This window comes from Heterocephalus glaber, unplaced genomic scaffold (assembly GCF_053883595.1).
Source record: "Heterocephalus glaber isolate CG9 unplaced genomic scaffold, H.glaber_assembly_v1.0 deba00001553, whole genome shotgun sequence".
Lineage (NCBI taxonomy): Eukaryota > Metazoa > Chordata > Mammalia > Rodentia > Bathyergidae > Heterocephalus > Heterocephalus glaber.
The window spans coordinates 34,234,057-34,522,414 of record NW_028258344.1 but is presented as its reverse complement, the minus strand read 5'-3'; the positions used below and the strand labels follow the sequence as shown (position 1 = coordinate 34,522,414).

The 288,358-nt window shown below is 35.8% G+C and overlaps 1 protein-coding gene and 2 pseudogenes across 2 annotated transcripts; 1 reads left to right on the top strand and 2 right to left on the bottom strand.

Moving 5' to 3' along the window:
• Positions 1-90,423: 90,423 nt before the first annotated feature.
• On the bottom strand, positions 90,424-93,569 carry LOC101716453 (C-terminal-binding protein 2 pseudogene; annotated as a pseudogene).
• A 15,952-nt stretch (positions 93,570-109,521) lies between these two features.
• Positions 109,522-284,602, bottom strand: Slc26a7 (solute carrier family 26 member 7). 2 transcript variants are annotated; one of them, XM_087190592.1, is made up of 19 exons: positions 284,349-284,602; positions 267,840-268,148; positions 239,838-239,948; positions 228,036-228,208; positions 203,779-203,943; positions 189,648-189,800; positions 186,314-186,396; positions 184,500-184,647; positions 182,457-182,570; positions 171,791-171,868; positions 170,576-170,671; positions 155,822-155,928; positions 154,241-154,307; positions 142,440-142,577; positions 127,960-128,008; positions 117,523-117,623; positions 113,857-113,911; positions 113,671-113,774; positions 109,522-112,543 (listed from the first exon to the last, which is right to left on the bottom strand). In XM_087190592.1, the coding sequence occupies exons 2-19, from the start codon at positions 268,030-268,032 to the stop codon at positions 112,508-112,510; spliced, it is 1,971 nt and encodes a 656-aa protein (XP_087046718.1). In that variant the 5' UTR covers positions 268,033-268,148; positions 284,349-284,602; the 3' UTR covers positions 109,522-112,507. The 2 variants fall into 2 exon arrangements, with proteins under 2 accessions (XP_087046718.1, XP_087046717.1); XM_087190591.1 differs by lacking the exon at positions 284,349-284,602 and adding an exon at positions 268,273-268,435.
• On the top strand, positions 214,033-215,752 carry LOC101716799 (coiled-coil domain-containing protein 127 pseudogene; annotated as a pseudogene).
• Positions 284,603-288,358: the final 3,756 nt, after the last annotated feature.

Genomic DNA, 288,358 nt, shown 5'->3' with positions numbered 1-288,358 from the left:
CTGTATTCCAGGCGCTGTGCTAGAGCGTGTGATACAGACATGAATCGAACACGGTGCTGCTCTGGCACACGGTGTGGGCCAAGAAACCTGGGGCCCATCATGTTTCATGTTGACCTAACCATGTGGTGTGAAAGGAAGGCAGAAAAGGGCCCCCAGGAAGATTGGAACTTAGATGTGTAGGAGGGAGATGACTGGAAGGAAAGAGAAGAAATAAAAGGGGTCTGAGGCCTCCCAAACTCTTCCTGTAAAAGAATTTCAGATGTCATTTACTTTCCATAAATAATTGTTTATAGGTGAGTTTTAAATTTTTATAGCTCCAAGGAAATGCCAAGTTTAATGTTTCATATTATAGAATACAGAGCGAATTGCTCCATTAAAGTAAGGATTGGCTAGAGATTTGAAGTTGTAAGAGTCTGTTTTCATGTCTTTATTATGTTTTGGTATATAGAAATCACACTGCAGTGAAAATAGAGTAAAGCAAACCTTTCATAAAGGGGGAATTAAATAAAAAATTTGATGCTTAAAGCTATAATTAAAAGGGATTAGGTGGGTATTTGAGCTTGGACACTACAGAGAATTATTTTCATTTATGCTTGGTTAAATGCATGTAATGCTGCTACAATTTGTTGTGATTATAAGAAACATGGTTGGCATCCTATAAACTAGAAACATGGGTTGAAGTACCACTTAACTTAAATCTTAATCTTTTCCAAATCAGTGGCAATGCTTTGCCAAGTCTTATTTAAAGAAAGGGCAAAAATTAGTTGAAAGAAATTATTCATGATTTATCTGAATGTTATTGTGTTAAAAACACATCTTGGAAATTTACCCATTTTATGGAATTTATTTTCCTTACTATGTTAATAAATAGCAGAGACAGAGTCTGGACTTCTTTAATAAAATAGCATGTGTAAATCTACAAAAGCATGAAAAAAGGCTTGGAAATCAACTTTTTTGAGAATTAATTCCTTTCAACCCCTCTGGCTTTCATGCACTATCCTTTTATGAGCCATCTTTGTGACCCTACCTGAGGCAGGGGCATAGGGAGTTGGTGACACTGTCATGAAGTGAATAGAAGCACTGCTGTTTGGCAGAACATTTTTCATCTCAGACATGAATCTTGACAAATGTGGCCACTTATTGGTCTAGTGTCATGATTCTCCAACCTGTTGCCCATTTTGCTTGATGCCTATAGTTCTCTGACCTTTATTATTTTTCCAACTGTGTCTACTAGGGGTTACTTGAGCACAACTAAATTTGGGCCCAAGTTTGAGATACCAGCTTCCATCCATCCCACTTTCTTTGTGATTGTCTGAATAACTGGACAGGTATACCTGAATACATGTTACATGTTACCTTTTGGAGAAAATGCAATGGTAAAAGGCTCCCACAGAAGTTAATACAAAGTTCTGTTTTCTGTAGATGAGTGGATATGAGTACTCTAAAGGAAGTAACAGATTCTTTGAGAGTCAGTAACAATCTTTTCAATACACTAAAAGGACTATGGATGTATTTCTGCAAGGCAATATTACGTGTAGGACAAAGCAGTGAACTTTTTGCTATAATTTAAAAGATCAGTTCATCCAGGGACACACAGCTCATGACAAGTAAGCCACGACAGAAGAAAAGACAAGCAAAAGAGAGAAAAGACTCTGTCCGGACTATAGAAGTATCAGAAAGCTGATTCCATAAGAATTTCATCTTCTTCCACCTTCTTATAACTTCCTGAGCCAGGTGTCAAGGCTATTTACATTTGTTCTCCATTCTTAGTTACAAAAGTAAATGTTTACAATGGATATTCACTTCCTGCAGATTTTGGGGGCTTAGGAAAAGTCTCTGCACAGAAAATGTTTCTAAAAGCTGAATGTGAATTTCTGTTCTGTTTTCACTTTATTCATGACATCAGTAGATTCAACTCCAAGTTGAATTTGAAGACTTTATATTGAGCTTAGTAGATAGTAATTATGCGTTGTTCTATACTACTTTACTATTTTCTTCTCCTTCCTATGTTATTCCAATGTTCTCCTGATATGTGAGGTGGGTACAGAGGAAGATTACTCATAAGTAAGATTAGCCATAAGTCTGCAGTCATAATTGATTGGGGTTGGAATTAGGGATATTACATTGAGCCACATGCATTTTTAAGAGTCAGTCACAGGTAAAAGCCACTGGGAAGTATTAAAATTTGATTCTTAACATGACTGAATCCAAACACTAGCAAACACAGGTGTTCAATTAAAAACAGTACATACTGGGTAATGTGGGACCACAGAGGCTAAGACAACAAGACCAAGAGAGTATACATATCTTTGGGCAGATACTGATATTCATGGACTCTCTTAGTAACTTCAACTGTAGCTATTATTTCTCACAAATCATTATTTTTGTTTACTTACTCATCATCAGCATATCTAATCAGAACTAAAAGAATAAAATGACCTAGCTTGAGTTAAAGTAGGGTGAAGTCAAACAGAAAACATTTACTGAGTTTTAAGAACAAATAATTCCCTGGCTGTACATTAGATTCATCGGGAAAGGTGAGTTTTGTTGTTTTGGTCTGTTTGGTTTAGTTTGGTTTTGAACTATTCCAATACCTGAGCTACATTCAAGGAATTTAGAGTATCTGGAAGTTGGTTTTAGGCATTAGTATTTTTTAAAAAGTTTTCTAAATTTTTCAAATGCATAGGCAAGTTTGAATTCTAGCAGTCCTAAAAGTCAAGATCAGCCTTGAGGGAAGAGTGACACAGTTATAACTAAAGTTTTAAGTATTAAATATTTGCAAATAAAGGTGAGATAGTTAAGTTACTATTCATTGGAAATTATCTTTCACTATGTTACCTCATCCATTAATTATTTATTGAATGCTTATCTATGCCAGGCACAGATACCAAATATACACCAAAAAGCAAAGTCAAAAGAGAAACTTCTGGCCTTCTATCTTTTAAGAAAATAAAACACACCACCCCTCTCTACTCATGGACCATAAAAGGGAACATGAAGAGCTCCAAATGATTTCATGCATTTCTCTGGACCTCTTCATGTGCCCCTACCCTGGGCTGGGCTTCCCTAGGATTTCTCTACTTTTCCATATATTTTGTTCAAGGGTTTTTAAAATTTAATAACATAGTTAGATTGGATTATTTCACTCAAGAGTTTTAAGATTTCAAAAACATATGTATTTTTAACTTTCCTAGGTACAGCAGACTTTACTTATTTATTTCCAGATTTCACAGACCCATTCTCAGATATCAATAGGATCGGGATCTTTTATGTCATGTGACGTCTCACAACATTGGCTTTTCCCACAAAAGGAACCTGTCAACCAACATACCTGAGTGGATTCTTTTAAGACACTTTATTCTGTAAAATCATAGCCATAACTCTCCCTTCAAAAACTGTTTCACTTCCAAATGGTGTGTAGCTTTTGAACAGAAAAAGAAAACAAAGTAATATCAAAGACAGATAAGCAACAATCAATAATGGATCAGCATTTTTCTTCTGAAAAGAAAAATAAGTGTCATCTCCCTGTAAAGATTAACAGGTACCCTTTAATTTATTTTGAAAACCTGGTGACTAGTTGTATAACTCCATCACATCTCCCTAAAAGTATTTATGTTCTTTGTGGACACAGTATGGGGTTTCTAAATCTTTCTAACTTCCCTCTTTAATTACACAGCAGGCCATCCTATACTCTACATTCATCCCCAGGCTCCCCAACTCCTAGTACCATTGTGCTGAACACAGTATGAGGCCTCTCCATTTCTGCGAAATAGCTTTCTCATAGAAATTTCATCTGTGGGCTAATGGTTTCACTGCAGCTTGTCTTCCTCAAGTGGAAACACCATGTTTTTGCTATTAGACTTTTTCTGCTTTGCTTTACCTAGGTCACAGTCCTTTCTTCTTTAGGGAAATCCATGAAAACAAAATTGTATTATTGGAGTAGCATCCCCTTCTTCTAAGAACAGCCTTATGTTGGGTTAATCCTTTATATAAAGGAGATTCCAGACCATTTCTTATTTTGACATGAAAATATTTTTTATTTAAAACACAGGAAGTCTAGTATTTTCCTTATTCAAAAATAAGCCAATGCTTAAACTTATTCGTATTTGGAATCAAGTCTGATTTCAATATTTTTATCATGAATATGTAGAACAGAAATTTTTAAAAAGCAATTGTAAGGCTGGCTTGACTAAAGAATGGAAGGAAGCCCAGCTTTAAATTTTTACTCAAATAACCAATGTACATGGCCTTGATCTATTATCAGGAAAGAACTTGTCATATTAGAATAATATACAATGATAATGTCTGTTTTTCAGTCATTCCTTTCTTCTTTCATTGATCATTAACTCCTTCAAGACATTGTACTTTACACAGGTGGGATAATGTTTCTGTCCTCAGAATTGTCAAAATGTAAATGGCATGAAAAGAATAAAAAAGCTGAATAAAAAATGACATCAGAATGTGATGAGTATCACAAGAGATATATGCAGTGTGATAAAGTAATGTTTAAATAAAAATAAAAGTACTACAATAAAAGACACATTACCATTAATCTTCCTCAAAATATTTCCTCATACTTTTGACACACTTATCCCATCATTCCTGCCACTTTCTGAAACACTTCTGGAAATTCTCTTTTGTGAGTGTCTTTTTGTGGCTGCCTCAATGTCCTGAATCAATTAAAAACATTATTTGAAAAAGTTTATGACAATTTCTATCAAATAAAGACACTTCAGTGTGTTTTCATCCACTTATTTAATGGATCCAGCATGGTGCAATTTCTAGTTCCTCCCCAAAGTCCAAATGATCATGAAAGGTAAACATTTTCAATCTGTTCAGAACTTTGAGGTAGCCATGACAGTGTAACTAAAAATATTCATGAAAGAGAACTTCCAGAACTGCTTCAGAAAGTGGCAAGAATGATGGAAAAGTGTGTTTAAAGTATGTGGGGGAGGAGTATTTTGAGGGGGATTGACGCCAGTATGTCTTCTGAGGTAATAATCTTTAAAATTTAAACTTTGGCAGAAGGGTTTTTAAAATCACATTGTGCTATGTTGATTCATAGAAGAGGAAGTAGACATACCACAAGAGTAGATACACCACAGAAATGTCACTATTTTTAATTTATTTAAAATCAGCAACTTCACCATCCTTTGTGAATAGAGTGAACAAAATATCTTTAACCTCTGAAAGTATTCCTCGAACAGTAACCCAGACTTGTTTTCCAATAGCTGCGTAGGACACTTCCTCCACAGAAGAGTAATGGCCGCCTCTGCCCTTCTCCACAGGTCCCTGAGGGTGAATGGTGATGGCCCCCTGCACCTGCTGCAGTGGCCATGAGTAGCAGCACTCACCGCTACTTACCCAGGATGCATATTGCCAGTTATCCTCACAGACCGGAAAGGGAGAGGCTAAGTTATTTTTATCAAAATTGATTGTCAGCTTTATTAAAAAGTGGCTAAATGTATTTTCAAAACTTCAGACTGTTCTTTCTGGATTTCTTCCACTGTTACTTACAACGCTAAAATCCTATAGCATACAGTATGGAAATGCAATTTTAGATCCCTCAAGTTCACTTAAATATAAGAATAGCTGATATTACATAAATGTATGCTAATGGTAATGAAGAGAAATTGCATCTACTATTATTACTAATAATAACTCATTATTTATATATGTATACCTTGGTTCACAGACTTAATTTTTTCCACGATTCTGGTCACAAGCTGAATATATGTAGTAATTGTTTGCATATATATTTTTGCTTTTATTTCTTAATTTGCCCCTCTCTGCACCTCAGAAAAGTAATCGTATAGGTATTGTAACTCATATTTTACTGATGGTGAAAATAAGGACAAAAAACATGTCACTTATCAGAGTCACATAATAAACAAGGGCCATTGTCATTACTCACACAGTTTTCTGACTAAATCCATTACTCAATAGATAATGGTAGAAGTTCAGCCACCCATTATGTTCTGAGCAAGATACATGGAAATTTTTCCGCTTTTGAGACATCAGACCATAAGGGCAATCATTTACTTTGTCATCATATTTGACCAGACCTGCTTATGCTACCAAACGTATTAGCTTTTGATCATCTTTCCTTTTTACATATTCAGAAAGCATTAAAACAGGAAGAGAGGAAAAAATATCCCATGGAAAATCAACATTTAAAATTCAAGACTGGAGCATGATTTGGACAAAGTAAGGATGCCAAGTTGTATCTGCTGATACCACTGCTGTCACTCAAAAGCTTTTTCACGATCCTCCTCCAGCAGCAAAAAACAAAGTGTCTAAGCTCAGCCAAAGTAGGACCAATGATGACATGGAGTGACAGAACTTTCAGTGCACAGGAGACAGTTTAGCTAGTTCTTGCACTGGAGTCTTATGAGACACATATGGAGCATTCAGTCTATGAATGAAGCATGTGTGATCTTCAGGGAGAGCTGGCCAAAGCGTTAAAGTGCATGGATTTCAGATAAGTCAGTGTGAACATGTGGTGCTGTGTGAATAAAATGTGATAGTGCCTATCAGAACGAGCCTACATCATATTCTTACTTGACACATTAAGCAAAGCTTTCAGTTCTGGGCCTGCCTATTGGATTTTGTTCACAATTGTTTCATGATAACTTATTCCTGAATTTTAAAACCACACTCCTCATTTTCTCATCAAGAAAGACTTAAAGGAAGCACCATGTATTTGAGAGTCTACACTGTACTTCTAGCATTGAGGACTCATTTGTTCTGTTCTTTAAGCTAAAGATCTCAGCCTATTGAGTCCTTAGCTAATATTATAATTTACATAGAGAAATGTTTTCTTTCACTGTCCAATCAAAACTACTGGACCTGACAATTACATAATTGAGTTGCAACACCATATTATTGAAATATAATTCTTTGATCAGATGAAATAAAGGGGTGGTTGTGTGGATGTATATGTTTAACAATTCATTTGTTCATATAAACTCAGCTAAAATGTTTATACATTTTTATTTGCATCTTCTTTTAAACTTTTAATTTTTGCCAATATAATTCTTCATTATATTATTTGTGGATTATTTTAAAGTCAAGGTTGGGCCAGGGATTTAGCTCAGTGGTTCTGCTGCCTGCCTGGCAAGCACAAGGACCCAAGTTTGATCCCCAGTACCAAAAAAAAAAAAAAATAGAAAAATAAAGTCAGGATGCCTTAGACTGGGTTCCCCAGAAATTAAAACCTGTAACAAAATCACCGAAGTCGACATTCTTTATTAGACAATGTGATCCAGGAAATAAAATTGAGAGATGGAAAAATGAAGAAGAATAAAAAGGAGAATCTGTGGAAACATCTGTGATTGTACTATGGTGCAACTGGGCACTAAATCACAGGAGACCTTATGAAGAGCCTCGTAAAGGATATTCAGGTCTTTCTTTTTACAGTAAGAATGAGGGAGGCATCTACTCATGTGTTTCTGCCTTCTGTCAGTGAAGGCCTGTCCTTTGGAAAAGGTCTGGGATGCCCTTGGGGGAGTGTGCAGAGGGCTACCCCACCCCAGCGGCTGTGTTACAGAGGCCTTCACTGAGGGCTGAAGCCAAAGCAGAACTTGTTCCTGTGGCTGCAATAAGGATATGAGGAGGTGTAAAAAGTTTTCTCATACTTGGGGCCTCCCTGGTTTATGAGTAAACTAGATCCAAAAAGTTCATTGGTGAGTCTGTTATAAGAATGTTATGCCGCTCACATGAACTATTTCTCGACATCCTTCTATCTCAATGTAAAAAATTCTCCAGGTAACTCAGAGTCCTATTTAACCCATATAGAGAGTAGTAGTAATTTATTGTAATAATAAACTGTATTGAAAATACTTTTAGGCCTGTATAATACATTGTTTCAGGTAACAATACTATTTGGGATGTAGAAGCTGCTGGGAGACCACTTCTAATAGTGTCAGACAGAACAGATTGAGCTTCGAAATTCATTCTTGCTAGAGTATGAGTGAGAGAAGACAAAACGTGAGTGAAACACTGAGGGAGAGTATTGGCAAAGGTGAAAATTTCCTAAATTGCTTCAAAAATTTTTTTAATTCATTAAGTTTATTGGTACATTTTAGGTATACAATATGATGACATTCATCATTGGGAATTTGCACCTTTACATGATCTCTCTTGGTTCTTATTTTTCCCCTTTCCCCTGCCCTCCCTTCAACACCTCCACCCCTCCCTATTTACAAAGACTTTGTTAACAATCTGCCTGCATCACAATCCTCTTCTTCTCATACCAGTCCCGCAAATACACTGTTTTGACACTGTTTCTACTCTGACTGTAGTTTTTGAGTCTGGTTCTTCAAGTTACATTCTCAATGCATGGCACAGGATTCACATAACAGAACATTGTGAATTAAGTTATTTATTGTTTTATTCATTACTTTACTAACTCATTTCAGTGTGAAGAGAAGGGGAAATGGTACACAGTGTCTAGTTATTCTATATTTTTACTATAATTGTAAATCAAGTTGTTTAAAATTGGAGAGTACATCTATTTTGATCATGGCCAAATTTTATTCCTTAGTTCTATGTCTGTCTTATTTTTATTTGTTGAAAGAAAAAAATAATCACTACATTTAAGGCCTTTTCTAAAAAATACTTTGAGTTGATTTTCATAGGCACAGTAATACCAAGAGGAAAACTATCTCTTTGGTATTTTAAATCTATGCTTAATTATTGGATGAACAAGCAATAAAACTATAAAAAGTTATTGAAGAATGATGTCATTGAAAATGGTAGAGTAAAATACCTTGCAAAGCCTGCCAGAACCAACTTTTTCAGAACTCCTGAGTCTAAGCAAAGACTTACATAACCAGGATAAAACTATTACATGCAAATCCATGAAGATGTTGCTCATAACTGCACAATTCATGTCATTTCGACTTACTATGGCCCCATCTCTTGCTCTGCAGCTTAGTGGGCCCTAAAGAAATAGCCTGAATTTTGCATGTAGTTACTGGTCCCTATTCAAGAGAGTGGATTTCATTTACAAATAATTATTGTTTATTTTGACCAGTCTCATGGTTCCGTAGGGTTAAGCTTTAAGAAGCTTCCTTTCTCTCTCCTAACTCACAACTTCTGATGTAGGAGACGCCACCCTAGGGGCATTTGTCAAAAAAATTTGCAGGCAAATGTGTTAATTAGTGTAATCTATAAAATTGTACAAAATTGGGGCAAACAACAGATTAAAACTCGGGAGCAAAGACTACAGATAACATACATTTGAGAATAAGGATTTCAAAAACTCTAACATATTCCTGGGAAATTACAAGCACATGTATATAGCAAGCACTATTGCTCACTCAGAAAACAAAGAGAAAGTCCTGTGATCTCACTTACAGCACCTATTCAACTGTGTACAAGTAGAAAATGAGATCTATTGCAAAGTTGTAAACTATCTAATGGAGTGTTGAAGGAGTGCCCCATCACATACACAAAGTCCATCTACAGAAAGTGGAGGATAATGAAGTTATTGCTTGTTTCCAGACATTTAAGTTAATTCCTATCTGGTTTACTCTTCTTTTTTTTTTTTTTTTTTTGATACCGGGGATCGAACTCGGGTCCTTGCGCTTGCGCAGCAGGTAGTGAAACCACTGAGCTAAATCCCCAGCCCAGTAATTCCTATCTAATTAGTCACTATCCTTTGAGCTAACATAATAGAGATTTCAGTAAACTCCACTTCCCCCAACAAATAATTTTACAAACAGACTTTACAAAATCAGTTCAGAAAATTCAGTAAACAAAACACATCTAGCTCCATAAAAAACAAAATGAACAAAAAAATCCTTGCCTGGAGGGATAGCAGATTTAGTTTCTAGAGTTGCCCTTAGTAATATTCAAAATGTTCAGTTTTCAATTTCAATCAGTTTTAAATTTCAATAAGAACATACAGCAAATATCTAAGAAAAAATGAATAGGAACTATCTCTGACATACCCTAGACTTACTAGACAATGACAGTAAATCATATATTTTAACTATCTTCAAAGAGTTAAAGAAAACTGTGTCCAAAGAATGAAAGGGACTATAAGAAAAATACATCGTGAAATGGAGACTATCAAGAAATGGTAACTATAAAAATAGAAATCAAAAAGAAATTCTGGAGTTGAAAATTATAAATCCAATGAAAAATTCACTAAAGGAAGTCAACAGCGAAGTTGAGGAGAAAGAAAAATCAGTGAGCAATAAATTTAGTCAATTGAAATTATTTAGGGTGAGAAATAAAAAGAAAAAAAAAAGAGAAAGGAGACTCTAAGGCCCTCTGGAATTCTACTAACATATGCACAATGAAAGTCATAGGAGCAGAGATTAAAAAGGGATGATTTGAAAAATGATTTGAAGAAATAATGGCCCCAAACTTTATGAATTAGAAGTAAAATATTGACAAACTGAAGAAAGTCAATGAACTAAAAGAGATCTATAATGAATATAATCAAATTGCTGAAAGACACAAATAAATTGTTTTGAAAATAGTAGGGGACAATAGCTGATTTCTCATGAAAATCCATGGAAAGAAACCAGTGGAATGATCTATTAAAACTTCTAAAGAAATAAAATAAAACAAAAAACTTGGGAACCAGAAAAATCTATATTCACTAAAACTATCTTTTAAAACTAAAGAAGAGATTAATCTATTCCTAGATAATAAAAAGCTGAGTTTGTTGCTACTAGATATGCCCTACAAAAAAAAGTGTTAAATGAATCACTTCAGATAAAATGAAAGCATACTGACAGTAATCAACACCAAATTAGAAAGAACACTAGTCCAATTAATTATGGAGGTAAATATAAAACCAGCATTAATGTATTGCTTGTTTGTAACTCCTTTTTTTAATATTTGATTTAAAGACAGATTCACAAAAAAATTATAAATATAATGAAAAAAACATGATTTGTGAAAATGAAATTATAAATGGGAAGATGGAACTATGTGGGAAATTGAATACTATTTTAAATTATTTTGAATACTATTGAAAATTTTGGTTCTACTTTTGAATACTATTGTAAGTTACTTGAATACTATTGAATACTATTGTAAATTATTTGATATTAATCAAAATTAGATTGTTAGATGTTGATTAAAATCTCTAGGGCAATCATTAAGAAAATAAGTAAAATGATATAGTAAAAGAAGACAAGAGAATCAAATTAGTACAAGAGAAAATACCTATCTAACATAAAAGAAAGTAATAACGGGCAAACTGAGGGAAAAAAGAGATATAGTATCTAGAAAACAAATAGTAAAATTGCAAAAGTAATCTTTTTTATAAGTAATTACATTAAATGTAAGTGGATTAACTATCCAAATAAAAGAAAGAAATTGGAAGAATGCATGAAGAAACATGATCTTACTATGTCATATGTAATAGGCCCACTGTGCTTTCAAAGATCCACACAGGTTAAAAGTGAAAGAATGAGAAAAGATATTCCACGTATACAGTTACCAAAAGAGAAGTAGGCTAAGTCATTATACTAATTTGAGACAAAATACACCCTAAGACAAATATTTTTGAGATATAAAAAGAACATATAATTATAAAAGGGTCAAACCATCAAGGATGTATAACAACTATAAATATATATTTACCTAAAAACCTGGCTTCAAAACACAAGTAAGAAATACTAACTGGTCCAGGGATTTAGCTCAGTGCCGCCATGCCTGCCTCGCAAGCACAAGGTCATGAGTTTGGTCCCCAGGACAAAAAAAAAAAGAATAGTGCATAGTCAAAATAATAGTTACAGACATCAGTAGCTCACTGCTGAAAATAGACAACAAGAAGGAATATCAGAAAGACTAGAATATTTGAACAACATTATAAACCAGCTAGACCTAAAAGACAATATGGAAACATTCTTCTCAAGTTCACATGAAACATTATTCAAGGATACAAGAGTACATCCTCAACCTGATAAAGATTCTGTATGAAAAACAATCCTTAACTATATATTTAGTGGTGAAAAACTTAAAATCTCGCCCCTTAAAGTCCAAGATAATGTCTGTTCTTGCCACTTCCTCTCAATATTATACTAAAAGTTCTAGATGGAGTAATTAGATAAAATAAACAAATAAAATATACTTGGTGTAGGAATGAGGAAGAAAAATTATATTAACAGATATGTTCTTATTTATATAAAACACTAAAAATTAATGGGGAAAAAATAAGAACCAAGATGCATTATATAAAGGTACAATTCCCAATGAGAAATGTAATTGTGTTGTATACCTACAATGTACCAATAAAATAATTTAATACAAAAAAAAAAAGAAACACTAAAAATTCACAAAAAATAAAGCAAATAAATGAGTTCAGCAAAGTTACAGGATACTAGGTAAATATACAAAAATCAGTTGTATCTCTATCTACTTGAAGTTAATAATCTGAAAAATGAAATTCAAAAAATAGGAAAAACTTAAGAGGGCAGAAGACTTGTACACTGAAAACTACAAAAATTGATACAAGAAATTAAAGAAAATACAAACAAATGAAAAGGTATCCTATGCCTGTGGATTTGAAAATTTAATATTAATATGTTAATACTCCCTAAAGCAATCTACAGTTTTAATACAATCCCCATAAAAATCTCAGATGTTTCTTTTATTTTTTTTGAATGGACAAGTTATCATATAATTATGTGGGATCCAATTAAGTTATTAAGTTTATTGGTACATTTTAGGTATACAATACAGTTACATTCATCACTGGGATCTTGTACCCTTACAAGGTATATTATATGATGACGTTCATCATTGGGAATTTGTACCTTTACATGATGTATCTCGGTTCTTATTTTTTCCTCATTCCCATACCCTCCCTTCACCCCCTCCACCTTTCCCTATTTGCAAAGGCTTTGTTTCCATTTTTTTCATTTTCTCATATTTTTTCTTTTCCCTTCTTTCCTTTCCCCTACCCCTTCCACTCCCCCTACTCCTTTAGACCTTTTCTTCCTATTTCACAGTATCAATTATACATTTTGATCCTTATTTACACTTTTAGTTTTTCACACCAGAGAAACTATTTGGTATTTACATATGTGTGTCCTATTTATTTCACTTAAGATTATGGCCTCAGTGTCCATCCACTTAGCTATAAATGTCTCTAGTTTCTCATTCCTTATGGCTGTGTAGTACTCCATTTTATTAAAAAAACAAAACAAAACACATCTTCTTTATCCAGTCTCCAGTTGATTGGCACTTGGGCTGTTTCCAAGTTTTAGCTCTTACAAACTGTGCTGCTATAAGCATGGGTGAGCATATATCACTGTGATAGGATTCTTTTAATTCTTTTGGGAAGATACCCAGCAGAGGAATAGCTGCGTCAAATGGGACTTCTAATCCTACTTATTTGAGGTATTTCCATATTGATTTCCACAGTGGTTGCACCAGTCTGCACTCCCACCAAGGAAGAAGGGTTCTTTTTTCCCCACAACCCCACCAGCATTTGTTATTGGTTGATTTCTTGATAGCAGCCATTCTTTGTGGGGCGAGGTGGAATCTCAGCATTGTTTACATCTGCATCTCTCAAATGACCAGTGATGTTGAACACTTTTTCATGTGTTTATTTGCTGCTTTTACTTCTTTGTCTGAGAAATGGCATTTCAGATGCCCATTTTTGAATTGGGTCTTTATATTTGGAGGCTCTGTTTTTGGTTTTTTTTTTTTTAGTTCTTTATATATTCTAGATAGTAGACCTTGTCTGAGGAATAGCTGGAAAAAATTTTTTCCCACATTGTAGGTTGTCTCTTAATTCTGTTGGTGGTTTCTCTTGCAGTGCAGAAGCTTTTTAATAAGATGAGATATCAGTTGTTGATTCTTTGTGCTAGTTTCTGTGCCACTGAGGATTTGTTCATAAAGTCTTTTCCTATACCAATGTCTTCGAGAATTATACCTAATTTATCTTCCAACAAGTTATTTTAGTTACTTGTCTCTCATTGCTGAGACAAAATACCAGACAGTTAAAGACAAAATACCCAAAGTTAAAGGGGAAGGGGTTTATTTGGCTTACAGTTCATGGAGGTTTCAGTCCATAATCAGCCAAGTCCAAGGCAGGGATGAAAAACAGGCATGGCAGAGCAGAAACAACATGACACACACAAGGCAGCAAAGGTAACAAGAGGGAATTACTGGTGCCTCCTTGCCTCTTTTTTCTTATTCAGACTACTTAGGGTGGGTAGCACGCACACCCTTAATCCCCTCGAGCCTAGCTTTGCACCATGAATCAATTCCAGCTTCACACACTCTAGATCAATTCTATGACCACATGAGGCTTTGGGGGGACATCTAGATCCAAACCATAACACAAGTTTAGTGTTTCTGTTTTAATATTTAGATCTTTAATCCACTTTGATTTTAGTTTCATGCACGATGAAAGATAGGGGTCTAGTTTTAATCTTTGGCAAGCTGAAATCCAGTTTTTCCAACACCATTTATTAAATAGGCTATCTTTGCTCCAGTGAGGGTGTCTGGCTCCTTTGTCAAAGATGAGGTAGGTGAGTAAGTCTGGAGTTATTTCTGCATCTTCTAATCTAGTCCACTGATCCTCGGGTCTGTTTCTTTGCTAGTACCATGTTGTTTTTATCACAGTGTCTTTGTAGGGACTCTCACACTTTCATATTTCAAAACTTAGTACACAGTTACAATAATTAAAACAATGTGACACTGGGATAGGATATATCAACAAAGTAGAATTGAAAATCTAGAAATGTGTCTATGATCAGTTAATTTTTGACAAGATTGCCAAGAGTATTTAATGAGGAAAAGGAAAGGTTCTTCAACAAATGGTGAGGGGATAACTGCATATTTATATGCAAATGAATAAATTTGAACCCTCTACTTCACACAATATTCAAAAAGTAACTCACAATGGGTGAATGACCTAAGTTTAGGGGCTAAAATTATAAAACTCTTGGTAAGTTAGTGTAAATATTTGTGTACTTGTATTAAACGATGTTTTCATAAATATGGTTGTAAATCCTAAGAAACAGAAGAAAATATAGGTAACTTGAACTTCATCAAAATAAAAAACTTTTGTGCATCAAAGATCACTACTAGGGCCAGCGATTTAGCTCAGTGGTTTCACTGCCTGCTGCTCAAGTGCAAGGACCCCAGTTTGATCCCAGGTACCAAAAAAATTTTTAAAAAAAGATCACTACTAAAAAGAGAAAAGGCAACCTACAGAATATACTACAGATTTGCAAACCTTGTACCTAATAGAGAACTAGTGTATGCAATAGATATTTAAAACTCTAAAAACTCAACAATGAAAAGAATTTAAAAGCTTTACAAATGAGCAAAAAATTTGAATAGACATTTCTTCAAAGAAAATTGGGCTGAGGATGTAGCTCAGTGGCACCATGCCTGCCTCAAAAGTGAAAAGTCCTGAGTTCGATTCCTGGTGCCAAAAAAAATACAAAAATGTTCAGTAAGTACATGTAGGGTTGCTCAATAACATTAGTCAAGGAAATAAATCAGGAAATTGATATCAATGCCACAATGAGATACTACTTCACACTTATTAGGATGACTATCAATTTTAAAGATCAGAAAATAGGAAAAGTTAAAGAAGAAATGAAGATATTGAAATCTCATATATCATTGAGGGTGATGTAAAATGTTGCAGCCACTGTGAGAAAACATTTGGCCATTCACCAGCAGCTAAACTTGACTCAGAAATTAACCTTCTAGGTATATATCAAAGAGAAAATTTTTTTAAATGAAAAACTTGCATGTGTAGGTTCATATCACAGTGATTCTTAAAAACTCCAAAGTAAAAACAATCTCAATGTACAAGAAAAATAAGTGGATAAATAAGATATGGTATGTTCATACAAGCAAATAATATTTGGGCATAAAAAAAATAAAATACTGATTCAAAGCACAACATGGTGAACCTTGAAAATTATAGGCTAAGTGAAAGAAATCAGAAAAGACCACAAATGACACCTTTTATATAACCTGTCTATTATGGTTTGGATCTTGTCAGGTAAAAGGCCAAAAACTAAGACCAGACTAGGCCACAACAAGCCTTTATTAGGGGAACAGATCTGCAGGGCTGTTTCTGAACAAAGGAGAGACAAAGGCAATATGGCCGGGGCAGGGAGTGTGTTATATAGAGACTGCGGTGGCGTTTGTAGGAGCTGAGGCGGAGTTGAGTGAGGCAGTGACTAGGGAATGGAGGAGCTGGTAACGTCACTAGTTGGTAGGAGGTGAGCGAGTATTAGGTTACTCTCTAGGTGGGAACAGGGGCATGCTGGGAAGAAGGATTTGTTCTTTGGTGGGAGCAATCATCTTGGCATGACGTCACACAGGGGAGGGGGCAAGGCACCATAGGAAGAGGGCAGCTACTATACATAATTGCTGCTGAGGTAGTGGGAGACCTATCAGATCTTAAATATCCTCCAAAGTCTCCTTTGTTTAGGCTCTGCTTCCAGCTGATGGAGCTGTTGGAAGCTAGAGGTACCTTAAAGGGGATTCTGGGGCCATCACCATTTCCTTTTTCTCTTTTCACTTCCTGGCCCTGAGCAACCTTCCTCAGCCTTGTGCTCTTCAACCATGATGTTCTGCCTCACCACAGGCCCAAAGCAATGGAGCCAAGCAATGAACTAAAATCTCTGAAACAATGAGCCAAAATAGACCTTTCATCCTTATACTTCATTTACCTCAGATATTTTGTTACAGCAATAGAAATCTTATCAACAAAATGTCGATGATAGGCAAATATGCAGAGATAGAAAGCAGATTGTTGTTTTGCAGGATCTGGGAAGAAGCAAGATATGCCCTGGAATTAGATAATGATATTGGTTGTGTAACATTGCCAATATACAAATAAAATTTTCAGTGGTGCTGGGGATCAAATCCAGGGCCCTGCATATGCTAGGCAAGTGATCTGTCACTGAGCTACACACTGAGCCCTCAATAAAATGTTCTAAAATGTGATGAAGAAAAAATAATACTGTTATAATTAATAAATATATGTAAATTTCCATATCTAATGCAAGTGTACAATATTTCTTAATTTTGCCACCTCTAAGATTTTTTACTCAATAAAGATAAAGAAATGGATTGCAAGATTCTGTGAAAATCCCTTTTAGGCTCTTGTCTAAAGAGAAATAAAAAGTGGGCTTTGCTGTTTAGTATGGGAATGAAGCCATTCCTTTGAATTAAACAAATGTAAACATTTTTAGTTCTGGATTCTCAGGAATAATGGACTTTAATTATTGCTTCCAGTTATATTCATTTGAATTCAAATTTGTGGCTAGAATCAAAACTCTTTCAAGTAAATTAAGTTGAAGCACAAATTTATGTCTATATTTCTAGCACTGGAGGTAGAGCTCCTTGATGTAATTAAATCCTTCATCATTCGGAGCCATTCTAAGAGTGTACTAATTGTACTCACACTGAAAACTTTCAAGTAATAAATCACGAGCTTGGTATGATTACAACTCTACTTCAGCACAAATATGCTTTCTCTCAGGGCTTGCTAATACTTTCAGATGTTGTAGAATCTCAAATTCCTTCTGAACTAAATCATAGTGCGTCACATGGTATAGCCTTCAAGATCCATTTGTTTCAAGGTGTTTAAGAGAGATGAGATAGGGCTGGGGATTTAGCTCAGTGGTTCTGCCGCCTGCCTTGCAAGCACAAGGACCTAAGTTTGATCCCCAGTACCAAAAAAAATCTAAAGAGAGATGAGATAAAACCAGATTAATAAAATAAACACACTAAAACTGGTAGTGTCTGATATTCACCATTGTTTCATTCATTTGTTCACTTTTATTTATTCACTTTATTTATTTATTTATCATATTTATTTAGTGATTGCTCTTTTTTTTTTAGCTAGGCTTTTCTCTTGACAAGGAATTAAAGTTTAACAGTCCCTGCTTTTAAGAAGTCTACAGTATCTTGAGGGACGCAGATTAAAAATAGAGTTAATGATGGTTTAAAGTGGCAAGTACATTGGCAGAAAGATGCCTTGATGGGAACAGAGAGGCTCATAGCAGGATGATGGGAAATCTTGGAAAAGAAAAGACAATTTCTGTGATCAAGACAGAAAATGAAAGAGGAAAAAGGAAAGTAACATTAGGCATAAGACACATAGATTTAATAAAAACACACAGGTAAGAGACAACAAAGAAAACAGATATATTCTTGAGATATTTTGCCTAGACTATGCCAGACTAAAAAAGGCTTTGTAAGTAATGTTAAGGAGTTTGGATTTCATAAGGGAAAACAGCAGCAAATTGGTTTGTATTTTACATAGTAAACTTTTGAAGAAATACGAAATTTCAGGGGATTTACTAGAAATTTTTATAGTCAATTGTATGGCACATATTTCATGAATCATAATGAAAAGTTATCAAATTTGTAGTCTATTTCTGCTAAAATTAAGGGCATTTTTTGGCTTATATGTATATGGGTAGAAATTGATGAAGAATAGCACTTGTGAATCTAAGTGCTATTTCCTCAAAGGAATTTTTTTTTCTGAGCCAAGAGTAGATATCAAAGTCATAGTTAGAAATTAAACCTGGGGTCAGGGTTTGGGTCTGATCACTGCTATCATAAAATCCAAATGTCTTGAAAAACACAAAAGGCAAGGAAATCTAAATCTCATATATTTAGTTCCCAATATTTGTATTACGTGATACCGATGTATTCCTCGATTCCAAAATAATGCCCAATCCAGTATGGGAAATTGGATTTGAACATTTTCTAGAAAACTTGAAGAGTTAAATAAAAAAGCAAAACAAAACAATCAAATCAACACAAAATCCAGTCAACGTGGTACTTTTTGTGTTGCTTTCTTTTCAGACAGCTTTTATTGACTGTATCAGATTGACCATCAATGTGGTTATTGCAAACACTGTAATGATGACAATCCATTGTAAAGACCACAGTGCATAGTCATTTGGCAAAGCCATCAATTGTTCTGCAGTAAATTGTGAATATAGATATGGCCAGAGGACGAAGCAGAAGAGAGTTGAGACAAATCCTAGATAAAGCATAAAAGCATAGATGATTCCTTTTTTTTTCCTCTCTGAAAACTTTCATCTCATAAATTGAAGCAGTATCTTATTGTCCTGAACAAAAATCCTCCTTGCTCAGAGGAAAACACCATGAAAATTAACGTCCACTAACATCAATGTTTGTTTGAAGTAGAGTCTATTATAACTCCATTAGAAGAGAATTGCTCATGGCATCAAATTACTGTGGGAAACCAGTCCAGGCTCCGCCTTCCCATACACACATTGCTAAGATCCTGTAGAGAATCCATTAGTGGGACCCAGAGTCACACCAGCCTATAATTTTTCTTTGCCTTAGGAAAACAGTAGCCTATAATTTTTCTTTGCCTGAGGTTTTAAAAGGGCTGTCCCTGGCAGAGTCTCATGCATGCTTTCATAGTCCCAAGTCCAACTCAAATCCTAGTTACTGCCTGTTAACCTTCTGAAGAACAGAAGATACCATGGATAGAGACTTTCTTATTTTGTAGTTTATCTCTTGATTGTGAAACTCATTTTATCTGAATGTTCTTTCTCAAGTTTCTCTTGTAAGTTTGATTTTAAGATTATAAAATAAAAATTCTCAAATATTTGGTTTTAATTGAATGTGAGGTATATTCTATCATTATAATTTCTTGTTTAGTAAGCTTTATACCAGTGGTGTGGTATTTAACTACAGTGAGTTAAGACACATTCTTTGTCATTATAGAAGGTCATATTTTAGTTATAGTATAATGTTCAAATTCTTTATAGTAAAGTAACGGCCTGATTATTGCTTAAAAAGACAGCATTTATTTAGTTATGGATACAGAAGGTTAAAATCATCAGAGTAGGTCAACCACTAATTATATTTACTCAATGACAATGATTTCTTGATTATTAATGGCAAAGAAAAGATGCTGATAAATCTTAGATATGGAGAGTATATATAAAGACTCAATTTTAATTCATTAATTTAAAATTTAGTTGCCCCAAATTTAAGCCATGCTGATATTCATGAATGGAATGACTTGAGTTTCTTTTAGACTCATTCTTCTAAACAATTAGCCTAAAGACAAAACAGCAATGTATTCTCAAGAGAATCTTTTGCCATTACTTGCGAATACTTTAATATGACATAAGGTGGTTTTATTCTTCTGTAACAATCCTTACATTTGTTGGGGGGAGATAGGAGCTTGGAAAAACAAAGGGGGAAATACCACAAGATGCACTGTTTTGGGTGAGTATGATACATATGTAAATCAGATTTGACTTCCTGCAACTTTTGACCCTCAGGTATTTCCCCGGGGACCATGTGGTACTGTCACTTAGGAGATATTTTGATTACACTGCAATAGGATATGATGATGAATTGACAAAGAAAAGACAAAATTCTAGAAAGTTTAGAGATGACCATGTATTTGGCCAATGACTAGTTAATAATCAGCAGCATTTGGCTTAACTCACCACTCCACTCTTTCTAACTACATTTAACTACATTTTTCACTTGACTGTAATTCAATTTCTCCTCCTTCGATATCTTATTCTTAGCTCACTTTCTTGTCTCCATCACATATTCCCAACCTCTAAACAACTAGAATGTTTTAGGATTAAGACCTGGGACCCTGGGCTGGGGATGTAACTCGATGGTGCTGTACCTGGCTGGCAAGCTCAAGGTCCTCAGTTCGATCTCTGGTTGGGCAAGGGGGTTGGATTTTGTTCTACATATGAGCAAACTCTTTGTGGTCTCATTTCAGCTCATGGTTTAGAATACATATTTATGCTAATGACTTTATGCTAATATTTATGCTAATGACTTTCAGGTTTGTGAATTCATTCTTACCTTTCCTTAAAATATACCTGTCTACTCATACCCAATTCTGTTTTGGACACCAATCACTAGAGGTCTAAAAGGCATCTCAAAATTAACTTTTCTAAAACTGGACTCAATTCTTCTCCCCTTGACCTTGCTTTACCTTTAGTTGCTATACACTAATAAAAAGAAACTATCTTTGAACTGTTCAAGTAATTAAAAAAAACCTTTGTTTCCTCTCTTTCATACACAAGATCTTAGGAATTAACAAACTTCATTAGATCTATTTCAAAATATTACCAAAATCCAATCATTTCTTAACCAATGTCACCATTAACCCCTCGTGCAAGTCACCATTGTTTTTTGCCTGGGTATCACAGTTGTCTGCAATTATCCTTCCTCCTTACTCTACTACTTTTTATTCCCCACTTCATAAGCAGAGTCAAATCCATTTTCAGATTATCGCTCTGCATTTCAAATATTTTCAGTATCATCCTATCTTAATTACAATAAATTTCCAAGTTTTTATCATTGTTAACAAGTGCCTACCTGTTCTCCCACCTGTCTATTTCTGTGGCCTCACCTCCTATCTCTCTGGTTATTCTCTCTGCACCTCTACATTGCTATGTCGTCTCTCTTGTTGCTTTTGAAAGTGCCAAGCATACTTCTACCTCAGGACTTTTGCAACTACTGTTCTCTCTGCCTAGAAAAATATCTATAGCTGAACTTATATATCTATTCACCTATAGATAAATAAATATTATTTCATTCAATTTTATACTCAAACAGAGTTTTTAAAGAGAGACCATCTCTGGCCTTTCTAACCAAAACAGCATACCATACCATTTTTCTGGCCATGTCTCTTTACTTTGATAATTTAATCTAATAGTAATTCTGAAAATTAACATGATACTCAAAGGCCAGAGCCTTTGTCTATTTTCTGGAGAATAATCAATAACTAGGGTAGTATTTGGTCAATCTTTGAAGAACATTTGTTTTGCTTCATACTAACACATACTAGGATATATGTTCTACTGACTACGTGCTAAAAAAATTATCTGTTTGGAAGAAAGAGGCATCCATTTCCCAAACTTTCAGTTTCTCAAAAACCTGCTTAAAATATAGTTGATTATAATAAGCTTTGGCAAAGAGACGACTGTGGAATCTCATGTCATGTATTTGTTAATGCTAACTTTCTGTTCAAACTATTAATTCTATTCCTGGTAAAATTATTCTCATCAAATGCCTCCCAGTCTTGAGACATTTATTTAATTTTCTGGCCTATGATTATAATTATTTAAATATCTAAGTACTTTCCCTTGAATGCTAGCATAATAAATTTTAAATCTTCACTACCTCATCAGTCAACCTAACAGCATTAATTAAAAATCAGGCTTATATATATGAAATAAATGTATAACCTCCACAATATTTTAAAAATACCTTACTTGTGAGGACATTAAAACTTAACAGACAATGGTTCTCATCCATTGTTACGGTACTTAGATTAAGGTTTCAACACACACACTTAAGGCACTTACGGTTAATTTTATCATTTATTACAACTGAACACAGCAAATACATAGACAACTCCTTGTGAAATATATATTCTGTGAAATTTCACTTTGACCTGAAAGAATTTCCCAAATCTATTCTGAAAGTCAAAGGGATAAAAATAAGTGAAAGAACTTTACATTACCCCCCTCTCTCACCACCCTTCAAATGATTCTGCAATGCATTTGGGATTTTCTTGTAAGAAAATTCTCCTAGAATTCTTTCCCTGAAAATTTTTATAGATATTCTTCTTACTTGTTGATGACACCTTCCTGGAGTTCATCACATTGACAGAATTCTATTCTCCCACTTTTGTTAAGTGTGGAAAAAAACAAACTTGATTTCCTTTCCAGAATTCAAAAAGTATATTGCTGCTTGTCAAATATCCCTATTTAGGGCCAATTTTTCCCCAGGTGTATTTTAGTCAAACTCAATATCCGTTTAGTGTTACCCATCACAAGAAGAATATGATTGAGTTTTTTATACATTTCAGAATCAAACTTAATTTGGTTTTTGGCAAACAGTGAACAGTGTATGGTGCAGGTTTTTTACAGTACCTTCTTCTGGTGGCAGAGAAACTAAGAAAACCTTCATATAGAACACTTTTCAATGATAACATCCATTTGGATATTCTAACTTAGATATTTCTTCTGGAATTGTTTCTTTTACATGCTACAAATTCATGTATATTGTATGAATAGTACAACAATATACTTCACTTTTCTGCCTTATTGTCCTTTGTGCAATTCTTGTCAGTAATTTTACTTGGTATGTTAGACATCTCATTATTCATTTTTACCATTTTGGCTTTAATCAGTCAGATATATTTTAATAAAATTTTAAGCTGAAAAGTAGTCTTTTATATTTTCCCACCTATTTACCTCTTGAGATACTTTTCCTTTCTTTGTGCAGTTATGAGTGTCTGTCTATAATTTCTCCCTTCAGCCTGAAGAATGTTTTTGAATGTATCTTTTGGTGCAGTTTTCTCTGTGACAAATTCCTTCAGCCTTTGTTATTCTAAAAAGATCTAACTTTTAGTTTTGAAGGTTTTTTTCGGTGCGTGCAGAATTCAAGGTCAACTTTTTTTCCTCACAGTTCTTTAAGACTATCATTCTGTTGTCTTCTGGCTTGTATTATATGTAAAGGGAAATCACTTGGATTTCTTTGTTACCTTGTATCATTTTCCTCTGAATATTTTCTCTTGATCCTCAGCTTTTAATAGACTATGGCATGCCTATTGTGATTTTATGTGTATTAGTGCTTATTTCATTGAGCTTCTTAAATTTCCAAATTTACGGTTTTCCCAAATTTAAGGAATTTTCAACCTTATTTATTCAGCACTCTTTTGTGCCTTGTTTTCCTCTCCTTCAAGGATTTTAATTACATGTTTGCTAGAGATCTTATTAATATCCAGAAGTCTTTGAATCTCTACTCATTTTTTTAAATTTTTTATCATTTTTTGTCTCTGTAATTCAATATAAGGGATATTTGGCCATTGGAAATTACACAGGATCTTATATGATGCAAGTGAACATAATTTTTCCCAAAAAAACTACCTCATAAAAGAAATCTCTTCTTTGCCTGATTTTCCTCCTATTTCCTACTTTATAGATATCTCACTAAAACGTGTCATTACACACCAGACTATAGAAAATCACTTCAAAAATGAAAGCAAAGTGAAGGAAAGAGAGATGCAAAGATAGCATTTTATAAAGAGACAAAGCCTCTTAGCAGAACACCTGGATATCAACTGTTGGACCAAGTCTATGTCTCTAGCTAGGACTCAGTCAGCCCAATACTGCAGGAAAGAATGAGGGAAACCTGAATGTCTGTAATACTTACTGTCACAAGGTAGCAGGGGCACTGTTTGTGTTAAATAATCCTAATTGTTCAGGATATCATGGTATTCAACACCAGTGAACTGTATATTTGTGCTTGAATTGTCAGAGATCACAATTAATAGGGAGGGTAAATAAATGATACTAGAAGAAAAACTAAAGACATTGAAATAAAAGTCATTGAAGTCATTGGAGAAGTAGGAAGCAAAAAGTGAAAATTTAAGGTTTTACATGACGATTCTATAAATGAAATAAATTAAGTAACTTAATTACTATTGCATTTCTATTTTAGACTAAATACAAAAGTGATACAGATATAGTTAAATATATCAAATTATTTTTTATAAATATGATTTAAGAATCTATGCCTGTGTATAGTTAGCATGGTTTGTGTTTCATGTAAAAGGTCTCTTCTTTCTTAAATTTTAGAAGAAACATTAATTCTAATGGTAAAATATAGCTATAAAAATAAAATATATTTTTTCTTTTCCCTTCTTTCCTTTCCCTCCCCCCCTCCCCCCTTCCCCCTTCCCCTTTGGACCTTTTCTTCCTATTTCATATTTATTTATTATACATTTTGGTCCTCATTTACACTTTGGAAAAAAATGAGAAAAGGAAAAAAAGGGAAACAAAGTCTTTGTAAATAGGGAGGAATGGAGGGGTTGAAGGGAGGGCAGGGGAATGGGGAAAAAAATAAGAACCAAGATATATCATATACAGGTACAAGATCCCAATGATGAATGTCATCATACTGTATACCTAAAATGTACCAATAAACTTTATGAATAAAAAAATATAACATACCAACCTTGAACTAGTTTCTGTAATGGATGAGATTATTGTTTGTACTTTTAATTTCTCTTAGCTCAATAGGCTGTGATTACTGCCTGACGTATCCTACCTTTGAATCATTACAACCATTTGAAAACAAATACTTCTTGGCATGTAATAGAAGCCTGTGAGTTAGTTTCTGTTGAACACCAATAGCTTAATGATCACTCTGGCGTATTGATCAAGTTCATATTTGCAATATTTTACACTAACTTCTTATAACAAGCACCTGGGTTTCTTGTGATTTCTTCTTCAGCAAGGCTTTTATCTCAGTTATTTATTCTTTGAATATAAGGCCAAGTTGCTTCCTGAAACCAGAATTGATTCTACTTTGTCCAACAAGAATTAAAAAAAAAAAAACCTTAGAATATAAATAGTTTAAAGATACTCTTTTTTTTTCCTACTGTAAATGGCACACAGATGGTGTATAACTGTTCTCTGAACCAATTCCAAGAATGTACAACAACCTCAATAGGGAGAACTGGAGATGGCTGAGGTTCTATGAAAATCTTTAGAACATTTGAAGGCTTTTCTAGATTTTAGATTTAAATTTTATTACCTCTCAAGTTGTTTGGAGGAAAAATCATTTTCATAGGAAATAACTTTAAATGATATCTAACAATGTCTAATACAATATTTTACTTTACTCTGTACATCATCCTATGGATAGAAGACTCTAAAAACCCAAATACTTTCTACTTCACCCCCACCTTCTGGCTAGCTTGTATGTTCACAGATGGAGCTTTTAACAATTTTATTTGGGTTTCACTCTTCCTTGAAAGATTCATAATTCTGTTCCAGAACTTTATCTACATGCTTTATTTTCTTGCATTTAATTATTCTTTCTTCTCTTTCCTATTCTTTGTCATATTTTACACCTTGTCTTTTTACTTACCTTTCTAATAGGAAGCTGGTAAAAGCAAGAGAGAAACAAGCAAGTGAAAGGGAGAAAATGAGAAAGAAATTAAGGAGGAGAACAGGATCTGTAAATCATGTGACCCTTGCAGAGAGCCTGGCACTCACCTGATGGCTCTCAGGCACAAGTCCACATTCGCAACTGCAAAATGGCCCATGTGCTGTGTCAAAATTTTCCATCATGGATTCAAAATCCATTTCATGGGTTTGAAAATAATCCTGGAAATTTGGGGGCTCAAGGAAACACATAAATGATGCCATTTAAATGTATTTTGGTTGAAAATCCCATTCTCAAATGAATGTGGAAACCCTAAAATCCCAAATCAGATAAGGGCCCATTCTTCCAACATGAAGCAGTTGATGGAAGGTCTGGGGAAGAGCCAACATAAGCAAATGTTAACACTTTTATTCATTTCAGCTTGCTAGATTCTTTGTGTGTGTGTGTGTGTGTGTGTGTAGGAAGTATTTATTGAGGAAAGATAGCTTCTAAGAGAGACGGGGGGGGTCTGGAAAGTGGGTTACCCCCTAAATTCTTTGAAGAATGCTTATCTACTGGTTGTGTTTCTGTCTCTGCTGGATTTTGTCTTCTAGAGATGAATGACAAAGGTTTCCTGCCTCCAAGACATTACTGGCTAATCCAGAGTGACACAGAACTTCTTATATGTTTTATTCAAGAAATTTTATAGTTTTGTTCCTGTGTTTAGGACCATGGTTTATACTTTTAAAAATTTACATTATTGAGATTATTTTTAATATAGATACCGAATTATATCAACATCATTTGTTAAGTAGACTTATTTCTCCATTGAATTATCTCAAATCTATATAGAGTTAATTAACATATGAGTCCATTTCTGCACTGTATTCTGTCCTACTGATCCATATGTTTGTAATGTGGCCTTATGCTAAGTAAAGATAACTATTAAATAAATAACCACTAACTCAGGCAGTGTAAGTGCCCAGACATGGTTTTTTTTTTCCTTTTCCAGCTTGTATTGGTTATTCTAAATCCTTGATATTTCTCTATCAATTTGTCAATTCCTACAAACTAGTCCTGCTTTGAATCTGAATATAATTGCATTGGATCTGAGGAACAGTTTGGGGAGAAATAATACTTTAACAATATTTAGATTTTCACTCAATAAACACTATATAGTTGCATTGTTTTAGATCTTATTTAATTTCTCTCAGAAATGTCTTCTAACTTTTAATGTGCATGTTTTGCATGTTCTGTTAAATCAGTGAGGTTATTTCATGTTTTTGATGCTGTTTATATTGTGTAGGTTTTTAAATTTTCTATTTATAATATTAGTTACTAGTATGCAAAAATTTAGTTTTTTAATATTGAAATATTGACTTTGTATGTTCTGATCTTGGTGACATCATTTCTTAGTTTTAGTAGGGTCTTATAAATTTACAGGTAGAATTTTCTATATTTGTTTCCAGGTACTAGGGTTCTAGAACTTCTTCTAGAGATTCTTTCTAGGTTCTTCTTACCCTAAACAAAGAAATGACAAAACAAGTGCAAAAGGTAATGTGGTTTTACATTTGTTGAAAGTAGGAAAAGAGAGATGCTCTTCAGGGCAAGTGCAGGCCAATTAAAAGTCAGAACAAAAGTACATTCTACAGGGTGAGAATGGGCCACTGTGAAAGAGAGAGCACAGTGACCATGAGGTTATATATGGTGGCTGTGTTTGATCTCCCACTCCTCAGGCTGATCTCAGGTCTAGAACATCCAATCAAAAACTTGCTTGAGTTCTAGGAGAATAATTGGAAATCACAGCTTCTGATTGGTTCCAGGTGTGGGGCCTTGGAAACTGTTTTTCTGTGCATTTCTTGGATCCCCATTATTGACAGGTCATACCCACTTGCTCAGCTGGCTTGCCATGCCCTAATCTCTTGCCTCATATTGACAATCAGGTCATTTGTGCATGAAATGCTCACAATATTTCTATACAATCAGTATGCCTTTTCTGGATTTGATGATGTGGTTATGACTACCCACAGTGTTGACTAGAAGTGGTGGAAAGGTTTTCATTATTAATAAAAGTATGATATTACCTGTATAATTTTTTAAATTTTTGCCTATTTATTCTATTACTAAGAAAAGATGTGACAAATCTCAAATTGTAACTTTGGTTGTGTCTGTTTCTCCTTAGTCCTTCCAGTTTTTTTCTCATATTCTTTGAACACCATTATTAAGTGATTCAAACTCTACCTTTAGGATTGTCAGGATGTAATGTCTTCCTCATAAATTTACCTTTTCTCACCAGGAAATTTTTAAATTTATCTCTGTTAATATCAATTTTTGGATAAGTTTTTCATTGACTGAGATTATTATTATCTAGTTGAGAACAAATAAAATTATGTTTCTTGAGGGGTCTAATTATTTTTATAATTTGGGAAAACAGATTCACAAAATCTTGTAATCCAAACGTTTATAAAATGGCAGCTGCATTATAACTGTAAACTGTGAGAGGGTTGGAAGTTATATCACTTGTTAAGAATTGTGATTGGTGCTAGCAAAAGTTAAAATGTCTTGCACGAAAAGGATGGAGTGTGTCCTCAATCATCTAGTACTTTGGGAGAAGGAGTTCACTGTACAGAAGGTCAGCAGAGATTAAGCATGTGTTGGGAAACTGTGGTCTTGACCTAGTCCAAAATCAACTCTCATGACCTTGTCTGCAGCCCTTCTCAAAGTTCCATTATGAATGCAATGAGATCTCGCTAACACAGATTTCTGTCCATTTTAAATGCCCCAAACTAATGCTACTTTATTTGGAAATTTTTTCTCTTGAAGGTTGATATGATTTTTCATTCTTTTAACATGTCTTTAAAGTCATTTCTAAAAAGTAACATATTTTGGCTCATATTTTAATTCAATTTGGGCATCTCTATCATCGAATTCTGCTACTCAAACGATTTACATTAAACGTGCTTATTAATATGGCTGTAGCTCTATTATCTTGCTGTTTCTTGTCTAGTGTCCCATCTGGTTTTTGTTCCTTTGTTCCACATTTGCTGAGCATCTTTTGAATCAAGTATTTTAATAATCTCATTTTCTTTCCATTATAGACATACTAGTTATATAGCTTTATTTTATTTTGTTAATTACCTTTTCACCTGCAAATTAGGCCACCACCCTGAACACATGAAGATTCTCCTATTGTAGGTGGTCCATCTTCCCCCATCCACCAAACCACAAATTTCTACCGTAGACTGACCACCTCTTCACCTGTAAATTAAGCCACTACCCATAACATCTAAAGATTATCTTAACTGTGGGTGGGCCATCCTCCCTTACCCACCAGACCAAGACCAAGACTATAGATTATCAAATTCCACACGTTTCCCCCAACAAAAACACATAAATATTTCCAGTTCCAAACTCTAACGGGTCTCATTAGTCCGAGTGCCTGTAATTCACTCTCCAGGGCATCCTAAAATCTCTGCCTAAGAAGCCCTTCCCGTGCTTCTTACTGACCCGTCCTGAGAATTCTTTTTTCACAATGGAAGTCAGCGAACCTGCAAACTTATTCTACAAAAGGGTGAGTTAGATTCCTCATCTCAGCTTTGACACCCTCTCAGACTCAGCCTGATGACACTACCACTTAATACTATTATTGCTGTCATACATTTTACTTTCATGTATGTTATAAACTCCACCATATTTTTCTATTTTTTGTTATAGAATGTCAATTATCTTTCAGAAGTTTGATAAATTCTCCAATTTTTTGTTTTTAACCTGCAAATTTATTTATTTGGCCTTTATTTTTAAAATAGATTTTGTAGGGTCTAGAATTTTCTGTTGACCAGTACTTTTGTGTTGCTTCCTTATCCAGCTGAGGTGTCGCTTTCTTGTATTTTTTTGGAGATTACTTTCTTATTCAGTATCTGTCAGTATTAACTTTGCTTTTCTCTATGTGTTTATTTTTTTCTCTAGTTCCTTCAATATTTTTTCTGTACATTTTAAAAGTAGTTTTATTATGATATACCTAGATATATTTAGCCTACTTGGGTTTTTGTTTAGTTTTGAGATTTTTGAAACTGTTCCTTTTTTACTTCAATAAACTTTTAGAGAATTGTTAGCCAGACCTATATTATTGGGTCCCCATCCCTCCCTTTTCTCATTTTAGAATGCCACTTCCAAGTATTTTATAAAGTTGGACACAGTCCAACAGCTCTGTATGTTTTATTCTGCTCTTTTTTCTATATATTTAAAATTGTATCTTTTTTAATTTTTATTTTCTTCTTGAGACAAGGTCTTGCTATGGAGCCCAAGCTGTTCTTGAACACTCTATGTAACTCAGCTGGCCTCTAACTCACAATCCTCCTGTTTCAGACTCCTGGTTGCTTTAAGTGTATCATTTCAACTGTCTTAATTCACTGATTCTTTCCTCTTCTGTGTCTAGTTTGCTGATAAATGCACCAAAGAAATTAATGATAATCCTGGCTTGCAAAAGTTCAACTTATGATTTTTTCTTAATTTATGATGATGCAAAAGCTGTAGCTCTCAAATTTTCACTTCAAATTTGAAATGTTGATCATTTCTTAGTCTGCATGATACTCTCATGATGATGGGCACCTGCAGTAAGCTGCAGCTCGCAATCAGCCACATGGTCAGAGGGGCAAACAACAGATGCTCCACGGGATACTGTGCTGCTAAGCTATGATGATCAGGAGGTAGGTATATTAAACACATTTTCAACTGATGATATTTTCAATTTACAGTGGATTTATTGGAATGTAACCCCATTGTAAGTCAAGGAACATCTGTGTTTGTGTTGCTCTCACGGGTTTCATGCTAAGCATTTTCAACTTTCTCTTTTACACATTCCAACTTCCTACTGAAATTCCTCTTATCTTATGTATGTTGCCCTCCTTTTCCACTAGATTCTTTTTTTTTTCTGGTACTGGGGATTGAACTCAGGACCTTGTGCTTGCCAGGAAGGCACAGCATCACTGAGCTACATCCCAGGCCCCCCATTAGATTCTTGAATATATTAATCACAGTTATTGTAAAGGTTGCTGGATATTTCCAGCATCTGAGATATCTCTATCTCCCCTGCCTATTTTTTTTCTTGGCAGTGTGTCATTTTCTTGGGTTTTGTTTTTCCTGAAAAAAACAAAATATAGATAGATAGATAGATAGATATCAGAGAAATAAAAGTGAGAAAGAAAATATGAATGAACGTAAGGCACTATGTAAAGGACAATTAGAGACTGAGGCGAATGTTATTTACACATATAAAGTGATATATCTTTTCTTCTTTAAAACTGTTAATGTGAGAAGTTGAGTCCATCTCATCATCCACCATCCACTTCAAATCGCTCCAGTGGTAGACTACAGCTTCCTGTGTTAAATGCTTTTTAATGATGGATTCCAGGTGTGGGATGTATACAGTTTTAGAAGGGGTCTTGCTTAATCTTTAGCTTTCATCATATCCTGCTTGTGATGTAGAGAAAGTCTCCAATCTCCAAGTGTTTGCTTTTTACCAATGTATAGACTGCTTATACTTGCTACTGAATACTGATATATATGACATATATGGCTTACTTATGGTTCCATATAGAATTGAACCTGAGGTGACAAAGATTTAACAAAGATATTAGTTTTATAGTCACAGAGTAATGTGACTAGCCAATGAAATTTAAAATTGATGCTAAATTTAATGATTTAAATTAAAATGTATCAGTAAAACCAGATCTATTATATATTAGTGAGAAAGCTCCAAGAATCTTTTTCTAAATTCTTGATAAATATTAATGTTCTATGTCAAGAAAATAATTCTAATAAACATTTTCATTTATTAAATTTAGCAGTAGGTACTTCCAAGGTAAAATCATGATTCAGGTACTAGATTATGAAATGTGAGTTTAAAACACTTCCAGAATTTCAGACTGCATTGTGCTGGAGTCTGAAAGGAGCCATCTTTGGCATCTCTGTGGAGAATACCATCCCTTGAGATTTGCACATCATTTGAGATCTGATTACAGACAGTGGCACAAAGAACACCCAAACTGGATCACTGCCAAACAGAAGGAAAATGAAGGCAGGGTGTTCTTACCCAAATGACTCCAATTTGCTTTTAGACATTTGGTGTTTTAACAAACAAAATGTCCATTAATTCAGGCCATCTGGGAAGTACTTCTGTGCTTGGGCCATAAAGTCAAGGGTTTTTCTAACTTGATAGCATTCTTGGAATTATTCAGATACTTAACATTAGACAAGATAGTCCAGTTTATGACTGATTGGCCTTTTTGGACAATGGATCTTCGCAATGTTTCTTACTGATACATGCTAGGTTACACTAAACCCCATTTCCTCCCCTTTTTCTTTCTTTCCTTCGTTTTGTTAATTTTCTCATTTGTTCTGTAACATAAATTCTTTTTTTAATTCATTAAGTCTATTGGTACATTTTAGGTATACAATATGATGGCATTCATCATTGGGAATTTGTACCTTTACATGATCTATCTTGGTTCTTATTTTTTTCCTCCTTCCCCTGCCCTCTCTTCAACCCCTCCACCCCTCCCTATTTACAAAGACTTTGTTTCTGTTTTTTTCCTTTTCTCATATTTATTCCTTTCCCTTCTTTCCTTTCCCCTATGCCTCCCACTTCCTTCCCCTTTGCCCCTTTTCTTCCTATTTCACATTATCTGTTATACACTTTAGTCCTTATTTACACTTTCAGTTTCTCACACCAGAGAATCTATTCGGTGTTTACACATGTGTGTCCCATTTATTTCACTTAAGAGTATCACCTCAATTGCATTGTGAATTCTTGCCAAACCACAATTGTTACAATCCTATACAGTACAGCACTATTTTTAAAACTTCAGTTAATTAATTGCAATCTTAATGTTACCTGTCTTTCATACATGCTACATAATGCTAAAATTTATTTTTAAATTAAATTTTAGTTTTTTTGTTTAGCTTTGTCCTAAACTATTATATTTGTCAAGTTATAATTTCACTCATTAGAATCATCTGGTTGTTAATGCACAGCGCACTGGCCTTCACTTGCAAAGCTTCTGATTCAGCAGGTCAGGCTGGTATTTGATAATTTGCCTTTCAGTTGACATTGTTTGAATATCACACTTTAAAAACCACAACATGAAAGCGTGATTTTGCTGTGCTTATTATACACTGTTGGGAGCAATTCTACATAATTTTGAGAAAAATCATTTCACAATTAAAGTTATGATTAGGCCTAGTTTTCCTGCCTACAGGCCAGCTATGGCAAGTCCAGACATAACTCCAATGGTCCCTTGATGCTGTCATGCTCCAGGGCAAGATTAAACCAGCTGAAGACATCCTGGGGAGGAACAAAATCTTTATCTGCATAGTTCCTCATGTTCTAGGATTTCCACCTGGGACTGCCCTCTGAGCCACCTGTTACATCTGTTACTTCCCATGTACAGAATAAAGGGGCTGCAAGCTCAGGGGCTTTCATCTTTGCTGCCAAGAGCAGCACTGATCAGGCCCAAAGCTCAGCTTCTTCTCTAAGTCTCATTTTTTCCTATTTTTTCTGTCTAATAAATTAATTCACCTTGTGCTGTCATGGCTTACAGGAGACTAGGACTGCAGAGGTTCTACTAATGTCCCCTTTCCCTCTTCCCTACAATACAGACACATTCTTATACACTAATGGATGTCCGATATATAACTATTAATATCAAAAGGTTGCTTTGTGAATCATCAAAAACATTTTATCTATTATATCTTTTTAGAAGGAATTTTCTAGCAGAATTCCTTGAGTCTCTTGATGAATTATTCTTTATTTGATTATTCCTGTTTATTCCCCTTTTTTCCTTTTGATTGTAAAACTCTGAATTCATATAATGTTATCTATGTGGGGATAAAATATTTCTTATCAGACTCCCACATCTAACATAAATATATTAAAATTTTTGATTTTTTTAAAAACAATACACAAGAGTTTGTCTTGAGAAGCACAGGGAAAAATGCAAAATGCTCCGAAGGAAGATTGTGGTCATAATTGGCCCTAGACAATCCTTCTTCCCACACTGCTGCCCCTAGTCTCACTGAATTACATTAATGTTCTGAATCCCTCAAGACCAGGGCTTTTTCATATCATTTGTAAACTACTATTTAAGTGGTAAGTAATGGATTTGGAGAACTGTATATAAAGATACTTTTTATTGATGCATGTTGATGCTGAAGACAATAAGTGCATGTTAGGCAAATGCTATAAGGGGATTCCTGGAGATGTTATCATAATGATATTCCTTATTATCTAATAACCATCACCACTATTAATGCCCTAATAAGTCAACAAGGACAAAGTCTACAAAGTCAGAAAAGATGGAAATTAGACATTTTCTAAAACCATGTTCTAAGCCATTTAGAGGAAAGCATTCAGCAGTATTATATTTTCACAAAGTGAAAATGCACACCCTGCTCACTTTCACCCTTAGGATTTCCCTCACGTTGCCCTTCTCATCTGGAATGTCTCCTTTCTCACCTCTATCAATTCAAACTTGACCTTTGCTCTAAGGCTCAGCTGGAAAACCACCTCTCCAACAGAGCCTTCATCAATCTTTTATTCCTTGGGATACCTAAAGCAATTACAGGATGTAGAGTTTGGAATTTGTATTCCATTATATGTTTTTCAACATTGTTTAATAAATATTTTTCTCTTAAGCAAACAGGGCAGGGTGTCCCTCACAGTCCCTATAAGTGTGTTAAATGTGTTCCAAGTGGTTCATCTTTGATTAGGTTTATATATTTTAGTGACTCCTAAAGTACTATCTAATTAGATTGCCTTTCTTATTTAAATTCATTTCTTATCTTACCCATAGATAAAAAATAGTCTGTCAAAATTCTATTAATTCATCTTATGGTCATATAAAGTTTCCTTTTACTTTTTAAATTAACTTTAATTCACTGTGACCGCTACAACATTATTTAATAGAAAACTGAAACTTTTAGATGGAAGTATTTTTAACAGGGAGTCAGTTTTTAAATTAGTTGCCTAAATGAGTGAATAAATTCTTAAAAATTCTGACTGCTTAAAAAAATCAAGAAAAAAACATCATATATCATATAATTTTATTGCTTCAGAAAAAATACATAACAGTTACCACCAGAAAAATTAAACTTGTGGCCACAAAACATCATATAACTAGTTTATTTGCATTTTTCTTCTGTCAATAAGCTGTTTGGGCATCATCTAGGCAATATTAATATCTATGCAATGCCAAATATTTCCCATAACAGCCACCTGACACATCGGGGGAAAAACTAACATGATTCCTTTTGTATTCCTGATGCTAAACAACTGATTCAACTTATTTGTAAAAATGTGAACAGCCATATTAATCAATACTTTGAAAGAAGTTCATAGTCTAGCCCAACAAAGGCTAGAAGAGAACATGAATATACACTTTGTCTGTGCCAGGAGAAGACCTGGCCTTTTAATAGAAACGATTGAGGACTCCCCTGGCTTAGGGAGGCAGTTATGACCACTGCCGGGGCCAGTGGCAGTCTGCTGAGCAGGAGGGGAAAATGCTTTATCGATCACAAAAAGAAATTGTCTCAAGAAGCTTCTACCTTCACAAATAAAAGCTCAGCGGAAAGCCCTGGTGATATTGCAAGCATGGCGAATTGACTGAGAGAAGAAAAGAGAAAACTTTTTGATCAGAAAAGGCCACCATTCAGCATTCTACCTTTACATAAAGGTACAGAAAATAGTATTAAACTAAGCAATCATAAATTATGGTCTGGCATAGTCTAATTATACCAATTTGATAATAATTCAGATTCTGACAGTTTCCGAGATATAAGAACAATAAATTAAAAACTCTAAAAATTATTTTCCAGAAAAGTACTGAGGTTGAAAACCAGTATCTGATGCTAAAGGAAAATAAATCCTGGTGCCAGAAGATTTGGATTCAAGTTTCTGATTCCTTATTAGGCATTTCTGCTTTGTAGTTAGCTAGTTAGGTCACCTTGGGCTGGTTGTTTTGACTGCGTGAGCCTAAATCCTCTCATTTTAAAATTAGATTACTAATACCAATTTTATGCTTCTGTAGTAAGATTAAATGAAATAAGAAAAATATTGTTTACAAACCATAAAAAATAGCAACCTGACCATTTTGTTGTATCTGTGTCTTCAGAGGTTAAATGGACAGGAAGTGTCCAACATCCTCCCCCATAGGCAGTTTAAGAGCAACAATTCAGTCAGTAGCACCTAAAAACATGGGAGTCATGAATGTTTAGTATCAAGTTGGATAAGGTATATTCATGTTGGATTTAATTATTTTCTTTTGAGTGTTAGTCAAATGGAAGTAGAATCTATGTACATGTGTTTATACTTAGTCAATCAAAAGTGCAAAAGAAAAAACAAGGCACAAGAAATAAAAAGTGTGAAGCAAGATGGCAGTCATATTAAGGGCCAAACAGATAAACATGCCTATTCTAGGGTGATTCAGCATGCAATGGTGAACAAAACTGCCAAATGAGAGAGTTAAAATCTGGAAGGGAGCTTACAAATCCAACCCTCCACTGCTCATCTCATGAGAAAATTCCTTCCAACTGGATTAATTTTCATTTTTTCCCTACATCTAAGCATTGCCTTTTCCACTCTACTCATCAGTGAGTCTCACAGATACTCCTTTTCCTTTCTAGGATCCTTTTGGCCTTTTTCTGGGAGGAGTCACAACTTTTTATGTAAGTTCTTGGCATGGACACATGTTGAGTATTTCTTATCCAAAATGTTTAAAAAGAATATTGTTTCAGATATTGAATTTTTTGCAGATTTAAGAATACTTGCATATACATAATATGCTATCTTGGGAATGGAGCCCAAGCCTAAACAAAATTCATGTATGTTTCCTGTGCACATTATCCACGTAGCCTGAGGGTAATGACATATAGTATTTGACTGTGTCTGAATTTTGACTGCGACCCATCACATCAGGTAGAACTGTCCAGGATAGAATTGTACACTGGCAGGATCATGTCAGTGCTAAAAAACTTTGGATATTCAGCTTAAAGATGCTCAACAGAAAACCTTCTGGAGGAAAAGGTAGCATGAAAAATGAAAAACATCACTGACTGTTATTTATTTTTAGAGTAAATATTTTCAATCTCAATGTAAGGTAAATATACACTAGCTATTTTGTATATATTATAGTTAACTACAACACTTAACTATGCAATAAAACAAGCAATACTGCTTCCATCTACTTACATACATATATTAACATACATATATTAACATGTGTTGAGAAATTAATTTATAAAAATAATGTATTTTCAAGTTAATGCTCTTTATGTGTCTTAATGTCACTCTTCTTTCTCTGTTCCTATGTCCTTTTTCTCAAGTGGAATCAAGGCCTTCACCAGAAAGAGAAACTACAAATGTTTCCACATGAGGTGGGAAGTTTTACACATTTGTTTTGTCAGGAACTGGATAAAAGATAAGAAAATTTGAAAAGTGAAAACATTTAAAGCATACACTCCAGTCCTCATATGACTCTGATTTTGAAGTAAAGTAGAGCTTCCTTTTTTATTTTTAGTAATTTATTTTGGTACAGGCCCTCATCCTGTTTGACTTAGGGATATTAGACTTTTATTAGGTTTCCTTCCCCCAAGTGCCTCTGGGAATCCTGAGACCATTTATTATATGCTCACAAAACCCTATCTGGTACTCACCGGTCACGAGGAATAATAACCAGCACCTGATGCTGTGCCTTGTTCCCCAATTCTGAGCTGAACTTCATTTCATCAATATTTTGTGGTGGGAGTGATTACTCCCCTCTTTAGCTTCAGCCCCAAGCACAGTAGCAATCCTACTTCTCAGTTCTCTGAAATGCCACAGGACTCTGTAACATTTAACAAGACTTTACTAAAAGAAGCAAAATAGGCTGGGGGTTTAGCTCAGTGGTTTTGCCGCCTGCTGTGCAAGTGCAAAGACCACAGTTCGATCCCCAGTCCAAAAAAAAAAAGATAAAGAACTAGAATACAGAAGTTAAAATTAGTTGTGCCTACTGCTAGAATCTAGTTCCAAGACACATCTGTCATCTAATACCTTTTTGTTTTTAGATCTTGATCTACCTCACTTTGGTGACAATCAGCCTCCTTGCTTTCATTTTATAGAGTCCAACATACTTCCTCGCAAAAAGACAGAATTTCCTAAGTGTACCTTTTCTCCTGTAGTCCAGACTCTAACTCCATGAGGCCAAATAGAAGAAGCTTTTCCTTCCCACTGATTCCCATGGGAATCATTGGTTTCTTGATTGATTTCCAGTAAGTTCCATATGGATTGAACTCTCTGCGCCTGGATTCGTAAAGGATGGTGGATTTGTTTCAAGGAGAACTCCACTCTACATCCACATTGAGTGAGAATTGGTCTCACTCAATTCTGAAATACAAACTTCCTGTGTGCAGTATTTCCCAGAGTGCAGAAGGCTAAAATTGGAAAACCTCAATGAAGTCGAGGAGGTTTGGATTAGGTAGAAAATCTTTACATAAGTTGAGCTAGTGCTTGTGTAGAAAATCTTCCAAACACATGCACCCCCAGAGAAAAAATGAATGAACAATGATGCTGACAAAGGGCAATTGAAGTCAAAATCAAATATCAAGGACAACATACCTCCATCTCAAGTGTGTAACTGGGTTACATTTTTATTCTAATACTTTCTCAAGAATAAAATGTGGAAACTTTTCTATATGTATAAAATCTCGCAGAGGCAGATGTTCTAGAGCAAAGGGGAAGATCATGACTAAGAGGAGAAGAGAAAAGACCATCCTAGAACGTATATATAAAATTCAGACCACCTTTTTCGTGGCAGACTCTCCAGTTTTAACCACAACACAGATAAAATGCACTTCTTATTATATGCACCATATTAATATGGATCATTGACAATACTTAGTTCTCATTATTCTTTTCAAAACTATTACTAGTAGTAAAGACTATCCTTTTAATATGGATTCTTAATTTTAATTTAATGAAAATTTCATCTTATTAGAATGTTCCTAAAGTGGTATGAATATATTTCTATGGGAATATACATGTATGTTATTTGTATTTATTGCAGGTCCATAAAAATGTAAGGAAGTTTACATTTATTTTATCACTTGTTCAGTTTCAATCATTTCTTAAAATCATTTTTAAACTTAGATCCTTTAAAATGCTGGATAGTTAATCATACCAAACTTCCAAGTAGTCATCAACTCTATATTAAAGTGATGTTCTCTACCTATACAGTATTTTAAAATATGAGCATGTTTTCAATATATTTTGTCCTTTCTGGTAGGCAGATTTCTAGATAACCCTTAATGAGTAGCACCCTTTCTTACTAACTCCCTCTGTGTGGGAAGGACCCAGAATTGCCACTAACCAGTGGGCTATGGAAAAGGTGATGGGATAGTCGCAGCTTTAATTAGATTACACTTTATGATAAAAGTAAGTTGAATTTTCAGACATAATTAAGGTTCATAATCAGCTGACTGTAAAAGGACATTTTATTAGGTGGTCACAAACTAATCAATTGGGCCCTTTGAAAGAAAGTTGAGAGATCAGATATTCTTTCCTTGGCCTTGAAGAAGCAAGTGCCCAGAAATTCTGCTGGCACAAGAAAATTAATTCTGCCCAAAACCACATGAGTTTGGAATAGGGCACTGAGCCTCAAATCACAATAACTTGATTGCAGCCTTGCATGATCCTGGGCAGAGGACTGAGGTATACAAGCCATAGCCAGAATCCTACTAGAGACTAAAAGACTGTAAAATAATAAATGGCTTAAACCAAGAAGATTGCAGTCATTTTTATGTATCAATAGAAAACAAATACATCTTTAATCAACAAGCATTTATTTCAGCACCTAACGTGCTGGTGGCTCTTGTACCATTTGGAATAGAGCATTGAACAAGACAGGAAATTCCCCTGCTATCACAAATTTTCCAGTATGCATTAAAGAAGGGGATCAAAGCCATTGTCAATTTAATACAATTATTCTTTTTCTTCTCCTGAGTAATGTCAGTTGAGTATTTCCTGTTTTATTATTGTAACACTAGCTGCTATAACAGACAAATGTCAAAATTTCAGTGGTTTAACATAATAAAAGTGTAAATTTTTTTTACTTGCTCTCACATATACAAATCAGTGAGAGGGTTTGGCACATAATTGCATAGTGAATCTTTCCACATTTTGGTTTCATAAATACCTGAAGGTCTCATGGTCTTTTCCTTTCAGTTGAGGGAATGGAAAAGCAAAAATATAGAAAGCACAATACAATTGCTTCTTTATCATATGACTTGGAAGTCTTGTACCTCCACTGAAATTCTAGTTACAAAAGCTAATCTCATGGTCTTACCTCAATTAAGTAGGTAGGAAATGTCTTCTGCTGGGCAGCTGCATATTAGAAAATTTTTGCTTCATGGAAAAGAAAGAATTATATTTACTAGAAAGCTACCTATGCCTGCTATGACTCCCACTAGCTGGACTTTTATTCACAGATAAACAAACGTATACAATGGTTATTAAATGAATGCATGCATTTCTCTTCATGTTCACACACTGGGGCACATGCTAAGTTAATTAAGTCTTTAGATAGATAGTGAATCTTAGTTGTTTTGATTTGTGCAATATTCTTTTCCACTTCTAGTAATACATTGTTTATAGTTTGGTTAGAACCACAAAATCCAGTCCCTGCCACCAATAAGAGAACGCATTGACGAACCCTAGTCATTCAGAGTGGACTGCACCATTCCTCCAAAAGCAACAATTGGCTCACAAATGCACATGGGCCATTCAAGTTCCCGATGGAGTTTAAAAACATGGAGGATACAAACATAGGGCTGCCAATCACCATCATAACCTTTCCAAGAGAGTAATTTTTTAAACAAGAAAAACTTCAGACGACATAAGAGAAGTAGGGCAGTGTTATTTTATTTTCTCATCTTCTATCACACATCACCCTAACTTATAGTCTCCTGATATGATTCCTTAAAAACAGGGAGCAAGGAGAAAAAGGAGTTGGTTAAAAATGAAGACAAGAGTATGAACAATAGAGAGGAGCTGTGGCACAGAACGTTGGTGGGGTTGGGTGACCGGAAGTGAAGAGGCTGAAGGAATGATGCTCAGTGAGGTGTGCTCAAATCAAAACATGTCTTTAAACCTGGTGAAATTAATGTGCAGTTTCTTTTATGGGCACCAGATGAACATTAAGATTTTTTGGCAAAAGTAGGAACATAGAATCATAAAAAATAAGAACCATAATACCTCAGAGTTGAAAGGACACATAGCAATGATTTTATAAAACATTTTATTCTCTAAATAATTATGTTGAAATTCAGAACTGAAAAGTGGGTAGCTGGAAGCCAAACCTGGCACCCTTGTGGGAAAACAGGAAAATGAAGGAAAAAAAAATGCTTTGGGATGATGTTGAGGAGGGCTTGAAAAGTGGCCCTGATGGAGAGGGGAAAAGTATTACAAGCCCTCCATATGGAGGAAGAGCCACAAGCAGCAGAATTTCTGATGAGGAACTGGAGGGAGGTGACATCACTCTCTAAAGCTAGTTCTAGAGTGAGGATGCCAGTTCTAGAGAAATAGCATGAATTCCATTTTAGATGTATTCTGAATATAGCATGTTACTCAGGGAAGCTTTCATATCAAATCACCAGGAGAACCAAATATAGAGTTTATATTATGAACTAGGAGCTATGATAAGTGATTTACAGATGTTACCAAATTTAATCCTCACAATGTTTATTAGAGGTTTTATCAAGATGGTTTAACAGCTTTGCCTACAACTGGGAAGAACCTGGGCTAAGGGTAAAGCTAAGGCTCAGCTGCCTCATAGGCTCATGCTATCAACGATGATGCCTCCCATTACTTTACCTTCCTAAAGATATTTTGGAGGAGGAACCAATAGGGCTTTGTGGCCAAGTACACGGGCCTCAAGGAAGTAAAAGTTTGGTCCTTCCAAAGTAGGGACAGACACATAAACATGGAAATCATTCATGTAGAGGTGGTTGTGGATGCTTTGCAAAAGATAACTGTCACATGTTGTATTGTGATAACGTAGTGAGTAAAGAGTACAGGGCAAAACATAATCTTGTGCAACCATAAGCATAGATCCTACAGAAAAAGAAAGAAGTGTAGCAGTGCAGAGAAAGGAAATTCCACGAACATAGAAGATTGAAATATGGTAGCTTTTAAAAGATACGGTATCTTAGAAACCAAAGAAGAAGAATTTTAAAGAAAATGGATTTTATTACTCAGGTCAAATGCAACAAAAAGATTAAGCTGGAATTCTGAAAAAATAGATTTGGCCATTGTAGTGGCATGGTGAATTTAGAGAATACTGTTCCTCTAATGACAGGAGCCAGTTTGTGATAGTTTTAAAATAGAAGTGCAAAAATATGTACAGTGGGTTGAATCCTGCATTTCACCTGAATTTTTTTATCTACTTCTACATCATATTATAATAGCTGCATGTAATCTATATATCTATATTTGATTCCATGATCAAAATATTCCTTCATTTCGCCTCTGATCTCTGGCTTCCTGTCTATTCTCAGGGCACCCCTTAGTTCACAAGCATCTACATGCTCTAAAAAGAATAGGCATTGCTGTCTGTGTTCTAAATCACAGCAACTTATAACGGGCAGAAATCCATTACAGGGGAAGACAGTGGGAGAGAGCTGTGTTGTGACAAAGGAAAAAGGACACACTTGATAGAGCTTTTTCAAGGAATTCTTTCCGTTGCCACTGTTACCTGTATGGTCACAAATCACTGGCAGCCAGCTAGAATCGGGCTCACATGAGCTGACTTTCTGGCAGGGTACAGGGTGTGCCATTTCTCAGAGGGGGAACAACCAATCCTGCTGCAAAGGCTGCCCTCCTTCTGTATTTCAGCTTGGAATTTTTATGCAGTGGTGCTCAGTCTTATTTAGTGTTATAAAGCAGTCAAACAAGATGAATATAGCTGGTAATTTATACTAGAAACTTGCATTGAATTATACCTGGATGACTTATTAAATGAAGGATATTATCAATATTATATCTGTCATAAAGGAAAAACTCCATGTTTGAATGGACCTGATCTGTTCATTGTTTTATATGCACACTGGCCTCCAGAGAGAGTCACAAGTCCAAATGATGTCCCTGAGTGATGGGTTCTCTTTTCAGCCATGGTTAAAAGATGTGTGAAATCCTTATGCAGAGTGAGGCTTCCCCTTTGACCAAGCATCAAAAGAGATTCAGAAAAGTTTCACAAGACTACCTGAAAGAATTTCTATCTAGCTGCAATGATTATGAAATGCAGGGCAGTAAATGTACCTTCAGATGCAGAGAACTGCATAATGCCTCATGTTTCTTTACTAGTCCCAATGAAATCATTTGATAAAAGAGCCAGGATTTGAATGTCTAAGTTTCCTCGACTTGGTGAACATTGGTTAACTCACCCATTGTGCTTAACAAAGCCCAGGAAATTAAAAACTGCAGCAGTCTCCTCATTTCCTTTAGCCAAATTCCCTATTATATATTATACTTCTCTTTGATTTGTTATGCTTTGTCTTTCTTTGGTGAACCATAATATCTTCCATACAGGACACAATCCATTTTCCTGAAACTCAAGTCTAAAGTAAAAACGGATGGCTGTTATTATTCTAAGGGTTTACACACCCTCTCTTATTTAATCCAGAAGACTTCAATAAAGTAGGCTTCATTATTATCTCAAGTTTTAGATAAGAAAATCAAGAGAGAGAGAATGATTTTTAAATTGCCTAAAGTAAATGCTTCAGGACTCTAGAACCCTCATTCTTAACCATTAAATGTAATTCCTTATAAAAGTGCTTAACAAGAAAATTTCCCACAGTGAATGTACATTATTCTACCAAGGGAAAGAGCTCATCAAGTGCTCCTTGGAATAGATGCAAACAGAATCTCACCATGGTGCATCTTTCTGAAGTTTCACCGGAGGAATAAGGGATAATAACTAAAAGCTCTGGAGAAAATAAACATCACCTACAAAGGAACAGAGCATGTGATGCATAACATTTTAATAGCCATGTTCAATGCTAGAAATTCAAAAAGAAGATTCTCAAATTTTGGAGATGAAGTAAATGTAATATCCTAGAATGTTATACCCAGCCAGACTCTTCATCAGTAGACAATCGAATAAAAACATTTACATATAACTATTGTCTCCAAAAATTTACTTGCTTTGTATTTTCTTTAGGAGTTGAGTGTGTACTACAGAAGAGTGAATAATTAAGCAAAGAGAGAGGGACACACAGGAATTTGTAAACAATGACTGCAACCCATAAAGGCAGTAACAGGCCATCCTGGAATGATCCCCATGCCAGAAGCCTGGAAAGTGGTCCACCAGGACTTGGATAAAGGACATTGAGAAGCTTCAGGAGCCATGCTGCTAAGGAAAAAGGTGACTCAAAATATATATGGCATGTTTGTAAAGAAAAATAAAGAAAAAAGGATGGTTTTAAGTCACTGTCTTAAGGAATGAGGAATAAAAATTGTGTTTCAAAAAGAGGAGCTAATGGCTTATTAATGAGTACGCTGCAGAAGGAATCAAGGATGGGCAGAAGTGAGGAAAATCATTTTGAAATAGCAATAATTACCAGCTGAGAGACATTTATCTTGTGATTCTGAGATAACCAGGATATAAATTTATGTCTTTCTTTCCTGATTAGGTCACTATCCTAGTTACTTTCCTTGCTGGGAAAAATACACCATAAATTAAAGAATAAGAGGCTTATTTTGGCTCACAATTACAGAAGTTTCAGTCCCTGATTGGCAGGCTCAAAAGCAGAAGTGGCATGTGGAAGGGCCCCTGCTCACATGATGGCAGCCGGGGAGCAGAGAGAAAAGGGAGGATTGGAGGAGGGAGATACACACTTCTGGGGGTCTTACTCCAAGTGACCCATCTCTAACCAAACCCTATATCCTAACAGCACATTTAGCACATTCAGTATGTGAATCAGTATGATCCAATCACTGTCCAAACATAGGAGAAACACCCCAGATCTGAGCCATAACAGCCACTTTAAAAATATCTTTTTATGATCACCTTTTTAGTTGTGGGTCATGCAGAGTGGAGGAGGAAGGATGTTAGAAAAGTTGGCCCTCTCTCCAGCCTTGAGGAATCACCTCTGCTGCATTAGCCACAGGAGAAGGAGACTCCATTCCTACAAAGGTAAGCCAAACTGGCCCAGGGCTAGTAAAGCATTTTCTGCCAGTTTCCAAGCCAGTGCTATGCACTTGGGAGGGATTTGTGATGACAGGGGAGAGACCTGTCACAAGAGAATTAAACCTTAGTAGGGTTGGTCCAATTGACCAGTAGGGAAACACTTCAAGCTGAGGAGACAGCTTGGCAACAAGTGGGAAGACTCACATTCTAGAAACTGATAAAAAGTTATATATGGCTAGACTGTGAAGGATCTGATCAAAAAGAGGGGAGAACTGTAGAAAATCTTTGCTGGAGGAATGAATGTTCCAAACCTGAACTATTCAATGTGAAAGAGTTCCCTGAATCCATGTCTAAATAAAGGGAAATGGTGTATTACAATATTTTAAAAAATGAGAATATGGAGGCAAAAAAAATATGAATAAATCTACAAGCCAAGGAAAATGGTGGAAAGCAAATGTGATCACTGAGTAAAGATAGTCTGCAGGGCTCAAACATGATGAAGAATTAGCTACAGACTTGGAAGACTGAAATCACACCAGAAGCCTTCATAGTTGTTTTCTCATTATGAAAACCACTGATGTCACGGTGGGATTGGTAAGCCGCAGGGTGCACTGGCCATGGCTCTAGGAGATAGTAAATGGGGAAAATGCGCCTCAGAGCAGTGTCAAGACATGAATGGCTTTTCCACAATGGCAGTACATGTCAAGGGACCTGGTTCAGTAAGCAAGACTTGATGTGAGTTTTGTTCACCTAAGAAAGATGATTAAAAATCATCCAAAGACAAGGATAACTGCCCTCTAAAATTTGAACAGTAAAAACCAGGAAATAAAACAAGGATTGATTTAGGACATTTTTGATCCACACCCATATTGCATCAAATGAACTCTTCCTTATGCTAGTGATGTAAGCATATGTGTGGTTTTCACACAGATGTTGCATTGCAATGCTTTTCATACTGTGTCCATAAATTTGCCTGCCTTTGTGCTCTGCTACCATTCCATACCCACGAGAAGTGAGATTAAAAAAACTAACCAGAGAAGCAAGTCAGCCACTATTGTGGACAATGCACAGTCAAACATGGTATGGGAGCCACCTCAGCCTCCAAAAGGAGACACAGTGGATTTAAATATCAAAGTCTCTGTCCTTGGGAGAGTGGCTTTCAGTAAGAAGCTGAGGCCTAGAAACAAGAAGAGAAGCAATGATTTAGGGTTTATGGAACACTAGAAGCTTTTGAGAACCACAAATGGGCAGTGGATTTCACTGGGTTGGAGGTTTGACAGCTAACATTAAAATGAAAAATCACGTATGCATTTATCCATAATGCAATCTCTGCATACATTCCCTGAAACTTGAAGTGTTTGAGAATTCTGTGACTTCAGCCTTCACTCATTTGTTTGCCCCTTAGGGACATACTGACAGTATCACTAAATTAAAAACAGTTAATATTCACTAGATATCTGTATAACAAAGGCTGTAGGTTAGACTTCTTCCTTTTGAAATAATAACAGAATGAAAAATAAATCAGACTAAAGGGTAACTATTTCTTAAAAAGAACAAAGGGAACACATAAACTTTACTGCTTTTATTTTCATATTATAAATAGATTATACATTACTTTTATAAATTTAAAGAAATAGGATTATCAAAACTTTATATGGATTTTTAAATACTTTGAATTACATCATACCTAGCTTCATAAACGTTTTCATTTAAAACACACTTGCATATATTAACTTACATTAACTAGCCTTCTGCAAAACCATTTTAATAGCATACTACTCTATTCACTGCATCTCCCATAACTTATATAAATATATAAGTAGTTTGGTATTTGGTATTTGGTTTCCTCTTGCTCTTTTCTCCTTTTCACTTATTGTTTTATAATCAACCCAGAAGAGTTCTAATATTTTTAATCCATTTTTGAAACTACTGAAGCTTCAAAGGAGAAGAGAAAACACTAATCTGTGTATATCAGCAATGCCAAATTAAAATAAAAATTCTCTTTTATCTAAGAACTAAAGCAATATTCTTCTGGGAAGAAAAATGGCCATTTCTTTTTTTTAAGATGCCGATCAATCAATGCAGTTATCTAGTGAGGAAGAATGTGCAGTGAGATGCCCAGTATTTTCACTCCATGTTATATTAAGACCTAGTAGGTATCTACAAAAAGAAAAGAAGCCTCAACATACTCTCTTTTCTTACAATCTATTTCTCTATTGAAAGCATCATTTTGAAATACATCTCTTAGATCTACAAACGTATTGTATATGCCTTACACTGTATCTATTCAAATGTTTAGAATGTACCCTAGCTGGAGGGTCTCATGGTGAACTCTGCTGATTCAGTGGGCATCCAGAGCTTCCTAAGCATAGACTGCAGAGCTCATGGAGTCTCCTAGTCTTCCAGCCTCTAGTGCCTCCATCCTGGGAGCTCATCTGCCTTTGCCCTAGGGGTGGGTTACACTTCTTTGCTTGTCTTTTTTCCTCCTTAGGCTAGAGGTTCCTTGAGGACTGGCTTCTTTTCTTTCACATTTTCATGTCTTCACTTCTATCAAAACAATGGAAATAAAGCCCAAAGCTCAAAAAATATTTTTCTGAATGAATTAATCTGTATTATCTATTCATAAAGGGTCACCAAACTACTTTTTCTATTAACAAGTAGAAGTCTGCCAACATGTCTGGTAGGAAGAATGCTGGCTTCTGAAAAACGTAAAGCCATTCCAAATGTTCTATTCTGTGCTATCTCACCACACTGTTTAACTGTTTTCAAGGACTCATGGTTAAGGTATTTTAGACACTGCTATAGGCTGAAGGCTTATGTCCCCCAAAGTTCATATATGAAAGCCTACCTCCCACAGTAGGACATTTTAAAATGGGAGGGGAGTAGAATATTGAGGGTTGAGTCCTCACAGATGGGATTAGTGATTTTTCTAGAAGAGAAACATGATCCTTCCCCCATTTTGTGAGGATGATGAGAAGATGACCAACTGGAAACTAAGAAGACGGCCCTCACATGACATCAAATTTATCAGCACCCTGATCTAGGATTTTCCACTCTGTCCTAAATAAATTTCTGTTGTTTATGTTACCTGGTCTATGGTATCTTTTCTATCAGGCTGAACTAAATCAGACAGGAGAACAGGCCATGACACGTGAATAAAAATGGCCTTTATACTTTATGAAAAATCAAATCGACTCCTCTGTATATGACGATATTTCTCTCAATCCATTTTCTGGTAGTTGTACAACTTAATCTTCTATACTTAGGTCAATAAAGTTGAGAAGGTTCAATGACTCCAAGAATGGATGTGCACGTAATAAGGTGGCTGTGAGGCTTTGGAGACTATAATTGAAACCTTTACTTTTTAACAGGAAAATTACTTTTACTCACATTTTTCTTTAGAGCTAAACAGATCATTGAACTGCACTTGACTCTCTCCCTTTAAAACATATATCATGTCATGCACATCAGACTCTTGCTAAGAAGGTTGTACTGCACCAAGATCAAATGCAGGGCTGGGTTGAATATCAAAATGTGTCTCTTTGTAGACAATATGTTAAGCTAGTCGACTCACCCCTCCAAAAGGGAATTATTTACTTCATTTCTGTTTATTGAAAAACGTCTCAGAAGCAATTTGATAGCACATTTCCACTAAAAGGGAAATAGTGACATCTTGTGGAATCGTGATTTTATCACAAAATCTAGTCAATAACATTTTCACTCTCTCAAGATAAGTGTTTAAAATACACACTTTCCCCCTGAAGAATAAATGTACCTTCATGATGGCACCTAATGTATCATGTTACTTTATGGTGTTAATACCAATCACTGATTCTCTTTTTCAAAATAAAAAAAATTAAGACTTTGTAGTGACTGTCCAGAGCAACTATTTAAATAACAACAACAATAATAACTACAAGGAATTCAGTCTTCCATACATCTAGCCATTTGAAAAATGTAACTGGAAAAGAACAACAATATACTATATGCAGAGGTTGGGGAGTGTGTGTGTGTGTGTGTGTGTGTGTGTGTGTGTGTATTCTTGTATATCCTGTAAGGGAATCTGTCCTATGAGCTCAAGAAATATGGAAGAAAATGAAATTTGGTCGGAATTTCCTAGTTCATGAGGATTTTCCCGAGACTTTCAGGAATTTTTAAATCTTCAAAGACCTGTGCAACTTATGATTTTTAATTTCAAATTATGTATTTATATAAACACTGAGACATGATGTGGTCATAAATTTCAGTACTAACTGGTGAGCTGGTCTGGAGCCTGTGGAGAGGCCAGTGTTAATGTTTCTATGATTAACTGTACTACCTGTCCTGGAATGTGGGTCATTTGTGACTATTGTGAACTGCAAATGTTAAGTCATAAAAAGCACAGGTTTTCCCCTGGGTTCCAAGGAAACCAGTCTTGAGTGGTAATTCCTATATGAGACTTGGATTCCACAAAACCGATTTGGAATCTTAGTTTCACTGCCTGTGTAAAATACAACAAGTTACTGCCTTTCTCCATATCAAAATATCTCCATAAGCAAAGAGCAAAAATGCAGTCAGGTTATGGCTTTAATCAAATAATATGGGTGCAGTGTTTCAGCAGAGTGGCTAGAAAACAATGCTTATTTATTACAGATATGATTATTCTATTGCTTTCTCTGTGTCACACTCAGAGGACTGTTTGATGTAAAAGTTTCTTGGAGGGTATTGTTTTACATGAGTAAGGTAAGTGGCCAACAGTGTTGGAGAGCCCAGAATCTAGAACCAGACTGGCAAGATCAGATTCTGTCTCTTCCACTTACTACCTGTGTGATCTTGGGCAAGTTACTTCATTTTTCTGTGACCCAGTTTCATCATATATAAAATGGGGATAAAACTTTTTCTTCCTCACGCAGCTCTATTATGAGGATTAAATGTGTTAATGCATGTAAAGCTCTTAGAGTACTGATTGGTGCAAGGCAAAGCATTAGCTTTTCACATCACACTCTCTAAAATGAAGTAGCAATGATGAGAATGCTTGGCCGACTCATTAAAATCATCTTAGGGGGTGTGGGTGGGGAAGTGGATGTAAATTTGACGACCAAAGTATGAATAGCCCAGAAGAGATCATTAGAGTGTTTGCTTATTCTAAGGCCACTGATCACTCTGGCTTGCATATCCATTTGTGAATACACATATTCCACCAGAATGTGTAATTCATTTCCCCTTTGATAGACAGGATCTCATCTTGAGCCTAAATTATGTTCACTGCTGGGATCGAGATATGCTTGGGTATTTCTAGCAAACTGGAAGAGAAGGCTCAGCTTGAGCTTATTTGTGTAAGGAATTGAACATTTTTTCCAGAAATAACTTCTCTTTAAAAGAGTGTTCACAGAAAAATTTACCCAATCACAAACTCTGTTTCTGTAAAGTGGAAGTTTGACTCTCTGTCACTAGAGTTTACTATGAGTCCATCTCTATTATGACTTGTGTCTGAGTCCCGGGATGAAAGGCAGGTGATCAGTAATATTTTAAAACTCTATAAGGCAAAGAGGTCAAAGAAATTCTTATTTTGTAATCAATATGATAATGTGTGACTTAAAATCAGGAGAAAACCACCTTGTCACAGACTCTAGGATCCTCACGCTAATCCCGACATCGGTGCAGTAACAAGGGGTAGAGCAGCTTTGAAAGCAACAGCCTAAAGCAAGGGACCTCCACAAAGAAGGGCAGAGCTAGGATGATGAAACTGAGAGGCCAATAAAGGTCATGGAAAAGGCTGAATTGAGTAAACATGAGACAACCCAAGACGTTTCCAAAGAGGTGAAACTTTGGGAAAGACTGACAATCCATAACAGAAAGATGGCATTAGAGCCAAAGAAATGAAATGCATATATGAAAGACTATTTAATAATAGTTGAATAATGGAGAAAAAGTAAGAGAAAAAAGAAGGAAAAAGGAGAAAAGACACACTGGTCATCCCAGCCATGAATATGTAGGTAGAAGAATAAATGAACTTGTGTGGTTGAAAGAACATTTTATTGGGAAGCCATAAACCTTCTTTTATTTCCAACTAATTTTGACACTGATCAACTATGTAATATTCATCGCTGGAGTTATTTGAACTTTCTCAAACTTAGTTTCCTTATCCATTCACCATTCCCACATTCATTTATGATCCTATGTTCAAGGTATTTAGTGTCTGGTGGAGAAATTGTAGAAGAAAAACAATCTAACTGAGGGTACACACTGCAGGAAAAGAGCACTCTATAGGTGTGAGCAGCATCGATAAAGGAATTGAGGAACAAAATATCATGATCCACTTGAGAAACTGTCAGAAATTCAGTATAACTGAAATAAAGGGTGATTGGGAGACTAGAAAGTGAAACTAGAGTGGTAAATAGGAGCTAAATAAAAAATGGACTCAAAAATTATGCCTATGTATGTATGTATGTATGTGGACATTGTACTATGGGGTTCCTAGCTCCTAATTCCCATCTGAGACAGAAATCCTATCAACATTCCTCTTGAGTGATTCCTATTCTCTGCTTGAGCACCTCCAGTGAGAGAATTTATCTCTTCGGGAAATGGCATATTCTGACTTTAGAAAGTAATTACTGGAACTTAAAGTCAAACATGGAAGATTGAACAACCCATTTATCTCCCAATCTCATCTCCAATATTCAAGTGAAACAAGTAAAGACCTATTTAAAAGCTCTCGATACCTCAAAGAATGTCAACCAAATTTTGGAAGTTGATTTGGCAGGATAGAGAAATCTTTAATATATTCTACAAGGGGCCAGACACACTATACAAAGGCTGGGTTGAAATGAGTTGTGACTCGGGTGACTGAAATACTGTTCATTGAAAGGATACATAAGAAGAGTCACTCAACCAGGTACCCTCCTTCATTCCAAAAAGCATGGAAACCTCCTTCTTTCCACCAGGCAAAAATGTTTTGGTTTACTGTATAAAAATGCTGAACCACAGATTGTCAACACTATACACCAGGCACAATGGGCAGTAAAAGTGGGAAATGAAGTTCTTCTGCAAACAAGGGGATTGAGTATAAGCCTGCACATTGGACACTGAGCATCCTGTGAGAGTTAAGCTTAACTGTCAATTTGATTGGCTTAGGAGCTGCTTAAGGGACTAGTAAAGCACACTTCTGAGTATATCTGCATGGGTCATAGAGGCATGGCCTCAGTGTCTATATCTGGTCCTTCCCCTTCATCTCTGGTACCGTTCCCTTGCTGTGCTTCCTGGCCTCCCTGAACTGAGCAACTTTGCTCTGCTGTGCTCTTCCACCATGATGTTCCTGCCTTGGAGTCAGCCAATCATGGAATGAATACAAGCTGAATTAAACAATCTCCTTCAAGTTCTCAATGTTAGATATTTGATCCCAGCAACAGGAAAACTAATTGTGCAGCCTTTACTGCCCTTCCAGCACCCTGGCCAGCATCCAACTTCATTCTCAGTTTTGTCTGTGGAAACTTACCAGACCAAGATAAGTACCTCTGATCCTGACATGTGAACTTCTTCCTAAGCAGTCTGTCCAGAAAGGATCCTGAGTTTACTATTTGCCTAATTTTATCTACATAACAGCAATTCTGCACCTTGTTCCAGTGGATGCTGCAGTGTGTCACTTTCAGGATTGAGGTGGTTTTCCCAACTGCTGGAAGTGTTAGTGCCGAATAAATTACACTCTGACAGAGTTGCCTTCAGATAAAGAAAGCTGCCTTACTTTGGGTTGCTGACCCAATCCCTGGGGATAGTCCCAATCTAATGTGTAGATATAGGATAAATAAGTCCAGCCCACTTGCTTCAATCTGATATATCTCTGAGAAGCCTTGTCCCAGCCCTAGAGCTTTTTCATGTTACAATGGTTTGAATGTAAATCTCAAAGTTTCAGGTGTAAGAAACTTAATCCCGAGTGTTGCAAGACAGGACCTTTAAGAGATAATTAGATCATGAAGACAGAGTTTTCATGAGTAGATTAATGTTGTTATTGGCAGATTGAGTTTGTAATAAAAGCATGTTCAACCTTCTTGCTCCTTCTTATTCTTTGTCACCATGTGATCCATCCTGCCCTGTGATACTGCAATAAAACAGACCTTACCAGATGTAGCCCTTGGATCTTGCATTTCTGGGCCTCCAGAACCTTAAGAAATCTCTGTTCTTTATGAAATATCCACTCTATGGCATTTTGTTATACGTGCACAAAATGGACCAATATACATGCAATTGCATGAAGATTGATTACGATTGTATTCCCATTCAATTTCTTGCTCTCCCTCCTCGGTGTTGATCCCAAGGAGATATACAGTAAACTTGCTGCACAGTTCAAATCAATGTCTGGGATGAAAAAGGAAATTGAATAGAGACACATAATGCAGAAGATATAAATACTAACTATTTAGAGAGATAAAATACTACATAAATAAAACTTAAGATGAGATGCTATAAAATACAACTTTCAGAAAACAAGGAAGAGTGCTTGGGAATTCAAAATAAAATAATGAAAATAAAAATTTGGATAGACTGGTGAAAGATAAAATTGTAGAACTCTGAAGAATATAGAACAAAATACAAAGAGTTGGAGATTATGAAAGCCAACATTAGAAAATTAGAAGATTCAGGAGGTACATTATTTGACTAATAAGAGCTCTAGAAAGGGAATTTAAAAATAGAAGGACAAAATTTGTTTTTAAAAACTCATAAAAAGTAAGAGCTTTTTTCAGAAATTAACTCTAAGTGTTTGTTTGCAAAGTGCACTGCAAAATAAAGAAGTTACACACCAATGTAAACCACTGAGAAATTTCGAGCTAGCAAGAAAGGAGAGAAGTTACTGAAAATTTCCCAAAAGGAAAACAAACAAATGCAGCATATATGCAGAGGCTTAAGCTTCTTAACAACAACCCTAGAAGTAAAATCAATGTCTTCAAAATTTAGAGTGAATTTCCAATTTACAGTAATTTCCAATTTAGAGTTCTATGAATTTTCAAATATAGAGAAGAATAGATGATGCTATAGTTGGGATCTTGAATATCCCCCAAAGATCCATGCATTAAAATGTTGGGCACAGCCTGTGTCACTACTGTGGGCTTATGGAACCTTCAAGAGGTGAGGCACAATGGGCCAAAGTTAGGTCCTTGGAAGTGTGTTCCTGAAGGGTATATTGAGACTCAGTACCCTCCTCTACCTTTTTGCCTCCCGGCTGCTATGATGCTGTGAGGTAAACCGTTGTGCTTCACCACATGCTTCCTAATATTATGTATTTTTTTGCCACAGATCCAAAGATAACTGAGCCAAGTGAGCAAGGACTCACAACTCTGAAAGGTCAAAATAAACCTTTCTTCTCTTTAAGTTATTTCAGATATTTCATCACCGTGATGGAAAGCTAACAGATGGGAAGGTTTCAGAAATTTTATTTCTCATACATCCTTTCTGAGGCAGTTACTGGCGAAAATGTTTCATCAAAATAGGTGCTTAGAACAAGAAATAGGTGCTGTGAGACTCAGGAAAGAGGTGTGCAGAATTGCAAGATGGAGCCAGCGAGCTAAGGACCTCACAGAGAATTTTGCTAAGAAAAGTGGCATTGAGAGATTGGCCAGTGTTGTTGTGCTGTATTGATTGAAGTATTGCAGCTTGAATAAGGAGGCTGAGGATAAATTGACAAAAAGCACCTACAGGAAAAAATGAAAATAGGACAATTATTAGATTATTAAAACAAGGTTACTAAATAGGACTTTTAATACTGGGAAAGGCAAAGCATTGTATAAGACAGACATTATAATCATAATACTTTATGTGGCTCAGCCATTATCTTTTTATAGAAAGTGCATCTCAAATATTGACTTAGCTATAAATAGTTACTTAAATTGAGAGAAAGAGAAAAAGCATAAAAGAGAACCAAATTGCTATGTTCTATAGAAGTGGTAAGATTTAATTTTTTTAAAGTAGAATATCCATGATAGGACACATAGGGAAATATGAAAATAATGAATGAAAATATTCCATAGAGGTTGCCTTTTCAGAGCAAGGATTACAGTGGGGAGAGACAAGATACCTATACTTTTTAATTACAAGCTTTGGACTACTAGTTGCCTCCATAAACAATATATGCATATGTGTACTCTATCGATGACTATATCTTAAAAGGATGCATTTTTTCCTTTAACATCTGCCTAACTTAAAATTCTAATTATATTTTCCAGGGCTGTTTTTTTACAAAAAATTTAAAAAGACCACACCTTATGTGAAATCTTTCCTTCCCCCACTTGGCTGCTCTTTTCTGTACTCAGAGAGGAATCTGGAATTGAGAATAATACTTTAAATATAGTCTAGCCAACCTATAACAACATTATTGTTTCTCTCATTCTGTACATTATAATACTTTAAAAACAACAAGGATCATATTAACTAGACACTAACCCACATCAATACTTCTAATTATAACCATGTCTTTTCCATGTGCATGATTTTCAAGTCACCTATCCTAAGAATAGAAATGGGAAACAACACCAAGCCCCGTAGGGTTAAGCCCTTCAGCCAACAGAAAGCATTTCAAGTGAATCATCTATTAGCCAGCTTCGAGTCACAAGTTGTTCAAGTGTTATAAATTCATTAAATCTGGCCCTGAAGCTGGGCATGCTGACGCACACCTGCAATCCAGCACTCTGGGAGACTGAGGCAGGAACACGGCAAATTCAAGCCCAGCCTGACATAGAGAAAAACCCTGTTTCAAAAGAAAAAAATAAAAAAGGGCTTGGAGGTGTAGCTGAATGTGAAGGCTCTGGATTCAATCGAGAGAGAGAGAGACAGACACACAGAGACAGAGAGAGAGAAAGAGAGAGAGAGAAAGGAGGGAGAAAAAGGAGTAGGAAGAGGGAGAAGGGAGGAGAGGAAGTGGAGGGGGGGGGAGAGAAGGAGAGGAAAAGAAAAGAAAGAAGAGAGAAAAAGAAAGCTAGCCACAATACACCAAGTTGATGAGTTTTCCATTTTAACATTTTTTAACCTATTCATTATGAACATAAACTTATAATTAAGTCAATTACTTTTTCTCTGCTGTGCATTATTATGAAACAAATATCTACTATCCTTCTTACTTCCCTAGATATTCAAAATGATATCATTTACTGGTCACTTGACTTGTCTTATAGAAACAGATCTGGGATACAGATTTTGATTTTGGCTCCTGACTTCTGCCCTTTTCTCTAGAAGTAGGTCATTGTCTTGGGTTATCATTATTATTATTATTATTATTATTATTTTAATGTGTGGTTGTAAAGCAAAGACTTTTAGCCTTATTTGCATATCCTACCTGAATACTCCCACCTGGATATGGGATAGCTCAGTCCTAGAGGTCATGCCACAAATCTTTAAATTGCAAACATTGCAGTGGGCAAACCTGTCCTCCCCAGACCCAGCTATTCCCATTGCTTTCTGACAACTGACTGAGGATACAGCTTTAAGCCTTTGATATTCCTAGGCAAAGAGTCTGTGCTTTGACATTTGCATTTATCTCATTATGTTTGATTGGCATATTGAGATCCATAAGCTTGTGGTTAATATATTGCCAAGGATTCTTAATTAAGCTGGTTGTGCAAAAAAGGCATCAGAGTCTCAGGAGACATGTATAATCTTTGCCAGTCATTCACTTTGAATTTGCCTTGCTGCCCTGGTGGCATAGCAGCCTACAGCGTTACAGGGGAGTGTCAGGGCTTGACATAACAACCAAAGGTTTTTATAACCTAGTACTGCATTCTGAGTTGGGAGGAAAAGGAGACTGTTACAACAGAGAGGAGCCAAGCAGGATATCTAAGTTCATATTCTCCACGGACAAATGAGACCGGAAAGCAAAATAAATGACAGGCAAAGCTACCAGTTGTCCTACTCCAAGGAATTATTAAACATTAGTAAGTTTATTTTCTACTTACTTTTCCTATTAACCTCTTCATGAAATTGATAGTTTAGGAAGCTGAGACAAAAATAAACAAAGAAAGAATGAAAAAAAATCTCTACTGAGTTAAAGTTACCTATAAACACTCCCCAGTATGCTGTAAAGCACCGTTTTTCAAACTTTATTGCTCATTCCAGAAGCATCAGCAACTGCTGTGGACATGATAGAAATTCCCATGCCCAGGTGCTACCCAAGACCTACTCAATCAGAAACTTGAGGCGAGACCCAGAAATCCATACATTTTGCAAACTTTGAAGATATTATGATGCATAATTAAGTTTCAGGACCATGCAGTTAAGGAACCAAGGAGATTTTCCAAGATGAGAATCTCTTCAAGTTGATGATTAAATGATTTGATTCAGACCAAGATAAGGACAACTCCTGAACAGCAGAGAGCCTGCTCCCTGGGTCATTTTTCCTCATTCTGCCTGCATAGCTATCTTTGTGTTGGCTTCCCTTATGTGACAAATGCCACAAGGACCCAGTATACATCAGATGTCCTCAGGGATGGAATCAGCATTCTTACAGGACAGGCATGGCCCTACCCCTAAGACTCATGACCTGCGAAGGTAACTTGAACCTTTGCTTTCCCTTCTTACTCTGCCCCATAACCATGAGCATTAAGAGAATGTGAATTTAGTTGACTTCAGATACTGTGCATTCATCTCTTTCCCCTTCCCTCTGCCTCCTGTTCTGGATTCCTGCAGGCAGCCTTTTATGGCCTGACTTCAGCAGCATGCTGCTATTTAAATGTGGGTCATGTAATGAGTAGTGCACTGCTGGAAGCAATGTTGCTCTACTTCCCTGTACTCTGTTGATTTCAAATGAGCCTGCTCTCAGTTTTGTTCCAAACCTCTAGGTGATGCTTCCCTGGCACACGATGGCTGAGACATCTCAACTCTCCCGTGCCCACTGAGAATCTGTTAAATACAGAGAATGCATATTGGGCATTAGTCCAAGAAGGGTATGGTGACATTTCCCTTATTTGTCATAAACACAAAATATCCCTATGGTATGCACCCCTGCACAGTAATTGCTCTACCAGGAGGCATTAGGGTACAAGCTGTAACAAATGCATTTAAATCTTTTCGATCTGTAGATTCTTTGGTTGTTTTCCTTTTGCTACTCACTCAGTGTGCTTAACTTTTGCCAAACAACTGCAGAGCTATCTCCTGGCCACAAGTTTTATTTGTTGCCTTTAGTCAGTTTTGGTTTCTTAGTAGAAGCAACAACAGGGGTAAAAGTCAATGGAAAGCAGATTTAGGTAAGCTCCTCTCTGTCCATACATGTTGCCAAGAATCCCCGCATGTACTTGAGGCAAAGAAGGAGTTTCTGTTCTAATTTGGAACACCATAAATCCAATAATATGACTCAGCTACCCCTAAGACTGTTGACATGGTCTCCTCCCAATATTTACTGATAAATGTAAGAACTTTCAAATGCCAGGAGAACAAGGCTGCTTGCACCTGGAAAACTATTTCTGGTTTGTCAGAAAATCTAGCGGCTGCTGTTGTTGATGCTAGCATTGTTTAGTTACTGGCCCAGTGCCACAATCATGACAATCTTCTCATGTTGCCACCTGTCAGAAAGGCAGGGATTCACATTATGTAGATGGAGGTGGTGAGTGAGGTAGCGTTTGCTGAGGTGTCTGGCGTGGTTAATTGAGTTGTTACTTTATATGGATGAGAAAATGGTGAGCTTCTTTACTTAGTGAGCTTCCACTGTGGGCCAGACACTGTGGGACACAGTGGACACAAACCCTGCTTTTCTTTCAGAAAATAACCTCTCTGACTCCTGATCATTGAAATCATCACAATTTCCCATACATACAGGAGTAGAGAAAATGACCAATGGCTGGCCCTTCCTGTGTGGTCAAATGATCCCAAGCACCAGTCAGTGTTTCCTAAAGTTTTTCACTGGAGCTAACACGGTGTCCAGAAGAATATGTGCGAGGACTGTGGGAGGCCATGCTGGCACCACACAGAAAGTGTCTGTCTGCCTATAGAAAGAACTCTGGACAAAGAGGACAACAGAGAGCCTTGAAGATAATATCTGATTCCCAGGATGCAGCTACAACTGAAGCTGGTTTAGTTCCTAGAGTTCTACTTTTAATAAGAAAATAATTACTATATAGTTCAAATTTGCTGCAGATTTTTGACAAGTTTAAGTCAAAGACCATATTTGAATATAGTGTCCCAAAATACCCTACAAATCTAGGAAATCTTAGGCCAAATCAGAATCACAGTGAGTAGAATTTGGTTCAGGGAGGTGGTAAAAGAATATATCCATTTCAACAGAACTATATGTCTAAGAATCGAAGGACTTCTCAGGCTAAAGACAATGAAAGGTCTTGTAGGAATGTGTAGTCATCATACTTTCCATAGAAAACAAGGAAACTCCAATTTTTGTTCCATATAAAGTTACTCACTAAGGAAAGAATGATGAAATGAGTGGGAAATGGAGCACTCACTGCACAATTACTAGTTCAGTTTGACAACTTTTATATATTTCTTGTTCAATGACTAAAATCCTAAATATAAAAGTGAATAAAGTAGCCTGAACCTTTATTGCATGTTCAACTACAACTATTAAGGATGCAAGTTATTTGTATGATTATATAATATGAACACCTTTTTCCCATTTGAACTGCAGCTAATGCTATGAAGCACACCTTGCAAATACGTAATAGGTTAAATATCAGAGAGCAATAGGAATATCAAGGAACAGGCCAGGAGAGCTTATGTGAGCTTAGGCTAATGTTTCATCACTCTGAATTCTATTTTATTAATCCATACAAGTGATTTAACATTCATAGGCATTATAGCATCTCAGAAAAAGAAAGTTGTTTTCCTAGAAAATACTTTCTTCAACACTCAGCTCATGTCACCACCTTGATAAATTTCCTGAGCTCTCTAGAAAAGGATATAACACACAACCGTTAGATGGTTGAAAACAGGGAAAAGAGAAAGACATTCTGGGAAAACAGCAGAAAGCTGGTGTAATTACATTATTACCATCATTAAACATATCTGTATGATTTAGCAAATTATTATAAAATACACACCAGCATTCAGATAAAGAAAGAGAATTCTGTTTCCCTGACCAGGCCCCACATTAAGCATATGGGGTGTCTCTGTCTTGCCTCCCGTCCTGAGATATGACAATAACTTTATGGCCATTATATTCCTACTACTTTATAAGTTTGCCACCAATCTTTTTCAGCTTAACACAACACAGAATCACATGCATTCTTCTCTGATTTGTGTCTTTAATGTTACTTTTTATTTGAAAAATGTTGCTGGAAGCTGCAAGTTGTTTCATGTTATTATCATATAATAGCCCATATGTGTCAGTGATTGCTGTACTGTCTCACTCACTTTCCAAGAGCTGGATCTTGTAGGTGTTTCTCCTTTGCCAGCAAGTACCACACTAGGCTCTGTCAGCAGCAGGAAACCACAGGAAGGGCTTTTCTTCCTGGCACCAGTGTGTTCCGCCTTCCTGCTGCTGTGGTCTGCAGCTGCCAGCAGCTCAGGAACACCTGGTGACATTGATCCTTTGGTGGTTTCAGTGGTGCCTCCGTGAATGGCGTTCTGGGACTTCCATAGCACCTGGCAGGCAGATTCTAGTGAGTCTCGCAGGCACCCCAGCAGATGGCTTCTCATTCGCCAGCCCTGGCCCGTGGCACCTCAGCAGATTCCTCTGACACTTGGTGGGCTACAGCCTCTGTGGGCCTCCTCAGCCTGATGGGGACTTGTTCCAAGTGTCTTCCTTTCTGCATACTTCTCAGCTCCATGGTGCCCCTGTATCTGCTACTGCTTTAATGGGGTACAGAGATCCCATGGAGAGTTCTCTCCACTTCCCTTAGCAGATCACCCCATGCTGCTAGCTAACCATCTTTTACAGTAAAATTCCAATTAGTAGTATGATTTCTGCCTCCCAGTTGGACATTGACTGATACATTTTACAAGTGCCAATTATTTGCTGATTTTATTTTATTAACATTTTCAAGGAAACATCTCTTGATTTTGTTCATCTTTATGTTTGTCTTTTTTCTCTGTATAACTAATTCTGATATTTCTTACATCCTTTTTTCTAATTGAGTTTTTCCTTTACTACTTCTTTTTAAATTTCTAAGATAGATGTTTATTATGTTATTTTCTTTTAACCTTTCTTATTTTTCAGTGCAGGTATTTGGGACTATAAATTCCCCTCTAAGTACAAGCATTGTTCCATCACGTATTTTCTGTGTATAATCAATCTGCTATCACTCAGAGCAAAATATGTTATTACCATTTTAATTTCTTTTTTTAACTCAAAGGAGATTTAATTTCCAAATAGTTGGTAATTTTTTAGTTTTTTTATTTTGAATTTTAGCTTTTATTTACCTTTCAAGCAGATAATGTAATATCAATTCTTCAAAATTTTTTTGCAGTTCAACAAATGTACTTTTTTTGTTTTCTATAGCTTGAGGCTGTATCAAATGTACGTAAATTTTAAGTGGTATCTTTTCCTGTTGAATTTAATCATTTCATGTACACAAAAACCCCATAGTTTTGTCTAAAATCTAAATTACTCATTATTAATATAGCTACAAAAGTTTTTTTGTGAAGTAATACTTTTCTAATATATATTTTCTATTTCCACACTTTTCACTATTCCATATTCTTAGGTTTTAGATGTTTCTCTTTTGATTTTCTTTCTTTCTTTCTTTCTTTCTTTCTTTCTTTCTTTCTTTCTTTCTTTCCTTCTTTCTTTATTTTTGGTACTGGGGATCGAACTCCGGTCCTTGTGCTTGAGCAGCAGGCAGCGAAACCACTGAGCTAAATCCCTGGCCCTCTCTTTTAAATAGTATAGTTAGATTTTTAAAAATTCATTGAGGGAAATGTTTATCTTTCAATTTAAACTTTATCTATTTTCAGTTATACAAATACTGATCATTTTGGGATTAAATCTATCATCTATTTGTCTTGTTTGATAAATATTATCTGTCTCTTTTCTCTTGCTTACTTTTGTGCTGCTAAGTTTTAGCACTTTCTTTCTTTCTTAATGTTTTTCTTTTGGGGGGGGTCCCCTTGTAGGGATTGAAGCAAGAACCTTTACACTGAGCTATATCTCCAGTCCCTTTTTAAAAAATAATTTTGAAACAAGATTCGCTAAGTAACTATGTTGCCCAGGCTGGACTTATTTCAACCCTTCTGCCTCAGCCTCCCACAGAGCTGAAGTTATAGGCAAGTGCCACCAATGCCCAGCTACTTTTTCCTTCTATTCTAGTTCCATTCTTGTAGTAATTATCCTAAATTCAAACTTGTCTACATAGTAAAATTATTCAAAATATTCCCTCTGTTCATTGATTACACAAGAGCCTGAAAATACTTTAACTCTACTCTTCTTCTTAAGCTTGATTCAATAATACTTACCTCCATTAGACAATATTACAAGTTTTACATGATCAATATGGACTTCCATCTACCCACATAATTACCTGTTTTCCTTCTTAATCCCTGTTTGTATCATACAGCTTTCATCTTGGGTCAGTTTTATTCTTCCTACAGCTTTAGAAAGTCTTTAGAGAGGGATGGTTATTAATACATCTTTTCTCTTTAACATAGAAATCACAGATGTTTTACAATCTTTGGATAATTTTAATATCTGGAGTTTGTTTCTGCTGCATCTCACATTGCTTGCTGTATGTACATTTTTCTTAGGCTCATAAGTTTTGTCTTGAAAGACATCACCTAGGACAAACGTGTCCTCCACCAGACATCAATGTGTTGATTATTTGGGGCAACTTCAAACCTGTGGGAGGAAAACATACTGATCACCTGCCATAGCCTACTTCTCTTCTCCCCACAGGTATATGTTTCTATATTTGCAGAGAAAAACTTAGCTTTTGGTATAGGTACCTCTACTTGCAGAGTGCAGCCCTTTTACTTCTTAGTTGAATATGGGAGAGAAACTCTTATCAACTGTAGAGAAGATGTTTTATAAAGAAGAAAAACAAAAAATTGAGAGCTGATGTGGTGGCCCACATCTGCAATCCTAGCATTCTAGAAGACTGAGACAGAAGGATCCCAAGTTGGAGCCCAGCCTTGGCGATTTAGTGACTTAGCAAGACCCTATCTCAAAGTTTAAAAAAATTTAGTTAAATTAAAAATGGGTCTGGAGATCTAGCTAAGTGGGACGCCCTGATCCAATCCTCAGTTGCACAAAACAAATACATAAAATTTTGATTTTAAATTTCTGGGGAGTTTTTGTCCCAAAAGTTCTGGGTATGTTTCACTTTCATGTATGACCTACATGAAACAAACAGATAAATAGCTTTAGGGCTCTAATATTCTACTTATTCTGCTTATTTCTCTAGGTCTTGACTTTTCCAAAATATTTATTTAATATTTAATATGGTCATGTCACAAATACATACACATATAGACATATTTTACTGTTTTCAGCAAAAAGCAATAATCTACATAATCTAACCTAGCATTCCCAGGAACAAGATTGTTTCAAACCAATTTCACAACAAGCTGAAGTCATAGACAGTGAGAGGACTGTTTTCTTCCTTCTTGGTGAAGGCCCAAGTGTGATGCAGAGGTTCTGAGCGGGTGTGCCTGCTGCTCTGAGGGCCAGACCCACCCCTGTGTGGGCTGTCCAAGCACCTAGGTTTAGAGACTGCAACATCTTTAGGAGGTTTATGTGCTGCAGATCTCTAGCCATCTTTTTCAATCAGATTTATCTGCAATAATGCTTCTATTTGACTTTCAGCTCCCATTTCCTTCATCTTATTTCTCAATGGCTTCCCAAACATGGGAAAAAGGAGCCACCTATCCATCCACCCTCTCATCCTCTGAAAAAAAAAATACAGTGCTACATATTTTTAAAATACTTTTCTATTTAGTTCCTGGCTAAATACATATGAAAAATTATAAAAAGATAGGTAAGAAAGAAACAGCAAGAAAACACAAATAAATCCTGCCTACTACTTGAGGCCACCGAAATGGTCAAAAGCACTTGTTACATGCTTTTACTCTTCTTCTGATCACAGAACAACTTGACCATCCCAACTATGAAGTTAAATGGTGCCCAAAAGACATTTTGCTGCAGTATGTGATTTTTACAGCTCATGTGTCCACAAGGTAAGTATGCTACCTAGTTTTCTTCCTTGGGACAGCTAAGATTATGGCACAACAGTGTCCTCTTCTAGCACTTTTACTCAGTAACTCTAACATTATCTATGAAGTATGCATTTGAGGATCTTTATTTTTTTACTTCTTTGGCCAGAAGATAAGAAAAATATTTAAGAAATAACTAAAGACATTTCAGGAGGTAAAGTAAGAATTAAAGAATGTTGCTTTGTCTTAAAATATATCTAGATTATTAGTCACAGAATCTTTGCCCCACTATTCTGGTTTCTGGTGCCTGGGACAGGCTGCACTGTGTCAGGCTCCATGTGACTCAGTTACCAGTCCACGTGGATCAGTTATGCATCGCGAGACAACATCATATTGGATCACTAAAGAGTCTGTGCTGGAGTGTAAAAAAGTTAAAAGGTCAGAAAGGTAAACAGAATCGAGGCTATTGAGAGCTTTATAGGTCATTAAAAGGATTTTAAAAGCCATATGCTGTCTTAGAGGCAGCCAAGATAGAGATTGTAAGATGGGAGAAATATGATCCGTAGATCAAGTCTTAGTAACAACTCTGGCAGCAGCAGCATTCAAAACCATCTGTAGCCAGTTTAGCAAACAATCTGGAATGCCACCAGGAACAAATTAAAATAGTCAATCCTGGAAGAAATGAAAGCCTAGCATGGATGAGTGAAACACTGCTTCCTAGAGAATGCAGAGCCTGTAATCTTAACAATATTCTAAAAACTATAAAAAGAATTTTTTTACCACCAATGTAAAATGGAGATTTGAAGTTAAATGGAGGGCCACGGTGAAAAATGTGTATGGCAGAACTGTGACTCGAAGGCAATGCAGATGCATCCCGATCCCAGTGGTCCTGCTGACATAAAGCACAGCTCGGCAAGACAGCAATGAGTTGAACTCTGCAGTGATCTCTGATGGCATTGCTCACCTGGCCAGCCCTAGAAGCACAATAATGTCAAGGATAATCATCAGTTTGGATCCAGCAACCAAAATAGCACTCCTTGATAATACTTGAAATGGACATTTAGCTTAGGAATTTATGAAGAGAACAACATAATTTGTGGGTATTTGTTAAGAAGTAACTCACATTCGGTAAACATGTATTTTCATAGTAATCAAAAACAGAAACCAATAAGCAAATATGATCACTAACCTTTACCAAATGCTTGCTATGTTCCAGCACAGTTCCATGTGCCTTAGGTAAAGTCTAAGGTAATTCTGACACCATGAAATATTACAGTCTGGTTTTCTTTTAGCTAAGAGCCAGGATCTCCTATAACCTCCTTATCTTTCAATAATATTGCTCAGAGAAAAAAAAATCATGTTTTTTGCAATTATCAAAGCAGGCAATTTCTTAGAAAAGCATGGAATTTTATCGTTGCTTTTTTTTTTAGTACTGGGGAACGAACTTGGGTCCTTGTGCTTGCATGGCAGGTGGCAAAACCACTGAGATAAATCCCTGGCCCCTAGCATTGCATTTTATATATAGAGATGGATGGGATCAAATATCCCTGACAATACAACTTTACTGGTAAAATAATGTTATCATCCCCATTTTAAATGTAAGAAATCTAAGCCCCTATGAATTTTAGTAGTTTGTGTTTTCTTGTAAAGATAGAGCCAAATTTTGTACTTTACTACTGAAAAATCATATAGATCTGACAATGATAAAACCCTGAAGTACAAGGAACTGAGAGAATTTATTCATCATGAGCTTGCCTGGATCTTCCTTGAATTCATAAAACTCCATAAACCACCGAATACCTCTTGCATCAACTCTCCTCCAAGCCCCATCCATCATTCATTATATCAGGATAAATTTAGAAACTTCCTGAAATTTAGATATCTTCTTGAAATTGCTCATGATTTACAGCTCTTCAGGACAGAGACCTCTATGGTAGAATTTCACATTCCCACCTCTGTTTCCTACCCATTTCTGCATTTCCAGATCTCCCACGGAGAAGCTGCCTGCTACAATGGCTTGCAAAGAGCTGAGTACGGCCTTGTTTCTCTTGGCAATATCACTGGGAAATCAGGAAGAGAAATTACAAGACAAACTTGGCTTTCTATTTAAACTCAGCTTCCAAAAGCTATAGTCTGGTGCATTGTCTTTTAAAAGCTCTGTAAGTAGTTTCTGCGTTACCCTCATAAATTCTATACCCCCTACAGGAGAAAGGAGTTACAAGGGTTGATCAGCAACAGCATCCCACTACTTGACAATTCATGTTCATTAATTGTTTGCTCTATGTGCAAGTGCTTAAAGAGTATTAACTATGAATCATAGAAGATTTGGAAGTATGTTTCAATCTCTTCAGAAATAACATGCATCCAAGCATAGGTGAACAGAGAGAGACCTTTTAATTACAAAATAATGATATTTGACTACACGGCAACCAGTGGAAAGAAAGATTAGATGAATATTTGAAGGTTTTTGTTTTATCATGATTTTCTAAAACTCAATAGCAATTGGAATTATCCACTTGCAGAGGATCTAGATTTTATTTGGGAACTTGAGGATGACTTAAAAGTCAAATAAGATTTAGGTTTGGCTTTGATATTTTTGAGTAAGATGGTTACTTTTTTAATGTTGTTATAAATACATTGTAAAATATTGTTTTAATTTTGAAGAGCACTAGAACTGTTTTTTTCTTGAGTGGTAGTATGATTTATAGACATGGATGGACATTTTGATATTCTCAAAAATATGAAGAATCAGATTTATATAGAACAATGTTGTGGCTGATATTCATAGCAGTTTATGTTTGGAATAAAGTTTAAAAACAAGCATGAAGTTATTTTTTATCTTTTTGCTTTTCCCATCAGACATAATATGAGTTAGATTTAAGTACTCTAATAGCTAATTAAACAGAATGCCTTTGATGATTATTTCATTTAAACTGATGCCAGATGCTGGTTCCCTCATTTTCACAGAATTTCATGGCAGAGGAAGAAACACAGAAATGAAACTGAAATATGCTGAAGAATGAAAGTATGTGCCATGTATTCAATGGTAATATAGTTTCTAAACACATCCTAAATCCTTTACATTCAGAATTCATTTAATCAACCCTGACTACAACTATAGTAGCCAACGGGCATATAAAATTTCCTTTTTAAAAGCATGAAGGTAAAACTTGCAAATGTCCAAGTCAATGCTTTAGAATCTAGGATTCTGGCATATTTTGTAGATAACATTGTGCTGGGCACATGGAGAATCTAAATGTTAAATTCAGAAATTGTTCCTGTCATATTTTCACACTTTTAGAAAAGGTGGAAATGTCATTTATAAATATACACACATAGAAAATGTTTATACAAGTATAAAGGCACACATGCATATATTCTAAAATATTGTTTTAACAATATAAAAAAGAGGGTAGATTTGAAAAATAAAAATTCTTTCCCAACATTCAGTAATTCTATGCATAGCTATCTATATACCCTTAAAGAAATGAAAATATATGTCACACAAAACTTGCCCACACATGTTTATAGCAGCATTACTAGTAAAAATGAAAAGGTATAAATAACCCAAGGGTCAATCAACTGATAAAAAGATAAAATATAGTGCATCTATGCAGAAAAAAATATTTTGACAATAAAAACTAATGAAGTACTGATGCATACTACATAAATGAAAACCTTAAGATGAATTTTTAAAAACCAGCCAAAAAGACAATGTTGTGTGGTTCCATCTACACAAAATACCTAGAGTAGGCAAATTCATGTAGATAGAAAGTAGGTTAGTGATTCCAAGTACTAGAGAGTAATGGCTACTTGATACTCATTGGGGTGATAAAAAGTCCTGAAATTAAATAATGACAATGGTTGCATAAGTCTGGGAATATATTAGAGTACTTTAAACTGTACACTTTAAAAAGCAAATCTGATGCCATCTGAATTATATCTCAATAAAAATAATATATGTAATTATGCTCACATTTAGAATAAATATAAATTTGTAAATTCATGAAACATCCTACATAAAGAAAATAGCATTAGCTAGAGATATATGACAAATAAAATTAGGACAATTTCGGTTTATATCCAGTCTATAATATTGAAGGGTAGATAATTGGTTGCAGAAAAATAAAATATCATGTGATCAAATCAATTTTCATAGACAAATGACTTGCAAATCTAGATTGGACTATGATGCTTTTTAAAATTTACTATCCTTATTAAACATTACCAGCCTTTTATACTGAGAAATTCACTAAAGTACATATATACTTATACATATATATGTATACATATATACATATATATGTATATATATATAATATTCTGTTACATACACATATATATTCTGTTATATAAAAATATCATTTGTGTTGCCATAGATAAGCATATTTAAAACAAGCCTATATAGTATTATGTGTAATTCATTTTATTTAACTTTTATTTAACTGGTCCTACTGATTCAGTCATACTAATTGTTAAAATAATAAAATTATATATAGTGGCTAATGAATTGCTTCCAGCCTCTTAGTGCTTCCCTATGTTGTGCATCCAGGCCTATCCTGCGACTCCAACCTGAGACCTCGGGATAAAGCATTTATCTATAATGTTGAGAAGCTGGCACTCATACTTGCTAGTTCTAAGTATTCTGAATATGAACCCTAGTTAGGAACAATAACTTGGGAATTGTAGTAGCAAAGAGAAGAGAAGAGAAGCATTTACACTTTACAAACTGCTTTTGCACATATTTTTCTCTCCAAGCCACCTCACAAAGGAAATATCATCATTATCTCCACTTTGTTGCTAAATAAGAGAGTTTCAAAGAATTTTTTGGAATTGACTGAAAGTTACTAAAATTACTTAGTGGCAGAATGTGACCTAAGCCCAAGTATTCTGATGTAAAATCTCATTCTTTCTTATTCTTTCCCATTCTATCTGAAAAGGACCACATAAAAAAGCAAATAGCTATATAGCATAAATTTCCTGTACTAAGAATTAAGGCACTCCTTTTTTTGCTTTGCTACTAATTACCTGAAAGTTCATTAAAGAAAAAAAAAACATTTTGTTGACCAAATTTAGAATTCTGTATAGTGAACCAACTTAAGTGATCTTCAAAGTTAGTTCCTTTGAGTTTTATTAATCTGAGTATGTGTCAAATCTATAAATCATGAATGTTCAATATTATATCTAGAGCTACTCCTGGCAGTGAAGACTGTCAAAATTAAAAGAAGTTTTATTTTGTTTTGTTTTGTTTTTGGTTAAGTGAGCAGCAGGAACTAGAGAAAAAAGTCAAAACTCGCAGAAGTAAAAACATAAGACCTATTAGAACAGATATAGATGAAAGAGGGTCTTAACTTTTTATAGACAAATAACAGATAAAATCAATTAAACCTACAGTCGGGTTTTCAAAAAGATCTGAAGAACTGACAAACTTTAGGTAGATTGACTAAGAAAAAAATGAAATATTCAACTACCTAAAATCAGAAATAAAAGTAGAGATATTACAGCCATTTACACAGAAATAAAGAATATAAAATAGTGCAAGAGCAACTGTGTGCCAAAAATTGTATAATCTAAATGAAATGAACAAATTCTTAGAAATATGCAAAGCACTAATGAAGTAGAAAATCTAAATAGAATTGTAACTAGTAAAGCAATTAAATCAGTAATTTTAAAAAAGCTTCAACAATGAACAAGACCAGAATTAGCTGACTTCACTGGTGAATTCTACCTAACATTTTAAGAATTAACACTAATCTTTCTCAAACTCTTTGAAAAAAATCAAAGAGTAATCATAACTTTCTAACTTATTCGTTAAGGCTAGTAGTGCCTTGCTATCACAGCCAGATAAAGACACAAGAAGAAAGCAAAACTACAGACTGATATCCCTTATGAATATGGATGCAATATTCTCAACAAAATATTAGCAAAAAATTCAGCTATATATTAAAAGGTTATGAACACTGACTTAGTAAGATTAGACTCAATCCTAGAATGCATTGATGGTTCCACATATAAAAATCAATCAAATACAGTATATTAACAAAATGAACAAATGAGTAACAAATGATAATGTCAACTGAAGCAGAAAAAAATCCATTTGACAAAATTCAACACCTTTCATAATAGTAACACCAACAAACTAGGAATAGAAGAAAACTGCTTCAACATAATAAAGGCTATATGTGAAAAGTCTATGGTAAGCATCATACTCAAGGTCAAAAAGCTGAAAAAGCTATCTTTAAAATAATAAACAAGACAATGGTACTTTCTTTGGCAACCTTTATTCAATAGTACTAGCAACCTTAGTCAGACTAATTAGACAAAAAAAAAAGAAATATGCAACTTGGAAAAGAATTAAAATTTTAAATATTGAAAAGGAATGTCATCTGCTCATAGATGACATTATCTTTTAGGTAATGGCTCCCAAAGTTTCTCTCCCCTAGAAGAATGAACTAGTAATAAATAAGTTGACGTTACGGTATTCAAGGTCATTGTGCAAAAATAAGACATGCTTCTATGCAGTAACAGTGAACAATCCAAAGAATAAATTAAGAAAATAATTCTATTGGCAATAATATCAGAAAGAATAAAATATTTAAGAATATATTAACATTTTCTTTGTCCAGTCTCCAGTTGATGGACATTTGGGCTGCTTCCAAGTTTTAGCTATGAACTGTGCTGCTATGAACATGGGTGCACATATATCACTGTGGTATGATTCTTTTAATTCTGGGTCAAATGGGACTTCCAGTTCTACTTCTTTGAGGTATCTCCATACTGATTTCCACAGTGCTTGCACCAGTCTACATTCCACTCCCACCAGCAGTGGAGCAGGATTCCTCTTTCCCCACAGCCCCATCACCATTTGTTATTGGTTGATTTCATGATAGCAGCCATTCTTTCTGGAGTGAGGTGGAATCTCAGCATTGTTTTCATTTGCATCTCTCAAATGACCAGTGATTTTGAACATTTTTTTCATATGTCTATTTGCTATTTCTGCTTCTTTGTCTGAGAAATGTCTCTTCATTTCAGATGCCCATTTTTGGATTGGGTCTTTAAATTTGAGAGGTCTGATTTTTTTAACTTCTTTATAGATTCTAGATAGTAGACCTTTGTCTGAGGAACAGCAGGTGAAGATTTTTTCCCACTTCTCTAGTGTGAGAAACTGAAAGTGTAGAAAAGGACTAAAAGGTATAATAGATAATGTGAAATAGGAAGAAAAGGGGCAAAGGGGAAGGAGAAGTGGGAGGGGGAGGGGAAAGGAAAGAAGAAAATGAAATTAATATGAGAAAATGAAAAAATGGAAACAAAGTCTTTGTAAATAGGGAGGGATGGAGGGGTTGAAGGGAGGGCAGGCAAAGGGTAAAAAATAAGAACCAAGAGAGATTATGTTAAGGTGAAAATTTCTAATGATGAATGTCATTATATTGTATATGTAAAATGTACCAATAAAACAAAATTTTTTAAAAAAGGAAATTTCATATGTGTCACAAAAAAAGAATAAATTGACAAAGGAGGAAAAATATTTCTGTACTGAAAACTACAATGCATCTCTGAAAGAAATTAAAGGAGATACAAATAAAAAGAACATCCGTCATGGATTGAAAATCTTAATACTGTGAGGATGTCGAAGTGAATCTATAGATTCAGTGTAATCTCTATCAAAGTTCTTATGTCTGTTTTGCTTTTTTTGCGGAAATTGAAAAATCCCTCCTAAATTAATATGCATACCTAGAGTAGTCAAATTCATGGAGACTGGAAGAACGGTATTTGTCAGTGAGTATGTGGACAAGGAATGGAGTTTATTATTTAATAGGTATAGAGTTTCAGCTAAGGAAGATGAAAATGTTCTTGAAATGCATTGTGATAATAATTGCATTACAATGTGAATAGCTTTAAATACCATAGAACACTTGGAAATGATTAAAATGGCAAATTTATGTATGTGTATTTTATTGTAATTAAATACAGATTTTAAAGTGGATATCAAGCATGGGACTTGCTTACTCAAAGACGCTGCCACCAGAAAATAGAGTTTAGAAAGCATCTAGATAAACATCCTTGTGATAGACCACAGCTAGTCAGTTAAGGAAATTGAGAAGTATTAAAGTGATAAATTATACTCTGATATTGGTCATCTGCAAGATTCTGTATCAGTCTTCCAAGGCTGCTATGACAGAGTACCACATACTGGGTAGCTTACACAACAGAAATTTATTTTTGGATAGTTCTGGAGGCTGAAAGTCCAGCACCAAGATGCTAGGGCCGTTGGTTTCTGGTGAGGCATCTCCTCTGACTTGCTAATGGCTTCTCCTCTCTGTGTGCTTACAAAGCCCTTTCTCTGTATGCACACTCTTGGTGTCTCTCCTTTTCTTATAAAGAAACTTGTTCTTTTGGCTTAGGGTCCCATCTTTGTCACCTCATTTAATCTTAATTATCTCCATAAAAGCCCTGTCTCTAAATATAGTCACTGTGTGGGTTAGGATTTTGACATATGAGTTTGGGAGGGGACAAAATTCAGTAGATAACAGACCCCTCTATACCTTCACAAATCACATCGTGGCACCATCATCACAGACAACTGCTGGCCAAATTCTAACAATTCTTATATAATCAATCTTAAAATTTGTCATGCAATGCTAAAGTAATCACCACTATGTTGCCAAGTGAATAGAAAGTTTAAAGATAGTAACTTATTTAAAAATGCAGTATACAGTTGTTGTCTGGAAAACAGTGCAAGCTCAAGTATTCAGTAAGAAATCACAGAGCATTGCACCTTTGCACTGTGCCACATCCATCAGACTAGGTAACTGCCTCTCCATCCATCATTTGGTGGAGTAGGAATAAAACCGCTGCAACAGAACATCAATGTAGACTGCTTTAAAACTATATACTTCATTTCAATAAATGTCTCAGCTGCTTTTATGATTCCATCTTACAGTGCAATAATATTATCTATGGCCCATATTTTATCACTCTCATATTATCTCTCAATTAAAGTTTAAGAATGTTTGATTAGATAGACAAAATTAAAGCTTCTTCAAACTCATATACTGTATACTTGAAGCATATTTTCATCCATTTCCAATTTTATACTGTTCAGCTTTCAAAAAGCAGTAGGTTGCTAGTTTGCCCGTCATCTGAGCCAGATCAACCTGAAAGCCAAAGACACTGACTTGCTCTTGTCTCCTAGGATCTGACCAGTTTTGTTTAATTTGGTCCATTTCAAATATTTCAAGGCCCCAATGCTAGTATACTACTTATTCATTATTATAATATCCTAAAGAATCAGGATATTCCCATTAAAGACAGTCAGTTATTTATATTAAGGTGGCAAAATTTTGTGCATTTACTTATAAGAAGGAATACAATTAAAAATATTTCTTTCTGAATGGTGAGATATTTTAGGGAAATTTTAAAAATTAATTTTTATGAGTTTATCTTAATAGAGTATCATTATTTTTTTCAGTTTTAAGGAATTGATGGTAGTTGTTTGAAAAGTATATAGTTGATTCATCTGCTTCCTGAAAAATTAGTTGAGCCTTTTGGGAAGTCCTCTTATCACAGAGAAATACCTAGCAATATATGCCTATTACAATGCCAGGCAAATCAAAGGTACTTAATAGATAGTAATAAGTATAATAAAATAATTGTTAAAATATTGCTGCTTCATTTATTTTGTTCTGTGATTGAGTCAAGTAAAAATATTTTTTCATATAAAATGGGTACAATTCCTCCTTCAGTCAGAATATTCAAGACGATTATTGATCATTACTGATCACAATTATTGATCACATTATTAATTAATATATCAAACAAAAATTTAGAAATGATTAATATAAAAATGAGACTTCTTTCTTCTGTTCACAGATTTTCTGGAACCCTATTTTTCCCATACAACATAAATCCAATTTGCATGAATCAAAATATTTTGAGTGGGTTTATTTTTCCTTCAGTGCTCCATGACCACCACTAATACGTTAATATCTATTTATTCCCCATGTGGTTTTATCATTGCTGGGAAATATTAGAGACAGAAAGAGATCTGATCTTGATTTCTTCTTGAGGGTTCTTAAATTTGGCTCACTGTTCTTCATCTACCCTTCCCAAACTTCCTAAGAGACAACAGTAGTTGGTCAAAGGCAAGAACAGCAAGTTAGGAAATTTTTGTGCTTACTTAATTCTTTTTAGCTCCCTGGCATTTCATATACATCATGGGAAAAAAATGGAGCAGAAGGAAAAAAGCCACCTTCCTTGAACAGAGTCTAAAAGCATAAAAAGGGTCGGCTCTGTTACAGTTTGACTTTGGGAGATTGCAGTTTAAAAAAAAAAAAAAAGAAAGAAAGATCAGAAGATAAAAAGTCTCCCTTCAACATTTTGTTTTATAAAGTATTCCTCTCAAACTTTTTGTCTTTCCTATAGGAAGGAACCAGAATTTATTAATTCAGATGATCCTCTTTGGCTAAAGGATTAAAATTACATGGACATAAATCTTCTTGGATGAAACCCTCAGAAGAGAAGAGATGCTGTGGTGATGAACTACAAACAAAAGCAAGTACTGTTTTGAGTTGGAGCTTTCCTGCAGTTAACGAAGAAAATTTTGTTGTAATGCCAAGAAATTCAGCTCTGTATTATATTACCAGGCAGGCCAAAAATATCTTCAGCCATGTTAAAAAAGTATATACAAAAATTTTGCTATTAGAATGAAGATGGGGCCTGGGATTGGGCTCAGTGGTTCCAGCGGTGCCTGCCTCACAAGCACAAGGTCCCTAGTTTGATCCCTAATACCAAAAAAAAAAAGTAGAATTAAGATGCACTGTTTATAATTATTTGATCCCTATCTAGTTGGCTAGGATTGTATACATACATTAATCAATTTGGAGAAAAATGTATCCCAAGTACAATAAATAATGTTAAATCACTAGAGCTATTTCTTTGGTCAAATGCAGTGAACAAGACAACAGAATGTGAAAATGAAATACAGTGGCTGTCTGATGCAATTTCATACAAATTGACTTAGGGCTCTGTTTGGAATATTAGGATAATCTACATGGGAATGTTACAGAGCTTTCTTTAAACAATTCTAAGTAAATGAATTTGTCATTTTTAATATTTGAATACTAGGAATGTGAAGCCTAACTCTTAGACAATGATACAAGCAAAATTTAAAGGTAATAATTATTATGGTATTTACTCCAAAAATTGCCACAAGAGCTGATTCTGTTCACACTGGATTGATCCATGTTACTGTCAATCTTGCCTTTGATACCCACAGACCCAAGTCCTAAAGGGGGTCTCCTCCCACTTTTATTCCCATCTCTTTTAACCTTTGTTTTTGGCAAATACTATGACTTAGACTAGCTATAAAGTGGAAACAATAATATTTATTCCCTTTTTTAATAATATAGAGTATAAATGAAGTAATACTATGTAAAGTTATAGCAAGCCTTCTAAAAATTAATAAGAATTCATTCTATGCAGAAAAATAAACCTCTTAAAAACAGCAAGCATAGTCAAGTGGTACACACCTGTAATCCTAGCACTAAGGATGCTGAAGCAGGAGGATCACCATGAATTCAAGGCCAGCCTGAACTATATAGCAAGACCCTGTCTCAAAACAAAACAAAACAAAACAGCAAGCATACATTGTGAGATCAAATTAACAAATGACAAACATCAATTAACCTTTTCCCTATGTCAGATATTGTTACTAATCAAATATAAAACAGGGTCCCTTTTCTCAAAAATCTTACCATATAATAAGGAAAATAAGTGATAAATTGTATAGGCATAAGAGTGTGGCACCAAAACCAATATTAAAGAAAAAAGTTTTTACTTTCAACTCCAGAATGACAATTTCCAGGGACAGGTCAATAACAAAATAGCCCCAGTGTAAGTTTTGATAAAGGGAACAAATATAATAGGTACAGCAAAATAACAGGTATCATAGTTACAAAGATAATCAGAGACGGATCACTGAGAAGCTTATATGGCACACAAAAAAGTTTGAATTTCTCCCTGTAACTAAAGGAAAATGAATCAAGGTTTTATGGACAGGAGCAATAAAATCATATTTTATTTAGAGCCCACAGTGCATGATGAAATAAAGAAAGAGAGGACAGAGTGACAGGAGGTAAAAGCTATGATCTATGTGTTTGATGATAATCACTTGAACTTGAACAATAATAGGGATAATGAAGGAGAAATTAAATAAAATAAATAGGAACTAGCAGTGCCCAGGAAGAGGCTCCCCTGCTGCCATTCCATGCTCCTAGGGCAGAGAAGATGAGCCCCGCAGGTGCCAGAACCACCCCATCCCATGGAAATGAGAAGACACATAAACAAGCCTCAAAAACAGACTTCCAGATCACCTACAGCAACCCCACCCCAAAGGGAAAGAAGATGGAACAATCTGATACTCAACCACCTGGACTCCCTGAACTGGCAACAAAAGAGGATCTGTAAAAAATGAAATCAGAAATAATTTCTCAGATAACAGCAAAGATTGTGCCCATAGTGCAAGACATGATTAATAAATCTAGAGAGGACACAGATTAAAAAAAAATAGAGGAGCTCAGGAACATGATGGAATCCCAACATAGGAAGCAAATGGAATCCATAAAACAGACGCAAACAGATTTCCAGGAGATTAAAAACTCCATCGAAAGTCTATGCAGCAGAATGAACCAATGTGAGAACAGAATTTCAGATATAGAAGATAAGATTGCAATTAGTGAGGAGGAAAAGAAAAATTGCTTTAAAATTGTAAGGGAACACAAGAAAGCAATCCAGCAGCTGCTAGATGATGCAAAGAAGAATAACATAAGACTGATTGGAGTCAATGAAGAAAGAGGAGAGAGTGCAGATGACATAAAAAAGCTGTTCACAGAAGTGAAGGCAGAAAACTTCCCAAGGAGGGGAAAAGAACTTGACATACAGATAAGTGAGGCATATAGGACTCCAACTAGCCTTGATCAAAAAAAACTCTAAATATAGGCATATAATACTTAGGATTCCAGAAACCCAACAGAAGAACAAAGTTCTACAAGCAGTGAGAGAAAAGAAACAAATCACATAAAAGGAAAGCCCATCAGAATCACAGCAGACTTCTCAATGCAAACCCTCAAGGCAAGAAGAACATGGAGTGACGTATTTCAAGCCCTAAAGGAAAACAGCCTCCAAACCAGATTGATGTAAAACTATCTTTCAAAACTGATGGAGAAATAAGATACTTTCATGTTAAAGAGCACCTTAGGGACTTCATGAATACCAAACTCGCACTCCAAAAAATTTTAGATAATATCCTAGAAAAGACAATGAGGATCACAACCCCAGAAAGCCCAGCAGAATGAATCTGTTGGGCGTGACAAATTAAATGCAAAGGGGGAGAGTCCAACAAAAAGAAAAAGTCATGACAAGGCTTTTAAAACTTAACTTTGTCTCCCTAATAAGTAGATAATTCAATCTTGTTATTGTTCATTATTAGTATTTTTCTGATTCTAGTGTTGCACACCTTTCCTTATGCTGTACTGGCTATTTATCATCTTCTTGTGTCTACTTTTTAATTGGGTTGTCTATTAATGAACTGTAAGGGTTCTTTATATATTCTGGTCATAGGTTATATGCATTGTAAATATGGTCTGTTTAAGGACTACTTTTCATTTTAATGATGTCATTTAAAGTACTAAATTTTGATGGAATCCCATTTATCAATTTTTTTCTTTCATACATCATGTTTTTTGTATCCTAGGAAGTTCTTGCCTACCCTAAATTCATAAAGATTTTCTCTTATAATTTCTTCTTTAAGTTTTACAGTTTTAGTCTTTCATATTTAGGTTCATAGATCCTTTCAAGTTATTTTTATGTATGGAAATGAAAGGTTGAGGTTAAATTTTTATATACAGACACCAGGTGTTCTAGTGCCACTTGCTGAAAACACTATCTTTTCCTCGGCTCTTGAATTGAGTTTATATTCTATAAAATGCTAATGTTAAATAATCTTTCAAAACACAGTGGACCATATATGTGTGGTTCTATTTCTAGATTCTCAGTTTTATTCCAATGACCTATATGTCTTTCCTTATACCAACACTGCCTTGATTATTGTAGCTTTAGAGGAAGTCTTAAAACTAGGTACTAAACGTCTTCCAACACTGGTTTTGTTTTTTGGGGGGAAGGGGTGTTTTTTTTTTTTACTTTTCTAGGTCCTTTGTACTCCTACATAACTTTTAAATTTCAATATCCAATTCTTCATTTATAGCAAATATACATAGATGTGAATTTTTCTATATACCTTGTGTTTTCTAATCCTGCTAAATTCAAATACAAGTTCTAGGGGTTCCTAGAGATTTCTTAGTATTTTCTTTGTAGATGATCATTTCATCTCCATATGAAGATTTTGCTTCTACCTTGCCAATCCTATCCTAGTTGTGTCATTTTATTGCCAGACTATTTTGCTTTGGGCCTATATTTCAAAATTTAATGGACAGATAAAGAGTAAACATATCTGCCCTTGTTCCCCACCTTAAGGAGAAAGCATTGTATCTTCTCCATTCATATAAGGCATTTTTGCTGGAAGTATGGAGTACATGACTTTAATCTGTTGAGAAGGTTCTGTTCTACTTCTAGCCTCTTGATAGCTTTTACCATGAACAGCTGTGGAATTTACCCCAATACTTTTTCTCCAACTAGTGACAGGATCATATGGCTTTTTCCTTTCCTCTGTTAAAATGATGACTTTTGGGGGTGGATCTTCCAATGCTGAACCAACACTGTCATCCCTATAATAAAACCACTTTCTACATCCTGCCAGATCTGACTTCTAAGAGTTTGTTTTGTTAAACAAATTTCTACCTAAGTTCATACTTTTTTTTTCTATTACCTTTATCCAGTTTTAGGATTAGCACAATGTTGAGTTCCTAAAATGAGGGGAAAAGTGTTCCGTTTTTTTTCTGCTTTAAATGTTTGATATAATTAATCAGTTAAAATGTATACGAGCCTGTTGTTGTCATATAACTAAGTTTTCAAGCTAGGACTATACTTCCTTTAATAGTTGTTATTCAAATTTTACCTTTCCTCCAGAGCTAGTTTCATTAATATGTCTTCCAAGGTTCTTCTTAGAAGTTGTCAAATTTATTTCAAAACAGAATTTTGAAATATGCTTTGTATATCCTTTTAAATTCTGTAAAATCTGTGGTAATGTCTCCTAGATATTGATATTGTAATTTTAAAAATGTATAATTGATATTGTGTAATGTGAAGAAAAGGTCTAAAGGAGCAGGGGAAGTGGGAGGGGTAGGGGAAAGGAAAGAAGGAAAAAGAAAAAATATGAGAAAAGGAAAAAAATGGAAGCAAAATCTTTGCAAATAGTGAAGGGTGGAGGGGGTGAAGGAAGGGCAGGGAAAGGGGAAAAAAATAAGAACCAAGATACTCATATAATGGTACAAGATCCCAATGACATATGTAAATGTATTTTATATCTAAAATGTACCACTAAACTTAATGGGGGAAAAATAAATAAATAGGAATTAATATTCATGGATCAGAGATGCTTGAGATAGAAAATTATATAGAATGGGTATAATAGCTCTGGTTCACATGCTAGATGATTAATGTTACCATTAAGCAGAATGAAAACTGTACAAAGAAGAGAGAGATGAGTTTGCTTTTGGACAAGTTGAGGGTCGCATGAAATATCAAGGGAATGTCCAGTGAACATTTGCATATCTAAGTCTATGGCTCAGGAAACAGAGCATGGGAGAAGAGAGTTGGAAACACCCACACCAAGGTGGTAGTTGATGTTGTGGGGTGGGGGACTGAGGTGACCAAAAGAATATGGAAGATTAGAAAAGAAGAGACAATATACAGAACTCTAGGTGTAATGAGTGTGTATAGTGACTTTTCAATATATCCACATCTGTGCTCACTTTGGCAGCACATATAATATATCCACATGTCTAGACTGGGCTATACTTCTCACATTATCTTTTCTTTTGTGTGCCAATTTGAGATCAGGCTGGATAGCCTTGCTAGAATTGGAGAGCAGAAGAGAGGTGACAGCTATTTTGAACACATATGTTGCTGCTGATCCCTGGTATACCCCAGTGGCATGAAGCAGTACCTGGGCTAATAATCCTCTCCTTCTATCCTGGATTTGTCTTTACTTTCCCTGATTCTTGGGCAAGGTGTGAGTGTACATGTTGAACTTCATGGTTCATGGTTCATTTTCCATGAACTTCATGGAGGGTCAAAGCTTTTGTGAGATACCTTCATTGCCAACATCAAAAGAAATAGGAGCGGGTTGTAGTTCATCCTCGTGAGTTTTCAGCTCTTGCTCTTGGGAACCGAACTTGCTGTGCTCTTCCCTGCCAGACAGCTTATACTCTGGGTTCCATCATTAAACAAAAAGACTGATAATAACTAAAGCTTGGAAACGGCCCAACTGCCCATCAACTGGAAGCTGGATAAAGAAGATGTGGGGGTTTTTTATAAAATGGAGTACTACTCAGCCATAAAGAATGAGAAACTAGAGTCATTTACAGCTAAATGGATGCATATTGAGGCCATACTCTTAAGTGAAATAAGTAAGACACACATGTGTAAATACCAAATAGTTTCTCTAGTGTGAAAAACTGAGAGTGTAAATAAGGATTAAAAGATTAATAACTAATAATTGATACTTTGAAATAGGAAAAGGTCCAAAGGGGTAGAGGTGGTGGGAGGAGATGGGGAAAGGGAAGAATGGAAAGGAAAAATTATGAGAAAAGAAAAAAAAATGGAAACAAAGACTATGTAAATAGGGAAGGGTGGAGGGGGTGAAGGGCACACAGGTAATGGGGAAAAAATAAGAACAAAGACACATCATGTACAGGTACAAGCACCCAATGATAAATTTGAACATATTGCATACCTAAAATGTACCAATAAAAGAATTTAAGGAAAAAAAAAAAGGCTGATTAGCCCATGCCCATGATTGCATAGCCAACTCTCTATAATAAAGATAGATAAGTAGGTAGTAAATAGACAGACAGACAGATAATAGATTACAATATATAGACACATATACATAGCATATGAGTTTCCTGGTGGTTCTGTGATTGAATGCTGAGGGTCACAGACAGCCAAGGAGAAGATCCAAAGAATACCTGGTAGGAATGTCAGTCAGTGGAAAATGAGCAATGACTCATAATCATCACAGAGGGCTTAAAAAGGCCAAAAGGGAAGATCCAAATGCTTCAGGGAAATCCACTGCTATAATCTGAGAACCTTCCATTAGATTTAACGTTTGTGACAATGGGTTATATTTGTTCAAGTGGTGTCAGAGCAGTAATTTGAAAGGAATCCTGTTAAAAGTAGTTTAAACAAAAAAATTAGAAAAAGAGAGATATGCATACACTAATCTTCCAAATAGCTCTATTAATAGACACTGGATTAAGTAGTGTTAGGGTAATGTTAATTTTCGTTTGTTTGTTTTTGTTGTAGACAAAAACACATAACATGAAATCTACCCTCTTAATTTTAAGTGCACAATAATGTTGTGATAACCATATGCACATTGTAGAACAGATCTTTAAAACTTTCTCAATTTGCAAAACTGAAATCCTACACCCATTGAATTAGTCAATTATTGACCTTCCAGCCTGTAGAAAAAATAATTCTAATTTTCTAACATTACTTTAGATACAGCATATGAGTAGAATCATGGAGTAATTGTCTTTTTGTTATTGTCTTATTTCACTTAGCATAATTTCCTCAAAGTTCATCATGTTATAGCACAAAACAGTTTATCTTTCTTTATAAAGGCTGAATGTTATTCCATAGTATGCGCATACATTTTCTTTATCTATTTATCTGTCAATGGATATTTAGATTGCTTCCACCTCTTGGGGCTACTGTTAGTAATGACACAATAGGCATAATGTGTAAGTATATGAGATCTTCTCAGTTCTTTTTGGATATACCCCAATGTGAAATTGCTGAATCTTATGATAATTCTATTTTCAAGATTTTGAGGGACTTCGATGCTATTTTCCATAGCAGCTACACAGTTTTATGTTCTCAACAACAGCACAAGGACTCCAATTTCTATTTCTCTGCATCCTCACTAACAGTATTTGTTTTGCATTTTAGGTTTTTAAAATTTTAAACAGTGGCTGCCTTGATGAGTGTTAGGTGATACAAGGGGTGATGAAAAAATATGATGACTATTTAAATTTTTAAAAAAACTTATTGAGCCAAGCGTGATGAGGTATGCTTGCAATCTCAGCACTCAGGAGGATGAAGCAGGAGGATCACCATGAATTCGAGGCCAGCCTGGGCTACAGCAAGACCCTATCTTAAACTCCCCCCCAAAAAACTTATTAACTTGCTAAGAATGATAGAATAAGCATATTAAATGTGAGGTGAAATATTTTGAAGATTAATGGTGATGTGTCTTTTACTGGTGAACTTTTTACATTTTAACATACAGCATAGTTTTTGATTACCCAGTGATCAACCATTTACAGCAATTTCTATCAAAAACATCATGGGATGTCTTCGTCTACCTTATTCACTAGATCTGGCACTGTGTGGCTCCTGATTCTTCCACAGACTCAAAATGATGGTGAATGGTAAAGGTTTTGAATCTATTTAGGACATGGAGGCAGCCACAACAGTGCAACTAAAGACATAGAAATGAACCTTCAGAACTGCTTCAGAAAGTGACAAGAATGATGAGGTGAGTGTGCTCAAAGTGAACAGTAGTATTTTGAGGGAGATTAATAGCAATGTGTCTTTTACTGTAATAACTTCTAAATTTAAGCATTTGGTGTATTTTTATTATACCTAGTATGTCATTGCAGTTTTGATTTGCATTTCCCTAATGATCAATGATGGTGAACTTTAGCACATACTTGTTGACAGTAGTATGGCTTCTTTGGAGAAATGTTTATTCAAGTCCATTATCTATTTTTAGTCAGATTTTTTTGTTTATTGCTTAGTTATAGAAATTCTTTCCATATTCTGGATAAGAAATTATCAGATATTTTCTCCTATTTTTTCAATTGCTTTTCACTGTTGAGACTGCCTTTTTTGTACAGTGTTTTTAAGTTACTGTGGCCCAATTAATCCACTTTTTCTTTTATTTTTTGTTTTTGATGTCATATATCAGTACATCCATCAATGTCATGAATTTTCTTCCCCTATACTTTTTCAAAGGACTTTATTGTTTCAAGTTTCACATGTAGATCTTCATTTCATTTGGAGTTAATTTTGTATATGGTGAAAGATAGTGCCCCATTTCCTTCTTTTTGCATAAGCATATCTAGTTTTCCCACACCATTTGGTAAAGATTCCCCCATTCTGTAGTCTTCACAACTTTGTAGAAGATCATGTAGCCGTACATGTAGGGGCTGATTTCTGGACTTTTTACCCTGCTCCATTGGTCTATATATCTGATATTTGTGCCAGAATCATATAGTTTTGATGACTGTAGCTATGTGATACAGTATTGTAACCCACAGAAGTGATAGTGAAAAAGCAAGAATTTAGAAAGTGATCTCCTCACATTCTCCAAGAAAATGAGGCTGGATTCTGTGAGACTAAAGAATTCAGGACTCTGTAGAGCATTTTATGGTGTAGGGTGAGAGAATGAAGCAGTCTTCAAAAATACGGGTTCATTTTTTTCCAATACTCTATTTTGAATATAATTTGGCATCACATATAGGATTTGCAGTTGTAAGGGAGAATGCATAACCAAAAGATGAAGATTCAGACTTTCTTGTGTTTTAGGTTTCTCATTGTATATTAATATATTAGATTTTGGGTTAATACATTTGTCTATGAGAAGGTCCTCTAGAGTCAATTATATTTAAGTGGATCTTCTAGGCTGATAAACCTAAGATCTAGACAATAATTTTCCCATCACTTGTGCTGGCAGGACTCCATTGAGCTTCTTGAGAGTGTCTTTCCTTCCTTTAGCTGACTTATCACTGCTGAGTCAGTGTTGGCCAAATAAACAAATGGATGTTCAATCAAAATCTGCAAATGATCATTCTGCATTTCAGTTTAACAATAGGGATGATATTTGAAGATTTTGAACTTCTTTGTGAGAAGAATTATTTGAAACCGAAAGAATGTAATGAAATGAGGCATAAATAATGTCAATCTCTTTGTTGCTTTGGAAACATTTTTCTAAGGTCTTGCCTACTTTGAGACAATTCTCACAATAATTCAGGATGTAATAATATTGTTGCCTGTTACATTTTTCTCCTAAAGTGGCACTGAAGCAGGAGATGACTTTAGTGATTGTGGGCCATGATGGCACCTACTCCAAGTTCTCAGGACTCAGATCCCCTGTGGGTTTCTAGGAAGAGTCATGAATTTGTGGTTTAGACTCACCTAAGTGTAGAAATTTTCCTAATCTTGGATGTTGTGGGGGTTGATTTACAATCAACAAAAAATCTTATTCTTACAATTTTTGTCCTATACACATAGTAAAATGACTACCTACCTAATGGTAAAGTTTCTTTAATTTCCAGAACCACAGACAAAAGAATATATTTTTTAAAAATTTAACCTTTAAAAGAAGCAATAGAAAACAGTGGTTTCATGGTGATATAATCTATTTACTATCCTTCATCTTCAATACAAAGCCAGTATTAAGTAAGATTATGCGTGGATTTTCCAACTCTTTAGAAAAAATTTAAGTGCACACATATTTTAAAAATCTTGGTCTATTTGATTAAAAGAAATATATAGATCAGGCATTCTAAATTTGTCGGGTTTAGTTAGTATATGCAAAGTAAGTTGGTGCAGCTGAATTAATCACAAGCTCACTCTAATTCTTTTTGCATCCTTATTAATCATGTTAGGGTTTCTCTTCTATTAATGTCAACAGAGAAAGGTCAACAATTTCACTAGGGGCATGTTCCAGGGCATGGGAATTAAGTGAAAAGTCATTCTTCATTCCCTTGCTGGACTAAAAACAGCCTCAGTCCTCAACTCTGAGTTTTAGATAATGTGGAATGTGCTGTATTCACGGAGCATATAGTTTCTGAGCAACAATGAAGGTCATTTATTACCGGATTGTCAGCCAAGTCCGCAATGATTCTTTGATTAGTAAAAAGTGGTTTTGCATGTTATGCCTTGGGATATTTCTTTCCTGTCTTTTTTCCTCTAAGAGCATTTTGTGGATTGTACTAATGCTCCACATGAGAATTTTTAACCTGAGATTTGCTACATGATGTGCCAGGGGTGGTCAACAATAAAGCAGATAGTTTAAATTAATTTAGAAAGTTTATGTTTTTTCCCTCTAAGGGAGAACATGTTGTATTCATTTAGAAGCCCTCTTAAACAACAGCAGAGAAAGTTTCACAGAGCAAAACTCTTCATTTTTTTTGGTACTAGGGATTGAACTTGGGCCCGTGCGTTTGTGAGGTAGGTGGAGGAACCACTGAGCTAAATCCCTGGCCCTCTTCTTCATTCTTAAAGATTAAAAATGTAATACTTTGGAAAAATTTGCAAAATGGTAGGGGAGCTTATGCACTTTAAACTTCGGCCACTTCACCTCCCATGTAGAACATATCCATTCTGCTGTCCTATACACATCCAGATATCAGTTATTGCTTTGTTGTGGAGGACACGAGGCTTCCGGGCATCACCTGAAAAGATTTCAAGTGAGTACATCCCTCAGTTTCAAATCTCTGCAAAAGATTTAGACAACTTGTTTTATTGGGTCCAATGTGACACTAAAAAATATTCTCTGCCTTTTGAGCTAGGATAAACCCAAAACTATATTCATACACTTTTCTGATTTGGGGATATTTAGTAGAATTGAGGGCAGAGAGACTATATCTAATGTCACCCAGGGTATGTGAAGACCAGGATACTTATTTGTTCCCTAATTTATTTGTTTAACTATTGAACCCGATGTTTATTGCAGACTTTCTTCAAGCTAGTCACTGGGCTAGATACTTGAGATAGGATTTTGGATGCAGAGAACAAGCTAAGTAGCATCTGTACCCTCTTGGAACTTGTGAACAGCAGGTTTCCTCATAGACTAGTCCTTTCCTGAAGACTTTGGGCATGCTCTTCTCCAGCCAGTCTCAGCTCCTTCTCACCCAAATACTTTTCTCAGGTTTGCCAAAAGCATCATTCCCTGACATTCCCAAAACTAGCCTGCCCAATCTCATAAGGACAACTGCTATTCTCCAGGGGATACAAGCTTCCTATCACTATTGATATATCACTTCTCCAGCTACCCTTTAGGTCCCAGAATAGTTTCCACAATTGGTCTAGAGGAAATCCTTCTTCTCTAACAAATCATATGGAGTCCTGAGTATTTACTCTCCCCAATTATCCCATGAACTAATGATTTATCCAAACAAATTTAGATACGCTCCCTTCCCCAGCTTCTAAAAGGTACTAATTTTTGAGCTTACACCACCACCATAGGAGCTCACACCACTGCCATAGCAGCTTAGCGCAGTCACTGCCATGTTATCTGTCAGGGTACTGCTTTATGCCTTCTCATACCTAAGTATAGAGCTTCCTGGTGCTCTGCTTGCCATGCCCACTAGGTCTTGCAGTTTAACTGATCGCTATAATTTAAACACTTTATTCCAGAGTTTGGGTGTGGAGCCATATTTGATCTCAGACACTTTGACACTCATATGGGCAATATAGACTAGATAAACCCTTGTGCAATTGCTTACCAGGTCTGCAGGCTTGGTATTGAGGCACCTAAGTAACTGGCTCACTTTTCAGGGCCTCTGGGAATGACACATAACCCTTGGACTTTCTCTATCACTTTTTCGCCTGCAGCAAGTTTGAAGTGTCCTCTTTTTACTCAGCACCTATCAGGAGCCAGGCTTTAGGAATTCAGCATTCATTAAACTAATCTCCATAAACAAATACCTCTACAGGGTAGATACAGAGAAGTTTTGACTGCCAAGGGAAAAAATCCAAGATTCCAGCCTTCCTCAGCTTTCTGTGTTAAAGTTGATGTACTTATCTGAACCCAGCCCATTTGGCTGAGACTTAGCTGCCTGGTTCTTACCAGCTCATTACTTCTAGATTGAAAACTATTCGCCAGAATGTCACCATTCTCAAAGACCCTACTTTTGTTTGGACAGGTTGCACAAGCCCTGGTACTGCAGTTCATTAGCTGAAGATATCATCATTTCCTGGAATCTGCTCTGTCTCCACTTACCATTTCTGATTCCATGAGTGAAGATAATGCGAATAATATTGTTGAGAGTTACCAGTTTGAATGGCTGCTATGTGTCAGATTTTATGCTAGGAGCTTCACATTTAGTAGTTAAGTTATCTTCTCCAAAATTCTATGATATTGGTATCATTGTCTCCAGTTTACAAACAAGGAGGATGAGATGCAGAAAGGTTAAATCATTTGCTCATAGTCTCTGACTAGAAACTAGATTTAAACAGCTTACTCCAAAGTCCATGTTCTCAGCCTTAGGAAATATTGTGATGTAAGACTCCATTGAAAGGATCAGCCTGTCTGATTTAGGGTGACCAGACCTATCAGTTCTCCTAGGACTCTCCCGGTTTTAATGGTGAGACTTGCATTCCGGAAAACTCTTCAGTCTCAGAAAAAACAGGACTTCTAGCCATTCTGGCCAGGATTATAAGTCTTATCTCTGATCCCTTCTCTGTTTTGGAACAACATGATCAGGTCCATCCATAGTAGGCTCAGTGGAACAATGGCCCTTAAAGGCCAAAGTGGCTTCTCCTTCTGGAAACTTAAGAAAGATTAGATGTCCAGCCCTCTGACTTTAAGAATTATATAGTTTTGAGACTACTCTGAGCAAGGAAATAATGTTCCCTACCTCATTAAGGAGGAGCACTGGGGAAAAATGTCCACTTAACCTATTTTTTCTTTCTTTGTATTGCTGTTTTGAATGGAAAGCAACCTTCAGCTGAATCCAAGTTGTTGACCATAAGTTTTTAAATCTAACTAGTCCTTGCTGAAAATGACCCAGCTTATCTCTTTTAGCTTGTTTCTCTGTTCCAAATAAGGCAAGGATTTGAGTATGTGTTACCATGGTAATCACCTATAGCTTCAACGCTTACAGGGTCCTGGGATTGCTCCTGGTTGGATATGTTCCTGGGTGAGGCAAAAGAGTCCCATGGACAGAAAGCTATTGAAGCTTAAGCTTCAAAGCCTCTCAGTTGCCTGCTTCCTTTTAAACTTTCTAAGAAAGACTTTAATAATTTTTCCTGTGATAGAACATTTTTGTAACATCTAAAATTATGATATTTTAATCTCAGTTGATTAAGACTGATATCTGTCTCCATGTTTATTCTTCTATCATACTTCACCTTCAGAGGCTGGCTGTACCATGAGTGGCTCTCATTGGGAATCTGGCTAAGAAGTTAAGTTGGGAATGTGTCATAGTAAGTAAAATTTAGAAAGATGTTTTAAGTATTTCAGTAAAATGGAATTTACAGATAACTGATTTGGCTCTATATTTTATCTCTTTTAAAATTTATATAGTGAACGTGGGGGTTTAGCTCAGTGGTTCTGCTGCCTACCTTGAAAATTTATATAGTAAACAAATTTTTAAAACTCAGATAATAATAAAGTAGTAAGCAGAATAAAAATATGGGTTAGGAAATGAAGAAAAATGAGTCTAGGATGGGAAATAAATTGTAGCACATGAATACAAATCTCACATAATAACAAAAAACATTAATTCTTTATGTGAGGAGATCATTTCCAAATAGAAATAATAAATATGCCCTTGGTCTATTCAAGAATCCAATTAATAAAAAATATTAAGATAGCATAGTACATTGAAATAAAGAGATTTAAATTATCCACTAATTTGACTAATAGGAATAGTGACAAAGATAATAAAATACTCAGACTACCATAAGGACATCAACAACAAATTGCTTAGTGCCATTTATAAATTCAAAGATCTTTTAAGAGTAGCTATTGCACAGGAAAACTTAAAATGCTCTGAAATTGCTTACCTAACACACAAAAGAAATTTAGATAAAGATTTCTCCAACTTTGACAATTATCCTAAATCCACATGAGTCTATTAATGCCAAATTATGAACCTAAAAGATTTTCAACATTACCAATACAAAAATATAAATTTTATACAACCCTGCTAAAGAAAATAATGGCATTTTCTTTTTTCACTTTAAAATTTCTTGCATAATTATTGTCATATGGCGAGGTGATCAAAGATTATGCAGAGGAAAAGAATATAATGGAAAAGAATCTAGAAGTTAATTTGAAATATTTTTTTTCTGAATTTTGGGTTATTCATGTCGTTTATCAGCTTTTTAAAATGTGATTTGATTAATTTTTTATTTACTGTAAATAAAAATTCACCTTCCTACCTAATTCTACATTCTTTTTCTGGACTAAGCTCCAGATTCTTCAGCACCTAGATTTACTTTTCCTTCGCTCTTAACACCAAATACTCTTGATTCAGCCAACCAGGCTGGCCTGAGATTCTGCTATGCAGAGTCAGAATTTGTTTCTCATAACTAGAATTCCTGCTTTCTGTGTTGGGTGCTAACTTGGGAATTAAAATTGCTTAAAACTTTGCAATTTTCAGCCCTGACATTAGAGATTCTCTGATTCTCTGATTCTCCAATTGGGAAATATTTGTATTGGTTCTGAGGAGTCCATTGCTGCTAATATTCCGCAGTACATTTTAGAGTCAGCTTTTATTTTGTAATGTTTTAATCTTACTATAGAGCCTCAGTAGATGTTCAACCATGTATTAATTATTTTCACACATATAAAGATGTGACAGTAATAAAGATTTTTTTTAAATTTAATCAAACCAACTTCATAGGATCAGCTGGTTTTACTTATTGCAATTATGTTATTGTAGTCAATCCAGCCAGTGGCATTAAATCAAAAAAGTCTCTAAACCTAAGATATCAAATATGCTCAATAGGACTTCTCTACACCATCTACCTCGGGGCATCTGGTCCTTCATGTAACCTAGAATCTACTCATTTATCTGCAGCGTCAAAGAGTCTGGCAATACTAGATTCTATTGTATAAAAAAGTGAAGCATATTAAGAATGCCATGAATCAGTCTATTTAAAATAATTTCAACCTAGGATATCTAGTTATTTACTGGTATGAACAATCAAGTTTATTTGAAACATCTTACTTTATTTATTAGAAACAGCCCATATCCCATGACACTCAAACAAGGCTCAAATTATGACTTAAAGTTTGGGTTTTATTCCAAGTGTATGACTTATTATTTCACAATGATAGAGTTGTAGAGAAAGAGTAGTGGAGTGGGTACATAAAATTAACACCAGGAATAAAACCAATTATAAAATATTTAAAGCAGTCATCAGTCTTAAGAAGATCAATTTAAACACCGAGAGCATTGGGTTTGGAGTCAAAGAGACTTGGTCTCAAAAGCCATCTGAGGCAAGCAAACAATTGAGCCAGCTAACCCTAACTTTCCCTATGTTCTAAAAACACCATAATGATGCACCAAAATAAAACACCATACTGAGGTTATTGAGAAATAAGCAAGAAAATGCACATAATAGCAATAAATGAAAGATATTTTTCATTTGTTCTAGGGAGAATTAGACAATGATTTTTTAAACAAAAGAAAAGCCTATATCATTACCATGTAAAATATCTTGTGGGTTCTTAAAATGATTCTTTGTGTGCCAGTACACAATTTTCTTTTTTTTTTAATTACTTTTTATTGAAAACTGCACTGAATGCTAAATGTCCACCTTTACAATAAACAAATACAGTAATGATAACTCACACTAAAACAAAACATACTTCTGGATGGCCATTATTTTTCTGTTTGGGACAGTTTAAAGTTTTTCTTTTGTCACAAAAACAGGAATGTACCTATAAAAAGGCTCAAAATAGGCCATCTTTTTAAACAAAAAGGCAATGATTCACAAAAGACTATGAATAGAACATGTAACTAGTTGATACAAATCTAATAGGATTTGTTAAAATCAGTCATATCTAATAACACATCTAAAGTGTTCTCGTATAAAATATCATGTAAAGAAAAGAATTTATCAATGTCTAAAAAAGTGGGTTTGTTCATAGACAATCTGACAAGTTACCATAAAAAGTGTTTCCTGAGACATAAGGAAATGCAACATTATACTTCTTGAACCCTTACAGTTCAAGACTTTCTACTCAATAAAATAGCTGAGGATCTGAAACTGAGAAAATACATTTGAGTACAAACAGCTTGTGAAACTTAATAATTTTTCTTTTTTGCATCATCAGAGGGTACTACTGAACTAACAACCAACTTGCGCGCTCAGTATGCAGTTCAGATGTGAGAGACACCGCTCTGTACAGGAGCCTGTGCTCTTCAATCCTATTCGTGCAGATGTCTAACAGGCAGCTTTCTCCCCATCTTGCAGTAATTTAATCTTCCTATTAATAAAAAGAGGTAACAAGCCCCTGTAGACCAAAGGGACTAGAGTCATAAAATGGGGATTTCCTCTTAACATTTTTTTATTTTGATGTTTGGAACTCTTGATGCAACATTCTAGAGCAAGGTGCTCAGGACCTGCTGTGTCCAAGGGACTGATAAAGGAAAAAGCTCTATATATTCTTTGTGATTTGATGCACAGATGAAAAACTTAACACACAATAACAGAAGTTGGTCGTTAATAAGTCACGTCCTAGTCTTTCAGTGCTTCTGCAAGCAGACATCTTCAGTTTTCTAGCTCTTGTAGGTTTAACACTGCAACATCAAGGATGTGTATGTCCAGGATCAGTTAAAAAGACTGTCAAAGACTTTTCTTAGTTCATCCATTTCTCACTGTCTCTTGGTCCCAAGTTTATCCAAATGATTACCTTTCAGTATTCTCTTCTATTGTTCGTTGGGGTGCTCTCGATTATCCCGGTGTTTTGTGGGTTGGTTGGGAGAGGGAGCTTGGGAAGATGTGCCACTGTGGGGAGGCTGTGAGTCATGGGGATGCCTCCAGGGACAATCCCTTCCATGGCTGCAGGAAGTCCTCCCGGGGCCACACCTCCAATGCCTGGTGGATACCTGTGTGTGGCACCATTGAGCTCAGGATGAATTGCTTGCTGGTCTATTACTGACCAAGGAGCTGATGTGACGAAGAATTCCTTGTTGACACAGTTTCTTCAGCTTTCTGGGATGTGTCCTGTGATTGCTCGGCGGATCTCAGTGGCAGCTGCCTCCCTCATCCCCAGGGATGCTTGTTCACTGTACCAGGCCGTGTGAAGAGTACAGATGAGATTTGGTGCGTCTTTCAGTGGACCCTGAGCCAAGCTAAAGGGCTCAGATTCATGCCCATCAAGGGCTGCCCCTCATTTCCTGCCCTCTTTGAGGGCCTGGGCTAAGGCTTTCTCATCCACCAGGCCACCGAGGGCTGCGTTCACTAGGAATGCCCCTTGCCTCATCTGCTTTACAGTAAAGTCATTGATGAGGTGGTGGTTATGTTCATTGTGATGGCAGTGCAAGGAGACACAGTCGCTCTGATACAACAAATCCTGTAGGATGTAGTCCCTCTGCACACCCAGGGATCGCTCTATGCCATCCTGCAAATAGGGGTCATAAAATATGACCCTGAATTCAAAGGCCTTGGCTCGAACAGCAACCGCCTGCCCCATGTGACCAAAGCCAATGAGGCCCAGTGTCTCTCCACGGATTTGGGCTGCTCCTGAGGCCACCTCTCGAATCTGTTCCACGCTCTGTACCCTCATCCCTTCCCGCAGTGCCTGGTACAGCCACGTGTTCCGCCGGTACAGATTGAAGATGTGGCAGACGGTGAAATCGGCCGTCTCTTCCACGGCTGCAGATGGGATGCTGCACACAGCGATCCCAAGCTCACCAGCAGCCTTGATGTCCACTTTGTCATAGCCACTGCTGATCCGAACGATCACTCTCAGGGTCTTGAGCTTCTCCAAGTCCTCCCTGGTGAGGGTAATGGTGTGGTATATCACAGCACCCACGGCCTCGTTTAACACCTTTTCGTGGATCTCCTGTGTGGACTGCGCTTCACAGAAGGCCACAGTGGCCAGGTCCTTCAGAATGGGCATCTCCACGGTGCAGTCTCTGCTGTCCAGCAGTGCCACCAGGGGCCGGGGGTGCAGGGGGCCGTTCATGACCTGGAGTCGGATACCTTCACAAATTCTATCCGATCTCTGTCGCTTGACTTTGTGCTTATCCACAAGGGCCATTCTTTATCGAACTTTACAACTCTCTGATTCAAAAGGCAAAGCGGTCCTCTAAGAACTTAAGGGAACTCGCAGGAGTCGGCATGCATTACGCCACTATAAACCCAATATTAATCTGTCCACAAACTCTATGGTTCACACGATGGGTTGTCTGTTTCTTTAAGGGTACACAGCTTCATTGGTTCAAAACCATTTAAGGTAATGAAACCCTCGTCTGGGGCCGCCGGCGTCCATGGTGAAGGGCACCCACCCGGGAGGCAGCGGTGCAGCGGCGGTGGCTGGCCCACAATTTTCAAATAATTAGAATCAAATTAAATTTTTGGATAGTATTTCAAAAAGTCAAGGAACAGCCTCAATCTCCTGGAAGAAGGAAAGAAATAAACGGCAACTATTCCATAGATGGTAGACAGGACACCGTACCTTACAGCACTCAGCAAGAACAGCAGCAGAGTGGCGCTGGGTCCTAGTTCCCAAGTCTCATAGGGGGCACCATGATCCGAGACAAGTGCTACAGACACAGTGGTTTGTACTGCGGTGCAGAACCCAGAGACAAGGGCCTCCTGGAAAAGCAGCAAACAAACCACTTCCTCTAGGGAATGATCACTTACATGGTGGACACCTGAGGTCATCATGCCTGTGTAGGAGCCCAGGTGATGACTTCGGAGGCTGCTTAGAATCAGACAAAGAATAAATCTTGTGGTTTATACACATGGCACTACCAATGTCAAACTTCTTCTTTTACCATTGTTATTTTCAAGAAAAAAAATCTTTCTTTGAAGTTGCGCATCAATTGCACGTGCTATTATTCACATGTTCTTGTTCTGATTCTGACTCATAGATCTTAACTGTATCCAAAATCTAGAACATCCCATCTCTTTAAGGTTTCTGAAATGAAAAACCTTTGTATTCCCTTCTTTCCTATCCAGAGGTATTTAGATAATGAGACTTGAAATTCCATACAATATTTCAAACTGGAACAGAATTATATAAAATACTTTTCATTTTGGCTATATAACTATTTAACATTTATGGAAACTTTTTTCCAGGTCCATCTATACTTCCAGCTTTTACTCTGCTACAGGAGGACCCAATAACAGATAAAACAAAAATACAAAAATCCAGCAACAATATGCAAAGAATTACAAGTTCAAACCAGTAGCTTCATTTTATGTTCCCTCATTACCTCATGCCTTAGTAACTTGCTGACAACCAGAAATACACTTTTCCTACAAAGTTACTGTAAAAGTCAGCACCATTTTTAACATCTACAAAGCCAAAGATAAAAAGAATATGCTAACCACCGTTTAACACCATAGATTTTCAAAAGACCAACTGCCTGATATGATGTTAAATATAGTTGAATGTGGTCCCACATCGCCGAGCCACTTTGCCAAGTTTCCGTCGGCTGCAATTTACAACAAGCAACATATTAAACCCCCATAAATAGTCATTATAATGTAAACACTGAACACTCCTTAATGTGGCAGTGAAAGCAGCTTCTCTAAAATGTATAAAACAGAAAACAAATCCTTGAATTTCATCTCAGGGCAGAAGGTGGATTTGAATTTGAAGACATGCCAAATGGTAATTTGGGGCACAAATATTTCAGACAAAGCTGATCTATTATGAGTAATAACAGCATATGTTAGTTTCTAAATCAGTGTGCATATGTTACAGGAAACACACACAATTAGTATGTGAGGCCATTTACACTTCAGCAAAGTTAATAGTAAATCATAACAAAGTAGGTATGCTCAAATGATATATATGATTGGAAATACAGGGGAAAATCTGACACAAATGCATTAAAATAGACAAAATAGACCCTTAAACAAATTAATCAGCAAATTAGCTTACTTTTTTTCTTTTCTTTCCTATTACCATTACTGTTACTGCTATTATTGTTTTCTTTTCACATGGGCATTTGCTATGATTCATGACAGTTTCCCTTAGCTAGCTAAGCCTGGAAGGATTAAAGAAGACATTTGGTCTTTATGGTTTTCTGTGTCTGAATGTGTATATCCTGAGGACAAAAGGAATTGTACAAGAAGATATTAAGCACCAATGAGTGAGCACGGAGTTGGAATTTCTGAGTTATGCTCACTGAAACAGCTGTTGTGTCCCAGAATTCCCTGAGCTGCCTCAGGCTCTTGCTGGTGTCAACCCAGTGGTAAATGGGTTTTCATAATGAATTTACTGTTAATTCACACACACACACACACACACACACACACACGCACACACGCCATTAGAATCACATTAAAGTGCTGACTAAATGCCACCAAGGCTCAGAGCATGGCTATCTTTTGTTCATTAGGAAAAATCTCTCATGAGTCCAGAATTTTAAATCAATCATTTGTGATAGTTTGGAGAGAGTGAAAGGTCCCCCATTGGCTGGAGAGGGCAGAAACTTTCAGGGATTCCCGAACCCCACATATGACGGCAGGACTCATGTTTTTTCAGATACCATCATAAGGGTTATTGCTTTAAAGCCAAATGTGATATATTTTATTAAATTAACTCTCTTTAAATTGTTTGATCATATCTCCTAAAAATGCTACAAGCAAAAAACTTTCATTGGAATAAATGATGTAAATGTATTCAAGAAACAAATATTCCAAACAAGCCCTCATGCATGTGTGGAATATCTAGAGAATACCCAGCCTAATTCCAATGCTCAGAGAGTGATAACAAAAGCAAAAGGGCAGTCATGAGGATGGTGACAGAAATATAAATGGAATAGAGCATTAGCAAAAGAAGACACTCGAAGGGCCATCTGTTTTTCAGAAAATGGCAATGCTTCTAGTACTGTTAAACTTGTAGATACTGTTAGTTGTCACCTATGATTTTTCAAGCACCACGCTATTTTTCTGTACATTATCTTCTCTCTTCCTCATAAAAATCTCTTCTGCTTCATAACCAAGAATTGAAACTGCCACCCTTTGCAAATGCTTTTTCTGAGACAAGCTGCCTTCTCACCCCTATGCCACTGTTCCCAAGCCTTACTGTTGTCCTTTCAGCATTGGAACACTGAGCTCTTTTAATCTGTACCTGAGACTTTGTGCAATAAATTTCCTCTCCTGGGGTTTTCTCATGTCTACGCTCCCAACCTCAACCTTGCTTTTCTTTACTTGAGTCTTTTCTTTTTCTCTGTTAAACCTCACATGACAACTTTCTCTTCCAGGAAGCTTTCCTTAGTACTTTTACCCAGAGTACAAACCCAGCTGTCCCACACAGTTCCTCCTCACCTCTTCCTGGTTGTTATTCTCTGCCACAATGGTACTTATTTGTTCAGGGCACTTCTGTATTGGTATCTCTCTCTCTCTCTCTCTCTCTCTCTCTCTCTCTCTCTCTCTCTCTCTCTCTCTCTCTCTCTGTCACCCTCCAGTTTCTTTTATCCACAAACCTATACCCACCACATAACAAAGAACTTGGTACAGGTAAGTACTCAACACTTACTGAATGAGAGAATGTGCTAAATGCTTTGCATCAACCCTCTCATGTGATGAATAATCTTCATGTAATGAATAGTAGATTATATCAGTGGGATTTCAGAGCCACTATACTCTCATTTCACTGATCTCACATATTCTTATTATCAGTTTGAAATAGAACTTTTTGGGAGTTTTTGAAGTTATTTTTCAATAATCTCTTCCAATCTTGGCCAGGATGTAATTTCTTTATGCTGCTTTTGTACAATGCTTTAAGCATCCATTAGCTTCATTCAACTTGAAGGAGTTCTTCATCAACTTGCAGCATGTAGATCAAGAAATGAAAATGCAGAGGCCTTCCTACTAGGTATGTAACTCTCAGTTGTATGCAAGCCTAGGAAATAAATCTCACCCCTTTCTAACATCCACACTGTGTTAAAGACAGTGGTAAGGAGTAAAAGTAAAGGAGTGGTAAGGTGAGGCTTTGGTTAGAACCTAAAAAGAATTGTCATATTTTACTGGACTTCTATTTCCAGCTATGATGATATGTGTTTAAAAAATAAAACAAACAAAAACAATAAAATTTCCTTTTTTTCAGAAGTAAAGCCCCCATACAACATGATTACTGCTGATTACTTCCTACTATGGCACTTCTTGCTGACTTTGGCTCATGGCTTCCTGATGTCATCTTTCTTCTAATCATCAACTATGAAATATTGGAGAAAGTCAGAGGAACACAGACACCACTTGTGTGTTGACTTCTGGTGTCTGTCTGGTTACATATTATTGGAGCCCAATATCCTCCAACTGCCTAGAAAGAGTGGCAGCGAGGGCTAAAGAAAAAAAGAAAATAGATACTCATAATTTCAAAGTATATGGGGAGGGCCGGGAGGCCAGCACCTCAGAGTGGGCAAAGACCAAGACTCTCCACACCAGCCAGCATTTATTGGGTCCACACAATAATGGGAGGGAGTGTGGGGTGACTTAGAGGGTGACTGTCATGTCTGATTCTACATCAATGCAAATCTCATGCTGATGAGGGTGGAAAGGAGAGCATTCCCAGGACAGTAGGTGGGATGAGTTGAGCTTATAAGGAATTTTTCCCTCCCAGATGACACCTTTCTTTTGTATTACTACTGGGTTCTCAAGGAACCAGGATGCCTTCAGCTGCCGTTATCTTGCCTTTGAGAGCCACAGTATCACAGACCATCGAGGCCTCAGCAGCACCTGGAGGTAAAACGGAGTTATGTTGCTGCATGCCATAGCCAGCTCTTGAGCAAGGCAACTCTGGGCCTTAGACAGCTGTAGTCAGACTTTAATTATGAAATGGTTTCTTTTCCAAAATTTATGTAGAAATGCTCCCAACAGCATATCATTTCCCACACCAGGTAAAGCAACCATGTTTCTTTTACTAGAAGAAATTAACATTTTCACAAAATTTTGACATATTGCAATATTATAATGTTATGTCTTGTTTTCCTCCCAATTTCCTTTAGATTTTATTACTGAGTAAAGCGAGCAAAAGGAGAGCTTCTTAAATACACATGTAATGCAATGTTTTCATCTCCAAATTTGTCGTTATGCTTTGAAAACTAATGATTTCTAGCTCTATAGGTCAATGACAGTGACTGAGATTGTTTAAAATAATAAGGACATGTTTGAGTTGCTGTGATATAGTTGGTTATCAGGACTTTATATATCCATGTTATTCATCTATTCAACAAATATTAATGACAAACTGCTATGTTACACAAACTGCTGTCCTGCAACCTTATAATGAAGCATTCCCAGCAAATTTGCTTCCATAGAACTTACTTTTTGATATAGAAAACAAATGATAAGTGGAGACAAAAAAGAGATAGAAAGATAGATGATAGAAGACAGATAGAGCAATCTATCATGGGTGGATAAACAGAAAATCATAAATTGTGTCATTGATATCACGTAGAATAACCTCTCTAAAAGCATCAGGAAAATGGGTAGAGAGAGCTTGGATATGATTTTGGATAGAGAGTTATGGATGAAGCCTTATCTGGCAGAGTGACAGAAGAAACCTAACAGAAATGGAGCAAGCCACAAGAATCTCTGGGAAAAGAGCTGCCACACAGCTTGGGACCAGATATTGTCATAAAGAGAAATAAACATCTCTTTTTCCAAAACCACATGTTTTTCCTGGGGCAGAAGAGGGAGGAACTCTTACTTAAAACCTAAGCCTCTTCTTCACTAAAGAACATTTTTTTCTAACCTTCCATATATTGTAGATGGTTTATTATCCACAAACTTCTCCCACCCTAATACGCCTGCCCCTTTAAAATGTAATTTTGCCTCTCTTCCTTTCCAAGGAAAGAGTTGAATCCACCTTAAATAATGGGGCTGATGTGTGATTTGTTTGGGCCAATAGATGTGGAAGATATTACCTTGTATAAGTTCCTCAGCCTGGCCCTCAAGATCCCGTGCCCTTTTATGGTGAAAAAGCCTGGAATAAAAGACCCTACAGAGAGACAATTCCATCTTACCCAGCCCAGCTGAGCCCACATCCAACCAGTCCCTCAGCCATGTGTAGCTATGCAAAACAGTCTCATAAGATCATGGAAGCCCCATCCAGCAACTTACAAAGTCTTGAAAGATAATAAATCATAATGCCCCAAGATATTAAATTTTGGAGTGATTGGTTACACCCTACTAGATAACTAATAACAGAAATTATTTTTGCCATGAGGAGACCAATATAAAATATGTTCAGTTATAGCATGGCCAAAAAACAGAGGAAATACTGTCTGCAGCAACTTGAAATATGTAAGATGAATTTGTGGATATGACTAAGGAGAGGGTCAAGCAGCATTGAAAGTGTTGAAAGTAGTTTTTTAGCTATATCTGATAAATTCAGAGAGCTGAGATGAGCTGAAGAGAAAACTGTACAGCTTGAAAGCAAAAATTAGAAAAAAATACAGAAGACTAGAAACTGCTGTGCTGAAAAAAAAATGTCTGCACATTTCCATCCTGTAGAAGATTCTCAATTGTAGACTGGATTTTAGGATGAGTGTCTACTTAAATATATAGTTACAAAGTACTATGAGATCTAGGAAAGATTCTAATTGGTGACTGGCTAGTAGACTAAAAAACAGGCTTCTAAGAATCAAAAGCATGTGCTTGTCCTAAAGCAGTTTTATATGCTCAACATAGAGAAAGAACAGATACAAAGAAAATTATGGATGTCACTTTAGGGGCATGGATCAACCCTAGTAAGCTTCTCAAGAGAACATATTGGGCCAAGCACTGCCTCTTTGGACCAAGAGGAACAAAAAATGGGGGGAAACGAGGATTTTAAAGGGTCTCTGGGCCTTCAACTTTCTATGAAAAAGTAGACTGAGGCTCAGCTGCAAGCATCAGCTATTTCTGATCAAATGGTAAAGACATCACGAACACTAGAACCAAATGCCCTAAGAGTGAAGCCAAGATCCAAGGACAATGGATTTATGAAACACTTCTAGGTTGCAGAATTGGACTCCAATCAAGGAACATCTCCTGCCCCAAGGAAATAGTAACTGAGAACACCTATCCTTCTGCTTTTCAGAATTGCCACAAACTCAAGACTGCCATGTGCCTCCCATTTTAATTTTTTTTTAGTCAATTTTCTCTTTTGTAGTAGTTTTGTGTTTAATAAGAAGCTGCAAAAATAATGCAGAGAATTCTTAAATAATCCTTATCCAATTTCCCCCTAGTAATATTTTACATATCCATGAAGCATTTATTGCAACTAAAGGACCAACACCAATACCTTACAATCAACTAAACTCTACATGTTACTCAGATTTCATTACATTTCCCCAAGGCCCATACCCTGCAGGATACCACAAGGCATTTGGTTATCATGCTTTTCAGCCTCCTCTGCTCTGTGACAGTATCTTAGTTTTCTTTTTTCAATGGTTAAACTTTTCCAGCTCTAGAATCAGCCATTTCTCCAAGTCCTAAAACTAGATAATAGTTTTAGAATCCAATATTTGGGTGCTAGGTGTGCTTATTACTCCGTTCTCTTTCTGCAAAGGAAATGTCTATTATGGTTCTTCTGTCCCTGCCTCACTGGTGTATGTTGACTGTGTGGCTGAAATATCACTGGTGCATGGAGCTCACAGGACTCATCATGAAGAGAAGGTGCTTTTGAGGGGCCTCTCTCCCATAGCCACCCAGATGTTGACCATGAGATCCCAGACTCAAAGACTAGTTCTCTAATTAGGGTGAGATCTTGACGTTCTGAGACGCAGATGAACAAACCTATTTTACATATTGAAGGATGTCAAAAATTTGCCTAACCAAAGGTGGACTTGGTATGTTGTTTGATGGGTACATTGCATGCATGCCTTGGCTTCTCCTCTAGAGGTGATCACTACTTCTGTCTTCTCTTGAACACTGCAGTGGAGGAAATGTGTAGAAGTGACATTTCTGGAGTTCTTGGGCACAGACCTCAAGACACCTTGCTGCTTCTCCTGTACCATCATGGACTCCTGGCCTCCAGGCATGTGAAGAAGCCCAAGTAAAAGCTAACTTCAGCAAGCTGTCCTCTCCCACAGGAGCCCAGCACTGTGCTAACCCAGCTGCATGCAGCAGCATCAGTGAGTTCAGGGGAGACAACAAGTCCCAGCTACCCTCAAAGCCATGAGAAATAATGAATCACTAAGTTTTAGAGTTGTTTATTAGGAATAAATGGATATTAGTACAGTATAACTGACTTTTCTGAAGATCATATTTCTATGGAAATAAATATATTTTTCTATAAATTTCAAGTCAGAGTTCCCAGCAAGCAATAATGAGTAATTTATAATACTAAGTTGAGAATTTGATTTTCCTGTATCATATCATAGTGTTTTATCAAAGAAATGGAATTAAGGCTTTAACTAGAAAAGAGTTTTATCGGGTCCGGGAATAGCAGCTCAGAGACACAGTGCCTGCCTGGCAAGTCCAAGGCCCTGAATTCGATCCCCAATACAAAGAAAAGTTTTATCAGTAGAAATCTTTACAACCTGTTACAAATTGGCAACATATTTGGAGAATCAAAGCTTCTCATTCTCCCTCAGATGGCATCTTAGAAATGCCTACCTATGTCATCTGAAAGTAGACATTAGTTGTCTATGAGTCAAGGTTAGAAAAACTGAAGTGTAATTATGACTGAAAATGGGCAATTTTAAATTGTTGAAAAGAGACAGTAGTTTTTTCATGAGTAAAGTTCTATTTACCTCTTCAAATTTCCCTCAAGTCACTGACTCCATTCACCCTGTCCCAAGCACAGAGGCCTCCTTTTCCCTTGAAATATGTTCACCTCAGCCAGGGACAGGTGTGTAAGCCTGTAGTCCCAGCAATTCAAGAAACTGAGACAGGAGAATCATTTGAGTTCAGTGGTTCATAATCAGCCTAAACCCTAGGCAATGTAGAAAGACCCCATCTTTAAAGAAAGAAAAGACAGACAGATGGAGGGGGGGAGACAGAGAGAGAGAGAGAGGGAGAGAGAAGAAAGAAAGAAAGAAAGAAAGAAAGAAAGAAAGAAAGAAAGAAAGAAAGAAAGAAAGAAAGAAAGAAAAGAAAAGAAAAGAAAAGAGAAAAGAAGGGGAGAGAAGGGAGAGAGAAAGGAGAGAATGGAGGGAGGACAAATAAAGAAAAAGAAAAATGAATCTAAACAAACAAGGACAGAGGAACTGCCAGTTAACAGGTTGACTTTGGTTAAAAGAAAGGACAGTTTTACTAATGATGGTCAAATAATAGACATTCATATAAATTTGAAAGTATATATCTTTGGGTAGCCACCAGGAGAAAATATATGTTGGTTTTCTGAAGATGAAGGCAAGTTATTTGTTGAAAATATGCAGAAATGGGTTTTAGAAGTAGATTAAGTAAATGCTTACAATACTAGAAAATAGCAATAATAAAGTCACAAAGCACAGAGAAGTGAGAGCCTTGGCAGGCAGCAATGAAGGTCTTCTTCAGCCTAGAAACCAGGGATTTTTCACAATCTCCAATCTGTGGAAATGTGATGGTTTCTGATCCACCTCCTGGATTCCAAACAAGAATTGAGATCCAGAGTCTATGGACCACAAATATCAGATAACCCTCCATTTTCATCCATGCTGCAAGTAATTACCCTAAAAATTCTTATGTCTCATTTTATATTCTGTTTCTCCTTCGCAGGGCCAGCAACCTGGATCATTTGCCCTAGGCAATTGTGATGTGAGAAGATGTGAATGAGACCCCTCACTGCTCCTCTGAAACTTGGGCTGCAGGACATTATTACATTACATTCATGTTAGGACAATTCCTGATTTCTTTTTTTGAGTTGTGGGATGGAGTCCAAATATATGCTTTATTAATGTTTGGATCTTCTAGACATATAATGAAATTAAATTCGTTATCCATATAAAGAGAATCACCTAAAAAATGGATAAGGAATATATTACCACAAGCATATTCCAGAAAATGAAACTTGAACACACACACTCACACATCTGGCAGTGATTCATAATTGAATATCATTTTCTCTCTAGTTATGATAGTTTGCACCAGCCTCAATCCCCAAACTGAAAGTAGCTGAGTAATATTGCTGGCACCATCTCTTTATTCCAGCTCCATATGTGCAGAATAAAAGGTTTAACTATAATTCACTCTGGTAGCATTACACAGGGAATTTCAATGAAGGCGTTGAAAGAAAATAATTACACATGTAGCCTTAGGCTAGAAAGGAAATATCTTTCTCTTTTTTATGGTGTGTTTCAAATGGATCTGTGTGAGAGCAACCTGGAGAATAGCACCATTATCTTATATGGCTGCATCAATATCTGTTGGGAGCAGTATAAATTTGTGAAACAAGGAGAAGATTTGAATTTCCCATGACAAAAGATATTAACTATGAACTAATGTCTTAGGAAAACTATTAAATTCACCCAAGAATATATAAGTGGGAATGGTATGTTTCAGATACCGTGTGTTCCTGATTCTTTTTTTTGGTACTGGGGATCAAACTCAGGACCTTGGACTTGCGAGGCAGGTGTGGTGCCACTGAGCTAAATCCCCAGCCCTGATAGATTCTTATCTACCAAAAGTTATGGTGAATTTTACATGGTCCTTTGCAATATGACGTAACTGTATTCCCAGTTCTTGTTACCTGAGAATAGCACCAGAGGTACCTGGTATATCCACAGTACATTTTGAATAATGGGTAAGTGAAACAGAAAAAGAGATGAAAATCTATGTGCCTAAGAATTAAGAGTACAGGGCTTCATTCAGTGGCACTTCAGTCCCTGAGCTCAATTCTCTCCACGATTCTGGTCATGAACCAAACTGGACAAGACCCGAATCAAATTTCCCCATAAGGACAACATTAAATCTAACTATTGAATTTTATTCAGTTCTCATCCAACTCTGTTTGTGACCAGAATTGTGAAAATAATCAAGTTTGTGAACTGAGGTACCACTGTATCAGACTAAAGAACACCTTTGAGACTGTAAACTTAAACTTTAGGATACAAGGAATGATTCAAGCTCAAAACAAAAACAATTCTAGCAGCAAAGAAATAAAAGTAGCATTCTAGTTTAATTTTATTTTGTTATTGTAGCATTTAAAAAAATTTAAAAATGTGTTTGTTAAATATGAATTCTTACAGTACCTACCAATTTCTAAATGTGAACAAATAAGAGAATCCAAACAGAAGGAAAAAAAATACAGGAGAGGTTCCTAAACTTCTATAGAATGGTTTTTATTATTTATGACAGAAAGGAGATGAGTTTGACCAAAATGAACTTCCTGTCACTGAATTTATAGTGAATGAGTGAGGATTTTAAAATAACAAGTACTTTGAAAGAGATTGTTTCACAGCACTTAGTCAATTTGTAGTAATCAAGCATTCTTTCCTTCTTAAAATTAAACAAAAACAAACAAAAACTCAAAATGGACAGATACCAGCAGGACTCTTTCTTTGGCTGTCTTTATCATAATTGGTGAAATTTAGCATGTCTTTGTTGTTATTTTTGTTAAAACACTATGATAGCTTAGTATAGACTAGCTATTTCAGTTCTTTGTTAACCACATAGCTAATCATTAGGAACCATCATCAAAATATAAAATGTCTTGCTTCAGTATGGCAATTTGCATATTATAAACCCATTCCCACCCACTTCACTGTGTTTCACAGTCTAACCTCTTCTTTGTAGCCAGGTTCAACTCATCATATTTATGCTAACTTACTGTCTCTAGCAGCAGAATGTGCTAACCAAATCATTCCTTTCTTTGTATTTTTTTAATCCAAAAAAAGCATGACATATAGTAGATTTAAATAAAGTTCTAATACACATATTTTTAAGACAAAAAGGAAAATTTGTAGCTCCTCAGTATGCACTGATTTTTGTTCTTGCAAAATTCACATGTTGAAATCCTAACCTCCAATATGACTGTATTTAAAAATAGAACTGATAAGGTGGTAATTAAGAATGAATGAGGTCATAGAGGTGAGTTGCTGATCTCAAAGGATTAATGTCATTATGAAAAGAGACAACAAGGAACTCATTCTCCCTCTATTTCTCCACCATAAAAACACAGAGAAAAAGCAACCACAGACAAGCACAGAAGAGTCCTTAGCAGAAACCAAAGTGGCCAGCACATTCATTATATATTTCTAACTTCCAGAACTGTGAGAAGTAAATTTTTGTTATTTAAACCACACAGTCTATGGAATTTTGGTTATAACAACCCAAAATAGATCAAGACATTTTGGTACTGAGAAGTAGAATGGTGTTTTAACAATTACCTAAAAATGTGGAAATGTCTTTGGAACTGGTAATTGGTAGAGGCTGAAGGAGTTTTGAAATGCATGCTAGGAAAAAAATGGGTTTCCATGATGGGACTGTTGATAGAAATAAGTACATTAAAGGCAATTTTAGTGAAGACTCCGGCCATTAATCATCATATGTCAACTTGATCAGATTAAGAAATACCTAGCACATTAGTAGAGCACACTTTTGGGCATGTCTATGTGGGTCATGGAAGGGTAACCTTGAGTACTATAAATGGTCACTGGCCCCTTCCTCTCCAACACTGTTCTTCTGCTCTGCTTCCTGGCACCCATGAACTGAGTAGGTTTGCTACGCTACACCCTTCTGCCATGATGTTTCTGCCTTGGAAACAGATGACATGGACTGAATCCCCTGAAACCATGAGCTAAATTAAACCTGTCCTTAGGGCCAGGGATTAAGCTCAGTGGTGTCGCCACCTGCCTCACAAGTGCAAGGTCCTGAGTTTGATCTCCAGTACCAAAAAAAAAAACTGTTCTTAATTTTGTGGGTTAATTTGTGCAGAGTGATGGGGAAAAAAATGACTAATAGAGACTCAAAAGGAAGAAAGGAAAGCTCAACAGTAATTCTCCATCTTCTTAAAGAAAAAATAATCAAGAACAGAGTGTTAATAGGAACAGAGCTATGAGAAACTGTGCTGTAAAAGTCTCCAACAGATGTGAGAAACATGCTATTGGAAATGGGAGAAAAGGCAATCCTTGTTATATATAAGACTCTAAGACTTGACTGATCTGTGTTCTAGTGTTTTGTTGTTCTGTGGAAGATAGAACTTACAAGTGATTATATTTAGATATTTAGCTGAGGATATGATACTTCCAAGCAAATTGCTGAAGGAGTGGCTTGGTTCCTCCTAACTGCTTATAGTAAAATGTGAGAAGAGAGATGAATTGAAAATGAATTAGTCAGCAAAGAGAAACATGAATTTGAAGACTTGAAGAATCTCAGCCTCTCTATATTGGATAAAATGAGAAGACTTGTTCTGAAAAGAATACTAAGTGTGTAGCTGAACAACCATTTAATAATCAGACCAGAATGGTTTTAAACCATGAAGTTAAACTGCCACTACAGCAGAAGCCAAAATTAGAGACAGAATTACACCAGCAGTAACACTGCCAGTTTGAATTTAAGGGGACAGAGAAAGGACAAAATGAAGGATGACTGACAGACTTCTTGGATTTTACAGAAGGGAACCATAGATTAAAGAGACTATGTGTGTGTGCTGTTCCTCACGCAAAAGGAATATAACATCAAAGCCAACTCAGAGATCATCAGGACAGTTTCAAAGTGTAAGGACATCCTTCAACTTCAATAGGTCACAGAACTTCCAACTAGAGCTTTGGAGATTGGGCCATATTACAGGGGCAGGAGGGTAGAACCACCAGATATAGGCTGGAGAAGCAGACTGCCACACCAATGGGTCCAGAGTTGCAGAATCGTCAAATCAAAGAAGATTATTTTCAAACCTTAAGAGCTAATAAATCTAATGGAAATTGCTTTATGAGGTTTAAAACTTGATGCAGACTTCTTATTTATCCTCTTTACCATAGGCATGTCATACACATTCCTGTCCTATCACTGTATTTTGGAAGTAAATAGCTTATCTGGTTTCCTAGGTTATAGCTTGCCTAAAGATGAACCATGCCTCTGCTCTCACCCATATTGACTTAGATGGTATATAGGTGAGATTTGGGATGTTACACTTGAGAGTTCATATTGGACTGAGTTAAGACCTCTGAGGCTCTTAGGATGTAATGAATATACTTTGGCATGTGATAAAGACATGCCCTTGAGAGAGAGCAAGGGCAGAATGCTACAGACTGAATTGTCATCCCCCCATGCACATAATGTCACTGTATGTGGAAATATGGTCATTAAGGTTAAATGAGATCATGAAATTGGGTCCTAATTCATGTCTTTATAAGAAGAAGTATTAGAAAGCCCTCTTTCTATCTCTCCCTACCACATAAACACAGAATGAGAAGGTGCCATGTATAAGTCAAGAGAGATCCCTTATTTTGGGAAGACCCTGACCAAAGGAGTGTTTGAAGTGAACGCCAAAAAAAAAGGAGACTTTTTGAACAGTAGTTCAGGACTTCTGGAATGTATGGCTACAGTTTAGAGCAGAAGCTTCAGGACAGCAATTGGCAGAATTAAAAGCAGTTTGTTCTCAGAGATGTTTGCTTTGGCCATTGTTTTCCATCTGCCCTAATAAGATTACTTAAACTAGGTTGACCTGTATCACATAACAAGCTATCCCATTCTAGCCCTGTCCTGTGGCCTAAATTCCTATACGGTATGCTACAAATACTTTTCTTCTACTTTTGTTCTCATGTTCTTGAGTTATAAATAAATAGCCACAGAGTTCTCAGCTCACTTCTGTTTCCCTGTAGCTATCTTATGCTGAGGAAGCAGCCCCTCTGGGTCCTTTCGGTGGCTGAACTAAAGTCTTGTCTCTGAGTAATCTTTGTCCTCTATGCAGCCATCAGTGCACACTGTGACACCTTACCAGAAACTGAATCTCAAATCAGGCAACTCATTCACCTTGGACTTCCCAGCCTCCAGAACTATATTCATAGTTTTTTTTTTAATTTTTGCAGTGCTGGGGATTAAACCATGTTGTGCAAGTGCTCTACCACAAGCATAGCCTTCCAAAACCGTAAAAAAATAAATTTCCGTTGTTTAAGACACATAGTCAGATATTTTGTTAGAGCAGCCTAAGCTAATGAGAATACTCCTGTTGGTCACCCTCCCATCACAACACTCACCTTCTGTCATACTTCTAATTATCTTTCCTTAATTTATTCTTCTTGATGCATATTATCATCTATTTACATAATGTATTTTAAATTTATCCTGGTTATTTTCTGTCTTCCCTGATTAGAACATAAGTTCCATGGGAATAGGTATTTTTATTTTTCTGTTCTATTCACTGCTATATTTCCTACAATAGTGTTTTATCTTATCATGGAAGCAGTAACCTTTAAAATGCTGAGAAAGCCATGCATGGTGTTACAGTTTATATCTGGATGCCCCCCCCCACCAATCCTCATACACTCAGAGTCGAGACCTGTGGAAAGGGATTACATTATGGGGGTGGTAGAGCTGGCTTGGTTTTAGGAAGTGGAGTCTGCCTGAACAGGTGGGTCACTTGGTGTAGGGTTTATCTCCCTTCTCGCTTTCACCCTTCCTTCCTCTCTCTCTGCTTTCTGGTAGCCATGCCATAAACAGCTCTCCTTTACATAGATCCTTCCACTATACCTTTCTGCTTTGGAGCCAGCCAGCTTGGGCCTAAAAACATGAGCCAAAACAAGCCTCTACTAATTTAAGTTGTAGGTGTCTGATATTGTGTGTCAACAACAAGGGAAGTAACTAAGACAATGCCTGTAATCCCAGCACTCTGGGGAGTCCGAGGCAGGATGATCACAAGTTGCCAAGTGTGGGCAATTTAGCAATTCTAAAAAAAAGAGAGAGAGAGAGAAAAGGGGAAAAAGGCTGGGGATGTGGTTCAGTCTGAAGGCCTTGGGCTTAATCCCCAGTACTGCAAAAGAAATGCTGAGAAATACTGACTTCAGCCTAGAAACTCAGGAAAGACAAATAAATTACATAATGAAGAAGCTCCCAAAATAAAATATAAATGTGTATAGTAATTAAAACTAAAACAAAAAGGATACAAACCTAGTGTAAGAAGATTGTACAAATATAGCCTTATAGAATAATGTGCCCTTATCAGCACTCCATAAATTAGTTCTCAAATTTTGTAAGAACAAATTACCAAGAATAATGAGTGATTCCAGGAATTTTCAACACATAATACTCTGTGGTCAGTCCAAGAAAGCAATATGTATGATTTGCTTTGTAGGAGAGTAAATACTCTGAAATAATGGGCACAAGTCTATTAAGCATAATAGTTATCATATTTCAATTTATTTCCATGTAAATTGGTTGCAACATGCTGAGTTAGTACAAAGAATTATAAAAAGACAATTAAATGCATTGAAAAATATAAAAAATAAGTGCAGCGTATTAAACTACATGATTTTTAACTAAAAATCTTTGGATTGTGAAAGCACCACTTACCTCCCTATTTGAAATCTGGCAACAAAGTTACTCCCAAAAGCATATCCTATATTGAATTAGATCATCATCCCACAGAATACAAAATGTACATTTCTAGGCATATGTATGTTCAACAACATACCAACAAATTTTGGTAACTACTCCATGTCAAACATTATTAAAACAGGGTATTAACTCATTAATGTTTTCATTTAAAAAGAAAGATCTCTTTCCTCATTACAGTATGCATTTATAGAGGAGAGATCTGTCAAATAAATTACTGCAAAGTGGTTTAAGCTAAACCTTATAACACTTGAATTATATAATTGGGGGCAAATAACCTTTAAAGTGAAAGACAAATGGAAAATTTAAGAGCATTTAATTTGCATAAATGCAATGTTAATAGTCTATTCCTGGTTACATATTCTAGACTTAATCTATATACGTCACTACAGTAGGCCCTTGAAATGTTTATAGGTCAGTTTTAATTTTTTCCAATTTTATTTTACCATAAAAAGTAATACAGAAGTACGTTATCATACAAAAATAAGATGATCCTATGAAAATAATTTAGTGTCATTCTAGAAACATTTTAGCATTAGGACCATCTTAATAGTTTTTGTGTTGTGAGCTCCTACTTTGAAATAAACATTTGTATTTTACAATCTTGTGCATCCAAAACTCATATTTTGCTTTTGAACTCTTAGAACTGAATTGAAGAGTTTTCTTCAGGTCAACAATCACTGTGACTTTGGTCCAAGGGAGAAGCCATGGGAAAAAGAACTTTATATATTATAAGATTTGATCTTCCTTTTTCCTGAATTTAACATTAACATTTGACCCAAGTTATTGGCTTTGAAGTTTTGTCCACTAAATTTCTACTATAAACACTGAAATGCTTCTCAGACAATACTGTATCAGCATTAACGATGAAATAGAACAAACCATCCATTGATTAACTATCATGATTTTAATGCCATCCATAGTCCATACTCTCTAACTAATTGGAAAATGCTTGCAGTGCATGACTTCAATTACAAGCCATAGTTGCATAGGAAAATATCAGTTTACACTTAGCACAATATATTTTCTTTTCTTGCTTTCCTTGACTCGTGTTAATGTATTAAGGATAATGAATCACCATCTACCACTGGAATAATTTGACTCTACAAACCAGAGTAAAATTCATTTCTCCAAGGAAATTTTCCTGCTAATTGTTACCTGTCTTTCTCCCTGGGACAGTGTTGGGAATGTGAGCTAACCTCACTTATTGAGGGGTAGAGGTATTTGGAGGGACTGAGACTATTCTTTGCAGTTCATTTCTATAAAATTTTAAATGGCTGGAGAAACTAAGAATTGAAACTCTTATTCTTCTTTCATTTTATTACATTTTCCTACTTAGGATTTAATCCTGAAATTAAAGGCTATATGAATGTTTGCCACACATTTGCTAGGGATCATTACAACGCATCAGTTGGCAGGAGCTATAATTTACTCTTAAAGAGATTCATGGAACCACCTAAATGACCAATCTCTTAATTTACTTTCAACTTATTTTTCAAACTTGCTTTAAAGTACTTGGATTTTTCTCACACTGGTAATTCTCAAAAGGGTTAAGATACTTTTAAGTCTTAAGTATAATTATGCATCTACGTGTGATTTTGAAGGTGAGCATTCTTCCTATGTAAATCAATTTGATATATAAAAATGTGAAATTATGTAATGATACACCATGAAATATATGAGCACAAGCATGAAAGAATAAATTCTATAGTTTAGCCTGGCCTATAGCGTTCATTTTTAAATGGTTTGGTAGCCTTAAAGATCATCACATCCATGCTCTCCAACAAAAGAAAAAGCAAACAAACTATGGAAACTTTATCCAGATATGGATAGATAAATGTATTTTATTGATAGTATCTCTGAAATAAGTTCAAAACTACTGAAGTTAATCTTGTCCTGAAATAGCATAAAGCTAGCCTACCAGTGGTACTTTCTTATCTAAAAATCATATTTGTGAAAAAGATAAAATATGCAATTTCCAAACTCTAGCTCCAACAAAACTTAAGCAGAAGGCAGAGCCTTTTATGGAGTGGGAATGTAAAAATTAGAGCTATCTGGTCTGAAGAGCCCAAGCAATTCCAATATTCTTAGCAAAACAGACCAATGTCAGTATCTTAGTTCTTGGGATACCAATTTTCCTGAACATGAAAACATTCTTATTTAGGACATGAAAATCTCAGGAATGAATGTATTGAAGGGTATAAGGACCAGTGACTTCCAGTTTGTCATGCATTTCTATTTGGTTTGTTTCTATGAATTCCATATCCCATTGTATAAAGTAGTATTTAGTCATATTGATGTTTAAATGGCTTTTGGGAGAAGAGGAAATTGGTACATTTGCTAGGCCTATTTTATGTATTGTTTTCTTGTTGTAGATGATCCTGGAGTTTTACAAATGGCTCGTAAATATCTCAAATCTCTTATGACAAAAGTATTTCTCTATTTAAAAAATTAACTTATAGCAAAATAGGAATAAAACAATAGAAACTACTGTGGTAAAATCATGTTTACCCTTCAGTACATTAAAACTAAATGCATACTAATTCTTATATAAAATAACTAAGTAAATTTGCTTACTAGCAAAGATATTAAAAATTATTGATAAATCTTGACCAGTGACTATACATTTACTAAATCTCACCATACTTATAGTAGAGGTAATATGTGTAGGATCTAACAATAAAAATGTCATCCAAAGTGCCAGTATGTGGCCTCTTCAGGGTAGTTGCTAAAGACAAGATCTGTACTGCCTCAAAAGGATCTCAGACTTCACTGTGGTCACAGAGTTTGTTCGAGCTCTGAAATAGAAAAGGAAGAAATCAGCATTTATTTGCTACAGAGTCAACTCTTAAATTGGTCCCATAGCGAAATAACAGTATTAACAGAAGCCAGCCATCCAGCCATGCCCTGAAATTGAGTTTCCTAGGAAGTATCAGAGGATAGTGGCATAAAGATTTAGGTTGAAGATCAGACTGCTGGCTTTGAAACCAGCTCTTCCACTTGCAAATGGTGTAATATCCTTGGGCTTCATTTTCGCCATTTCTAAAAATGGATTAAATAATAGAATCTCTTCATTAGATTGTGATAAATTTAATTAATTAATATAGGTAAAGTCCTTAGAATATCCCTTGGAGCACAGTAAGCACTCAATGCACGTTAGGTGTTGTAATAATAACAATGTTGTTATAATTATTTTGTAAATACACGCTGTTCTGACTGCATATAATAGGGATGTCTCTTGGAGGCACCAGTTATCATTCTAGAGTTGAGGAAAGATAAAATAATTCAAAAGTCAAAGAAAAGTTGAAGGGAATCACATCTTGGGGAACAATTATAAAACTAAATCTCAAAGCTGTCTGTGGGAGGTAATTATTACCCTTCAAATCATGTGAAAACTGGGCTCTGCAAATAATGTTTTTAAGATGGCAGCCAAAATAAGCTTAGATGTAGTGCTGGTGAACCTTTCCAAGCTTTCAGTGAAACAACTAGCCCACTCTGCACGCATGCCACAGGTTCACTGCCCTTGGTTAGAGGCAAAAGTAAGAGAGCAGAAAAAAAGCTGAAAGGATATATTTAGAATTTCTGCATTTGAGAGAGATGAATTCAAAATTCCTGGACAGTGTGGCTTGTGGGAGAACCTTTAAACAAGCCTTAAACTTTTGATTGGTGATCACCAAATCCCCTAAGCAGTGCCATTGTTGGAATAATTTGTTTTATAACAAATTACTAAACAGTTGTTCTTAATGGTCCAAAAAAGCAATGAAAACATTCCTTTACTTTGCAGCAGAGGACTCTGGGATAGAGAAAGCCATTTTAATAGATTTTAGATGCCAGTGGGGTAAAAACTAATATAAAAAATATAAAGCCCTTAATTTTACATTCTAGTTTTTCATACAATTCCTGCATTCTACCTCGATCAACTCACCTTATTTGAATAGATATTACTTATTGCAGCAGATACTGATTCAAAAAAAATTGGTCTCTCTGAGTCTAGATTTCCATAGTACTTCATTGCTTTTATCAGGGAATCTACAAGAAAGTACACATGATATAAAGATACATGGAACAGCAGAAGGATCACATTCAAAGCCAGCCAAGGTCACTCCGTTACCTGTGCAATTGGCTAATGATACATCCACATTCATATCCTTACAGTCCATATAAACCTGGAAAAATCAAAATATTATACCTATGATTAATTCAGAAAAGCTGATAAAAAAGGAATAAAAAGAGGCTTTAAAAGAGAATCTACAAAAAAACAAAACAAAACAAAAAGCACATTTTTATGAAGTTAAGCCACCAGAGGGAGGCATTGTTACATAGTCAGATAGTCTGGCATAACCTGGCAAGTGGTTTGAAGACTAAAATTAATTCAGCCAAGCATCTACCTTTACTGCAACTAAATTTGGCTGTTTCTATTTCCCACTGTATTTAATAAAAATCTAAGCATTGCCTTTCTTTTCCCATAATAATGACATAAAATTGTTCTCCACCTCTTTTATTGGAAGTCAAGGACCCATTTATGAAAGTGATGAAGGCTGACCTTCTGGTGAATTAATATCTTGCAACCATTTAAGCATATTCATGGGCTCTATAAATCCCAACCATGAATGGAAAATTGAAAACCTCACTAGGATCTAAGACAATTTTGATCTTCCAACTTCCCTTTTTAAAAGTCCATCAAGAGGAGAGATGTTAGTGGCATGCTTTAGAGTCCTGCCGGTTAAATTTTAGAAAATCTCAAGTAGAAGCAATGTATGAAACACTCTGATCTTAAACTTACCCAGACCAAAGTCATAGCATGAAATTCAGTGAAAGTGATCTAGAAGTTTTAATTACAGTAGAATAGATTTTATTATATAACAGTGATATATCTTATATGAAAATTACATAAAGCTGCATTTATAATAATGGCATATGTGATACACTCAAAATTTCCCTATTTTTCCAGCAGGAAGCAGTTTTCTATATGTGATAAGAATTCTGAAATAATAGGAGTTGTATCACTTCTAGCATAAATGAACAAGCAAAATATATATGGGCCAAGACTTTGATATTAAATAAATGGCTCCTGATCTTGTTAATTTAAAGTGATTAATTCAAGGTGACCTCTCAGTGTTCGGCTTTTTGTTAAGCTCAATGAAGCACAAACACATAGTTATGGGTGGTTTGTTGATGCTGATAAGTATAATCTCCAGTTCACTGACCTCTCTAGTGTCCCAAGTAAAAGAACAAACAGAAGTCACTCCACTTCCTTCAACCTCCAACTCCTGGGAGATTTTGCTTATGCTAAAGTGATGAAGCGAGCAAGCCAGGAGTGTTATTAGAAGCCAGGAAAACATGCATGGCTAAAGAGCCTCTGTGGTTCTTTATTCTGGACCCTCTCCCAGGGAGGTGGAAACTAAGAAATAATATTTACTAGTTATGATATTATTTGTCCCTTCAGAAGTTGCTTATTTATTTATTTATTTTTTGGTACCAGGGATTGAACTCCGGGTCCTTGCGTTTGCGAGGCAGGAGGCAGGCGGTTGAACCACTGAGCTAAATTCCTGGCCCCAGAAGTTGCCTTTTTAAATGAGAAGAACATAATAGAGGCTAGCATCACTGAGTATTTACTAAATGCTAGACATTTGTTATTCATAATATAAGCCTCACCACTTGATTAAATGGGTGTTTCTCTTCATATCTATCTATCTATATATATAGAAAACACATAGTTATTTTCTGCCAATTTAAAAATAAACTGTATCAGTCAATTTATTCCACCTAGGCTAATGTTTCTCCACTTGTGTGAGAAACAACTGTGGTTGTTTAAAGATTTTAGGTCAGAACTATGACTCAGAGGACTACATGGAAAATGAGAATCGGGACCATCTTGAAGCACACAGTTGATAATGGCGCTCTTCTAGACCTCAGCAACGCTCAGCAGGTAAAAGTGCCAAACACAAAAATCCTTCCAGCTCTGGAAGGCTGAGGCAGGAGGACCAAAAGTTTGACCCCAGCCTGGGCAGCTTAGCGATTTACAAGGGCCCATCTCAAAATTTAAAATGAGGGCCAGGAGGTAGCTTAATGGGCAGTCCCTAAATTCAATCCCAGTACTGCAAATATAAATAAATAAATAAATAAATAACCTACAGTGAATGGAGCAGGGGGACAACATTTTTTACAATACAGCTTTAGTTGCAAGAAAACATAAAGTAGTCAGGTTGAGTCTGATGTTCAATTGTGCAAAGCTTTTATAGTGAACACAAAAATAAAAGGGTAACCTGCCGAAAGTAGCTATTGCATTTAATACCTAAAGTATTTACATTTTATTTTTTTTGTATTTCTTTGCTTTCTAAATGTCTGCTAATACAAAAACAAAAATCACCTCATCTTTACAAGTGAATTAACTGAGATCCATAGAAAAGAGACAACTCCCCAACTCCTGGGGTGTGGCAAGTGTGGCTTTCGCTTAGCAGTTTCCCTCCACACACACCCAGCCTTATTGTCATAGGAGAGTGAGATTGAAATTGACCTTTATACCACCTTGTGTTTAAAAGGTTGAACTTGTTAACGTAAATTTAAAATGCAAATGAATAGAGGCTCACACATACAACATTAGAGAAAACAATCAAAATCCATCTGAGACCCTATCAAGGCTTCTAATCTGAACCCTTTAAATTTCCACTTCTGTCTACAATGAGTAGCTAACACAAGACTATCCCATCTCCCTATGCAAGCAGACAATTGAACTAAAACACAGGCACAGCTGTACTTAGACCATGGCCTCAGCACAGCAACACAGTATTGAGCTTTCTGAGAAAAGGACAGATAAGGCCAGCCCCACCACCAGCTCACCTTGTTGCCCCAAAGCATGATGAGGGGACCCAAGTGACATCCAGAAGCTTTACTTGGGCTCAGCAGACAGAACTGGAGTCCAGGGAGAGTTGGGTAGGTCAGATTTGTGGAGAGAGAATTGAAAGGAGGTAGCTATGCAGAGATAGAATTCCAGAAATGTTCATAATTTTTTTTATGGCTTTGGCTGAAAGTGAAGTCACACATAGGGAGGCGCCAGAAGTCTGGGGTAAGGAAACTTGTAGGGATCAAGCACAAGAAGAGGTGCTGAGTGTAGGCACAGAGTTGGAAGGGAAGTGAGAGCACTGAGGAGTAGATGCTGCCCCACCCTTAAGACCCCACCCCAAATTAGGCCATGGAGAGAGACCGCTCAAAGAAATGAAGAAGGAGTGAATTCCTTATTGACTTCATGTTCACTCAAAAAGAAGAAAAATTTTCCAGAAATGCGTCAAAGTCTTCCTTAAATTCCCAAACTTAGGTCTTCCTCCTTAGGTGGAAATGGGGGTTTGAAAGACCAGGGATGATATTACGTGAAGATGAAACTGGCCGTGATGTGGGAAAAGAGTTTGCTGCCTCCAGTACCATTTGCTTATCATGTAGCCTGTGCCCTGGAAAGGACTTTTCTCTTTCTTTCTAGAAGTCCTGTAAGTGGTGTGTCCAGAAGATACTATGTCCATCACACCTCAGGTCTATGTCCCGTGACTACCCATGAGAACACCCCAGTCCTGGCCCCACACATACACCCCTGAAGCCCGACAGGATCTCTTGGACACAAATTTACAATGCTGTAAGGCACAGAGACCCATGTCCTTTGTGAGGAAAAAGGTGAAATAAGTATTATAAGAAGGCTCAGACTATGGAGCTGAGAGAGTGGCTGGTGAAAGCTCTGCTCCTGAAGAGAAAGGAAAACATCAGTCCAAATCAAGATTGTGCAAAATACCTCAACAAGCATGGAGACTCCAGAAGAGTCAAAAAAGGTCAACCCACCGCAATCCAGGACTAAAGACCACTTCTCAGTAAGACAGGGCTGTGAAGCCTCTTCTGTAGGAAGAACAGAGACTCAAATTAAGGACCATTCTTAGACATTTGATTATATTAAGCAATGAGGAGACAACAACAGTCTCATATTGTTAAACACTAATTCTACACACACTTTAATTGTGACACTTTTCAGTTAATTTCTAATTATTTCTGAACACTTTGATTTTTTATTAGAATGTTATTTCAGGTAATTAAGACATAACTCAGAAAAAGATGAGATAGTTTACCAGTACCATTTCACTGGTAAACAAAGTCTCAGATGACAACTCACAATGTGGGAAAAAATCTTCACCTGCTCTTCCTCAGACAAAGGTCTACTATCTAGAATCTATAAAGAACTTAAAAAGATCAGACCTCCCAAATTTAAAGACCCAATCCAAAAATGGGCATCTGAAATGAACAGACATTTCTCAGACAAAGAAGTAGAAATAGCAAATAAATACATGAAAAAATATTCAACATCACTGGTCATTTGAGAGATGCAAATGAAAACAATGCTGAGATTCCACTTCACTCCAGAAAGAATGGCTGCTATCATGAAATCAACCAATAACAAATGCTGGCAGGGCTGTGGGGAAAGAGGAACCCTGCTCCACTGCTGGTGGGAGTGTAGACTGGTGCAAGCACTGTGGAAATCAGTATGGAGATACCTCAAAGAACTAGGACTGGAAGTCCCATTTGACCCTGCTATTCCACTGCTGGGGATCTTCCCCAAAGAATTAAAAGAATCATACCACAGTGATATATGTGTGCCCATGTTCATAGCAGCACAGTTTGTAATAGCTAAAACTTGGAAACAGCCCAAATGCCCATCAACTGGAGACTGGATAAAGAAAATGTGGTTTTTTTATAAAATGGAGTACAACTCAGCTATAAAAAATGAGAAATTAGAGACATTTATAGCTAAGTGGATGCACATTGAGAGAATACTCAAGTGAAATAAATAGGACACACATGAATAAATTCTGAATAGTTTCTCTGGTGTGAGAAACTAAAAGTGTAAATAAGGACTAAATGTATAATAGGTAATGTGAAATAGGAAGAAAAGGGGCAAAGGGGAAGGAAGTGGGAGGGCTAGGGGAAAGGATAGAAGGGAATGGGATTAATATGAGAAAATGGAAAAATAGGAACAAAATTTTTGTAAATAGGGAGGAATGAAGGGGTTGAAGGGAGGGCTGGGCAAGGGTGAAAAATAAGAACCAAGAGAGACTATGTAAAGGTGCAAATTTCCAATGATGAATGTCATTATATTATAAACCTAAAATGTACCAATGATTAGAATGAATAATCGAAAATGTAAAATAGGAAGAAAAGGTCCAAAGGGGTAGGGGTAGTGGGAGGGGCAGGAGAAAGGAAAGAAGGGCAAGGAAAAATGATGAGAAATGGAAAAAATGGAAATAAAGTCTTTGTAAATAGGGAAGGGTGGAGGGTGTGAAGGGAGGGCTAGGAATGGGGAAAAAATAAGAACCAAGATGCATTATGTAAAGGTACAATTCCCAATGAGAAATGTAATTGTGTTGTATACCTAAAATGTACCAATAAAAGAATTTAATAAAAAAAATTAAAAAAACAAAGTCTCAGAAAATTTCAGTGCTTTTGAAACTCTATATATACAGTTAGTACAAACCACAGACTAGAACAGAGTCTTCAAGACAGTTTGAATAATGCACTTTTTACAATATCCCTCTTCCTTTCCTGGGTATTCCCAGAGGTAAACCCTGCTTTGTGATGCCTGAAGCTTACAAAATAATTTTTTTAACTTTTATTAGTACATGTTTGCAGTCCAAATTGATTACATTCACTGTAGAGAACTGGTTCATATACCTAACACATTTCTTTTTTCCCTTCTCTCCATCTTCCTTTTACTTTTCCAGCATCAGATTTATTTATTTATCTTATAAGATCATATAAAGTTAATTTTCATACATACAAATTATAAATCAGACCAATAGGCCAAAGAACATATAAAGCATATAGGACAATTGTACTAAGGAAAGGTACTCTTTTAGATACATTATCTGAACTGGATTATAATACTTATTTTCTCTCTCTTTTTTTCCTACTATCTGTCTTTTATTATATATATATATAATATACATGTATTCATATAAGAGAAAGTGTGCAATATTTAAGCTTGTGTGTCTGGATTACTTCACTTAACATTATGTTCTCAAGGTTTAAAACAAAGATCCACATTGCTGGGGTTTGTCCCACAGCCTTGGAAGGGATCTGTGGGAGGGACCTTGAAAATAAAGTGTCATTTGGTTCACAGCGAATCTGCCTAAATCCACCCCAGATTATACCTGACCAAAATAAAATGATTTTACTGTGGTACTCATGGCCCCTTTCTGATTGACATTGTCAGTGCCACAGTTTCCTCATATGTGATGACATTTCCATTTGCGGAGCCTGTCTAAAAAGTGTCATGACCCTCAGGACTGATTATGTAGGTTTAAGATTCCTTCAGCATTAGTAAGGAAAGTCTATCAAATAAACTCTGACTCATTCATTATGAAAATCTCTGAAGAAATTAATTCTTAATTGGAATAGTTTTGCCATTTAAAAAGCTCAAGATTTTCTCTCATTGTAGCTATGTAACAGTGGGAATATATGTTTGTATTTAGGCAAAAAATGTGAGATAAAGAGTTCATAAAAAAAACTGCCACATAGAGATTAAAAACAGGAGAGCGTGGAATATAAAACAGACCCTGAAAATTTTTATATGGCAATAACTGGTAGAAAAAGGAGATTACCATGCAGTAACTTTTAATGTATTTGGTAAGGGCATTCAGGTATAGGATTTGTTTTTAAGTTTCATTGATTAATAACTAGAGTATTAGTATATTCAAGAAATTTTTTTAAATGTAGGTGATAAATGAGTGAAAACCTATTCCTTTCTTCGAGGAGCTTATAATACCCTTGAATGCCAAGGATAGGATTGGTATGTAAACAACATATGATTAAAAATGATAAAATGAAAAGGAATGGGAATTTACAGAAAAGGAGACAGCTTTGAAGGAAATGACACACAGATGTGAGCATTTCAACCAAACGAATGGCTTTAATTAAACACTAATGAGAGCTTAAGATCACAGACTCCTCCAGCTCCCCATCGAGGGCGGACCTGGGCCCACACTACAGTCTTGTGTTCTGCTTTCCTGTTTCTCCAGTGGGAAGAGGGCTAAGCAGTTTGCATAGATTCAGACAAATGTTTCCATTGGCGTGACATGGTAAATTAGAAGCTCAAACAAACTTTAGCTCATCCATTGAGCACTCAGTTATCACTATTTGCCTAATTAAACATAGGACTTACCTCTACAATGGTAGGGCTTTTATTCATACTCTCGGGTATAAGGTATCCCTGCTCATTGTAGGGAAAGATAAAGATGAAGAAAAAAGAATATTTACTCTAAGCAAAGAATCTTCATTCTACTCAACAGTGGAAGTTTGGGTTATAGATGTATTTTTATATAATTTTAACAATTATGTATTAGGTAAGCAGAAAACACAAAATACATATGACATACATGATATACATATGTACATATGTCAAAATTTGTTTTAGAAAATAAAATCTGTATGGTTTATTTAAAGGCAGTAGTGAATTGGAACCACCTCACACCAATTGTATACATATCTTTCCAACTCCTTGCATAACAATAGTATTTTGGTAGCCTGAAATCAGTCATGGGAGAAGCATTTACATCACAGGAATTGATAAGCCCTACAAATCATTGTTTCTCTATAACCCCATCAAATCTCCCCTGCTTAAGACATGCTTAAGATATGGCAGGATATTACTGCTTAAAACTAGGTGCTCTTGTTAAAGAAAATAATCAATAATTTAAAAAAATATATAGTAGCTTTGATTAAATAAATGATTTAAACCATGACTTATTTGGCAATAGATCTTAAAATGACAATGATAAGACAATTTGATATTAAAACCAGTCTTCTTTTAAAACTTTTTCTATAGCACTGTTCTTACCAAATAATGTATGTTTAATAAAATTAAATACTACCTAGTCTGAAATATGCTAAAGTATAAAATTATTTGCTCAAAATTTCTGTGGAAAAATAGTATTACTAATTATCCTAAAAATCAATGAAGTATGAATTTTGAGATCTTTAATTCTTACTCTTTACTAAAACATAAGTTATACAAAAGAAATTAGTGAAAATAAACTGTAATCTGAAACAAATTAGCAATTGTTTGATTCAGAAAAGATACAAATGCATCACTTTTCCTGAAAGAAGCTACATAAATTGTCACCTAAAGCCATATGGGATAAGTTCAATCATCCCATTTTATAGCCATAGAAGACAAACCTACTCAATCATGGTACTTTTTCCCACTGAGTTCAGACAAGACCTTACAAGTTTTATCAACTCAGTGCTTCAGGAAGCCACTCGTAGTTGATCTGAATTTAATTTGTCTTTAGAATTTAAAAATACTATTGTGAAAAACAATATGTGTATATATTAACAAGGGACATTGATAAATCTATCTAAATGACTAGAAAATAATGATAAAAAGGCACTGAATATTTTTAAGGAAAAAGTCCTATTTTTCCTTTCTATTCTACCATATTTATTTCACTATTGAATTGTACTTGCCATTCTCTTTATTTTCTTATATTTATGTCATAATTTAGGTGATACTAAATTCTTAACTATGAAAATGTTTGTATTTTATCAATTTTGATATAAAAACTTTACTTTCATTATCTCAGAATGTATTCATGCTACTGCTCGCTGTGTCATTTATTTTTATATTTGAGTTTCCTCTTTGCTATACTTTTAATCAAAATACTTACATATTTTCAGCCCATCCAAAACAAAACAAAATAAAACAACAACAACAAAAAGATTCATACTATGTAGTTGTAGGTAGTTGTTTAAATAAGCTATTTTAAAAGAAGCAATTCAAAATGTTTCTTTTAAATTAAAAAAAAATCCTAATGGTGAAGTTACCAATTCATTCAAATTAAAATTTAAATACAATGGGCATTTCTGAAATCTCTTCAAAATTAAGTGAAGTTTTGTTTTTGCATAGTACCCTTTCAGTTCTGCCATTGTACTGATTTTATGGATATAACCTTGTGCTATAAGCTTCTAAGCAAATCAACTAGTGCAGTAAAAATCACATCATTCTAGAAAAGAATAAAGTGAATGCACAGCTAATATCCTGCCTTAAGCAAAATGAAGTGAGCTTGGAGCATGTGCAAAGGAGACAATTAATCTATACCCATGTGGGATGTGTAAGTGATGAGCTTTATCTACAAAAAACAACATTTCAGAAAGAAATTAACCATCAGGTGTGGGTGGGAAATTAACTCCAGATTATGGAAGCCAGATCTTTCTTGTGAATATTCATTAACTCCTTTAATTAAAAAGTATTCATAGTTGCATAATTTAGGGGTGCTTTTCATGTGCTTCAAAAAATTCTTGACAGTTGGTGAGTCACTTGTAATTTTTTTAAAAACTAAGTATTTTCTGTTGATACCAATTAACTACTAAAAAGCCAATTTACATCTCTAATTTCCCAAAAAATAAGAGACAAGAAACATTTAGAACAAACAACACTACCTTTGGAAAATGTGAACATATTATTAAATATTTCACTCATTCATGAATTCGCTCATTCAACTAGTTGGTTAGTTTGGATGCATTGAGTACTTACTCTAAGTACCAGACTAGGAAATGTAAGTACAGCAGTGAACAAGCAAGATGAGGATCCCTTGTCCTTCAGAAAACTTACAATCAAAGAGACACTAACAAGTTGAACTAATAATTTGAAGTCTTCCAAAGTCTGGTAAAAATGGAGACAGTCCTAACAAAGCACAGGAGACCTGGTATGGTAGAAAGAATGTTCCCTTCCCCCCAAGAGATACCCACCTCCTAACTCTCAAGACCCAAGGACAGGTTACTTTACATAGTAACAGGAACTTATAGATTGTATTAAAGGTGTTGGGATGAGGGAGTATCCTAGTTTGCTCAGGTGAGCCTAATATAATCACAAGAGAGTCAGAAGTGTTGATAAAGGAAGATACCATCCAGCTGGATTGAAACTGGAGGGGGGGGCTTTTATTCATTCTCTCGGGTATAGTGTGCCTAGGAATGCAAAGAGTCTAGAATTTGAAAAAGGCAAATAAATTGATTTTATTCTAGAGCTTCAGCAAGGAATATTGTCTTGCCAAAAGCTTGATTTCATGTCCCTATGGCTCATTTCAGACTTGTATCACCTAGAACTGTCAAATAATAAATCTGTGATGTTTTAAATAACTAAGTTTGTAACAACTTATTACAGCAGCAATAGGAAATTTATATACCTGGGCTACTGATTAGGGGAGAGAAAGAGCTTGTTTAGAGTTTAGGATCCATCATGGCCAAAGCCATGTCTATTTTCTTCATCCTTTAATATGCAGTATCTGTTATTGTACCCAGGATTTAGAAGATGTCCAATAAATGCAAAAAAATATTTGGTGAATACTCAAGTATGAAAGAAAGTGTGAGTTGAGGGGCGGAGGACACCTGCAAATGAAGCAGGTGAGTAGGCAGCGGAGGTCAACTGGAAAATCACCAGTTAGCTAGGGAGACCTCAACACGGTGCCCCATAGGGTTAGCATAAGGCTACTAAAGTATTTTGAGGACCCACACTGCTAAATATAGTTAATAGATTTCAATTAAACAATTTTTATTTTCATTTAGAGAAATAACATTGTTCTATCTTATAATTTATGTAGCTTTTCTTCGTATCTCTTGCTTATTCTATCATGTGCTCAACTACGAATCTTCCCCTTCTGAAAAGATTGTTGGGGACAGCGATATTTTGTGTTCTCTTCCCTCTCGCGTGCTGCCTTACTGGGAGTATATCATCTCCCTTTGCTTTGTAACTGCCAAATCTATTATGCAGTCCCTCAAACCCACTGAATGTGTCCTGGATGTTCTCACATGATGAACTTATCTCACAACCTCCAACCTAAACTCATCTTTCATTCCCTGTAGCCACCCCACCTCACCCGGGCTCCCTATCATTTCCCCCACTAGGAGTGGTAAAGCTTTGGAGTCATCATTTGTCGTACAGCAGACCAAACAGTCTGAGAGTCACATTAATTCATTTCTAACATGACTAAGGATAGAATACAAAATTATACAAATGAAAATGTAAAGGTAATGGAACCAAGAATTAGACGTTTCAGTGGTTAAATTGAGAGATGGAATGTAAAACTTCACCTTATCATTTAAAGCATAGAAAACTGAGAGCAGGACAATGAGACTAAATGAGAGAGGGAGAGTGATGTTGGAGGACATTCTGTTCTGGAATATCAGAAGAGGGAAGAAGAAGAAACAGGAGAAATATTCTGAATAACTTCTTCTGACCACTACGGAAGGACCAAGGGAGACAAGGAGTTTCACGCAAAGGTGATTGCCCATCAGCTACTGTTCTGTGACAGTTGGGGCTGGTCCCAGGAGGCAGAGGTGAGAACTCCTTGTAGAAGTTTGCAGTCTAGTGGGAGAATATCCTATTCAATAAGTTATGACTCAAAAGCACTGTAACAGTATTATGCAAGTGTTTTCTGAGAACCCAGGTGAGAAAAAGTAAATGTGTCATGAGAAGTTAGAAAAAGCCAGAGAAGACGCTATCTGAGGTGTATCAGTGGTATGGGCTGATGTTAATTCATATATTTCTATTCTGGTCTATAATATTTATCTAGAGTATATTATATGCTGTAATACAGTGGGTATTATAATATGTATTTAATCAACTCATGTAAATGTTTTATCTATTATTTATGTTAATGGATATTTTGCTGTTTTTCAGTTCTGGGGAATAATAAGCAATAATAAGCAATGCCACTATGAAGAATTTTGTATTATTTTTCTCCACTGGTAGATTTCACTGGTAAAGACACCATGGTATAGAATAATCTTTTTGGGAAAAGTTTGGACTAATGATGTAATTTCTCTAGTGGTTATAGGAAAATCTTTTTTGTTGTGGTTATAGGTTAAATCTTTTTTGTTGTTTTAAAATCACTTTTGCAAAGTCATACATTATTTAGAATTTTCCAATATCATCCAAATTTTCTTCTGGTATCAAGATATCTATAATATAATCTATAGTATAATCTTTTATACAGCCATAAGATCTGTAGTTATATTTTTTTTCTGGTCCTAATATTGTCCCTTACCATTTTTTCTTAGTCAGTTTTTTTAGTGTTTAATAATTTTATTATTCTTTTCAAAGACCCAAACTGAGATGTTGTTGATGATTTAAATTTTATCTTTTTTCTATTTTATTAACCTCTATTTCTATTTTTATTATTTCATCCCTTTTACTTTCATTGGTTCCATTTTGAATCTTTCCGTTCTTGATATAAATGATTAAATCATTGATTTTTTACTTTTTCCTAATACGTGCAGGTTTGTTTTCCTTATGTACTACTTTATTTTACCCCATAAATTTTGATATGCATTTCCCTTATGAGATTTAATTACCTTTCCCCCCTAATTCTCACTATGACTTCTTTGAACAACAGATAATTGCAAAGAGTATTTACTAATTTGCAAATATATGGAGGCTTTTGGTTATTTTTTTGCTGTAAATTTCTTTTCAGTAAAGATTTACAGCTTAATTGCATATTGGCCAGAAAACCTGGAGGTATAATTTCCCTTATTTTAAATGTGTTGAAATTTGCATTATGCCCCCAGCTTATGGTCATCAGAGAAACAGTTGGAGTCTGAAGTCTTTCCCAGCTACCTGAGGGAAAATGTAACAGCCCAAATTTGCCATGCAGGGAGAGCTTCAGCCAAAGACAAGAATGCTAATCAGAGCACTTGGAATCATTGGCCTTTTCCTAGACCTTTGTCAAGATTCCTGTACATCATGCTCATATTCAATGTAACAGACTTTTAAAAAATGTCCTCTTTGATCTTTTTCTCTCTCATATACTGTATATCCCCCTATAAAACTGATGAGGTATTTATCCCTCTCGTTGAAGATAATGGTTTGGTTTTCATTAATTCTACCTTCTTTTTTTTTTCCTGCTGTCCCTCCCTTGTTTGCATCTTCTTTCCATTTATTTTTTAATTGACCATGTATTGCCTTTTTGTCTCTAATGATACAGCCATAATAAAAACAAATACCAAATTCTTTGGGAAATAATAGTAAATAAAAATGTAGTATCAATAGAAGAAAATGTTAAGAAATGAGACAATAACCAAGCCATTGTTTTTTAAAGATACATTCATAACAGGTTACCCTTTGTTTTAAAAAATCAAGAATTTAATAAAAATTATCTATTTTTCAGCATTGACTTATTTCTTCATATTTGTGATCTAGTAACAGAAACATATATAGTGCCATTTCATTCGTTGATAAGTTGTGTCATTTCTTTAGGTCTGCTAAGAATACTACTTATTTTCAACTATATATATTTTTTTCAACTATATATTTAAAGTAATAAATGCCATCACTTTTTAAAAAACATCTAATGAATTTTTGAATGGAATTATTGAGTTAAAAGATTTCCAAAACTCAAAATAAAAACTAAAACAAATATTTCTCAATTTCCAGTAAAAATAACTTTAATTTCCATTTAGTTAGAAGGAATCAGTCAAATATACACTATACAATAAATTGAGCAAGTTTTGTTTATCAATTTATAATTTTAAACTCCATGATGAATAATTTAATTACTTCTAATGTTTGTACGTTAGTAAATATCAAATTAAAAGCTAAACATGCAAGTTTGTTCTAATTCCATTCTATGTTTTATCATTTAGTTAAACGATATAATGTTTTTCATTCATGCTTCATAGTACCACATCACTTTCTTCTGTGTCTATTTTCTCTATATTGAGATAAAATCACATCAACTCCTAAGTTTGAAGGTGAAAGATAAACTTCAAGAAAATAAACATTAATATGGATGACTTAACAAGTACCACAATCAAAAGATTTGTTGCTGTTACCAGATTTACTTTTTTTTTTTTTTTTTTTACTTTTTTCACATAAATATCAACCTCCAATTGCTTTAAATTACTGACTTGTTTGGGTGAAACTCCAAAATATTTTCAAAGAAAAGATACTTTGAAGAAAAATTGGTCTATATTAAAGCTCTGATACCATAAATTTCATTCTGCAGTTCAAACATTTAAGTAAATGAAAGGGAGAAAGATGAAGAGAAGCAAGAAGGAACAGAGAGGAGGTGGGAAGGAGAAAGAAGAGGCAGAATGGAGAGGAAAAGGTGGAAAAGAGCAGAGAATAGGGAAGAGAGGGAGGGTAAGAGGAAGAAAAGAGGAGAGACTCATTTTTTCCTTAAAACTAACTCACCATTGTAGCTACCATTGGATAGAGAATTGAGTAACATGTTTTGTTCACACTGAAATGAAAACAAATGAAAAGAAATATTTTATAAAAACATTTTGCAAAAAATAAGAAAACACATTATTCCTTTCTCCATAAGGAATAACAAATATTAGTCTCCATTAAATATTTTCACTAGCTATGTTTTCAGAATGCTGCATACACTAAACTTTAAGTGTACCTTAGTTCAGTAAGTAATTTATGTTATCAAGTCAGACTATCTTCCCTAGAACATTTTCAGCAAGACTTTGTTTTGATTTTGGATGAGAAATTAAATATTTGGATGTGTTTTTCATGTAGTGCACCTAATCCGATATCAACCTCATTAGCACAGCATCCATAGAGGCAGGGGCACTGATCAGATCTTTCATATTACACAAAATGTGTGTAATATGAGTAATATGTGCCTGGGACACATTTTTGATTGGTGGAGATTTTGGGGAATGAGAATGAAAATGGCTAACTTCTCTGACAATAACTGACATTCTAACTGATAAAATTTTTTTATTTTGCTTTTGAATTTTTACACTTTTCCTGATTATTCCATGTAAGGTGAAACTAGAACCATTTAAAAGACATACACAAATCTAGTACATCAATAACCAGGGATTTTTCTTTTTTGCTATACTATTTCACAACCACAGTTGTGCTTATCTGACATTCTAATGAGATCACATGCAGCCTACTTCTCAAATGGTGAACTGCTGTTATTTTTGTTAATGATGATGAGAGTAGTTGATGTTTTCTCAGTACGTACTCTATACCAAGGACTTGACATTAATCATTTAATACTCTGAACAATCGAACAAAGTTACCAATCTCATTTTCCATATTAAAGAGTCAAAAATTTAAAAAGTTATGTAACTTGATCAAAGTCACAACGCTAGCAAAAGCCTAGATCACAACCAAAGCTAGTGCCTTTCCAGTTCCATCTTTGTGGTCCCAACACCTGCTTTATACTACTTATCTCAGAAAAGAGTTTCAATCTTTCAGGTAGACCAGAGAACTTCTGTTTCCTCTTCCTGATAACCATTGGTGCAGTTTATAAATCTTAGGTGTTACTGACAGTTATCAGCTGTACCAAATTATTTTACATTTCTAATTCTCAGCCTTCCTTTTACATAGCATTCAGATAATACCACTTACATTGTATGGCTGATGATGATTCGGCCTAATGAAAGTCTACTCCTTGAGAATCATTTAATAAATGTGAGTTTCCCTTCCATCCTCTTAAAGATACATTTTCTGAAATCTCCTATGTATAAGAATTTCAAGTAATTTCTGTAGATATTCTCCCTTCAAGGAAGTGCATCACTTCTACCTTGAAATAAGAAGTAGATATCCTAGACAGTCTTAGAAGAATAATAGAATATATGATAACCCTGAGGAGCACAGCATCCCCCAGACCAGAGGACGTGAATCTTTTGGGCATACCAGTGCCCCCAGCACAAAGAAGGTGAGCCACACAAGCACGAGCAGCACACACCCCCCATACACACTGAAATGAGAAGTCACATGAATAAGTCTCAATACCAGACTTCCAGATCACCTAAAGCAACCTCAAAGGGAAACAAGATGGAACAATCTGATACTCAACCACCTGGACTCACTGAACTGGCAACAAAAAAGGATCTGCAAAAAATGAAATCAGAAATAATTTCTCAGATAACAGCAGAGATTGTACCCATACTGCAAGACATGATTAATAAATCTAGAGAGGACACAGATTGAAAAAAAAAATAGAGGAGCTGAGGAACATGATGGAATCCCAACACAGGAAACAAGTGGAATCCATAAAAGAGATGCAAATAGATTTCCAGGAGATGAAAAACTCCATTGAAAGTTTACACACCAGAATGAGCCAATGTGAGGATGGAATTTCAGATATAGAAGATAAAATTGCAATTAGTGACCAGGAAAAGAAAAATCTCTTAAAAATAGTAAGGGACCATGAGATATCAATCCAGCAGCTGCTAGACAATGCAAAGAAGAATAATATAAGACTGATGGAGTCAATGAAGAAACAGGAGAGAGTGCAGACAACATAAAAAAACTTCACAGAAGTGATGGCGGGAAACTTCTCAAGCAGGGGAAAAGAACTTGATGTAATAACAAAAGCTGGTGGGGCTTTGGGAAAAGAAGAACACTGCTCCACTTCTGGTGAGAGTGTAGACTGGTGCAACCACTGTGGAAATCAGTATGGAGATATCTCAAAGAACTAGGACTGGAAGTACCATTTGCCCAGGTATTCCCCTGCTGGATATCTTCCCCAAAGAATTAAAAGAATCATACTGCAGTGATATATGTGCACCCATGTTCACAGCAGCACAATTTGTAATAGCTAAAACTTGGATACACCACAAATGCCCATCAACTGGAGACTGGATGAAGAAAATGTGGTTTTTTTAATAAAATGGAGTATTACTCAGCCATAAAAAATGATAAATTAGAGACATTTATAGCTACATGGATCCACATTGAGGCAATACTCTTAAGTGAAATAAATAGGACACACATGTGTAAATACTGAATAGTTTCTCTATTGTGAGAAACTGAAAGTGTACATGAGGAATAAAAGGTATAATACATAATGTGAAATAGGAAGAAAAGGGGCAAAGGGGAAGGGGAAGGAGTCGGGGAAAGGAAAGAAGGGAAGGGAATTAATATGAGAAAATGAAAAAATGGAAACAAAGTCTTTGTAAATAGGGAGGGATGGAGGGGTTGAAGGGAGGGCAGGGGAAGGGGGAAAAAATAAGAACCAAGAGAGATTACGTAAAGGTACAAATTTCCAATGATGAATGTCATTATACTGTATACCTAAAATATACCAATAAAATAAAATTTTTTTAAAAAGAACTTGATGTACAGATAAGTGAGGCATATAAGAATCCAAATAGCCTTGATCAAAAAAAAAATCTACACATAGGTATATAATAGTTAAGATTCCAGGAACCCAACAGAAGAACAAAATTCTGCAAGCAGTTAGAGAAAAGAAACAAATCACATACAAAAGAAAGCCCATCAGAATCACAGCAGACTTCACAACACAAACCATCAAGGCAAGAAGAGCTTGGAGTGACCTATTTCAAGACCTAAAGGAAAACAGCCTCCAACCCAGATTGATATACCCTATAAAACTATCTTTCAAAATTGATGGAGAAGTGAGATACTTTCATGACAAAGAGCACCTTAGAAAGTTCATGAATACCAAACCAGCGCTCCATAAAATTTTAGACAATATCATAGGAAAAGACAACAAGGATCACAACCACAGGAAGCCCAACAGAATGAATCCATTGACAAGAAATTAAACCAAAGGGTGAGAATTCAACAACAACAACAAAAAGTCATGACAATGATAAGTCAATATGTATCAGTTATAACCATCAATGTTAATGGTCTCAATATACCAATCAAAAGAAAGAGGCTGGCAGAATCAGTCAAGAAACATGATAAAACAATATGCTACATACAAGAAACACACTTAATTCAAAAAGGAACTCATAGACTGAAAGTTGAAGGGTGGAAAACTATACTCCATATGACAGAAAGCTGAAGAGAAGCAAGAGTAGCTGTTCTCTTTGCAGATCAACTGGATTTCAAACCAACACTGATTAAGAAAGACAAAGAAGGACACTACATCCTTGTAAAGGGAACAATCCAAGAGGAAGAGATAACAATCATAAATATCTATGCACCAAACATTAGTGTGCCCAACTATATAAAACAAATACTAACAGACATGAAAAATCAAATAAGCACTAATAAAATAGTAGTGGGGGACCTCAATACCCCACTGTTACAAATAGACAGATCAACTACACAAAAAATAAGCAACAAAATACTAGAACTCAATCAAACTCTTGAACAAATGAACTTAACAGATCTTTACAGAGTGTTCCACCCCACAAAAATCAGAATACATATTCTTCTCAGCTGCACACAGGTCATTCTCCAAAATAGACATATTCACTCACAGAATATGCTTAACTAATTGCAAAGGAATTGAAGTTATCCCCTGTATATTAATAGACCATAGTGTGATGAAATTGGAGATCAATAGCAAAAGAAACCACAAGAATTTCATAAACACATGGAAATTGAACAACACATTTCTGAATAATCAATGGGTCACAGAGGAAATTAAAGAAGAAATCAGATAGTTCCTACAATTAAATGACAATAACAATACAACATATCAGAATCTATGCAAAACAATGAAAGCAGTGTTACAAGGGAAATTCATAGCAGTGAATACTATTAGGAAAACAGAGAGACCCCAATTAAACAACCTGATGCTGAACCTCAAGCTTCTAGAAAAAGAAGAGCAGGACATACCCAAAGCTCATACAAGGGAGGAAATTATAAAGATCAGTGCAGAAACCAATGCAATGGAGACTAAGAGTATGATACAAAAAAATCAATGAAGCCAAGAGTTGGTTCTTCGAAAAAATAAACAAAATTGACAAACCCTTAGCCAACTTTATCAGAAAAAGGAAAGAAAAGGCCCACATCCATGCAATTAGGAATGAAAAGGGTGAAATTACAACAGACCCAGCAGAAATCCACAGGATCATCAATACGTACTTTGAGAATCTATATGCGAATAAGATAGAAAACACAGAAAAAATGAACAGATTCCTAGATAAGTATGAATTACCAGCCAGGGATTTATCTCAGTGGTTTCGCTGCCTATTGCACAAGCACAAGGACCCAAGTTCAATCCCTGGTACCAAAAAAAAAAAAAAAAAGAATATTTCAGATTTTGAATTTCCAAAGTTGAACGAAAATGACCTAAAATTTCTAAATGACCCAATATCAATCAACGAAACTGAAAATGTAATTAAAAACTTAGCAACTAAGAAAAGGCCAGGTCCTGATGGCTTCAAGGCTGAATTCTACAAGACATTTAGAGAGGAATGGCTGCCACTACTGTTTAAACTCTTCAATGAAATTGAAAGGCAAGCAATACTCCCAAATTCATTCCTGGAAGCAAGCATCACCTTGATCCCCAAAGCAGAGAAAGACCCAACTGAAAAAGAGAACTAAAGCCAATCTCACTCATGAACATAGATGCAAAAATCCTTAATAAGATAATGGCAAACAGAATGCAGAAGATCATCAAGATCATAGACCCTGATCAAGTGGAATTCATCCCAGGGATGCAGGGATGGTTCAATATACGAAAATCAGCCAATGTAATACATTATATCAATAGAGCCAAGGACAAAAACCATATGATCATCTCAATAGATGCACAAAATGCATTTGGCAAAATCCAACATGCATTTATGATAAAAACTCTCCAAATAATTGGAATAGCCAGTCTCTACCTCAAACTGATAGAAGCCATCTATGAAAAACCAACAGCCAATGTCATACTAAATGGTCAAAAACTGAAATCCTTCACACTAAAATCAGGAACAAGACAAGGATGTGCACTATCACCACTCCTGTTCAATATAGTCTTGGAAACATTAGCCACAGCAATTAGACAAGATAAAGAAATAAAAGAAATAAAGATAGGAAATGAAGAAATCAAATTGTCATTATTTGCAGATGACATGATACTCTATATAGAAGACCCCAATACCTCCACCAAAAGTCTTCTAGACTTGGTAACCAAATTCAGTAGAATAGCTGGATACAAGGTAAACACACAAAAATCAATAGCTTTCCTCTACAGGAACAATAGACTCACTGAGAGAGAAATGGGGCAATCAATTCCTCTCACAATAGCATCCAAAAAACTGAAATGCCTAGGAATCAATCTAACAAAAGAAATCAAAGACCTCCTCTCTGAAAACTATAGCACTCTGAAAAGAGATATTGAAGAGCATATCAGAAAATGGAAAGACATCCCTTGCTACTGGGTAGGAAGAATCAACATAGTGAAAATGGTCATACTTCCAAAACTGCTATATAGATACAATACAATCCCAAATGAAATCCCAGCAGCATCCTTTACTGACCTTGAGAAAATGATCCAAAACTTCATTTGGAACAAGAGGCCTAGAATAGTAAACATAATTCTAGGCAACAGAGACATGGCAGGGGTTTCACAACCCTCAACTTGAAACTATACTACAAAGCTACTGTGATAAAAACAGCATGGTACTGGCAAAGAAACACACCTGAGGACCAGTGGAACAGATTAGAAGATGGAGAAACAATTCCAGACACACTCAGCCACCTCATCTTTGACAAAGGAACCAAACATCCTCACTGGAGGAAAGATAGCCTCTTTAATAAATGGTACTGGAAAAATTGGGTTTCAACTTGCCAAAGATTAAAACTAGACCTATATCTCTCACCACTAAACTAAACTAATATCAAAATGCATTAAAGATCTAAATATTAAAAGACAAATGCTGAACCAGCTGGAACAGAGTTTAGGTAGAACTCTTGAAGACATTTTTGTAGGAAAAGATTTTATGAACAAAACCTCAGTTGCCCATGAACTAGCACAAAGAATCAACAAGTGAGATCTCTTACTATAAAGCATCTGCACAGCAAGAGAAACAACCAACAGTGTGAAGAGACAACTCACAATGTGGGAAAAATTTTTCACCTGCTGTTCCTCAGACAAAGGTCTATATCTACAATCTATAAAGAACTGAAAAAAATCAGACCTCCCAAATTTAAAGACCCAATCCAAAAATAGACATCTGAAATGAACAGACATCTCTCAAAGAAGTAGAAATAGAAAATAAACATATGAAAAAATGTTCAACATAACTGCTCATTCAAGAGATGTGAGTGAAATCAAGGCTTAGATTCCACCTCACTCCAGAAAGAATGGCTGCTATCATGAAATCAACCAATAACAAATGCTGGCAGGGCTCTGGCAAAAGAAGAACACTGCTCCACTGCTGGTGGGAGTATGGACTGGTGCAACTACTGTGGAAATCAGTATGGAGATACCTCAAAGAACTAGGACTGGAAGTACCATTTGACCCTGCTATTCCCCTGCTGGGGATCTTCCCCAAAGAATTAAAAGAATTATACCACAGTGATATATGTGCACCCATGTTCATAGCACACAGTTTGTAATAGCTAAAACTTGGAAACAGCCCAATTGCCCATCAACTGGAGACTGGATAAAGAACATATTTTTTTTTTATAAAACAGAGTACTACTCAGCCATAAAAAGTGAGAAACTGGAGACATTTATAGCTAAATGGATGCACATTGAGGTGATACTCTTCAGTGAAATACATAGGACACACATGTAAATACCAAAGTTTCTCTAGTGTGAGAAACAAAGTGTAAATAACGACTAAAAGGTATAATAGGTCATGTGAAATAGGAAGAAAAGGGGCAAAGGGGAAAGGGAAGTCAGAGGGGTAGGGGAAATGAAAGAAGGGAATGGAATTAATGTGAGAAAATGAAAAAATGGAAACAAAGTCTTTGTAAATAGGGAGTGATGGAGGGGTTGAAGGGAGGGCAGGGGAATGGGGAAAAATAAGAACCAAGAGAGATTATGTAAAGGTGCAAATTTCCAATAATGAATGTCATTATATTGTATAACTAAAATGTACCAATAAAATTAATTAAAAAAGAAGATACTCAAGAATTAATACATGCAACTCCAAACCATCTCTCTAACCATTCTCCCTGACAATTTATATCCCTTTATTCAGAAAGCAGGGCTTCCAGGTTACCATCTGAATCCTTGTTATAACCTTTAATATTCATGGTATGTAAATACACACAACATTTGAATTATTCTCATTTAGTGGAACTGAATGAATTTAACACATGCTTTCCTATCATCATACAGTTCTTTGTTAAACAATCCCTTTAAGTGCCATTGACTATCATCAGCCTGGATTCAATGAATTCCATTTGACTATTAGACTCACATTTCTGATCTCCTAAGTGGTAAGATAAGATATGAAATAGCTCCTCACTGAAGGGTTCATTAATGAGGTTAAGTTCTGACTCGACATACTACAAAATAATCACACATGCTAATTTTCAATTTCTGAAAACAAGTTGGGACAAGCAGTCTTACAGGAGAATACTCTAAGGAAAACACTATCAACGTCATTAATTGACTACTTAAAGGAATCTTCAAGTACACTAGTAGGTTTGATAAAGCCCATAAAGTAGTATATAATATTAAGAAGAAAATTTGCATTTAAAAAATAAGACAAACTTCTTATGGGTTAATTATGTTATATGAAACTCCGGACAAATGTTTTCCCAACACTCTTTGGCATGTTCATTGTGAGTTTACCTCTACCCACAGAAACCTGCTTAAATCATAATACAGACACACTGCCCTGTGGTGTGAGTAGGCATTGTAAAAGAAAAAGGCCTGGTAACCAACTTGAACAATAGGAAACATAGCTCCCCATCAGACCCATCATACCAGAGAGCATGTTCTCAACCCAAAATGCCTGGTGTTGATTCTCAATGTTCTCTTGAAAGTGAACTCCTAAAGAGAATGGTGAGGGATTAAGACAGATCTGAGGAGACTTAGGGAGAGCTAGCTTCCTGTGACTGCAATCTGAAGTCCCACAGGATTCCATGCTTGCAAGGCTCTCTCACTTGGTTTATGCTCTGCTGTCAGCATCTTGAAAATCTGAGTAATTGTGGAGCAAAGGACCTCACATTTTCATTTTGCACTGGGCCCCTGCATATTACATGTGTCTTCCTGAATATGGAGTGCTGTAGTGTGGATCAGGATTTGGCAGAAGCATGCAGCTGTGAGGGACAGCTCCTGAGATGCCAGAAATAGGAGACCCGAGATCATCTACGTTCCTGACTGGGAGATAGTACATGCACACAGACATGAGAAAGAAGAGATCTTTGTGATCTGGAATAGCCAAGGAAAGTTTCATGAAAAGAGCAGTCAACCACACTAATAATATGACCTAAGACTGTATAATATTGAGTAGGCCAACTACATTCTAAGTGCTTTGCATTTATTAACTCATTTAATCATCTTGATTAAAGATGAGGAAACTGAAGCACAAAATATGATGACTCAATTAAAGTCCCACAGCCATTAAGCAGCAAACCCAAGCAGCCTGCTCCTAACATTACAGAGGACTGCTCTCTCCCCATTGCTCAAGGTAGCCCAGCAGCTCCTTCCTCAATAAAGCCTTGCCTCTGTGGTTCCTATTTAGGCTAGTTTTCTTTCATTCTAGTGCCAAAACTCGCAAAGACAACGGGATTTTGCCACAATCCCCCACTGATTGGCCTCCTGACTGTCCTTTCTGGACCCTGCTGGACAAGCACCTGACCAGGGGCCTTCACCTTTGCCATTGCTGACACCCCCACATCCACACCAGTCCCTGATCTCTGGGTGAGTACTCAGATCAGCCTCTCTCTCCCTCCCTCCCTCCCCCCGCCTCAGAAAATCCTAGCACTAGGTGAGATGGACTCCTTGGCCCATGGCCAGGACCACCGCCCCTGGGGAAGCCACATCAGTCGGGCTCCTCTGTTCTCTCTCCCGAGATCCTCAAAGGGGATGAGGACGCTCCTCCCTTTTGCCCTTCTCCTCGGGAGCTATCTGATACTCACCCTCCATATCTGGCCCTCCCTCAACATGGGAATGTAACTATTTGCTAGCTAATCTCAAAACCCTTGGGCTCATGGGCCACATCAAGCCCCAATGCCCTATTTTTTTTGCTGCAATCAGGCCTCAATATAAATTAAACAATGATTATCACTAGCCAGAAAATGGAACATTCAACTCAAACATTTTACAGGATCTTTACAACTTTTGTCAATGCAATGGCAAATGGTCTTAAGTCCCTACATGCAGGCTTTCTCCTATCTTCACAGCGACCCTCTGTCAATCTTGTGCCACCTCTCAGATTCTCCTTGCCCCACCTCTCAGATTCTCCTTGCCCACACTGCAACACCCACAACCCCTGATCCGTGCCCAGACCCCGACATGTCTGCCTTCAACCTGGCAGATCACTCCCGTCATGCTCTGCCTCAACCCTACTACCCCACCTCTGCTGCTGCATGCTGCCTTGTAGGCCTCTCCTCGTGCTCTCCCTCCCCACAGTGATCTCACTTGCCACACCCAAAGCCCCCCAGCCCCCTACTTCTCCACTACACACCCACTCTCTCTGGCTGCTCCAGCCCCTCCCAAACAGGAGAGTGACTTAACACTCCTGCCTCCTCAGATGCATCAGCAACCCTCTACCTCTGTGTTTCCTCTTACGCTCTATTGCTAAATTGAACAAAAGGCTGCAAAGATAGATGAGACTTTTAAGGTGCCTACACCCACTGCTCCACCTGCTCTCAGCTTCCCCTGAGGAGAGAGGGAAGCAAGTCTCTCCAAAAAAAAAAAAAAAAGGAAAATCCTCTCCTGGCCCTGCCTATTTACATATCAACAACTTGTTTGCCAGGCTACATCACCAAGAAATTTCATTGGGCCCTATTGTTTCCTACATAAATATTGGAAAATCATGCCCTTTCCTCTACTTTCTGCTTACAGACTTCTGACAATAACTATAACACAAGATCATGCTACTGTTATAAAGTGCTTTTATTCCTTCTGATTCTAGTTACAAGAGATCTCTGTTAATTGGCCTACAAAAATTGTGACTAGTAATTAAAAGACATGTTATAATTCAATTGGCTAAATATATTTGAGTGCACTCTGGTTTCATAAATTGTCTTACATGTTGGTCTTTGTCTGTCCAATTGTTTGTTTGTGTTTGTCCAATTGTATTTTTGATAAATGTTATTAAAGGCATGGCTGCCTTTTCTCCCAGGTTGCTAGTGGATCAGAATGACGTCAAAAATTAATTTTGATTGTAATGCATATTGCTGTCTACATCCTCTAACTCAAAAAGTATATATGTGTGTGTGTGTGTGTGTGTGTGTGTGTGTGTGTGTGTATGTTATTGGTTACAAATAAATTGTTAATTGTTACAAATCTGGTTTTTACAGGTCATGTAAAAAGGAAATTGTCAAGATAATTAAATAAAAACTTTTACATTTGGGGAGATGGCTGGATGATGGGACTCCCCTTGATGTATAAAGAAGCAGCTGCTCAGAAAACAGATATTTCTGGTCTTTGTTCACTAATGGGAGCCCCAGTAATTTTCATAGCCTTATGGGAAGATACACACCCAATTAACATTGCTTAAATATGTTATTGTGATATGTTTATACTGGTTATCTTCAAAACACAAATTTTTTGGTGGGAAAAACAAGGTGTTATTAAAAGATCCTTTTGGTACCAACCTACATTAGAGGACATAAGGTTTCATATAATTGTAGTAATTATTATTGCTACTTTTCTGGTGTATAAAATGTATTCATGCTTTCTGACTGTACAGGCGTTCTAATATATTGTTTATAGTAATAACTTTTTGATCCAGGTATTCGTCCTTCTCTTCTGCTCCAGCTACTCATGATAACAGGTACATTTATAGGTCCATACATTTTCCTTAGATGGCATCCTGTCAAAAAGTAATAACTTAAGAGTTTCCTGTTTTTTATGTGTTTCTGAAGGGTAGTGAGTGCATTTAACAATGGCTATCTTATACTAAGATACATATCTAAGTTTGTTACAAGGATAATGTCATGATTGTCATGCTAAAGTATTATTATTATTATTATTATTATTATTATGTATGGCTCTGATTCAAAATTTTTTCTGTTAATATTCTACAGGAAATCAACTTCTAGAACAACCATGCTTGATAAAAATAATAGTCCTCTAACTACATTTTAGATTCCAAAATGCTTGCTATTCATATAAAATTATAATAGTTAAGCTCACTGCTCCTACTGCACTGCTAATGTCACTGATCTTCTCTTCAGGTTGTTCAACAAGTTTGGAAACCAATACTAGAAAGGTAATCGGACTAAGAGGACTATCAGTATTTTGGCCCTAGCCCCTCAAGGACAACAAAGAATCCAGGGAGAGAGGGAAGCAAGACTCTCCAAAAAAAAAAGTAAAATCCTCTCCTGGCCCTGCCTATTTACATATCAACAACTTGTTTGCCAGGCTACATCACCAAGAAATTTCATTGGGCCCTATTGTTTCCTACATAAATATTGGAAAATCATGCCCTTTCCTCTACTTTCTGCTTACAGACTTCTGACAATAACTATAACACAAGATTAAGAGGGAACCTTTTCTATGGGATCCTACATCTTTGGTAAGTCACCCAACCTCCTCAGCAGGGAGATTGCTAGACACCAGAGGACAAATGTACCATGTGCCAAAGGAGGGTTACAAAAACGGAAAAATCCTCCATGCTTTCACTGAAAATGACATGGTCAAGCAAGACCTTGACCCATCCTGATGGCTGATACTGACAGAGGAGCTGAGAGGCTCTATGAATGGTTCCAAAATAATGCCTGAAGAGACCTAATTGACCTTGATAAATGGCAAAAAGTTAATTTTATTTAATATAGGTCTCACTGAAACTTGGTCTTAAACACCCAGTAGGAAAGCATAATTAAAAATACATATCTATATAGCTAGACTTAAAAAGAGGCTTTAAAAACTCCTCCTCTATTCAGGGGAATTGATTTATCATCCTTAAAAAGGCAGTTCAAACACATCAGAGATTCCAACATCTCTTTAACACCACCTTGTTAAATCTGCCAGGAAACCAAAATGAATGTTGGATGTGCCTATCTTCTTGATTTCAGCCATATGTCCTGATACCTGTACCCCTCCCTGTCCCCATTAAAACCTGATTCCCCACAAAATGTCACCACAATGCTAGGTCCTTACATCCCAACTAGAGTCCACCAAACATGACAATTAGACATGTACAGATTCGTCCAAGCTTAAACAAAACATATTCACCCCTTGTGCTCTCATTGTCAACATTCCTGAATCTTCCATAACCTGTCTCTCTAAGGGGATATTCTTCATCTATGATTCCCAAGATTTCTGCTGCATAAACCTCTTCCCCCCTATGTTACTTGGGACTCCTTAGCCCTCCCCTCACCATCTATACTGAAACCCAAATGTTACAAGTTTCTTCCCATCATCTTAACAAGTGTGCCCTTCCTGTACTCCCTTTCCTAATGGGAGCCAGGAAGGATTCCTGGTGGGAATTTGCACTAGGGTGGCAGAAATCTTAACATCAACACACTTCTATTACTCCCCATCCCAAGATCTAAATGAAGATATGGAAAAGGTAGCTGACTCTCTGGTCACAGTCCCAAATCATTTCACTGGCAGCTGTAGTACTCCAAAATAGATGAGCTCTGGATATAAAAACAGCAGAGCGGGGGAACATGCCTCCTATTAAAAAGCATTGTTACTTTGTAAACCAATCTGGCATTGTTGGAGACAAAGTAAAGGAGCTCAGGGAGCACACAGAAAAATGTAGATGAGACCTAGACTACAATCTCTGCCAGGATACTTTGGCCAATGGCTTCCATGGCTTCTTCCTTTCCTGGGACCCCTCACCATCCTCTGCATAATCCTGCTTTTCAGACACTGTCTGTTCTGCTGTTTTCAAAATTTCTTACAGGAACACATGTGGGCCTTTACCAACCAGATGGTCAGGGAACTCATCACAGCTGGCTACCACCCCTCACTACTGATGCTGGCTCCACCTAATGAGACCACACCTTGGCCGTCTAAAGGCCCCACCCAACAACACTCCTTTGACAGCAAGAAGCAGCTACAGAAAAAGAGACCCTTGCCCCTATTCCATAATAACAAGAGTCTGGAACGACAGAGTTTTCTACCAGACAAAATGCCCCCAATGGTCCTACATTCTAAAATGGCTCCTGTTTCTAAAATAGTTCCTGATTATAGAAATGAGCCACTTGGGGTAAGGGAGTGAAACCTACCTCCTCTAGAGAAGCAAAACCTAACTTGTTGCTCCACCCTGCTACTCATGTGATCCTCCCCTTCCAATCACCCAGCATCCCGTTTCTCAACTCTCATGATACTCTCCCCATTGGACTGCCCTATTGATCGGGGTACCCTGGCAGCTCCTTCTCCAATAAAGCCTTGCCTGGGGTGGGGGGGGGGGACACATTGCAGAGGACTTTAGGATTCAAATATTGATATATGGCTCATTTACATAAATCATAGTGATGCACATTTAATTCAATATAACTGACTTTATTTGTGGAAATAAAGCTGACTTTTATAGGTTATAGTGATGGCAAAAATTTGTGCCTCTCTGTCATTTGTCATGTTCTATCTCTTTAGGAGTTAGATATAATGTGCTTTTTTTTTACTTAGAAGCTTGGTAAATAGGTCCTTTGAACTAAGGAATTTGTCTTATTTGCTCTTCTCAGGGATATAATACCTGGTACACATATTCATTAGACATCAGGAAATGAATAAACTACCTAAAAATTAAGAAAGTGACTACCTAAAAATTGAGTACATGCACTAAATGAAAGTATTATTTACATGAGACATTTTTTAGTGTCATGATGTACAGTTATCTGTACTATGACATTCTAATCGTGAAACTAGATTCTACCTTGCTGATATCATCAAGTGGATGGTTGCTGGCATTTTCCCTTTGGATTATGTTCTTTAAATCAGTATGAAATTTCTTCACATTAAGGAAAACAAGTGGATTATTTATTGAGATGATTTTCATCAGAGGCGTGGTCTCCTTTTAAAAGAGAAAAAAACAAAGATTCAGAATTGTGAATTAAATGAAAGAAAATAACTATACCCAATGCGTTTAAATCTTGCAAGTCCAAATGTCACTCACCTGTGGGAACAATCTCTTAACTAACATTTTAATTATTAAAATATATTTAGGATCTTACTGTAACAGCCCACTTCTTGGGCAAATATGTACTTTCTAGAAAGAAACAGTAACCTTGAGACAAGCCTACAGATTCTCTGAAGTGATCTTTTTGTTTGTTTTTGTTTTTTTGGTACCGGGGATCAAACTTGGGTCTTTGCACTTGCAAGGCAGGTGGCAGAACCACTGAGCTAAATCCCCGGCCCAAACGTGGTCTTTATTCCTGTTGACTGGGTTTGGGAAGGCAATAGCCTAAAATAACCAAAGAATACAGGGGGATTTATCCTCCCCAAAGCATCCCTTCCATTCAACCTATCAGTTAAAATTAATCTATTTAAACCATTTATATTTTTAAAAACAATGTGTCAAATGTCAGATCATTACTTCATAAGGACATAAGTTTTCTTCAGCTGAAATACAACTGTATAAGTAACTGATGGTCCTAATTGGAACAGGAATATAACTTCACTTGGGGCAAGCCTGGGTCACACTGCATCACCACAATGTAGGTGAGGGTGGCAGAAATGGAGGAAAAGGTTTTATACAAAAGGGTGTCTGCTTTGGCCATTTGCCTAGATAATACTGGTAGCACTCAATGGCGTGCAAGTAAAACCATCTTCTTTGTGGCCTTGGGACAAATATCTGATTGAGAAGATAGCCAATTCTCTGAAATGATAGCTCCTCACCAACCAAGAAAGCAATACTCCTGTAGGCTTTAGTACTCATATAAACATGGAGATGCAATGAACTATCATGTGTGCAGGCAGAAGAAAGAAAGAAGAAAAAGAAAATGTTAGGGACATTAATTTAGATAATTTATTTAACCTCTCTAAGTTTCCTAATTTTTTAAATTAGATGAATGGTTAAACTAGATTGTCTCAAAAGTTTCTAAATCCACAAAATTGATTAAACTCCAAAAAATGAGATTTGCAATAAAAAGAAAACAAACAATATAAGCTACCAAACTAATTTTAATCAAGAGTAAACCCCTTAGAAACCAAAAATAAAATGTTAATTCTTAGGCCTTTCATATTTAGTCATCACAAATCGTACATGACTGTGCCATTAAGTTGTCTTATGTTAATTTGAAAACATATATATTTGTTAAAGAGGCGAGATTCAAGTTGTCCCAAAAAGTAAATTTTCAGTGAAGTTGAATTCATGAAGTAGGAAGAGATCTCCAAAATAAGGAATGAGTTATTTTGCATAAAGAAGGAGTGAGAAAGCATATGATTGAAAGACAAGAATAACAAATTATTAAATTTTAAGTTAGCTAAAAATTCCACCCAATAGTTCATCTTCATATCTTGCTCAATCTTGCCTTTTTCTCTTTTTTATTTTGGCACAAGTAATTAATGAGATGTAATAATTTTTCTTTTTTTATGAGTATTATTAGTACATGTTTGCCATACATAATGATTACACTCATTGTAGGGAATTGGTCCATGTATATAACATATTTAAATTCCTTTCTTTTTCCTCTTTCCTCCACCTTCTTTTGTTTTTCTAGCATCAGATTCATTTATCTTGCAATACCTTGTAAAGTTAATTATCATATATACAGATTGAAAACCAGACCAATAGGCCAAAGAATATATAAAATATGTAACCCAATGTACTAAGTCAAGTTATACTTTTAGATATATTGTTTGCACCGGATTATGATATCTTCTTTTTCTTTTTCTTGTTTCCTATTATCTGTCTTTTATTCATACAATAGTACCTTGGTTCACAAACTCAATTTTTTCCACATAAAAATAAGAATCATGGAATGAATTCTGTGACCAGGATCATGGAAAGAATTAAGTTTGTGAAACAAGACACCACTGTACTTTATATATATATTGAGTTTTTCATATAAGAGAAATCATGCTATATTTAAGCTTGTGTGTCTGAGATACTTCACTTAACATTATGATCTCAAGGTACATCCATTTTTTTACAAATGACTCCAGTTTATCCTTCTTTCTGGCAGAGCAGTGCTCAATTGTGTACAAGCACCACATTTTTTATCCATTCCTCTGTTGATGGACATTTTGGCTATTCCCAAGACTTAACTATTATGAATTGTACTCATATAAATAAGGATATAAATATGGATATATGCATGTAACGCTGTGATATGATTGATGTCTTTAAATCTTTTGGGAATATACCTAGAAGGGAATAGCTGGGTCAAATGGAATTTCTACTTTAGTTTTTTGAGAAATCTCCATGCTGATTTCCTCAGTGTTTTTATCAACAGTGGAGAAGGGTTTCTTTCTCCTCACAGCCTCATCAGCATTTGTTATTGGTTAATTTCTTGATGGTAGCTATTCTTTTTGCAGTGAGATGGAGTTTCAGTGTTGTTTTTGTATTTCTAGAATAGCCAGTAATGTTGAATATTTTTTCATGTATTTATTGGCTGTTTTTATTTCTTCATCTGAGAAGTGTCTATTCATTTCAGAGACCCATATTTTTCAGTCTAAATTTGGAGGTCTCCCTTTTTGAGTTTTTTATATATTCTAGATATTAGTCCTTTGTCTAAGGAATAGCTGACATAATTTTTTTCCCATTCTGTAGGTTGTCTCCTCATTCTGCTAGTGGTTTCCTTTGCTGTGCAGAAGCATTTTAATTTGATGGGCTCCCATTTGTTGATTCTTGGTATTATTTCTTGTGTAACTGTGGTTTTGTTCAGAAAGTCTTTTCTTATACCAATTTCTTCAAGAGTTTTATCTGTTTTGTCTTTCAGCAGATTAAGTGTTTTCTGTTCTAATGTTTACATATTTAATTCATTTTGATTTTAGTTTACTTCATGATGAGAGATAAGGGCCTAAGTTCAACCCTTGGCATGTAGATAGCCAGTTTTCCCAGCCACCATTTATTAAGGAGGCTATCTTTCCTCTAGCAAAAGGATCTGACACCTTTGTCAATGATAACAGCTAAGTGTGCTTCCTGGAGTTGTTTCTGTATCTTCTGTTCCATTGATCCACAGGTCTGTTTTTGTTGTTGTTGTTGTTTGTTTTGTTTTGTTTTGTTTGCTTGTTTGTTTGGGTTTCACCAGTACCATGCTGTTTGTTCACTGTAACTTTGTAGTGTAACTTGAAGTAAGAGATTGTGATGTTCCCTGCCTTGCCCTTGTTGCCCAGAATTGCTCTTGATATTCTAGGTCTCTTCTGGTTGCATATGAATTTTAGGATTGCTTTCTCTAGCTCTGTAAGGAATGTTATTGGTATTTTGATTGGAATTGCATTAAATCTATATAAAAGTTTTGGAATTATGGCCATTTTGACTATATTGGTTCTGCCTATCCAGGAACAGGGGATATCCTTACATTTTCTGATATCCTCTTCAATCTCCTTTTTCAGAGTACTATAGTTTTCATTGTAGAGGTCTTTCACTTCCTTACTTAGGTTAATTCCTAAGTATTTCATTTATTTTGATGCTATTGGGAAGAGTATTGTTTTCCTAATTTCCTTATTGGTGAGTTTGTTATTGGTATAAAAGAACACTATTGACTTTTGAGTGTTGGCTTTGTATCCCGTTACTCTGTCAAATTTGAATATTTGTTATAGGAGTGTTTGGGTGGAGTTTTGGAGTCTTCTATGTAGAGGATCATGTCATCAGCAAATGATGATAATTTAACTTTTTCCTTTCTGATTCATATCCACTTTATTTCTTTCTTATCTTATTTCTCTAGCTAATGTTTTGAAAACTATATGAAACAGAAGTGGTGAGACCGAATATTTTGTCTTGTTCCTGATTTTACAGAGAAAGCTTTCAGCTTCCTTCCATTTAGGGTGATATTAGCTATTGTTTTGTCATAAATGGCTTTTATCAGGTTGAGATAAAGACCTTCTATTCCTATTTTCTTCAATTTTTTTTTTTTTACCAAGAATGGATGTTGAATTTTTCAAATGTTTTCTACATCTATTGAGGTGATCATGTGATTTTTGTCTTTACTTCTGCTTTATGTAGTGTATTACATTTATTGATTTGCATATGTTGAGCCATCCCTGCATCCCTGGAATGAACCCTACTTGGACATCATGTATGATCTTTTTGCTGACTTTCTGCATTCTGTTTGCCACTAGTTCTTGAGGATTTTTCCACCTGTGTTCATTAAAGAGATTGGCCTGTAGTTCTCTTTTTTGGTTGGGTTCTTTTCTGGCTTTGGAATCAGGTTAATGCTTGTTTCCAGGAAATACTTTAATAAAATTAGATTTCCATGTGATACAGTTATTACTCAATTGAGAGACAAGACTGGAACCAAGATTCAAGAGATGTAGAAATTTCTGGCACTTTCATCTTTCCTACAAATCCCCTCATTCACTCCCACACATGTTTAGCCCTTGAGGAAGGTAAGGATTATTTAGAGTTTACTAACCAAGAACTTTTAAGGTGAATTCTTTATCAAAGCAAAGAATGTCAATCCTAATGCACATGTACATGAGTGATGGAGATACATTGAGGACATAGGCCAGGAGTTTGCTTAAGCATTTCCTTTGTTTTCCTTCTGTCTTCCTTCCTCCCTTTACTTCCTCATTTTTCCTTCCTTCTCTCCCTCCCCCCTTTTTTATACAGGATCACACTATGTTTTCCAGTCTGGCCTTTAATTTCAGATCCTCTGCCTCAGCCTCCTAAGTACCTGGGGTTGCAGATATGCACCACTGTGCCTGGCTCCCATGGATAATTTAAGGAAAGAAAATAAAGGCAGAATTGGTGGAAAAGGTGAGCATGAAACATCCTCAGAGTCTCTGAAGTTAAACAGCGCCCTGTCAAGCAAATCTTCCTATGCTTACTAAAACAAGCCCTTTTCCTGTGTGTCACAGAAGAACTCCTGATGTCATTTCCTAGTTCCAGTCTATTTGAAAACACTCTCACATTAGTCCTTCTGGTGAGGCCAGTTCTCTCTATTCTGAGGGGAATCATCAGGTACTAAAGTGAATGTAAGAAATAAAGGAGAAAAGTTTAGCCAAACATACATAAAGCAGGGTCAAAGTGAAGACAATTTTTTTAAATTGGCATAAATAAGTCAATATTTTCCTTCATTTTTAACTATTTTTATTATCTCTTAAGATAAAAACTAGAACTCAAACTCCAAAAATTGGCTGTCCCTAGCATTGTAAAGTAAGACAATTTATTCAAGTTGCTTATTTAAAAAGCTCTTCACTGTGTAAAAATCCAATCTTATTGACATTCCAGAACCACTGAACTTAATTACCCTCTACCAATGATACAGTCTCATTGACTAGATTTTTTTAAAGGTAATATCATGAGCCAATTTGTTTATTCTCTTCCCTATTTCCTATCTTCATATATCACTTAGTTTAGAAAAGACTATCAATTTGGCTGGGTTGCTTTATGCAGCTTAGCAATAAGAAAGAGGTTTACACATGATTTTGTGAATGTGGACAATGATTTTACTGTGAGCTGCAGCTCTCTGAACCATGATCTGATCTTATCTGAATGGCAAATCCAAAGAAATTTTCTTCTGTTTCATTGAACCGTGGTATGTCCACTGTTAAGTGCATCATGCTCAACATTAATCATTGGAAGTTCACATTAATTAAAAAGGGAAGATGCCCTACCAAGGTTGTGAGTTGCACGGAACATGCCGAATCAGCCTGCGCCCCAGCAACAATCTACTGGACACCACCCCCCCACCCCCCGCTCCCTTGTACAGCCACCTGGTTCTACACTACAAAGATGCAGAGGACATCGGACCACCAGACCACGGTACTGAGTCCCGCCACTCCCGGCCCAGAGATAGGGGCATCTGAGCCACCGTCCCACTGCTCCTGGTCCAGAGGAAGGGGCTTCCTGGGCACCAACCCTCCCACTCCTCCCAGCCCAGAGGAAAAGGCTTTTGGGCCACCATCCCTACCACTGCTCCCAGCCCCTGTCCCAACTCTCCCAGAGCAGAGGAGGTAATCCATGCAGTTGCCAACATCCAGCCCCCAAATCAAAATGAGAAAACACATATATAAGTCTCAAAACCAGACTTCCAGATCACCTACAGCAACCCCAAAGGGAAATGAGATGGAACACTCTGATACTCAACCACCTGGACCCACTGAACTGGCAACAAAAGGAGATCTAGAAAAAATGAAATTAGAAATAATTTCTCAGATAACAGGAGAAACCGTGCTCCTAGTGCAAGACATGATTAATACATCTAGAGAGGAGCTGAGGAACATGATGGAATCCCAACAGAAGAAACAAATGGAATCCATGAAACAGATGCAAATAGATTGCCAGGACATGAAAAACTCCATTGAAAGTCTACACAGCAGAATGAGCCAATGTGAGGACAGAATTTCAGATATAGATGATAAGATTGCAATTAATGACCAGGAAAAGAAAAACTGCTTCAAAGTTATAAGGGAACATGACAAATCAATCCAGCAGATGCTAGATGATCCAAAGAAGAACAACATAAGACTGATTGGAGTCAATGAAGAAACAGGAGAGAGTGGAGATGACATAAAAAACTCTTCACAAAAATAATGGCAGGAAACTTCCCAAGCAGGGGAAAAGAGCTTGACATACAGATAAGTGAGGCATATAGGACTCCAAATAGCCTTGATCAAAAAAAAATCTACACATAGGCATATAATTGTTAACTTTCCAGAAATTCAATAGAAGAACAATGTTCTACAAGCAGTTAGAGAAAAGAAACAAATCACATTCAAAAGAAAGCCCATCAGAATCACAGCAGACTTCTCAACACAAACCATCAAGGCAAGAAGAGCTTGGAGTGACATATTCCAAGCCCTAAAGGAAAACAGCCTCCAACCCAGACTGATGTACCCTGCAAAACTATCCTTCAAAATTGATGGAGAAATAAGATACTTTCATGACAAAGAGTACCTTAGGAACTTCGTGAATACCAAACCAGCACTCCAAAGAATTTTTTAAAATATCCTAGGAACAGACATTGAGGATCACAACCCCAGAAAGCAAAGCAGAATGAACCCATCTGGCAGAACAAGAAATTAAATGTAAAGGCAGAGAACCCCACAAAAAGAAAAAGTCATGGCAATGATAAGTCAATATGTTTCAGTTATAACCATCAAAGTTAATGGTCTCAATTCACTAATCAAAAGAAATAGACTGTCAGAATGGGTCAAGAAGCAAAATCCAACAATATGCTGCATACAAGAAACACACTAAATTCAAAAGGAAAACTCATGGACTGAAAGTTAAAGGGTGGAAAACAATACTCCATGTGACGGGAACATGAAAAAAAACAGGAGCAGCTAACCTCTTTGCAGATCAAGTAGATTTCAAACCAACACTGATTAAGAGAGATGAAGAAGGACACTACATCCTTGTAAAGGGAAGAATCCAAGAGGAAGAGATGACAATCATAAATATCTATGCACCAAACACTAGTACACCCAACTATATAAAACAAATACTAATGGACATCAAAAGTCATATATGCACTAATACAATTGTAGTGGGGGACCTCAACACCCCACTGTCACAAATAGATAGAGCGACTAGACAAAAAATAAGTAATGAAATACTAGAACTCAATCAAACTCTTGAACAAATGAACTTAACAGATGTTTACAGAGTCTTCCACCCCACAAAATCAGAATACACATTCTTCTCAGCTGCACATGGGTCATTCTCCAAAATAGACCACATACTCACACATAGAACATGTTTAAGTAAGTGCAAAGGAATTGATGTTATCCCCTGTATATTATCAGACCATAGTGTGATGAAATTGGAGATCCATAGCAAAAGAAACTCAAAAAATTTCATAAACATGTGGAAATTGAACAACACACTTCTGAATAACCAATGGGTCACAGAGGAAATTAAAGAAGAAATCAGACAGTTCCTTCAATTAAATGACAGTGACAATACAACATATCGGAATCTATGGGACACAATGAAAGCAGTCTTACGAGGGAAGTTCATAGCAGTGAATATGCATATTAGGAAAACAGAATGAGCCCAATTAAACAACCTGATGCTGAACCTCAAGCTTCTAGAAAAAGAAGAGCAGGACAACCCCAAAGCTCATACAAGGGAAGAAATTATAAAGATCAGAGGAGAAATCAATGCAATGGAGACTAAGAGAACGATACAAAAAATCAATGAAGTCAAGAGTTGGTTCTTCGAAAGAATCAACAAAATTGATAAACCTTTAGTCAACCTTGTCAGAAAAAGGAAAGAAAAGGCCCAAATCCATGCAATTAGGAATGAAAAGGGTGAAATTACAACAGACCCAGCAGAAAACCAGAGGATCATCAATACCTACTTCCAGAACCTATACGCCAATAAGATGGACAACACAGAAGAAATGGACAGATTCCTATATATATATGAATTGCCAAAGTTGAATGAAGAATACCTAAAAATTCTGAACAACCCAATATCAACCAATGAAATTGAAAATGTAATTAAAAACTTAGCAACTAAAAAAAGCCCAGGCCCTGATGGCTTCACTGCTGAATTCTACAAGACATTTAGAGAGGAACTGCTGCCACCACTACTGTTTAAACTCTTCAATGAAATTGGAAGGGAAGCAATACTCCCAAATTCATTCCTGGAAGCAAGCATCACCTTGATCCCCAAAGCAGAGAAACACCCAACCGAAAAGGAGAGCTATAGGCCAATCTCACTAATGAACATAGATGCAAAAATCCTTAATAAGATAATGGCAAACAGAATGCAGAAGATCATCAAGAAGATCATACACCCTGATCAAGTGGGATTCATCCCAGGGATGCAGGGATGGTTCAATATATGCAAATCAATCAATGGAATACACTATATCAATAGAGCCAAGGACAAAAACCATATGATTATCTCCATAGATACAGAAAAAGCATTTGACAAAATCCAACATGCATTTATGATAAAAACCCTACAAAAATTCGAATAGATGGTCTCTACCTCAAACTGATAGAAGCCATCTATGAAAAACCAACAGGCAATATCATATTAAATGGTCAAAAACTGAAATCTTTCACACTAAAATCAGGAACAAGACAAGGATGTCCACTATCACCACTCTTGTTCAATATAGTTCTGGAAACATTAGCCAAGGCAATTAGACAAGAGAAAGAAATAAAAGGAATAAAGATAGGTAATGAGGAAGTCAAATTGTCATTATTTGCAGATGACATGATACTCTATATAGAAGACCCCAAGAATTCCACCAAAAGTCTTCTAGACTTAATAACCAAATTCAGTAAAGCACCTGGTTACAAGGTCAACACACAAAAATCAATAGCTTTCCTCTACACAAATGACAGACTCACTGAGAGAGAAATAGGGAAAATAATTCCTTTCACAATAGCATCCAAAAAACTGAAATACCTAGGAATCAACCTAATGAAAGAAATCAAAGACCTCTTCTCTGAAAACTATGGCACTCTGAAAAGAAAGATTGAAGATTATATCAGAAAATGGACAGACATCCCCTACTCCTGGGTAGGAAGGATTAATATAGTGAAAATGGTCATACTTCCAAAACTGCTATATAGATTTAATGTAATTCCAATTGAGATACCAGCAGCATACTTCATAGACCTTGAGAAAACAATCCAAAAATTCATTTGGAACAAGAAGAGACTCAGAATAGCAAAAGCAATTCTAGGTAACAGAGACATGGCAGGGGGTATCACAATCCCCAACCTGAAACTATACTACAAACCTACTGTGATAAAAACAGCATGGTACTGGCAAAGAAACAAACCTGAGGACCAGTGGAACAGATTAGAAGATGGAGAAACAATGCTAGACACACTCAGCCATCTCATCTTCAATAAAGGAGTCAAACACCCTCACTGGAGGATAGATAGCCTCTTTAATAAATGGTGTTGGAAAACTTGGATTTCAACTTGCCAAAGATTAAAACTAGACCTATATCTCTCGCCATGCACTAAACTAAAATCAAAATGGATTAAAGATCTAAATATTAAAATGGAAACTCTGAAGCAGATGGAACAGATGTTAGGTAGAACTCTTGAAGACATCGGTGCAGGAAAGGATTTTATGAACAAAACCTCAGTTGCCCATGAACTAGCACAAACAATCAACAAGTGGGATCTCTTCTTATTAAAAAGCTTCTGCACAGCAAGAGAAACCACCAGCAGTGTGAAGAGACAACGCACAATATTGGAAAAAAATCTTCACCTGCTCTTCCTCAGACAAAGGTCTACTATCTAGAATCTATAAAGAACTTAAAAAGATCAGACCTCCCAAAATTAAAGACCCAATCCAAAAATGGGCATCTGAAATGAACAGACCTTTCTCAAACAAAGAAGTAGAAATAGCAAATAAATACATGAAAAAATATTCAACATCACTGGTCAATCGAGAGATGCAAATGAAAATAATGCTGAGATTCCACTTCACTCCAGAAAGAATGGCTGCTATCATGAAATCAACCAATAACAAATGCTGGTGGGGCTGTGGGGAAAGAGGAACCCTGCTCCACTGTTGGTGGGAGTGTAGACTGGTGCAACCACTGTGGAAATCAGTATAGAGATACCTCAAAGAACTAGGACTGGAAGTCCCTGTTGACCCAGCTATTCCCCTGCTGGCTATCTTCCTCAAAGAATTAAAAGAGTCCTACCACAGTGATATATGTGCACCCATGTTCATAGCAGCACAGTTTGTGATAGCTAAAACTTGGAAACAGCCCAAATGACCATCAACTGGAGACTGGATCAAGAAAATGTGGTTTTTTTCTAAAACGCAGTACTACCCAGCCATAAAAAATGAGAAATTAGAGATATTTATAGCTAAGTGGATGCACATTGAGGCGATACTCTTAAGTGAAATAAATAAGGCACTTCATGTATAAATACCAAATAGTTTCTTTAGTGTGAGAAACTGAAAGTGTAAATAAGGACTAAAATGTATAATAGGTAATGTGAAATAGGAAGAAAAGGGGCCAAGGGGAAAGAAGTGGGAGGGCTAGGGGAAAGGATAGAAGGGATTGGGATTAATATGAGAAAATGGAAAAATAGGAACAAAATCTTTGTAAATAGGAAGGAATGGAGGGATTGAAGGGAGGGCTGGACAAGGGTGAAAAATAAGAACCAAGAGAGATTATGTAAAGGTGCAAATTTCCAATGATGAATACCATTATATTGTATACCTAAACTGTACCAATGATTAGAATGAATAATCGATAATGCAAAATAGGAAGCAAAGGTCCAAAGGGGTAGGGTTAGTGGGAGGAGCAGGGGAAAGCAAAGAAGGGGAAGGAAAAATGCTGAGAAATGGAAAAAATGGAAATAAAGTCTTTGTAAATGGGGAAGGGTGGAAGGCGTGAAGGGAGGGCTAAGAATGGGGAAAAAATAAGTACCAAGATGCTTTATGTAAAGGTACAATTCCAAATGAGAAATGTAATTGTGTTGTATACCTAAAATGTACCAATAAAAGAATTTAACAAGAAAAGGGGAAATATTTTTAAATATCATAACTTTTATTTCTTATGATATCATAAAACTACCACACCTACAAAAAGTATTAATCATTGTGCAAAGGAAAAAAGAAACTAAACTTACATCATCTGTTTCTGTCTTCACTTTGAATTCCATTTCTTTCGTGTTTTTAATACTTAAAGTCTTTTCTCTAAAATTAAGGCAGATAAAAAAAACACAATAAGTCATTTCCTGATGAGCACATTAACAATGAAGAACCAAAGGAGCTAAATTATATTTTATCTTAATAATTAGAAATGCCTGAAATGCTTTAGAACTCATAACCCATTTGCTCATAAAAGATTAGTAAATCTATGTATTTCTGGGATACTCAGGAATAGAGGGTAACAAAAAGAGCCATCTAACTAGAGATTAATAAATATACTTTACCTCATTTTGGTTCCTAGAGCCCCAAATCTCCAAGCTGCAAGAGGTGGATTGGTAAAGAATTATAAGAGATAAAGGGCTAGAAAGTATTATTATTTGATAAAATCTTGTTTTAGAGGAAAAGAAGGAAACAAGGAATCAGGGACAAGATGGGACAAGATAATAATCAACCTGCTCTATTTAGATAATATAAAAGTAGAATATAGAGACAAATCTGACCGTTTTTGAGAATATATTACTGCACAATTACCTTTAAGAGAAGGATGAGGTGTGAGTGGAAGCATTACCAGATGAACACAGAAAAAGCAGAAAAGGAATTGATCAAAATGAGGAAATGATTTGTAGATGTTCAGTAAAAACACAAAAGATATGTGTTCCTCAATAAATTATCTGGAATATTATATTTATATATAAAATAATACATATATTATATATTATATACATATATAACATTAATCATAATTTTCTGAGAAATAAAACTTTTTGAAGTTATTTAATTTTCCAAATGATTAATGTTACTATATGATTTGTGTTGCACTGGATACTACTATGCCCCTTTACTTAATTAAAAAAATTCTCCATGATACAGTACATGGTGAAAGGATATATTTATTTTTAATATACTTTACATATTTACTATAGTTTGGATATCACATCTTCCACAAAGGTCAATGTGTCAAAGGCAGTGTCACCAATTTTGGCACCATCTTTAGGTGGTGAAACCGCTAAAAGGTAGGGTGAAGCTAGGTCACTGAAGGAGTAAATTTGGAGAGGATAATGAGGACCTAGTCTCTTCCTTTCCCTCTCCTTTCTTCCCAGTTGCCATGAGGTGAGTAGCTATGCTCTACAGTGAGCTTCCTATTATGATATTGTGCTTAGCCACAAGCAGAGCAACAGGGCCAGTTGACCAATGGACTGAAATCTCTAAAACCATGAGCCAAAATAAACTTTGCTTCTTCTTAAATCGTTTTATTTAAGGCATTTACTACAGTGATAGAAATCTGACTAAGACATATTCTATTTTTTTATTTTTTTATTTTTTGGTACCAGGAATCAAACTTGGGTCCTTGCGCTTGCAGGGCAGGCGGCAGATATTCTATTTTATAATGATTAAGATCAACATTGTTATACACCATATGTAGATAAAACATGTCCCTATCTGTCTTTACTTCTCTGATAGCACACAAAACATGAGAATGTTGTACCATGAGTTATACAAAAATAAAATATACTTGATTGCTGAGTGAGAATAAACAGAGTATTTTAACAAGGTCTTACCTTGGGAAGCGTCCTATCACTACAGCTATGGTACAGACAACACCAAATAGTAGTCCCACATTGGCAGCAAAGCATATTGTAAATATATATGTACTGACCCATATAGCCTAAAAGAGAAAAGATAAACAGAAGATGTGGGTTCTTTGGTATTATCTTTCTCATTAATTGCTCCATTTCAAACAGTCTTATTGTACAACATTCTTGTGACCAAATCTCTCAGCAAGAATATATCATTTAAGAAGCAGAGAAAACAGAAGCCAGGGAGTACAGAATCATATCTTAGCTTTATCTGACTCTCAGCAGTACAAATGGGGAAAGGTTCACTCTTTTAATTCCAGGTACTGCCAACTTTTAATTCAATCCCCAATCACCATATTTAAAATCTGTAAATGGCTGATGTGTATGTGGTCAAAAGCACGCCATAATTTCCCACCACATTCTCATTTAATGTAGCATTGTTAAAAGCAATTGTTTGCAGATATTTGTCATTCTTAACAATATTCTGTTTTCTAAGATTGCAAAAAACCTACTATCATTTATTATTACACAAGGCTTTCAAAGCCTAGTCTTGAAATGACTGAATCAAACACTGCCAATGCTACTTTTAGATCAACCACCATGAAGATCATTATAATTCATTTACAAGGGGCCACTTATTGTGAAAGCTAAAAAATGAGGGCCAACTTTGTTCCTGGGAATATTTCAAAAAACTGGAAGAAACTCTAATTCTCTTCCAGTTGGAATTTCAAAGTTGTAGTTTGCTCATCATTTGAAATTATAATTGCAACAAGATATTGTAGTTTAGTTGGCATTTCTAAGCTCAGAGCTACAAAAAATGTTAAAAACAACTAATTTGTGAAATCTAGAAAGTTATATTTCTAAATACAAATCCTGTATTTATCAAATTGTAAACTAATGAAATTTAAACCCTTTCTTTTCCCCTGAATTACATCCATCACTTTGCTTTTCATGCAATTCAGTTGATTTCTGTCTGTCCCAGGACTCTCTCATAAGCATTTGAAAGAACACTTTTAAAGTATTATCACTTCGGGGCCAGGGATTTAGCTCAGTGGTTCCGGTGACTGCCTTGTAAGTGCAAGGTCCCAAGTTTGATCCCCCGTACAAAAAAAAAAAAAAAAACACCAAGTATTGTCACTTCAAAACATCTTTAAAAACAATTTAATTTCATCAACAAATGAAAGACAAACCACTCAGTATTCTAAAAATAGCATAAAATCTTGAGAATTAAGAGTACAGACATTTTTCTCCAGACAAGTTTGAAATAAACATTTTTAAAGAATATTTTTAATTTGAAATACTTTTTCTTTGCCTGCATTATTTATATATAGACCGAGTTTGAGTGATCCTTAATAATAGGCTGTCTTGAAAAGCTAAGCCTCAGAAAGCAAATGGAGAGAGTTTTAATGTTAAATTCCTTTCAATAATAAAAGATACAAATAATAGAGTAAAAGAGCAAATATATTTTAAATAATTTTCATGTTAAGATCTATCCTCTAAAAATATAATGCTAATTTATTAGTTATTTTAAATCATTCCCAGCCCACCTTCTCATGGGTTAGGACATTGAGATGTTTTTCCTTTATTCACATGAATCAGCAGTCATTTCTATCTTCTATTTGTATACAGTGTGTTTTCCTTCCTAATTATTATGGTCATGATCATATACAAAATCAGAATGCATTATTTCTAAATCATTACTTCTGCTTCCTCTGATGGCTCTGAGTCTTACTTGCCTTCAAATGCTAAATGAGCCTGCCTGAGTATGGCACAATAACATCTTATCAAAAGATTTCTGATTCTAATGCCTTCTGGCCAACCTTCATAATTCAAAATGGCATAGGAAACTAAGGATGTTGGTTCCTGCCACTTAAAAAAACCACAGAGCCTGGAGGCTGAGATTCAGTAGAGGAAACCAAAAATTTTGGTACCATCTGGTTTTATTTTTAAAGCATATTTACTCTCCCACAACATCATCTATTATAAGTCAGGCTCTCTAAATGCTTAGTTATTTCCTAGGGCTGCATTTATAGCTTTGAAAAAATATCAAATGCAAATTAATAACATAGATCAGTAAATAGTTCCATTAGTTAGAATAAGTCCTACAATATTCTGTAACAATTCCTGTTAAAGAATGTTAGTTATCACAGTTACCAGGAATTAGTTAGCTCTTGTCTCTCTGTCCCTTTTTTATTAAAAAAATAATAACTTAGCACTGGGAATGTCCAAACACAAAGTAATCACAAAGTTAAATTTAAATATAAAACATAAATTCCTGCTTCTTATAGAAAATTCATCAATTTGAAATTTGAAAATTCATCAAAATTCATCAAGCTATTGGACTACTTCATCTTTCCCTGACCAATCTTTTTTTTTTTTTTCACTCACCAATCTTTTTGAGAGAGAGATCAATATAATTAAGTTTACACAGATCTGTTCAGTACTATGTCCATGAGTATAACCTTCCTTTAGGATTCTATTTCCTCATTACTTGGTTTTTGATCAAATGAATTTAATGTTAAACTATTAAAAAAACAAATAAGTTTAAAGAAAAAACTCTCTGATCTCTACATTGAAAACTACAGCACTCTGAAGAAGGAGATTGAAGAGGATATAAGAAAATGGAAAGATATCCCTTGTTCCTGGGTAGGAAGAACCAATATAGTGAAAACGGCCATGACTACTGACATATTTTAACTTTAGAACTTCAAATTATTTTACATATACAGGATTATCATGTCTAGGATAATGCATGCATTTTCTTCCAAAACTACTATATAGATTTAATGCAATGCCAGTTGAAATTCCAACAATATACTTCACAGAACTAGGGGAAAACAATTCAAAAATTCATTTGGAAACAGAAGAAACCTAGAATAGCAAAAGCAATTCTGAGCAACAGAGACATGGCTGGGGGTATCACAATCCCCAACTTGAAACTATACAACAAAGCTACTGTGATAAAAATAGCATGGTACTGGCAAAGAAACAGACCCAAAGATCAGTGTAATAGATTAGAAGATGCAGAAACAACTCCAGACATACTCAGCCACCTCATCTGTGACAAAGGAGCCAACCACCCTCATTGGAGGAAAGATAGCCTATTTAATAAATGGTGTTGGAAAAACTGGATTTCAACCTGCCAAAGATTAAAATTAGACCCATACCTATCACTGCGCACTAAACTAAGATCAAAGTGGATTAAATATCTAAATATTAAGCCAGAAACACTAAACTTGCTGGAAGATAAGTTAGGTAGAACCCTTGAAGACATTGGCATAGGAAAAGACTTTATCAACTAATCTTCAGTAGCACGGGAGCTACCACAAAGAATCAACAACTGGGATCTCATCATACTAAAAAGCTTCTGCACTGCAGGAGAAACTACCAACAGAGCTAAGAGACAACCCACAATATGGGAAGAAACATTTAGCAGCTGTACCTCAGACAAAGGTCTACTATCGAGAATATACAAAGAATTGAAAAAAATCAGACCCCCCAAATTCAAAGACCCAATTCAAAAATGGGTATCCGAAATGAACAGACATTTCTCAGACAAAGAAGTAAAAACAGCAATTAAATATATGAAAAAATGTTCAACATCACTGGTCATTTGAGAGATGCAGATGCTATCAAGAAAGCAACAAATAACAAATGCTGGCAGGGGTGTGGAGAGAAAGGAACCCTTCTCCATTGTTGGTGGGAATGTAGACAAGTGCAACCACTATGGAAATCAGTATGGAGATACCTCAAAGAACTAGGACTACAGGCCCCATTTGACCCAGCTATTCCCTACTGGGAATCTTCCCCAAAGAATTAAAAGAATCATACCACAATGATATATGTGCACCTATGTTTATAGCAGCACAGTTTGTAATACCTAAAGCTTGGAAACAGCCCAAGTGCCCAGACTGGAAACTGGATAAAGAAGATGTGGTTTTTCTATAAAATGGAGTACTACTCAGCCATGAAGAATGAGAAACTAGAGACATTTACAGCTAAATGGATGCATACTGAGCCCATACTCTTAAGTGAAATAAATAGGACACATATGTGTAAATACCAAATAGTTTCTCTAGTGTGAGAAATTGAAAGTGTAAATAAGGATGAAAATGATTAAAATGAATAATTGATAATTTGAAATAGGAAAAGGTCCAAAGGTGTAGGGGTGGTGGGAGGGGAAGGATAAAGGGAAGAAGGGAAAGGAAAAAGTATGAGAAAGAAAAAAAAATGGAAACAAAGTCTATGTGAATAGGGAAGGGTGGAAGGGGTGAAGGGTGCATACGTAATGGAGGAAAAATAAGAACTAAGATACATCATGTTCAGGTACAAGCACCCAATGATAAATGTAAATGTATTGTATACCTAAAATGTGCCAATAAATATATATTTAAAAAAGAAAAAAGTTTCTGAATTTTCATGTGATGACTACTGACATATTTTGAATTTAGAACTTCAAATTATTTTAAATATACAGGATTATCATGTCTAGGATAATACATGCATTTTCTACCTATTGAGTAATCTAGATGAATTATGTCAAGTGGATAATGTCTGTAGCCCCAGAAGTCTTTAAAAATTTTTACCCCAAATATAATACCTAGATTATATCCCAATAACCCATGGCTTTTCACTGTTTAGTTACTTGGCAATAAGAGATATCTATTTACTCCAACCTTAGGAAGCCATTGTCAGCCTCTCCCAGGGTCCCACTGAATCATTGTGTACCTTTTATATCCAAGTAATCTTTCTCTGTTATTTAATTGTAGGAACTGTCTGATTTCTTCTTTAATTTCCTCTGTGACCCATTGGCTATTCAGAAGGGTGTTGTTCAATTTCTGTGTGTTTATGAAATTCTTGTGGTTTCTTTTGCTATTGATCTCCAATTTCATCACACTATGGTCTGATAATATACAGGGGATAACTTCAATTCCTTTGCACTTACTGAAACATGTTCTATGAGCGAGTATGTGGTCTATTTTAGAGAATGACCTGTGTGCAGCTGAAAAGAATGTGTATTCTGATTTTTGTGGGGTGGAACACTTTGTAAACATCTGTCCAGTCATTTGTTCAAGAGTGTGAGATCTAGTATTTCATTGCTTACTTTTTGTCTAGTTGATCTATCTATTTGTGACAGTGAGGTATTGAGGTCCCCACTATTATTGCATTAGTGCTTATTTGATTTTTCATGTTCATTAGTATTTGTTTTATATAGTTGGGCACACTAGTGTTTAGTGCATATATATTTATGATTGTCATCTCTTCCTCTTGTATTGTTCCCTTTACAAGGATGTAGTGTCCTTCTTTGCCTCTTTTAATCAGTGTTGGTTTGCAATCCAGTTGATCTGCAAAGAGAATAGCTACTCCTGCTTTTTTTCAGGTTCCTGTCACACAGAGTATTGTTTTCCACCCTTTAACTTTCAGTCTATGAGTTTTTTTTGAATTAAGTGTGTTTCTTGTATGAAGCATATTGTTGGATCTTGCTTCTTGACTCATTCTACCAGTCTATTTCTTTTGATTGGTGAAATGAGAACATTAACATTGATGGTTATAACTGATACATATTGACTTTATCATTGTCACGACTTTTTCTTTTTTTGGATTCTCCCCCTTTGCTTTAATTTCTTGGCATGCCCAATGTATTCATTCTACTGGGCTTCCTGGGTTGTGATCCTCATTGTCTTTTCCTAGGATATTGTCTAAAATATTTCAGAGTGCTGGTTTGGTATTAATGAAGTTCCTAATGTGATCTTTGTCATGAAAGTATCTTATTTCTCCATTAATTTTGAAAGATAGTTTTACAAGGTACATCAATCTGGGTTAGAAGCTGTTTTCCTTTAGGTCTTGAAATAGGTCACTCCAAGCTCTTCTTGCCTTGAGTGTTTGTGTTGAGAAGTCTTCTGTGATTCTGAGGGGCTTTCCTTTGTATGTGATTTGTTTTTTTCTCTAATTGCTTGCAGAATTTTGTTCTTCTGTTGGGTTTCTAGAATCTTAACTATTATATGCCTATGTGTAGATTTTTTTTTTTTAATCAAGGCTAATTGGAGTCCTAGATGCCTCCCATATCTGTACTTCAAGTTCTTTTTCACTGCTTGGGAAGTTTTCTGCCATCACTTCTGTGAACAGTTTTTTTAATGTCATCTGCACTCTCTCCTCTTTCTTCATTGACTCTGATCACTCTTATGTTATTCTTCTTTGCATCATCTAGCAGCTGCTGGATTGATTTCTCATAGACCCTTACCATTTTAAAGAAATTTTTCTTTTCCTGGTCACAATTAAGATTGATTGATAAGATTGCAATCTTATCTTCTATATCTGAAATTCTGTCCTCACATTGGTTCATGCTGGTGCGTAAACTTTAAATGGAGTTTTTAATCTCCTGGAAATCTGTTTGCATCTGTTTTACATATTCCATTTGTTTCCTATGTTGGGATTCCATCATGTTCCTCAGCTCCTCTATTTTTTTTTTAATCTGTGTCCTCTCTAGATTTATTAATCATGTCTTGCAGTATGGGCACAATCTCTGCTGTTATCTGAGAAATTATTTCTGATTTCATTTTTTCCATATCCTCTTTTGTTGCCAGTTCAAGGAATCCAGGTGGTTGAGTATCAGATTGTTCCAGGTGATCTGTAAGTCTGGTTTGGAGTCTTGTTTACGTGTCTTCTCATTTCAGTGTGTGTGTGTGTGTGTGTGTGTGTGCACACGCACGTGCACTGCTGCTGGTGCCCATGCAGCTCACCTCCTTGGCACTGGGGGTGGCTCTGCTCCTTGGCCCTAGGGGCAATGGTACAGTGGCCTGAAAGGCTCACCTCCTCCTTGGCACTGGGGGTGGCTCTGCTCCTTGGCGCTGGGGGTAGTAGTAGTACAGCAGCCCAGAAGGCTCCTCCCTCAGTGCTGGGGGTGGCTCTATTCCTTGGCACTAGGGGCGGTAGTAGAGCAGCCTGGAAGGGTCACCATGTTACCTTTCTCTAATCTCACTTTTTGCTCACTTCATATTGCCTACTTAGTCCAAGCTTTCAACTATTACTTCCAAGCAGTAGACTACAAGTTCCAAGATCTAAAAATGTTTTTTCAAATTGTTTATAAAACACCTTCAAATTCAACAGGTCTAAATGCAAATTCCTTAACTTCATCCCCAAATCTACCTTTCTTCCAAAATTCTCTTCCATTTCCAATGCTAATACTCTTCCATATACTACATTCAGAAACATTAGACTATTATTTTACCTTCTCCTTTTTCATCTACTTGTCCAAAATTTCCCAAATCTATTAGTTATTAAACAAAAATGTATGAATCCACAGCTTTGTCTCAATTCATTAATGATACCCTACTTCACATTTTCCTGTCCCTTCCCTAGACTATTTTGACAGCTTCCTACTTAACTGTCTGCTTTTATTACCTGTGTTATAAACCATTAACTGTACAACTATCTCTCAAGGTATAGATCTTGGTATCAAATTTAGCTAATATATTAGATGCATTTGTTGTATTCTACTCCCTTTTATTGAAATAAAGCAAAAATAATACAAAATGAATCTATAAAGGGGAAAACAGCTTCAGTAAAAAAGAACATGGTCATATCCCTTAACTGCAAAGTAATATATAGGCCATCCAAATACTGAGAATTTGGATAGTAGTCAAGGAGAAAACTAAAAACTAACAAATTAATTCTCAGAATTTCATTAACTACAGATTTTCACATAGTCATCAGAATCCTGAAAATACTATACAATAGTTTCTTTGATAAGAACTCCTAGGTCAAGAACTTGTAAGTTCTATGGCTATGTTTGGGTCACCAAAGAAGCAGGAAATGTACCTATAGAGATTTATTTGGTATCATAGAACTGTAGTGAAAGTAAAATGCCATTAATATCACTTACAACATAGCTTCCTAACCAAAGAATACTATTAGAAATAAAGCAAGATGAAAAATGAAAAGCAAACAAGTGCTATGTCATCAGAAAATCTGCAACTTCTCAGGCTTTGCTTCAACTAGAAACACATGCCCCAATGACATAGCTAAATCAGAACTGTGGACTGCTCCAGTTCACTTCCTGTCTCCTAACAATCCACATTGTTTTTCATTATTTTTCATTGCAATTCTCAAAGAATTATCAAGATTTTATAAATAATATCCTACTTACAGAAAGGAAAAAATGAAAAAATAAAAATATAAAATAGAAACGAAGGATAGATTTTGGACATGTGATAAGCATCTCAGAAAAAAAGCTCAAAGAGACATCTGAAAATTCAAAAAAATAATTTTTTTTTAAATAGAGAAACTGAAGGAGACAAAATCAAAAATTTGGGAAATAAATTGGGTGGAAATAGAAACATTACAGACATAAAAGTAATACTTAAAGGTGAAAAATAGGTTACTCACAACTAGTAATACATAATTAGATATACAATGAACAATCCAAAATATGCATACAGGAAAATCAGAAGAATCATAGCAAAACATATAAAGATGAAAAAAGACAAAGTAAAATTGACAAATATATAATTAATTAGGAATATAGCAGAACACAACTGAAAAACCATGCAAAGATATATTAGAAGAGAAATTACATAATTCTTGATTTTGAGATCAAAAGAATATGTGGTGCCTAGAAATTTCTCAACCACAGAAATATTCTGATAATATTACCAAACTTTGTGGGCAGTAGGAATGAATGTTGATCATTTATTTTTACAAACAAACTCATAGGGGCCAGAGATTTAGCTCAGTGGTTCTGCAACCTGTCTCACAAGTGCAGGGACCCGAATTCAATCCCTGGTACAAAAACAAAACAAAAAAAACCTCATAAAATAACAAAAATTCATGTTGACCTTTGACTTCTACCTCATCTTTCAATGATTGAAGATAGTGCCAAGTCCAAAAGGACCAGAGAAAATAGATTTTAAACTCAGCCAAAAACATCCTTTTTGCATAAAAAACAGGGTATCATTCTCAAAATGAAATAGCTTGGGGAATGTAAAACATGATCACTTCCTTCCTTATCAACTATATGGTGATGATATACAGAAAATAAGAGATGAAATGAATTCAGGAATGAGAACCTATTTTTAAAAGATGAAAAGTGACCACTAAATGCATTTCAGCAATAAAATTCTATATTTTCTATAACTCAGTGAATGATACTGTCTTCTTCTAATGATGTTCCTAACTAGAAACCTAGGTGGCATTCATTCTAGACTGATCCACAGTATGTGATGAGTTATTGGTAAAGACTAACTCAATCTCCTGAACATTTTTCAAATCTTTTTTTTTTTTCCTATTTGAACTTCATTATCTTAGTCTTTTTCTATGGTCTTCCCCATTTGTTCGCCCATTGAAGCAGTGCTCCAATTACTGTATAATACTTGTTTAGTTTGATCCACTATCCTAAAATTACTCAAGTGACCTTTCTAAAACATAAATCTCCTTTCAGTGATGCTTCACTGTCTTTACAATGAAGTCTGATATTCTTTGTAGAACGGGAGTGGTATTTTTCAATCTAACTCATTCTTAACTTTTCCATCCTCAATTGCCACAACTCCCATTCTCATACTGTATGTTCCATTGATGCTTAACACCTTGATTTGTGGAGTCAGACATGTTTATGTTCATTTCTGTGATAGGTTAACACTTCCTCAGGTAATATCTATTCATTCTTCAGTTCTTGCCTTAGAAATCACTCCCTAGAAGAAAGCTTCCCTGCTATCTTCTCTTCCCCACACAAAAAATTAAAACTTACTTCTTTGTGATTAATATGTTCCTTTAAAAGATTTTTATAAAAGGGTTATCAAGTAGCTTATTGAATAAGTTTGCATCATCTCAGTTTTATTCTGAGTTACCTCACACATACCACCCTAAGAAAAGGTCCTGATCCTCCCTCAGCCTGGCTCATGGTGTCCTCTTGGTCTACCTATTATTTTTCCTTCAAGTCTCTGTTCATACTTCAACTCTGCTGTATCTTTCATATTAACCAATAAAAATTAATGTTCTTGCCTCTCTATATAGGTACATTCTCCCACACTAAGCTTGTACTTTTACTTCCAGGTCATGTTGTATCATGTTTGTATAATAAGTTAGTATTTCTGTTTCTGCTTCCTGCCCAATAAGGATCTGAAAAGGACAGGAGTTGTCTATTCATCTCTACATTCTTCATGACACTCAGTGTTTTACTTTGGTAGGAGCTCAGTAGTGTTCAACTTCAGGAGCAGTACTTTGAAAGTAGGACTAGGAAAGATAACCCCCCCAATTCTCACAGAACAGAGGATCTGCTGGAGAGAAAATGCACAGATCATTAGGTTTCCATATGTTAAATGCCATAAGAGAGCTAAATAAAGGGTACTCACGAAATACTTCACCCAAATGCCTCAGGGAGATTGTGGGTCCTCTTGTATAGGCAGATTTTTCCAGAAAGTAACTATATTAAATGTTCCTGTTACTTAAAACACACTTCATTGTTGTTCAGTATAATTTAATTGGTTTCCAGCAACACAGTGTAATCCATTTAAAAAAAAATTCATAAGATTATTTTATATTTAGAACAAATGTGGCCACCACTAAGAAGTCTACTCTATATTCATGTAGCACACATTATTAGCAATTAATCCTATTTTTATGCATACTATAAATCATCATATTTCTGGTAGTGTGTACTTACTGATGAAATTTGCTTTCAGAATCAATTTGCAATGTAAATTGGGTGTCCTCAAGCCATTCAAACTAATTAGCATTGCTTCAAAAGTTCTCAAACTTGACACACTCTTCCCACACACAGGAGGTGAGCTGTTCCCAGTGCACAAGAGGAGGCCTCTGGACCACCATACCACCCCCACCACCACACAGGAGGTGAGCTGCATGGGCACCAGTAGCACCACCCCCCCCCTTGAAATGAGAAGGCACATAAACAAGTCTCAAAACCAAACTTCCAGATCACCTATAGCAACCCCAAAGGGAAACAAGATGGAACACTCTGATATTCAACCACCTGGACTCCCTGAACTGGCAACAAAAGAGGATCTGCAAAAATTGAAATCAGAAATAATTTCTCAGATAACAGCAGAGATTGTGCTCATAGTGCAAGACATGATTAATAAATCTAGAGAGGAGCTCACAAACATGACAGAATCCCAATATAGGAAACAAGTGGAATCCATAAAACAGATGCAAACAGATTTCTAGGAGATTAAAACTCCATTGAAAGTCTATGCAACAGAATGAGCCAATGTGAGGACAGAATTTCAGATATAGAAGATAAGATTGCAATTAGTGAGGAGGAAAAGAAAAATTGCTTTAAAATTGCAAGGGAACATGAGAAACTAATCCAGCAACTGCTAGACAATGCAAAGAAGAATAACATAAGACTGATTGGAGTCAATGAAGAAACAGGAGAGAGTGCAGATGACACAAAAAAACTCTTTACAGAAATAATGGCAGAAAACTTCCCAAGCAGGGGAAAAGAATTTGACATACAGATAAGTGAGGCATATAGGACTCCAACTAGCCTTGATAAAAAAAAAAATCTACACATAGGCATATAATAGTTAAGTTTCCAGAAACCCAACAGAAGAACAAAGTTCTATAAGCAGTTAGAGAAAAGAAACAAATCACATACAAAGGAAAGCCCCTCAGAATCACAGCAAACTTCTCAATGCAAACCTTCAAGACAAGAAGAACTTGGAGTGATGTATTTCAAGCCCTAAAAGAAAGCAGCCTCTAACCCAGATTGATGTACCCTACAAAATTATCTTTCAAAACTGATGGAGAAATAAGATACTTTCATGACAAAGAGCACCTTGCAAACTTCATGAATACCAAACCAGCACTCCAAAAAATTTTAAACATTATCCTAGGAAAAGACAATGAGGATTACAACCACAGGAAGCCCAACAGAATGAATCCATCAGGCGCAACAAGAAATTAAATGCAAAGCAGGAGAATCCAACAAAAAGAAAAGGTCATGACAATGAAAAGTCAATATGTATGAGTTGTAGCCATCAATGTTAATGGTCTAAATTCACCAATCAAAATAAGTAGATTGACAGAATAGGTCAAGAAGCAAGATCCAACAATACGCTGCATACAAGAAACACACTTAATTTAAAAAGAAACTCATAGACTGAACGTTAAATGGTGGAAAGCAATACTCCAAGTGACAGGAATCTGAAAAAAAAAAAAGGAGGAGTAGCTATCCTCTTTGCAGATCAAGTGAATTTCAAACAAAAATCTGAAATACTTCTGGCCCCAAGAATTGCAGATGAGGGACAGTCAACCTGTATATAGAAATCTATTGTGAACATGTGTTTTCATTTCTCTTAAGTAAGAACTTAAGAACAGAACTGTTGGTTCTTAACAGTAACACAAGAAATTTCTATATTATTTTCCAAAATGGTTTTATTATTTTACATTCACATTAGTAGTATTAGGAAGTTCTAACTGGTTCACACCTATTTGCTCTTTTAAAACTTTTAATTTAATCTCCCTAATGAGTGTATAATATGATCTTGTTATTGTACTGATTAGTATTTTTCTGATTCTAGTGTTGCACACCTTTCCCTGTGCTGTACTGGCTATCATCTTTTTGTGTCTAATTTTAATTGGGTTGTCTATTAATGAGCTGTAAGAGTTCTTTATATATTCTGGTCATAGGTTATATGCATTATAAATATGTTCTGATTTTTAATTAATCATTTTAATGATGTCATTTAAAGTTCTAAATTTTGATGGAATCTTTTATCAACTTTTTTCTTTCATACATCATGTTTTTTGTATCCTAGGAAATTCTTGCCTACCCTAAATTCATGCACATTTTCCCTTATAATTTCTTCTTAAAGTTTTATAGTTTTAGTCTTTCATATTTAGGTTCATAGCCTTTCAAGTTATTTTTATGTATGGAAATAAAAGGTTGAGGTTAATTTTTTAATATGGATACTAGGTGTTCTAGTGTCATTTGCTGAAAACACTATCTTTTCCTCTGCTCTTGAATTGAGTTTATGTTCTATAAAATGTTAACGTTAAATAATCTTTAAAAACTCAGTGGACCATATATGTGTGGTTCTATTTCTAGATTCTCTGTTTTATTGCAAAGATCTATGTCTCTGCTTACACCAATGCTGCCTTGAGTACTATAGCTTTAGAGGATGTATTAAAATTAGATACTAAATGTCTTGCAACTCTGCTTCTTTTTTTTCTTTTTACTTTCATAGGTCCTTTTTACTCCTACATAACTTTTAAATTTTAATATCCAATTCTTCATTTATAGCAAGTATACATAGACCTGAATTTTTATATATACCTTGTGTTTTCTAATCCTGCTAAATTCAAATACAAGTTCTAGGGGCTCCTAGAGATTTCTTAATATTTTCTCTGTAGCTGATCATTTCATCTACATATAAAGATTTTACTTCTACCTTGCCAATCCTATGCTATTTTTTCATTTTATTTCCAGACTATTTTGGTTTAGGCCTATGTTTCAAAGTTTAGTGGACAGATGAAGAGTAGGCATATCTGCCCTTGTTCCCCACTTTAGGGAGAAAGCATTGTATCTTCTTCATTCATATAAGGCGTTTTTGCTGGAAGTATGGAGTACATGTCTTTGATCTGTTGAGAAGGTTCTGTTCTACTTCTAGTTTCCTGATAGCTTTTTACCATGAGCAGATGTAGAATTTAGTCCAATACTTTTTCTCCAACTACTGACAGGATCACATGGCTTTTTCCTTTTCTCTGTTGAAATGATGACTCATGGGGGTGGATTTTCCAATGCTGAACCAACATAAAACCACTTTCTACATACTGCCAGATCTGACTTGTAATTGTTTTATTAAACAAATTTCTACCTATGTTCATACTTTTTTTTCTATTATCTTTAACCAGCTTTAGTATTAGCACAATGTTGATTTCCTAAAATGAGGGGAGAAGTGTTTCTTCTTTTTTCTGCTTTAAATGTTTGATATAATTTATCAGTTAAAACGTATATGAGCCTGTTGTTGTCATATAGGTAGGTTTTCAAGCTAGGAATATACTTTCTTTAATAGGTGCTATTCAAATTTTTTATTTTCTCCAGAGTTAGTTTCATTGATTTGTCTTCCAAGGTGTTTCACAGAAGTTGTTAAATTTATTTCAAAAATGATTTTTGTAATAAACTTTCTATATCCTTTAAATTCTGTAAAATCTGTGGTAATGTCTCCTAGATCTTGATATTGTAATTTTTAAAATGTGTGATTGATATTGTGTAATGGGAAGAAAAGGTCTAAAGGAGCAGGGGAAGTGGGAGGGGTAGGGGAAAGAAAATAAGGGAAAAGAAAAAAATATGAGGAAAGGAAAGAAATAGAAACAAAGTCTTTGCAGATAGGGAGGGGTGGAGGGGGTGAAGGGAGGGCAGGGGAAGAGGAAAAGAAATAAGAACCAAGATATTCATGTAATGGTACTAGATCCCAATAATGAATGTAACTGTATTTTATACCTAAAGTATACCAATAAACTTAATGGGAAAAAAATAAAAATAAAAATAAAGAAAATAAAAGTTCTCAAACTCCACATCCATTAGAATTCGACAAAATTCCATTTCTGATAGACATATTTTAATGCTTTTATTAAGATTCTGAAAACAGTAAGTGGTAGTTTGTAAAGTAAACAATTCTCAAATGGCTAAATCTGTTTTCTGCAAATAAAAGTATTAAAACTTATGGTAACATATGCTTAAGCCAAAGAGGAAAAAATCTTGATCATATTTCTACTTACCCAATCGATTTTATCCACATTCCAATATTTTTTTAAATCTCGGAACTGTATTAGCATTCCCTTGAGTCCCACAACAATAATGCTTGCAAGAACACACTACAAATGAAAAAATAAGTTGAGGATGGAGCAAGATAAAGATTTTAATCTGAATTTAAAAGGAACAAGATATTTTTATTTCTTTCTTTGTTTTTTAAGTAAATACTGGAGAAAAGCTGTCACCATTTAGAAAACTAAAGTAATATTTGTTTTGTTTAGAACTACCTCATTGTACTTTAAGAATATAATATTAAATCTGGGAAATCACAGGCTAAATTTTATACAATTCTTAAAAAAACAAGACAGAAATAAAAAAGGAAGAGTAGTAAATTATAAGGGTGAATACCACAAGGATAAAAATCCCCTTAACTATAATTACTCACTTTCATTTGTGTGAAATGTGTTTACTGTAGAAAAATACATATTTATAGCAAGATTTCTCTATAATTGCTTTGAATATCAATCATCTGGTTTTTGCCTAAAGTTATTTATAACTTTCTTGAAAAGTTAGCTTGATTATTAGAAGATCATTCTATGGAAATGATATATTCTCACAGCACCAATGAAGCATTAGAATAACAAATGACTGACACTAAATCTTTTCGGACTAGGATCTTAACTTTGGTGCCTGAAATGTTTGAAGGACAAAGTGAATCACTGGTACTAATGTTCTGAGTCACACAATATAAAGGACATTTCAAGGGTGGGAAGATGGTTTTTTCCCTAGTCCCTTGCCCATATTTTCAAACAAAGTTCTGATAAAATTCTTCCAATGTCTACCTTTTGTTTTTTTGTTTTGTTTTGTTTTTTGGTATGCTACTAAGGATTGACCCTAAGGCCTCATGCTGGCATGCTAGGCAAGCACTCTACAACTGAGCTACATCCACAAAGCCCAAAGTCTACCTTTCCCAACAAAATATTTCTAGTCTCACTCCAAATGAGCACAAAATAATCCTAGCTCTCCATGTAACCATTTTCATATGTGAAATGAAGAATTAGAAGACACTACAGTGTCCATCAAATGTGGCATCTTTCCACTCCTCCTCTGATGCAACTTTTACTTAGATAAGATGGTTTTCAAGTTCAGGAATATTGAATTTACCCTCCCCCAGAATTTTATATGCAATAATTCTGATTAAAAGTGATATTAAAAGTAGATAGTGAAAAAGAATTACGTACCATGGGCAGCCAGTACAGCAAAGGTCCTATTGCATAGATGACTATAAGGATGAAAATGCAAGATATTAGACAAGCCACCTGCAAAATACAAGACAAAAAAAAAGGTCTTGAATTTTTTTATTATTTCAAAGGTATGAGTGGTGGTGATGAATTCTTAGTTCATCTTGATTACAAGAAACACAATGTTGGCACATCATTGCCAAATTGCATAGACTGTCATTATCTATATTTTGCAGCTGTAGGAAGCCAAACATGACAGCAGACAAACTGGTGCAATCAAATTAAGTCAACAATGAGAAAGAAGCAATTCCACACAAAGAAACAGGACACCATCAACTTTTATCACACATCGCAGCAATAGATTTTTTTAGTTGTTGAATAGTAAAAGTGACATTTCAGTGAAGTCCTTTAGCTTGTTGTTACCGAGCCTGATTCCCCTCCATATTTCACAGAGGGTTTTGGAGGAAATAACCAAACAGGCAGCTTAAAATGTGTCTGGAGTTCTTTGTCAGTAAGGCCTTTAGTTATGAGATGCTTATGTGAGATTATAGGCACTATCTCTGGCAATGGAAGAGACTTAATTTTATTAACCCTGAAACCTCATTGGTGTTATGTTCTAACCAACTCAGCCTGCTGACAAAGGGCAATTCAAAACATCTGATTCTTATAGCTATGCTCTTTCTGATGGAAACCTGATTTCACATAAATAAGCAAATGCTTGTGACTTCATCAAACCATTTGTGCAAGCTGTCATCCTAACAAGAGAAGAGAGGGCCTCCCAGAGGACTGCAAATACATCTACAACATAATTATGGAGACGTCAAGGAGAATTTGAACTTATCACAATGGCTTAAATTAAAAATAAATATATGAACAATCAATTTCAAAAGTTGGCAAGGACTCAGTGCAACTGGAGTTCTCAGGCATTGCTGTTGGTAATACAGCAAGGAACAACCACTTTGAAAAGAGTTTGACAGTTTCCTGTGAAGATATTCATTCACTGACCTTAGAGCAAGACTTCCTAAGAGAAATAAAAACATATGCCCACGTGAATACCTACATATAAATATTTATACCAAAATACGTAAATGTTTGAAAAGTCCCTTAATTGTGGCACACTCATACAGTGGAATACTTCTTGGTAATAAAAAGAACACGGATGAAAATAAAAACCTTCAAGCTAGTGAAGGAAGCTAGATCTAAAAGGCTATATGATTCTAAAAACAAATAAAAATTATGGGATGCCAAGGGGTGGCAGTGGTAGCAGGGAATTGAGTACAAAGGGGCATAAGAAAACTTTGCAGTAATATAACTGTTTTATATTTTGTGTTTGTGGTATATGACAATATATCTTTCAAATAAAGTGACCTATAAAACTAAAAAGGATGATTTTGCTACATCTAAATATACCCCTATAAATCTTAGTTTTAAAAAAAGGAATTGGCTAAGTGGTCAGTAACAATTGTTTGCATATACCTGTACATACCCAGAATCAGTTAGCATCAGTACTGGTCTTGAATCTGGTATTGCCAGTGGAGGGAAGCTGGGTGCAGTGGGAATGGCTATACTTATTTAGCTATTAGGTCATTCAAATAGGATAGGCCTTTCCATGTTGGCAGAGGCTGAGAGAGTCTCTTCTGTATTTAGGAGGACTGATCACCAGCCCATCTCAGCGGTATGAAAGAGAGAAATAATTCTTATATCAAAATTAAGTCATTAGTGATCATCCATAAAGCTAGAGGAGGAGGTTGAAGTATTCCAAACTATCACGATACTGACCATTTTAGGACTTGCTGATGATTTTACATAGTTAAGAATTTTTTAAACAATAAAATAAGGTCCTAATCATTCCTTTAGCCTGGAAAGATCTAGGTGTTGGTGTACAGATTACAAGGCCCATTCAGATACCCAGGAAGTGACAGTAAGTCCGTTTTTATGTATATAAAAAAAGACACAATGGGCCGGAGATTTAGCTCAGTGGTTCCAACCCCTGCTTTGCAAGCACAAGGTCCAGAGTTCTATCCCGAGTACTCCCCCCCCCCCAAAAAAGACACTAATTGCTAAGTTTGTTTCAAGACAAAAGACAATGGCATGTATTCTCTTTGTGGGACTTTTTACTCGTACACTTATAAGGCACTTAAAAACAAAACCCTCAGCCTTAGGAGCTGGAATGAACTTAAACTAGAGCCAAATTCCTTCCAAGGATCTGAGCCACAAGAAGGTTATGTCACTTTTTCAAGAGCTAGGGAATGTAAAAGGCACGAAGGCTATGTGAAATGTATATTGACTTTCTGGATACTCCATGAAAGCCAATGCATTTTTTAAACTTTCTTTAGATTGGATTTTTATTCACTCCAACATATACATATAAATCATCAAAAAATATAAGATGATTTTCAGAAAATTAAGTTGAAGGTTTAATTTATAATTTAGTTCCTTTTCTATACATTGGGAATTATTCTGCCTTCTGAGAATAAGAGTTGATGGTGGAACTCTAGGTGTTCAGCAAGAAAGTGGGGACATTGAACAGCAGAAAAGATTGAAACTAGGAAAATTCATTACTTTTTGTTTGTTTTGTGGTGCTGAGGGTTGAATCTAGGGTGTTGTGCATATTAGGCAAGAACTCTACCACTGAGATATGCCAGTAGCACAGAAAACGAAACTTTAGAGCCTGAGAAAAATATTTTTTCCTTCTCTCTCCTTAAAAAATAACACCCTAGTACCAAACAAAACAGAGGGTAAAATGGCAACTTTATTTTAATAAACATATTAAAATGTTGATGATAATTCTAATTACATAAATATGAACACATATATTGAGAGATTTCCAAAAATTTGTTTACTTTGTGTGCTTTGTTTCACTGCATTTGTAACTTGTGCTTTCTTATGAATCAAAGTAGGACATGCATGATCCTTCTAATTTGAAATGCTGGCTCTGATTGTAAAGTAGTGCATTTGATTTCCAGCACTGGTAACACAGAATTTGCAAAGGCACAGCAGCCCACAGCTTTATGCGGTGGTATTCAAAGTGAGGCTTTTCTGGTTCTCATAGCAAGCTAGAGATTTTTCAAAGCTATACTTTTGAGTAAAGCTCCAAATGTTTTTAAGGTCCCTAGATATATTACAATGCACTGAAGCTATCACAGAAATTAACATCTCTAGGCAAAAACAATCCAACACAACTACACTAACAATTTTCTCTAAGAACTCTTTATTTTCCTTTACTCAGAAGACAAACAAAACTGAAGCACCTTCCACTTAATAAGTTCCAGTTAGGCTTTGGTTGTAATTAGTAAAAGTAAGTGTTCACACCCTTAATTATCCACAAAGCAACTATTTTCTAGGTATTTTATTCTTCTTCTATATTATACTAAAAGTCCAAAGACATTTTTGTTTTAAAATTATACCTGGTCATATTCATGAGTTAATTCTGAATAAAAGCTAATAAAATAATGAGGGGTTTTTTTCTTGATTTATTTTCAAGTAATATGTATGCTGCACATGCACTTACAAAGACGAGCATGCAGGAGTAGGGGTCTCCATAGCTACACATATACTTGGGTGGAGGAAGAGTCCGATATAGTCATTTCCTTTCTAAGCAGTTTTCAGAGTAGATCCAGAGCTCACTAAATGCATAGCTTTGCAGAAAGTAGTGGAATGGTGAAAGAGATAGAAAAGGACAGAAAGGAAGAGAGAGACATAGCAGGATATTGAGCAACTAAGGCAAGATTTAAAAGGCTTAAAGAAGATGCAAACAAGGAGTCAAATTTTGAAAGAATAAAAAAAATATGGTTTGGCAAATTAGAACCCAGAGGCAATCTCAACATTGCAGAAAAACAAGCCAGCTGTTGTTTTCAGTTGCGGCTCCGACGCCTCCATAGCAGATGCTTTCTCACATCCTTGGTGGTTCCGTGATGCCTCCTGAGGTCCCTGAAGAGCATTGGTGTATCTCCTCCATCAAAAGTGAAGAGAAGCATGGAGAGGAGAGAGCCAGGGCTGCAGGGCCCCCTCCACAGTTAGCATTCTGCATGGGGGAGGAGGGAAGGGAGGAGCGTGGCTTTCACTTGCAGTGTTTATCTAGGCAGCTCCAGGGCTTTCTCACTTTAGCCTGTGTTTGGATTTCACATCTAAAGGGAACCCCTGTAAAAAGGGCTTCTACATATCGGGATAGAAATATGTCTGTGTCTTTGACCACAACACTTGCCATTACATGATCAGTATCTTTTGTTATTCCTCTTAAAAGTTTTAGTTTGATTTTCTGAAGCACTAAAAGGCATTATCCTTGACTCACTAGTGTAAAATGGTCCTAAATTCACTGTCTGATACAGCCACATGTGGCTTCTGAGCACCTGAAAATAGCTAGTCCATATTACCATAAGCAGCAAATGTAAAATACACACCAGATTTCTAAGCCTTAGGACAGAAGAATGTAAAAATATTGTAAATAATTTTAAATTCCATTTAAAAATTATATTTTACTCTATTGGGTAAACTATAGTATTAAGATTTATTATTTTTAATTAATTTTGCCAGTTTCTTCTATCTTTTGAACTATACTAGGTAATTTTAATTATTCAAGTAGCTATTATTAGATTTCTACTGAATAAAGCGTCTTTGGGGGGGGGTACCAGGGATCGAACTCAGGTCCTTGCACTTACGAGGCAGGTGGCAGAACCACTGAGCTAAATCCTCGGCCCATGAATAAAGCTTCTTTAAAGATGCTAAGCCTAGTTTTAAATGGGATTTTCCTGATTAAAATGTACTATACTAAATAAGAATAAAAACTACAAAGCTTGATCTATAGCTTCTAATGTCAGCAAAACTGGTAGTTCTCATTTATATTTCACTACTTTCATTTCTCATTCATTTTGTCTATATAGAGTGATTTTATGCCTACAGTGTACCTGGGCTACATATCAAAAGTAGGGTAAACCAAAGCAGACAAAGGCAAAATTATTCAACAGCTTAAGTCAAAGATGGAATGTGGACACCAGCCATATGATAATTCCAACGAACAATTAATGTCAAACAGCACTCAAGACTCTGAAGAAAAGGGATATAATTGACCCAGAAAAGGCAGTAAAATCTAAAGGATGGGGGAATTACTTTAGAGGGGAAGAAGAGGGCAAATCCAAAGACCTGGAGTCCTCAGGGGACAAAGAACAACCATGTGCTGAAAGGTGAAAATGATGTAGCAAAATTTCAGAGCCTTAGGCAACATGGAGGCCTAAATCCTATGGCCTTCAGCAAAGCCTTTCTGGGTTTAAGCAAGAAGTAACATGAACTATTTGCATTTTTAAAAAGATGACTTTCTACAGAAATACTGTAGTGCAAGGCTGGGGATTTAGCTGAGTGGTGTCGTCGCCTGCCTCGCAAGCACAAGGTCCTGAGTTTGATACCTAGTACCAAAAAAAAAAAAGAAATTTCCGCAGTGTATCTACAGAAATACTGAAAATGTTTCTGAATAAGAGTCAGTTGGTAAATTAGCCTACAAATGTAACATGGCTGTAACTAGTACTTTCATGGGTTGTCACTGGCCTAAAAGTTAAATGGCTTTTATGTCTTAGATGTCCATTTATTGGACATAAGTCTTGTCCATAAGAGAGACAGAGCCATTTAAGGAGTTGTTTTGTGAAATCATGTCTCATATAAAAATACTTTCACAAATAGCCTATTTAGAAGAAAACTTTTAAGATTTGGCTTGAATAGAGCTTTCTTCAAATCATATCACTTATCAGTTATAACCACATAAACTTCAAAGTTGAAAAGTTAAAGGTCTGAAATGACCACCATGGGAAAGCATCCTCAATTTGGGTTTGTACATTAAATTAGATTCTTTCTGTACAATTTTATAGGAATTGTTAGATACATTAGGGACCATTACAATAAGCAGAATATCATGAAAATATTCTACTACCAAGCTTTGTTTCCATGAGCGAGTGTTTTGTTAGATTTCTTTGTTTTTGTTGTTCTGTTTATTTTAAAACTTTTATTGGCACATTTGCAGTACACAATGATCAGATTCATCGTGAGGAGTTGGTACATGTACATAATGCATCTTAATTCTTTTTACTTCCCCTTTCTCTCCTTTTCCCCCTTCATCTTTCATTTCTTTTGAAATTTAATGAATAGAACACCACAAATGGAAAAAATTTCTATTAAAATATGTTTTTTTTAAAAAAACTACGTTATTCTAACCATTCAAACGTGTCCTCCAGAACAAAGAAAGGGTATCCCTCTATTTTTTCCTATTAATCAAATTTATGCCCAACTCAGATTATAAAATAAGTATACAGGCTTTCTCAAAATATTCTTTCTCTTAGATATTTGAAGTCAAAAGTTACAAAGATCAGAGGATTTCCTTGTTACTACAATAGCAATTGTAAAAATATAATAAATGCCTAAGAAAACCCTGGAGATGGAACATACCCAAGGTGGAAACATTTCAGGGATTATATTTCAACCTTCTCTTTTCATGTGGCAAATGATTTGCTTCCCTCAGAAAGTTGGAGGGGAAACTAGGATGATAAAACTGTCTTGCTGCATTCCATCAAGTCAGGAAATTTAAATATTAAATGATAAACAACAGGTTCTGAAAATCTCTTATTACTTAAAAAAGATCCAGTAATAATAAAATCAAGGATAATTATTAATATTTAAAGTGCATTTATTTAGTCCTCAGGCATTGCACACAATAAGTATGAATTAATTAACTCATTTAATTCTTATAACTTTGTATTTCTATTTTAACAGTTGAGTCCATTTCAGCTAGAGAGGTTGTGTTACTTGTGCAAAGCCACCCAATTGTGTAGCCAGGGTACCAGCCCAGGCCCTAGATCCAATTCTCTAAACCTTTCACTATATTATTGAACCTGAATATTAAAAAAAAGAAACCTAACATATTCACTTTCATGAGAAACTAGTTAGAAAATAATATAAAATCTGAGGATTATATAGATCCCTCACAGTAAAAGATGGCATTTAAATACACAAAAGACTTAGATCTTCAAATTTAAATCACAAATAACTGAGAGTATAGTTTGCCAAAAACGTTTGTCACCACAGTAACAAAAACAGCATGGTATTAATGGGCAAAAACAGACAGGCAGACCAATGAAATAGAATGAAGACACAGAAACAAACATACAACTATGGACATCTCATTCTTGATACAGGGATGAAAAACAAACTTTGGGAAAAAAGTTTATTTAAGAAACAGTGCTGAGAAAACTGGATATCACCATGCAGAAGATTGAAACTAGATTCCTATCTCTCACCTTATACAAAAATCAATTTTAAAATGAAAGAGAGATCTATGTACATATAAGACCAAAACCTTTAAAACTACTAGAAGTAGACATTGGACAAACACTGAAGCCACAGGCATGGGCAAAAAATTCCTGAATAAGGTACCAATAGCATATGAAATAATAGCAAGAATCAACAAACGGGGTTGCATCAAAGTAAAAAGCTGCACAGCAAAGGACACAATTAACAGAGTAAAGAAATAACCCACAGAATGAAAGTAAATCTTTACTAGCGACTCTTCTGCCAAAAGATGAAGATATAAAGAACTCAAAACATTATCAATATTCAGTAAATGGGCAAATAAATTGACTAGACACTTCTACAGAGAAGTACAAATGGCCAATAAGTATAAGTAAAAATGTCCACCATCTTTAGCCATTGGGGAAATGCAAATCAAAACTACACTGAAATTCCTTTTCACCCCCAGATATCAGAGTAGCTATCATCAAGAATCCAAAAAACAAGCTGGGCATGGTGGCACCCACCTGTAATCCCAGTACTCTGGGAGACTGAGGCAGGAGAACAGCATGTTTGAGTCCAGTTTGGCAACTTTGTGACTTAGGAAGACCCTGTCTCAAAACTTTTTTTTAAAAAAAAAGGACTGGAAATCTGGTTTAATGCAAAGGTCCTGGATTCAATCCCCAGTATTGCCAGAGAAGAAGGAGAAGAGGAAGGAGAAGAAATAATAACATTGGTGAGGATGTGGGGGAGGGATAAGAAATCTTTCTACACTATTGGTAGGAATGTAAACTAGTACAACCAATAGAAATCAGTGTGGAGATTCCTCAAAAACCTAAAAACAGAGATATTGTTTGACCCAGCTATGTCACTGTTATGATTTGGGTCTAGATTTCCCCCCAAAGTCTCATTTGGTCATAGGCTTGATCAAGAGTGTGTGAAGCTGCAACTGATTCATGATGCAATGCTAGGTTCAAGGGCACTGGGATTAAGGGTATGAGTGCTACCCGCCCTAAGTAGTCTGAGTAAGGTAAAGGGGGCAGGGAGACACTGTTAAACTTCTCTTGCTACCTTTGCTACTGTGTGGGCACCATGTTGTTTCTCCTCTGTGATGCTTGTTTGCCATCCCAGCCTTGGAGCCAGCCAATTATGTACTGAAACCTCTATGAACCGTAGGCCAAATAAACCTCTTCCTCTCTAACTTTTGGTGCTGGGTATTTTGTCTCAGCAATGAGAGAAAAGTAACCAACACAGGCACTTTTCAATATATTCTCCAAAGAATTAAAGACCGCATACTATAGTCATACTTTCATACCCATGTTTATTGTGGCACAATTCATAATAGCTAAGCTGTAGAAACAACCTCGATGTCTGTCAACTAAAGGAAAAAGTGGGGTATATATACAATGGAATATTAGCTATAAAGAAAAAAATCATGCCATTGGCAGGAATATGGCTGGAACTGGAAACCATCATGTTAAGTGAAATAAGCCTGACTCAGAAAGTTAAATATCACATGTTTTCTCTTATATGAGTAATCCAAAAAAAAAAAAAATGAAGAGAAGACAAGAAAGCAGAAAGTAGACTATATGAGATAAAGAAGAGAAAGAGAGAGAGAAGGAGGTGATGGAGCCAAAATAACAAAAATATGCCCTATGCTTTTATCACTTCACCAAAATGAACTTTATTATTCTGTATTTCTAATATGCACTAAGAAAATAAATAATTCTAAAGGCAAAGAAGTTTATGCCAATGCACGATGAACCTATATGTGAAATCACTAACTATAAAAAAACTGTCAAATTACCTGATGCCTATTAACGAAGCTTCCATATGGATTCCACTTTTTAGCTGATTATTTGTCAAATGATAATATATTTAAAATTGGTTGCTGCTTTTCTTCTGTTTCATGGTATATTTACATTTTTGTGCCCCATTTTAGTATCTATTTACACATGTTTGTCTTGCCATTTGCTCCTAAGGACACAAACCCTATACTTTTCAAATTTATGCTAGTACAAGCTAAAAAAAACCAGTTAATAGAATTGACAGTTAAAAGAGTTAATAGAGTTAATATAGTCCTAGTATTTGTTAGAATAAGCATATAAAATGTTTTAGAAATTCTTGTTCCATTCATATTTTAAACAAGAAATGTTTTAATAATGATTAACTATTATTGTTCATTTCTCATGATAAGATACACATGAATTTTCTCATATGGAACAGTGGGTAAGAGCTCAAAGATTGGAGTAAATCTATCTGGAATCAAATTCCAGCCTACCACTTAGTAGCTCTTACACTTGGGTAAATTACTTCAACCCTCTTTCCCTCAACTTTCTCATGCAGAAACTGAGAATGACAGTTACATGATCTGGTTTAGATTGGAATGTCCCCCAATTCCTCATGTGTTCAGAGGTCGGGTTTGGGAAGGCGATCGAATTATGGAGGTGCTAAAGTGACTTACTGTTGGGAGGTGGGATCTGATTGGGGGAGGTGGGTCACTGAGAGTGTGACCCTAACAGCTGTATTTCCTTCCTCAACTCCTTCTCTTTCTGTTTCCTGGCCACCATGGCATGAATACCTTTCCTCCATCCAGGGCTTCCCACCATGCCATTTCTGCCTTGGAGCTAGCTAGCTGACCAGGGAATGAAACAATGACCCAAAATAGACCTCTCCTCCTTTAAACTTGGGTGTCAGGTTTTGTGTTCCAATGATGTGAAATTGGCTAAGATATTATACCTCTTATATAGGGTTTCAAAAGGATTAAATGGGTTCATTTATATAAAATGCCTGACAAACAACTCAGTATTGTTTGGGACATGTTCACTGTCATGGTCATCATATCACCAATGCTCAGTGTAATCCCTGGAGTAGGGTAGGCTTTCAATAAGCATCAAACTAACTTCAGTTCCTAAGAAAATGTAAGAAATGTTTCTTTATCCTGAAATGTTCACAGACATCGATGCCACATTTACACCCTTGTAGATCTCTCTTGGAAGAAATTTCAGGAACAAGGATTGGTTTTGCACATAATTGATTTCATTTTATCTCAAGGAAGTGAACAAAACACTTTCACTGTATAATTAATGGAAAAAAATCAGAGGTACCACTAGAGGGAGCTTTGGTTTCAAAGGTTGCTAACGATAAAGTTGCCATCTGTACAGATATATTAAGTTTGTTCATTGATTCGGTCACTCACAATCAGTCTCTGGAAGGACCGTTTATAGGAAAGAGGAGAGAAACAGGCGGGGGTTGGAGAGAGAGAGAGATTTCAGTGAAACTACTTGGAAAACTGTAAATAAATGAAAATATTTTCAGGGCCTTACAGAGAACTTCATTCTTCCTACTCTCCAAGGATGAGAGTGGAGGTTCTGTTGTCTGTCTGTCCCTGCTGAGTTACCTGTGTCTTTGCTCCCGTGCTGTACAGGCCAGCAGTCCTTCCCATGGCAGCCGCACTTGGGATACAGAAGAAAAATGAAGGAATCACGTTGCTGAGGCCATGGGCCAAAAATTCCTGCAAGATTGATAATAGGAGAATATATCACTTCTTGATCACAGTGGACTTTCAGATTGTGAAAGAATGAAGCTTGTTGATATTCAATTTCTGTTCTCCTCACCAGGTGCGATTTAATAATTAAAAGGAAAACAGTAAGCATTTATTGAATGCTTGTAATAAGCAAGAAACTATTCTAAACACTGTACTTCTCCAATACTCATAGCACTCCTATAAAGAAACGCTATGCATTTATGCTCTTGTGGCCAACTTGTCATCTTTCAAGTCACTATAATCAAGCTTTTATTCCCACTACTCCACTAATGATCTCCACAATGCTACATCGAATCGCTAGTTCTTATCTTACTTGATCTAAGAGTCATTTGACACAGTTGCTAATTTTTTTCCTCCTTAAAGGCTCCTTCACTTAGCTTCTAGGACCTCATACTCTTATGGTGTCCCCCTACCTCACTGGCCACTTCCCAATTTCCTTTATGATTCTTTCTTATCTAACCAATTGCAAATATTGGACCATTTCTCTTCTCTAGCTACACTGTAGCTACCCAAATATGTATTGATAACTCCCAAATTCATATCTGCAGCTTGGACCATTTCTCTGAACTTCAGAATCATGCAGCCATATAAATGCTACTAGTTACTATCTGGACTTGAAGACTAACAAGTTTTTCCACCTTATTAGTCCAATCTATGGATCCCTACCACCCCACCCTGGCACTTTCAAGTCACTCCTCATCTCAAGTTCCAGTTGCTTAGGCCCAGAGCTTCAGACTTATTCTTGACTCCTACCCTGCCTTTGCCCAGATGGCATCCACATCTGGTTCAAAACCCACTCACTATACTCTGGTCTAAGGCATCACCTCTCACTTGAAGTATTACAACAGTTTGCCTGCTTCTGTTGTCAGTAAGCATAAACAAATATCCCCGCTCTCACTCATCTGTGGCTCTGGTGTGGGAATGCAGACAATAAACAAAATAAATATGCTATGTAAAGTAGAGGAGAACATGGGGAAATCGGGAATGTGCAATTTTAGATTACCAAAGGCATTCCTGAAAAATTTGAGTAAAGGATATAGGCAGATATCTGGAAGAATAGAGTTCCTGGAAAATGGAAGAAGTACAAATGCGCTGAGCCAGAATTGAGACTAGTGAATTCAAGGAAAAACTGCGTGGTACAGAGGGAAATAAAAAACTGTGTGGTACAAAAGGGAAATAAAGCCAGAGAGCAAATGAGATAGTGGTTGGACATGGAGAATCCTACAAACCATGATGAGGCTTTTGAGTATGATGGGAAGCCACTGAGAAGTTTCAAGAGAAAGATATAGTCTGTATTGTGTATTAATGTATCCTTGTACCTAGGCCCATGTCTGGCACATAGTATGGCCCAATGTAATACATAGAATGATAAATATATTTTTCACAGGTGAGAAAACTAGGGCACAGTAGGCATTAAGGTCACATAGTATCAGAGTGAGGTTTGCACACAGGTAGTTAAGCTTTCATAACTACTATAGTGCAGTTTCTCTTCAGACCTGTGCTGCTTGGTTGACCATGATGCTTGAAGCAAGACACTGGAAAAATATTTCAGGGAGAAAAATAATACAATCTACAGGCTTATGTATTCTAAGACTAAATCTTCATGTCCTCAGTACCTAAGTAAGAAAAGTAAAACTAGTTTCTAATCTGAAATCCATATGTTTTTGAAGTTAGCATGATATGATAACTACATTCAAATTTATTCTCTCCTAAAAACAAAACCAAAGAACATCTGTCTTTAGAAAAAAAAGTATTATGAACCAATGTGTTTTGTTCTGCCCATTCTTTCCATACAGTTAGGAAAGTCATATTTTTCAAAGGTTCAACTCTTCGGGATCTGAGAGTGTGCAGGACAATGATAGGACAGGAGTGAAGAGGGGCTGTGGCACACTCCACCTGGTTATCATCCACTGAATATTTGAATTTTTTGGCAGATCCTTGAGCAAGAGCCAGTGAGGCCACATAGCCTACAAGAGCAACTCCAAAAGCTTCAGTGACTACTGCAGAGAAGATGTTCATCGGAGGAGCTCGTGGTGGAGGGATTCTGTGAAGAGAAAGACCATACAGAAGTACCAACCTTCAGGTCATTTCTGTAACAACTGGCAATAAACTCAACTGTGATAATGATTCTGAAGTTTACATAGAATAAATGAACTAACTACCTAGAAGAAAACCCAGCAGCCTTTCCATGAGAAGCCCTTTGTTTTCAACATTATTTAGCAGAAAAGCAAAATTATAAGAAAATCCTAGGGACAGCTCCACACTCTGACATTTCTATTAGAGAATTCAGGTTACACTGAAGAAACTAACTTGACAAAAAATGTCCTGTATGGGAAACAAAAGCAAATCTGGAACGTTCTTTCATTCAAACATTTCCAAATATTTATTTGGTTGGTATTTGAGATGTATTTCTTCCCTTGGATACTATCTTACTGTGTGCAAACATTACTGTGAGCTACAATTCTTGAGTTAATCTCTAAATTTGCCTTTGATTTCATTATCTTAATTCCATTTTTAACTCAATCCTTTCACAGTATACTTGACCATGGTTTGCGTATGTTAAGAAAAATATGTAGAAAGATTCCAACTCTGTTGCAAACTATAGGACCACACTTAGCTGTTTCTTTGTCTCAAAGAACTGTTTAAAACGTTTCTCAAATAATTTCCATCCATTGTCTTATTGTCCTTTGAAGCCACTTTAAGCCTAAAAATCATCATTTCTGTATCCTAATGATTCTTTGGGAGATTTACCAAAAACAAAAAAAAAGTAGAACTTTTGTTTTATGAAAATTGAGTATGCCTAATTACTATAATTTGCCTTAAAAACAAACGGACCTAAAATGAAACTGTAAATAAAAATTCAAGTTGATTTAAACAATCTTCATTACCATATATCTACCTAGTCTAGTAAAGACAGAAATTTTTATTATTATCTTTTTAATTCCTGAGAACTTTTCTACTGTTTTTCTAGTTTAATGTTGTTTAAAACCAAAACTGGGGGTTGGACAATAAAATTTAGGGAATCCAACAAATGTTAACTTTGTTCCAAATTTATCTGTATTGGTATATTTCATCCATTAAAACGAAACTTCTCTCTCCATAATTTGCCTTCATTTTCTTTCAGTTTGTATTTGGAATGACTTTTTTCCACCTAGGATGAACATTTCCTCTTTTGTTAAAGACCCTAGGATCTAGAGCAAGGCTGTGTGCAGGAGAGGGGCCATGACTTCTCGACTCTATCGTCTCTCTGGTCATTAAGCACAGCCTGTGGTATTGTTGTTTCATATGATACCTTTATTCTGAGTTAAGTAAAAGAAAACAGTCATATGTGGGATGAATAGAGGTGATTAAATTCCAGACAATGCTTCTTATTTACAAATACAATACCCTCAATTTTTTCACATAATATCTTTGCAAATCTTTCTGTTCAAATCTTTCACCTAAAGCAATACCATATAAAAGAGTTATCAATTTACTTAGTAATACGTAAATTCCCTATTACAAAGTTAGACACATGGAGCTGTCCCTGGGAAATTACTATTTCCCTAAAATGTAGTGTTGTTTTCAATCATTTTATAATAGAAATTAATTAGAATTCTGTCTCATATAGGCCAGAAAGAAATAAATCCATATCCACCTACTCCCAGTCTCATCCTCCATTAAAAACAAACAAACAAGTAATATATAGTAATATGAAAAGACTACATTACCCTTTTGGAATATGACCAACCACTTCTAATCCATATGTATGTTCCATATTGGTACAATAACAAGCAAATGATGCTGCAATAATCTGTGTGGTTTCGTTTGAAAAAAGAAAAATAATTTATTACTGACCTTTCAAACATTTTAAAACTATTTCAATAATTTACAATCTCAAATTTAGATGATATCAAGCATTAAAGCTTTTCTAATATTCTTCACTACATCAACCTAGTTTTGTCCAGTTTTGAGGGAAAACAAAATACGGATATGGGGGCAGTGCGTGTGTGTGTAAAGACACCACAATCCAACCTAAATACTTGTCTTTCATGTCATAAAGGAATGCTTCTTAAGACCAGACATTTTTCCCTTCATGACAATAAGCTCTTCAGAATTTGAGATATTGCATTAATTCTCCTAAACTATGATGCTAATTAATGATGATTTACAGTTTCCTTGAATATTTTTGAATTTTGATCTTTAACTATTCCTTGAAGTAAAGCATCACAAGCTTTTAAGCCAAGTGCTTTTTAAACAACACGTGGAGTCTCAGCTACTGTGTCACTTGTTACTGATGTGCTGATCTGGATCACAGTTTCTCTGCTTGTACCCACAATCATTATTCAAATTCATAACGGAGTCAGTTCAGCTTTTGTTTTACAAGCCATACCACCATAGTATTTGCTATCCACTTTCACATTTTCTTTTCTTTCTCCTGGTAATTTTAATAGTTACTAGAAATTTCATATGGTTATGGTATCAGTTTGGAATGGTTTATCTTATTAAAAGAGATAAATCAATTATTTAATTAAAGTACAAATTTATTATATACACATCCAGAAAAAAAAGAGTAACAAAATCAGAGTAGCAAAATAAGAAATTTTTAACAATAATGCCCAATAATATTATTTTGTAGCGTTTTTCTATCTATGCATTTCTGTTGCTTAATTGAATTTGTAGTAGTTTCCAAAATATCAAATGGGCTTTAAAAGCAAAACATCTTTCAGGATTTTAAAAAAGAGAAAAAACAACAAAACTTCCCAGGTTATACTGTTAAACTGCATAAATATTGTGATATAATAATAATATTTTCCAAGTCACTGAATTAATCTTTCAGACAGTGTCTTACTTTTTCACCATGTTTCTTTAACATAAGTAAATTTTCTTTATCACTTAAGTCATTGGTCCTTCTCAGTATTATTTTAGTATCATATATGTATGCAAAGCCTGTACTGTCCTTAATCCTGGGCAATAGAGGATCCTGTCTTAGGTGGGCTCAGAGCTCTAAATGTAATCCACCCACTAAGATGGGAGCTTTGTAGGCAGGAGGATGTGCCCACCTTAAACTTGCTCTAATCTTGCTGAACCTCAATACACAAGAATCTATCATTTCTGCCCAGATGGCCCCCAACCTGCTTGTAAGGCATCTTCCTTATGTCCCAATGAAGGCCAAGAAGGCAGTTGTGGTGGTAGAGTGGAAATGTTTTGGAGTTTAGACCTGGGATAGGGACACCTACATGTAGACATGTGAATCCCTTTGTGGGTATGTGTGATAGTTCTTAAATGTCAATTGATCGATCAGATTAGGAGCTGCTAGGAGATTAGTACAGAACACCTCTGGGTGTGTCTGGGTGGGTCATTAAGGAGTGACCTTGGGATGTATATCTTGTGCCTGGCTCCTTCCTCTCTGGGACTGTTCCCCTGCTCTGCTTCCCAGCCTCTAGGAACTGAGCAGCTTTGTTCTACCACATCTTTCTGCTATGATGTTCCTGCCTCAGAGCTAGCTGACCATGGCCTGACTCCTCTGAAACTACAAGCCAAATTAAATCTCTCCTTCCTTAAGTTACAGATACTTGATATTTTGCCCAGCAACAGGAAAGGTGACCAATACAGTGGGATAGGGCTGGAGTGGGGGATGGGAAGGAACAAACCTAAAGGTTGGCTCACCTTAAGCTTCACATTCTGACAGAGCTCAAAGGAGTAGGAGAATTCTCCACCTAAGCTGATTTTCCAGGTCATCATTTAGGTACAGTAATCAGTGTAGAAAACCAGAAGCTGTTTTATTTGATATTTTGATCTATAACTTTTAAGTATTTGGATTTCTATTGATGTTTTTGCCTTGGGTCTTGCAATTGTCACACTGTATAAAGAATACCTTTTATTTTAAGAATAATTCCTACTCATTTTGCAGAGAATAGAAACTCTTTTATTAATAGCTCAAAGGCCTTCTTCCCTAAGTTTGCTTTCGGTGTTTGGTTTTATGAAATTTATATACCTTCTCAAGATAAATAGACATTTTTTAATATCTGCAGAACTTTACAATAAGATGATACACTTCAGAGTTGTAACTGTGAAAACTAATAACTATAGTACTCTGTGATTTTATAACATATCTGAAATATACACACAGACTACATATGTTATATGTATCTTAACCAACAGTCAGGAAAATACCATCATGGATTGGCTAGCCATAGGGAAAGTCCTGCTTCATTAGAGCTACAAAAATGTGTCATATACTTCAGAAGCAGATTTCAATGTTCCAGCTTTAATAAATGTATACAGACCTATACTATTTAACAGTATAAAGGTTATTTAATGGATGAAATTATTTAGACATTCTTTGTAATATACAAAAACCATTAAAAAACTAAAGCCAATTAATGAGAAATAAGTTAGTAGACTATGGTTGTACTAACATTTCATTTTCAGTTGAATACTTTAAGAGTTCCTATTAAGGCTCTTAAAATTTCAAAGCACAAATTTTAATACCATAAACCTTGGGATCAAGATATAAGATACTGATATTCCAAACACAACAAAAAATATTTTAAAGAACCACCCTGGCCAATGAAAATCATGAGCATCTCTTTGGTAAAGCAAAATTAGGCCAGTAACAAAAGTATGAACAAAGCTACCAGTTATTCATGGACATTTGCCAATTGAAAATATTTCTATGAATATCATAGAGGTGTCATATCAATAAGGTGTGGTATGACATTTTATTGCTTTATATAGGATCATGCCAGAAATCTTTTGAGTCTCACCCTTAGAAATGTCTCCTTATAAGATCTTAGGCTTTATATTCTCTTATTCATATAAAAAATTAAAAGCATATGAGAAATGCAACATAAATTGAAAACACATGTACCTCCTTTTTTAAATTATTAACTCAAAATGTTTCCTGTTCTTACATTAATGTATAGCCACGCAAATTAGCCCTTCTTTAATGAAACACAGAAGTATCTGTGGGTTGCTGTAGACATTGTAGTAAGCATCTGTGGATTACTCCAACTGGCAGGCTTAGTACAGCAGAAAGCTAAATGTTGATTTCATACTTACCAAAACTAAATCGACAGGGAGAACAACTTTAATTTTCCTTTTAAACTGTTCATTGAGCTCTTTAACAAGAACAAGAACCACAATGCTCAGCAAGGATAAGAGCAGTGCTTCCAGTTGGACAGACTTGATGTTTTCAAAGACATATGCATAAATCTACAGTAATGAAAAAGAGCATAAACAGAATTTAGGGGCATCCACAATATACCAGCATGGAAATCTGGCCTCAGATAAACTCAAAGATTTTTCATAAAAATGCCTCAATGACTGCATGATGGGAAAGTAGGAAGGAAAAGGGTGATCACTGCTGAAATACAGCAAAAATACATATGGGTGTGATCGACATATATGGTGAATGTTTAGTTATTTGTTTTTTGGGTTTTTTTAGTACCGGGGATTGAACTTGGGACCTTGAGCTTGCGAGGCAGGTGGCCACACCACTGAGCTAAATCCACAGCCCTGTTTTAATATTTAAAATGTGAAGACACTTTGCCATTAATGCCCCTCAAAATACTCCCCCTAACTTTGAATACACTTATCCCACTATTCTTGAAACTTTCTGAAGCAGTTCTGGAAGTCTTCTTTCTTGAGTGTCTTAAGGAAGTGTGATAAAAAAATACTGCAAGTGCTGCTGCCAAATGACATTCAATGGAAAGGCAGACTCATGAAAACATTATGGTAGGTCCTCATCCACTTCATTCATTAAATCTGGCACTGTGCAACTTCTGGTTCTTCCCTAAAGTCAAAATGACCATGAAAAGTAAGTTTTAAATTGATTCAGGACATTGAGGCAGCCACAACAGTGCAACTAAAGAGTAAAGACTCTCTCTGGAAGTTCTAAAGAGAACTTCCAGAACTGCTTCAGAAAGTGGCAAGAATGATAGATACGTGTTTTTAAGGAAAGGGAGTATTTTGAAGAGGATTGGTGGCAATTTTTCTTTTACTGTAGTAATTTTTAAAATTCAAACATTCCCCATTTTTTTATCACACCCTGTATTCATTTACATGTACAAAATTCTCCAATAAAAAATAGGGTTTGTACCTTCTTACATAAGGACACTACTAAAATGAATGATTCTTCTGGCTGTTTTCCTGGCAGTGAAGGGCAGAGATGCTATAATTCATTTAGTTACAAGAGGATTCATCATTAAGAGCAGAGACTCCTCCACCTTTGACCCTATCACTCCTCAAATGCCAGAGCCAAATACCTACAAGCCACACACAAAGAAGTTGAGAGCTGTTATTTAATTGCCATCAGATATTTGGCTTAATGTAAAATATTACCGTATTCTCAGCTACTCAGCATTTATTTGTTTATTGTCACATATTCTGCCAGTGTTAGGTCTATAATGATGAAAAACTTAGATACAGCCTCAGGTAGTAACATAGTCACAGTGTAGTACAGCCCTTGCTGATTAAAAGCAATATATTAGTGCAATAGGGTGCTATAGACATGAAGGGGCACCTGAAGTACACTACTTAGGGATATGAGAGGTCGGGAAGCCCTTACCAAACGAGATACACAGATATTGGCCAGAGTACAGATGGGAAGAAATTGAGGGGAAAGAGCCTGGTGAAAATGTTTTGCTCTAAGGTCACATTTATAAAACTTAGAACACTGAATATGCTGAGAGGAGTATCTGACTTCCAAAAATACACTCATGAAACCAATACAGTGGTTTGTCTTTAAAAGCAAGCAGCTCTATTGGAAATTCTATTATCAAAGAATTTGCTTACAACTAGGAAGAAGGTATAATACAATAATATTAGACTGGTAACTTGGTGTATGATGACAGAAAAGTAGAATAAATTTAAGAGTAATGTAAAGGAAAAGAATAAAATTAAAGTCCTCTGTAAAACTGAAAGTTTATATTTAATCAACTAAGTGCCAGTAATATTATGCTCAACTATTCAGGGTCATGTTGATAATTATATAAGCATCTCATCTACTGTCATAAAAAAATATGGGGTAAGATTTTAAAGAATTCTAAATCAAGTGCTAATAACCTAAATCCAATCCTATATCTACATAATTATTTAATATAGAGAAAATTAATTTGAATTGTATTTTTTGGAAACCTAATAAAATGATTCTCAAATTCATGTAGACTATTAAATGCATAATAATAAATAAGATAATATTTAAAGAGAAGAATATTTATGTATTTATACTAACATAAATAAGTATGTATAAGTTAAAACGTGAAACTATTAAAATGTATGAGCAAAAGTAGAAAAAAATGAGAGCCTAGAGCCATATAACAGTTGCATTACAGAAATGATTATCCACTATAACTTGTTGGGAGGAAAATTAAGCAAAATAAAATAAATTCTGGATAAAAGAGTTAAATGTAAAAAAATGAAGTAATTGAAGATCACTTTAAAATGGACAGAAGACATAGATAATTAATAAAATTAATAGAAATAATAAATTTATGAGCAAAGTGCTCAACCACAGTAATAATCAAAGAAATACAGACACAAAAGTCAAACACAAAAGCAGATTTTATCAAAGTATTGATTTTTAAATGGTAATGCTTAATGTTGATGAAGTTTGGAAGAAGAGTTGTGAACTCTTCTATACTACTGATACAATTTCAAATAGATACAATATTTTGATAATCTGATAAAGCTTATCCAGCACTTGAAATATTCTATTTCCTAAGCAGCTCCACTTCAAGAAAATTAAGGTATGAACATAATTAGGCTCATGCAAAAGATCTTATTATAAGGATATTCAATGAAGCAATGTTTAGAACAGAAAAAGAATTTAAAACCATTTACAGTAGATTCAAGAGGAACTGGTTCAAATCATAATTTTACATAAGTACATGTATTAATGTACATTCATTAAACAGATTGTTTTAGATAAAATTTATCTTTGTTGTGGAAAGACCTTTCCGATCATGGTGATAGGTAGAAAAGCAACTTGGAAATAAACATGTGTGGGTTGACTTTCTTGTGCTGAGTTGTCTGCCTCCTAATTCATATGTTGAGTCCCCGAGTGACTCAGAATGTGACTTCTTCACAGGTAGTACTGTACCTTTAAAGAGGTAGTTAAGGTAGAATGTGGTGATACAGGTGAGCCTTAACTCAAGATGACTAGCGTCCTTATAAGAAAAGATTAGGACACACATTGAAAAATGCACAGAAAAAAATAGTGTGAGAACACAACAAAAAAGGCAGCAATCTACAGGCCGAGAGATCAAACCTCCTAACACCTTGAGTTTGAACTTCTAGCCTCTATAACTACAAGAAATATTTTTGTTAAATCACAAATATTTTGTGGTTAAGTTTCAATGTTAAGTTGGCCTTTGTTATGCACTAGCAAACTAATAGCGCATATTTTATAAAATAATATTTATGCCAAAATATATATAGATATATCTAGAAGACTCTTGGCTCAGCATAAAACGTTTGTGTTTATCTGTATCTTTTACATTCTCTCTTATGAAAAAACATCACTTGCATAACTTTAAAAGTTTTAATTGAGTATTACTTATCTTCAACATACCTCTTTACCTACTGAATCTGGGTTTTATCATTTCATTTCTATTTGTCCACAGAATGCTCAAGCTTTGTTTCACGTGATAAAAATTAGTTTTGATTTTACCACATAGGTTATTCTTATAGTAGTCCAACTTGTTTGTTTTTTGCCTTATTTAGCATCTCAAATATAATTTGACCGCAACCCAAAATACTGACTCAAAATATTATACAGACTATGGTTTAAAAAAAGTATATAAGTCATATTCATTGGCATCTCTTAAAACTCTACTTACTGATTTTTCTAATCACAGACTTAGCCCAGCTGGTCCAAACATCAGGAATGTACCTGGTGTAAAGGGGGAACCTTAGGTTATCCAAGACTGAATTCTATCTATTAAACGTGATCATTAACATTCTAACAGTTTCAAACAAAGAAAATGTGCTCTATTAAAAGTGGAGCCTCACCGTGTGAAAGAGACCAGCATAATGAATGCCAGGTTATCCAAATGCCACTTCTCTATATGAATAAAAAAATAGCAAACCACCAACAGTGTTATCAAACATGTAAAGAAATAAATTAGAGATCAGGTAGTTTTACTTATTTTTCTTTGAAGTATTCTCCTTTATTCCAACCATTTAGAAAGCAAATTAGGTTCTACAATATCATAGTTACTGAGATGCAGATAATACTTTTCCTCTCTATGTTTTGGATGGTAATTGTTCCCAGCATTCCTAAAGGTGAAAGAACAGGGACCATTTCTATTGTTACTCATGATTCAAATCCCAGGATAAAAATATAAAATTTTACTTGGTAAAATACATTCCATAGGGGATAGGGATCAGGGGAGTGTCAAGAAAATTTTGTCAAAATGCATAACTTTGTGATGGTTTATCATGATCTGAGGATAAAATTGAGAGAATTATCCAGATGATTTGTCAAGGAAAGGTCAAATATCCAAATGTTTTAATGCATTTAGAAAATTACTTTTTAAGCTTTTTTCCATGGTATTAAAACTATGCCATAGCAGTGCCTGTATAAGAAAGAAGAGAAATATGTGGAACTCCCAAGCCATACCAAATTTTCTGTAATGTGCATCTTGAGAACATGTGTTTGCAGTAATAAAAATGATCAGCCCAGAATGAAAGGAATGAGAAACAACACCCCCCAGGGATTTTATTGTCTGTCTGGATTAAACTATAGCTCATCAAGCAAAGCACACTGTACAAAATGATCCAGAAGAATATGGAGGGGTTGGTGAGCAGAGACTCATTACAACCAGCATGAAGAGCACAACAGGAAAGCAGGCTGGTGAGGAGTCCTTCTGCTGACTGTCATGTGGACCCAGAGACAGAAGTCACAAGCTAACTGGGCTCAAAGGAGATGGGTGGCATGTGCAGATAGAGGTAAGGACATGGATAAGACACACACACATACCACTTAATAGAGTTTTAGGTGTCTAAGCACACATTAAACTCCTCATTGCTTCTATAAATCCAGTTTTCTGTATGTGCTGTCATGTACTAAGCTCCAGTAGATAAAAATTCCTATTGAGGATCATCATTTGCTTCCTAGATCTTCCTAGAAGCAAAGGTAATATTTGTATCTGTATGGATAAATAAGAAAGCTATTTCATCAAAACTAACTGATCTACTTAATAAAATAGGCATTCAAGTCACTTTGAGACTAAATACTAATTCTTTCAATTGATCATTTATTGCAATGACATAAAATGCAAAATACTGATATGGATAAAAAATGCAATTTGACATATTTCGAAGAATGAAAAATGTGAAACTGACATTTCACACACACACACACATACATACAATATATATTTATATAACGTATTTATCTGATTTGGCCATTCTTTGTAATTTTATTTTAACATTGATGCATTCTCAATTCCTATAATGGTATCTGGAAGACAAAAGATATCCAATAAATATTGTTGAATGAATGTGTATTCTAGTTTAACATAGTAATAATAAAAATAGATATCTAAATTGAATAGATTTTTACCCTGAATAAGCAGAATGACTAAGCGAGAAAGGATAGAAACTCTTTTATTGTTGTCAGTACTTAGGATATGTCATATGAGAGGAATTTTTAGTTACCGTTTACTCATTAATTCGACATGTTTATTGAAAGTTTTATCTTGTACCAGATATTGACCTAAACAGTAAGACTACCATTACAGTAAATTTCAAGTAATTCCTCTTTGGTATAGTCAACCTGACCTAAATAATTGGATATTTAATAACTTAAAATTTTATAGGAATGAAGGAAAAATGGAGGCTGAAAAAATTCATATTTGGTATTTATTTGAGAAAAATTAATGCCTCTCTGCAATCACACAATTTCAATTGCTTTTCATTACATAACTATTACTGAAGTTCATTGAAGACCTCACATAGGAACACTTTTGAAGAGGTAGTGTGGTATCGCACACCTGTGATGCCAGCGCTCTGAGAAGCTGAGGCAGGAGCATCACAGTTGGAGCCCAACCTGGGCAATCAGTGACTTAGTGAGAGTCTATCTCAGATAAAGGATAATTAAAGGGCTCAGCACAAAAGTTCTGGGTTCAATCCCCAGTAGCATAAAGAAAGAGGAAAGAAACAGCTGTACAAGGACAAAGGTCTAATGTGCGTTCACTCTATTAATCTTCATGATACCAACAAAAGCGCTTACACATTTAGAAAATATGAACAAGTGTTAACTTAATGGACTTTCTGCTTAGCACGCAACCAGAAAATCTCATTAACCAAAATAACACTTCCTGGCATTCTGGTTGATACAATAAAATGTATAGGAGGAAATAAAATGATTTTAACATACTTCACGTGTCATGATATCATCAATAGTACTTCTTCCGTAGTAAGGATGAACTACCCATAAAGGACCACAAAGAATATTAAAATATATGAGGTATGATCAAAGAATAGAGTGAATGTTTAAATTTTTTAAATGCATTATAGTAAAACACACATTGCCATTAATACCTCTCAAAATATTCCCCCTCCTTTTGAACACATTTATCCCACCATTCTTGCCACCTTCTGACTTACTTTTGGATGTCCTCTTTCATGTCTTTAATTATGCTGCCTCGATGTCTTGAATTAATTCAAAACATTTACTTTTCATGGTCATTTTCACTTTGAGGAAGAGCAAGAAGTTACATGGTGCCAGATCCAGTAAATAATGTGGATGAGTATACACCATAATTTTTTATGTACCTGTCTTTCTGTTGGACACTTGGCAGCAGCATTCACCGTATTTTTTTACCACAACTCATAAAGACGCTCACAAAAGAGGACTTCCAGGGCCGGGGATTTAGCTCAGTGGTTCTGCCACCTGCCTCGCAAGTGCAAGGTCCCAAGTTTGATCCCTGGTACCAAAAAAAAAAAAAAAGGAAGACTTCCAGAACTGCTTCAGAATGTGATAACAGTGGTGGAATAAGTATATTTGAGGTTATGGAGAGTATTTTCAGGGAGATTAATGGCAATGTGTCTTATACTATAATGTTTTCTTTAAATTTAAACATCACCATGTATCTTAATCACACTGTATATTTCTATGCCAAAGAAAAATATGTGAACCCTTTAATATTACTATTTATAATTCCTGTGCTATCTTTGTACTAAAAGTCTATCAAAAATAAGATTACATTTCACTAGAGAGAAAAACAGGGTAGTAAAATGAGAAAGCTTTCATAATGTCAGCACACTATATTACTAGTAAATACAAACTAGTAATCTGCAACCTATTCAGCTTAATTCTCAAAATATGACTTTGAGTCAATCATCAAACACAAACCAAGACTATTTCCAAGAAAAAAAATGGTAACATTCATTATTTGCTGACACATGTACAAAATTTAGTCTGAAAATATATTTGGCAAAATCTGTGTCCAAATAAATACATGTCTAAAAATATGGATCTTTTTGTATCAGAAAGAGTATTCTTAAAAAAGACAAAGGTAATATCACTAAAATAAACTATTTTTCTCATTGTAATTACTATCAAGACTTCCATTGAATAAAATGTAATACATAATCCATCTCATTGCAGTTTGGAATATCTGGTGAAAGTCTATGTTTATCTTTACAGGGCATGTCCCTTAATTTCTTTTCTCTGCCTTGAACACTGAGGACCTTTCACATTTTCTTTATGGTAGGCAGATGGTACAGAGAAGTTTAAGTAAGAAAGAATGGGGAGACTGTTTCAACTTCATCACTTAGTAGAAGGTAAGTGAATTAACATTTGTAGTCACCATCTTATATGTGGAGACTCATTTAACTTTTTAATTGTTGCAAGGTGAGCATTTTTATTTCCATTTAATGTAAGAGGAAAACAAGGCTTGGAGAGGTTAGGTTAATTGTTTATGGAGATATCAAAATTAAAATAGTGCTCCTGGGAAGCAGTTCTTGATGTATCTCCTTAACAAACCTTTGTGCTGAATGTTACCTACATAAGATCTGGTCTCTCAGCCAAACTGGAGAAGTTGCTGGACTAGAATCACAGAATTTCTGAAATTATGATCAACAACGATCAAGATGCAATATATATGTACCAATTCCTTAAAATGAATGTGATTGTCACATATCTCAAACATATACCAATAAAAAATCATAACAAGATATTTTAAAAGTTATGTTCTCAGAATGGGCTTCTCTACCTACCTTATCTAAGCAGTCTCACCCTGTCACCCTAACATGCTGCCCCATCAGTCACACCACCCTGTTTCCTTCATTAACATCTGAGTGTCTGATTGGCCAATATGTGTTTGGCTCCTCCCACCCTAATTCAAATATCTCCTCAGCATTTCTGTAAAATTCCATAGGAACAGGGATATTATTTTTCAATTGCATCTTCAATGCATATACATTGGTCAATACATATTTGCTGAATAACTTTGTTTCAGTGGTCCTTTGGTCAAATATGTATGTTAATCTCTTCCTATTCATATGTAATTCAGAAAATATCCCCAGATTATTGTATTGAACATTTAAGGCAGCTTTCACATCCCTCCCTGAAGCCTCTAAACCTGAGCCACAGCCATGCCCTCTCCCCACCTCAACTTGCTTTCAAGTTGATTGTATTTTAACTCAAACTCCTAGCAGATCCAGACTTCTGCTCACAGACAGGTCTCAGATCTTCTCACAACTGATGTTTGTACAAGTTCTGTTCATAAGATTTTGATGTCTCCTACCAACTTTGGCTACATATCACTGCATCACTAAATACTTCAGGTTAGGCACTGATAAAATCAAGCCCCCCAAATTCCTTCCCTTCTTAAAGTAGTGAATGCAAATAGTAGGAAGAAAGGGAGGGGGAGGGAGGGAAGAGAGAGAGAGAGAGAGAAAATGTTAAATTGAATATCAAACAAAACCCCAAAAGGCAGAAGAAAAGAATATTCTATAAGTTTTTATATCATTACATCCAAATTTCTGATCAATAACTATATCTCACACTGGGAATGAATCCATTTGCTATTGCTTCAAGATATAATTTAAGTCTCAGACCAGAAAGGAGTCTAAGGGAAGCATGGTATGTTAAACAGCTAAAAACAACATGGGTACATGAAACTCACTTGGACCAAATATCCAACCAAGCATGCCAAGGGCCAGGTGGCATCCAGCCATCCCTTGTTTAGAAAAATAAGTTTAATTTGAATTACTTGAGCACTGGGTTTTGCGGTGATGCATTTTTCAGTGAATTGTGGGGGATGGAAAGAACTTAGCCCAAGTTGGTTGAGTTGCAAAAAATATTTGCTGTCTGATTTAGAATTTGAAAGTAACCTTTGTTAAAAATTTTCATATAATTGTTCCATATTCAAATTAAATCTGCTACATTTTCTATTCCCTGCATCACTGATTGAATCAATCTGTAGTTGAACATTCCATTTCTCTCCCTTTTGACTTAATTTGTCCATTTTTTAAGGTATATCAAACAGCCCTGCAAGTCACAATGGAAAAGTCACAATATCTGCAGAGAAAATGTGGGCTTTCATAAACTATCAACGTGTGTTCTTGATCCCAGAGGGCCTATGTCTTCAAAGAAGATTTGTTCTACACATATAAACTTCATTTGTACATATTTGATTGTGATCTCATTCTCTATAAAAGAAAATGTTTCATCATCTCTGATTTCCTTCTGACGTTTCAATCCCACTTTATTAACATTCTTTGTTTCTGCTTCACACGTTTTGCAGTCCAAACTAGAAAAGCACTTTGCTTGTACTTCAGTGTTATGGGTGGAAATGAAACTGTTTCCTAGTCTGAAAGTCCCCATTTTAAGGCAAAGAAATAAAAACTTCCAAGAAAAATGGTTGAATATATTGGCAAACTTGCCTTTTGCTCTTGGATTTAATGCACAGAACTGTGCATAATTATTAGAACAGCATTCTTATAAACCATGCCAGTGAAACTAGCTTTGCCAAGTTTATCATGGGCTGCTACAGGCGCCATCTCAAAGAAATCCATATGTGCTAATATGAAATAGGAATTTTTAAAACTGTATTATCCCTTTTGGGGAAAACATCTTTTCTAACAAAAAGATACTTCATCATTTCTCAATTTAAAAATGTTCTTCTATTCTAAAGAATTAGAAGTTTCACTCTTATTTATATGAGGAATCTAGTTATCAATCAATTATCTGAATTTGAAGGATGACAAGAATGGAACAATTTAACTGTTGAGTCAGGATCCCGAGACAGAGTTACCCTGGTGGCATTAGTGTTCCTGCTTATTTTTAAACATATTATGGCCAGCATTATTTGTAATTTATTAAATAGGATTATAACTGCTCAGGGGATTTTGTGCTGAATTGATGGAAACATTTATAAATAAAAATCAAGAACACCACTTCTTCAGTTCTGATAATCATTTCAACTCCTTCATTCAGAGTAGAAATATTTAATTTATAAATTCTCAGGTCACCTTGATTTTCAAGGTGCAAAGACATATATTACCCTATTTTACTATTTAATTTTTCACCTGATTAAGAGTCCTCAATAGAGGGAAAATATGGTATTTATTATTTAAGAAGTACTTTTTTAAAAAATCCATAATTTGTTTTGTCCAGCTATTCATTACTAAGAAGAAAAATAATGGCTTCCTTTTAATGAACACCTATGTTCCAGGCATTTTGTTTTGAACTGGACTCCATCAAGTGTAATTATCATCAATTTACAAAACAGGCAACTGGAAATTAAAAACACTAGGTCATTTGCTCAGATTATGGCTGGAGCTATGATTTAAATCTGGACTTCTCTGATTCTAATGTTTTTTGCTCTATTACTCCTTTCTCAGAAAAAAAAAAAAGACTGATCAATTAGTGTCCAACTGTACAGATGCTAATAAAATCTCCACAGCTAAAACTTAACTCAGAGAAAAAGTTACATTTTACCCAAAATAAAACTGAAGAAAAATGTATTGAAAAACTTTTCAAATTCAGTAAAAATAACCATAAGTTTAGCTGTATTTTTTTTTTTTTTTTGGTACCAGGGATTGAACTCAGGACCTTGCACTTGCGAGGCAGGCAGCAGCACCACTGAGTTAAATCCCCGGCCCAAAATAACCATAAGTTTAAAAGAAAGTTTTATTGGAAGTATATGAATTTACAAAAAAACCTTTGAAGAACAAAGGGAAAAGTACAGTATTGTGTGAAAGAAGTAAGGAAAGTTAAATAAGTGGTTAAATTAAATCTTATTACACCCACTCTTTTTAGGGATTTAGAAGAATCATGACAGTTACTCCAGAGGCTTCCTTTGATTATGTGGACCATTAAAATCCCGTGTGGGCACTCAGTACCAGGGGAAAATCTTAGCAGGGTTTCCCTGCATCTGAAGAAACTGGTCAACAACTTTCAGCGAGAAGAAAAGAAGTGACCTAACTAGGAAAGCTTAGTGGAGTTTGTTGTGTATGCTTGTGCCAGTCAGCTCTGTGTTGTAATAAATGCCTGAGATGACCAACTTATAAAGAGAAGAGATTTCTTTCAGCTTACAGTTTGAGAGGTCTGTCTAAGTCAGTCGGCCCTTTTACTTACGGGCCTGTGGTAAGGCAGCACCTCAGGGCAGGCAGCAGAACAAAGTTGCTTCCATACCTCATGGGCAGAAAGCAAAAAACCACGAAGAGAAGACTAGCATTCTCTCATCCTTTTCAAATTTGCACCCCAAATGACCAGAAGACCTACCACTAGGTACCACCTCTAAAGGCTCCACCTCCTCTTAACAGCACCATGGTTGGAGACTGAACATTTAACCCATAGGCCTTTGAGGGACATTCAAGATCAAACTGTGACAGGTCTATGTCCCCATAGAGCAGAGCTGACACGATGCCACTCCCTGTATCCGATTTAAATCGTTCCCTGAAGGTGTTCCACTGAGGTTAGTACACCTACTAGCCCACCTACTATCATGGATGAAGACTTCACCTATTCAAACTAGGGAACTGAATTTTCTTCATAGCATAGAACCAGGCATGGTCCATGTAGAAGATGCTGTTGTAGACATCATAGTAGCAGAAGGGACAGAGCCCCAAATGCAGATCCCTGCCAAAAGCAGAATAAAGGCAAAAGGGTTGTTTTTCTCAGCGCTGACAGTAAGGATTGCCATTGCCAGAACTGATTACTGAACATATTGGTCTGTCAAATTTGAATTCTTTGGGGCCGGGGATTTGGCTCAGTGGTTTTGCCGCCTGCTGTACAAGTGCAAGGACCCGAGTTCGATCCCCAGTACCAAAAAAAAAAAAAAAATTTGAATTCTTTGGATAAAAATGCAACCCACCTGACACTATTAAGATTGTGACTGGCTCACTGGGCAAGAGTCTTTGGCAAAAGGCCCAACTAATCTCTCAAACTGGAAGCCAAAAGAAATCTCTTCTCTTTACATGTTGATCATTGCAGGCATTTATGACAACAGAAAGCTGACTAGCACACACAACAAGAGTCTTTTTGATTCTAGATATCAATTTATGTTCCAAGGGATATCAGTAATACATTCTTTATCTTTCATCAGCCTGAAGAGCTGTCAAAAAGATTATAATAGATGTGAAAACACAGAAGTAAGAATTAGAGTCAAAAAGCAAAAATTCTCATAAACATATTAATTCATTTTGCTCTAGATTCTTTAACTCGATGGCCAAGACCTCTGTGATGTCCTTTGCCCTGTATCTTCATGCTGAGTTTCGTTATTCTCTTTCAGGCACCTAGTGACCCAAAAGCAATTTCAAATCTACATTATCATCACCAGATTTTCTCACCTGAACTATTCCAAAGCTCATTTTTGAAATAACTGAGTGGAAACTATGCTCACATAATCAGTATTTCCAACACTGCAGTATCAGCATCCATCAATATCCTGGCAAAGAACAAAGCATCATTCCTAATAGGGCAGGTCTCTGTGATGTTGAAAGGCAAGAGCAACTTTAATTCATTTCCAATCATAGTAATTCCACTAACTAGGTCTTGTGTATGTGGAGTTAGTTGTCCAGAATTATTCCTAAATCTGATTCTGTTTCAGTGTGCTATCTTACAACAGACCTCTAAAGTCCTATACTGCTTGACCTAGAAAATCAAGATAAAGCAGCTTGAAGTTTATCTCACAAGAAAATAAAATGGAAGAAAGTTTCTACATAAAACTCTTTAGTATATTGTTTATGCAAAGCGCCCTGACAAAGCCAAGCTGAAAAACCAATGTCATTCCCACATCAGGCTGTCCTGCTTCATTAATACAACTCACAAGAGAAAGGTGATTATCTGTGTATGACTAAAGAGGTCAAATCGTAACCCTCAGGCATTTTCTATTCTGTACATGCACAGATAAACACACTGTTCCAGGCAGGAGATTAAGGCACAATTTTAACCAATTTTGTTCTGTGCTGTAGCCCTGGTGTCACTGAAAGTCTTAACTCTCAGCCTGTCATCTGACAGCTTACAGCTACTCTGTTCTGCTTTTGTTTGAGCAGAAGCTTGGGATTAGGTTGCTTCCAGGCCCAGTTCCAGTTTTCTTGTTTGGGTTTTAAGCTTTCTTACAATGAATGAATCACCGAGCCGGATATTACCTAAGGAGCAATATTCAGAGCCAGTTTCCAGTTCCATACAGCCAATTACTATTTTTATTAACTATTTAACCCCCTAATCAGAGAAACACTTGCTTGAATAGTGGATACCAGTTTTTCACATATCAAACATGCAATTTTTAAAAAATAGTAGTAACTAAAGTTGACAATGTTAAGGCTAGAGTAAAATATTACGCGTACAATTTTTGCATTGAAATTTGGAAAAAATATTATACCCATTGGATCTGGTATCTCAACTACTAGGACTTCATCCTAACAAAATAATCAGTGATGCAGACAATAATATACAAATGAAGAGAATTCTCAGAAAGCCATATATAATAAACAACAGAAACCAACTCAATAACAGGAATCAGAACAGTAAGTTATCATGAAGATTGTTTCAAAAATTAACAGATATTACTCCTTAAACTCATTTCACACTCTACATCATATTTAAAATACCTGGATGATTTTATGTAAACCCAAGTTATTGTAATACAGAAAAACTTCAGTATTATAATTAAATTCTACTCTGTGAAAAATACACTCAAAATCTAAGAACAAAGACATTTGGAAAACTCACGTAAAAAAATCCAAGAGGTCCAGATATATATGGTATTTTTATTCCCAAGAGATATTTGACTTGCGAAGTCACCACATGGGTGGCAGCCCCAGTTGTCATTGCGCTGATCACAGGCTCTGTAAGCAGGAACGTGGCACTGCCCAGTTGTAGCACAAACATGGCCACCTATGGGGACAAAGGAAGAGTCAGATGATACTTTCAGGTGAAAGTTCCCAAGGTTCTTAGAGGACTAATATCTGACACATTTTCATCTACAGTTTGCAAAGACATAGCAAGCTAATATGTAATGGGCTTAAATTTTATATAGTAAAAATGTTAGGTTTTCTTAAGAACATTACCATGTTCCAAGGCTTTCCAAACATTACTGGATTCTGTGGACTTGCATCAATTAAAATTAACTTTTTTCCCCTGAATGTTGACTTTGTTTCTCCTTTCTTAAGCCTACGTGTTAAATGGGAGTGTGAGAGAGATATACTCAAATCGGTGAGCATGTGGATACTGAAGAAAAATCAATTTACATTACCATATCTGTAATTTAAAAAGTAGAAAATATATGATTCACTATCTGATACCCAATAGACTTAAAACCTCAAAACCACTGTGGAAAAAAAGCAATTTTTAAAGTTTTCCCCAAAGCTCTAAAAAATGGGCACATACTATTTGAACAGATACTCTGTCATGCACCTCTAACAGACTAATATTTAGTAAGAAGATGCCAAGATATATTTGTATATGGGGAAGATCATAATGCAGAGATCAGAAAAAGGGGCATGTCTTAAGAAACCTAAAAATCAATGCAAAAATAATTTTCCTACTCCTAACATCACCCTGCATACTAAAACTATTTCATGACCAGATAAGAGCATCATGCCGGAGTAGAAGCCAAGCATTGGGTTCTGCTGCAAAAGGTGCCACCTTCTTCAGACAAATCCAAAACTCTCCCAGTCTTGCCATTTCCATGATCAGTATCCTTTGCTAGGAGACCTTTCAGATGCCCCACTCTTGAAATTACAACTGTAAATGCAGTCCTAGAAACCATAAAAAGCAAAACTTGCTGTTTCGAAAGAAACATTAAATCACTTTTATGAGTATCCACACTGAAAAAGGGAAAAAAATAAGGTCACGTGTTAATTATGTATTAATTATAATATTTAGGTCAGGTTGTAAACTCCTTGATGGAAAATGAGATTAATTATTATAGAAATCAGTTGAAAGAAGAGCAATGAGGTCTCCTATCAAAAAGCTACAGTGATGAAAATGAGAAAATGCCGCTTGGTGCCACAAGAGCATAAACAGCAAAGTATATCATTTTTATATTGTGATCATATTGCAATGCCCTTGGCGAAGAGCACTAATTCTTTAGGGTTATATTAGGGTTTCAGCCAGACATGCTAGCCCACACCTGTAATCCTAGCCAGTTAGGAGTCTGAGGTAAGAGGATCATAAGTTTGAGGCCAGCCTGGGGAACTAGTGAGACCCTGTCTCAAGGCAAAATAAAAAGGGCTGAGGATGTAGCTTACCCCTAGAATGAGTGCCTAGCATGTCCAAGGCCTTCCCTGGGTTCAGTCCCCAGGATACTGCCCTCCCCGCACATACACACAAAGGTAGAATTTCCTGGGATAAATGTGAAACCTAGATTCTGATCTTGGCTCCACTAAATCCTAGCTTTGTGACTTTAAGAAATCTACTGAAATACTCATTATAAGTTGGTGTGGTGTGGTGGCACATGCCTGTAATCCCAGCACTCAGGAGGCTGAGGCAGGAGGATCACCATGAGTTTGAGGCCAGCCTGGGCTACATATAGTAAGTTTAAGGCCATCCTTGAAGACATAGTAAGACCCTGTCTCAAAAATAAAATAAAATATCATCTATAAATCCTTTGAGTGATGTCTGCCCTATTTATCTGGTAGAGCTGTGGTAAAGTGAATGTTAATATGAAATAACATATAAAAGGATGTGAAACCTGTAAAATGAGCAACACACATGATGCAGTAGAAATATCTTGAGGTATTATACACATTTACCGTGTCTGGAAAACCAGCCGTTAATTTTGAAAATGTAGAAAGGACCACATCACATTTTCTAAGTCTCTGAAATTTATCAGTGCAGAAAGAAATACGCATAGTTTGTAGCTTAGCAGCCATCTTTCATTCAATATATAATAAAGAAAAGAGGATGGATTGTCAATGTAGCAATGAACCTGTCATTGCCAACATAAGAAGGCAAGGGCTAGCTGGATGTGTGGCACTTGACTATAATCCCAGCACTCAAGAGGCTAAGGCAGTAGGATTGCTGTCAGTTCAAGGCCAGACTGGGCTACATAGTGAGTTCAAGACCAGCCTGAACTGCATAGTGAGATGATTCTGCCTCAAAAAAGAAAAAAAGGAGGAGGAGGAGGAAAGGGAGGAGGCAAGGGCTACAAGTTCTGATCCTAAAAAGTTTTCAGAAACTGTATGTCAGTTTGTCAAAGTAGAAGTGTTCTAAAGGAAATACCCAAGCAACTAAATACTGTACATGGTTACAAATGGACCGTAGTGATATTTTTGACAATTCTTGGCTCAGTCTGTTGATTTTCATTCTGAAGTCACAATCAGTTAAGAAAAAACAATGAACCAATTATTCTTAAGTCTCTCTCTACTGGTAAATGCATTGAAATTTATGATATTGATATTATAGGCTATGAGGATGAAATTAGCAAATTTAATATTAGAGTAGGATGCACATCAGAGTTGAGTTTTCATTTCATCTAAAAGCAGCATATAAGTAATCCACGTCTTTAAAATGGTGAAACCTATTTGCATACGTAAAATTTTATTTATACTGTATGTAGAATGTTGGAAAGTTTTTATTTGTATATTAAGTATTCCTATCATCATTATTTTGAGAAGCAAAGTTTTGGGTAGACCTTGAATAGCCATTACCATCTCACCTCCTATTTTTTGTTCCTTTTTGTTGCTACTCTGAGGGTTAAGGATTTGCCATGCCTGAGGAAACTGAAGTGTCACCAACTACTACTCACTAAATCATTAACTTGTAGTAGCAGCTTCTTTGTCATTTTCACAATGTAAGATTTACAAATGGAAGGCTCTAGGAAAAGTACAAGCTATAAAAAGTAAAAGTAAAAATGTTCTCTCATCTCAAATGTTGAAAATATGGGTAACTACCTTGCAAAAAAAAAAATGAGAAAAAGTGGAGCATCCTCTTTTAAAATACAAAATACTGGATATATTTTTGTAATATTCTACTTGTAGACAGTTTTCTGCTTTTAGAAAATACTCCCAACAAGGGATAAATACCTAAAATGAAGAGTTCTTGACCCTAAGGTCAACAAGTTCCTTAAGATCTCACTTCTGCCACAGACCACTGGGCATGTGAAGGATGATTGCAACCATGAGATTTAGCTGAGGAGAAATTACGCTTTTGTGGAGCACAAGCTTCTCTATAGCCCAAAACAATGGCAAATACTTTAAGAAAGATGAGGAGGAAAAGTAGGATGTGAAAGACCAGGAGAAGGAGCAGGAAACAAACTTTAATAGCTTACCCTGTTCCTGCTGTCCACATATCAAGTTTATTCACATTGAAATTAGGGACTTGGTGAGAGACGGATGTCCACAGCCTGAAGGTACCAAGTATTCAGGCAACACAGGTTTTGCAAGAGGAGCCCACAGACTGAACCGTATCTTCAAACTTAAATATGTAAAATGATGTCCTCTCAAATGGGTCCTCTCAAATACTTTTACTTGGAAGCTCAGTACTTAGTTTTATATTAATATTAAATATATTAAGCAAATTACTTCATAAACAGCCCTAAAACTCCTTTTACTAAGAATATAGATGACAATGATTCCACTATGGCAAGTCAACTCCCCAAACCTAGCCATGAAACATTTTATGAGAAAATAAATTTTATATAATATATTTCAGATGTTTATAGTAATGCTGATGTTTTGGGCTAATGCTGAAAACCTCTGACATACATTATCAAGGTTCACTAGCATGGTATTATTTGGTAATTCTGTATAAACACCATATGTTCTACATAAATTGAATGTATCTCAGATTTCAGGCCTTTTTTTTTTACAAGAGGCCTTCAAATACATTTTTAAATGAAAGATTGCATAGGAAAGAATTATATATCCAAGTGGATAGAATATATTGTTGTATATTATGTTGATTTGTTTGCCATCTGGTTCTTTCATTATACCAAATCACTCATTTATCCATTTGATGAGTATTTATTCAATACCTGCTAGGGGAGAGGCACAGAACTATTGCAGAATACAAATATAGAGGCAACACCTTAACGACTATATAAAGAGAGGTGAAATGGTGATGTTAGGAGAGAGAAATGTTAACTGGAACCACAAAAAAGACTAATACAGGTATTTGGAAGGTAAAGTCTGGAAAGCTGTTTGTGTGGATCATGAAAAAAACTAAAAAGTCTTATGGTGTTTGCTCAGCTACACAGGTGGGGGCAGAGAACTAAATTGCTCAGGAAGTGAGGAAAACAACTGAGCGCTGAACAGGGAGGGCAGAAACGGCTTCTGCATGACCAGACTCCTTGAAAGAAAAAAATATCAAATGAATACCTATGAAGTTATGAGTTATACAGTTTAGGACATAAAGCTCTCCTCCATACTATGTTCAGATAAGAATGTGATGAGCAAAGCCAGAAAGTACAAAGTCGTGGGTGAATCTTGAACGTATATTATAAAAAGGCAAATAGTCTACAATGGCTATGTCCTGCATGATTCTATTTACGGCAGTTTTAAAATGTCAAAACTATAGCAACAAAGCAGACCAGTAAGTTTCCATGGGTTAAGAGTGGAGGACTGTGTAGGAAGTAAACATGAGTTTTTTAAGATGGCTACATGTTCTGTATGATGCTGTGACAGCGGCTATATGATGCTATGCATCATCAAAACTCATAGATTTCACAACAGTGAGCCTCACAGTGTGCAAATTTTAAATAAATTATTTTGGAAGCACTTTCAAGTGACCTTGAATAGCCAAAACAATGTTTAAAATGAACAAAACTCGGGCTGGGGATTTAGCGCAGTGGTTCTGACACATGCCTCGCAAGCACAAGGTCCTGAATTCAATCCCTGGGACCAAGAAAAAAGTTTAAAAAAAGGAAGAAAACTGGAAAACTCCCCATCCTGATTTGAGAACTTACTACAAAGCTACAATAATCAAAATAGTATATAGGGCCAGGGATGTAGCTCAGTGGCACTGTCCCTTCCTGGCAAGTACAAGGTCCTGAGTTGGATCCCGGTACCAGAAAACAAACAAACAAACAAAAAGCCTGGAGGAGGCATTGAAATAGATATAGAGACCAATGGAATAAAATAGCCCCAAAATAAACCCTTAAATATATGGTCAAGCAACTTTTGACAAAAGTGTAAGACCATTTAACAGGAAAAAGACAGCCTTCTCAACAAATGATGCTGGGAAAGCTATATTCAACATGCAAAACAATGAAGCTGGAAATCTACTTAACACCATATATAAAAATTAGCTTAAAGTTGATGAAAGATCTAAATATAGAACTTAGAACAATAAAAATCTTAGAAAAAAAACCTTGGGTTTAGCAACAATTTCTTGGATTTGATACCAAACACATAGGCAATAAAAGAAAAAATAGACCAACAAAACTTCATGAAAATCTTTTAAAATTGTATATCAAAAGACACTATAAAAAAAAGAAAAAAGATACTATGGGCAATAAAAAGGCAACCCACAAACACTTAAAATATTTGCAGATCCTGTATCTCAAAAGGGATTAATATCCAGAATGCATGAGAATTCCTAAAACAACAGTAGACAAATGATCTTACTTAGAAATGGGAAAGAGATTTGCATATTTCTCCAAAAAAGATACACAAGTGGACAACAAGCATGCAAGAAGATGTTCAACATCATTAATCCTTAGGGAAATGCAAATCAAAGCTACAGTGAGATGCCACCTCATACCCATTAAGTGGCTACTATCAAAAACATCAAGGAGCCAGGTGTGTTGGCACACACTGTAATCCTACCACTCAAAACGTTGAGGCAAGAGGTTTGAGTTTGAAGCCAGCCTGTACTACATGGCAAGACTAAGCCTCTAAAAACAAAACAAAACAAAATGGAAAATAACTGTTTTCATGAAGATATAGAAAAACTAAAATCTGTGCAATGTTGGTGGGAAGAAATGGTGTAGTAACTGTAAAAAACAGTATGGTAGTTCACCAAAAAAAAAAAAAATAGAATTACCATATGATATACAAATTTACTCCCTGGATGTAAACCTTAGAGAAGTGAAAGCAGACCTCAAAGAGATATTTTATATACCCATGTTCATAGCAACATTATTCACAACACCCAAAAGGTGGAAGCAAACCAGATGTCTGTTAATAAATGAATGAATGAGTAAAATGTGGTATAGACATACATGGAATGTTATGAAGCCTTAAAGGAAGGAAATTCTGAAAGACACTATAATGCAGATGAACTATGAAGGGACTGTGTTAAGTTAAATATGCCAAACATATAAACACAGATACTATGTGCTCCCTCTTGTATAAGATACTTGGCACAATCAAAATCAGAAAGACATGAAGTTACTCATGGTTACTATTGGCTGAAGGTGTTAGAGGCTGGGTAATGAGGAGTTACTGTTTAATAGGTATAGAGTTTCAGTTCTGTAAGATGAAAAGAATTACATAGGTAGACAGTGGTAATGCGTAACATTATAAATACATTTAATACTATTGATATGTGTCTTTAGAAATGGTTTACATGATAAATTTTGTTATGCATACCTTACAATAATTACATATTATATATAATAAACTATATATAGTTCTATGTAATTCACATTATATAATAGATGTTATTCAAGTGGTTGGGACATCTCAGAATGGAATGCAGAATGTGACAATCTCACTGACAATCTCTGAGATTTTTACTGTCTCTTTAGCCTCTAAATGTTCTGTCTTATCCAAAGTATTATTTAAAATAATATATAGCCTTTTCAGACAACCTCGAGGGGTGGTGGTGCTGACATAAGTAGATTGGAATTGAGGGTAGACTAAAGGCAATAAATAAATATTGTAGTCTAATTGAAAAAGTTGTCTACCTAGAGGTAAGGTAAACAGTTCTGAAATTGTTATGCATAAACACAGGAATTGGGAAATTAAGTAAATGTATACTGACTGCATTTTAGGACTCAGATTCTCATTTTTGAATTGGGAGGTGACAAACTAGGCAAGAAGACTTTGGTGTAATTTTGAAAACTGTGGTAATGGGCTAGAGCTAGAGATATCAGTATGAACTCATGTTTATTTCAATTAAATATAGATGAACATAGAGAAATACAAACCGATATGTTTATATAGAGAGATTAATATACACCCATACATTTCCTTGTTCTGTCTGCTGAAAAGCACCAGAAACAACACCCTGGTATCAAGGAGCACACCCAGCATCCCAATCATGGTTTCTAATAGCTTTCTGAAATAAAAGGGACCAGAGCTCCGTAGGGAAAGGGCTAATTCTAGGATTGAGGCAGGATTTATGTTATGAACTTGGACCATCTTATATTGCCAGAAAGTAAAGAGGTCTTAAGTAAATGTGTCAAGGACAGATACTGAAACCAATTGAAAGACCTCCCCATGCCTAAAACTGAGACAAAAATAAATAAAATATATTGGATTAGAGTAAATATCCTTGACTCCATATTGATATAAGTGATTGACTTGATAAATGGGGAAGAGCAAGGAAATCGCTGCAGAATTCCAAAATTTATGCAGATATTCCCCACTTACTTCTACTCCATAAGTGTATGTATTTTGACTTATTTCCAAAGAATATAGTACACAAAGGGAATAAAATAGAATAACATTATATTGAAGAAACCTGACAAACACTACCTCAGCCAGGTGACCACGTTAGTATCAACAGTGATGGTGGTGTGGTGAGAATGTCACTATCTCTCTTCGGTATTCTTCCTAAAATTTATAATGCCAAACTAGACATGGGAAAAACTCCAGACATATTCTAACTGAGGGATATCTACAGAATACTTGACTAGTACTCCAAACCATCAAGATCATCAAAAACAACAAAAGTCTCATAAACTTTTTTTAAAGAAAAGACTGAAGGAAGACAGGGAAACTAAATGCAACATATCCTGGATGAGATTTTGGAACAGAAAAAGAATATTAGTGAAAAATTAAGGAAATCTGAATACTACATATGGACTTGAGTTAATATCTATGTAACAAGCTGGTTTATTAATTGTGGGATGTGTACCATAGGAACGTAAGATGTTGATAATAGGAGAAATTGAATGAGATATATAGCAACTCTATGCACTATCTTTGCAAAGTTTAAGTAAATTTAAAATATCCTAAAATAAAAGTTATTTTTTAAAAAAGAAGAAAATTATTTCCACCAGTCACACAGAATCTACAGGCGAATCTCCAGTTTTTACCAAGCTGTGTAATATTCCTGAGTGCCACACAAACAGGTATAATGTGGGGGTAAAGAATTCTAACAGGAACACCAAGCAGCTAGGTTTCAGAGATACAACATGTGCATGAATAACACCCCCCAGACAAAGCTGTGAACCTCAATTGTATAAGACAGTGAGAGAAAATGTGCCACTCAATTTCAGAGGGAGAAGGAAACACTGCAGGATATGATTAAAATTGTACCTTGACACTTAAGGAGAAATGCAAGACAGAGAAATTATTAGAAAGCATTCCAGAAATAGGGAAGAGAACAAATATAAAGAAGCTCAGCAGCATGGAACTTATTCAGAAGACTCAGAGTTGCTAGGAGCAAAACTAGCCAAAGGGGAATAATAGAAAATAAAGCAAGAAATTATGACGTAAGAACATGGATCACTGTAAAAGTAGTAAAAAAAAAAAAAAAAAGGAGTTTTGCAAGAGTAGGTGACATCATTCTTTCATACATTTATTAAACACCTAATTTTGCCAAGAATGATGAGGTACACTGGCTTACACATCAGAGTTGTGCTATGGTAGGATTGATCTGATGATCCAATGTGGAACAAATGGCCATTTGAAATCTAAGCATAACGAATAGCTAGAGCAAACTGCACAAAGCCATGTGAACTAGATTCCTAAAGTAGGAATGGAGAACAGGAAAATGAGCTAAGATATTACCCAGTAGGCAAACGAGCATGTGTTTAGGAAACATAAGATTTGACTTTTGTTTATTGTAGAATAAGTCAGAAATTTACTAGCCTAAGAATTGTTTTTATTTGCAATGATGTACACGGTTGAAAGGGCACCATAAGCTTTACCGTTCCCAGACTTTTCAAGGCAAAGCTAGCCTCTGATACAAGAGATGAGGAAAGTTAAAAACTCTAGGAAGAAATAATTTGACTCATATCTTTCTTCCTGCCCAGTTAAAGAAAAAGGCACAACTGTTCCATGGGATGACTGGAAGTGTAATATTATTGAAAGAGACTGGAGAGTACAGAGTTGAAAGGGTACTATAGCTGTATCTTGCTTTTTCATCAAGAGTCCAGGTAACTGTGAAGTGAGGTAGATTTTATTGATTACATATCTACATTTGAGTGGGCCTGGCCTAATAGAAAATTAGAATCTTTATCGCTCATTTTTCATTAAGAACAGTGTCACAATTTTAAAAGATATAAACAAATTCCCTACTTTCTGATGAAGAACAGACAAAGTGGTAAATCTGAAGTCTTTTGTAAAAAACCCTTAATTTAATTTCAGTTATTTAACATAATTATTTCACTAACATTTAATTGACCTTTTTTCTCTTTAATTTCTTCAGGTCACATTTATTAAGAACCAGTTGCTGGAATTATAAACAGTTTCTGATCCATAGATATTCACAGCTTACAAAGGAAAGCAAATACGTGAAAAATGATTTGTGGGAGGTAGAGACACTCTGAAACATAGGATACAAGCAATGTCTTATAGGAGTACATGGGGGAATCACTTATAACCATGCTTGAGGATATCAGAGAAGAGTTCTCATGGTTATAGTTGAGCTGAACCTTCAAGAACATGGAAGAGCCACATAAACCATATAAGAAAGCCTTGCAGGGCTACAGAATGACAGTCACATTGTTATGAATCCAAGACCATCACCCACTAGATGCCACATGCCTAATGCACAAGCTGCTGCTACTGTTAAGGAGATACAAGACGTGCGTTAGGGGAGTTACGCGCGTGCGCACCACGCAGCGCGCGGGGTCAGGCAGAGGATGCGGCTCCCGCACAGCGAATCCTAGGACTACGGCTCTGGGGACCCGGGGAACTCTGCGGTCAGGCTGAGGTATATCTCCATGAATAACTTAAATGATCTACCAAATTGGAACATCTGGCCTGATTCCAGAGCTGATGGTGGTGATGGAAGCAAGTGGAATTATGCCCTGTTGGTGCCAATGCTGGGGTTGGCAGCTTTTCGTTGGATTTGGTCCAGGGAGTACCAAAAAGAAATAGAAAAAGAGAGACAAGTGTATTATCAGAGGACAGCTGCTTTCCAGTAGGATCTTGAAGCCAAGTACCATGCCGTGATCTCAGAAAATCGACGTGCTGTTGCTCAGCTCTCTTTGGAACTTGAAAAGGAGCAAAATAGAACAACTAGTTATCAAGAAGCCCTCATCTCTCAAGGGCGCAAGTTGGTGGAAGAAAAGAAGCTTCTGGAACAGGAACGGGCTCAGGTAATGAAAGAGAAAAGCCAGCTGCAGCCCCTAAGTGTGTATCTGAGCTGCCTGGAGGAGCAGGAGGACTGGGAGCAGAGAGCCCGGCTGATGCTGAAGGAGGTTGGAGAGGCCCTTGCTGAAAGGCAGAGCATCTACTGCAGCCTGGTCCTCCTCCGGCGTGCCAGACTGGAGCTTGAGAAAAACTTGCTGGTGCGCGCGTCCATCGACCCTGTGGCTGCCGACTTAAGAGATGGCAGCTGGCTCGACTGACATATTTAAGCATGATACATATTGTAGTGGTGTCTGGAACACCAACAAACGCCAAAATGGGAGACTCATGTGGCTCTATCTCAAGTATTGGGAGCTAGCTGTTGAATTGAAAAAGTTTAAGAGAGTAGACAAGGTTATGCTACAGAAGTAAGAGAAAATGAAATAAAAGTCAAGACCAGAAAAAAAAAAAAAAAAAAAGACAGTTAGTGCAATGCCTGGACCTAGAATGTGAGTGATTAAGCTCCCCTGCTTCCTTTTTCATTATTGGCTTAGAAATCTATGTAGCATAGCATTTACTACAGGGTAGACTAGAGTCCAATGCCTACTCTGTCAATTCCAATCATAAGACTCTAAATAAGCATGTTACCTTCCAGTATCTTCATCTGTTTAATGGGGGAAATAACATTACTTATTTCATAAGATATCAGTGAGGACTGGATATATGAACTTATGTAGTAAACTTAGAATAGAGTATGGCATATGTAAGATAATAAATTTTTGTTTTTAACAGAAGGAATTTTCAGTTTTATAATTTTAAAAATGTTATAATTCTGATTTTATTAAATTTATTATTTTTTAGCTTTGCAAGGTACAAACATAGCTGGAAAGATTTAGATTAAATGGAGTAATGATTTCCTAACTGAAATGGTTGTAAAATAATGAAACATTATCAAAAGAGATTTTAGATTCTCCTCTTCCTTCATTACAAAAGAAGAGTTGATGGATTTTTTGGAAAGAGTATGACGTGTTGAACAGGAAGGTTAAGCTAGCTTGACATCGTAAGTTGTTTCTATATTCATGATACTCTTATTTCATACATTTTGAAATATGTTTCATATGAAAACAAACCTAAATGGAGAATCTCTTGCTTAGATTTGCACTTTGTTTATCATCCCCCAAATGTAAGCCCATGTGTTTCCAGAATGCACTAGTTATAATAATAAAAAGCTCTGTCACTGAACACCCCACCTTATGTCACCCAAGATTATGCAATTGTCAAACAAAGAAACTGTATTTCCCTTGTCCTCCAGGGCAAAAATCTTGTCCTGTGGTTGCTTCAGAAAAGCAGAGCTTGGGAAATTTTCCAGAAGTAAATGGGAAAGGGACAATCCCAGATCTCTCTCAGCTCTTCAAAAAAGGAATGGGCTAAGTGCCCATCATGGAGAATAATAAAAGCTACAGGAACAAGAGAACAATGGTTTTAAAAGTGTATTGTCTTTTATTGGGAACCAGCAGAAATGTTTATTGATACTGACACTTTAAAAGATTCCACCTTGCCTTGAAGTTAACACCTCATTTCTGTAAGCATGCAAGCGATTCCTCTCTTGGCTGCTACTGTCTTTTGGCTAGAAAACGTTTCTTTTTTTCCCCTCTAAAATAATACTAATAATACAAAATTGCACCGGTTACACCGAAAGACTTTCTTTGCAACTGAGACATTTAAAGTGCTTTAGAAATAGAGAGTAGAAATGGCAATAAAAAGATTACTAACCCAGTCAATTTAGTTAATGTTTTATCCACAAACAGAAATTAATCACAGGCATTCCTTCTATGTTGTGAAATTATTGCAATAAGCCTAGACAATCAACAACAAAGTTATGTTGGGTGAAAAGAAAACCAAAAAAGGGGAGACAGAGAACACATTTTTATAAAACACTAAAAAAATACAAACTTAAACTATACAGGAAGCAGACTAGTGAATGGCACAGAATAGGGAGTATCTAAAAGGTAGGAAAAAAAGATGACAGTCTAGGAAAATTTGGAGAGGTTAGGGAGTATAGATATTATCACAATCTTAATGATGGTTTCATGGATTTATACATATGTCAAAATTTATCAAGCTGTACATTCTAAATATATGGAATTTATTGTATGGCAATTACACCTCAAAAAGACAGTTTTTAAAAGGCCCACAGTCTTACTTGTATAATACAAAAATATATCACATTACATGGTCATGTTTGCATAAGCACATTTTATTTATACTAGCAATATAAATAAAGTGGTGAGAGTGAGGAGAGACTGGAATACTTCATTACGCCTGACAGATAATGAGTGAAATACACTTGGATGTGTTCATGTTTATGACACACATATATACCGCCAGCCCAAATGGCAATAAACAACTGCAACACCACTCTCCTGGTGAGGGCAGTAATAACTGCATCATTCTTAGTGCAAGAAGAATCAAATAAACAAAAAGTTAGCAATCACGTAAGGCAGAATTTATAGTTATACACTGATCTTTACCCCTGAGACTAAGTATACTTTTTTCCCCAAGTTCTCAGGAAACATTCACAAATGCACACACAAAAAACTGATCATAACAAAAACATTAGTAAATTAGATAACGGAGAAGTATTACGTTACCAACATGCCCTGACCACAATGTAATGACACTAGAGATTGTGAAAGGCAAATAGGCTCATCCATCCCCAAATTAAAAATTCTTCTCTTAAATAATTGTTGGGCCCAAGGGAAAATATAAACAAATAAAAATATCAAAAACAAAACACTACCTGTTCGAATCTACAGAACATATTTGATCCAATGAATGTAGGAAAATTAACAGCACTGAATCAATGAAAATTAAGAAATTATGACGTATTAAAATGAATTCCAAGCTAAAAAACAGAAATGAGCAACAATCCAAAAAATGATAAAAGGAATGAATAATAAAATTAAAGTAGCAGCATAGATAGGATAAAGGAAAAACTTATTATTTCAAAATTCTAGTTTTCTTTTTTTAAAAACATAACAAAATAGACACACTACTAGCTAACTTGACTAAGAAAAAAATGAAAACAAAGCACAAATACAAAATAAGAAACATCAAAGAGGAAATATTAAAATAAAAAATTTTAAACTTGTAGCAGATTAAAGAGCTACATGCAAATAAATTTCGTAAAGCTGAATAAAAATGGTTTCTAGGAAAAATATAGTTGCAAAATTTGAATATTAGAGATAGAAAGCTCAAATGACCTTCTTTTGTAGAACTTGGAAAACATTATAAAAAAATTTCTGCACAAAAGAATGCAAAGCAGTTGCTGATTTCAAGGAGAGATTCTACAAAGCCTTTTTCAAAAACAAGATTCCCCAGAGTGCTGCAGGTATTGAGGATCACTGAAAGGGGGTGCTGAGAAGAAAGTAAAGCATTGGCACTTCTGAGAAAGACAGCACAAAAAAGGAAACTGCAGTCCAGTACCAATGAAGAGAATGATGCTAAAGAATCAGATAAGGAATTAATAAACAACATTCAGCACCATATTAAGAATAACATATATTATGTCCAAGTAGGATATATTTACACAACTTAAGATTGATTCATCCTCAGGAAATCCATTAATATAATACTCCATAAATAGTTTTAAGAGAAAAAACATATTATCTCTAAATGCTGAAAAAGTCTTCATCAATATTGAATGTTTTTCTAACGTGTATTAAAAATACAACCTGACACTATAATTTGTTAATATGAAAAATAGATAAATTCTATCTTAATTATAAATTCTAAATAATAATTAACCATAAGTTTTTAATTAATGGAGATGCTAATGGCATTTTACATAAGCTCAACAAAGTGCAAGAACTGCCACTATTTCCATTGTTATTTAACGTTATAACAGAGGTATCACCTAGTGCAACTGGGAAAAAAGTAGCCAGTAAAATGAATCTGTAAAGAAGTAAACATATCTTGGCCATTCCAGAGCCCCAAGGACTTGAGCGTCAAGGGCGCCAGCACACACACACACAAACACACACACACACACACACACACACACAGAGCTGTGCCAAGCCATTACCTGGATCTACACCACAGAGTTGTAGGGATCACAAAGGACATTATTCTGAGCTGAAGATAGAGTACAAGTGAACAACAGACAGAGGGCCTCTCTGAGGCCCCTTAATGAAAATTAAAGCTCACCAGAAAAGTGAAGTAGATCTCTGAAATAAAGGCACATTAGACCACCTGAGTTGGGGGAGCAGCTGTGTGGACCAGAGCAGCATGGCTGCAAGCAGATGCCAGCCAGGGCTCCGCCCTTACCCCAGAAGCTGGGGCACATCAGCCAAGCCAAGAGCCTGCCTGGAAAAGACATGCACAGGCAAAGAAGCATCAGCCAGAGGTTCACTGCAATATCATCAGTAAGTGCACAAGGGCTTAGCCGGAAGCTTGCTCACACGACAGGAACTGGGGTGCACAGCCCCCAACCAAAGATGCTCCCAGACAACAGCTACATAGGCACCCTACCCAGTGGCACACCTAGATACCATCCCAAGTGTGCACAGGCCCCAGCCAGAAGCCCACCCAGACAACAGGTCAGCTCAGTGATCCACAAGGCCACCACTCTAAACCCAGGAATTTGTGTACTGGTGAGCAACAAAGAAAAGACAGACAGCTCTGTGGCTTGCTGAAAATTCAAGACCACTGGGTGAGCAAAAAGTTGCCTCAACAAAGGCACAGGATGGTGCATCTATTGAAATGAGAAGACATGTAAATAAGTCTCAAAACCAGACTTCCAGATCACCTACAGCAACCCCAAAGGGCAAGGAGATGGAACAACCTGATACTCAACCACTTAGACTCCCTGAACTGGCAACAAAAGAGGATCTAGAAAAAATGAAATCAGAAATAATTTCTCAGATAACAACACAGATTGTGCCCATAGTGCAAGACATGATTAATAAATCTAGAGAGGACACAGATAAAAACATAGAGGAGCTGAGCAACATCATGGAATCCCAACATAGGAAACAAATTGAATCCATAAAACAGATGCAAACAGATTTCCAGGAGATTAAAAACACCATTGAAAGTTTACACACCAGAATGAGCCAATGTGAGGACAAAATTTGAGAAATAGAAGAAAGATTGCAATTTGTAACCAAGAAAAGAATAATTTCTTTAAAATAGTAAGGGACCATGAGAAATCAATCCAGCAGCTGCTAGACAATGCAAAGAAGAATAACATAAGACTGATCAGAGTCAATGAAGAAACAGGAAAGAGTGCAGATGACATAAAAAACTGTTCACAGAAGTGATGGTAGAAAACTTCCAAAGCAGGGGGAAAGAACTTGAAATACAGATAAGGGAGGCATATAGGACTCCAAAAAGCCTTGATCTAAAAAAAAATCTATGCATAGGCATATAATAGTTAAGATTCCAGAAACCCAACAGAAGAACAAAATTCTACAAGCAGTTAGAGAAAAGAAACAAATCACATACAAAGGAAAGCCCATTAGAATCACAGCAGACTTTTCAACACAAACCCTCAAGGCAAGAAGAGCTTGGAGTGATGTATTTCAAGCCCTAAAGGAAAACAGCCTCCAACCCAGAGCGATGTACCCTGTAAAACTATCTTTCAAAATTAATGGAGAAGTAAGACACTTTCATGACAAAGAGCACCTTAGGAACTTCATGAATACCAAACCAGCACTCCAAAAAATTTAAGACAATATCCTAGGAAAAGACAACGAGGATCACAACCACAGGAAGCCCAGCAGAATGAATCCGTTGGGCATGACAAGAAATTAAATGCAAAGGGGGAGAATTCAACAAAAAGAAAAGGTTGTGACAATAATAAGTCAATATGTATGAGTTGTAGCCATCAATGTTAATGGTCTCAATTCACCAGTCAAAAGAAATAGACTGGCGGAATGGGTCAAGAAGCAAGATCCAACAATATGCTGCATACAAGAAACACATTTAATTCAAAAAGAAACTCATACACTGAAAGTTAAAGGGTGGAAAGCAATACTCCATGTGACAGGAACCCCCCCCAAAAAAAAAAACCAGGAGTAGCTATCCTCTTTGCAGATTAAGTGGATTTCAAACAAAAATCTGAAACACTTCTTGCCCCAAGAATTTCAGATAAGGAACAGTCAACCTGTATATACAAATCTATTGTGAGCATGTGTTTTCATTCCTCTTAAGTAAAAATTTAAGAACAGAACTGTTGGTTCTTAACAGTAACACAAGAAATTTCTATATTGTTTTCCAAAATGGTTTTATCATTTTACATTCACATTAGCAGTATTAGAAAGTTCTAACTGGTTCACACCTATTTGTTCTTTTAAAACTTTTAACTTAATCTCCCTAATGAGTGTATAATATGATCTTGCTATTATACTGATTAGTATTTTTCTGATTCTAGTGTTGCACACCTTTACTTGTGCTGTACTGGCTATTTGTCATCGTCTTGTGTCTACTTTTTAATTGGGTTGTCTATTATTGAGCTGTAAGAGTTCTTTATATATTCTGGTCTTAGGTTATATGTATTATAAGTATGTTCTGATTAAGGACTACTTTTCATTTTCTTAACGATGTCTTTTAAAGTTCTAAATTTTGATGGAATCTCATTGATCAATTTTTTTCTTTTATACATCGTGTTTTTTGTATCCTAGGAAATTCTTGTCTACTGTAAATTCATAAACATTTTCCCTTATAATTTCTTCTTAAAGTTTTACAGTTTTAGTCTTTCATATTTAGGTTCATAGATCCTTTCAAGTTATTTTTATGTATGGAAATAAAGGGTTGAGGTTAATTTTTTAATATGGGTACCAGGTGTTCCAGTATCATTTGTTGAAAACACTATCTTTTCCTCCACTCTTGAGTTGAGTTTATGTTCTATAAAATGTTAATGTTAAATAATCTTTAAAAAATCAGTGGACCATATATGTGTGGTTCTATTTCTAGATTCTCTGTTTTATTTCATTGATCTATATGTCTTTCCTTATGCCATCACTGCCTTGATTATAGTAGCTTTAGAGGAAGTATTAAAATTATGTACTAAACGTCTTCCAACAGTTTTTTTTTCTCTTTACTTTTACAGGTCCTTTGTATTCCTACATAACTTTTAAATTTCAATATCCAATTCTTCATTTATAGCAAGTAGACATAGACCTGAATTTTTCTATATACCTTGTGTTTTCTAATCCTGCTAAATTCAAATACAAGTTCTAGGGGCTCCTAGAGATTTCTCAGTATTTTCTCTGTAGATGATCATTTCATCTACATATAAATATTTTACTTTGACCTTACAAATCCTATGCTATTTGTTTATTTTTATTGCCAGGCTATTTTGGTTTGGGCCTATGTTTCAAAGTTTAATGGACAGATAAAGAGTAAGCATATCTGCCCTTTTTCCCCACCTTTGGGAGAAAGCATTGTATCGTCTCCATTCATAGAAGGAGTTTTTGCTGGAAGTATGGAGTACATGACTTTAATCTGTTGAGAAGGTTCTGTTCTACTTCTAGTCTCCTGATAGCTTTTACCATGAACAGCTGTAGAATTTAGTTCGATACTTTTTCTCCAACTAGTGACAGGATCATATGGCTTTTTCCTTTCCTCTGTTAAAATGATGACTTTGGGGGTGGATCTTCCAGTGCTAACCAACACTGCCATCCCTATAATAAAACCACTTTCTACATCCTGCCAGATCTGACTTCTAATAGTTTGTCTTGTTAAACTAATTTTTATTTATGTTCATACTTTTCTATTATCTTTATCCAGTTTTAGTATTAGCACAATGTTGATTTCCTAAAATGAAGGCAGACATGTTCCTTCTTTTTCTGCTTTAAATGTTTGATATAATTTATCAGTTAAAATGTATATGAGCCTGTTGTTGTCATATAGGTAGGTTTTCAAGCTAGGAATATACTTTCTTTAATAGGTCCTATTCAAATTTTATATTTCTTCCAGAGTCAGTTTCATTAATTTGTCTTCCAAGGTGCTTCATAGAAGTTTTCAGATTTATTTCAAAAAAGATGTTTGTAATATGCTTTCTATATCCTTTTAAATTCTGTAAAATCTGTGGTAATGTCCTCTAAATCTTGATATTGTAATTTTAAAAAGGTATAATTGATATTGTGTAATAGGAAGAAAAGGTTTAAAGGAATAGGCGAAGAGGGAGGTGTAGGGGAAAGGAAAGAAGGGAAAAGAAAAAATATTACAAAAGGAAAAAAAGGGAAACAGTCTTTGTAAATAGGGAAGGATGGAGGGGGTGAAGGGAGGGCAGGGGAATGCGGAAAAAAATAAGAACGAAGATATGCCATATAAAGGTACAAGATCCCAATGATGAATGTAACTGTATTTTAGACCTAAAATGTACCAATAAACTTAATGAAAAAAAAGTAAAAAAGAAGTAAAAGAAATAACAACTACTAACAAGTCAACAAATAAAACTAAAAAATAAAAGCATTCAAGATACCAAAATTCCAATTATAATATCAAAACAGAAAATTAAATCCTTTCATGTAAATATGACCAGAAAATACAAAACTTGTAAGAGGAAATTTTTAAAATACCTTTCAAAGACACAAAATTAGACTTATGCTAAAAGAAAGGCATTCCCTGTTTTCAGATAGGACAAATCAACATCATAAAAAATCAATTTAATACTGGCCCAATACGAATACCAACAAGTATATTTTAGAAAGCTAGAGGAGTTGATGTTAACGTTTGTAAGGAAAAAAAAATAGTTAGGGACCCAAAATATTAAAAACTACAATGGTTAACCAGTTCTATTAGACATTAAATCATCCAATAAAGTCTCCATAAAGCAGTGTGCTACTGTGACAAGAATAGATATAGTCAGTAGAATAGAATAGAAAGCCCTGAAGTAAATCTAACTACATATATAAATGATAAAGAAGGCATCCTAAGTCATGGAAGCAAAGATAAGTTTCTTAACAAACATGACTGGTACAAGTAGACAGCAAGTTAGGGGGAAAAAAATTGCATTCGTACTTCACACCCTATGCAAGAATAAACTTGTAGTCAGTCTCATTTCATTTCACATCCTTTAAACTTCAGTCCTTTTCATTGCTAAAAGGCAATATAGCTCTAAGAATTTTTTAGAATTTGTCCACACTGATCAAGAAACCAAATTAAAAAATAATAATAATAACCTTTGCTTATAGAAGTACTAGAGAAAATGGGTAAATTTCTCTATAAAAGTTTTCTGATATTGATTTAAAATCCATGGGTAATAAAAGAAATGATTGATGAATTTGATTACCAAACATTTATTTTAATGTGTATGGTAAAATAAAATCAAGGAACTGCCAAATTATAAGGAAATATTTGCAACATGCTAGAAATAAATAGCTAATTTCCATACTCTAGAGAAAATTCTTAAAATATGGAAATAAAAGGACCAAACATTTATTGAAACCTGGAATACATGGTATAACCAGAAAACTTACAAATTTGATACAAAATGACCTTAAACATTTGAAATGATGTTAAATCTCATTCTTAAATTAACACTCAAATTAGCACTTTGGAAACTCAAATTGTCTTGGAATACTATTTCTCGCCTGATTGGCTAAAATTAAACACATTCTGCTGAAGCTGAGGGCATGCTCATACATCACTATGGTAATGAAAACTACCACAACCTCTTTTGAAGGGAATTTGATAATGTCTAACCAAATTGCATTTATTTTCTTGTGCAAAATAAATTGACTTTGTGATCACATTCTATAAATTCAACTGGAATGTTTGAATACTAATAACAAAATGAAAACACTATACATGCTGTATTATATATATAACAACATTGGTTATAATTTTTTGTACAGAAATCAAACTAAATACCAAAATAGAGAAGATATGTTGAATAAACATGGTATATTTACACAATTGAGTACGATTTAGTATTAAAAAACATGAGGGAGGGCCGGGGATTTAGCTCAGTGGTTTCTCTGCCTGCCGTGCAAGTGCAAGGACCCGAGTTCGATCCCTGGTACCAAAAACAAACAAACAAAAAAAAAAGTGAGGGATATTTCTATAAGCTAACATGAGATTATTTCTGGGATTTATTAGTAAGTGAAAGAAGTCAACTACAAAAGAATTGCATCTTTCATGTAAGAAATAAAGACAAGTAAGAAACTGTACAGGTATATTCCCATTTAGGAAGTATAAACCAGAAATGAATGAGACACACTACCCACAATGGCTTAGAGGAGAAGAGAATGGAAAAAATGGGAAAATAGAAACTGAGACAGAGAAGAGGATAGTTCTGAATGTGCCTTTTGTGGTTTTTTAATAATCCTTTATTGTTATGACAATAATGAAAATCAAAAATGTCAAACCCAGCTCTCTTAAATCATAAAGTTACTACTTAGCATGATGTCTGCTACTTCATAGTATTCAGATTCCTGAATGATTATCTTTTTCTTTTCCAGTACTGGGGATTAAACTCAGGACCTTGTGCTTGCCAGGCAATCACTGTGCCACTGAGCTACATCCCCAGCCCTGATTATCTTTTTAATTCAAGAAATTATCTGAGACTCTACTACGTAGAAAGTAATATGGTAAGCACAGTGAAGACTTTTAATTTGGGTAAAGATACTGTAATTACACTCAAGAAATTTACTCTCTAACCAATATTTTACATATAGAACAAACCAAAATATTACAGACACAAAGTTGGAAGAAAAGCAAAAAAAAAAAAAAAGGAAAATCTCAAAATAAATATGAAACTCTATAGTATGAAACAGTTTGCTTTAAGTATATATCTTAATTTAATTCCAGTTCCTTTAAAATTTTATGCATTGATTTCTTTTCAAAATTAAGTTATACAAGTTAAAATTACAGATACAGAGATATTAGAAACATTAAAATAATAAAGAATATAAATCAATTGAAATGCAAAGAGAATTGTGTGCTTGTGTGGGAGGAAATCAGACAATGAAATCTACAATTCAGAGAAGAAATTTTGTAAACCATAAGAAGAGAGGGCAAGAAAGGTAATGTTCCAATAAGTCACAAAACACTTGTGACATAATAAAAAACAAGCAAACTTATTTATCAGTTGAATGCTTCTGCAGATACTGAAGCCTCTCAAGACTTTGTTTCTTGGACTTTCTGGAATTCAACAAGCAATGTCTTTATGGTCTAAGCCCCTAAGTGTAGGGTTCTCTGTTACTTGCAGTTGAAAGCACTTCTAACTTACACACTCTAGGAAGCAGATCAGAGATGATTGTTTCAGACACCTTAACAATGTAATTTTATTAACCTAAATAATCTCATCTCTTCATTTCCAGAGGGAGGAAAAAATCAACGTGAAAACAGTGTACAAGCAAAACAACACACAAATAAAGCAAGGCAAACAAACTCATCCTGTATTCTCAGTGAATTTCAAATCTGAGAGAGAAAAGAAAAAAATGACAGAAAAACTGGATCTGAAAGATCCCAAAGACCCTACAGTTTGAATTGACAATGGACAGATGGGTTTGGAGGTCAAATAAAGTCCAGCCATATGTTTAAAAATTGGCTAAAACATAGGTCACATATCCTGGACAACAGCTAAAAAGGAAGAAAAGCAGATGTTTGATGAAGTTATAAGAGAAAACACAACAATATCTGAATCAGATTTTACATGTAATAAAAGGCTACGAAAATAAAGTTATTTTTATTATCTTTAATAATATCCTGTTTTACTCTCACAATTCTAGGGAGTTTCAGTCAGGGAAATAAGATTTTTTTTATGTTGTAAGAATCCTTGCTTTTACTTTTATATTTTAGCATTTAAATTCATAATCCAAATATGTTAGGTAATAACAAAATATTTGATGATTGTTTAAAACTTAAGGAAAATGCTTAAAATGAGACTAAGCTGTGGCTGTTCTTGTTGGCAATTATATATTGTCTTAGATTTTTAAAAATACTAATATGCATCCAAAACTTTTTGGTCCATGCTGTATAGAATAAAAGAAAATCCAAACTTAGTAAAAATTATAAATTCAAAAGGAAACATGAATAGAAAGTAATGAAGCAAAAGGAGAAGCAATATCATATTTGCTGTGTTAATATAAACCTTATTTTAAAGTCTGGGAATTTAGCTCAGTGGTTCCACCACCTGCTTCTCAAGTGCAAGTTCCCAAGTTCAATCCCTGGTACAAAAAAAAAAAAAATATATATATATATATATATATATTTTTTTAGGTGGACAGAAATTAAGGAAAACCTATATAAAATCCAGTGCAACATATGTATGTTTTAATCACCAGTTTACATGGCTCATTATTTCTGCAGAGGAGATGAATGCCTGGCTTTTTACAGGGCCACATGAGAAGGAAAAGGCCACTCACTTATGCAAGTTCTCAAAATATGCTGATCCCATCAATGTTTGAAAAAACAAAACAGGTTTTTAGGGTACTTAGGCAAGTAGTTTTTAATTTCATGAAAGCACAGACATAAGCCATAGAGACTACTGACTGGCCCTCTAGTCTGGTCAGCCTCCTTGGCAAAGATCCTGCTTAGATATTCTGTTTTTCTCAGCATCTGTGAAGACTGGAGTTCATACTCTCATTTCATTTCACATTCTTAATTTTTCAGTGCTTTTCACATAACTGGAAGGCAATATAACTCTAAGAATTTTAGTTTCCTTTTTTCTAGGTCACATATTTTCCTTTTTCCATCCAATTCCAGGCAGTCATCAAGTATTTTTCTCTCTTCTTGGTATTTACCTAACCTTTGGTCTTCTAAATAATGTAATGCCATAAAATAAAGCCTCTGTTAACCCACAGCACAGCTGTCCAAGAAGTTTATGGACTCATAATTCAATTGGCAGCGAGAGAGTAAGCAAAAGTGGAATTAACCAAGGAATTCCAGTCTAGTATTCTATTCAGTGCCTTTCTATGTTTATTTTTTAGTCACTTCTGAATTTTGACCACTGATTAGAACAGCAAATTTCAAATTCTGATATTTAAAGAACAAAATACAGCAAATGTGATTGTAACCTACCTGCCTGCTGCTGAAAGGGGCAAAGATTGGTATAGATCTGAGTCTAAAGGCTTCCCACCAACAAGCCCATGGTACAAACTAAGTACCACTTGTTACTGAGCAGGCAGTAAAACCACAAAATATTATAACTGAAAAGGCTTCTAGACATCTAGTCACATGTCCTTCCCATTGTAGAAATTTCTCCCACAACATTCCCTTCTGGAAGCAACCTAGTCACCACATGAACATAAGGGCTGCCTCACTGGAAGCCCATTCCATTCTGTAATACATATTTTTTTTTGTAATACATTTTTTAAAGAAATCTCCTTCTTAAAAATTCAACAGTTACTTCTTTGTATCTTCAATTTATTGATTCTCCTTTATTCATTTAACCAGCATGTATGGAGTAACTACTCTCACCAGTACTCACTTTCCAGAAGATAAACCACACCTGCCCTTTATCTATACGGAGACACAAACCCATGAAGAAAAATAAAAACGAAGCACCACTTGCCTTTCCTTTGAACTGCTTCCCTTGCTGTCCTCCCAAGCCTAGGTATTATTTACCTGAATCACCCCTCCCAAGAAGGAGACTGCCACAGCAACGCCGATCCTTTGTGCTTCGAAGTCAGACAAACCCAGCAGACTTGAATTACTGTGCATGGTGAAGTTCTGGCTGCTTTGAGGGACCAGCCGTTCCACAGCGTTGGCTGATATTAAAGATGTCAAGGCAAAGGTGCCTAAAATGGGGAGTATGGAGAATCTGCTGTTAATAACTTAACAATAAGAATTGTTGGACTTTGCCATTAACCTTTTAAGGAACATTGTAAAGGTATTAGAAACACTCTCCTCTGTCCCCCTAAAGCTCTACCTTTCACCCTATTCCATGAAAGAGCAGATATTTCTCTGCACACATTCTACATGCAGCCATATGTATCCACCTGATATATCTTTCTGGGCATTCATTTTCCTTCCTCTCTGCAGACTGGCATAAAGAATGTCCTGAGGGCAGGGGTTAATACTGTGGTCCAGATTTAAATCCCACCCCCTTCAATCTACCGATTACTTAAAGTTCATTTAAAATACCCTGGGTCGAAACTGCTTCATCCATTAGATATGGGTAATAATATCTATGTTTCAGGGTTTGGGGCCAATGTAAAGGGGATAAATTGGAATACCTCAATAAGCTTAGTGACTAAATACAAACTCTTAGGCTGAAATGTTTGCTCCTCCAAACTACCTATGCAAACCCTACTTGTCTTTAAAGGTCTGGTTCTAACTCCACCCCAGGTGCTCCAGATCAGGCTTAAAACTTTCTATTTGCTGTATTCTCATAACCAGTGTACCTTTATTATAGTATAACAACATAGTTTGGCTAATAAAATGATTATATATGCCATTTCTGCCTACTATTTTTAAATAAGGTTCAATAGTATTTTCCTGGAAATTGTCTTGGCCTCATACATATGTGGGGCCATGTTCTGTGTGTTACCCCCTTCCTGCCAAGAGTTGCAGTGTCTTTCTTAGCACAACATGCCTGAGAATGGATATGGATATAGAAATGCTGATTCCCACAAAGAAAGTCAGCACATTCAGGTTAAAGAAACATACAGCAGCTCAGGATTTAGCTCAGTGTTTCTTCCTCCTGCCTTGCAAGCACAAGGTCCTGAGTTCCATTGCCGGCACAAAAAAAAAAAAAAAATGCCAGCCATTTCATCGGTAAGTGTGTGCAGAAACTGGGGAGCAGCTGTGTGGTCCAGACCAGTGCAGCTGCAGGCAGATCCCAGCCAGGGGTCTGCCCTGCCCCAAAGGCTCAGGGACACCCACACAAGCCAAAGGCCTACCAAGGGAAGACCTTCATAGGAGCACAAGCTTCAGCCAGAGGCCCTCCACTCCATCCACTACAGCCAAGGACCTGCCTGGAAAAGAGCTACACAGGCACACAAGCAATACCAGAGGCTCACCCCAATATCATTGATAAGTGTGTGGAGACCCTAGCCAAAGCCTGCACAGACAATAGGAACTGGGTTTCACAGCCCCCAACCAAAGGTCCTCCCAGACAACAGATACATAGGGGCCCTAGTGAGATGCATGCCTAGATACCATCCCAACAATGCACAGGCCCCAGCCAGAAGCCCACCCAGGCAACGGGTCAGCTCAGGGATCCAGAAGGCCACCACTTTGAATGTAGGAAGTGGTGTACAGGTGAGCAGCAGAGTAAAGGCTGCTCAGTGGCTTGCTGAGAATTCAAGACCACTGAGTGAGTAAAAAATTGCCTCAAAAAAGGCACAGCATGCTGCATCTGTTCAAATGAGAAGACATGTAAATAAGCCTTAAAATCAGACTTCCAGATCACCTAAGGCAACATCAAAAGGCAACAAGATGAAAAAATCTGATATTCAACCACCTGGAATCCCTGAACAAGTAAAGAAAGAGGACCTAGAAACAATGAAATGAGAATTAATTTATTAGATAACAGCAGAGATTGTGCCAATACTGCAAGACATGATTAATAAATATAGAGCAGACACAAATAAAAAAATAGAGGAGCTGAGGAATATGATGGAATCCCAACATAGGAAACAAATGGAATCCATAAAACAGATGCAAACAGATTTCCAGGAGACTAAAAACTCCACTGAAAATTAATGCAGCAGAATGAAACAATGCAAGGATAGAATTTCAGGTATAGAAGATAGGACTGCAATCAGTGACCAGGAAAAGAAAAATTTCATTAAAATAGTAAGAGACCACAAGAAATCAATCCAGCAGCTGATAGATGGTGCAAAGAATAACATAAGACTGATCAGAGTCAATGAAGAAACAGGAGAGAGTGCAGATGACATAAAAAAAGCTGTTCACCAAAGTGAAGGCAGAAAACCTCTCAAGTAGGGGGAAAGAACTTGAAGTACAGATAAATGAGGCATATAGGCCTCCAACTAGCCTGGATCAAAATAATTCTACTCATAGGCATATAGTTAAGATTCCAGAAACCCAACAGAAAAACAAAATTCTACAAGCAGTTAGAGAAAAGAAACAAATCACATACAAAGGAAAGTCCATCAGAATCACACCAGATTTCTCAGTGCAAACCCTCAAGGCAAGAAGAGCTTGGAGTGATGTATTTCAAGCCCAAAAGCAGCCTCCAACCCAGATTCATGTACCCTGCAAAACTATCTTTCAAAATTGATGGAGAAATAGGATACTTTCATGACAAAGAGCACATTAGGAACTTCATGAATGCCAAACCAGCACACCAAAAAACTTTAGACAATATCCTAGGAAAAGACAATGAGGATCACAGCCCTAGGAAGCCCTGCAGAATGAATCCATCAGGCATGACAAGAAATTAAAATCAAAGGGGGAGACTCCAACAAAGAGAAAAAGTCATGACATATCAATACGTATCAGTTATAACCATCAACATTAATGATCTCAATTCACCAATGAAAAGAAATAGACTGGCAGAATGGGTCAAAAAGCAAGATCCAACAATATGCTGCATACAAGAAACACACTTTATTCAAAAAGAAACTCATAGACTGAAAGTTAAAGGGTGGGAAACAATACTCCATGCGACAGAAACCTGAAAAAAAGCAGAAGTAGCTATCTTCTTTCCAGATCAAGTAGATTTCAAACCAACACTGATTAAGAGAGACAAAGAAGAACACTATATCCTTTTAAAGGGAACAATCCAAGAGGAAGAGATGACAATCATTAATATATATGCACCAAACACTAGTGCACCCAACTATATAAAACAAATACTAATGGACATGAAAAATCATATAACCACTAATATAATAGTAGTGGGGGACCTCACTATCCCACTGTCACAAATAGATAGATCAACTAGACAAAAAGTAAGCAACAAAATACTAGATCTCAAACTCTCGAACAAATGAACTTAACAGATGTTTACAGAGTGTTCCACCCCACAAAATCAGAATACACATTCTTTACAGCTGCACATGGGTCCCTCTCTAAAATAGACCACATCCTCACGCATAGAACATGTTTCAGTAAGTGCAAAGTAACTGAAGTTATCCCCTGTGTATTATCAGACCATAGTGTGATGAATTTGGAGATCAATAGTAAAAGAAACCACAAGAATTTCATAAATACGTGGAAACTGAACAACACACATCTGAATAACCAATGGGTTGCAGAGGAAATTAAAGAAGCAATCAGACATTTCCTACAATTAAATGAAAATGACAATACAACATATCAGAATATATGGGATACAATGAAAGTAGTCTTATGAGGGAAATTCATAGCAGTGAATACTCACATGAAGAAAACAGAATGAGCACAATTACACAACCTGATGCTGAACCTCAAGCTTCTAGAAAAAGAAGAGCAGGACGTACCTAAAGCTCATACAACTCAGGAAATTATAAAGATCAGGGCAGAAATCAATGCAATGGAGACAAAGAGAAAAATACAAAAAAATCAATGAAGCCAAGAGTTGCTTCTTCAAAAGAATAAACAGAGTTCACAAACCCTTAGCCAACCTTGTCAAATAAAGGAAAGAAAAGGCCCAAATCTATTCAATTAGGAATGAAAAGGGTGAAATTACAACAGACTCAGCAGAAATCCAGAGGATCATCAATACCTACTTTGAGAATCTATATGCCAATAAGATGGAAAATACAGATGAAATGGACAGATTCCTAGATACATATGAATTACCCAAGGTGAACAAAAATGACCTAAAAATTCTAAACGACCCAATATCAATCAATGAAATTGAAAACAGAATTAAAAACTTACCAGCTAAGAAAAGCCAGGGTCCTGGAGGCTTTACTGCTGAATTCTACAAGACATTTAGAGAGGAACTATTGCCACTACTGTTTAAATTCTTCAGTGAAATTGAAAGGGAAGCAATACTCCCAAATTCATTCCTGGAAGCAAGCATCACCTTGGTCCCCAAAGCAGAGAAAGACCCAACTGAAAAAGAGAATTATAGGTCAATCTCACGAAGGAACATAGATGCAAAAATCCTTAATAAGATACTGGCAAATAGAATGCAGAAGATCATCAAGAAGATCATACACCCTGATCAAGTGGGATTCATAACAGGGATGCAGACATGCAACATATGCAAATCAGTAAATGTAATACACTTTATCAATAGAACCAAGGACAAAAATCATATGATCATCTCAATAGGTGGAGAAAAAGCATTTGACAAAATCCAACATGCATTTGTGATAAAAAAAAAAAACTCTCCAAAAAATTGGAATAGACGGTCTCTACATCAATCTGATGAATGCCATCTATGAAAACCCAACAGCCAATCTCATACTAAATGGTCAAAAACTGAAATCCTTCACACTAAAATCAGGAACAAGACAAGGATGTCCACTATCACCACTCTTGTTCAATATAGTTTTGGAAACATTGGCAATGGCAATTAGACAAGAAAAAGAAATAAAGGAATAAAGATAGGAAATGAAGAAGTCAAATTGTCATTATTTGCAGATGACATGATACTCTGTATCAAAGACCCCAAGAACTCCACCAAAAGTCTTCTAGAGTTAATCACCAAATTCAGTAAAGTAGCTGGATACAATGTCAACACACAAAAATCAATACCTTCCCTCTACACAAAAAACAGACTCACTGAGAAATGGGCAATCAATTCCTTATACAATAGCATCCAAAAAACTGAAATACCTAGGAATCAACCTAACAAAAGAAATCAAAGACCTCTTCTCTGAAAACTACAGCACTCTGAAAAAAGAGATTGAAGAGGATATCAGAAAATGGAAAAACATCCCCTGCTCGTGCGTAGGAAGAATCAACAGTGAAAATGGTTATACTTCCAAAACTGCTATAGAGATTCAATGCAATCTCAATTGAAATTCCAGCAGCATACTTCACAGACCTGGAGAATACAATCCAAAAGTTCATTTGGAACAAAAAGAGACTCAGAATAGCAAAAGCAATACTAGGCAACAAAGACAAGGTAGGGGTATCACTATCCCCAACTTGAAACTATACTACAAAGCTACTGCAATAAAAACAGCATGGTACTGGCAAAGAAACAGACCCAAGGATCAGTGGAAGAGATTAGAAAATGCAGAAACATCTCCAGACACTCAGCCACCTCATCTTTGACAAAGTAGCCAAACACCCTCACTGGAGGAAATAGAGCATCATTAATAAATGGTGCTGGAAAAATTGGGTTTCAACTTGCCAAAGATTAAAACTAGAACTATATCTCTCACCATGCACTAAACTAAAATCAAAATGGATTAAAGATCTAAATATTAAAATAGAAACTCTAGAACAGAGATTAGGTACAACTCTTGAAGACATTGGTGTAGGAAAAGATCTTATAAACAAAACTCAGTTGAACGTGAACTATCACAAACAATCAACAAGTGGGATCTCTTCTTACTAAGAAGCTTCTGGACAGGAAGAGAAACCACCAACAGTGTGAAGAGACAACCCACAATGTGGGAAAAAGTTTTCACCAGCTGTCCCTCAGACCAAGGTCTACTATCTAAAATCTATAAAGAACTTAAAAAAAAAGACCTCCAAAATTTAAAGACTCAGTCTGAAAATGGACATCTGAAATGAACAGACATTTCTCACACAAAGAAGTAGAAATAGCAAATAAACGTATGGAAAAGTGTTCAATATCACTGCTCATTTGATAGATGCAAATGAAAACAACACTGAGATTTCACCTTACTGCAGAAAGAATGGCTGCTATCATGAAATCAACCAATAACAAACACTGGTGGGGCTGTGGGGAAAGAGGAACACTAGTCCACTGCTGGTGGGAGTGTAGACTGGTGCAATCACTGTGGAAACCAGTATGGAGATACCTCAAAGAACTAGGATTGGAAGTCCCATTTGACCGAGCTATTTCCCTGCTGGGTTTCTTCCCCAAAGAATTAAAAGTATCATACCATAGTGATACATGTTCATAGCAGCACAATTTGTGATAGCTAAATCTTGGAGGCAGCCCAATTGCCCATCAACTGGAGACTGGATAAAGAAAATGTGGTGTTTTTAAAAAAATAAAATGGAGTATTACTCAGCCATAAAGAAAGAGAAACTAGAGACATTTATATCTAAATTGATCCACATTGAGGTGATACACTTAAGTGAAATAAATAGGACACACATGTGTTAATACTGAATAGTTTCTCTAGTGTGAGAAACTGAAAGTGTAAATAAGGACTAAAATTTTAATAGATAATGTGAAATAGGAAGAAAAGGGGCAAAGAGAGAGGGGAAGTGGGAGTGGTAGGGAAAAGAAAGAAGGGAATGGAATTAATATTTTAAAAAATGGAAGCAAAGTCTTTGTAGATAGGGAGGGATGGAGGGGTTGAAGGGAAGGCAGGAGAATGGGGAAAGAGAGATTATGTAAATGTCCAAATTTCCAATGATGAATGGCATTATACTATATACCTTAAATGTACCAATAAAATTAATTTTAAAAAAGAGAAACATACAGCAGCATTATGCAAACATTTCCCCTAACTCTTTACTTAAAGGCCTAATTTGCTACACAAATTGCTTTCACAAAGTGAGACCTTGTGGAAAAAAAGGTACAAACAATCCAACACAAAGGATGTAGCAACACAGAGAAAGAGAGACAAGATTCCCATAGCAGCTGGTCTCAATGGAAATCGGACTCACACAATCCTGTATTATAAAATATGAGGGGCAGGATGTAATGCAGATTCAAAACAATGTGATGATTGTATACTTCAGTGAACGTGGCATTAACCCCAGAACTACCACTTTGATCTTTTATCGGTGAAAATATAACACTCCTCACCCAAGGGATTGATATGAGATAAATGAGATAATTATATATAGTGTATGTCATGGAGTTAGCATTTAATGTTAGCACCTAATAAATATTACCTATTCAGATAAATCTAAGTAAAATTAAATTCAGAATGCTCTGTTATGGTGTGTTAATCTATGTTCTTCTCTGAGAGTTGATGGTATATAAATATAGAAAATTGAACATTGTTCTTAGTGAATTAGATCATTTTCAATAAATCATCAATACATATTAACCATCATGATCATTGTCTTAATCATAAAGAAGTAAAGAATACATCAAAGAACTAAGATCTCTTGATTAGAGACAAGATTTTGGTGACCAGATGGGCAATGCTAGAAAGGAACATTCAACTTGTCTTGATAAGACATTTTTCAGGATATGTTACAATAGAATAGTTTTGAGATCAAATCAGGTACTCATAAGAGTAAAGAAATGTATATTTTAGAGAGCTTGGGAAAAATATTTTTACAGAATCTGCTGAAAAAAATAACTGTAGAATTGAAAATAATGACATAAATGAGTTAATTCCTAGTTTAAAACTATTTTTTCTGGTATTTGAAGAAAAATAAAAGGAAATTGGATGGTAGGAGAGAAAGTTGAGGAGCTGAGGTTTCTGTGAAGATCTGGGAAGGATATTCTACTTATCTTGAAAGCCTCACCTTTGTCTTTATCTCCACTGTATTATTATTTCTTTATTCTTTCGCTCATTTTGCCAACTTTTTATCCTAGTTGGGCTTTTAGCCTACTGGTAGAACCCCTAAATGCCACTAACGCTTTGTAGGTTAATAGTAATGTGGTTATAAGTGTCTAACAGGAAGCGAATATGGAAACCAGAATTAGATCCAAGTTCAAATCTCAGCTCTGCTACCTGTGGTCTTACTCAACTTACCTAGTTTCTCTCACCTTCTTTATTTGTTTTGTTTTGTTTTGTTTTGTTTTGTTTTTGGTACCGAGGATCGAACTCAGGTCCTTGAGCTTCCGCAGCAGGCAGTGAAACCACTGAGCTAAATCCCTGGCCCACCTTCTTTATTTCTAAACGATGATAAAACAGTTTCAAAATTCCAGTGGAGACTAAATCAGGTTTCACATATAAAAAGATTTATCATCAGTCCTATTAGATTGTAGGCTTTCAGTAAATAATTGTCAACTTATTTTCATTCTTCTAAAAAAGCATACAATAAAGTCTTCCTAGCTTTTCTGTAAATTTCTTACAGACTTTGCTCTTTCAAAAATGGTTTTAATTAAGAAGCTGAATAAATGTTATGAATTGTCACATATTTGTTATCTTCAACAATTCTCTTTCCATTGGACTTATACCTAAGTTGCTAGTTTAATTTATTTTTGCTTTTTTCTATTCTTGTCATAAAAAATAGTCAACTAATTTATTCCTTTTTCTAAATAATTATATTTTAACTAAAAATAAGAAAATTCACATTGTTGATCAAAAGAGCCCATTTAATGTCTTTGTATTGTGATTTTATGAATTATTTGCTTTTTAAAAAGATGCTTCTAGCATAGTTTGTTGTTGCCTTTGGTAATTCAGTATTGCATTCTGAATACCTAGGCTAGAAGGAAAACCCAGATAAAGTAATTTTTCTTCGTGAAAGTAACATAAATCTATTAGTAAAGTAGAAGTGGGGATGCTCCTATCAGATATACTAAAAGTAAAATAAAATAATTTGAGAGATATGTTTATATATTAAATATTTATTTGGAGGAACTTTTGGTAAAATTTAATTAGTCTCTATGTCTAAAAACATAGGAAGGTCAAAAAATAGTTACTGTAACCCCTCTTGCATATTTATTGTTCCATGAGGACAAAGAATCATATCTTCCTTTTTATTATAAATAACTCTAAATATTGGGTTAAAAATTAAATAGGAAGGTCCAGCTGGCTCTGTGAAATACAAATACAAAAATAAAATGCTGTTAGAATTTATGATGCCATAGAGTAACTATAGTTAAGTCGATAAATTATATGGATTTTGAATTACCTGTTATTTACCTATGAGGCCCAAATTTGCTATAGCTGTTAATAATTTGTTAAATACTTTGTAAATTACACAATCTTATATAAATGGTAATTTCAAAACTATTCAACCAGTAAAACACAGTAATTACCTAGGAAGTAAAATGGTTGATGTAAGTATACATTTAGGTATTATCAAGTATATTTTCATCTTCGTAATATAATTACATCTATGAAGCAAATTTGTTTTGCACTTTTCTTTTATTTTAGGTTAAAGAGAGGAAACACTTGTGGGGTCAGCTATAAATAACCTGTTTTTTCTTGCTAAGAACGTATCTAAATGTTTTGAAAAAATCAAAATAAATTTAGAAAATTATGAAGCAGGATACTTTAAAAACTAATAAGCCCTTAAGAATTTCTAATTTATCCTGTGCTCATCTTCTTTTTCACTAACACAAAAGAAAAGCTCATCCTAGAGTACCTAGCTGTCAAGAAATAAAAAGCTTAAGCTTGAGATTTGGCCATGTCTGTGTTGGAAACCATGCAACTGTGACTATAGTCTGTGCTCTTACAAGAAACTTTCTGAATTTTGGGGTCTGTGGTTTTTCTTTTTCATGTAAAATATATAGATAATAATGTTTATTTCAAAGGGTTAAGTTAGGATAAAATAACATGTAAGGCTCTTAATAAATACTTAATGGATGGTACGGGCATAGTTTTGGAAGTTAAATATATATATATTACATGCATATTATACACGCATACATGTAATATATATCTATACAATAATATAACATTTATTTTATATACAGTTACACATTTCTTAATCACAAGGATACATTCTGAGAAATGCATTGTAGGCAATTTTGTTGTGCAAACATCATACTGTAATTACTCAAACTAAGATAGCTATGACATCACTAGGCAATAACATATATGGGACCATCGTCTATGCTGTTTGTTGACTGAAATTCCATTATGTAGCTCAGGACTCGTGTGTGTGTGTGTGTGTGTGTGTGTGTATAAAATGTGTAAAAGATGGACAGCTTGTGAAAATGCTAACTCTCATTCACAAACTCTAAAATAGAAACCAAGATTTTGCCTTTCCAACTAGCTTCCACAAAATGCTGACTCATGGAGCATATTTTAGATTGCAGTGCTTTAAATAACTTATTGAAATTTCCTCATGATAAAGTCAACTGATATAAAAAGCTAAATTTACATAAATAAAGCATTATTTTATAGCAAATTCTATGTGTCAGTGTGGCAAGCAAAATAATAGCCCCCTAAATATGTCTACATTCCAGTCTCCCGAACCTCTGAATGTGTTATGTTCCATGGCAAAGGGAAATTAATGTTGCAGATGGAATTAAATTTCTTAATGAGCTGACCTTAAAATAAGGATATTGTCCTGGATTACTCAGATATATCCAGCACAATTACAAGATCCTTTAAATATGGAAGTTGGAGGTGAAAGATCAGAGTCAGAAGAGATTTGAAGATGCCAACCACTGGCCTTGAAGATAGTTAAGAGTGCTGAAAGCAAAGGAATGCAGGGTGCCTCCAGAAGATAGAAGAGTCATAAAAATGGTATCTCCCCTAGTCTCCAGAAAGGAATATCCCACTGACTCTTCAATTTTAGCCCTGTGAGACTCATTTCTACTGACCTCTGGAACCATAGAGTAGCTTTTTGATGTTTTGAGTCACTAAACTTGGGTAATTTGTTGCAGCAGTGACAGGAAACTAACACAATCAATCACATAAGTGACCACTGAAGAAATAACCCAAAACAGTAACACTTGGAGGGTAAGATGAACAAAATAAACAAAAATGCACCTGTAGATACTTCCATTTAAAAGTTTTATTATTAGTATTTAAGGTTAAGGTATTACTTTTACAATAATAATAGATAAGTTGATTAAATCTTCTTAGGAAGCAAGTACTAAATTAGACACTGTGCATCACTTTCCTAGTTCTCACTATAATTCTATGAAAGTTAAAGGGTCATCTTACTACCAAGAAAGTGGCATTTAGAACTAGATTTACAACTTTGCCAGAGTCATGCAGGTAGCTAACAACAAATGAGACTTATCCTCAGAAAATAAAATCCAGCCTGTTCTATTATCAGAACAAGCATGACTGTTCACGTATTATGTGATCATACAGAGCCAGGTAAGATCAGAACACCAATTAAAGGGTATTGCAGATCATTTAGTCCAAGTATCAAATACATGTAAAATATTCTTCAATATTTGAGTAACTAAATGTTATAATCTATTTTGTTTTCTTTCAAGAGTTTATGTTGTCTTATCTCATTAAAAATTCAGAATATTCTCCTTTCTTTCATGGTCTTTTTGCAACTTAATGCAAATAATCCATAGCAATAACCTTAGTTACACAATAGTATTGCAATAAATTATAGTGTGTATTGACTATCTGAAACACAGAACTATCTAGCCCTAACATAGGCTGAGGTTTTCAATAGTGACACTGCATTTGAGATATAATCAGTAATGAAGGATCACTCTTACTCCCTTTTATTAGTAAGATGAGAAGCATAAGCATAGTCAGGAATTATTACCTGTGGCAACATGACGTCCCATTCCAAATATGGCATAAATGATGGCAGGAAACAGAGACCCATATAAACCAAAAACAGGGTGCACAGATGAAAGAATAGCAAAAGCCAGCCCTATGAAGAAAAGCAAGGTAATTAGGGCCATCAAATAACATCAAAATACAATCCATTACATAATAGAAGGGCTATTGGTTTTTTTAAAAGCCAAAATGAAATATAATTACTCTACTCATTCAACAAAAATCTAGCATTATTGTCCTAAGTAGAAGAAAAATCAATCACTAATTCATACATATATTTTAATTCCCAAAACCTTTATTTTTGGACTACTCTTCTCTTGATGGCAGAGATGTCTTTAAGAAAACAATGATTTAGGGTATTTTATTGGTAAAATGTAGCAAAACATTTGTACTGTAGCAAAATATTTACCGACACACAGATTTGAGGAGCATTTTCACATTTTGTATTGTATTTGTCTTGTATAATATCAGTTGTGAGATAGACAGAAGTAATAGCTTTACCACTGACAGATGAGAAGCCTGATGTGGAATGGGTCTAGGAGTAGAGCCAAAAATGTGTATACTCAAAGTTGGCTGGTTGGCTGACTGGTCAACCTAAGATTGCGTGTTCCAGTGGCAGGGCAATGGGTGAACCTGTTTCTCACTGCCTGGACCCTAGGCTATATCTCAGGTATAGTTTCTTAGGGTGGAAAAGAAATGAACTTTGCTTATTTAGTGAGTGAGGAATAACTTATAATTGTTAATTTTTATTCTTCATAGACACTACTGTCTATATACCTTATGAACATGCACATAGAAAAGTTTCCTCAACATGTCTAAATGGCCACTGGTGGTTTAAAGGTGACCAAAATATAAATTAGTACAGGTTCATTGAAAGTGTGTTGTCTGTAGCTGGTCCTTGGCATTAAGCAACTACTATGCTAGGTTCTGACAAATCCATTCGAGCCTATGAAGTTAATGTTGGGTATTAGTTTGGACATAAATGACATTACAAGTTACAAGGAGTTTCAAGGAAGGAGGTGGCATTAGAATCTGGGGCGCCCAAGTACAAGGCCTGGTCATCTTCTCACTATGAGCCTGGAAGTCTGGTTCCAACAGCATTTATTTTTACTGCTGAACTTTCACCATTTTAAAGTACATTTAATTGCATCTTTAAAATAATCTTTGTAATTATACATCAAATCTTTTCCAAATAGTATAAAATGTTACCTATGATTAAAACATGAAAATTTTACTAACAACCATTTCCCTCTGTAAAATCTATCTGGATTGCTTGCTTATTCGTAAAGAATTCCTAAAGCCTGGTTAAAATTTAAAAGTGATGACAGAAGAATCAGTGGCAGAGACTACTCAGATTTCATACAGGTGTGGTAAGAGGCAGTGATCTGATTGGTGGGGAGGGTGAAGGGGCAGATCTTGAAGCCAAGTTAGCATTAGAAGACTAAATATCCCTTACCAACCACCACCTCTTGGCATTTGTAGTATAAGTAATTTTGTAAAAAATATTGCATTTATATTAATTACATAGAAAGCTATAAAATAGCTTTTGCTCACCTATGCTTTTTATCATCCTCTTTTAACTAATAAAAATTATCTATCAAGAGATAGAAATGCAGTGTTTTCCACATAAGAAAAAATTTGGCCCACATTTTACAAGGTTATCCAAATCTACTAAATCAATGGTGAGAGGAAGGGAAAGAGCATGAGGTATATTTAACTGAAGAACCTTGGATGACATCAAATGGATGCTAAATTCTGGAGCTCGAGGTCAATATCCACGGATCTGAATACTGCCAGAGGTGGATGTGTTTGGCTGTATTTCTACACTACCACAACCAGCAAATGTTAATGCAAATATGAAAGCAGTCAGATCTTTTCCCTTTGTCTTGAGAATAGCTGCGTCCTATTAATTTGCCTGCTTTTTACAATAATACTCATTCTATAACATTTATTCAATAACACTCTGTTATAAATTCCATAACAAAACTAGTTTTAAAACTAAGTTTTTCTGAGTCTCATACACATATAAATTTAAAATGGGACTAATAAGGCAAACATATTTAACTGACATTTTAAAAAAATATCTAGATCTACATATTAAAGGCAAATATCATTGTAGTAGATTCTGTAAGAACAACCCCAAAAGACCAAAGTCATGTGTGCATTCCCTTTATCCTGTAAGACACTGATACTGAGCTTTCACTTTAACCAATACTGTCATTCATCCATAGTGAGAACTTATTTCGTACTAATAAGGCAACAAACTATGACCAAACTGAAGGAAGAATAAACCAATTCAAAAATACAGTACTTTATTTATTATTTTTATAAGTACATGTTCACAATGCATAATGATTATGCTCATATGGGGAGTTGGTACATGTACATAACACATCTTAATTCTTTTTACTTCCCCTTCCCTGCTCTTCACACCCCCTCCCTTCATCTCTAGATTCCTTTCCCATATGGGAAAGATTTATCACCCTTATTCTTATTATCCATCCTTTATTTTCCTCTTTATATTATTATACTTTGTCTTTCTCATATAAGAGAAACCATGCAATATTTATGCTTGTGTATCTGGAGATGTTATATTACAGCAATACATGCATACCTAAGTATATAGCAGCACAATCATTATAAAGAAATCTTGGAAGTGACCTATATATCCATCAACAGATGAATGGATAAAGAAATACAGTACTTCAGAACTGTAAGTATCCTCAGCACAAATAAGAACTACAAAGCCCAAGAACATCCCACTCACATACATACTTTTAAAAGAGAAGCTGGGTAAAGTTTTATTTTACTTATTCATTTATTACTCTGATTCATATTAAAATTGTATTCATATTTTTACAATATAACAACACAAGATAAATCTGTGAAATCATCCCAAAAGAGTATAGTATTAATTAGTTTAAGACACTTTTAAAATAGCAGAATTAGCTACCCTTCCTCTTTGTTTAATAAAATGGTATTCAGTGCAAATAATTACATCTCTCTAATGGTAAAGAAAAGAAATGCTACAAATGCTGATAGATACTTGTGTTGCCTAATCTAACTTAGATGAGAGCAAATGACACAAACAGAAGCAACAAGGAATAAACGCGAAACATGTTTTTGGCCAAAGGACCCAAAATGGGTGAAGGAGGAAAGAATGTGGGAGCAAAGGAGATGGGGAGGTAAATAGACACATAGATGCGAACTTAAATATTGAGATCTTTAGATAGCTACGGGGTTTTTTTTTCCTTTTTAACTACTGGGGAATTAACCCAGAGCCTTGCATGAAGCTACACCCCTAGCTTTTTAAAATTTTATTTTGGAGCAAGTTTCACTAAGTTGCCCAGGATGAGCTTGAACTTGAGAACCTCCTGCCACAGCCTCCCAGAGTGTTGGGATTATAGGTGTATACTACCATGGCCAGGTTAGATTACCGATTATTTTTAAAATACAAAAATCATGTATTGGTAATACTAGGCTGATACAACCGCATAAAAAGTCACTAGAAGAATTCGAAAGAAAACATGTTTTGTAAGTAGAATAATGGTTATTAGAGTAGAAAGAAGAGACTCCAACTTCCCACATCGAAATTATCAGTAGCCTCCTGGCTTGTACACACTCCCAATGTTTCCAGGAATTCTCGGTTTTGAAGCTGAGCACTCACAACCTTCTTGCACACCCTCCTTGCAGTGAGAATGGTTTCCCTGGACAAAGTTGGGGGGAGACGTGGAACAGCCTGACCTGACCAAGGACCTTGAAAGCAGGTAAGAGGCTCAGTCCCTGCCTCTGCTCCCACTGTAATAATCTGGCTGAGATCCCTAGACAGCGACTCAGTCTCTACTGATGAGAAAATGGTTGGTATCTTAAGGTACATATTTTTATTTCAATTTCAAACTAGTTCATCTAGATTTATAGAACACCAATTATTCATTGAGGAAAGATGGCTCATATGTAGAAACTGAGTAATGTTTTCAAAGTTGGGACCAGCGCTAGGGTTACACATACAGAGCCACTCTGTTGGAGACATTATATTTTGGTGGCTTAGTGATTGCACCCTTTTTTTTTTTTTTTTTTTGCTACCGGGGATCGAACTTGGGACCTTGCGCTTTCGAGGCAGGCAGCTGAACCACTGAGCTAAATCTCCAGCCCTACTCCACCTTTTTATGTGAGGCCAAGCAACTAGGAGCCAGAGCACTACTATTCCTTCCTTCAGGTATGACTGGGGGAATAAGAGTATTTTATAGACTGTACCCTTTACTTAGGAACTTTAACTACAGCTAACACAACTCAATCCTAACAGAATGCAATGCCCCCAGAATGTCAACCCTCTTTTTTAAATAGCATTATGTATTGAGTTGTAGCCCCCTAAATTTTTTTGTGTCGAAATCCTAACCCCCACAGTATCTCAGAGTATGAAATAAGATTGTTGTAGATGTAATTAGTTAAAATGAAAACATAATGGAATAAGGTAGACCCCCCTAGTCCAATCTTACTGGTGTCTCTATAAATAACACCATGTGAAGAGAAAGACAAGCACACAGGAAGAGCACCATGTAGATAAAGGCAGATATTGGGATGTTGACTTCTATATGCCAAACACCACCAAAGATTGCAAGCAAACCACCAGGGTTTGGGGGAGAGGCCTAGTGCCTCTCATCCCTCACAGTCTTCAGAAGAAACCAATCCTGGTGACACCTTGATTTTGGATTTCCAGCCTCCAGAACTGTGAGGCAACAGATTTCTGTTGTTTAAGCCACCTAGTCTGTGTTACTTTCTTATGGCAGCTTTAGCAATAAATTAAAGTGTCATTTTTTACAGGAAAGGGAGAAGTCATTTGATCCTGAGGAGTTCTACCTCACATTCCAAACAGAACCAAAATATTTTTCCTTAAATATATTACCCAACCTTTTATTTCCAATTCATAATCCCTACATCTCCATATCATTTAATTCTATATTTTGAGCCAACAAAAATACCATCTAAGAAATTTAGCCCTAAACGAATGTTTAGAGATTAAGTTGCTTACTCAAATTTCAACTGTGAAGGTGAAGCTGCACTGAGTCTCCACTGCATGTGGTGCTGCCACTTGAAACTGTTTGCAGGATTCTCAGAGCAGTGTTCTCAGGAGCACACCTACAACCTTGAGGAAACTGAGCCTGTCAGTTGTCTAAAAGCCCACTGCATTGAGAACTGCAGTCAGTCTCTTAAAGCTTTGCGGCATTGAGTTTCCACAAGAAGTAATACAATTTAATTATTTCATTGCCTCTCTGATTTCTGGTACACAAGAAAAAAATATCCACACCACACGGAGAAGGCTGGATGATTAGCTCATGGGGAACCCTTGAGCCCTCCAGCCTGAGCTAACCTACTCAGTCCTTGCTATGGAACTCAGCACCCCATGTGCATCAGAAAAACCACCTACTCCCACATGACCTAGCCCACTTATTTGTGATCAGTAACCAAGGAACTCAGAACACATTCATGAATTTTTCCTATTTTCTACAAAGAGTAGAATTTTTTTCTTTGGTTTGATCAATTTTTTAAAACATTCATTTCTCAAAGTCATGCTGAAGCCCTGTATTCAATGGTTTGGAATAACCAAACAGAAACCAAATACTGCTTTTCAGTTCATAGTGTTGAGCTTACAATTGAATTACTGCCTTTAGCTACAGTAGAAAAGAAAACTCTAGGATTTTTAAGATACTAATTTTAAAATAAGTTTTGATTCTTATCCTGGGAAGTCATGCTACTTGATAACTCATAGAATTAACCAAATAATAGTCCCTCAGTAAAGGTATTTCATATGAGTAAAAGCCAATGACAAAAGTTTAAGTATTTCTTACAAATACCTGTAGTTTGAGAGTGTAGGTGGCAGTTATGCTTGAATATTGAGCATTGGAGGGATCTTTGTGTGTATTTCATAATTTATCCTGAAACCAGTTTAGCACTGAAAAGTTAAATATACCCTTATCCCCACTAATCAGTTCTGCTTGGCATTATTAGAGGAAGCAAATTTGTAAGCAAAGTGTTGCATTTACCCTGGAATAACTAAAAATAGAAATACTTTAAAGTTCTCATTCCAAAGAATAATTCTAAGTACCAGTAACTCTATGAAAGGGAAAGATTTTGGAATTTGGAGAAAATACTAACAATAAGACTCAAAGAAAGGAAATGAAAGATTAATGCTGCACTGCTTTCCTTAACCAGACTTAAAGTCCTTGTACACAGCCTTTTCAATGAAAATTAAAGAACAGATGACTTGTACGAACAATGGAAGTGGAAGAAAAGGAAACCTGCATTACACTACTAGGTTAACGATTAAGAAGTAAGTATAGCTACCTAGTAAAATGTGAAAGTGTTACATAATTTTGTTCTGCCCTTCCTCTGTCTCTCCCTCTTTTTCTTCCTTTCCTCCTTCTCTGCCCTCCCAATGTTCCCTCACTCTCTTTACTTTTCAGCTCCTCTCACCTTTGCTTTGATTCAAAAGGAATTTGTAAAAATATCTGGAATCCCTTGTCAAAATGAGAAGATAAGAATCTTGAGTCACTGCAGACGGCCAATCAGCTACATATTTCATTTCCTCCCTGTCCTGTTTATACAACCAATTGATTTCCTTACTAGTTGTCCCACATAAGATTATGTTTTATATTATATACAGAAGGGATTCTCAACTGACAACCTTCTAAAATTTGAGTTTGCCTTTCACAAGTTCTGGGATATTTTCACTTCACCTTGACAGGTTTATGGAAACATAATATATATTTAATTCCTGCTGCTAAGGACAACCACTAAGTTGAGGAATCCATGGTCGGATCCCAAGAAAGAAGAGGAAACGCTTATACTGAGTATTGAATGATGAGTCAGACATGAATATATATATATAAATATATATTCATATATATAAATATATATTCATATATATGAGGTGTGATTTTATATATATAATATCAGGGATGATATTGAGGAGATCATTTTATGTTGGAAACACATTCAAAGGCAGAGTTCTGAAAATTTGCTTAGTTCATGGAACAGAAAGTCATTTGATATGTTCAGCAAAAGCGATTCATATGAAAAAGTGTTAAGAAATGATAAAGTATACTTTAGATACTAGCTTTATACACTAAAAAGTAAGTGGTAATATGATAACAACTTAAGCCAACAGAACCTCCTGTCCTCCAACTTCATCTCTACTGTAATACAAGCAGTATAGGAAAAATGACCAGGCAAAGAGGAAATGCCCGTAATTGAAGTCATACCACAATCAGAAATACCCAACTTTGGTGCCAGGTGAGATCCAACAGACCTTGTGAGAAAAGAAGAGCTTGCCTCTCCTCAAGAGATAGAGGAAAAGTAGGATTTCTTCCCTGCTTGGGGAGAAAGAGGAAGGTTTTGACCAACAGAAACAAAAGGTTCCTCAGAGAACGGTTATCCCAACCAGCCATTAAGGGTCTAGAAGGCCTGCTCTATCCTGTGGGCCAAGAGAGGAAGTGCAGTAGGGCCCAGGGCTGCTGGCACACCCAGGAGAAGACATCTTCCCAATCCTGGGAAGGGCTGTTTATACCTCTACTGATCGCACTCTGCCCACAAAGACAGAACTATTGTGCTTCCCACAGTTTCTTGCTTGTTCCTGCTTACAAGATCCCAACATCCAGATTTATATAGGTGCTGAAAGAACACAAACCTTGACTAGAACTAGGTTAAGGCAGCTCATGGTGACTGAAAGAATGGCAAACTGAACATAAGAGCTGACTAAGCTAAGGTATAAATAATGGCCTCAGAGAAGTGAGAATTTGGAAAAAGCAATGTAGCATAAATTTTAATAAGAATTCTCAAAGAGATGAGTTAAAAAATATGCAATTTTCTTACATATGACATCAACAAAAAGTTTTTTGAAAATGTATATTAGATACCCTGAAAGCCAATTACTATTATTTTTGTGTGGCCAGAGAGATACAAATCTCTAACTAGTGAGGCCTGTGATACTTCCTATTCCTGAAGATAGGTAGTGTTGACCTATGGGAACTGATGGCCTGCAAGTGGGAGAGGAACGATTATGTAAGGTGCCAGTCCAAGAGGGCAAATACATAAGCAAGAAATACCAGTATATGCATGTATACCTTGATATAGTGACTTGGAAACTATCTCACAGTCCTATAACAGAAGAACACATGCAAAATATTATGCTTTAAAATGATTTATGTAGTGGTTAAACATGAAATTAACCTGAATGTCCACGACTATGGTGACAATAGATACATTTTGGTACAAATGCACTATGGAACATTATGCAGCTGTTTAGGAGACTGAAATAAACTATATCCATTAACAGGGAAGCATGTTCATTATATTCATATTCATACTGTTAAACATGCAAACAAGTTTCAAAATGATATGTCTTGCATAATATTTTTCTTTAAAACTCCAACACAGAGACTACTGTTATTTTTATACATCTGGGAGACTTTTATTCACCTTGTCAGCAAGTTCCTAAAATGTATACAATTTAGACAAAGACTTTTCAAACGTCTTTTAGAAAAAGACTTTTCAAAACAATATAAAAATTATACTGAATTGTATGAAAGTTATTAGGTTTTTTTCTAATAGGAGCAAGGTGACAAGGTTTACCATTTATAAGAGCACTGTAGAAGTTATGTGAAATACATCAAAAACTTTCAGAAAGAACCTTTAGGAATCTATCTCAAATATCCAGGTGGTAGCAGTGAAGAAAGATGTGGCATTTCATCACATGTAAATAGGTATCACACACACGCACACACACGCACACACACACTAAACAAATCAGCTCCATGGCCTGTGGCTCCAGCATAAGACAATATTTGTCCTAGCACAAGTCACAAAGCCAAAAGTGGCTGACTGGGTGTGAGCAGGGAATGACAAGAACCACATAAAAGGCAGCAAATGCTTTGGATTACATAATCTGAAAGGACAGAGCAGAGACACAGTACGCTGGAAACCTGTTCAACACCAAATTTGGGGAATAAAGGAATTGCCAGATTCAGATGAAAAGAACTGGACAAAAACTGTATGGGAAGTCTAGGGTCAACAGTGTGGCGATTCCACAGAAATAGCACTCCTGATGAAGAACAGAACTGTCCTTTGAACGTCACAGCAGAGAAGCTTCTGGTGACCTTACAAAAAAACAAAAGAGCACTTCCTAGGAGGATAGACATGGGAAGCAAATGGGAACAGTCAGGAAACATGGACTAGTCTTTGATAACTCCCATTTGTAAAGAGAAGAGAGAAAAACTTAGTGCCAAATGCGGACACTGGATTGAAAGAAGTTAAGTTAGTTTTCTTATTAGCTCTAAGATAATCCTGAATCCAGAGACAGACACAAATTTTATAAGTACCAAACCCTACACATTTTGTAAAGCTTCCCAGAAATATATAAAATTGCAACATAAAATTAAGTAACTTAAACATAAGATTGGAAACTATAAATCTACTAGAAGAAAATATACGGGGACATTGGTCTGGGCAATGATTTCTTTGGATGTGACCCCCAAAGTACAGGCAACAAAAGCAAAAAATCACCAAACAAGATTATAGTAGATTCAAGGCTTTTTCCAGCCAAGGAAACAATCAACAGAATGAGACAACCTATATTTGCAAAGAAGAAATATTTGCAAACCGTACATTAGATAAAGGGTTAATATCCAAAATGCATAAGAATTCAAACAACTCAATACCAAGAAAACAATCCAATTTAAAAATGAACAAAGGACCTACAGAGAAAATTGTTAAAAGAAAACTTACAATGGTCCAAGTTGCATATGCAAATATTCTCATATCATTAATTATCAAGGAAGCCACAATATCATCTCACACCTATTAGTACTTAAAAAAGATCACAAGTATGGGCAAAGATGTGGAGAAAGGGGAAATCCTATATATTGTTGGTAGGAATGTAAATTTGTGTGGCCCTAGTAGAAATGTATATGTGGAGTCCTCAAAAATTACAAACAGAACTATCACATGACCCAGCAATCCTATTAGTGGGTATATATCCAAAGGAAATGAAATGAGTATGTCAAAGGAATATACACTTTCATGTTCACCATAGCATTATTCACAATAGCTAAGGTATAGGATCTGAGTGTCTATTGACAGATGAATAGTTTTTTTTTACATTAGAATACATATGCAATGGAATACTATTCAGCCTTCGAAAAAGAAGGCAATCCTGTCAATTGCAACAACATGGATGAACCAGGAGGACATTATGTTAAGTGAAATAAGTTAGACACAGAAAGACATACCACACAATCTTATTTATATGTGGAATATAAAAATGTCAAACAGAGTTTACCAGTCTGGGTGTTGGGAGGATCAGAGAGAGATTAGTCAGAGAGATACACAGTTTCAATTAAACAGGAGGAATAAATTTGGGAGACCTACTGTGCATCATTATAACTACAGCAAGTAACAGTATAGTGTATCCAGTACTTGAAGATTTCTAAGAAAGTAGATTTTAAGTGTTTTCAATATAAAAAAATAATATATGAGATAATACATATGATAATTAGCTTGATTTAGCCTTTTAACAATGTACACAAAGCATTATGTGGCACTCCATAAATACACACAATTTTATTTGTCAATTAAAACAATAATGGAAAATTACTTACAAAGACAAATATTTATTTATGATGAGAAATCACAGCAAATTACACATTTTGATAAGTTGGCCAGTTTATGATCAAATATCCAGAACAATTTAACACAATAATTCTATCAATTAGCTGACAGAACTCTAGAACATTTCTCCCCATTTGTGTATTTGTTGAACACTTTTGCATATGACACTGACATGTTTAACATCTTCTACAGAGAGAATAGAAAGACAGTTTGGGCTTTCTTCCTGTGTATCAGCATTTTTTAAGCATCATTTTGGTGTTTCTGGCCTCACCTGTCTCTTGCAGCTCTGCAGGGTCTCTGTCTGACCTCCCACAGTGCAATGCAACAGTTCTCTTTCCTCAAATGCTACAGCCTCCTGTTCACCTGCTCTGTGATCCTGCTCATGCCCAAACTCATGTTTGTCAGTGCAGAGGCGCACCAGTGGGTAAGATTCGGCCAGTGAGAGAGTGAGCTAGTGAATAAAACTTCTCCTTTCCTCCCCACTGAAAGATGGCCTGGAGTAGCACCTGATAACCTTCTTGCTGCCATGATCCCAAAGACAGAGCTATTGCTGCCCTTGGAGGTAGCCAGCTGCACAGCAACATCTTCTCATTCCTCCCTTTCATCCCTCACTCCTTCTACTGGTCTTGTTCTCCATAAAGATATAGCAGCACATAAACCCTCTGACTCAGGGACTAATTTGGGGAAGATTAGAGTAAGATAACATTGTTTAAGTTGTTTTATAATATTTGTGTATTAGAAAATGTTATTTTATTTATAACTAGCTAACCATATCACATGAAGTATAAAGTGTTGAATTCAGAAAGTCTTTATTAAAACTCTTGGTAACTATATAATTTCAGGGCATTTCATGTTTTCCTGGGAAGAAATTTAAATCTTATTTGAAATGCAGACATTAATTAGCCAATGTCTTGACAATGTTTTTATTAGAGTTCCATATTAAAACCTTATTTTCAGTCTCTGGTAATGTCAGTGTTGTGTGGGAACTTCCTCTTAATCAGATCTAAAAGAAGATTTGCAGCCACTCCCATTCCACAGAACATAAAAAGTATCATCCTAGAGAAATTGGGCTGAGAAGAAACAGTGTCCTTAATGAATTTCTATTAAAATATCCTACTTATAAAAATCTCTGACCATTTGAAAACCACTGACCTTGGAAAGGGCACATGTAAATGGGGATGCAGTATTGAACCAGACAAATATTGGATGAACACATACAAGCAAATGTGTCAATGCATCAATGCATCAATGGTCAAGGGCAATGGGAGAATGACTGATCTCCATTCAGAGCTGTGTGCAGAAGCGATGCCCTTGAATGAAAGAACCAGGTCCTAAGAAAAGCAAACGGGCAGAGAGACTACTTCGTGGACATTTTTGAAAGTGAAGTTTATTCCCAAAGAAAGAGGCATTTCTGAGGGTACATTGGTCAAGACTGGGTATGTAAATATCACTGGACATTCAGGTGAGGGAGGAGGACACATGCCACAAACCAGAAGGAAGAGGAAAAGGAAGAATGACTGAGAAACAATCTGATTTCACAGGAGCCAGAGGTATATGTGCAGATAAAAACTCAAATATGCATGAAATATGCCTTATTTCTTTGTGTTTTTTTTAATTATCATGTTTATTTTGAACTCTGAGACCAGGAAGAAAAAGAAACTACAAAGGCAGATGCTGGTTTTCCATGTCTGAATGTGATGTGGAAGAAAATAAATTTGAGTGAAAGAAAGTGGATGATAAGATATAGTGCATTAGGGCATCAGCAATTCATGGCCTTAGCTGGTAGCTTTAAATGGATTGTTGGTAAACAACAACAACAATAATAATAATACCTGTTTTTGTTTCAGCATAGTTTAATCCAAGTAGAAAAAGGGACGGGTGAATGTGAGTCCTGAAGAGAGTGCTAGCATGACTTCTAATCTCAGAAACCCAAGCTCAAGAAGGGATAGGAGCAGAATGGCCAGTTCTAGTCTAGATGTAAGTCCATAAAGAGGAAGTGATCATGGCCAAAAGGAGGATTGATTTGGGAGAAAATTTTGAACACCATCCCATTCTCCTAGTATCTGCAGGAATCTTCACTGTAGCTATAGAATCCAGGCTTAATGGACATGAATGGGGCCTACAGCACTACATTAAGGATTAATTACATCCTTAAAAAGTAAAAAAAAAGAAAAAAAAAGTCATATGAGTACAAACTAATATTTTTAAATTGTACAAATGCAAGTAGTAATCAGTTTGTTTTCTCACATGGCTTTAGAACTCAATGAATTATATTTTCAAGATCACTAAGAGAAATACCAGGACTTTCTCCTAGTCATTTTTATCACTTAATGTTTTTAGTAAAAGGGATTATTTAATTGTATTCATCTTAGCTTAGGAAGAAAATGTAAACTATTTATAGTCACAGTATTACATAAGCAAGCATCAAATCATGCATGTGAGATGATAATCTCTGTTCAGAATGTGATGGCTTAACTTCAAAAATTGCTCTGAAAGGGTTAATTTACTACTTAAAGATAATCCAGCTACTTTCAAAGAGGATTAGTTAGCTGATGGGCTTCAAATGGATAAGAGTGCAATACCAAACCTGAAAACCTGCAGGGCAAAGAAGAAATACCAAGCAGGGGAAAGGCACAGATCCCCAATCCCTGGCTCTGGGCGGGGGTGGACAGCAATCTCCTGGTCAGACCAGGGCATACAGCTGCAGCCAGGCCAGCATTCTCTTCTCACAAATGCAGTCTAGGATAAGAAGGAAGCTTGGCCACCAAGTATCATATGAAAACAATAATGATGTTTGTTTGTACACACTGCCATTCTCCAGCAATATCCCAAACAGTTTATGCACAGTAGACTAAATGAGAATGGTCATGGACCCATGTGACACAACAGTTGCTAAAATGTTCTTTGACCCAGCTGTGGACATTAGTGCTGGCTTGTATGCCTAGAGACCCAAATAGAATGATGCAATGAGCCTAAAATGCTAAATAGGCCATTTGGCATCTTTTCCTATTCCCTTTTGGATTTGTTTGTTTCTAATTCTGGTGGGGTTTTTTGGGTTTTTTTTTTTTTTTTTTTTTTTTTGGTACCAGGGATCAAACTCGGGTCCTTGCGCAGCAGGCAGCAAAACCACTGAGCTAAATCCCTGGGCCTTCTAATTCTGTTTTTTAACTGGGTAGGAAGGGAGTGGGAAGTTGAAGGAGGAATGGGAGGAGTTAGAATATATGCATGAACATTCATAGAGATGCAGATGTTAAAAGATACATATCTAGAAAATGACATCAGTAATGACTAGCTGTAAATATGAAGTACCCCACCATTGGCAAACTTCAGGGAGGTATGCCCTTAATATTTTGTATGATGCCTACAGTTTGCTTTTAGAATATTTCTTGCAAAGCTTACATTCTTCATCTTTCGACCTTCAAGAAACAGAGCTAAAGCCTACAGATAGGAAAACATCTGCCTAAAATTAAGTAGTTGAGATATAACAACTAACAATCTAGGTAAAAATCTCTATCTTTGTAGTTTCTTTTTATAATCTCTAATACTGGTTTATGTTCTCATAGGAAGTAGTAATAATAAAACATTATAATAATAACAAATATCAAACACCTCACATACACTGAACTCTGTCCCAAGCACCTTATATTCTCTCCTTTCTTCTCCAAAGTAATTCTGGGTTATGTATTATTATCCCTATTTTACATATTGTAAGACTAAATCTCTTTTTTTTTTTTTCTTTTGGTACTGAGGATCAAACTCAGGACCTTGTGCTTGCGAGGCAGGTGGCAGCACCGCTGAGCTAAATCCCAGGCCATGTAAGACTAAATCTTAAGAGTTAGCAGATAGGCTGGGGATTTAGCTCAGTGGTTCCACCACCTGCCTTGCAAGTTCAAGGACCAGAGTTTGATCCCCGGTACCCAAAACAAAACAAAAACTCAAAAAGTTTGGGCCAGGGATTTAGCTCAGTGGTTCCGCCGCTTGCCTTGCAAGCGCAAGGACCCGAGTTCGATCCCTGATACCAAAAAAAAAAAAAAAGAGTTAGCAGAGAACTTGCTCAAGGGATTCAGGCTGAGTCCAAGCCTGGGGTCACTCTGACAGTCTACATATATAAAGCTCTTACTATGTTCTCAAATCCACATTAAATTCTATGAGAGATATAAAGAAATAGAAACAATCTAAATGTCCATGAACTGAGGGATGAGTCAAGAGAAGGTAGGACATATCCACAGGGGAATACTTTCAGAAGTAAGAATGAAACATTGCTACTGCATTTGAGACAACATGGATAGATCTAGAGGTCCTCGTGTTAAATGAAATAAGCCAGGTGCAGAAAGAGAAGTACTCCATAATATCACTCACACGTGAAATCGAAAAACTAGATCTCACGAAAGTTGAGAGTACAACAGTGTTTACCAGAGCCTGGGGAGAGTTGGGGGCCAGGGATGGGATGGGAGCTGGTGAAAGGTTGACCAAAGGGCACTAAATTAGTTAGACAGGAGCAAGAGGTCCTGATGTGCTACTGCACAGTGGGATGGTTAAAAGTAACAACAATGGACTTTATATTTTAAAAAGCTAGAAGAACAGATGTGGGAAGTTTTTTCATAAAGAAATGACAAAGGTTGGAAAAGATATATATGTTTAATCTGATTTACACGTGACACAACGCATGTTTTGAAATGGCACCCCATAAATATGTACAGTTTTTGTGATTTTAGGTAGCAGTTAAAAGGTTAAATTTTTAAAATTAGGGCCAGGGATTTAGCTCAGTGGTGCCATGTCTGCCTTGCAAACACAAGTCCTGAGTTTGATCCCTGGTACTGGGAAAAAAAATAAACAAATAAATAAATAAAAATTTTAAAATTAAACACTTTAAAGTGGCTGAGCAGCAGGGCTGTTATAGATCTGAGACTATGTTTGTGCTGGCACCACAGAGCCTCTCCTTTTAAATGATTCTGATTTTTCTACAAGTGTTACTAGTGAAAAAATGCCAGGATTAATTTACCTGGACTTCCAGAGGCCAATGTCAGTTCTAGGGAGAAGCTACAGGAGCGTGAATCTCTGCATGCAGAGAATGTTCCTGTGAGAAGTGGATTCTCATATATTTTCTTAATAGGGTTCACTGCACACGGCTCATCACCTCCAGCACTAACTAGCTGTCCCTGGACCTGCCCTACATGTCATAAAATCAAGAATTAGAGAGACATGGATTTGGATCTCAAATTCATCTCTTTTTATCAAGGAGACTTTGCACAAGTTATTTAACCTCTGTAAACTTCAATCAGTAAGATGCCAATAGGTAAAAATTTTTTCTCAGTACTGGGGATGACTTTGAACATACTACGCAAAACTTTCCCACTGAGTTACTCTCCCAGGCAAGTAGGATTCAACTAATGTTTACTGACTACCTTCTTTGTGCTGGTCACCTAACCAGGTACAAACAATTTAATGATAAATAACATAGATATGATACTATCTCTGGCCTTACCAATCTTAGAATTTAGCAGAATAAAAAGAACGAATAAATACTTACTCAAAAAACTTTTGAAAAGAAAGCATCAGAAGCTATAGAGTCATATGAGAAACACCTAATCGATTGCAAAAGGATTAGGGCAATGCTCCTTAAAACTTGGCAGAGGAACGTTGCAAAGGAGACAGGAAGAAAATAAAAAGAGAAGTAGAGGGCATCCAGGAAAAAGACGGCCCAACATTGCACTGCCACATAGAAACGGTTAAATAAGTGATCAGAATTTTTATAGCAGATGATGTCATTAACATTTTTGCTAGGTGGTCTTCAATGCTTAAATACCAAGGTAATAGAAAATTGCACTTAAAGTTAGTTTCAAATAAGAAGAATTTTCTTTCAAAATAAGAGACAAGAGATGAACTGAAATCCTCCATTCAGGTATAGATACTAAAATATTCTATTAATGTATGTTTTTATGATAACATAGCCCCCTTACAATGATGGAAGTAATGTGGAGAAGCAAGGCTACAAGGTCAAGACCACAGGGTCCTAGGTAGTCAGAGTAGCAGAAGAAGCCATCATAACAGATTTTCAATATCTACCTGATATTTGGTACTTTATAGTACAATTTCTAACTCAGGAGCTTACCAAAGTGAAATAAGACCTTTGGGATCACATACCTACATGCCTATCCTATAGACTTATGGACTGATTGATTGTTTGAATGATTGCTCCAGGGATTAAGCCCAGGGTTTCACTAATTCTAAGCAACTATGAAATAGATTCTATTGAGATCAAACAGGAATAAACCTTTATTGTTTTGTAAAATAGTAATCCTAAAATTACCTTCGATCACTTTTCTGAGATTCAGAAACTTGAGATAAAATTGGTTTGGATATAGAAACATTTGTAAATTAAAGATTCTCAGCATTCAAGGTATATATATTATATATATATATATAATATTCCAGTCCTTTATTAATACTTTATTAATACTTATTTGGACTTATCACAAAGGAATGGTTCATTCACTTATTAAATGCTATGCTAAAATACTAATTTTATTGTTAATAATTGTGTTTAAATATTCATCAGATTAGGCAATATATTCAACACCCTTCAAGGCTTGTAATTCCATTACTAAAAACTCAAAGATCTTATAGTCCATAAATTTTTAACACTTAAAATCAATATTTAAAAGTCAACATCAGGAAAACTGTCCATCCTCTTCAAATCTGAGAGGCACTGAGGGGTTGCAGAAATTGTGCTAACCACTTGACCTTCCATATTCAGTTTTTAAAAAAACCTTGATATCCCTGGAATAATCAGCAGGAGGGTAGAGAGACCAATTTGATGTTCAAATGTGAGGTTGGGAGACCCCAACATGTAACCTTCAACAACAGCTACAGGCTGTGGCTTCTTCCCTCAGTTCTCACGCCAGCCAGGTGCATCTCATTGTATCCCGTATGGTCAGTCTCACCCACCAAAATTTGAAGTCTGCTTGTATACTGTGTAGAAAATTAGAAAAGACTCTAAGGTCTAGCAATGCTGCTGGCTCCCTGCAATATAACTCAGACCCTTTTATCCAAAATCTTGAACCTAGACTCGAATCCTGAGTTGCTCCGACACTTTACCTTAGCTTCTGACACTTTATTCCCACAGTTCTACCTTTTGTGTCCTAGTTCCACGGGTTGACCCTTAAGTGCTAAATTTCACACTTGCCAGACTAAATTTGTCTTAGCTAGCCTCCCTGAGCCTGACCTGGATCCGAGGTCAAGATTGTATCTACCTCGCTCAGGCTGTATAGCAGAAGTTCTCAGACTCCTCTCAACTACCTGCTGCCTCCCACAGTAAAGAGGAGTGCTGCTAATTGGAGAGGTCAAAGTTGAACACTCCAAAGAGGACACATTTCCTGGTGGGAGAAGGCCATGTCCAAGAGTGTAAGTTTTTCTGTCTTCTACTGTTTCTTAGCCTGTGCTATTGGCATGATAAAAGAACCAGTCTGCCTCAAAGTAAGCTTTGATATGTTTTTCTTTCTCTTTCCATAAGCACATTCAAACCTCAGCTTTACAAACCTTAGATCACAGTTCTAAACTATTTTGCTCCACTCTAACTTGGCTAGAGCTATACTTCGTGCACTAACTCAGCTAATAGTGTGGGACACTGTTTATCATTCTCTCAATGTTACCTGTGTATATAGTTCCCTAGTGATCACTTCCAAGGAAAGAGTGACTAATAGGATGTGATTTTTTAAAATGCCACTTCATATAATATCATATGTCTATAACCAATCAAATCTTGCTAGCATTTTAAGACTACCACTTTGTCCTCTATATTGGTCCAATTTTTACCACCAAATATTCATTTCATGTTATCTTATGTAGATAGAATTGTAGTAGTCTCCATGTTCCTAAATAAAAACAGAATTCTTTGGCAGCTCTCTGGGTTATACAACCTACTCCAGGCAAAAAGTGGCTGAAATCAATACTGTATAAACTTTCATTAAGAAAATGTTCCCACCCTTACATACCCACACCAGAATGATATCTTCAAGGTTGAAATAACAAGATCATTTTCTCATATACTTTTGTGCACATTTCTGAGGAAAGAAAAAATAATAATCCCCTTGTGTGCTGGATTGTTGTCTTATACTTTTCTGTCTCTTTCCAAGAACATAGCAAAAGATTATATATTCTATCAAATATTTTAATAGAAATAAATAAAGAACACTCACAAGACAGATTTCCATATTCTTGAAAACAAAATAATTAGGTAGTAGTAGGCATTTCCAAGAACTACACATACAAAATCAGACCCAAACTGTGTGGGTAATGATGAACGTTATTCCCATCTGGTAACTGGTTTGTGGTGGTCCAACCATTATTATTAGCAAACCACAGTATAGCCAGCTGTCTGCTTCACACTACCAGAGGCTCAGGGTTAAGTGATATTACAAGCAGGTCTCCCATAATAAATCGACATGTATTCAAGAAACATAATAGTGTGAAAACAAAATTCCTTTAAACACACATTCTTTTGGTTCACAGATAATTATTCATCAAAAGTTCATGGTTCTAATCACTAGAAGGCCTAAGGTAAAGCACACCAGGTTTTTGTGCTGTAACTGGGTATTTGTGTGAGATCTCAAAAGCATGAAAATAATGACCATGTCCCAGGGACCTCATGATTAACAGACCTAGGGGTATATTGGTCACTGTAAGAGACTGAAAGTTTCTCCACTACCTTGAAAATTTATTTTTAGTTCAGTTTAAAAGAAATAATAGAGTGACAGAACTATACATGGGAAGATATGCAAACTAGCAAGGAATGGATTGCAGGCTCAATAAAAGTAGATGCATGGGATTTGCAAGTAAGAAAGGCTTGATTTAAACATTGTCTCTGCCTTATAGAAAATTAATCAATTTCCCTTCATCCATAAAATACAAATAAAAACTGTATAAAATTCATCTTATTCTTATTATGAAGGTTAATATAGTATGCAAAGAATGCTTAGTACACTGTGTGGCATATTTTAGGCATTTAGCAAATGTTAGTTTTACTTAACTTACTACTACCAAGGAAGTTGACACTAAAGCAATGGGCACCAAATGTATTTGAGAGACATTTAGAGGGAAGAATTTATAGAATTTGATTAATAGAATGTGGCTATTAAGGGGGAAAGGGAATGAGGATCATTCCCTGATTTCTGGCATGGATAACTAGGTAGATGGTGGGCAGGGGGTGACTTTCATTATAAAAAAAAAATAGAGGATATGGACTGGCTTGAAGGGAGTAAATGATGTGTTCCATTTTAAATATGTCCCTGGGAGACATTCAGATGGTGTTGAATAGGAAGCTGTATATTTATATCTAGATGTGGATTTATATCTCTCTGGAAGACAGAACTGGGCTGGAAATTTATTTCTACAATTCACCAGTAGAAAGGGGCAACTGAAGCCATGGAAGTGGATTACCTTAAGAAAAACAAAATGTAATCAGAGAAAAGAAAAAGTTGATCAAGCATAAAGACTGAAGTGAAAAACAATAGTCGTGTTTTTTTATTTAGCAGAATGGTGTTAAGATGAGTTGGAAGCATGCTCCCAAGGCTCATGGTGGACAGGAATAGAGCCTTCCTACCCTGGGGAGCAGACATCTCCAGTGTCAGAAAGGTTAGGGGAGCTGAAGGCAGTCATGATCTCTTGGATTCAGAATGAGAGGCAGTGCATGTCTGCGTGGTACCCTGGACTGGGAGGAATCAGGGTGAGAGCTGGTATTTTTTCTGATAGAAATAAACAGAGCTGAGACAAAAGATACCAAACCAAATGAAGAAAGATTTCATATTCATGGTGGTGATATTAGACTACGTGATACTGAGATTCCATGGTTCTGGTTAGAGAATTCATTGTACTCTTGTTACCTTTTTCATTGCCCTCTTTAAAGTCTCATTCAAGCATTTTTTCCTATGTCATCTCTGCTACATAGTAAAACCTATTGTTCCATGATGCTCAGGCCAGTGGTAAAGCATGTCTCCCTCCCCTCTCTCATCCTCAACTATTCTAGCAGGGGGCCATGAGAGACTCTTGAGAAAAAGAACAGTAGCTCCTGGAAAAGATATTCTTCCCACCACCAGAGATCTCATCTGATGTCAACTGGAAACTCTGGGCTTTATTTTGTCAAGGGAGGAGATAGTTATCCTAAGAAAATGCTGCCTGAGGGGCTGATATGAGGGAAGATTCAGCCCCAGGTCCAGCCACACCCAGGTTGTACCTGCCACTCTAGAAACAAATGGAGGAAATCTTCCAGAAAGCAGTCATAAATAAAGACTGAAGACTTAAGTAAGGCAGAAGCATGGGCTTGGATGTCAGAAAGACTTGCACTTAGAGATTTGAATCCACCTTAGCATAGCTAGAATTGGGGACAATTCACCCAGTGTTCTTCTGAGCCTCAAACTTCTCACTTCATGAAATTATAGAGAGTAATATTTATCTTACTGAGTTTCATAAGATGATAAACAATCTATATAATATGTTTAAATTGTAATGGCATTCAAACATGTCATTGAGGTGATTAGAAGTCCAACTTAAACCTACATAAGCAAAGAAAAATATGTTTGCACACACAGGTGCAAAGTCAAGGCTGTACTAGATGTCTTCAGGACTCAGTTTCCCTCTCCTCTAACTTGTGCTGGGTTGGCTTCATTTTCAAGCCACGGAGGTACTGAAAAGCCATAAAAGTGCTTCATCTGTATTGTTTTCAATTCTGACACAAAAGAGGCTGGCCCTTCTTGAAAGATCCCACGCAGGTGTTGGGATCCAGACAGACTGGGCTATGTGGCTCATTTTTTTCCCATTATCATTTTAAAATAAATGACCAGCCCGTTGTGTGGTAAGCCCATACCTAGAGAGAAGATCTTATTCCTGAGTCAATTACTAGCCAAGAGTGTGAAATTGTGACATTATAAAAATACTGGGCTACAAGCTTTCACCTGGACCAGTAAGTATCTGGATGCAGCTCTCAACACCACTGCATGTTACAGTCTTGAATAATGGGAAGAAGAAATGGGGGGTAGGAAGGGAAGAAAAAGAGGAAGAAGAGGAAGAAATATAAGGAGGAGGGGGGAGGGTACTGTGAATCTGAGGAGGGGATGGGAGGGGAGGAGTAGAGAAAGAAGCAGCTGCAGAAGAGAAGAAAGAGGAGGAAGGGAAGGAGGAGGAGAAAGATAATGCCTCTAGGCCTGGGTACCACCTTTAGTAAAATCTGATTCATTTATTCAAGATGAGATGCAGGTATCAACATATTCATAACTCCCAAGGTGGTTCCAACAGGCCTACAGAGTTGAGAGTCCTGGTGTAGGGGCATTCAGTCAATTGAGCTAGAAGCTCATTAGAGCTAGAAGCTGAATTTCACTTAAACCATAGGTACTAAAAATGGGAAAGGCATTGTTTCCCAATGCAAATCTGAGACAAAGTAATTAAAAATAACAGGAATAGATCCTAAGTCACAAACATAGAAGTCTGCTATTGCCTCAGAAGTCTGTATTGGCCACATACCTCATCCTTTGTTGCAAATATTGCTTACATCCTAAAAAGGAAGGTCCTGGCTCTTCCATGTGCCTTAAATATTATAGCACACTTTCTCTTAATAAATAGTCTTTCAATATCTAAATCATTCTTCTACACTGAGGAAAAAATAGAAGAAAATCAAAAGTGCTGAAAGAAGTCTGGAGCTATAGTGATGGGATGGGTCATGGGATGAGGGAAAATGGAGAAGGGAAAGGGTAGCAAAACATCTTCAGCTCTTCCGTACAATTTTATGGGGAGGTGGCAAGCAGAATTTAGACTTATTTAAGTATATTTAACTGTTGTATTCCTGGATGAAAGAAAAGTCACTATCATGAAGATACAGTGATTCACGGAGCTGGGTTGGAGACACACAGCTAATGCTAGGATTCTGTCTCCCCAAGGCTGAGAGCACACAGAGAAGAACTCCCAGACAAGCCTTTAATCTTTGCAATGCAGTATGCTTCAGGAATTTCTACTTATTGTTCTACATGTCACTAAGCTGCCCTCAGGAGTGCAGTGAAGCTCAGCTTCCACACATATGTTTCAGTGCCAGTACTGCCACAAATTCTTCGTAATTATAAGGACCATCCATCTTCTGTATGAGGCCCAGCGCATTATGGTTTGAACATCAGGCACCCCTATGGCAGATTAAAATTTTCATGGTTTGAGAACAAAAATTCTAGGTGATCGCTTGGAATGCAAGGCAAAACACTCTCCTATTTCTCCTCGGTGGATTCCTAGGTTCTTATATGGTAAGTCGTGCATTTTAGGTTTCCAGCCTGTCTCAATGCTTGAGTTGTTCTGCTGGAAACAAAATAACCCCTAAGTGGTCATGTAGGCTAGAATGTGAACTAAATACTCTAAAGACCAGTCTTATACTGGTTAGTTTGCCAACCCCGTTGGTAACATATTTTAAGACCATGACATTCTCTACAAATACTTGCTCATCTACAAATATATTCATTGGTGAGGACTTTCAAGATATCAGTTAAACACTGGCTCTTACTTGATGATAGTAATGAGAGCTATAGAATTTTTAAAAATATTTTTAAAAACACAGATAGTTTCTAAGAAACATTTAAACAGGATAAAAGAATGACCTAAAGTTTCTTTTATCTTTCTGTGAAATGAACACATGTATATTTATGTTTATTTACTATAGTGAGGGAGTCACCCTTTTAAAGTCTATCAATTTCTCTCCAGCATAGTTTTTTTTTTTAAAGTAACCAAAATATATAGGATTATGAAGAAGGCATGTATATTGGAATGTATGAGGCCAGGTACACAGGCATGGATCAGTTCTATGAATCAGTTTAAGAACCTAGTTTTATGTAATCTAAAGAGATTTTTTTATTTAAAAGGTTTTTTATTTAAAGGTGAGTTGAAAGCATCTCAACAAAACACATTGAGACTCGTGTTGGCAGGGGAAACAAAGTTAGCCACCCGTAGGGCTGGGCAAGTAATGGCGATACAAACAAGAAGGGCGGTGAGTGGCAGGGACCATGGCAGAATGCAAAGCACATGCCTTGAACAATGGGAATCACCTGTGATGAGGGCCAGTAGAAGTCTGTCACATGGGGATGTGGGTTCTGTATGGCTCTGTCTCCACTTTGTGAAAGCTAGGTATTTGGATTTTTATATGAACTACCCATACTTTTAATGTTGGATGAAGAAAAAGTTGATCCTGAGACAACGAAGTCTTTACCAGGTTTGTCTAGAGGGCCACGAGTTTATGACTTCAAGAAAATAAGAGAAGTGGGAAGAAATTAATTACTCAATTTTTAATATACCTTTTCTCTATCAGTATCTTTATCACACTTGTTTTTAAAACAAGAATTAATTTAAACTCAACTTCCTTCCTACAGTGGCAGTATGTTGCAAGAGAACAATCAGTAGCTTCTAGAATATTTTAATTCTTGTACTATTTATTGAAAACTAACTTCTGTATGCTAGGCAATTACAAGTTGGTAAGAATAAAAAGAGGAAGACAATGTCTCAAGAGCTTGGAGACCGGTTTCAAAAGAGTTGCGCCAAAACTTTATAATACAATGTGTTGAGTAAAGCCTATCACAGAGATATGTAAAAAGTACAACAGGGGCCCAGGGATTTAGCTCAGTGGTTCTGGCGCTTGCCTTGCAAGTGCAAGGTCCCGAGTTTGATCCCTGGTACCAAAAGAAAAGTACACCAGGAGTGGGAGGGAAGAAAACACAAGTCTTCCCAGGAGATTGAGAGGGATTCTCAGAAGAGGGATCTCTTTTAGGAGAGCTTTATATAAAGAGGCCCCAATTATTAATCATCAAATTGGATGTGCTTAAGAATTGGGCTTTTATACTAAGAGAAAATGAGCTATTAAAGAATTCCGAACAGGGAACGAGTATAGTCAAACTTTTTCTAACTCTCACTGCTGCATTATGGAATATGGTCTACAGATGGAGACAGAGCCAAGAATGAAGACTCAAGATGTTTCAGGAGTTGAAGACAATGCAGAAAGAAGGCAGCAGAAGTTGTGAACCAAAACTATTTGGTTGGGAAGAGATTTAGAGGACAGAAAAGAAAGAACCTAGTGACTGTATGCTGGTGGGCAGGGGGGCAAAAAAGAGGAGAACTAATAACAACTCGTAGGACTTTCACTGAGAGCAAGTCAAGTCTGTAATCTCTAAGGCCAGGTTGCCTGAGTTCAAATCTTACCTCTTCTGCTTATTTGCTATGTGACTGTAGACAACTTATTTATCTTCTATGAGGTTTCATTTCATATATGTGTCAAGTACTTTAACAAGAGTGCTTACACTTGTGCCTAAAAATGACTATTGCTGTAATTATTAATTATTATAATTCTGGCTAGGGCGTCAGTGCCATTCGGTTTGTTTTAGAACACTGAACATTGCGGTTGATGGCGCTTTCAGGACATTCTAGGTTTTTGTGAGTACACATGTAGGTCTCAGGTTGAGAAGAATTTACTGGGCAGAGGGTGTGAGTGGTCTTTTATGCAAAGGAAATTGCCTAGGATGCTTTTCAAGAAGAAGGCCAGGGCTTTGGTTTCCAGGATGCTGATATTTATTGGAAGGAGCAGGAAGCAAAATCTGCAAAGGATCATAAGAGGAGGAGGCCAGACAGGTAGCAGAGAAAGACCAAAGAGCAGTGTCTGAAAATCAAGAGAAGAAAGAGAACTAGAGAGAGTACAGTCAACACAGAAAAGGCTCTAGGCTAGTCAAGTATACCAGTAACTAAAATAGTTATATTTCATAATTAGGAAATCTTTAATAAGGTAATTTAAAACAATGCCTTGGTATTTGACATATAGAGAACACTCAATTGCTAATTTCTACTATCTTTAATTTTAAGTCAATTTATAGAGATAAAAGAATTTTAAAATTTACTAGATTGAATCATATAAACTTTCCATATTTGTAGGTCAAAAAACATTAATTTCAACAATTTCGTAAAATCTAACTGTGCTAGGTGATTGAAAGTGGCTTAGAATATCACTAAATTTAAAAAGATTTTGGTTTCTATTGTTTACATTACAATTCAATAGAAAAAATTACCCCTTTCTCTAATTTTTCTAATTAAGTGGAGCAGATGATAATCACCAATATCATATTCACCCAAACAGGAGGTTTGGTGTTCTTGATTCTGTATCCACTGCAGTTATTTTTCTTGTCACTTTGCCTTTGAGTCTAGAAACTGCAGAGATGAAACCTGAATACAAAAATTATTTGAAGGAAAAGATAGTTATACCTTTCCAAAGAAATGTCTCCTATTAGTAATAACATTGGTATTGTAAAAAGTCTGGTTATTTTGGCAGTGTAGAATATAAGTTGAAAATGTTAAGAGTGTTGGCTTTGGAATCAAGTCTTGATTCTGCCATTTATCAGGTATGAGATCCAGGGAAAATTCCTCATGCTTCTCAGCCTACATTTCCTTATATGGATAGGACAGTGCTATCTCTCAGGACTTTTTAAGGATAAGGAGAAATAATGTATCTAACGGGTTACTGTTGTGACCCTTAGAATAAATGGTAGTTTTATACTTCAATTTTTAACTCTCCATAGTTGATAAACATGAGAAAATTTGATGGAATTGTGTCAAAGGCATAGGTACTTTAGAAGGATTAGTCTTTTCATACACCAGCAAAATCTTTTAAGTTCTTCCTAGCTGTGTACCTTGCCCATTCCCTAGTAGCCTTCCAAGAGGAGCAGTAGCCAGATCGTTAACTTCCCATAATACATTGCTGAGGAAGCTTTGTGCTTCCCATCAAATGGGAACTGACCAATGTGTTTTTCATAACCAACAAAATATATAACTCACAAAACAAAATTCCACAAAATCTATACCCAAATAAAAGCCCTATAACTGACTACCAAAGGGTTAACATATAAACCATATTGGTAAGGCTATTCAACAAAAACCTTTATTATATCCCCAAATATTCTTACTAATCTTATATTTTTAAAAGTAAAAACAAATGAATACTAAAAGCATACTTTCATTTCATATTAATTTATGCAAAGTAAATTTATAGCACATGCTGAAACTATAGTGAAAAAGCCTTTTGAAGTGCATCACCTAAGTTTTGAAATTGCATGGCGAATTTCATGTTGAATTTAAAAATTTTAAAAAGGCAATGCTGAAATTCCCTAACCTGTTATTTATTTTGCATTTTTCTAAAAAATTACTATGGTTCGCTACTGGGAAAATGGTCATTAAAAATGTAACACAAGACTATGCAGTGAAATAGAATCCCATAAAATATGATAGTATTATGGATCTTAAAGCCACCAGTGCAGATGTCCCTAATCATACTAAAAACACAAATACACAATCCAGTTCATTCCAGATACAGAATAATTTAATTAAAAGAGTGCTTATAATTTAACAGTATAAATAATAAAGCCAAGGAGGCAGTGAAATTGCAAGGAAATATAAACTTACAGAGGCTATGCCAAGAAAGCTGTACCAAATACTCAAGGCTAAGAAATCAGTTCCTTTCCTCGCTACAGGTAAAAAATAATTACCTGAATTAGCCAAAAACTATGATGAATATACCTTTAGGGGAAACACACACACACACACACACACACACACACACACACACACACTAATTAACTGGTTCTTAGCAAGAGAAAGACCTATCTCAGCCCAGAATATCATTTAGAATCTGCTTTGGGAATGTTAAAATCGGACTTCTCACTAGTTTAAATTTCTTATTGAGATATAGATGCGGAGTAACAAGTTACAAAAGCAAATTTGTATACACAGTAAAACATAAGCTCTAAAGACATACAGGATTCTCTTTGCAAATAATGATCTTGGCAAAGAGCCTCCTTTATGTACAGAAAGCTTTGTTCCTTGCTTACAGCAACTCTCAAGGCTACAACAGGTAATTGTGTGCTGCTAATTAAGTTAAAAAATGATGGTATCAAACCAGGAGATATTTTATAGCTTGATTCAGTGAAGGTAGGAAATTATGTTTGCAAGATCAAATTATAAAAGCTCATTTTTCCTACAATTACTGATTCTTTACTCTAAAACAGTATGAACTTTCATATTGCAAATCTGTAGTGCCATTCAAAAGTTGGTTCCATGCTTAACTGCTAGCAAAAATAAATTTAAAAAGAAATGAGGAAATCTCTTATACATAGATATTCATGGCACCTATTTTTCCAAAGTTAATATCTATTTCATTAAATACTCAATTCATTAGATAAATTGTCAATCCTAGATCATTAGTACTTTTCCAAGAAGCAAAGTGACATCCATTCTGCAGTAAACTGGAAAAGCAAATGCAGCACATTACCTTGTGTCACCTGTTGAACTGCCAACATTATCCCAGATACCGTGTCTGGAAGCAGGTTTTCTTTCAGATTGTAATGCGGTGCCCATTCCAAGATAGGTAGCCGCCTTTTGCACCACTGTTTGATGTCTTCCCAATGCAGGGTATACATCTTGCTCCAGAGCACACTTTTCTTTTTCCTCTTTGCCCCTGTCATTTTTCAGATTCCCCCTTGCACAAGTCAACTTCTTTGGCCAAGAAAAAAAAAAATCGCTGCAGAACACCTCTTTTCAATGCCAGGCTTCAATTCGTCTGTGGTTTACAATGTCAAAGCTATCCAGGAAATAAATAAATAAGAGAGAGAGAGAAAGAGAGGAGAGATTAACAGAAGCATGTAAATGGATGCAGCTGGGCTATATATCTTACTATGTTGCAGCTAATTATTCTAGATAAAAACCTTTAATTCTTATCTGAATGTGGAGTGGTGCCTGTTACTGTAATATTTTTCTGATCTTGGAAAAGTAATGGGTTCAGTGGTAAGCTGCTCTACAGCTCTCTCGCCAGTAATTCCCTTTATATTCACTGCAGTTTTATATTTTTGGCTGCGATCCCAATGGTTAATGAGGTAGTTCTGGGCGTGTGTTGGAAGTGGGCTGGGCTATGCTAATCAAACCAGGAAGCATCCAGCTAGTCCAGTCTCTCCCTCTAAGCTATGCAAAATCATAAATCTGCCAAAGGGATCTGTTGTGTAAATTATTTTCAGAGAATCCAGCCACAGTTCTTTAGGAAGTATGTATTTTCAACGTTACCCAACAACTGCCAGGTCTATAAACTTCAGTAACACGACTTGGCACTGTAAAGGTCTTTAACCTTTTTAATTCCCTGATAGGTTAGATTTTCATTCACACAAAAACATTCAATAGCCACTGCTCAGTCTGGGAAAGGAATTGCTAGTTCTCATAAACAAACTGAAATTTCATCTCATGGGCTAAGAAAATAAGTATCACAATGAACAAATATTTGTGGCTAGTGTTCTTCCCCATCTCAAAACTATCCATTTAGTTCTCTGTGTTTCTCTAAGCTGTATAATTCACATACTTGTACTATTGTAGCTGAAATTTATTGAGAAATAACATATCCTTCAAACTATTGTTTAAAGTGTCCCTAAGCTTTTAAATTTGTGGTGGTACCCTCAGTTCAGATAATTTTTAGGAGGTCTTTTTAAGAAGGCATGTTACATTTTGTAATAGAACAAACTGTCAAAGATTTTTATTTTATGGTTATTTCCCTCACCCCCCAGCCCCAGAAGAAAAAGCCTGCATTTATGAGCTGTGCCACTGGAATTAAACCAAAAAGCCAATACCCTAGCTAAAATTGTGAAGCCAAGAAAATGAATAGCATGTATATAGTTTGCTGCAGCACTTTTTAATGCCCATTTTTCCAGAGAACAGAAATCCGGTTTCTGGAAGTCTTGACAGTAATAAAGTACTGGATCCCTTGGCTACTTCTAAGGACCCGCGCTGCACTTTCTCCTATTGTTCTTAAAGTGAAGAGCTACATTCTTAGCCTTCCAAAAATGACATCTCTTGCTTTGTATCTGTACAATGATACTTCTTTTCAAAGTCAATGAATCCTAAATAGAGAGAGGGAGAAAAGAGGGGAGAGAGGGAAAGAGATTCAATTTTTGCGTATCTACAAAATTTGCTTTGTATCTTATTTTTTACGTTAAATTTCCAAACAATTCAATAGCTCAGGTTTGAGGCATGTAAACATTTAGAGACATTTTTAAAATTGTAGCATTGTAACTCTATTCTTATGGTATAAGAAGTGGATTCACCAGACAAATGCAAATCCACTCCTAACAGAGAGGTTTTCCTTCACAAACAGTTATATTTAACTTCGTCCCGTGTACTCCATTACGTACACGAACTGTGATTGTTTGATTTAAAAGTTCATAGGAAGCTAGTCAGAGGGGTAGGGGAGCAAGAAAGGTCACAATGCTTTTGCTAATAAGTTTCTTTATCAGAGATAACAGAAATTCAAATATACCAATAATGTGATCAAAATAATATTTTAAGAAGAATTTTTCTATTGGTCCAAAAGCACAATAAAATATAATACGAGGTGTGATTGAAAAATAACGTATGTTCAAAGCTAGGGGAAGTATTTTGAGGCACTGTGTCTTTTACTGTAATAAATATTTTTAATTTAAACATTTACCGTATTTTGGGGATAAATTAATATTCAAGTCACACAATAAGTGATATGGGAGCTTAGAAAAGGGAGAGCGCATTTCCACTAAGAAAAAGGCTTCCTACCTTGCCTACACCCTCCATCCCACTAAGTAAGTATTCTGTCTCCTGCTCATCACTTTGACTCTTCATCAGTTGGTCTCTACACAAATTTCTCTAGTTCTAAATCTTCTAAATATTTATTCAGTATTCCTTCCATGAACCCTTCCTCAATTCCTGAAGTTCCTCTCATGCTGTATAATCAACATTCGGGTAATCCTCAGGCTACTCATGGACCATTTTCATAGTTTATTGGTTTTCTTCCTTTAAATCTACTTCATGTGACTTTATTCAGTGTGGCTCATAAGTTTTTAAAGTTCTTATGAGTAAGGATTATCCCCATAATTTGCTTTGTCTCTTTCCTTAGGCTCTAATAGAAGGAGCTGCAGACACAAAATGCACTCAGGAAGTTTCAACATACAATGTTCCTACCCTGAAATTTCCTAAGAAGTACCTAATATGTCTCAGCCTGACTTGCAGGCTATACTGTTACAATGTCAGGAAAATAGATGAAGAACAGGAATTAAAGATATTAAGAGAAAAATAAAGAAGAATTTTATCTTCTCTTGCTCAACTTCCTGGTGTTCTCCCTGAATCTAAGAAGAAGGAAATTTTTTTCAACACAGATCCTCTTCCCTATCTTACACAATCTGGAGAATAGAGAGAGGAAAAACTAGATGGGACATGCAGGTTAGAGGGAGGAGGCACAAGAGAGGTAGAAGACCTCATAGGCTGAGGCTTCAGAGAGAGTTTGAAGGGTTGGTATATGAGAGTCCCTGGAGCAATTATGAAGTGTAAGGGAACTGGGCCAGGCTTGAGTGAGGTAAGAGTCTTTGGGGAAATATTGTGCAGGTTATAAATTGGATCACATTTAATGGCTTTTGAGAGACAAGTAAAGAATGACATTCTTCTCATAGGACTTTTGATTTAAGCATGGTGCTTCACCTGTGCAGAGACCGGAACGCCTAAAGCACTGATTTATATCCAAGCTACCCTTGGAAATAGAAACTCATAACCTTGAATGGCATCAATCCTTAACTCAAACCTACTTCCTCAAGTTGATCTATGGTGTTTCTAATAAGGAGACACTGCACAAAGCTCCCATCTGGAGGGGAGAGTAGAAGCTGAAGTGAAAGGCATTCTCAGTTCACAAAGCCATGGAACCGGCCAGGGGACAAATCCACGCAGGGGCAGCCAGGGTGCCTTCTCCTCATTTACCCAGTTTCACACAGGTTGGCACAGCCCTGAGTGCAACTTCTGTTTTACCATTTCCAATAACTGAAATTAATAGTCTTAGAAAAATAGCCTGTTCCAATTTTCAGACATTCTGATCATTAGAACATTTTTTCCTAAGTTTTGAGCCAGTATCTGCTACTTGAGATTTCTGTACTTTAGTCTTTATCCTAACCTCTATGGCATAACAGACCCTACTACTTCAGGTCTAGTTCATTCACTGCTGCACATGCGCACACACGTGCACACACACACCCTGATTTTTTTTCTGATGATGTTCATTTCATAAATACTCCTATATTTAACTGGGGATATACATGTGTAAGTCAGTTGGAATCCTGAAGGATACAGTTAATGTTTTTCTCTCACAACAGGCTAACCAATACAGTATAGTGAACAAAATTCTGTGCTCTCAAATTTTTCAGTCTGTTTTTTACCATTTTTTCTTTCTGCAATTATTTTTTATTCTGTGATATATTTTGACTCATAATAGAGACCAAAGAGAAAAAAGTTTAGGAAAGTAAAAAATGCCTAGAAAAAGAATAAAATGCATGTTTTACAATAAGATACTTTCAAAGATATGGGAATGGGGGGAGAGTGAGAGAAAGAAAGAACATTGAGAATAAAAGAAAAAGGAAAGAAAAGAAGAGGACAGGAGGAAGGATGGAGGAGGAGAAGGAAGAGGAGGAGGAGGAGAAAAAGGGAAAAGAAGGGAAGGGAAGGGAGGGGAGGGGAGGGGAGGGGAAGAGGAAGGGGAAAGGAGAGAAAGGAAGAGGAGGGAAGGGAAGGGGAGGGGAGGGAGATGAAGGAAAGAAGTAGGAAGCAGGAGGAGGGAGGGAGAAGGGCAAAGGGAAGGGAAAGGGGGAGTAAAAAGTAGCAATTCACTGACGCTTAGTAAAAGCCTTTTCTTATTTTGACCAAAAATTTATAAACATGAATTAATATAAACTATACATGAGGACTCAACATAATTTAAGATGATTTTAATATGCCAAAAAATAGAATAAAATAACAGGGATTTATCTAGTGCTAAAAATTCACCTCCCTAAGGACTGGATAATCTTGGGTCCTTAGCTGGCAGCCCTGAGGTTACCAACCCTATTTCGGGAAATATGAATCCCCATGCTAAAGGAGTCATCTATATAATGGAAGATTATGATTGTGCCTGTCCTTGCATTCTCATTTTCTAGCCACGTGTCCTACATTCCTGTAGTTATTCCCTGTATAAAAATTTTTCAACATTTTACCTTCAAGCTACTGTGTCTTTATATTTACAGCATATAATCAGGTCTTCCTTTTTTAGTCCAGTGTACCAATCTCTGCCTTATTTAGACCACATAAATTTAATGCAATGATCAATATGGTTGGGGTCCAATCTTAGCAAGGTATCTTTAATAAGAACCTAAACACAACTGTTTGTATTCAACCTTTAATCTGGTCATTAATCCATTATATTAAAATCTTTCTTAATCTGATTCTGTCATTACTACAACTGACAATTATGATATTTCGCTCCACCATATTAGCTATTGTTACAAACACTGTAACCTGAATTAGTCAGTTCAGGTTGTCATAACAAAATGCAAAAGATAAGGAAGCTCAAACACCAAGAATCTATCTCATCGTTCTGGAGGCTGAGGAGTCCCAGATGAAAGTGCCTCTTAATTCAATTCCCTAGTGAGGGCTTCCTTACTGGCTTTCAATGACCACCATCAAAGCAGAGAGAGGAAAGGAAGCAAGCTCTCTGCTGTCTCCTTCTATAAGAGCACCAATCCCATCATAAGAGGCAAGCTCTCACAATCACATCGAAACCCAGTCACTTCCCAAAGGCCCAGCTCCTAATTATCACATTGCAAGTCAGAGTTACAACTATGACTTGTGGAGACATAAAATTCAGTGCATAATATTACCCCAAAACTGACTTGACTAACACATTATTCAGAGCATCAATAAATAAGAAAATCAGATATATCTACTAGTCCATGTATGTCAGATTGAAATTTATTCTTTAGTGGGAATTATTGGAGAACAGTCAAATGGAATTCTCATTGTGTTTCATTTTCTCATTGAATTCTCATTGTGTCTCATAATCACTGTGTCCAAAAAGTTATCTTCAGAGCTCATATCAGCTTATTTCTGAAATCAAATATACTGTCTTCACCAGTCAAGTAATTTTTCAATATGGTGTTTCTACTTTTAAAAGATATTAGAGTTTGTCTAATAACTTGATTAGACTCTTTCTTTGGACAGGGCCTCCATTTGGAAGGGATGATAATAGTGAAGAAAAACTAGACCATTTGGAATTGCTGTGTTAGAAGAAAAATGGCTGAAATTCTCCTTATAGCATATATTTTTCCATACAGACTAGCTCAAAACAGCATTTTTTCCATCATTATGGGAAATGAACTTAGTAACTTACTTTTAAGAGAAATTTTAAAATAGTATGGATTTTATAATTTTGGCCTCATTAGTACTTAAAGTAGAAATAGTGCCTAGAGGTCACTCCTAATTAAAAGGACTCAAGCAATGTGGAAGTAATTTATATAGCATTTCTGAGAGATGATCATTTGGCTTTCTTTGTGCAAGGCACAGACTGTTATACTCAGGATTTGGGATTATCTTAAGGATTCTCACTTGGAACAGAAGGTATTTTTTCAAAAGGCAGTTATTGGGTATATAGAAAGATAAGCTACAACATTGAAAAATAATCGAGTTGCTCCTATTTGTTTTATTTATAAGGTAAAAAAAAACAAACCAAAATTCAAGTTTCTATCATCCATTGCTCTTACTGTAAAGCTTCATGTCTTTGTATTCTTTGTTACAGGATGAACAGAACAAATAATTTAGATACTCTATTTTTGCCAGTGTTTTTCTTCATCTTTCTGGCTATTAAATAATAAAGTGACCACTATATAATAAAGGATTTGGGGAATTATAGAAAAGCATTGAAAAAGTATGTTCCAACATGGTTAAATTCAAATTAAGCATAGTTTTTTTTCCTATAAAATGTATTTCTTTACATAGTTTAGGTATTATTATACATAGAATCTTTATTTTATTAAGCATTATGTCAAAACCCCTTACCTAATATCAAAAACCCTTTATGAACACTATTTTTTAATTTGTACCTTATTGTACCTTAGTCCTTCACAAAAATGTACCACAGTACACATACCCATTTCCCAAAGAGCAGACACATTGGTTGCTTCCAGTTTTTTAAATTGCTATTATTACAGATAACACTAGAGAAAAGTCTTGGCATAAATCTTTTTCTAGACTTCTAATTATTTCTTTAGAAGTAGAATTATTTAGGGACCTAGTGTCGAAGAATCATTCCTATTATTGTCATTTTTACTGGTGGATATTTTTCCCATGCTCCCTGGAGGTTTTACTGGCTCAACATTTTACAGAATCAATGTCTACAATAAACTCATCCTTTGAGTAGTCTCACTTAACCTGTCATGTGTTAACTTTCACAACATTTCACGATATCATTTTCTGAATTAATTGACTTGTCAGTAAAAATTCAGGGCATTCATACTCAGACTCTCCTGAGATCTTAAAGCCACAGAATATATTTTTCTTTTGAGTTTGTTTTTACATGCTGACTTACATTCCACAGCTGATAACATAACTCAAATATGAGCTACCATTAACATCTTATAACTCAAAAAACACAAAGTAATATTTAGAACTTCTCAGTGCTCAAACTCATTTGTCTCAGGAAGTCAAATTGGATGGCTAAGTATAACTCAGACATGGGATCAAAGTAATAGGAAAAGATAGTGAATAATTATCCATTTATCATTTATGAGAAAGTGTAGAAAAGTTCTCATACCATTTTATAGTTCATTGAAAATTCAATATTTAAGGGACTTTTCAAGTCTGAAATAAAGCACTTCTTTCACTTTAAGAAGTAGCAACTAGGGAATAGCATAGAATTCTCATTCTCCCCATTAACTGGTGGCACAACTGAAATTTAGAAGTTTCATGGTTTACATTGCATACAAATTCCATTGATACTTAGTACCACACTTACTATATTATTGGTAGTAAAAACAATACATAAACTAGAGGAGATAAATCAACCCCTAAGGGGTATTATTTTTTTATTCATGTCAAAAAGAGCATAATAGAAAAAGAAACATTTAGAGTGCTGGACTATAGAGCCAGGCAGCCAACTAACACATTAACAAAGCTGAAAATTAATGCCAACCTTTCAAGGTCTTGGAGGGGAGGACTTAGATAAGCAGAGTACCAAGGACAATGCTTGGCACATGAGAGAGACACTGATAAATATTCGTGTTAGCTCCCATAACTTTCTTTCATTAGTTGCTAAGGTAATTTTGATGTTTGAGTCTTTCAACAGTCTTGAATTGAATTTTTAATGCACCGTTGTACATTCAAATTATAAAGGAATAATACCATATATGCCTGACTTCCCATCATTATTTAATCTGAACAAAATATTTTTTTCTTCTCCTGGTATGGACAATCTTACATAGTTGGCAATTTTCTGCAAACCTATCTACTTACTCAGTCCCCAAACTGAATAACAACCTAAATCCATGTCCACCTGTGTCAATCCTTTTTCAATACAGAAGAATTGGTTTTTTAGTTGAAATACTGAAATATATGAAGTTGCAAAGGGTTCTGAAACATTTGCATAGACCTCTTAGTAATATCTGGCATGGGCATTAATGGGAGTGATCACAAATAATGAGAATTTATCATTATTATCCTAGGAGTTTTAAATCTAAGCAATTCTCTCATAGTTTTTTCTATTAATCACTTTAAATAAATTGACTGTGAGACCCAATCCAATTTGTAAATACAATTTTTTATTGTACTTGGAAACTTAAAACTAGTGCCAAAGTAAAAAGTAATGAATATGCTCAGTAGCACATATTTCTTATACCTATCAATCCCTGCAACTGTCAATAGAAAAAGAATTGTGTATGGGCCACTTATTAACACGTATTTAAATTAAAATATCCATCTAATTAAATGTATACTTCCAAGTCTTCTACCCCCAAGAACATTTTGATTATTAACCAGCAGTTTGTTTTAAAGATTATGTATGATAGTTTGAATATTTTCTGATGCATCTCTATGGGTTACCCATATCCAAAACTGAAGGAGAGTTATAGTTCAAGAAACTCACATAATTGTGACTGTAAAAGTCTTTGAAACAAAGGACCACATACTTGAGAATTCAGTGTCTAAATTGTCCTTCTGGAATTGATCATTGAGATCAGGAAGAAGATCAATTGTATAAATGATCTTTCCCAGAGAATAGTCAACATCTTAAGCAGATAATGCTCCAAAAAGTGAATTGATGGAAGTAGCTATATCACATTCATAAATAAAATAATTTCTGACCCTGATGACCCACTATCAGTATAGCGCAAGAAAATCATGTTCATATGACACCTCTACTGTCATGCATACCTATCAAATAGCAATCAACTAAAAGCAGAGAATTTATCAATATATTGTAAGTTCAAAAACCTAAAGAATCCCACCACAAAAATGACATTTATTCTTGTTATCCCTAGAATGATCATCAGTTAAAGAGACTCAGACAGAGAAAACAAAATATTTCTTTTCTGTTAATTTTAAATTATTTTGAAAAATCTTTCTTTTTCAATAAAGCAGTCAGATTAAAAATAAAAAAGAATAGATAAATTCAAATATAGAGTAGAGGTTGAGCCAGTTAATACAGCAAAATATTTCAGACCAAAGAAGGTCAGAGAGATATTTTCATGTGATTTGGTGTGTGATTGCAATAGAGATTGAGAATCTTGAAATCACTCACAAGAAGGATATGATGAAGCCATGGGAAATAATACCAAGAAAATGAAATAAGGGATTAGAGATAGAACACAATAAAACGGAGAGGGGGCAAAAAATAAATAAATAAAATAAAGAAAGAAAGATTGGGGCTTAGAAAAGCCCATGGAATTTAGCAATAGAAAGTTGCTGAGTGAGCAGCTTAATTATAGCAAAGGGTGGAAAAACCAGACTGCAACAGGCTGAAGAGTGAATGAATGGTAAGAAAATAGGGTCTACTCTTTTGAAAACATAACCAAAAAAGTACAATGGAAACTGTAGGGCTTTTAAAATAGAAACCTCTAATCACTTTTATAGATGGGCAAAAGATGAGATAGAATGAGGCAAACATGATGCTACTAGATTCAGCAAGTCTGGAAAGAGGCAAGGAGCAAGAGCATATTATACAGGAATATATTTAAAGAGGACAAATATATATTTCTCAGTCAGGAATAGAAGAGAAAATATAGAGAAGGAAGAGGAATCTGAACAAATTGTCTTAAATAACACGAGTAAAATAATTTTGGCAGATTTATCAAATAAGAACCCAAGATTTCTAGTTAAGCTTGAATTTCAGATACACTAGAAATTATTTTTAGTGTAGAAATATCCCATGCAATTTTGAGCATACTTATACAAAATTAAATGCATTTATTGTTCATCTGAAATTCACATTTTTGCATGGGACATACATCTTTTAAAAAGTCATTTATCCAAACAAACTTAGATATGCAGTTCATGTATTCTCTTACAGTTACCTGAATTTGAAATACCTCTAGACTCCAGGTCACGTTCTCCTACTCGTCGCTAATTGTGTGACCAGAAATCACGTCTGTCAATGAAAGGGTCATGGGAGCACTCTGGACTTGAATTCTGGTTCTGCTACTTGCTACCTTTGAAATCTTCAGCAAATTTGGTTGGCAAAAGTATGAAATAAAATAATTTATATAAAGTAAAAGGCAGACGGGTTGTTAACAGGGCAAGCAGTTGATAAATTTCACACATTGGTGGAGTGGAAAATGGCTCTAGGTAAGGAAGCAACAGTTTATTCTAAGCACACATAAATTTCATTTAGTAGGTAGTATTGTCAGAATGATTTGTAATATCATTGACGATCTGTATTACTTTGATTTCAGATCGGAAAAATCACACATTCACATTTAAACTCTGAACGATATGCTTATAACAAATATAATCAAAAGTGCTTCCTGTGTCTTTTACAGGAACAGTACTTCCTGCGCTAACTCGAGACAACAGTGTCACCTAGTGGTAAAAAAATCAATCACAAACAGTTAAGCACCTGGATAAAGATAACTAGGCTTTAATCCGCAAAGACCTTAGCAGGTTTGGGTCAGTGATGAATATTGATGGTAAGGAATAAGTTTCCACGACATATCACATCAACTCATTTCACTTTGTGGCACTGAAATGATGCATAGTTTCAACCAACACGAGGGCGTAGTACCTGCTGCTTTACTTGATCTTAGCCAAAAGGCCGAGAAGCGATGACCTGCTGCTTTATCTACCCCCACCATCTGGTGTAACTTCCTTTGTTGAAGAGACCTCCTCTTGCTGCTCAGGTTTTAATTATGAAATTACACAGGTGGATTCTGGACTTTGCAGAGCTTCTCCTAACTTTATTACTCCCCAAAACTTTGGCAGAAGGGGTGGGGGCGCTGGGAAGAGCTGGAAATATGAAACTTGAGGCTTCCTCAATTACCAGCTTCAACTTTTTCCTTCTATTTAGGTTAGAGGTTTCTATTTTATTTCTTATGCAGTTAAGAGGATGTATGTGTTTTTTTAAAAAAGAATTTTTCCCCAAGCCCAAATTAAGATATAAATATTCAATTAAAAGTTTTGTTTCTGTATTAATTGGGGGCCAGTATCTATTCCAGATAAATTTATAGCTTAGAAAAGTAAAAATTTAGTAAGTAAGTTTAGTAAGTAATATTTTCAAACAGGAATGAATAGGAATGTTTTTGTTCACGTCCAGAAATGTCAAAAGAAATTAAGAATTCCAAGTACCTCCTTGGGGAGGTACTTTATTTAACCTTTATTTAACCTAATTCTTATATGAGAATATTATAGTAGTCCCAGACTAGAATCCTATGGCCTAGTGGTTACCAGATGGTTAAATTAAGCAAATCTGGCTTTAAAATCAGTAATACATCAAGACAGATATGGCTCAAGAGTTATTAATCAATGACGGTTAGAAGTATTTCCTGAGTTTCTTTGTAATAAAAAAGTATATTATATGTACATATATCATACAGAGCCAATCTTTCTAGATGTATATTTAAAATCCCCAGCCAATAGCTTTCAATTACCAGTAATTTGTGATCCCCAAATCTTTCAGTTGTTTCTCCCCCACACTCCTTTTACCCAAAATCTTTCACAAATATTTCACAGTTGACCCTGTTTCACAATGCCCTTATATTGGTGGGAATTCCAATTTTCTCTTTTTATCCTGATAGGAATGAGTAAAGATATGAACATGGATAATTTATTAGAAGAGGCATGCCAGAGCTTCTGAAGTCAGTCCTAAATATGGGTGAGAACGTATCTCCCAGAATATTTCTTTCCATCTCCTGTATTTGCTTTTTCTTCTTGATGTTTATTTTTGGGGACCTTAAGGCCTCTACTCTATGACCAGAAGTAGACTGCTTAGACACAGTTCTGCCCTGGAGAAATCCCAGGCCTACAAATGGAGCCAGAGGACTCCATTCCCTAAGGAGCTCCAGCTTCTGCACACCTGGGAAACCAGCCTATTAATTCATATCTGTTTCCAGGGGATCAGTGACCACTCTGATAAGAAAAGCTAAAGTTAAAGTAAGAAGGGATACTCTGCATTCCTCCTGAGCTCATTGAGGAGTCAGATGTGCAGAACAGCAGCCTATTCCATCTTAACTAAACATGTCTGAGAAAATCAAGGAGCAATATGATGACTGCTTAGCAATAAAAATATGTCTATCCATTGAATGGTAAGATTGTTTGCAAACATGACCATTTCACACCTGAAAAAAATATAAGATTCTCCTTCAGGTTTGACATTTTCATTTTAAAAGCATAAATTCTCAAACATTTAATTTCTCAATTTCGATATGACACTTGAGAATGGACTAGGTACTTTACAGATGTCCTTCTCTGCCACATCTTTCTGAAATATTTTCACCTTCAAAGAATATAACAGGAGAGCCTCCCAAATTTCATAAATGCAAGAACTATCTGTGTAGCAGTTCCCCAAGATGAATGTAATTATTATGCATCACAAACCTATGCTAATAAAACAGTATAGACATAAAAATAGAGCTCCCATCCACAGCAATTCCTACATGTTTATAGTTTAAACATGTAGATTACATGTTTGGAGATTTAAAAATAGATTTCAAGGCAACCCATGTGTAATAGAAAAACTATGAGGAAGTATAAATTGAAATTGAGCTCCATCCCAGGCTCCTAGGACAGTGAAGCTCAGCCGGTCCCAGCACCTGGAAGGAAGCTCCCCGCCTCCATCCCAGGCTCCTAGGGCAGAGAAGCTCAGCCGGTCCCAGCACCCAGAAGGAAGCTCCCCTGCTGCCATCCCAAGCTCCTAGGACAGAGATGAGCCACGTGGGTGCCAGAGGCAACACCCCCCCCCCGAGGAAATGAGAAGACACATAAACAAGCCTCAAAAACAGACTTCCAGATCACCTACAGCAACCCCAAAGGGAAATGAGATGGAGCAATCTGACACTCAACCACCTGGACTCACTGAATTGGCAACAAAAGAGGATCTGGGAAAAATGAAATCAGAAATAATTACTCAGATAACAGCAAAGATGGTGCTCATGGTGCAAGACATGATTAATAAATCTAGAGAGGACACAGATAAAAAAATAGAGGAGCTCGGGAACATGATGGAATCCCAACATAGGAAACAAATGGAATCCATAAAACAGATACAAACAGATTTCTAAGAGATTAAACACTCCATTGAAACTCTGCACAGCAGAATGGACCAATGTGAGGATAGAATTTCACATATAGAAGATAAGATTGCAATTAGTGAGGAGGAAAAGAATAATTGCTTTAAAATTGTAAGGAAACACGAGAAATCAATCCAGCAGCTGCTAGATGATGCAAAGAAGAATAACATAAGACTGATTGGAGTCAATGAAGAGGCGAGAGTGCAGATGACATAAAGAAACTCTTCACAGAAGTGATGGCAGAAAACTTCCCAAGGAGGGGAAAAGAACTTGACATACAGATAAGTGAGGCATATAGGACTCCAGTTAACCTTAATAAAAAAAAAATCTACACATAGGCATGTAATAGTTAGGATTCCAGAAATCCAACAGAAGAATAAAATTCTACAAGCAGTGAGAGAAAAGAAACAAATCACATACAAAGGAAAGCCCATCAGAATCACAGCAGACTTCTCAATGCAAACTCTCAAGGCAAGAAGAGCTTGGAGTGATGTATTTCAAGCCCTAAAGGAAAACAGCCTCCAACCCAGATTGATGTACCCTGCAAAACTATCTTTCAAAATTGATGGAGAAATAAGATGCTTTCATGATAAAGAGCACCTCAGGAACTTCATGAATACCAAACTGGCACTAAAAAAATTTTAGACAATAGCCTAGGAAAAGACAATGAGGATCACAACCCCAGGAAACCCAGCAGAATGAATCCATTGGTCATGAGAAATTAAACGCAAAGGGGGAGAATCCAACAAAAAGAAAAAGTCATGACGAGGCTTTTAAAACTTTTGACTTCATCTCCCTAATGAGTGTATAATTCAATCTTATTATTGTACTGATTAGTATTTTTCTGATTCTAGAATTGCACACCATTCCTTGTGCTATACTGGCTATTTATCATCTTCTTATGTCTACATTTTAATTGGGTTGTCTATTAATGAGCTCTAAGAATTCTTTATATATTCTGCTCATAGGTTATATGCATTGTAAATATGCTCTGTTTAAGGACTACTTTTCATTTTAATGATGTCATTTAAAGTTCTAAATTTTGATGGAATCTCATCAATTTTTTTTCTTTTATACATCATGGTTTTTGTATCCTAGGTAGTTCTTGCCTACCCTGAATTCATAAATATTTTCCCTTATAATTTCTTCTTAAAGTTTTATACTTTTAGGCTTTCTTATTTAGGTTCATAGATCCCTTCAAGTTATTTTCATGTATGGAAAAAAAGGGTTGAAGTTAATTTTTCATATGCTGATAACAAGTGTTCTAGTGCCATTTGCTGAAGACACTGTCTCTTCCTTGGCTCTTGAATCGAGTTTATATTCTATAAAATGCTAATGTTAAATAATCTTTCAAAACTCAGTGGACCATATATGTGTGGTTCTATTTCTAGATTCTCTGTTTTATTCAAATGATCTATATGTCTTTCCTTACACCAGCACTGCCTTGATTACTGTAGCTTTAGAAGAAGTCTTAAAATTGGGTGCTAAACGTCTTCCAACACTATTTTTGTTTTTATTTTTGGCTTTTCTGGGTCCTTTGTACTCCTACATAACTTTTAAATTTCAATATCCAGTTCTTCATTTATAGCAAGTATACACAGACCTGAATTTTTATATATACCTTGTGTTTTCTAATCCTGCTAAATTCAAGTACAAGTTCTAGGGGCTCCTAGATATTTCTTAGTATTTTCTCTGTAGATGATCATTTCATCTACATATAAAGATTTTGCTTCTGCCATGCCAATCCTATCCTAGTTGTGTCATTTTATTGCCAGACTATTTTGGTTTAGACCTATGTTTCAAAGTCTAATGGACAGATGAATAGTAGGCATATATGCCCTTGTTCCCCACTTTAGGGAGAAAGCATTGTAGCGTCTCCATTCATAGAAGGAGTTTTTGTTGGAAGTATGGAGTACATGTCTTTGATCTGTTGAGAAGGCTCTGTTCTACTTCTAGTCTCCTGATAGCTTTTACCATGAACAGCTGTAGAATTTAGTCCAATACTCTTTCTCCAACTAGTGACAGGATTATATGGCTTTCTCCTTTCCTCTGTTAAAATGATTACTTTTGGGGGTGGATCTTCCAATACTGAACCAACACTGCCATCCCTATAACAAAACCACTTTCTACATACTGCCAGATCTGACTTCTAATAGTTTGTTTTGTTAAACAAATTTCTATCTATGTTCATACTTTTTTCTTCTATTATCTTTATCCAGTTTTAGGATTAGCACAATGTTGAGTACCTAAAATGAGGGGAGAAGTGTTCCTTCTTTTTTCTGCTTTAGTTATTTGATATAATTTATCAGTTAAAATGTTTATGAGCCTGCTGTTGTCATATAGGTAGGTTTTCAAGCTAGGAATATACTTTTATTAATAGGTGCTATTCAAATTATATATTTCCTCCAGAGTTAGTTTCATTAATTTGTCTTCTAAGTTACTTCTTAGAAGTTGTCAAATTTATTTCAAAAAGATTTTTGTAATATGCTTTCTATATCCTTTTAAATTCTGTAAAATCTGTGGTAATGTCTCCTAGATCTTGATATTGTAATTTTAAAAATGTATAACTGATATTGTGTAACAGGAAGGAAACTTCTAAAAGAGCAGGGGAATTGGGAGGGGTAGGGGAAGGGAAAAAAGGAAAAGAAAAAATATGAGAAGAGGATAAAAATGGAAACAAGGTCTTGGCAAATAGGGATGGGTGGAGGGGGTAAAGGGAGGGCAAGGGAAGGGGAAAAAAATAAGAACCAAGAGACTCATGTAATGGTACAAGATCCCAATGATGAATGTAACTGTATTGTATAACTAAAATGTACCAATAAAATTAATGGGGGAAAAAAAAAGAAAGAAATTGAAAAACGGTAAAAGAGATGGTATAGAATTCTGGCTCTTGGAGGACTCTAAGCAAGGAATAAGCACCTTTGAAATAAAACACATTAAACTAAGCAGGGAACTTAAAGTTCTATGCTTTGCCACTGATACACTGTGTGGTTTTGACAAGTTGCTTTACCTTTTCAGGTTTTAGGAATATATTTATCTGAAAAGTGAGACAACTACAGGTTACAAAACCCTCTCCCACATAATCTCAGGAGACAGCTGCCTACTGGTCCCTTTACAGACTCTTCAGTGGCCCCTTTCTTCACTCCTTTATTCCACGACATGTTCTCTTCCCTTCTGGGCTCATGCTCCTTTGCATTATTGCTAGGACCAACCTGATGAATCTTAACTAGGCTGAAATAAATTATCCTCTGTTCGAGAGTTCCTTCTTCATCGTCAGGATGGCACAAGAATACCCCAAAAAGTACAATTTAAATATAATCAGTCCAGGCCATGGAAGCACCTTGAGAACACAGGGCATTCTGCACCAACTTGGAAATATTTGCAGTATGTTTCAGTTCTCCCAATGAACATTAGGCAGTATCATCATGGCTGAATCATAAAGCCTTCAATTGTTGATAATCACCAGCTCTCAAAACGACACTGCCTTTCTTGGAATCATGTGACTAAAAGAAGACAAAGAGAACACTTCATTCAGTCACTGGTGTTTTCTAAATGTTTTTTTCCCTAGAAAAATAAGCATTTTGTTTATATTGAAATTTCACAGAGTTATATTATAAGCTTGTCAGAGCCCTGTGGATGTTCCAACAACAAACACTATCACCACAAAATAGGCCGATTTAAGATGTCTGGCAACGTTTTCACTAGGTTTCCTCTGTCACCTACTCAGACATTCTAGCCCTCTGATTTTCAAATCAAATCACTTTGATTTCCTTGGGTGCTTTTGAAATTCAGCAAGCCATGCTCAAGTGAAAGAAACCATTATGGGACATGAATTCCTGAAAATCTTTTGGTACCAAGTAAATGAGAATATCCTTATTACTGTAAGAAATACTGTACAGTGTAAAGTATTTTTATAACAATGAATAGACTTTTCACATAAAGAAAAGTTAGGTGTTATCAGTAAAATATCTGTTTCATAACAGACTGTTTTTCTAAATATCTCTGTTAAAATACGATGTATCAGAATCCTGGTTTATAATACAGACCCCCATATGAAGGAAAATACAAATAACATTTTCAATTTATTTGAAATAAACAACCCCTGAAAATGACGAGCTTGAAAGCAGTTTCATAATTATTTGTGTCAAAAAATGGTACTTTATTTATTGCCCATATACTTTAAAAATACATTTAGAGAACAAAATTACTTCAGATCAATTTTATTTTTTATAAAGAGTAATTCTTTAAAATTCTTCCTCAAAAAATTTCTCAGCTTGACAATCTTGGGTCATTTGTGTGATACCACAAAATTATACAATGTAAGAGATAAAGATTGCATATGCATAATTTTCTAAAAGATAATACAAAGCCCCAGCACTATGACTAGAAAGTTTTATTACAAGAAGGCCATGGTAGTAGTGTCAGCTGTTTCTCTGACCTCCAACTCCTGCCTAGCAATAAAGAAGAATCAAAACAAGAAAGAGTACAAGAGTGTGCACATGCAAGCAAATGCACACACACACACACACACACACACACACACACACAGTTTCCCTGCATCACATGGTAGTAGTTGCCTCTTACCTGGATATTAGGAGCAACTTTCTGCTAATATTTTATTATTCATAACCCAGTTTTTATTATTCATAATCCTCCTTAAACTGCAGATTGGCATGCCATGACTCAGAGGTCCAGTTTTAATCTCTCAGAAAAAAAAATGAAAGAAAGAAAAAGAGAGAGAGAAAAAAAAAAAAAAGAAAGAAAAAGAGAGGCTTCTCAGGGCAGACATGCCCCAGCCTTATGTATGATGCAGTCCTCTGCAAATAGTGCTTCTTGTGACTTTTAAATGGGCTCTTCGTGTGTCTTTGGCCTTATCTCCATGAACAGAGACATCTGTATGTGGCCCTGCACATTTGTGTTCTATGACAACAGCAAATAGGAAAAGGAGTTTTACAGTGTTAGAATTCCACCCAGGGCTAGAAGATTTAGGATTGTAGGAGAAATCTAATCACAGCAATAGCTAACCTGTAACAATAAAAGTATAACTCTTTATTTGTACATGCCCATAACACAGGTGATAAAAGCATAAGTTTTTTGTTTGTATTACCCATAACACAGATCATAACAACAGTAAAACAGACTTTTGTTTTTCTTTTTAATTCTCCCTCTGAGACAAATGTGAGTGAAAAGAAAAATTCCAGAGAACACCCATGGGAGAAAACAAATGAGAAAAATTGGAACTAGACTATTCTCAAAAAAATTAATGCCCCAGTCACTTTAACTTCACCTAGATAAAGGTCGGTTGTAATTGTTAGAAAATAAAAATATTGGCAATGTATCAGTTTCCCAACAGTAGCATTTCAAATAGATTACAGATTCACAAGAAGATTCCACACCATGACATGTACACGCATCTGTATATGGAATAAGATAATTAAGTTTCTGATTTAATTATGATTCAGAATATGGGGTAGCCATTGGCAAAAGCAGATGAACCCTTCCCTAATGTGGTTCCCATGGTGGCACTGATACATGATCGTGCATCCAGCAACATTAAATTTCCTGACATCAGATCATGATTTTTCTTTAGCACACTATCAGTTATCTGATGCTTCCTTTGTAACATCCAGGATTCTAGCCTTCAAAGACTTACTCATTTCTGTTTATTAACTCCAGATCTCTAATCGAATACTACTATATTAGACCTAGACCACCCTATATAAAAAATATTACCACCATTCTTTGTCTTCCTAATCCTATCTTATTTTTCCTCAAACTACTTATCACTCACATTATTTATCTATTGTTTACTGTTCCCCACCATTAGAAAGTCAGCTCTAATAGAGCAGGGGCCCTGTTAGTCTTGCTCATTGTTATATTTTTAGAATAGAGAACACTGCCTTGAAGATAGTGGCCCTTCAGTGAATCTGTATTTGATAAATGAATAAATGGAAAAGTAATAATTTGTGTGGAAGAGATTCTGTTCTAGATTGCTGAAATCAAGGAGCTTGAAAACATGGGTTAAAAATGAAAGTAGAGGGCCGGGGATTTAGCTCAGTGGTTCCGTGGCCTGCCTCACAAGTGCAAGGTCCTGAGTTCGATCCCTGGTACCAAAAAAAAATAATGAACACACACTGAGGAGCTGCCACCGCAGGTATGATCAATGAAATTGGTAGAGAAAGTGCTAAGAGAGGAGAAAATGGAACTCTGTTGAGAATCTCACAGAACACCACAAAAAAAGCTACAGAGGATGGAGCAGAAGAATGAACCAAAGATATATATTTTTCAAAGAGGCAGATGTCAACTGAGCCCAAACCTGCAAGGAGTACCAGGTATATGAGGAGCTGTGGACTGGAAGGAGGTCACTGATGGTTTTTGGAAGTCCAGTTTTTATAGAATTATGGAACAGAAACCAGGTGACTGTACTTTGAGACAGGGAAAAAAACAAAGGTAGAAGAGAGCCAAGATTTTCTCTGGTGTCACCTGAACTTCAAGAAACTACTGAAATATTGTTGAATATATGTGAATACAGATGAATGAATGTTTAAAATTTTCTCTTAGGCCCACAGTGCCCTCATAAATTTTGGTTGTGGTCATGGGATTAAAATAGTAAACGAAACATGTTTAAGAGTGTAAGTTGTAGGAAAATATTTCCCTAATCAAAATCAATGTACTGAGCAGTTCCCCCCAATAAAGAGACATAGTTTATTTCTATAAGTCATTTTTAATGAGTTCCAATGTCTTTCATTTGTTCTTTTGTTTTTTTTGTTTAGAACACATTCTTAATTAACGGAAACTTTAGAAAGTTACCTTGAGGCTGCATCTCTTCTGAGCAGGGCCTGAATCAAGCACAACTAATGCAGAAAGGATAGGTCCTGACTTGGACTCTCAGAGGCCAGCTAGGAAGGTAATGCAATACTATGGAAGAAGAGAATCCACTCTGCTTTCTACCAGAAGGACCAAGAAACAATTACATGAAGAAATATATTTCCAGTGGAGTTTAAACATAAAATTATGGCTAAATTTCTTGCTTTTCTGAACACACAACAAACTAAATTGCAGTTCTCAAACTAGAGCACCCAAGGTAATCACCCAGAGGGTTTGTTGAAAAAGAGATTTCTGGGCCACACTCCAAGTGTCTGACTCAGCACTTCCAGAGTATAGCCAGATAATTTGCATTTGTAATAAGTTCTAAAGTGATAAAGATGGTGCTGGGCAAAAC

Excerpts from the sequence above, each read along its gene's own strand:
- Slc26a7 (XM_087190592.1), bottom strand. The coding sequence starts at position 268,032 with ATGACAGGGGCAAAGAGGAAAAAGAAAAGTGTGCTCTGGAGCAAGATG. Across the intron at positions 228,209-239,837 it reads GGGACGTCATGTTGCCACAG|GCACCTTTGCCTTGACATCT; the intron begins GTAATAATTCCT and ends TCCCCATTTTAG. Across the intron at positions 184,648-186,313 it reads GTTGGTCATATTCCAAAAGG|AATCCCTCCACCACGAGCTC; the intron begins GTAATGTAGTCT and ends TTCTCTTCACAG.